The 254,065-nt window shown below is 47.0% G+C and overlaps 1 protein-coding gene across 3 annotated transcripts; it reads right to left on the bottom strand.

The window, feature by feature from the left end:
• Positions 1-18,915: 18,915 nt before the first annotated feature.
• LOC141258809 (cytochrome P450 2K1-like) lies at positions 18,916-176,773 on the bottom strand. Of its 3 annotated transcripts, none has more exons than XM_073673954.1 (10): positions 176,586-176,773; positions 169,628-169,824; positions 163,454-163,616; positions 143,175-143,324; positions 114,698-114,858; positions 99,314-99,490; positions 60,320-60,461; positions 24,882-25,066; positions 21,220-21,361; positions 18,916-20,882 (listed from the first exon to the last, which is right to left on the bottom strand). In XM_073673954.1, the coding sequence occupies exons 2-10, from the start codon at positions 169,808-169,810 to the stop codon at positions 20,704-20,706; spliced, it is 1,482 nt and encodes a 493-aa protein (XP_073530055.1). In that variant the 5' UTR covers positions 169,811-169,824; positions 176,586-176,773; the 3' UTR covers positions 18,916-20,703. The 3 variants fall into 3 exon arrangements, with proteins under 3 accessions (XP_073530055.1, XP_073530054.1, XP_073530056.1); XM_073673953.1 differs by lacking the exon at positions 176,586-176,773 and adding an exon at positions 176,400-176,568; XM_073673955.1 differs by lacking the exon at positions 176,586-176,773 and adding an exon at positions 174,552-174,906.
• Between the last annotated feature and the right edge of the window lie 77,292 nt (positions 176,774-254,065).

Below are 254,065 nucleotides of genomic sequence, written 5' to 3'. Positions count from 1 at the left end.
AAAGTGCAACCGTCATTTCAATTTTTCTTTCATTAATCAATACCAGAAACTCCCAAAAAATTTTTAGAGGATATTGAAGAGTTCCGTACCCAAAAGTTCATCAAACAGACCCAGTGTGTGTATTTGCAAACATTTTTGGTGAGAAAATGCAGCAAGAAAAAGGCTTAAAAGAATGAATGTATTCATTTATATGCAAACGTCTTATTGTTCAAGTGCCTTGAAAAAGTATTCATACCCAATGAACTTTTCCACATATCAATTGTTTCGTCCTGCAAGAACATATGCCGACAACGATTAAGAAAACATTCCAGCTTCCATTGTGGATAAAAATTATTTTTTATTTATGTAATGGCAATTCCATAAAAACATTTTTAGCCATAGCAACGCGTTTCAAATGCAATATGCGTCCTTTGTCAAAGCTATATGACTAATGAACAGACCTGATTAAATACAAAAAATACACCAATCCAATGAAAGATAAAAATCACATGATTGGCTGCCAAACAAACTCTCTCCAAAAAAACATATGTGGTTGCAAGGATTGTCAAGGATTTTATAAGTGTGGTCAAAATAGGTGCAATCTTTGTCAGTATGTAAAAGTTACAAAAAAATTTTTTAATGTGGATAAATCTCAGACATTTCATATAAATCAATTCATCAATTGCAACTGTGATCATGTAGTATATGTAATTCATTGTACTTTATGTGATAAAATGTCCGTAGAATGTACAATCAGAAAACTGGAAAAAAAAGAATTTCTGAACATTTCTCTGATATAATTAATATTTCTACAAATAATAACATGTCTCATGCTTCCAGGCACTTCATATAACACGATAATAGAAATGTATCCTCATTCCAAGTTGTGGACATTGAGAGGCTCACTCCGAATACTAGAGGGGGAGCCTCAAGAAAATGTCTGCTAAACCGCGAGGCATACTGGATAATGAATCTTGATACCTGAAATCCCACTTGCCTCAATTTGCGGCGTGAACTTATATATCATTATTAGTATTTAAATTACTTTTTGTATCGGCTCACTCAAATATATGTTTTTTCTATGCTATTGTTTTTATAATGAATTGTAGAAATCTTTTTTGTATGTGTCAGATTAGATTACATGTTGCATACTTTAATCATGTGGTTTTCGCTGCTCTGAATGGCAGCAATCATGTGATTTTTATCTTTCATTGGATTGGTGTATTTTTTGGATTTAATCAGGTCTGTTGATTAGTCATATAGCTTTGAAAAAGGACGCATATTGCGTTTTAAATGCGTTGCTATGGCTAAAATTTTTTTTATGGAATTGCCATTACTTAAATAAAAAATTATTTTTATCCACAATGGAAGCTGGAACGTTTTCTTTATCTTTGCTTGTAAGCGGTCCCTTGAGATTCCATGCTCCAGAACGCTGAGAAGTATACATGAGCTGGCTTCCTTTTTCTTCATATGCAGACAATGCTCATTCTGAGCAAGGGGTGTCCGGCGCTCTTATTAATAAACTGCTGTAGTCCTTGCCGTCACTCTTCAATGAAGGACTATTCAAAAATGCCCTCATCCCCTCAGAACGGAAGCTGTCTCTTCAGTGCCTTTCCTGGCAGTGGCGGCACGACAATCTTACTGTCTCTCTCCAGCTCATTCTTCAGCCACTGGAAGTCACTGTACCTCCTTCTAACAGTGGAGTCCTTCAGCTTAAAGCTTGGAAGATTTGTCCTTATGCGGACCTTGTACACCGTATACCGGTTTCACCCCACTCCCACTGTCTGTTACAACCACAATCTTAAATGTATTTTATTATGATTTCATAGATTGATTACCAACACAAAGTAGCAATTGTCAGGGTTCCACAGCGACGACACCGGGGAGATCATGCAATATCTCACCATGCCGTCACAATGTCACGGATTTCGTCAGGAATTCGAGAGCACACGATCCCGACTACTCACTACGTAGGTATCGGCAAGCGACCAGTGAGCGTATGGCGTCACACCTCTGGATTCCAATGCATGGACTATATGTATACGCCCCCGTACGGTCACTGTCAGCTTCACGATAGCCCTTATTAATATTACTCGCTGCCACTACCGGCCGAGTTTGAAATATAATACAGGTCTGGTCAGACGCCTGCGTTCTGGTAGCATATGGCTTCGGGGGAGGGAACGATTACAGGACAAAAGAAAAAGAACTATTAAATTTTATATTTAATCCAAAAGAGAGGAAGTGTTTAGGAAAAATATACAACATTTAACAAAAGGGGACCATTACAATACAAATGCAGTTACACAAATAAAACAGGATAACATAAGAAACTTACTAAACGATCGCTGAGACAATTTGATGTAGCTGGACGGGAGCTCTCCTATGATTTGATTGTTATCGAACAGGATCCTTTGCTATAATAAATAGAACTCCCGCAATGAATATGGATCAATCTTCAGTTGGTTCTTTTATGCTGAGGGACGAGACCGGTCCACACACCCCTGTGGTGACATCATGTGGGCTCGGGTTCCACCCTTCATGTTTTTATTAAAAATGCTAACTTCTGCGATAAGTTATCGCTTGTGGATCGCAGAAGCTTGCAAACAACGCCATTTTTGGGTTATGATTTTACCTTCATTTAGAGACCATGCATCGCGTATTTGTGACCCGTTATTCTGGTGCTTTTGCGCTACAGCTCCACGGAGGGGTTTACAGATATGGAAAAATAAGCATATCGCTCCTTGGCTGTCCCTGCCACTAAAAATATAGGTTCCATCATTATCGGAATGATGGAACTTACAATATTCCATATTCCGTATCGGTGCCAAAAATCCTGCAATCTGTAGCTGGGGAATTGTCCTAATTATTTGTGATTGTCTTTGAACTTAGCGAGCCATTTCATCTTTCCTTCAATCTCTGGCCTGTAAGAAGAGGGACTGCATTTGTTTGTTAAGTAGAGTAGTATATTGAGCTTCTTGCACTGTTATTTGCATACAGATAGCTGCGTGGAGTGTCAGTTCTTGTCTCGTGACAAAAGATGGATAAGGGAGGGCTGAGGGGGCTTCAGAGTTTTGGAAGAAATTGTCAATATTTTCACAATATTTCCCTGACATCTCCCCCTCTTTGATGTGGCATAGGGGCTGATTTACAGATTGCCCCTTTAAGCCCACCACCTGGCCCACCCGTCCTGCTGATCCGACAAGCCATGGACCCAACTCGCCCACCACTCTGACCGAATGGGGATCCAGCTTTCCGATCACCCTGACCAGTTCAGGATACATTTTCCCCGAGCTACGACCGGCCATGTCACAGTCCGTCGTGACACTGGTCAGCGGCACGGAACCACTTTCCCTACGATCCCCGTGTTCTTCCCCATCCTTTCTCATCACCTCTGGAGCCGTGCTAGTCATGGGGCAGCTACCATTGACCATGCCACTATCTGGCTTGACACTGGTCACCTGTACGGGACAACTTGCTTTCTGGTGTCTGTGCCTGCTCCCTTTGCCCCTAGCACTTATGCTGGCTCATTTTTGGGGATCCTCAGCAGCATCACTCCGCGGGGTGAGGTGTCTGAGTTCCCCTTTATCCCAACACGCGCTTTTATTATTCATCACATTGACATTACTGACAGTGGCATTATATGACATATCAGATCTGGGAGGGTTGTCAGGAATGTAATGGGCAACCAACCATCCCAGATCTGTCCCCAATAGAGCATTAGTGGGGAGATTCTCTGACACCCCACCTTCCCTTAACCCCCTCCCTGAACACCAGTCCAGGAAAATTCGGGCCATCGGTATGGACGGCGAACACCCCCAAACCCGGTGACAGTCATGGTCTTCCCAGGAATGAGTTCCTCTGGTAACATGAGCTCAGGGCGGATGAGGGTACGCTCTGCGCCAGTTTCCTAAAGACCAATAGTGATGGTTTTGCCCACAGTAACCGGTTGTAAGTTCTCCTGGGCCCAGCCAACCGCCCCACTCACAAAAAGAATGGCTGCAGTAGTCGCTTGAGCCTCAGGTGTGGGGTCCATCTTCTACCTCTCCGGGCAGACAAGGGAGTCAAATGCAAGCCGGGTGCTGGAAGATGGGACAGAACCTGCTGAGGGCCGGCTGGCTGGAACACTGGGGGTGGTTGTTGGCTTAACCCTTTTCCAGCTGGTAGTGGCTGACTTCCACACCTCTGGTGTGCGGTGGGCCTCATAGGCATCCATGATCTGGACTGCTTTGGTGGCTTCCTTTGGCTCCCGGTAGAGCACAAACTGTCGCACTTCAACAGGACAAAAACGAAGAAACTGGTCCTTCACCATCAGATTCTTCAGGTCCTCAAAGGTGGTGATTGACGGTCCTCGGACCCACTTCTCATAGTTGGTTCTAAGCCCATCCACCACATCACCGTAGGTGTCATGTGGTCCACGTTGGAGGGCTCTGAACTTCCTCCGGCAAACCTCCAGAGTCAGCTGGTACTTTTTTTTATCTTTTTCTTATCAGCAAGTCTCTTCATCCGCTCGGAGGATTGAAGAAGTGCGGACCTAGTGTCCTCCCAAATGGTGGAAAATTCGCTGACCAGAGACTCCGCGGCAGGGTTGCCCACTGAAGCGGAAACGGGAAACGGAATCCGGGGATATTGACCGTAGACCACAAAGAACGGGGACTTGGAAGAAGATTCGCTCTCATGGTTGTTATAGGAGAACTCGGCCCATGGTAGGAGCTCTACCCAATCGGTATGGTGAGCGTTAACGAAGTGCCGGAGGAAGCTGGTAAGGATCTGGTGGATACGTTCCACTTGGCCATTTTACTGTGGATGGTAAGCAGAGGAGAAATCCAGGGTGACATCCAGCAGCTTACACATAGCTCTCCAGAAACGCGAAGTAAACTGGACCCCGCGATCAGACACAATGTGGAGGGGAAGGCCGTTGAGACGAAAGATGTGATGAATGAAGTCCTTAGCCAGCACAGATGCAGACGGGAGACCAGGCAGAGGGATGAAGTGGGCCATTTTAGAAAAGCAGTCAGTGACCACCCAAATGACCGTACAACCGGCAGAAACAGGGAGATCAGTAATAAAGTCCATAGTAATGTGTTGCCACGGGGCAGCAGGTACGGAAAGAAGCAGGCGGCGGCTGGCTGGAAGATGTTTGGGAACCTTATTGCGGGGACAGGACTAACAGGTCGTGACGAAAACTACCACATCCTTGCGCAGGGTAGGCCACCAGTAATGCCGGGAAATGAGCAGGAAGGTCTTCTTCTGGCCAGCATGGCCGGCTAGTTTAGATGAATAACCCCAGTGAAGAACCTTCTTACGATCCGGAACCGCTACAAATGTCTTACCGGGTGGGAGACGAGACAGGTCCAAGGGGGCTACATTCATCACTTTGGAGGGATCGATGATATGCATAGGCTCCTCCTCTTGATCGGAAGACAGGAAGGATCGGGACAAGGCGTCGGCTTTAACGTTATTGTCCGCAGGGCAGTAATGTAGGGTAAAGTTGAAGCGGGCGAAGAACAAATACCACCAGGCCTGACACGGATTGAGTCTTTGGGCATTCTGTAGATATGCCAGGTTTTTGTGGTCAGCGTAGATGACCACAGGGTGCAGAGCCCCCTCAAGCAGGTAACGCCACTCCTCCAGCGCCAATTTGATGGCTAGCAGTTCTCGGTCTCCTATGGAGTAGTTGCGCTCGGACGAGGAGAAGGGCTTGGAGAAGAAGCCGCAGGTTACCATTCTCCCGGAAGGAGATTTCTGGGTGAGCACCGCTCCGGCTCCGGAAGAGGAAGCATCAACCTCCAGAAAAAAATGTTTGTTGCTATCTGGATGGCACAGCACTGGGGCAGAAGAGAAGGCTTGGTTTAAAGAGAGGAAGGCCTCCTCCGCTTCGGATGGCCATTCCTTAGGATTTGCTTCCTTACGGGTGAGCGTGGAGATGGGAGCAGTCCGGGAAGAGAAATGTGGGATGAAGGGACAGTAATAGTTGGCGAAGCCCAGGAATCGCTGAATCACTTTCAACCCCTCCGGACGGGGCCACTTTAAGACGGCAGAGACCTTCTCGGGGTCCATCTGTAGACCTGTCTTACAGATAATATAGCCCAGGAATGGAAGAGAGGTCTGCTCGAAGAGACATTTCTCAAATTTTGCATATAGGTGGTTCTGCCTGAGCCTAAGCAGGACCTGACAAACATCCCTCCGGTGTGTGGGAAGATCCGGAGAGAAGACCAAGATGTCGTCCAGGTACACCACCATGCAAGAATATAAGAGGTCATGGAAGATGTCGCTAACTAATTCTTGGAAGACGGTTGGAGCATTACAGAGACCGAAGGGCCTCACACGGTATTCATAGTGGCCGTCCGGGGTATTGAATGCTGTCTTCCACTTGTCTCCTTGGCGGATCCGGACCAAGTTATACGCCCCATGAAGATCGAACTTGGTGAAGATCTTCGCGCCTTTAAGGCAGTCGAACAGCTCAGAGATGAGCGGCAGGGGGTATTTGTTTTTGATAGTAATCTGGTTGAGTCCTCTATAATCAATACAGTGGCGTAGTGAACAGTCTTTCTTTTTTATGAAGAAGAATCCGGCTCCAGCCGGGGAGGTAGATTTCTGTATGAATCCCCTAGCCGGATTTTCTTCGATGTACTCCGACATGGCCCAGGTTTCGGCCAACGACAACGAGTAAATACGCCCACGGGGTGGAGTGGCACCGGGTACCAGGTTGATAGGGCAATTATATGGCCTATGAGGTGGCAGTGTCTCTGCTTCCTTCTTGTCGAGACATCTGCATAGGACCATTAAGGTGCCGGTAGACCAGGTAAATTAGCCGGAGTAGACGGAGGTCAAGCCAGGCGAACCTGGACCAGGCAGGTCTCATGGCAATCCTGCCCACAACAGAGCATCTCACCGGATTGCCAATTCAGAAAGGGTTCATGTCTCTGGAACCAGGGTAGACCTAGCAAAAGGGAGTGAGAGAGTCCGGAAAGCACATGGAAGGAGATCCTCTCTGAGTGTAGCATTCCCACCTGAAGGGTTACGGGCTCTGTGACGAGCAAGATGGTCACCGGAAGGAGTCTTCCATCCATGGAAGTGACTGCCAATGGAAGTAACTGCCAGAGGTTTGGTAGGAATCTGATATATTCTCTACAAGGGACTGGGAAATAAGATTCCCAGCGGATCCGGAATCCAGATGGGCGGTTTCAAAGAAGCGGTTCTCTCCACAGGAAATAGAGATGGATAAAGTCAACAACGGAGAGGATTTACTCTTGCCTAGGACGACCTCTCCGAGCGGTCCTAGACACTGGAGTTTCCCGGCTTCACCGGGCAGGAACGGATCAGGTGCTCCTTACTACCACAGTAGAAACAGCTTCCCTTTCCTCGGCGTGTTTCTTGGCGAGACTTGACCATCTTGGTCTGATCGATCAGCATAAGTTCAGGCGAGCGTGCCCGGGGAGTTGCTGGTTGGGAGGCAGGTTTCTGGAAAACAGGAGCAATACGAGAAAATCTTCTCTCCCGGGTAGTCTCCTTAGCACGTTCTAGGAAAAGGATGTCAATCCGGGTAGATAGTGACACCAGGTCATCCAGGGTGGTAGGAATGTCCCGGCCGGCTAGCTCGTCCTTAATCCGACCGGAAAGACCCTCCCAGAAGGTGGACACCAGGGCCTCATTGTCCCAGGCAAGCTCAGAAGTGAGGGTATGGAACTGTATGGCATACTGGCCCAAAATGAGGCTCCCTTGGCGGGGACGGAGCAATGAGGAGGCAGTAGAAATCCTTTGTCCGGGCTCATCGAAGACCCTCCAGAAGGCAGTGAGGAAAGCCAGAAGATCGGACACCAGGGAATCCCCTCTCTCCCATAGAGGGTTTAGCCATGCCAATGCTTCCCTGGTGAGGTGAGACATGATGAGCGCCACCTTGGCCCGGTTGGAGGGAAACTGATGTGCCAGAAGTTCAAAAGTGCAGCGTGCACTGGTTCAGAAAACCGCGACATAAGACGGGGTCACCACCAAAACGAGGAGGCGTAGAAAGCCGGGGTCCTAGGCTGGATGCCGTGGTATTGGTAGGCAGCGGCGCCCCCAGAGCGGGTCTCGCTCGGCTCGAGGCGGGCACAGGTGGGACAGACAGCATGTCCAGGCGAGACTTGACAGCCCCCAGGTACGTCAGGATGGTTTCCTGTTGGGATCTCTGACGAGAAACCTCCTGGTACAGGTCAGCAAGCGAAGGAGCCTGGGGGCCACCGGGTTCCATGGCCCGTGCAAACTGTTACGGATCTGGGTGGTGGAACCTCTGTGCTGCGGTGCAAGGAGGGACCAGAGGGGCGTAACTAGGTATCAACTCGGACTTACCAAGGTCGCACGGCGGCTCAATCTACTCCGTGAACCAGGGAAGGACCGAGCAGAGGGACCAGGTGCTACTCTGGGCCTGTCCTTGTATGAGAGCAGGTGACTCCCACGGGTAACTGGCACGAGCATCCGGGTAGGCACGGCAGGTAACTGACAGGAGCCTCCAGGTAGGCTGACTGATAGGCACGGCAGGTAACTGGTAGGAGCCTCCAGGTAGGCTGACTGATAGGCACGGCAGGTAGCTGGTAGGTTATCTGGGTAGGCAGGCAAACCAGGCCCATAGACAGACTGGCGGGTTTGGATCGTAGGCAGACCGTTGGGCTGGAGAGTACACTTGGCTGGCAGAGACAGGTAGTCAGGCTAGCGGACTGGACTGGTAGTCAGGCTGGCGGACAGGACTGGTAGTCAGGCTGGCGGACTGGACTGGTAGTCAGGCTGGCGGGCTGGACTGGTAGTCAGACTAGCAGCGGGACTTGAGGGCTGAAGCAGAGTTTAGGACACAAAGCTACAACCTTGCACGGGCACCTCCATTTTGGAGGAGGTGCCTTTTATATGAGAGGTCCTCCGGCCTTTGGCCGGGGACTGCTTAGGACTGTGCGCACGGCTCCTTTAAGATAGAGTGAGAGCGCGCGCCCTAAGCACAGCGCCCGGGTAGCTGCGCGTGCCGGCAGCAGCAGCAGGAGAGCCGGAAGACTCCAGGCCGGGAGCGCGGTGGTAATAGGGACGGCGTCTCTGCCTACCAGGGGGCAGAGACGCCGATACTACAATATTTCATTCATTCAGATCTAGGATGTGTAATTTGAGTGTTCCCTTTATTTTTTTGAGCAGTGTATATATACATGGACACACAATATGTCCACATGCACGCATGTACCTACAGAGAAACACTGTAACATGTATAATACACTATACACACAATAGTACATCTACTGTATACCATATACACACTGTCATGTACACTATATACTACATGCTATTGTGTACACACTATATTAATTAAATACACAATATACCATATTCATACTATTTACTATTATAATCTCTATATACGACATACATTTCCATACGCTATATACTGTATACAGACTTGGATATAGTCACATATGCTGAGGTCGGTCTCCAGAAGCAGTCGGGGTCTTCACATATCGGCCGCTCCCAGTACAGCAGTCATGAGCTGAGGTGAAGGTAGACTCAGCAGAGTAGTGCTGAGAGCAGAGCAGCCTCCTGTCACTGCCTCTGCACACAGAACAACTTCCATGTCTGTCCTCCCTCTGTATCTGTCCCTACTGTCTGTATAGTGATGACTGGAGAGGGAGGGAGGAGGCCATGCTTTACACACAGGCAGCTGTGGAGCAGGGACATGGAGGTGGGGAGACAGTGTACTGGGGAGCTGGGCTCCCTCCTGCGCCCCCACACAGCCGGCAGCTGCAGACTAAGACTTCTCACATATCCCTCAGTCTCTGATGTCGCCACCTGCAGCACATAATGATGTTCTCTCTCACACAAAGAAGCCATCATTACTGAAGCTTCCAGACACTGATCCCAGGCACAAAGTTTACCTGAACTGTGTAGGAACAGGTCAGGAAGTCCACAGAATTAGCGCTCCACTATCTGTTATTTAGGGCCTGGGGTGAAAACATGGCAAGGCAGGCACATGTCCATCATCAAGAGTCAGCCAATCACAGGTGTGCACATAGAGTCTGTGATTCGCTGACAAGGGGTGAGGCACAAGTGTCACTGCAGCGAAGTATAAAAGGCCCCTCTCCAGTCTCCTCCTTTATCACATACTTGTCAAATGAACATGGAAAGGAGTCCAAAAAGTCACCACCTCCCCCCATCCTGCAACATGAAGGCTGATACCCCGGGAGTGCAGAGCAGCCCCAACCAACTCCACTGAGATCTGAGCAGGAGGACAGAGGGGCTTCAGGGTGACTCCTCAGTGAGACTGCTCTCCCTGCAGTACCGCCAGTCTCCTGCACTGCTCCTGCCAGTGGCTTCATCAGTAACAGATGCAGGGGCCCTTGACACTGTCATTTGCAGAGTGAAGCAGAGAGGGCCCCCTCTGTCTGCAAATGACAGTGGAACGGCCCCTGCCTCACCTTACACTCTTCCTGCTGCCGCTTTCTCTGTGTTGTACAAAGCATCGTCAGTAGTTGTTTGGCCCCCCGTCCTTCAGGGCCCCCGCGCAGCTGCAACGGCTGCACCAGTGGTATGTCTGTCCCTGATATAGTATGGTCACCACAGCCCTCCCATTATATAGTATGGTCACCAGCACAGCCCCTGTATACAGTATAATGGTTCCCCCAGTCCACAATACAGCATAATGACCCCTACAGCCTCTTATATACAGTATAATGTCTCCCACAACACCCCAAACAATATATTCACTACAGCCCCATATCCAGTATGGTCACTACAACCTCCTATACAGTATGATGTCTCCACAGTCCAGGTATAATGTCTGCCACAGCTCGTCATATAATGTTTCTCATATCATGTCCCCCCGCAGCCACTCATATCAGGTCCCCCAGTAGCCCCTTATTTCATGTCCCTCATATCAGATTCCCTACAGCCCCTCATATCATGTCCACCCAAACCTCTATATATCAGGTTCCCCACAGCCCCTCATATCATGCCCCCCTGCAGCCCCTCATATCAGGTCCACTTGTTGTCCCTCATATCACGTCCCCTTGCAGCCACCTATTTCATGTCGCCCACAGCCCCTCATATCAGGTTCTCCACAGCCCCTCATATCAGGTCGACCAGCAGCACCTCATATCAGGTGCACTGGCACGCCGTCATATCATGTCCACCCACAGCCCTTATACCATGTCCACCCACAGCCCCTCATTTCAGGTCCTCTTGCAACCACTCATATTATTATGGGTTTACAGCAACAGAGAGGGGCCAGAAGACCACAACATCTGATTTCACATACTCCTGCACTGATCAGAAGCACTTCTACTTCATATTAAAGAATGCAGGTTTCTGTTAGCAGTGCAGGGGTTAATCTGTTCAGCTTGGAATCTCTGAGGTTTCCAAGCATGGATGATCTCAGCTGTTCAGTATTGTCCACTCCGCTCTCCTACATATACTAGCCTCTAGCAATCTGGATTGCCAGTGTTAAGCCTTGTACTGCCTGTTGAAGGAGTGAGGAGTTGGTTGTTAGTAGAGGCATTTGGAGTGTTTATCTTTGACTGTTAAGTGTTTTGGCTATATGCAAATCCTCATCCTCTCCTATTTAGTTTTCCTTCCTTTTCTTCCCGGTGTTCCTTTCTCTTATCTTTGAGTACATAATTGTATGATTGGTATTTTCAGTTATCCCTGTATGTCCTTTCTTGTTTGTCTAGTTTGTGTATTTGCATACACTATTGCTGCCCACTTCCCTGAGTGGGGAAGGGGGACAGATGTAAGGCTAATTTAGGAGTTCAGCAAGGTACGTGGCCCCAGCATTTTCTCCATCAGAAGTAATGTGTGGAGCAGGGATAACTAGGGTGCCCCTAGTGTTAGGGACAGGGAAGGAGCCCCTGGCCCTGAATAATCTGACAACAGAATCGTGACACATATCATGTCCACCCGCAGCCCCTCATATTAGATCCCCACGCATCCCCTCATGTCATGTCGACCTGCAGCCCCTCATATCAGGTCCCCTCACAGCAACTCATATCATGTCCACCTGCAGCCTCTCATATTAGGTCCCCCCGCATCCTCTCACATCATTTCCACCCGCAGACCCTCATATCAGGTCCCCTCGCAGCCTCTCATATTATGTCCCACACAGCTCTCAGGTCCTCCACAGCCAATTTTGTAATGCTCTCCAGTTAATGGACAAATAATATAAGAAAAATAAAGCTTATACTCACTTAATGCCTGTATACTGCGGCAGTCTCCTCTTCTATGAAGCTCAGCAGTGGGTGCTGGACTGCGCGATGATATACTTTCATTTCGCTATCTGACATCTCCCATAGGCGCCGTCTCCAACAGGGCACAGGCCAGAAGAGGCCTGCGTTCTGCTGGAGTTGCCAACAGATCAGGGGACTGATTACAGCTTCTCTGCTTCTGTGCCAGCGGCGCTCACAGCCATTGTATTCACGTCTGACAGACGCAAATCCAATTGAGAGCAGGAAAGAAGCAGTGGCCAGAGTGCAGGCAGAGAGAGGGGTGAGCGGTGTCAGTGACTCACTGACACTGCTCACTGTGCCTGCGCCCTGGCCTTCACTGTGCTGAATGCCTGCTACCGGAGGAAAGTGCCAAGTGGCTGCAAGCATTCAGCAATGTCAGTTTTTTTTTCAAAACTGAGCACCCCTCAGGGTGGCAGGAGGTATTTCCCAAGATTGGTGCCTACCCTGCCGCCCCTTGTCCCAGCCCTTGCTATGAAGATAGGTTTCCAATTTCATTTCTGTGGTCCAACAACCAGCCTCCACACCACCCATAATTAGTTAACTGAAGGAGTCACAGGGCTCCAAAAGAGGCCAACAAGTGCTAAGCATCTCTGGGAACTCCTTCAAGATTGTTGGAAGACCATTTCCAGTGACCTCTTGAAGCTCATCAAGAGAATGCCAAGAGTGGGCAAAGCAGTCATCAAAGCAAAAGGTGGCTACTTTGAAGAACCTAGAATATCAAACATATTTTCAGTTGTTTCACACTTTTTTATTAACTATATAATTCCACATGTGTTAATTCATAGTTTTGATGCCTTCAGTGTGAATGTACAATTTTCATAGTCATGAAATGACAGAAAAATCTTTAAATGAGAAGGTGTGTCCAAACTTTTGGTCTGTACTGTATATGTGAGGTGGTGGGGGGAGCGGTATCGGTGGAGGAGCGAGACACAGGAGGCAGCAGCTGCCTGCTGTAGCCTACACTGTCCCCGCTACTAAAGAAAATGAATATTCACTGCTCCCCACACCCATGGGGTGTAGGGAGCACTGAATATTCATGCTCCTTAATAGCAGCACACAGTGTAGCCGTGCTGCGGTTCCTGCTGCTGCCGGAATCGCTTATGCCCGCTGTTAAAGGGCATGAATATTCAACCTCTCTCCACGCCCAAGGGCGTGGGGAGGGGGTGAATATTCATGCCCTTTAATAAGCGGGCACATGAGATAGCTGGCAGCAGCAGGAGCCGCAGTGCTGCTACGCTGTGTGCCGGCTATGAAGGAGAGTGAAGTCACTGCTCCCCACGCACACAGTCTCGGCGTGGGGAGCAGTGACTTCCGGCTGCTGATCTCTCCTTGTGAGCCGCTCATGGCAGTGACGCCATGCGCATCTCACATGGAGAGATCAGTGCAGGCAGACAGGACGCAGCGCTGGAGGAGAGAAGAGATGTGAGTAGGAGTGTTTATTTTTTTTATGTGCAGCATGATGGGGATTAGGGGTGCCATGCATACCATGATGGGGATTAGGGGTGCCTTGCATACCAGGACGGGGATTAGGGGTGTCATGCATACCAGGACAGGGGTGAGGGGTGCCATGCATACCAGGACAGGGATGAGGGGTGCCATGCATACCAGGATGGGGATGAGGGGTGCCATGCATACAAGGATGGGGATTGCTGTGCCATGCATACCAGGATGGGAATTGCCGTTCCATGCATACCAGGATGGGGATTGCTGTGCCATGCATACCAGGATAGGGATTAGGGGTGCCATGCATACCAGGATAAAGATGAGGGGCCATGCATACCAGGACAGGGATGAGGGGTGCCATGCATACCAGGATAGGGATGAGGGGTGACATGCATACCAGGACAGGGATGAGGGGTGCCATGCATTCCAGGATGGGGATGAGGGGTGCCATGCATACAAGGATGGGGATTGCTGTGCCATGCATACCAGGATGGGGATTGCCGTTCCATGCAAACCAGGATGGGGATTGCTGTGCCATGCATACCAGGATAGGGATTAGGGGTGCCATGCATACCAGGATAAAGATGAGGGGCCATGCATACCAGGACAGGGATGAGGGGTGCCATGCATACCAGGATAGGGATGAGGGGTGCCATGCATACCAGCACAGGGATGAGGGAGCCATGCATACCAGGATAAGGATGAGGGAGCCATGCATACCAGGATGGAGGGGTTCCATGCATACCAGGATGGAGGGGCTCCATGCATACCAGGATGGGGATGGGGACCACGTATAAAAGGAAGGGGGGGCATATATACCAGGATGGGGGATATTGTCAGAATTGGGGGACATTACCCTTATACCAGTGTCAGCAGAAGACCCCCTCCCCCTTAAAAGTGCATCATGAACATATTTTTGGCTTAAAAGTTTGTTTTTTTTCTTTTCCTCCTCTAAAACCTAGGTGCGTCTTATTGTCTGGTGCGTCTTATAGTCCGAAAAATACGGTACTTTCAATTATATAGTTGCAGCATTCTACTATTCCATCTTAATAAGACCTTAAATCACTTTTCTGGAATCTACCTGCTTCAATCCTCTCCGGATCGTCTCGACAATGATATCCATAAATTTCCATAAAGCATAAAAAGAGTAATAAACACACACTGAAAATTCAGTGGATGAATGTATGTGAAGAGCAAGTGGTGGTGCCAATAGCAACTGCAATTCCATTTACTGATTGCTATGGAAGGTGTTAGCTTTGACTCCCTCTGCATCATCTATTCAACAATCCAAATGTCAGGAATAGGCATCAATGATGGTCAGGATAGTTTCTCATCACAAGAGATGAATGGATCATTTTAAATTCAATTTCACCGGCTTCAACGAAGTTTCCCATAATTTCTATTCACGGCAAATTCACGCAAGTCTCAATATTGAAAAGCTTGTATTTGCTTGTAAAATATTCATTGGGGCGAAGAGAGCAAGAGAGAATCTCGCTGACCATAAGAGCTTACACTCTACAGGAGAGAGATGACTTCGCTGACCATGAGAGCCTACACTCTACAGTAGAGATAGAGGACCCTGCTGACCATAAGAGCTTACATTCTACAGGAGAGATAGAGGACCCTGCTGACCATAAGAACTTACATTCTACAGGAGAAAGAGACTTATCCTGTGGCTCTGGAGATGGAAAATCACTCTGCTTTACAAACTGTGCTCCACTGGGAACCGCTGATCTGTTATGGCCCTAGTACTGACCACCACTGTACTAGGAATGATAATCCACTAGTTCTCATAGCTCCAGGGCATTATGGCCTCGTAAAAAAAAACATTTTCTCACTTTCTGATGCCTCAGCAGTGTGGGAAATGGTGTTTGGTAAATTTTTTTTTTTTTTTTTTTGTGAACCTCGAGTACAAAGTGTTCGAATTTGTGTGTAACTGCAAATTTCAGGAAATTTGTTTCAAACTTGATCCACTGCAGATCCATCAGCTCATCTCTACTCACCACCATCAGTTTTGTTTCATTCTTTATTCTTCACCATACATATTTTCTTTGCAGCATAAAATGTACATAAAATCAATAAAATATCATACCAATTACATAGAGATCCAACATTTTGAAGGCGTACAGTATCTTCTTCAGTGGAATACATTTTGCTTAAATGATCCAGTTATGCATTACTCGAATACATCACTCACATTACCCAGAAGTGATGTTCTGAGGTTGTATGACCAGTAGGAATATTTTCATCATATTACACAAGAACTTGCTGCTCAGCCTGAGCAGCACAGCTAAACATCATTCGCTATCTACAACTCAAAACAATTATTTAACCCCAAATGAGCACATGCAATAAAGAAGGTGGACAGTCACACTATCCTAACCTTAGAAAATTATTTAGAAGTCAATATCAGCTTATAAAACATATTTAATTTAAATAAGACCTGTCATTTGCCATAAATGTAATTATTTTAACCTGGTGTAAATGCAGTTTTACCTCTTGAATTTGATATATTTCATTTTCTGTTCCTGCGCCTCTCAGTTCATGAGATACCGTAAATAAATCTAACTTTGTGAGCCAACTCTGAGTTGTTCTCTAGACCATAAATGAGACCCTGCTGCTGTCTCCTGTGACCCCGTCCCACCCCCGAAGCTACATTCGGACTCTAAAGGCCCCGTCACACTTAGCGACGCTGCAACAATCCCGACAACGATACGACCTGTCAGGGATCGTTGCAGCGTCGCTATGTGGTCGCTGGTGAGCTGTCAAACAGGCAGGCTCACCAACGATCAGGGGAGCAGCGACATCGTGGAAAGAATCTTTCCACGATGTCCTGCTCCTGGTTACCAGCCTGCTACTGAAGCAGGAACAGGCTGGTAACCATGGTAAACATCGGGTTACTAGGGGCACACGTGCCCCTAGTAACCCGTTGTTTACCATGGTTACCACTTTGCTACAGTGAGTGGGAGCTTACCACTCACTTTAGCAGGCTGGTAACCATGATAAACATCGGGTTACTAGGGGCACACGCGCAGCTAGTAACCCGATGTTTACCATGGTTACCACTCTGCTACAGTGAGCGGGAGGTTACCGCTCACTTTAGCAGGCTCGTAACCATGATAAACAACGGGTTACTAGGTGCGCGTGTGCCCCTAGTAACCCGATGTTTATCATGGTTACCAGCCTGATCGCTGCTCCCGCTGGTCACACACAGCGATGTGTGCTGACCAGCGGGAGGGCAACGACCAAAAAATGGTCCGGGACACTTTGCAGTGATCAGCGACCTCACAGCAGGGGCCTGATCGCTGCAAAGTGTCACACATAGCGACATCGCTGGTGAGGTCGCTGTTGCGTCACCAAAACCGTGACACAGCAGCGATCTCGCTATCGATCTCGCGATGTGAGACGGGGGCTTAAGATGCACCCGTGACTCCTGACATGGCTGATCCTGATAACAGATTAAAAATTCTTTATTTTCCTATTTTCTTCCTCCAAACTTGGGTGCCTCTTATGGTTTTGTGCGTCTTATAGTCTGAAAAATATGGTAAGTACGTTCTAGCGCAACATTTACTCCCTTCCGTACAACATACTGTAGTTAAGCCAAAAAATTGAAAAGTTCTCCATACGAGATAAATCTCTTAACCATGCCAAAGATTTGCTTATCTCCTCCAGCAAAGTTATTTGGAAGATAGGCGGAATTACATTGGTGGTATAGCGTGATTCATAACTGAAAACCTAATATTGCATCGATCCACAAGGGCACTCCAGTAGTTAGATCATATACTACAGTATATACATATATAATTACTCCTGAAGTTTAAAAACTGTGTAATATCAAACTTTTCACCTGTGTTGTTACTTATTACTTCTTTGCTCCCAAAAGTAATTATTCAACAACACTTGTTGCCTTTTAGATGGGTTGATTTAGACCATTAACCCCTTTCCAACATATGTCATACTGGTACTTCATATGGTAGGTCCCCTCAGAGGACTCGGGAACTGAACCAGCGTCTTTGCCAGAAGATAATAGCTACATTACTCAATTGCCTCTAAAACTCCACCCACAACTGGTAAATGCCAGGGGTATTTCCCATGGATGCGCTGTTCTAACGCCCTTCTCCTCCAGCCCGTGACATGATCATGGGGCACTGATGGGTTGCAACAACAGCAGGAAGTCTGCTGAAGACTCCCATGCCTATCATGTGGCTGGCATTCATAGGAGACAGTGATTTTTGTTATACATAGCAATGCTTTAATGTATAGCTCAAGCGATGAGATGATCGCAGCTTTAAGTCCCTTAAGGGGAAAAAAAATAAAAATATCCGTATCACCTACTTTTCCCCATTAGAGATCAATAAATTAAAAAAAAACACATGTGGTATTCCTACTTCCATAAAAGTCCAATCAAAATTTAGAATTAACTAATCCGATCGGTAAATGTCATGATGAAAAAAAAATTAAAAACATCAGAATTTCACAATTTTTTTAATCACCTAAGGGCAGAAAAAACAAGCCCTCACACAGCCTCATCAACCAAAAAAATGAAAAAGTCACGGTTCTCAAAATATGGTGATATAAACTCTTGGAAGAAGGAGAGGAAAAAGTCAAAGGCAAAACTAGGAAATCGCTATGTCATGAAGGGAATTAAATAATCATCGCTTGTAAAGATTTGGCAATTGTTTACTAGTATGCTTAAACCAAGAATCAGAATTCTATCAACACAGAACATTCCCTAATACAATAGCTCTGTTCACAAAGAACAACTTGTTATTGGTAGCACATCTCCAGTTTGAACAGATTGATGTGCTGCTGATAATGGTAATTTTTAAGCCGGCTAAATAATTATCACACTCTATAACCAAACTTCTTGCTAATTTGTCAAGTGATTACCGGCCTGTTCTGAAGCATTTAGAATCTTTACTACAAATCCTCTTTATTATCTAAATAGGCCATTACACTTCTTATTACCATATTAAATTACCCATTTACCACCAGGGGTATTTTTTCTTTTAGTGAGTTTAAATTTAGGTATTAAGTAAATGATCACTTTAATAATGATTGTTACTACCTCTTCATTTAAAGAGAACCTTTCACTGGATCTATTAATTTTAACTGAGTATATCCTTAAATTGCTGTTACTTCAATAATTCTGTAACAGTATTTTTTTTTCTGTGCCCCTCCAATGCAAAGCGATGCCCTTTGGTAGTAAAGATGCAAAATTTCCCTTCAGCTGAGCATAAACCACAGAACTTCTCTCATAGAGGTGAAAAAAAAATACTCAGAGAGGTTCTGTGGTAAATGGCCAGTTGGTTAAAATGAGACTTATAAGGATGATTTTTCAAGATCTCCTTTATTATTAGTTACAAATGACAAGTTAAATGTATCCCCTCGTCTACTTTAATTATCATAGCAAGTATTTTTTCTTACCACTTCCTCTGTTTTTCCTTTTTCTATTAATGGTCTTGGACATTGTTTTTCTCTTTTGCGTCGCCTATTTCTAAATGATATTAAAAAATCTATTTCTTTTCAATAATATCTTTTTACCCTCATTTTTGACTTTGGGACTTTTTCAACAGCAACCAGTTGCGTTGACTGATCTGAAAAATGTCTTGGATGCAATTTGTCCCTGATCAATAGATTAAATCTAAAAAGGGCCACTTCCTTTTTATTCATTTTGGCAATAAACTTCAAGCCCCACATTTGTTTCCTTCCATATCAAAATCTTGTCCTTTAAAGGAGTCGAAATATAAATTGCAATGAAATACCAGTCACTCCACTGCAAGCCAAGAATTTTATTAAAACATTTGATGCATATTGTATGTATCTCATTAGAAATCTTATTACAGCACGGTCTTAAAGGGGACCTACCGACAGACTTACTGTCATAGACCACCACAAGGAATACACTGACGTTCGTAGGCCTCAATGCAAATTTGCCAACATGGCTCTCAACTATCATTGGTCTTTATACAGTTGTCCAGCACTCTGATAACCCCTTCTTAATCACTATGCTCACCCCCTATAAAATAATAACACTTATACTCATCTCCGGTGCCGGCTCCATTTCAGCCATTCCGGCAGTCTTGGCAGTGGCTCTCCCAGGGATCGCATGACATTGTTATGTCATGCGATCCTTGTGGCCAATCAGTGGCTGCTTCACTGTCCCCACCTTCAGACAAATCAGTCATCCGGAGGGAGTGAGAGAGCAGCCTCAGTTGTCAGTTACATTGTTAGATCACACGATCCCAGAGAGAGCCAGTGCAGACACCACTGGAATGGCGCCGGTACTGAAGGTGTTACTATTTTACTTGGGAGAAACATACTGATTTATAAAGAGTTGACTGAGTAGTGGACACCCCATTTAATAGTACTGGTCTTCCGATATAAGGCAAAATGACAGTTTGGGTCCTTCGGTGTCCAGGGCCAGCTGCAATTAAAACCCCTGCTCTCACTATAGTTACACTCTTGGCCACCAAATAAAACAAAAAGAATTTGTCACACTCACTCAAATTTATCCAATGCAAATTGAATGCTCTTGGGTTTTCAAGAGTAAATTTAGCAAAGTTTCTGGCTGTTGGTTTGGTGGATTGCAAATTACAGATAAATTCAAATTTGGCTGAATCTAAAATGTTTGTAAAATTAGAGTCAAATTTGATTCACCGCAAATCAATTCGCTCATCACTATTAACTACATATTAATTGCTAAGCTACCCTAGACCGCCAGGGATTTAATCATTCAACCTAAGCCATCCTAAAATATATGCTGCATACGTGAAAACCAGACCACAAAGCCCAGATTCATCAATACCGGCATTGGTCTTGATAAGGTGGCGTGCTGGAGTAAGAGGCACCAAATTATTTAAGAGGTGCATGTGCTTCCATGCGATTCGCCACAAATCTTACTCAAGCTGTACCCCCGTCCTGTCCCAGCTCTGCCCATCTTGGAGGAGATGTTCAAAACTGAAGTGAAAAAGGTTTGCATAGTGCAAAAATATTGTGACTTTTCAAGCATTTTGCTGCAACTTAATGGATTAAAAAAATTCCAAGCTGTGAATTAATAACGAGGAACTGCACAGATGTCATGTTCCTGTGGGCGTAAGGTGAAGCCAACAGCACCATTGAGATCCAGCTTTGCCCCTGGAGGAGCCGTGAATGTGAAGTTCTGTAGCAGCTTTGTAAAGAAGAGGAAAAGTTCCATTTTACCCATATTCTCTCCAGCACAGCTTCTCTTCCCTGCAAAAAAGAGCAGACAGATGATGTAACAATTTTAGTATATCATGAGATATAATTTCAAAATCCTCAAGTGGTTAAGGTGTCCACTAAATTTACAACAACTTTATGGAATCCGGCACTCATTTAAAGATTTTTATTGAGATCAAAAGAATTGTGTATAGAATATACTAACTATACACAATCCTTTTGATCTCAATAAAAATCTTTAAATGAGTGTCGGATTCCATAAAATTGTTGTATTATAATGATTGGGACCCTATTCGTGCACCTCATATATCAGGAGTGCAGTTCTTGCTTTCATAAAAAGTCCACAAACTTTACGTCTGAGGATACTTACCAGCAGAAAATGGTAAGAAGGCTTCGTTTTTGACAAAATTTCCATCAGTATCCAGAAAATGTTGAGGGTAAAAGTCGTAAGGTTTCTTGAAGTACTTATCGTCTCGTAGGACAGATGTCAGTGATGGAATGATGAAAGACCCCTGAAAAGATTCATGAATGAGTCTCCTTGCTGAGTTCCACCCAAAAAATAAGGAGCTTTTACGTCAAAACTCCAATCAATAATATCTGGGCATTATATGGGCACATGGTCAGGGCCGACATTATTACTCATCATCGTCGCCACCTTGAACCCTGTTGTGAACTTTTGGTGGGCGTCTAAGGAAGGTTGGCAGGCCTCATTCAGACATCAGTTTTTTTGATACATGGAAAACAGTCCGCGTTTCATCAGTGATTTTCACTGATAAGAAAAAAAATGTACCCACTTTCTCCTATCAATCAGTAAAAATGGACAGCAAACGGATGGCATACAAGTGCTGTCCAATTTTACCATGGACCTATAGACTTTTATTGCCGGGATTAATCCGACACTCGGATCAATATTAGACATGACTCCCTGACTTTTCATGGACCACTCGGTCTGCATATAATCCCGGATATGTGAACAGCCCTATACACTGTGTTCCAAATTATTATGCAAATAATATTTTCTCAGATTTTCCCAAATTACCTATATGAATTGCAGTCATTGTAATTTTCCAGTCAAATAACTATTAGAGTACAATTGAAAGGTTTTTGTACAAGCTGCCTATGATAACAGTATATTTTTAAAAAAGTGAAAAACTCAAACTGCACTCAAAATGCATGTTCCAAATTATTATGCACAGCAGAGTTTTCAACCTTTTCACTTTAATAAAGAACAAAAAAATGGTCATTTTTGAAATTATAAGCATTAGCAGGTTATTACAAACTGAAATCAAACAGTTTTCAACTCAAAACTTTATTCTAGGTGATGTTACATTTGCACATAGGACCCCTTGTTCGAAAGGAGCTTCTGAACTCTCTCGTCCATTGAATTTGTCAGGTTTTGGATGGTTTCTGCTTCAATTGTTTTGCATGAGGACAGAATACCCTCCCAGAGCTGTTGCTTAGATGTAAACTGCCTCCCGCCATCATAGACACTCCTTTTGATGATGCTCCAGATGTTCTCAATGGGGTTGAGGTCAGGGGAGCATGGGTGCCACACCATAAGTTTGTTCCCTTTTATGCCCATAGCAGCCAGAGATGCAGATGTGTTATGTGCAGCATGAAAACTAATACCATTCGTAGGTTTGACTGATTACCCTTCTCATGTTCAAAGGCTTTTTCAGATGTCAGTCATTGACTTACAGGATAACCTGGCACAAAAAAAGACAGTTTCAGGGACATATACAGTACAGACCAAAAGTTTTTACACACCTACTCATTTAAAGATTTTTCTGTATTTTCATGACTATGAAAATTGTACATTCACACTGAAGGCATCAAAACTATGAATTAACACATGTGGAATTATATAGTTAACAAAAAAGTGTGAAACAACTGAAAATATGTCTTATATTCTAGGTTCTTCAAAGTAGCCACCTTTTGCTTTGATGACTGCTTTGCACACTCTTGGCATTCTCTTGATGAGCTTCAAGAGGTAGTCACCGGAAATGGTCTTCCAACAATCATGAAGGAGTTCCCAGAGATGATTAGCACTTGTTGGCCCTTTTGCCTTCACTCTGCGGTCCAGCTCACCCCAAACCATCTCGATTGGGTTTAGGTCTGGTGACTGTGGAGGCCAGGTCATCTGGCGTAGCACCCCATCACTCTCCTACTTGGTCAAATAGCCCTTACACAGCCTGGAGGTGTGTTTGGGGTCATTGTCCTGTTGAAAAATAAACGATGGTCCAACTAAACGCAAACCGGATGGAGCTGCAAGATGCTGTGGTAGCCATGCTGGTTCAGTAAGCCTTCAATTTTGAATAAATCCCCAACAGTGTCACCAGCAAAGCACCCCCACACTATCACACCTCCTCCTCCATGCTTCACGGTGGGAACCAGGCATGTAGAGTCCATCCGTTCACCTTTTGTGCGCCGCACAAAGACATGGTGGTTGGAACCAAAGATCTCAAATTTGGACTCATCAGACCAAAGCACAGATTTGCACTGGTCTAATGTCCATTCCTTGTGTTCTTTAGCCCACACAAGTCTCTTCTGCTTGTTGCCTGTCCTAAGCAGTGGTTTCCTAGCAGCTATTTTACCATGAAGGCCTGCTGCACAAAGTCTCCTCTTAACAGTTGTTGAAGAGATGTGTCTGCAGCTAGAACTCTGTGTGGCATTGACCTGGTCTCTAATCTGAGCTGCTGTTAACCTGCTATTTCTGAGGCTGGTGACTCGGATAAACTTATCCTCAGATGCAGAGGTGACTCTTGGTCTTCCTTTCCTGGGGCGGTCCTCATGTGAGCCAGTTTCTCTGTAGTGCTTGATGGTTTTTGCAACTGCACTTGGGGACACTTTCCAAGTTTTCCCAATTTTTCGCACTGATTGACCTTCACTTCTTAAAGTAATGATGGCCACTCGTTTTTCTTTACTTAGCTGCTTTTTTTCTTGCCATAATACAAATTCTAACAGTCTATTCAGTAGGACTATCAGCAGTGTATCCATCAGACTTCTGCACAACACAACTGATGGTCCCAACCCCATTTATAAGGCAAGAAATCCCACTTATTAAACCTGACAGGGCACACCTGTGAAGTGAAAACCATTTCCGGTGACTACCTCTTGAAGGTCATCAAGAAAATGCCAAGAGTGTGCAAAGCAGTAATCAAAGCAAAAGGTGGCTACTTTGAAGAAGCTAGAATATAAGACATATTTTAAGTTGTTTCACACTTTTTTTTGTTAAGTATATAATTCCACATGTGTTAATTCATAGTTTTGATGCCTTCAGTGTGAATGTACAATTTTCATAGTCATGAAAATACAGAAAAATCATTAAATGAGAAGGTGTGTCCAAACTTTTGGTCTGTACTGTAGAGGTAAGGATGGGTTAGGGGTACTGTTTTGCCAGTATTGTGTCCATATATTTTTTTAAAGGAGCTTAGTAAAAACTTTAGAATGACTGAGTTTTGAATTCAAAGAATGGACTCCCTATTTAGGATCCTTATCTCTTGCCTATACTGGAAAGCGATGACAATGAGCATGTCTCACTGTGTAGGACCTTTCCAGCCCTATACTACATTGCCAAACTACTGACTTAAATAAACACTAGCTAATGTTTATATTCCCTGCAGTTGCCCTGTAGGCAAACAAAACATTTACTATCAGGTTTCCCTGAAGATTACAACTGGTCAATAGGGGTCTTATAAGGGCAGGACTTTGTGACGGCTGCCACCTATGATTGGCTGTAGCAGTCTAATTTTTAGAAGAGCGCATTACCAGCAAAACATTTTCTCTTCTATTCATCTGACCTCTGTAACCAGTTACAGTTACGGCAGGAGTCTTCTTGTCTCCTAACAGAGCAGAAACCCCTTTTGGAGAGCAGACCTCCAGAACTTTGCAGTGGATCCTTGATGGCTTTGGAAGGTGTACCTCAAATTCTCTCTGCTAATTGGGTAGATACCTGCATTAATTTATCTAATTTACCAGAATATTTCAATGTTTGGGGCACAAAGAAACAAAGACTTGAATCGAAACACTTACTTTTGGCAAGAAGAAGCCCTTAAGGGTGATATCTTGAGTCGTCTGATGTGGCATATTGGTTGGTGCAATATTAGCGAATCTTTGAATCTCGTGGATTACAGCGTCTGTGTATGGCATGTGTTTGCGGTGCACCATCTGAGGTTCAGCCGAACCAATAACCTTTTCAATTTCATTTTGAACTTTTTCTGTTAAAAAAGTAAAAATTACTCTTAAAGGGAATGTCCAATGCTAAAAAAATCCTTAAAAAAAAGCAAAAGGCCCATTCTGCTACTAATGCTCCGGGAGACCAGCAAAGCAGCTAACTTTGTCAGCAGTATGGAGGTATGTCAGGGGTATTGTAGGTGAATATGTTTTTTTTTTTTTTTTTACCACAACTATAGACCCATTTTTAAACTTTTCTTAGTAGTGGACAACTTCTTTAATGTCCTCAAGTCTTAGCTAAAAACAAACATTTAGTATTTCTAAACTTTTAGTGCTGGTGAATTATCCATCTTTACAAACATTGTGATTCCTACACCAATCCCACTTCTGCAATGAGGCGATATGAGCATCTTGTCTCAGGTGGCAATCTGGGGTGTGTCTTAGGGGGCGGCAAATGGGATTCGGCCAGGTTAGAGCCATTCTCTGAGCCTATTGTTAAACAAAGAGCTGGCACAGAGGACAGGTAGAACATCGGTTCTCTGCTTTCTGTAGTCATTTAGGCACCCAAACTTTTATTAATTAACCCTATGGTTGTGTTATGTGAGAGATTTGGAAAACAAACCTTTGACCCAGAATGGACATCACATGTAATTAATTGGTCTTATATCAAATGTAACCTCTTAGGCAGTCTGCGGAACAGGTACCTTTACAATATATGATCACTGTATGGTGGTAATATTAGTTGTTTTTTTATTAATTTTTTCATTTAGTAAAAGATTGGTGGAAAAATTTATTAAAGGGAATCTGTTATCACATTTGACTTATCTAAACTATTAATATGGGCTTACGAGTTATAGACTGCTGAAAAAAGTCCTCCCCGTATGCCTCATATCAGCTGCATTGTTGAGAAATCATCTTTTATCACATTATATAAATTACCTCTTCCAGCCTATGGGGAGGATGTTGTCTGGAAGATACCTCTGCCTCCAGAGCTTATTTTACATGAAGGAGGAGTTACCAGCCTGAGACAAGTAACTAACACAGAACAGGAGAAATTAAATTTGTCTTCTTGCAAACACATTTTCTGCTTCTCTCTCAGTTCTTCTATACTGTAACAATATTACAGCCCTGTCTGCCTGTGAGAAGGAAGCTGGAGCTGAGAGGAACCTGAAGATGTGTCAGTTATAATCACACACTGCTCTGCAGTATGATCAGGAGAGCAAAGAGTGCCTATTACACTACACATTTGTAACGCCCCACATGTAAAATAATCTCTGGAGGCAGAGTTATCTACCAGGCAACATCCTCCCCAGAGCCTGGAAGAGGTCATTTATATAAAGTGATAAAAGATGATTTCTCAACAACAAAGAATCTGATATGAGGCATACAGGGATGATTTTTTTCAGCAGTCTATAATGTGCATGCCCATATTAATCATTTAAGGTCAAATGTGGCGACAGATTCCCTTTAATACTGTTTTTCTACAAAACATACTGTAGAGTAGATAAAATGTTAATGCTAATGGTGTACCATATTATTTTCCGTTGTAAACGGAGGCAGTGCTCTGTATGGGAGGATTCAGAGAATATCTAATCTCGTTTATTTCTACTTAGCATTTTATATTGTTTTGAGTATATCAATTGCCAATCACCTACAGTCATACTACCGGCATAAACCAATGTTAGTACAATTATTACGGATATACACATATGGTCATATTATTGTTAGTTCGGTGCATGATGGAAATTTACAAGGTTACCCATCCCGGCTCAGACTAGCTAGATAACAGGAGCAGGGTGTCTCATAGAATGTTTCTGAGAGAAAAGGTTAGTGTGGGAAAGTTGCGTGTGAATCAAGAAGGAAAGAAGGAAAGAATGTATGTTATGCAAAGATTATAACAACATGGTTTTGAAGCAAGCAGACAAAATGGAGTTGCCATAGCATGAATATCAATATGTCCTTTACAGTATCATCATCAATAATGGACCTTGTACACTGTTGCTTGAAAGTCTGTGAACCCTTCAAAATTTTCCCATATTTCTGTAAAGATTTGAACCCTGTCAGAAGTCTGTGTTTCCGGTAATAATGATTAAGTAGAAAAAAAAATTACTTGGGGTCCCCCTATTTTTGAAACCAGCAAAGTTAAAGCAGATATCTGCAGGCTCATATAGTCCTGCTCACCATTATTGGCACCCCTTCATTTTTTCATAGACTGTACAATATTTTCAGAAATAAATGGAAAGGCACCAAAGTTATATCCTCAGGATTTTTTAATTAGTGGTCCAAAATAAGGCCTCTAGTACCACACGCATCAAAACAACCTCACAGCATTATGGATCCTCCATCATGCTTAACTGTTGGTAAGGTGTTCTTTTCTTTATCTAACGGGTCTGGGAGGTGGAACCTCTGAGCGACTATACAAGGGGGCAGTCCTTGTAAGGAAGCGGGTGGCTCCCAGGGAAGATGGGCAGGTAGTCACGGCAAGGACAGGGACAGTCTCTGGGTAGAAGGACAGGTAATCACGGCAAGTGACAGGGACAGTCTCTGGGTAGAAGGGCAGGTAGTCACGGCAAGTGACAATGGCAGTCTCTGGGTAGACTAGCAGACAGGTAGAAGGTGGACGCTCCCAGGTGAGCGGGCAAGAGTCTCTGGGCGGCCAGGTGGTCACAGCAAGTGACGGCAGAGCCTCCAGGTAGGCTAGCAGGCAGGTAGCAGGTGAGCGCTCCCAGGTGAGCGGGCAAGAGTCTCTGGACAGGCAGGTGGTCACAGCAAGTGACGGCAGAGCCTTCAGGTAGGCTAGCAGGCAGGCAGCAGGTGAGCGCTCCCAGGTGAGCGGGCAGGCTGGTCCATAGACAGACTGACAGGTGTCGGAAGGCAGACCGTCGGACCGCAGGCTTGCAAGCAGGTAAGCGGATATCAGGCAGGTATCAAGCAGGAATCTGGCAGGTGACTGGCAGGTAACAGGCAGGAATCTGGCAGGTGACTGGCAGGTAACTGGTAACGGGACCTGAGGGCTGAAGCAGAGTGAAGGCTTTGCAACAACATTGCTCGGGCACCTCCATTTTGGAGGAGGTGCCTTATATATGGAGAGGTCCTCCGGCCATTGTCCGGGGACTCCTTAGGACGGCGCGCGCGGCCCCTTTAAGAGAGGGGGAGCGCGCGCGCGAGCGCCCTAAGCACAGAGGCCGGGAAGCAGCGCGCGCTGCCAGCAGAGCGGGAGGAAGCCGCCGGGCACGGAGCGGAGAGGTGAAGGGAACGGCGTCCCTGCCTAGCAGGGGGCAGGGACGCCAATGCTACACTTTATAAGCTTCATTGTGCCATCTGTAAACATATTGTTGCATTACTTTGCCAAAAAGCTCTCATTTGGTTACATCTGTCCACAGAACATTTTCCCAGAAGGATTATGGTTTGTCAAAGTACTCTTTGGCAAAAATCAGTCATTCTTTTTTATGTCTTTTCTTCAGCAATGGTTTCTTCCTTGGACTTCACCCATAAAGCTCTGCTTGGTTTAGTGTGCGACATATGGTACTTGTTGAAACCATGACCTCAGACTGTTCCAAGTTGGTCTTCATGTCTTTGAATGTTTGACGTGGTGTTTTTTCCACCATTTTTACCAACCTTTGAAGACATCTCTGGTCAGTTTTCCTCTGTCCCCCATTTCCAGGGAGTTTCTTGATGGTTCCATGCTTGGCAAATTTCTTAATAACATTGTGCACTGTTGAAATTGTGATACCAAGGTCTTTGGAGATGGCCTTATACCCTTTCGAAGTCTTGTGTTTGCTAATTATAGCAGTTCTGATGTCTTCAGACAGCTCATTTGTCTTCACCATTGTGACAAAGTAACAGGGCCTACCATGTGGCTTTTTAAAACACTGAAGTCATCATTCATTGGCTAATTCATGTCACATGGGCACTGACAGTTAATTACAGGTGATTCTCTTTTATGATTTACCACAGGCAATTTAAAATGTGTTTCCATTAGTGATGGGTGAACACTAAAATGCTCAGTTACTCATTGCTCAAGTCGAGTAAATTGGAATGCTCAAGAGCTTGACCCGAGCAACGAGCCCAATATAAGTCTATGGGGAACTCAAGCATTTTTCTGGCGGCCACACTGGAGGTCTGCAGGGGGCCTTAAATTGCAGAAATCGATGGGAACAACATGGGGAAGACCCCTGGAAGTATGTCTGACTTCCAGGTCACTGCTGTGAACAATGTTGTCAGAGTATTACGCCACTTTTATGAGCTCACAATGAAACATACAAAACTAAATCAAAATGAATTTTCCCAGGAAAAATGTTCAGGAACATCCTTTCCAGGGTAATGACTTGTATATAAGGCAAAATAAATAACCAAAAACAAAAATGATCCTCCACACCTTGGGCTATGTTCAAGCGTTTTTTGATGCGTTTTTGCACTTTTGCATTGCTTTCAACGGTGAAAAATACATTTACCAGTAAATGTCAGTTTATCATTTTACTACCTTATCTTCCCATATGGTGTTTGAGATATGATCAGACGCATCCATACAGTGCTGAAAAGACATGGGAATGGCATGGGGAAGACTCCTGGAAGCATCTCTGACTCCCATGTCACTGCCTAAAGCTGTGGTCATCAGACGTGATCCTATATTACTGCGGTAGTAAGACAGACATTTTTGACAATGTGACAAATATTAAACTCCATTTAAAATGGGCAAGGTGTGGGGCAAGCGACGGGAAGAGAACGTAATGGTGATGGTGCACGCAGAGGTCAAGGCCGTTGGTAAGATGAAAATGTGCCTGCTGAGGGAGCACAACAAACTCCCACATCATATCAAATTACCTTCCTGTCCCAATTTCTAGGAGGCGGCGAAACACCGCTATTAAAGCCAGAGCAGTGTGAAAAGGTTGTTGGTTGGATAGCAGATAATGCTTCCAGTCAGTTTGCCACCACCTCCCTGCCTTCCACATGGTCCAGTCTAAGTTGCCATGAGTCTGGATCACATTATTATTATTACTTTAGCTCCATTTATTCCATGGCTCTTTACATGTGAAAAAGGGTTATACATCACAAAAACAATTACAATAATCTTGAACAGAAATGTGACAGCGACTGGTACAGGTGAGGAGATGACCCTGCCCGTGAGGGCTCACAGTCTACAAGAAATGGGTGAAGATACAGTAGTAGAGTTTAGGAAAGACTGGAGGGGTTAGAAGGGAGGCCAAAGAGCAGGAGGTTTCAGTAGTCGAGGTGGGAGATGTTGAGGGCGTGCACTAGTGTTTTTGTAGATTCGTGGTTGAGGAATGTGCAGATCCATGAGATTTTTTTTACTTGTAGTCGGCATATTCCTGTCCCTGATCCTCCTACCTCCCACCATTCCAAATGCCATGAGACAACTGATCCCACACTTGGACACTCTGAAGAGCTGTTTTGTTCATCTTTCCATTGATAGATTCTGGCCTCTCGCTTGGTCAACTCAGAAGTGGAAAGAGCTTGGATATGTGGTTTGAAGGAGAGATTAGAGTCCAGGGTTACCCCAAGAGCTGTTCACTTTTCCATTTATAGATTCGGGCCTCTCGCCCGGCCTGCTTCAAGCAGGGCAACAGAAGATCACCTGTAGCAATGCCCAATTATTTCAGTAGCCATGGTCACCCGAAGGTGAGGGTGGGAAAGTGCAATTACTGTTGGATCTGAGGTGGATGATGATGAGACACAATGGACAGAAAGTCAGTATAAGGACCAGGGTGCGGAAATGTACGACAAGGTGGTGGACGATGAAGTTGATGGGCTGAACGCCAGGGTCCAGAAACAATGTCTGTGGGTGACATCAATGCGTCTTCCCCTGTTGTACATGCACTCCAAGCCTCGCTCCATGATGCAGGTGAAAATGGCTCCCACCCTGCACCTGTCGATGCACACTTGCAACCATTACCATCAACAACCACATCCACATCCTTGTCCCAGCACAGTGTTCACTTGTCCCTACCCCAGTCCTTTGAACGCAAGCACAAATATGCAGCCAACCACCCACAGGCCACACTACTAAACTGCCACATTTCTCGACTGCTTGCACTAGAAATTTTGCCTTTTAGGCTCTTGGAGGCGGAAGCTTTCCGCAACCTCTTGGCGGCTGGCCCTCGGTCCTCAGCTGCCACTATTTCTCCCATTGTCGTCCCCACCTTATACAAGCACAGGTCCCAGAACATTACCTGTACCCTCACCAGCGCAGTTTGTGGGAAGAACTGCCTAACCACAGACACACGAACAGGTGAATATGGCCAGGGACGAAACATCTCACTGATGCATCACTGGGTTAATATTGTGGAAGTCAGGACCCAGTGGGACCCTGGGACGGAACACATCTTCCTGATGCATAGGAATGCGGGCCCTGGGTCAATCAACCTTCAACACAATATTCACAAGGTAAACAACACCAGTAGTCTGTCTCCTTGTCAATGAGCAAATTATTTATGATGATAGAGGCCACTATCTCCTTAGCTTGCTGCTTGCTGCTGGTACTTTTCTGTCGGATTCAGCTTGGCTCAAACCAGTCTGGAATTTTTCCAATGAATTATGGTACGATGCCATGGTATTAGCAGTGTCCCAGTACCAGTAGTGAAGCTATCCACAATTTCCTTCTGAGAAATTTTATTTGGTAGACTCAGTGGCTGGCCAAATACATTAGTTTCTCAAAAAGGAGCTGAAGATACTGAGTGGCAGTAGGTGCAACTTTCCCAGGCATGTTAGACTGGAGATTGTGTATGGGAATATATCGGGAGAGATAAGTTCAGAGATGTACGGAGGAGGAAGGCTATGGATGGCTTTGTAGGTCAGTGTTAGTAGTTTGAACTGGATACTCTGGGAAATTGGGAGCCAGTGAAGGGATCTTATAGATTGCTGGAGCCAGTCCAGAGTAGAAAAGCAGCCATAGAGTGTCCTGTAACCTTGACACAGACTTTTCTTAGCCAAGGGTGCTTCTCGGCAGGGTTGGACAGGCCCACCAGAGAACCAGAGACTTTTTCGGTGGGCCCTGGCTTCTCATTCAGTAGAGTTCATAGCGCAAACCTTGCAGCTGCTATGGGGCTCTTGAGCGGGGGAGAAAGGTGGTCCCTCAGAATCAAATACTCTGGTGGGCCCAATGCTCTTCATTCTGACATTGCTTCTAGATGACAGTTGTATTTCACCACAGCCATATTCTTTAGATCGGTGAAAGAACTGGCATAGATGGAAACCGTATCTACTCCTACTGTCATTTCTCCACCACCAGATTCAGGCCATTGTCACACATGACCATGCTGTATGTTCAACGGTGAAAGACACAGATCTACTCCTTGTGTTACAGCTTTCATCAACTCTGCAGCGGTGTGCGATTTGTCACCTAAGCATAAACATATTATATTCATCACAGCCTGTTGCCAATTGGCCAGGGCAGTGCTGCAGTGCTTGTGACTGATGTGGTCATTTCGGAGATGGACGCCAAAAAAGAGGAGGAGGAGGAGGAGGTGCAGGAGCTGAACAATGTGATTACATTGAGGTTACATTAGCGAGTCAGGTTTTTATGGTAAAGATCCTACTGTGTTTTTAATTTTTTTTTTTTACGTCTCTTCAAATGTGTGTTGCAGTGCATCCTAATTTTGTCAGCCCTTGAAATTGCTGCATACGCAATAACAGTATAGGAGACCCACTCCTTAATAATGGGAAGGATAATTCAAATAGATTTTATATTCTAGAATATTAACTGTCTTATCTGAAATTAATTTACGGGTGAGGTATCGCAGTACCGATAGCGTATTACACCGATCCAGCCAGGTATTATTACCTTACACTGCGTGCTGCTGGTGCTGCCCAAACAAAATGTAAAATCTATTCTATTCCCTATCGATAATGCTATTAGATGCATTTACAATAGGGACAGGTTCTAGGTGGTATCATTAACTCCAGATGAGTGTTCATTCTGGTGGCATAAATGTCTTGCATAGTCCATAATTTTTATTTTTATAATTTCTTTGGCCTTGTATACAAGTCATTAACCTGGAAAGAATGTTTCTTAACATTTTTCCCACTTTATCTTGTTTTTTGTATGTTTTTTTATTGTCAGTCCGTAAAAGTGGCTTGATACTCTGATAACATTGTTCACAGATATGCTATTTTTCAGCGACCAACTGTGAATAGGTTTGAACCCACAACTGCAATACTTTCAATGGAGTCTAATATTTGACACGCTCACAAAAATTGCTGAATTATTAGGGCAGTCATGTGGTATCATATCTGATAGCAATGGTTTCAGGCAGTCGTCTAATAGTATGTTATTTGTCAGCAACCAAGTGTCAATAGTTTGAAACAACATACACCTGGCCAACTTTAAATTCAGTTTAATATGTGACACATTCCCAAAATTTCTGTATTATTATGGCAGTAATATGGGACCACGTCTGATGGCCACGGTTTCAAGCAGTCGCCTAATAATATAATATTTTTCAGCGACCAATTGTCAATTGGTTCAACAAAACACAACTGGCTGACTTTAAATGGAGTGGAATATTTGGCACGCTCCACAAAATTTCTGCATTATTATGGCAGTCATATGGGATTGTGTCTGATGGCCACGGTTTCAGGCAGTCGCCTAATAGTATGGTATTTGTCAGCAATCACGTGTCAATAGTTTGGAACAACATACACCTGGCAGACTTTAAATGCAGTGTAATATGTGACACATTCCCAAAAATTTCTGTATTATTAAGGTAGTAATATGGGATCACATCTGATGGCCACAGTTTCAGGCAGTCGCCTAATAATATGGTATTTTTCAGCGACCAAATGTCAATTGGTTCATCAAAACACAGCTGGCTGACTTTAAATGGAGTGTATTATTTGGCACGCTCCACAAAACTTCAGTATTATTAAGGCAGTCATACGGGATCACATCTGATGGCCACGGTTTCAGGCAGTCGCCTAATAGTATGGTATTTGTCAGCAACCACGTGTCAATAGTTTGGAACAACATACTCCTAGAAGACTTTAAATGCAGTGTAATATGGGACACATTCCCAAAAATTTCTATATTTTTACGGCAGTAATATGGGATCATGTCTGATGGCCACGGTTTCAGGCAGTCACCTAATAGTATGGTATTTTTCAGCCACCAAGTGTCAATTGGTTCATCAAAACACAGCTGGCTGACTTTAAATGGAGTGTAATATTTGGCACGCTCCACAAAATTTCTGTATTATTACGGCAGTCATATGGGATCACATCTGATGATTGAAAAAAGTTTCTCTGCTTCCACAATACAGTAATGCAATTAAGATAAAATCTGGCTGTATTCTGGTAACATGCAAATGGAGCAGTAAAATATTGTACTCTGGGTTGCTTTTTAAGCAAATAATCAGGATTTGTAGATTGTGAGCCCTCGCGGGCAGAGTCCTCTCTCCTCCTGTATCAGTCGCTGACTTGTATTGTTCATGTTTGCTGTAATTGTTTTTACTATGTATACCCCTTTCAAATGTAAAGCACCATGGAATAAATAGTGCTATAATAATAAATAATAATAATTAGAGATGAGCGTTGTTCGACTCGAACTGTTCGCCAATCTCAAATTCGAGCTGTTTTGGGCGGTGTTCGAGCCGTTCGGCGAACACGAACGATTTGAAAAAAATTTGGCTGTTCGAGGTTATGTTCGATAACTGTTCGTGCACCAAAATCATAACTGGATTTTTTCTCAGTAATGATGAAAATTAATGTTAATACGCAGTTTGAGTGTACAGCGGGGCGGGGGGAGGGGCAGGGGATGGATCTCTGCAGGAATAATGAAGATCTCCATTTTTTCTTTCTCTTTCCCGCATTTACAGTGGGGAGGTGCAATCTGTCAGCCTATCAGCAGCGCACACACGGAGCGAAGTGCTTTTTTTCACACAAGCAAGGGCATGTGTCATTGGCAGTGTATGTCACATGTCCTTGCCCTATAAGACCCAGCCATTTTCCCCGTCGCCACCATTTTCTCACTGCTGCAGCTGCGTGTTAGACGGCACATTCTGTTTGCGCTATACCTTGTTAATTTCAAGCCAATTTTCGCACAAATCTACAGATAGCTTGGGAGTAGGGAATAGTTGTGATTGCAGTCCTTTTAAGGACTAGGTTACAGCATTTCCTACTACTTTTATCAGACAGGTCTGTGCTCTTAAATAGATAGGTTGTGGGAGTAAAGACTAATTGTAATTGCAGTCCTTTTCAGGACTAAGTTACATCAGTTCCTATCAGTTTTTGCCAGGCAGGTCTGTGCCAGTGCTGTGCAAGTTCTTTTCACAGCATTTGGCTAAATCTAGCAAAGCTAATCCTTTTTGGCCTATTGCAGAGTGTGTTAGTCAGTGGAGTAGCCTATTTGTGTTGCAAGCTACACCACCTGTGTATAGAATACCAATTTTTTTACTGCACCTAGTGAAGTAAAACCTTTTGGGCATAGCATCATTTTATTAGTCCATCTATACTGACCTCCATAAGGTTGCAAACTGAATAGAATTTTTTTCTGCATCTAGCTCTGAAAAAATATTTAGCCTTCTAGCTGTGTGTGGGACTTGTTCTATTAGTCCATCTATACTGACCTCCATCAGGTTGCAAACTGAATATAATTTTTTTCTGCATCTACCTCTGAAAAAATATTTGGGCTTCTAGCTGTGTGTGGGACTTGTTCTATTAGTCCATCTATACTGACCTCCATCAGGTTGCAAATTGAATATAATATTTTTCTGCATCGAGCTCTGAAAAAATATTTGGCCTTCTAGCAGTGTGTGGGACTTGTTCTATTAGTACATCTATACTGACCTCCATCAGGTTGCAAATTCAAAATATTTTTTTGTCTGCATCTAGCTCTGAAAAAATATTTGGCCTTCTAGCAGTGTGTGGGACTTGTTCTATTAGTCCATCTATACTGACCTCCATCAGGTTGCAAATTAAAAATAATTTTTATCTGCATCTAGCTCTGAAAAAATATTTGGCCTTCTAGCAGTTTGTGGGACTTGTTCTATTAGTCCATCTATACTGACCTCCATCAGGTTGCAAATTAAAAATAATTTTTATCTGCATCTAGCTCTGAAAAAATATTTGGCCTTCTAGCAGTGTGTGGGACTTGTTCTATTAGTCCTTCTATACTGACCTCCATCAGGTTGCAAACTGAATATAATTTTTTTCTGCATCTACCTCTGAAAAATTATTTGGCCTTCTAGCAGTGTGTGGGACTTGTTCTATTAGTCCATCTATACTGACCTCCATCAGGTTGCAAACTGAATATAATTTTTTTCTGCATCTACCTCTAAAAAAATATTTGGGCTTCTAGCTGTGTGTGGGACTTGTTCTATTAGTCCATCTATACTGACCTCCATCAGGTTGCAAATTGAATGTAATATTTTTCTGCATCTAACTCTGAAAAAATATTTGGCCTTCTAGCTGTGTGTGGGACTTGTTCTATTAGTCCATCTATACTGACCTCCATCAGGTTGCAAATTAAAAATAATTTTTATCTGCATCTAGCTCTGAAAAAATATTTGGCCTTCTAGCAGTTTGTGGGACTTGTTCTATTAGTCCATCTATACTGACCTCCATCAGGTTGCAAATTAAAAATAATTTTTATCTGCATCTAGCTCTGAAAAAATATTTGGCTTTCTAGCAGTGTGTGGGACTTGTTCTATTAGTCCATCTATACTGACCTCCATCAGGTTGCAAACTGAATATAATTTTTTTCTGCATCTACCTCTGAAAAATTATTTGGCCTTCTAGCAGTGTGTGGGACTTGTTCTATTAGTCCATCTATACTGACCTCCATCAGGTTGCAAACTGAATATAATTTTTTTCTCCATCTACCTCTGAAAAAATATTTGGGCTTCTAGCTGTGTGTGGGACTTGTTCTGTTAGTCGATCTATACTGACCTCCATCAGGTTGCAAATTGAATATAATATTTTTCTGCATCTACCTCTGAAAAAATATTTGGCCTTCTAGCAGTGTGTGGGACTTGTTCTATTAGTCCATCTATACTGACCTCCATCAGGTTGCAAACTGAATATAATTTTTTTCTGCATCTACCTCTGAAAAAATATTTGGCCTTCTAGCAGTGTGTGGGACTTGTTCTATTAGTCCATCTATACTGACCTACATCAGGTTGCAAACTGAATATAATTTTTTTCAGCATCTACCTCTGAAAAAATATTTGGGCTTCTAGCTGTGTGTGGGACTTGTTCTATTAGTCCATCTATACTGACCTCCATCAGGTTGCAGATTGAATATAATATTTTTCTGCATCTAGCTCTGAAAAAATATTTGGCCTTCTAGCAGTGTGTGGGACTTGTTCTATTAGTCCATCTATACTGACCTCCATCAGGTTGCAAACTGAATATAAGTTTTTTTCTGCATCTACCTCTGAAAAAATATTTGGACTTCTAGCTGTGTGTAGGAATTGTTCTATTAGTCCATCTATACTGACCTCCATCAGGTTGCAAATTGAATATGATATTTTTCTGCATCTACCTCTGAAAAAATATTTGGCCTTCTAGCAGTGTGTGGGACTTGTTCTATTAGTCCATCTATACTGACCTCCATCAGGTTGCAAATTGAGTATAATATTTTTCTGCATCTAGCTCTGAAAAAATATTTGGCCTTCTAGCAGTTTGTGGGACTTGTTCTATTAGTCCATCTATACTGACCTCCATCAGGTTGCAAACTGAATATAATTTTTTTCTGCATCTACCTCTGAAAAAATATTTGGGCTTCTAGCTGTGTGTGGGACTTGTTCTATTAGTCCATCTATACTGACCTCCATCAGGTTGCAAACTGAATGTAATTTTTTTCTGCATCTACCTCTGAAAAAATATTTGGCCTTCTAGCAGTGTGTGGGACTCATTGTATTAGGCCATCTATACCAAGCTCCACCAGCTTTTAAATTAATAATAATTTTTAGTTGCATCTAGCCCTGAAAATAATTTTTCTTCCCAATAGTGGTAGCAATAGAAATTTGGGGCGCGCTCCTGGCTTACAAAAATATACGCTTCATAACAAAAAACACCAGCCTAGCGCACTGCATTAATAAGATGGCATCATCGTCTCTCCCAGTGCTAGGCCTACTACCCAGGCTAGCATTCCTGTGCCTAAAACACAATGTATGGATCCTCGCTAGCCACTATGCTGAGGGGTCTAAAGCTGCTGCTAACGCTTTATAACAATTCAATTGGCAGATTTTCACAGAGCTCTTCCACAACGCCCACCCATCGGGCAACAGTTGCCCACCTTCCATATGGGATCTAGTGGCGAATAGTTGATGCCATTAATCAGAGCGTCAGTTGCCCCGTCGACGTGGAAAGCATACGGTAAGGCATGGGAAGAGTGGACACGACTAGTAGCAGGCAGACGGGTTGACCAATGTGAACAAGCCAGATCACAAGTCACCATAGAATTTCTCCACCAGCTAATGATGAGGAGCATATCAGGGGCGTCAGCGCAGCGGTGTCTGACCGGAGTAGCATTTCACTTCCAACTACTGAATTGGGGAGATGTGACAAAGATTCATCATCAGAAAATCCATAAAAGGGTGGAAAAGGGGTCAGCCAAGTCAGGAGTGTAGACGTCCCGTCCCGTATCACTAAAACTGATTTCTCACATCATATCCATAACACCATTATCATGACACTCACAATTTGAAGCAACACTACTGTCTACTGCATTTGTGATCGCCTTCATCGGGGCGCTATGCATAAGCGAATTAGTCCCTCAATCCAAAATTACCACCAGTGGAGGCTTATTACACCAGGACGTAGTCATAGCCCATAATGCAATACGTCTACGCATACACAAATCGAAAACGGTTCCAGCAGGCAGGGGCACTTGGGTACTTCTACAACCCACAAACGGTACACTGAGTCGGGTAACAATAGTAAAAACATATCTAACCATCAGATCACAAAGTAATTTCTTCCTATCACACATTGATGGAACGCCATTATCAACATACCAGTTCCAAGCTATATTTAATAAATGCATAACATCGGCAGGGAACCACCCCAAAGATTACGGGACACACTCATTCCGCATAGGCACGGCCACGGAAGCAGCAAGAGCAGGACTGTCAGAAACGAAAGTTCAGAGGATAGGGAGATGGTGATCCACGTGTTTGGCAAGATACATAAGACCGGACTTGTTATCCTAACGTGGTTTGTTTCTTTTACAGGTGACGCTAAGCCAACAGTGTGGGTGATAGGCCACTCGTATATATATTGGGCAGAAAAAAGGGCGAAAGCCCGCCCAGGCGGGAGGAAATTAGAGTTTCATAACACATATTTCAACTGGAGAGGTATTAGAGGCCTGCTATGGCCACAGGTACTAATGGAGGTAATTAAGGTAGGGAGAGAGGCAAGATGTCCGGTCATCTTAGTTATACAGGCCGGGGGAAACAACCTAGGTCATCACAAGAGCGCATAACTAATGGCAATAATGAAACTAGACACTGAGCGCTTCAGAGAATTTTTCACAAAACTAGCTATAGTATGGTCAGAGATTGTGCCGATAGCGGTATGGCAAGGTGCGCGAGACATCACGGCCATCGAACGGACAAGGCGGGTAATAAATATTCGGATGGCAAAATTTAGAAGAGACAGAGGCGGTGTAGTGGTACGACACCGACAACTGGAAGGAGATAAAGCAGGCCTCATACGGCCCGACGGTGTTCACTTAATGGATATTGGACTGGACATATTCCTGTCAGGACTCCAGGACGGAGTGGAACAAGCATTAAGAGTGATGGGTGGGGGTCAGAGTCCTGCATACGAGTACGCAGGATCCTCCGTTGCCTGGAAATAGAAAGGACATGTTGGAGAGTTACACTTGTTGGCCAAGTTGCCGGAGTGGAGACCCAGGGCATGCTGCAACAAGCTGAATTATTTTAGAAATAAAATGCCTTTCTAATGGAATGAGTATAAAGAGTTAATAAAGCTGTGACCGATCCTCACCCATCCAGTTGTAAGAGTTACATTATTGTATTGTCAAGGAAAATGGGGCGGTAGGGGGGCTGAGCGTCTGGGTTTGGTTGGGGGTCCCCACAGTCTGCCTAGGCTAGATGCATTTAAAAATTCTTATTAGATACACAGGCGGTGCAGCTTGCTTCGCAGCTGGGCTACTACACCCAAAGTATTGCCTAGGCTAGATGCAGTAAAAAATTCTACGCTGACTAGCAGACACTGAAGATTTGGAGCAGACCTCTGAGTAAACAGCTCTTCAGTAGAGATGAGCGGTGTTCGACTAGAACTGTTCGCCAATCTCAAATTCCAGCTGTTTTGGGCGGTGTTCGAGTTGTTCGACGAACCCGAACGATTTGCAAAAAATTCGGCTGTTCGAGGTTATGTTCGATAACTGTTCGTGCACCAAAAGCGTGTCCTGCATGTCTGGTGCTATTTAGAGCACCAATCATGCAGGGATTGTCTGCCACTCACTGTAATGCCACAGCCATGGTGGTTGTGGCATTACAGTGATTGCCCAAATCGATGGGAACAGTGCCAACAGTGAAACATGAAAAGCCGGCAATTCAGCAGCGGCATACACCGGTACCCGACAATTTAGAACCGAAAGAATAGAGCTTCACAAATAGATTAGATAGATATAAACATGTCAGCCACATATATACGAAGTACAGTGAAAGTGCTGCTTACTGTACTTGTCATTTAGCGTAAAGGATTTATCAAAAAAAATAATAGTGTTTTCATGCACCGTCTCTTTAAAAAAGCCGGCCGGCAATTCAGCAGCGGTACCCGACAATTTAGAATAGAAGGAATAGAGAATCACACATAGATTAGATAGATAGAAACATGTCAGTCACATATATATGAAGTACAGTGACAGTGTTGATTACTGTACTTGTCATTTAGTGTAAAGGATTTATCAAAAAAAATAATAGTGTTTTCATGCACCATCTCTTTAAAAAAGCCGGCCGGCAATTCAGCATCTGTACACGACAATTTATAACAGACAGAATAGAGCTTCACACATAGATTAGATAGATAGAAACATGTCAGTCACATATATATGAAGTACAGTGACAGTGCTGCTTACTGTACTTGTCATTTAGCGTAAAGGATTTATCAAAAAAAATAATAGTGTTTTCATGCACCGTCTCTTTAAGAAAGCCGGCCGGCAATTCAGCATCTGTACCCGACAATTTAGAATAGAAGGAATAGAGAATCACACATAGATTAGATAGATAGAAACATGTCAGTCACATATATATGAAGTACAGTGACAGTGTTGCTTACTGTACTTGTCATTTAGTGTAAAGGATTTATTAAAAAAAATAATAGTGTTTTCATGCACCGTCTCTTTAAGAAAGCCGGCCGGCAATTCAGCATCTGTACCCGACAATTTATAACAGACAGAATAGAGCTTCACACATAGATTAGATAGATAGAAACATGTCAGTCACTTATATATGAAGTACAGTGACAGTGTTGGTTACTGTACTTGTCATTTAGTATTAAAATAAAGGATTTATTATTAAAAAAATTGGCGTGGGGTTCCCTTTAATTTTAGGCTCTAGCGGAGGTTAAGCAGACAGCTGGGGCAGATGTTTGAAGCCTGGGAAGGGGGTAATACCCACGGAGCTTCCCAGGCTACTAATATGAGCCCCCAGCTGAATACATAGCCTTTACTAGCTATTAAAATGGGGGACCCCCCCAAAAAAATGACGTGGGGTCCCCCCTAATTTAATAGCTAGCAAAGGCTAGGCAGACAGCTGGGGGCTGATATTAATAGCCCAGGAAGGGAGCCATGAATATTGGCCCCCTCCCAGGCTAGAAACACCAGCCGTCAGCCGCCCCAGAAATGGCGCATTCATAGGATGCGCCAATTCTGGCACTTAGCCTCGCTCTTCCACGCTGCCCTGGTGCGGTGGCAGGGGGTAATAGGGCTGGGGTTGATGTCAGCTTATAATGCCAGCTGACATCAAGCCCAGGTTAGTAATGGAGAGGCGTCTATAAGACACCCCCATTACTAACCCCATAGTCAAAGTTAAAAAAAACACAAACACCCAGAATGAAGTCCTTTAATTGAAATAAAGACACAATTCTTTATTGTTCTAAATTAAACCATACTTACCATCACGCCCATTCCAGCTGAAGCCAACGATCTCCTGTAATAAAAATAAAATAATAAAGCAACCTCATCCTTACCTTTCCATGGTTCCCACGACAGCTTCAGCTCTGCTACATCGAGATGACAGGCTGGACCGCAGCAGAACGCTGCCATCCAGCCTGTCATCCCGCAGACACTGAGAAGAGCAGGCTTGCTTCCGCTCCACATTGTCTCTCTGTGACGGCATAAAGATGAGCCGAGGTCATGTCCAATGAACTCTGCTCACCTCATGCACGTCACTTACAGCGTGGGAGAATTCTCACGCTGAAGCGCTGAGTGCAGGAGAATTTTCCCACGCTGTCAGTGAGGTGCATGAGGTGAGCTGAGTTCATTGGACATGACCTCGGCTCATCTGGATGCCGTCACAGCGAGACACTGAGGAGCGCAAGCATGCCTGCTCTTCTCAGTGTCTGCGGCATGACAGGCTGGATGGCAGCGTTCTGCTGCGGTCCAGCCTGTCATCTCGATGTAGCAGAGCTGAAGCTGTCGTGGGAACCATGGAAAGGTAAGGATGAGGTTGGTTTATTATTTTTCTTTTATTGCAGGAGATCGTTGGCTTCAGCTGGAATGGGCGTGATGGTAAGTATAGTTTAATTTAGAACAATAAAGAATTGTGTGTTTATTTCAATTAAAGGACTTTATTCTGGGTGTTGTGTTTTTTTTAAATACTTTACTAGAAATTCATGGCGGTCATGTCTAATACTGGCGTGACCCCATGAATTTTGGGCTTGGGGCCAGCTGATAATACCAAGCTGGCCCTAACCCCTTTATTACCCAGTGAGCCACCGCACCAGGGCCCTGGATGAGTTGGGTACAGCGCCAGAAGATGGCGCTTCTATGAACGCGCCATTTTCCGGGGTGGCTGCGGACTGCAATTTGCAGCGGGGGGGGCCCAGAAAGCTTGGGCCTCCCTGCGCTGCAGATTCCAGCCCCCAGCTGCCTAGTTGTACCTGGCTGGACACAAAAATAGGGCGAAGCCCCACGTATTTTTTTTTTAATTATTTCATGAAATTCATGAAATAATTAAGAAAAAAAGGCCTTCCCTATATTGTTGTGTCCGGCCAGGTACAAATAGTCAGCTGGTGGTTGGGGGCAGCCCGTTCCTGCCTGCTGTACCTGGCTGGACACAAATATAGTGCGAAGCCCCACTTCAATTTTTTTTAATTATTTCATGAAATTTATGAAATAATTAAGAAAAAAAGGCCTTCCCTATATTGTTGTGTCCGGACAGGTACAAATAGGCAGCTGGTGGTTGGGGGCAGCCCATTCCTGCCTGCTGTACCTGGCTGGACACAAATATAGTGCGAAGCCCCACTTCAATTTTTTTAAATTATTTCAGGAAATTCATGAAATAATTAAAAAAAAATTGACGTGGGGCTTTGCACTATATTTGTGTCCAGTCAGGTGCAGCAGGCAGGAACGGGCTGCCCCCAACCACCAGCTGCCTATTTGTACCTGGCCGGACACAACAATATAGGGAAGCCCTTTTTTTCTTAATTATTTCATGAAATAATTTAAAGAAAATTGACGTGGGGCTTCGCCCTGTTTTTGTGTCCAGCCAGGTACAACTAGGCAGCTGGGGGCTGGAATCCGCAGCGCAGGGAGGCCCAAGCTTTCTGGGCCACCCCCGCTGCAAATTGCAGTCCACAGCCACCCCGGAAAATGGCGCGTTCATAGAAGCGCCATCTTCTGGCGCTGTACCCAACTCATCCAGGGCCCTGATGCGGTGGCTCACTGGGTAATAAAGGGGTTAGGGCCAGCTTGGCATTATCAGCTGGCCCTCAGCCCAAAATTCATGGGGTCACGCAAATATTAGACATGACCACCATGAATTTCTAGTAAAGTATTTAAAAAAAACACAACACCCAGAAAAAAGTCCTTTAATTGAAATAAACACACAATTCTTTATTGTTCTAAATTAAACCATACTTACCGTCACGCCCATTCCAGCTGAAGCCAACGATCTCCTGAAATAAAAGAAAAATAATAAAGCAACATCATCCTTACCTTTCCATGGTTCCCATGACAGCTTCAGCTCTGCTACATCGAGATGACAGGCTGGACCGCAGCAGAATGCTGCCATCCAGCCTGTCATCCCGCAGACACTGAGAAGCGCAGGCTTGCTTGCGCTCCACAGTGTCTCTCTGTGAGGGCATCCAGATGAGCCGAGTTAATGTCCAATGAACTCGGCTCACCTCATGCACGTCACTGACAGCGTGGGAAAATTCTCCTGCACTCAGCGCTTCAGCGTTTGAGAATTCTCACGCTGAAGCGCTGAGTGCAGGAGAATTCTCCCACGCTGTCAGTGACGTGCAGGAGGTGAGCTGAGTTCATTGGACATGAGCTCACCTTATGCACGTCACTGACAGCGTGGGAGAATTCTCCTGCACTCAGCGCTTCAGCGTGAGAATTTTCCCACGCTGTCAGTGACGTGCATGAGGTGCGCCGAGTTCATTGGACATGAACTCGTCTCATCTTTATGCCGTCACAGCCAGACACTGCAGAGCGCAAGCATGCCTGCGCTTCTCAGTGTCTGCGGGATGACAGGCTGGATGGCAGCGTTCTGCTGCGGTCCAGCCTGTCATCTAGATGTAGCAGAGCTGAAGCTGTCGTGGGAACCATGGAAAGGTAAGGATGATGTTGCTTTATTATTTTTCTTTTATTGCAGGAGATCGTTGGCTTCAGCTGGAATGGGCGTGATGGTAAGTATGGTTTAATTTAGAACAATAAAGGATTGTGTCTTTATTTCAATTAAAGGACTTTATTCTGGGTGTTTGTGTTTTCTTTTAACTTTGACTATGGGGTTAGTAATGGGGGTGTCTTATAGACGCCTCTCCATTACTAACCTGGGCTTGATGTCAGCTGGCATTATAAGCTGACATCAACCCCAGCCCTATTACCCCCTGCCACCGCTACAGGGCAGCGTGGAAGAGCGAGGCTAAGTGCCAGAATTGGCGCATCCTATGAATGCGCCATTTCTGGGGCGGCTGACGGCTGGTGTTTCTAGCCTCGGAGGGGGCCAATATTCATGGCTCCCTTCCTGGGCTATTAATATCAGCCCCCAGCTGTCTGCCTAGCCTTTGCTAGCTATTAAATTAGGGGGGACCCCACGTCATTTTTTGGGGGGGGTCCCCCATTTTAATAGCTAGTAAAGGCTATGTATTCAGCTGGGGGCTCATATTAGTAGCCTGGGAAGCTCCGTGGGTATTACCCCCTTCCCAGGCTTCAAACATCTGCCCCAGCTGTCTGCTTAACCTCCGCTAGAGACTAAAATTAAGGGGAACCCCACGCCAATTTTTTTTAATAATAAATCCTTTATTTTAATACTAAATGACAAGTACAGTAATCAACACTATCACTGTACTTCATATATATGTGACTGACATGTTTCTATCTATCTAATCTATGTGTGAAGCTCTATTCTGTCTGTTATAAATTGTCGGGTACAGATGCTGAATTGCCGGCTGGCTTTTTTAAAGAGACAGTGCATGAAAACACTATTATATTTTTTAATAAATCCTTTACACTAAATGACAAGTACAGTAAGCAACACTGTCACTGTACTTCATATATATGTGACTGACATGTTTCTATCTATCTAATCTATGTGTGATGCTCTATTCCTTCTTGTCTAAATTGTCGGGTACCGGTGTATGCCGCTGCTGAATTGCCGGCCGGCTTTTTTAAAGAAAGCGTCTTCTGAGCAGTTTGTCAGCTTTTGGACACCTTTGATGGTGTTTTCTATGTGTTTCTATGTGTTTTTGTTTGCCTGCCATTGGTTTTAACGGTGTTCGACGGTGTTCTAAGGTGTTCGACGAACAGTTCGACGAACAGTTCCTCGAACATCCCGGTGTTCGACGAACCGAACCGAACCCGAACACTACGGGGGTGGCTCAACACTACTCTTCAGACTCAACCATCTGTGTTACCCCAAGCCATAGTGTATGTAGTTTCTTACAGTTAAAAGGGGGAGGGAGCGACCCAACCCACCTGGAATTGACGATGCCAGCGTCACGTAAGACACAGCAAGGGGACTCCAAAAAGAGTCTCCATTTTTTCCCAAAATTGTGGCACAGACACCACTTAACCCTAGAACGCATACCTGGGGCCTCGCATTCCCGCCCTGTTAATTGTTTTCTATTTTCTGCAAGATTACTTTAGGTATTCTTCATGTATATAGTTGTTTGTCATTTGAGTTTGAGTTATTCCATGTTATTTGCACACGGGCCTAAAAGGCCCCAGGTATATGAAAGTGTAGATTTTTATGGTCATGCGTTCTAGGGTTAAGTGGCATCAATTGCCCCACAGTTGATTAAAACGGTTGGTGAGGTGATATTACCAAATCCTCAAGCTTTTAGTCTCCCAAGGATAACACAGGGTTAGAAAAGTCCTTGCGAATCCATGATTTGTTCATCTTTATAAATGTTAGTCTGTCTACATTCTCAGTGGACAGCCGCGTGCGCTTATCTGTCAGCACACCATCAGCAGCGCTGAACACACGTTCAGAGAGAACACTGGCTGCAGGGCATGACAAGATCTCCAAGGCGTGAGTAGCGAGCTCCGGACATTTTTCCAGATTGGAATACCAAAATGAGCAAGGGTCCAGTGACACAGTCATGGCTTCGATGTTCACTTGGAGATACTCCTGCACCATCCTCTCTAGGCATTGACTATGTGTCAGACTTCTTGTCTCCTGTGGCCTTGCAAAGGATGGTCTAAAAAAGTGGTGAAACGATTACACAAAATTGCTGTTACCAGCAGATACTGTGTTACTGTTACGGTTTGAGTGATGAAGACTCGACAGTCCCACGGTTGGCAAGTTAGAACTGTGAGATTCACTTCGTGCACCACTGGTGCTTTGTGGAAAAGCACATGTAAGATTCTGCAACAGCGTCTGCAGACACTCCTGCATGCGTCAATCCCTTTTTATGGCAGGAATTATTTTGGCAAATTTACTTTTGTACCAGGGATCTAAGAGTGACGCAACCCAGTAGTCGGGATTACTTCGAATTCTGCAATCTGAGGGTCATGTTGCAGGTAGTGCAGCATGAAGGCACTCATGTGTCTTGCGCATCCAGGAGGACCAAGTCCTTGTTGTGTTGGTAGCGAGGTAAGAATCATGCTTCCCTCCTCTGCCCTTTCCCCCAAACCTCGCACAACAGAAATGTGATCAAGGTCTCCCTCATCTGATGAGTCTTCCATGCCCATCTCCAGTTCATCCTCCACTTCTTCCTTGGCTCCTGCACCTTCCTCAACAGTTTGGCTGCTACCATGCGCCCTGGTTAATCCCTCTCCCCCACCCTCCCATGCCTGCCGCCTTGGTGCTGCCAACCGTCTGGACCTTGGAGATGTTATCCCTTCCGCATACGACTCCTCCTCTACTTCCTCCACCTCCTCTTGTCCCACCACTGTTTAATGTGTGCTCCAGCATGTAAATCACCGGAATAGTCATGCTGATAATGGCATCGTCGTCAGCACTAAACATCTTCGTCGCCATTTCAAAACTGTGCAGAAGGGTGTGTGGCGCCCCTGAGAGTTCAGTCGCCACAGAGTTACTGCATCTCACCCAGAGGTGTGGTATCTCACCCTCAGGTAAGGAAGGCGTATGGCTCGGGACCCTAACACCTGCATAGAACACATACCCGCAGTGGGGGTAGGGCGAGATTGCTCCTAAGGGAGAGCACAGTCCCAGGTCCCTAGCTGGTGGGAGGGTCCTATGTAGTGGGTGCTTAGGGGAGCAGCTTAGGGGAGCACATGACAGGGAAAGTATAAATAGGAAGCCATCTTAGAAAGAGCAAGTCAGTCAGAGGAGGAAAAGTGACAGGAGCAGAGGCTCGGCATGAGCTCTGCTCCGGAGGCGGGCCTAGCCTGGGAGGCCCAGGACTGAAGGAGAGAAGAGGAGTGGGAGCAGGAAGGCTCCAGGAACCGAAGGGACCCTAGCGCTACGGGCCGTGCAGAAGGCCACCCGTACTCCCGCTGCTACCAGGAGGTAGAGGGGTCAGGCCAGATAAGGGGAACCGGTCCCTCAACTAGAGGAGAAACAGCAAGGCTCAACTAGAAACCGGAGGCTGCAGCATTTCATGTACTGCAGGCAAAAGTCCACACCAGTCTCACTAAGAAGGTAGCCACATAGGACCCAGGGGACGGAACACAAGTCGCCCGGCAAGGTCCGAGGATACCGGATAGAAGTGTCAATGGGTGTGAGGTGCAGGGAGAAGGCCAGAGAAAAGACACACAGAAGGGGGTCCTGCTAAGTACTCCGAAGCTATCTGGGGGTGGACTGAGCCCCTCACTGAGTACGCACAGCACGACGGGTGAGATTGCTCTGGTACCTGTAATCTGGACTGCAACAACTGTGAGTAAAAATCTTGGGAATGCATCACACGGACTCTGTGTTCATTACTGACTCCCTGCACTACAACCACCATCATCCACCAACACTGCCCTGAAGCTACACTCTTCCTGTGGTGAGTAATAATACCATTGCTGCAAAACCACCAGCTTCAGAGGACTGATCCGCAGCGGCGGCCCCTTTGGCCGCACTCCACAGGTGGCGTAGTCGGACATTATAAAATCCATATATACAAATTACCGTTGGATTGACCGCCCTGGGTCACGGACCGGGTCACCGCCAGTGACTACAACCCCCAGCGTCTACCGGCCCGGCTCAGGGTACCCCACGGCCCAGGGGGCGCGTCAACTTCATAGGTCCCTGATCTGAGACCACTCCTGCAGCGTGATTTGCCCCACGTCTGGATCTTGTTGGCCCAGGCTATACGTCAGAACGTAGTGCACCAGGGCTTGTCGGTGCTGCCACGGTCGCTGCAGCATGTGCAGAGTTAAATTCCACCGTGTCGGCACATCGCATTTCAGCCGGTGAACTGGCAGGCCCAGCGACTTCTGTAGAGATGTAAGTCGTTGAGCTGCGGGATGTGAATGGCGGAAGTGAGCACACAGCGACTGTGCCCTCTGCAGAAGGCCATCTAGTCCGGGATAGTGGGCTAAAAATTTATGGACAACCAGGTTTAACACGTGAGCCATACAAGGCACGTGTGTGACATTGCCCCGGCGAAGGGCCGCACCCAAGTTTGCAGCATTGTCGCACACGGCCTTCCCTGGTTGCAGGTCCAGTGGAGACAACCATTCATGAAACTGGGTCTCCAGAGCTGACCACAACTCCTCAGCTGTGTGACTCACATTTCCCAGACATTTCAAAGTAAACACTGATGCCGTTGAGCCCTGCTGCCAGCATAGTAAGGAGGTGTGCAGGATTCCTTCTGCGCAGTTAGAAAGCAGGTGGCATTACCAGACAGGCTTTGGGTGCAGGTGGAGGACCGAGAGGAGGTTGAGGAGGCAGAAGCAGTGGAGGAACTTCGAGATAAAGAGGATTGATGCAAAACTCGTGGGGACGGTAAGACTTGGACAGCAGCCCCTTGTCCTGCTGTCACCATAGTTACCCAGTGCCCAGTCAGCGACATGTAACGCCCCTGTCCATGCCTACTCGTCCAAGTGTCTGTGGTGAAATGCACCCTGTCACACACAGAGTTTCTCAAAGAAGCGGTGATGTTGTGTGCGACATGCTGGTGGAGTGCAGGCACACCTTTCTTTGAGAAGTAGTGCCGACTGGGCATCTGGTACTGGGGCACTGCGACGGACATAAGGTCTCGAAAATCCACTGTGTCCTCCAGGCGGAAAGGCAGCATTTCTGTAGCCAACAGCTTGCAGATGGTGAAATTCAACCTCTTAGCTTTCTCATGGCTAGGAGGAAATGGTCTTTTACTTTTCCACATCTGAGGGACCGAGGGCTGGCTATTGTGCTTTGACGGGGTTGAGTAGGGTGTCCCCGGCAAACTGCCGGTCTGTGAGGCAGATGCAGGCGGACATGTTAGGTTGCCTTGATCCAAAGATGGTGCTCTCGATGTCAGAGAGCGCTCAACACCAGCAGGTGTTTCCACTTCCCAATGAACTGACGACCTGCCAATCACACTGGCTGTTGCAGGTAAAGAGGTGGCAGGTCTGCGTCCAAAAACATGTGTGACTGCTGTCCCCCCAGTCACAGAGGATGAAGAGGCCGCGGATGCACAAGATGGGGCAGAAGGTGGTTGGCCCAGCCTGCTAGGCCGCATTGTTGCACAGTGAGCTTCCCACTGCAACTTATGCTTCATATCCATGTGACGGTACATGCATGAAGTACTCAAACTATGGATTTTTTGGCCTCTACTTAGCTTTTGGTGACAAATATTACAGATAACACGAGTTGGGTCATCCTTATCGATCTGAATAAATGCCCAGGCTATGCAAGACTTAGAGCCCATGCGACCTGAAGAGCCACTACGACTTGTGGTCAGAGGCAGAGTTGTGGTTGAGGATGCAGTTGTTGACGTGCTTCCAGTACTCCGTCTCTGTCCAGGAAGGCGCAACCTAACCTCGTCGTCAATAGCATCTGTGACGCCCCGCTGCGCTTGGTATCACAGATCCTAGAAGAGTGTATTGATGGAATCTTCCACAAGAGGCCCCCATAAACATTCACACATCTCCACCTTCCACCTCAGACCAGCAGAGGGAGCCTGTTAGGGATATAAATAGGGAAGGTGGAGCTAGGCAGTTCAGTTCCTTTGAAGAGTTCCTGCAGTAGAGAAACCTAAGAGAGGTCAGTCTGCGGTGGAGCTCAGCCTAGTCTAGAGAACTCAGTTAATCGTTCAGCAGTGGAGCACGAGGCTCCTGCTAGCTAGATTCAGGGAGCCCAGATAGAGCTTAAGGTGTGCCGGCGCCATAAGATCGGTGAAGCGCGGCAAGCTGCCGTTAGTGTGTATAGCCTAGTGAGGGCCCGAGTAGGCCGAAGGCGAGTGGCGAGTTAGTACATAAGGGGCAGAGGAGCTTAACCAGCTCACCCCGAAGCATTTACCGGACACCGGATCCGAGCTTACCGGGATCTCTATGACCCAGTAAGGCATAACCGGAATCCCTGGAGAACTACAAGTCCCTGGATCGCTAAGGTGCTGATACGTAACAGAGCCAGGAGACGCTTAGGCCCCGCATACTGGGAGCGTGAACTCCAAGAGAAGGCCCTACCACAAGGTCAGCCAGCGCAGGACAGAGACAAAGTTAGGCCTAGCTCCAGGCAGGTCAGAAACTTACTACGCAGAGGCAAGAAACAGGAGGCCCTACACCCGCTCATTGGGGAGGATCCTGATATGCACCCTTCACCCTACAGTGCTCCGGGATGTGCCTGAATTTCCTCCAGTAAAAGGTACTGAAGTGACTACCGTGTCCGTTCCCGTTCTTGCTCTGACCCAGCTGGGTCTCGCCTGTCCTGCATTCCCCCTGCATACGCTGCCCTGAGACCTAGCTCCACCTGTGGGGAGCTGTACCATCGAGCTGCCTCAGTGGACTGCTGCAGCGCTGGTGCTTCTCACCAGATACCACAGGTGGCATCACGAACTCTTATAAAATTAACAATTATCCACCCTTTTAAAGAGTGACCCCAGGGTACTGGCCAGGGAGCCGACCACCGCGACATCCCCAAGGCCAGGCAAAGGCCCGGGTGACCTCATCGACTGGCTGACTGTGGGTTGACAGTAAGTGGGATCTCCAACCTTGTCATCATCACCCTGTGTGTTATCACACCCGTCGTCCTCAAAGCCAACCTCTTCTTCCCTGACCGAAAAGTCAAGTTGTCGCTCCAATCAGGTATTTGAGTCTCATCATCGTCTTCATCATTGTCTCCACCAACAGGAGTTACAGTATGGGAACAAGGGTCTACATTATGCTCAGAACCTTCTGCATCTGGTCCTGGATCCGACTTATAAAGATTCTGGGCATCAGTGCAGATAATTTCCTGATCTGGATTAACAGAAGCTCTCGAGCAGACCTCCGTTTCCCAGGCTATAGTATGAGTAAACAGCTCTGCAGACTCAACCATCTGTGTTACACCATACTCAGACGGGCAGCTGGAGACTTGGGAGCTGTGAGGAAGCAAGTGCGATTGGGGTGACACCTCTGAGGACTGGAGTATTTGTGATGTTGAAATTGAGGTGGAGGAGAGCCCACTTGAAGGAGCACTTGATATCCGCTGAAGCACCTGCTGTTTTTGTGCCTCATCTGGAATTTGTAGCGATGGGCGTGTCCGTAACAAAGGGATCGTATCACATTGTCCACGAAAAGAAGTCGACATGTTAGTTTGGCTGGAAGATGGTCTTTCTTCTGCAGATGTTACCCCCCCCCACCGCGGGGGGGCTCGACCCACCAGCAGACAGGCACCAGTATTGAGAGAGGGGGGCTGGCCGTCAGGGTCCACCGCGGCTCTGGCACAAACCCGGCGACACGGAGGTGGCACGGGCAGGAACGGACTGGCCGTGTCGGCCTCTCACTTTTTGGATTTTAGAAGGGCATGACATGCCTATATCTGTGTCTCCCCCTCCTTTTACTCCTCCACCTCTTTTCTTTTCACATGACTATATGTACTTGTCACTTTTCCATGTGTTAGTTATGTCTTCTGAGCAGTTTGTCAGCTTTTGGACACCTTTGAAGGTGTTTTCTATGTGTTTCTATGTGTTTTTGTTTGCCTGCCATTGGTTTTAACGGTGTTCGAAGGTGTTCGACGAACAGTTCGACGAACAGTTCGGCGAACACACGGGTGTTCGACGAACTTAACCGAACTCGAACACTACGGGGGAGCTCAACACTAATAATAATGACGAAGACAAAAAAAACCCTAGCCCTGGCCCCTTATATCTGGGGCTTTGTCTACGGATATCTGTAACAGCAGGAGCAGACAGAACGTGCAATGGACACTATTGTGCTGTATACACTGCCACAAATTCGGCCTGCCTGCCTAACTCCTGCTATCACCACTGCATTTATGCAGTTGGATTAGTCCTCAGAAGGACTGAGGACTGTTGGTCCATATGGGTATATATCTTGCTGTGGAATTCCTATATCTAACTTTTACACTGCCAATTCTGTCCCTCACACAGCTGCACCTCTCCCTACTCTGCTTGTTTCCGGAGTACACTGTGATGAGCATAGGGGCACCAGGTCTTATATAGACCCGATGGTGATATGCGGCCAGCCAATCACTGTAATGCCACAACCAACATGTATACGGCATTACAGTGCGTGGCAAGCAATCCCTGCATATTCATTGGCTCTCAAAAGAGCATCAAACATGCAGGGCAAGGACCCAAGCTCCTGTCCGAGCAACCCAGAAATACTCGCCGGGCACCGAGCATGTCGAGCAGTGAGATGCTCGGGCGAGTACCGAGCAGTGGCGAGCACACTCGCTCATCACTAGTTTCCATACTAAATTGATGTAAAGGGTGCCAATAACAGTGACACATCAAGCTTTAGGTTTTTTCTATTTCCCCCTCCAATTGTTTTTTTGTTTTAAATAATTGTTTATCATTTGCTTTTTTGTATTTAACACGAGTGCTCTATACAAAAAACCTGTTTCACTTGATTCATTGTTTTCAGGAGATATTCAACATTATGTACTTAAATTTCATGGGTGCCAATAACAATAAGCAGGACTGTATTATCAGTCTGGGAAGGTCCCTGGTTATTGGGTCCTTCCCAGCCTAAAAGTACCAGCCCATAACTGGAGCATCACATGAGATGCTCCCATTCTTTAGCTCTTCCCAATTGCCCTGGTGCATTGGCAATCGGGGTAATAGTTTTGGGGGTTGATGTCAGCTGTGAATTGTCCAAAAACACAGCAGACATCAAGTCCTACTTTACCTTGCTAATAACTAAAAAATGGGAGGACACCACATAATTTTTTTCTTTTATTTAACCCTGCTGTTCTGTTCGGATCTATTATACACTTATAATGTTCTGGTCATTTTTGACCGGACCTATTAAAGTCTTGATTTTTAGCTAATTTAAGTGTTTTATTTGAATACCTGTTGGATTATTATACTGTATGTGAACATGGTTGTTCATAACCAAATGAAAAATTAAATCAAAAACTTAATTTTTATTTTTTTTGTATGAAAAAATGTTACATGGCCTTATTGCAATATTCATGCATATTGCACATTTGCACATTAAAAAAAATATTCTTTATATAACTGTAAACTATAACTAATAACATCAAACTGTATGTAAATATATTTTTTTCAAAAAATAAAAGAAATAAAAAGTTCAATTTTTTCTTAATAAAATGGTAAATAAGGTTCACGGTGCTAAATTTACTGTTTGCATTCGTCACAAGTATAATTTACAAGTCTTTTGCATAAGTACTTAGCACAACTGCAACATATCACATTTGTTTTGTGAATATTTGATGTTGGACAGAAAGCGCATCATTTCCATTTAAGGCTGTGTGCCCACGTAGCGTTTTTCAAGCGTATATGCTGCGGAATTTCCGCAGCGTAAACGCTTGAAAAACGCATGTATATCCGCACCCCATGGTCCCCAATGGCATTCCGCAATGTCAATGCCCATGCTGCGGATTTTTCCGCAGCGTATATGCTGCGGTCAAAAATCCGCAGCATGTTCATTAATTTTGCGGAAGCGCAGCGGAATCAATGTGCGGATGGTACCCAAGTCTGGATGAGAGGAGACTCTCATCCAGACCTGGGTACCAAAGAACCTGTAAAAAAAAGAATAAAATAAAGTTTATACCTATCTTCTGATGTTTTCCCTCCGTCGCGCTGTTGTCGGAAGGACCTGCCACGTCATTGAGTCATGTGACCCACCACATGACTCAATGACGTCACCGCAGGTCCTGCACACAACAGCGTGAGCCGCTCAAGACTCCGGACGGGGCAGAGGATGCATCAGAAGGTGAGTATAAAGTTTATTTTTTTATTTTACCATTCTGAACAAGTTGTCAAGCACTTTTCCAAGTGATGCTTGGAGAAGTGCTTGATAACCCGCATGCGGAAATGCATGCAAAGACGCCTCACAAACGCTTCTACCTGGCGGGAAAACCGCATGTAACATCCGCATGCGATTTTCCCGCCAGGGAGAAGCGTAAAAAATATGCTTCAGGTCCGCAACGTGGGCACATAGCCTTCGGCTGGTTGCATTGCTGGTGGAGGTCGTGGGTATCATAGCAGTGCAGGTGGAAGCCATTGGTTAACTTTCTTTGGCATGCTGTTGGATCCTGTGGACAATGGCTGCCGCTCCATCATCTCTAGATGTTACTTTTCTTTCTTCGATATATGGTCTAACCATTCTTTTATATTGTTTATTTTTGTTCCAATTTGGGTGTATTTCACACCGTAACATGAATGCCGACACATCAAGAATGTTGTAAAAAACAACCACTGGCCACCGATTTGTTTTGCGTTTACAGGTGTAAGTGCCTATGAGTTGATCTAGAGTATCAAATGCCCCTTTTCTGGCATTGTAATGTAAATTCACGTCAGGCTTTTTTTTGTCGTCTCGATTACTGATTGCACTATCATGGTGCATTGTCCTCATCAGAATGACCTGTTTGTGTTTTTTGGGAAACTATTGTTGTATCCTTAGTAAAATAAAACATAGATCTATAAATGTCTCTCTTACTGAGGATACATTGCGGCAGTTCAGGCTTATTTTTTCTAACAGTACCCAGCATGATCATTTTTCTTTTGAGCAACATCTGCCCCAGTTGGTATGATGTGAAAAAATTGTCGCATGTAACATTTTGTGCTTTGACTCCAAGTGTCAAATCCAAAACTATCTCAAGCATACCTTGAGATTTTTTTCAGCTCTTTCTCCAGTGTTTTTTCCTATGTATAGTTGAGCGTTTACAGCGTATGAACTTTTGCTGTCGCACTGAGTCCATATTTTGATGCCGTACTTTGCAGGCTAACTAAGAGTATATTGTCTGAATGGGCACCTACCTCTGAATGACACCAGTTGTTCATCTACAGTCACATTTTCACCAGTATTATAAAATGTTGGTAGAATCTCTACCTATTTATTCCACAAATCTCTAATAGGGGCAAGTTTGTCTGTGGCTCTTCTTTCAATTTGATTGGTTTTATTATCAAACTGAAGGACTCTTGAAATCTCATGTGGCGACCAGTTTCGGAATTCCATAAACTTTTGGTTGATTCACCATATCATCTGTACACTCCTGCTAACAGTAGTAAACCTATGAAAGCATTTAGAGCTGTCAAATCGAAATTCTTCCATTTCTCGCCATAAACTTGCTGTCCCTCAATGTTTATCATTTGTATTATGATGCTTTGTATGGTTACATTTATGAAAAATTTGAATGCAGATTGTATGTCATCAATTCTTGATATAGCGTACCTAGTAGGACCTGGAGTATCTTTTATGACATTTGAAGAAGACGTTCTTCTTGAACTTTTTGTGTATGAACAGCAGGGTAAATAAGATACAGCGAAAAAAGTTTGCGCATAACTATACTGGAAGCGAATCCATCTGCTGTATCGTAATTTGAAAATCTATGTACAGTGGTGGCCAAAAGTATTGGCACCCCTGCAATTCTGTCAGATAATACTCAGTTTCTTCCTGAAAATGATTGCAATCACAAATTCTTTGGTCTTATTATCTTCATTTAATTTGCTTGCAAGGAAAAAACACAAAAGAGAATGAAGCAAAAATCAAATCATTGATCATTTCACACAAAACTCCAAAAATGGGCCAGACAAAAGTATTGGCACCCTCAGTCTAATACTTGGCTGCACAACTTTTAGCCAAAATATCTGCGAACAACCGCTTCCGGTAACCATCAATGAGTTTCTTACAATGCTCTGCTGGAATTGTAGACCATTCTTCTTTGGCAAACTGCTCCAGGTCCCTGATATTTGAAGGGTGCCTTCTCCAAACTGCCATTTTGAGATCTTTGCACAGGTGTTCTATGGGATTCAGGTCTGGACTCATTGCTGGCCACCTTAGAAGTCTCCAGTGCTTTCTCTCAAACCATTTTATAGCGCTTTTGGAAGTGTATTTTGCTTCATTGTCCTGCTGAAAGACCCATGACCTCTGAGGGAGACCCAGCTTTGTCACACTGAGCCCTACATTATGCTGCAAAATTTGTTGGTAGTCTTCAGACTTCATAATACCATGCACACGGTCAAGCAGTCCAGTGCCAGAGGCAGCAAAGCAACCCCAAAACATCAGGGAATCTCCGCCATGTTTGACTGTAGGGACCGTGTTCTTTTCTTTGAATGCCTCTTTTTTTTTCCTGTACACTCTATGTTGATGCTTTTTCCCCAAAAGCTCTTCTTTTGTCTCATCTGACCAGAGAACATTCTTCCAAAACGTTTTAGGCTTTCTCAGGTAAGTTTTGGCAAACTCCAACCTGGCTTTTTTATGTCTCGGGGTAAGAAGTGGGGTCGTCCTGGGTATCCTACCATACAGTCCCTTTTCACTCAGACGCCGACGGATAGTCTGGGTTGACACTGTTGTACCCTCGGACTGAAGGGCAGCTTGAACTTGTTTCGATGTTAGTCGAGGTTCTTTATCCACCATCCGCACAATCTTGCGTTGAAATCTCTCGTCAATTTTTCTTTTCCATTCACATCTAGGGAGGTTAGCCACAGTGCCATGGGCTTTAAACTTCTTGATGACACTGAGCACGGAAGACACAGGAACATTCAGGTCTTTGGAGATGGACTTGTAGCCTTGAGATTGCTCATGCTTCCTCACAATTTGTTTTTTCAAGTCCTCAGACAGTTCTTTGGTCTTCTTTCTTTTCTCCATGCTCAATGTGGTACACACAAGGACACAGGACAGAGGTTGAGTCAACTTTAATCCATGTTAACTGGCTGCAAGTGTGATCTAGTTATTGCCAACACCTGTTAGGTGCCACAGGTAAGTTACAGGTGCTGTTAATTACACGAATTAGAGAAGCATCACATGATTTTTCAAACAGTGCCAATACTTTTGTCCACCCCCTTTTTTTGGTTTGGTGTGGAATTATATCCAATTTGGCTTTAGGACAATTCTTTTTGTGTTTTTTCATTGAAGACAAATTAAATGAAGATAATAATACCAAAGAATTTGTGATTGCAATCATTTTCAGGAAGAAACTGAGTATTATCTGACAGAATTGCAGGGGTGCCAATACTTTTGGCCACCACTGTATGTGTAAATCTGCATGGACCAAAAGGACCTAGATATATTGATAAAAATAGTAGTAGATGCAATATTTAGTCCAAAATGAGATTATAACTCCTTTATTTTACTCAAAAAATAGCTGGAGATTAGTATAAAAGGCTATCGGTCATTTTTGACCGAAACGTACAAGTGTAAAAAAAAAGTGGAGCAAAAAGTAAACAAATAAAAAAAATACCCATAGTAAGAACTCCTCAAATGAGGAAAAGTCAATTAACCACAAGTTTCAGAACCGCATAATAAATATTTTAAAAAATATCAAATTTCAAATTCAGTCATTTTTGACCGAACAGAACAGCAGGGTTAATTAATAAGTGGGTGAGACCCCAAGGTTTATAAATCATAGGTTAGTGATGTCATACAGGTCCTACAAAGGAAATCCTTCATAAATCTAACAACATTGGCAGAGACACGTCAATCACAAAAACAGGACTCAATAAGTTCACAAGATTATAGAGATGTTCCTAACCTGTCCAATGCTACTGTCAGTTCACCATCAGCACCAATGATTGAATTCTTCCAGGTCGAACTAGTTAGTTAATGGTTAATGCATACTTTCAATCAAATTCATAATGTTTAATATTGTTAATATTAAGAAACACTGACAAAAATAAGTAACAGTAGGGAGGCTTATACGGATCATGTGATTTAAGGTCCTGTCCATCGCTGATAAGATCGCTATAGCATAGATATTGCTGACTAAAGGTCCTTTTGTGATGTAATATTCATCTACAAATAAGGTGCGACGGAAGCAATCACGTGATGCCACAGGTCCTTCACAATTGTGCAACATGACTGTGGCTAGAAAATGACTGGTCCTTTTTGAGACTTCATGTTTGGAGCACAAATGAGCATGTGCAATTAATACCATGTGACCGGGAAGGTCCTTAAACATCATGCTATGTACTATACAGACACTGCTTAACCCGGAAGAACTTTATTATTGGCTCTGTGAATTTTGGCGCCATAATATTATGGCAAGTTTTCTATCAGAAAAACAAGTTTAGAGGGACTTCTTCAGGAAGCGACACAAATATTTTCTATTGGTGGTGTCTCTTTGACGCAGAGTGATAGTAAATATGCGCCTCCTCTGGTGGCTATTTTCCCAGAGTCCACCAGATTAGAAAGTATGGAAGATGCACTGTTGAACACCTTGTTCTTCCAGCCTGGGGCTCGCAGCCATCGCCCGACTTCTGACGCCACCGAGCACCCATTCCTACCAGCCTGGAGCCCACAGTATTTCCTGTCTCCGCCAGCAGCGAACCTGCCACATGGGACCCCACTTCACCATCGCCGCCCCAGAGGTAAGCTACCGCAAAAGCGGATTATAACACGTACTAGCATTTTATTGAAAAACATTTTTTTCATATTTTCCTCCCCAAAATTTGGGGTGCGTCTTATGATCCGCAAAATATAATAATCAAGAAGTTTACAACCCTTGGCACTGTAGCTAATCTCCCTGGATGTGGATGGCAGAGAAAAATTGATGAAAGGTATCAATGCAGGATATTCCGGATGTTAAATAAGCAGCCCCAAAAAGGTTCCAATGAAATTCAAGCTGTCCTGCAGGCTCAGGGTGCGTCAGTGTCAGCGCAAAATAGCAACATTTGAATGAAATGATATGCTATGGCAGTAAACACAGGAGGACCCCACTGCTGATACAGAGACGTAAAAGCTAGACTTCAATTTGCCAAAATCCTTCTGAGAAAGAGTTTTGTGGGCAGATGAGACCAAGATAAAGCTTTTTGGTAAAGCACGTGATTCTACTGTTTACCATAAATTGAATGACACGTACAATGAAAAGAACACAGCACCTACAGTCAAATATGGTGGAGGTTCAAAGATATTTAGTGGTTGTTTTTATGTCTCTGCCACTGGGTGCCTTGACTGTGTGCAAGGTATTGTGAATCTTAAGATTTATGGGTAGACATGGTTCTTGGGTCTTGTGCCATCGATCGTTTAAGACTCTAGCAATGCCTGGCCTAAACATAACATTGTGTTCAAAGTTTATCATTCACTTTAATACATGTTGTACATATACTGTATACAACATTCACAACAAGCAATAGTCATGTCACCTTACTTTGTATTTCAGGATATTTCATCATTAGTAGAAGGCCCCATCTCAAGGTAGTAGAGGTCGTCTCCATTCCAGCATAGAACAAGTCTGAAACAACAGCTGTTAAGTTTTCATCGTGGAAATATAACTCAGGATTTGGTTTCTCCTGAAAAGCACAAAATATAAAATGTATCTATTAGGGAACACTGTAGACTAATATGAGGAAAAAGTATATTTGATTCTATCTACTCTGCTTGTCTGCAGTGAATTTCCACCTATTTCAGATTTTTTGTTTTGAGTTCAAAATTATTCTGATTTACTTTTTCACATAACTTTATAGCAATTAGAGTATTGTTTGCTTGTACAGATCTAGCTTCAGATTCATTCAAAGTCACTGCATAGACATATAATGGTGTTTACAAGTTTGTGAACCCTTCAGAATGTTCCGTATTTTTGCATAAGTTTTGCATAAAACTAATTTTTTTTTATCAAGGAAACTGATACAATATCATGCCTGCTGGCAAAACAATGTGCACTTTTAGGATAGTAGCTAATTTGAAGGTTAAAATAGAGTCTAGTGTTTGCAATCAACAGGATTACAATGTAGACAAGTCACTAAATGCAACATGCAGACAAAGACAAGACAGAAGCTACCAACTAACTATTTATTCTCCTAATGCGGGAATAGGGAAGGGTGGCTTCAACCGAAAGGATATAGTATGAAAACAGAGTATTTACAGTATACAATATACAACGTTCCTAATGCTACAATTTGTACTGTACTGAAATTGATGCCACTTTGCTGGTGTCTGCCACTAATTTTTGGAAATGTGGAGAATCCTGATTAGGTGTCTCCATCTGCTAGGTTGGCTGTAGTGGAAGAGGTTTTTGTCTCCATTATACTACTTCTACTCTAGTGAAATTGATGCCACTTTGGTGGTGTTAGGCCCTAATTTAGGGAAATGTGAACACTCCTGGTTAGGTCTCCATCTCCTGGGTTGGCTTTACTGGAAGAGCTGTTGGTCCTAATTACACTATTTCTCCTGTAGTGAAATTGATGCCACTTTCGTGGTGTTGGGCCCTAATTTAGAGAAATGTGAACACTCCTGATTGAGTCTCCATCTACTGGGTTGGCTCTAAATTAATTATTTGGTATAGATATTGTTCACACAGGGGTACACATGATAAAATAGAAATTGATATTCTTTCTACCGTGGAATATAAAACAGGCTATATTTCTTCTATTAATTCTTTTGTGCAGATATTGCTCTCCACACAGGGGTACACAGACAAGATAAACTCAAAATTGGTATAGAAAGCAGACTACATCTGAGCTTAAAATTCTTTGGAGCAAATATTGTTCTCCATACAGGGAAAAAACAAGTTGTGTCTGAGCAGCTTCCTGACCCTCATTGTTAGACATTAACCTCAGGGTGGGGGGAGGTGATCCTGAAGAGACTCAGATACCTGAGGATCACGCGGACTGTACTGTGCTGTAAGGGCAAGAAGAGGAGAAGAGTGACTGTCAGGGCGAGGAATGGGATAACACATTGGATGATGTTGAGGTTGTGAATCCCACTAGGTGTGCACCTAGAGGCACGCAGCTGAGTAGCTAATCTGAGGAGGTTGAGGAGAAGGAAGACGAGGAGGTTACATTGAATCGTACGGTGCATACATGCAATGGTGCAACCTCGACGAGCACTGCAACCTTAGCCACAACTGTGGCCAGCAGTGGTCGCGGGTCTGCAGCTCACAGGGACGGCAAGGGTTTCCTAGCCTGGGCCTTTTTTGAGACTTCAAAGGATGAGCCAACTCAAGTTATCTGCAAATCGTACTAAGGAACTGTACAGGGTGATGCTACACAGCCCAGCCTCATTTCATCTCAATGTGGATTGGGTGATAATGAGGAGGCGGAGGAGAACATGGACAGTCAACCTCTTGGTGAGGACAGGGAAGTCTTGGCTGTCTTTGAAGTCTTGATACCCCTCTTTCAGTCTGTGGGAAAGCTGTATGAGTTTTGCTTAATGATGACCTTCAGTGGCCTAAACCGTGGCTTTGCTTATGCAAGTTATTTCTCAAAACGCATTGCAGATCAGGCCATTGCCCAATTTTGTAGTCATGAAATTCAAGGCACAAAGAAAGATTTTTGTGTATAGAAGCCCCACCGAGAAGTGTGAGCTGATGTTGGGCGGGCTGTCATTGCTTATGGAGCAAACCGCATTAGAGGATTTTCCTGGGAGAAATGACAGCCGGAGTAGATACTGTTTCCCTTGCCAGTCCTTTCACTGAGCTAAAGAATATGGTTGAGGTGAAATACAACTCTCACTGAGAAGCAGTGGAGGACTGAAGAACATTGGGCCCACCAGAGGATTTGATTCTGAGGGACCTGTTTTTTTACTGTGGACTGGCTCCAGCCATTTATGAGATTGCAATCACTGGCTCCCAATTGCCCAGTGTATTCAGTTCAAACTACTAACACTGATCTACAAAGCCATCCATAACCTTTCTTCTCTGTTCATCTCTGAACTAATCTCCCGATATATTCCCTTATGTAATCTCCGGTCCTCCCAAGTCCTCTTTCTCTCCTCCACACTTATTTGTTCCTCACCCAATAGCCTCCAAGACTTCTACCAAATATCCCCCATCCTCTGGAATTCTGTGCCTCAACAAGTCCAATTAGCCAACACATTCGGATCCTTCAGACAGAACTTGAAAACCCATTTCTTCAAGACAGCCTACAGCCTGCCATTGCCTCACTGCCACCTCAACACCACCGGAGCTAATGCAACTCCACAACCTATTATCTCCTTCCCTACCATCCTGTAGAATTTAAGGCCACAAGTGCAGGGTCTATAAGACTTAAGATGCAATATGGTACCTTGGTAAAGACCAGTTATGTTCTCCCTCTGATATCTAACAATAACAAACAGGTCATGGTGGAGAAACTTGCACCTACTGCCACTCAGTGTCTTCACCTCCTTTGTGAGAAACTAATGTTTGGACAGCCAGTCTACCAAATAAAATTCCTGAGGTATGGAAATTGTGGATGGTTTGCTTCAGATACTGGGTGCTAATACCAAACCATGGCGTGCCATTCACTGGATATTTTTGGGTGGTTGGAGACAAGCTCATTCTCACAAAAAAGTACCAGCAAGAAAAGGAGATGGTTGCCTCTATCAACATGAAAGAGTTTGCTTGCTGCAAAGTAGTCTGGTTTTATACTACAGATCCTGCTAATTTTTATAGATTTAGGTGAGCACACAGAGACTGTGGTTTCTACAGCAGCGCATGCAGGCCGGGATAGCGGTAGAGAAGTTTCTGTACCATGGGGTTGAGGATCCGAACCATGCAAGTCACGTTTCTGAGATTGCCCCAGCGTAGGGCTACCACTAGGTTTGGACCATTATCGCACAAGGCCTTCCCTTGCTCCAGGTTCAGTGGAGACAGCCATTGCTCAAACTTGGCCTGGAGAGCTGTCCACAACTCATCAGCTGTATGACTGCGATCTTCAAGGCATATTAATTTTAACACTGCCTGATAGCGGTGAGCCCTGGCTGCACAGTACGGAGGTGGGGGGGGGTCTTTCTGCATTGTTGAAACTTGTGTCTGATTAAGGCAGAGGTTGAGAGAGTAGGTGAAGGCCCTAGAGGAGGTGGAGGAGGCAGAAGCACTGGAGGAAGTGTTAGATACAGAAGTTTGTCCCGCAAGCCTTGGGAATTCCAACACATGCTGTCTATTGACAACTTGGTGTTTAGTGGTTTAGTTCTCCATTCCCTGGTGTAGTAGTTTAGTTCTCCAACCCTAGCTGTTTAGTAGGTTAGTTTTCCAACCCCTGTTGTCTTATTAGTTTAGTTCTCCAATGTCGGTTTTCTATTAGTTTAGTTCTCCATGTTCTGGTGTGCATTTGTTTCATTCTCCAACCTTAGCTGTTTAGTAGTTCTTAAACCCCTGTTGTCTATTAGTTTGGTCCTCCATCTTCTGCTGTCTAGTGGTTTAGTTCTCCATCCCATGGTGTGTAGTAGTTTAGTTCTCCCACCCCTGTTGTATATTAGTTTAGTTCTCCATGATCTGGTGTGTATTTATTTAATTCTGCAACCCATCCATGCCCACCCCCATCGGTTAACGTTTGGTGATGAAGGTTTGGATTCTTCTCGGACCCTACTTTGTCCGGGCCTGCATCAACTGAAAAAAAATGTGGGCATCGCTACACATGCTTTCCCCCTCTTGAGTCTGTGAAGCTTTGGATCAGACCTCTGATGCCCCGCAATAGAATGTGTGAACAGCTCTGCAGGCACACCCTTCTGTGCTTCCCCACAGTCAGTTGGCTGGTTGGAGAGTTGTGATGCGAGTGAAAACAAGGGTAATTGGAGAGCCACCTCTGAGGACTGTACTGTGTGCGATGTTAAGGTGGAGGAAGAGGAGCAGAGGCCACTGGATGCAGCGCTCATCATCTACTGGAGCACATGTTCTTCCTGACCCTCATCAACAAGGTGTACCACTGTGAGACTGCCAAAGAAAGAGAGTGGAGTCCAGTAACAGAAGTTTTCAAAGTGCTGCACAATTGCTCACTGCAGCAAAACAAACCTACTTCTCATCTCTCATATCATACGTGTCTCACAACCCTAAACAGCTATTCAGTACTTTCAAGTCTCTCCTCTGTCCACCAGCTCCTCCTCCCTCTCCTCTCCTCTCATCTCAGCTGAAGACTTAGCCTCATTCTTCAAGCAGAAGATTGACAATGTAGGGAAAAGCTTTTGCCTAAAGTCCCAACAGACCCTCCTTATAACTCCTCAAACCTCCTTCTCCAAAACCAGCTTCTCCGGCATCACGGAAGATAATCTTTACTCTCCAAATCACATCTCACCACCTGTGAACTTGACCCAATACCATCCCACCTCATTCCAAACCATACTACTGTCTTCATCCCAAGCCTAACCCTCCTCTTCAACCTGTCACTAACAACTGGTGTCTTCCCTTATGATTCAAACATACCTAGATCACACCCATCCTTCAAAAGCCCTCCCTTGACCCATCCTATGTCTAGCAATCTCCCCATCTCACTTCTCCACTATGCCTCCAAACTACTGGATCAGCGCATCCATTTTGAACTGTCCTCCCACCTCTCCTCCTGCTCCCTCTTTGACCGCTTACAATCTGGCTTCCGACTGCACCATTCCACTGAAACTGCCCTGACTGAAGTCACCAATGACCTACTAACTGCCAAATTAAAGCAAGACTACTCTGTCCTCCTCCTACTAGACCTGTCATCTGCCTTCAACACAGTAGACCATCCCCTCTTACTACAGACTTTCATCTCTCGGCATCACAGACTTGACCCTGTCTTGGATCTTTTCATACCTAACTAACAGGACATTCGGTGTCTCCCACTCACACAGCACCTCTTCATCTCGCCCCCTATGTGTCTGTGTCCACCAAGGTCCAGGACTCCTGCTCTCCTTCTACACCTTCGGCCTGGGACAGCTCATAGTCTCACGGCTTTCAGTATCACCTCTATGGTGATGACACACAGATCTACCTCTCTGGATCTGATATCACCTTCTTACTAACCAGAATCCTGCAATGTGTGTCTTCTATTTCATCTTTCTTCTCTGCTAGATTTGTAAAACTTAACATGGATGAAACTGGATGCATCATCTTTCCACCATCTCATTCCTCCCCCCAACTGATCTATCCATCAAAGTGAATGGCTGCCCACTCTCCCCTGTTCTGCAAGCTTGACTCTGATCTGTCCTTCATACGTCAGATCCAAACCCTTTCCACTTGCTGCTGACTCCAATTCCAAAGTATCTCGGTGATCCGCATATTCCTGAACCATGAATCTAGAAAAACACCAGTGCATGCCCTCAGCATCTCCTGCCTCGACTACTACAAGCTCCTGCTCTGGGGCCTCCAATCTATCCTAAACTGTGCTGGCCGATTAATTCACCTGTCACCCTGCTATTCCCAAGCCTCTCCCCTCTGTCAATCCTTGCGCTGGCTCCATGTTGCCCAGAGACTCCAGTTGAAATGCCTAACTTTGGCATATCAAGCCATTGAAAACCCGTCTCCTCCATACATGTGTGACCTAGTCTCCCTGTACTAGTTACCTGTACACAACCTTCCATCCTTCCAAGATCTCCTTCTCTACTTCCCTCTTATCTCTTCTTGTCACAATCACATACAAGATTTGTCCCGTGCATATCTGCTACTGTGTAACTCTGTACCCCAACACATCAGACTGTCGCCTATCATGGAAACCTTGAAAAGGAAGCTGAAGACCCACTTCTTCTGACAAGCGTACAATCTGCGGTAACCCTTGCTCCAGCATACCGCCACACGACTAGCTGTACCCTGACCTGTTGTATCCTTACCCATCCCTTGTAGATTGTTTGTGTGCCCTTGCAGGCAAGGTCCTCTCTCCTCTTGTAGCAGTCGGTGATCCCTTTTCACATGTATAGTGCCACGGGATAAATTTTGCTGTAATAATAATAATTATAGTACTTGTACTCTGGGTCAATTGATGGCACTTTCCTAGTGTCTACCCCTAATTTGATGTGTTGTGGCAGCTTTTGGCCAGTTTGAAGGCGTTGTATATGTGTTTTTATTTGCCCCCCCCCCATTGAATCCTATGGCATTCAGTAATGTTCGATGAATATTCGACAAATAATTCGGCGAATATTGCAGATTTGATGATCGTAATCCTAACCTAATAATGAAACATTCATAACCCATCAGATGACCTTCAGTTATAGAGCTTGTTCTATGCAGACCAGTTGGGGTGTGGAGCCCTCCTGTCACTTTGGTGGAGCCACTGTAGGAGTTCTGCACTCTGGTGCCATTGTTGGAGCTTTGCTGCAGATTCCAAGTTAAGTTGTATTTTCTTGCTACCAGTCCCTTTTTTTGTCATCTTAACCTGTGTTCTCTATCTGTAGTGACGAGGCTAGCATCCTTGCCGGCCAGTGCCAGGGTTTGTTGAGGAGACAGTCAGGGACTAGGCACGTGACGGCGGTGGGGGGGGGGACCCACATAGCTTGTTAGGGGAGATTAGCGACAGACAAAGGTTGGTGTCAGGAGGCGTCCCATCCCTGGCTCCCTACTGTTAGGGCCTTCCTCCCCCAATGTCATCCTGTTGTACCCAGATATTATGACGTCCACCGGACACCTCGGTGACCGGTTCGTGACAGGCTCATTGTGATGAATAATAATCCTCATGATAGCACTAGTTAGGCAGAGTTTATGGAGAGCTATTATAGTACAGAATAGGGTCCATTGCATGTTCTTTCAACTGCTGGATTTCCAATCAATAGCCCTAAATATCAGGGCTACTAATATTCTTTTTGCTCTTAATCCTGATAATTTTGGTGAAAAGCAATGTAATACACAATTTTTACTGCTCCATTTGCTTGTTAAAGGCATACAGCTTGACTCTGATCTGGACTAGTGGTGAGCAAGCACTAAAATGCTCAGGTACTCATTGTTCGAGTCAAGCAAATTGGAATGCTCAAGTGCTCTAGTGCTCGGTCCGAGTAATGAGCCCAATGTAAGTCTACGGGAAACTCGAGCATTTTTCTGGCAGCTCCCCCACGGTCTGCAGAGGTCCTAAAAGTTGCCCAAATCAATGGGAACAGTGCTCAAATGACATGGGAACAGCATAAGCATTTCTGACTCCCAGGTCAATGCTGTCAACAACGTTGTCAGGGGTATTACGCCACTTTTACGGACTCACAATGAAACATACAAAAACTAAACCAAAATAGATTTTCCTGGGAAATATGTTAAAGAACATCCTTTCCAGGGTAATGACTTGTACTGTATATAAAACAAAATAAATATACAAAAATGCTCCTCCACACCTTGGGCTATGTACACACATAGCATTTTTGATGGGTTTTTGCACTTTTGCATTTCTTTCAGCCAAGACAAATTCATTCACCAGGAAATGTCATTTTAACATTTTACAACCTTATCTGGCCATGTGGTGTGTGACACATAATCAGACACAGCCTGTTTAATTTATGATGGAGGGAATCTGAAAGTCACAAAGCCTATTTTTATAGGGCCATCAGGCGGCCCTTACTATTCTTAAAGGGCCAGCATTCAGCCCTCGCTATTATTAGAGAACCATCAGCTGGCTATGCTTTGTTGTTCCCATTTTTAACAAGTGGGTCTCCTATACTGTTATTGCATATGCAGTGACTGCAAGGGCTGCCAAAAATTTGGACGCAACCCAATACCCCTTTGAAGAGCACAGAGGAAAGTCTCAGTAAAAAAAACGTTCCCATTATAAAGGAGCGGGTCTCCTATAATAGTAATGCCCATGCTGTGACTGAAAGGGTTGTCAAAATTTGGGAAAAATCCCACTAACAATTTAAAGACACATAGAGCTGTGCCATCGTAACGAATACAACATGTTCCCATTAGAAAGGATAAGGTCTGCTATTCAGTTATAGGGTATGCAGTGAGTCCAACGGCTGCCAAAATTTAGGAAAAACCCTACTAACAATTTAAAGACACATAGAGCTGGGCCACAGAAACGACATGTTCCCATTAGAAAGGAGATGGTCTGCTATACAGTTATAGGGTATGCAGTGAGTCCAACAGATGTTAACATTTTGGAAAAACCCCACTAACAATTTAAATACACATAGAGGTGGGCCTCAGTAATGACATATTCCCATTAGAAAGGAGACAGTCTCCCATACTGTTTGGCTATGCAGTGACTGCAATGGCTGTCAAAAATATGGAGGAACTCCAAAGCCCTTTTCAAGAGACGTAGAGGTCAGAGGGCCTCCTGAAAACAATTTTCCCATTATTAGGAAGTGGGTCTTGAATTCTGTTTGCCTATGCAGTGAAGCAACGGCTGCCAAAAATTTGGAGGAACTCCAATGCCCCTTGCAAAAGACGTAGAGGTCGGAGGGCCTCCTGAAAACAATATTCCCATTATTAGGAAGTGAGTCTCTCATACTATTGCCTATGCCGGGAAGACACGGCTGCCAAAAATTTGGAGGAACTCCAATGCCCCTTTCAAGAGACGTAGAGGTCGGCGGGCCTCCTGAAAACAATGTTCCCATTATTAGGAAGTGGGTAGCCCATACTGTTTGCCTATGCAGTGAAGCAATGGCTGCCAAAATTTTGAAGGAACACCAACGTCCCTTGAAAAAGACATAGATATGTTGATATGGTACATATGGTGGTGATATGGTGGTGGAGGCTATGGGAGGACGTGTTCCGTCCCAAGTTCCGACTGGGTACCGGCTTCCACTATATTAACTCAGTGTGGCATCAGCGAGATGTACCGTCCCTGCCCACAAGCACTTGTCCACGTGTCCGTGGTTAGGTGGACTTTCCTAGTAACTGCATTGTTGAGGGCACGTCTAATGTTGTGGGACACGTGCTCATGTAATGCAGAGACGGCACACTGGGAGAAATAGTGGCAGCTGGGGACTAAGTACCTAGGGACGGCCGCTGCCATCAGGTTGCGGAAAGCGTCCGCCTCCACGAGCCTAAAAAGAAACATTTGTAGGACAAGCATTCACAAAATGTGTGAATTTAGTAGTGTGGCCTGTGGGCTGTTGGCTGACTATTTGCGCTTGCGTTCCAAGGACTGGGGTAGGGACAACTGAACGCTGCGCTGGGGCAAGGACGTGGACGTGCTTGCTGATGGTGCTAATTGAGAGTGGTCAATGACAGGTGCAGGGCGGAAGGCATCTTGGCATGTGCCATGGACAGGGGATTGGAGTGCACCCACAACAGCGGAAGACGCAGTGGTGTCACTCGCAGACACTGTTGCTCGACCCTGCGGTTCGGCCCATTTAGTTGGGTGATTTGCTGCCATGTGCCTGATCATGCTGGTGGTGGTCAGGCTGCTAGTTTTGCTACTCCTGCTGATGCTGGCCTGGCAGGTGGTGCAAATGGCCTTTTTGGGGTTATCGGCAGAATCTTTAAAAAACAACCAGACTAGGAAAGACCTAACAGTTGTACTGGCAACTTCCATCGAGTTGGCATTACAAGGAACGCTTTCCTGCCTTGTGTCTGCGGCCACCACACTGCTACTTCCTCCCTTTTGTGGTGCTACACCTCCCTCCCCCATATGCTGCTGTCCTCTCTCTGTATTTCCCCTTGTCGGATTGGATCAGTTACTATATCATCCACCAACTTCCACTCCTGCACCCTGATCCTCCTCCTGACTTTCTGGCAATTGTGTCTCATCATTATCATCATCATCCACCACTTGCGACAGCAATTGCACTATTCCACCATCGTCTTTGTGTGACTGTGGCTGCTCCAATATTTTGGCATTGCTACACACGTTCTCCTCTTGACTCGCTTGAAGCTGGCCGGGCGAGACCCCCGAATCAACAAATGGAAAAGTGAACAGCTCTTCTGATTGTCCAATTGTGGGATCAGTTGACTCCGGGCACACGGCATGGTGGGAGGAAGGAGGATCAGGGTGAGGAATATGCAGACCAGACTCATGGCTACTGAGTCTTGACCGTGTGGAAGACAGGGTGGTGGTGGTGGTGGCAAAGTGACTGGAAGCATTATCTGCTATCCAATCAATAACCTTTTCACACTGCTCTGGGTTCAATAGTGCTGTACTGCGGTCCCCTAGTAATTGGGACAGGAAAGTTGAGCGACAAGATATGGGTGTTTGTTGTGGCACAATTTCAGCTTGCCCACGGCCACATCCTTGGCATCTGCGTGCACCATCATGTCTACTTCCCCGTCCCTTGCCACGCACCTTGCCCATTTTTAATTGAGGACAATATTTTCCATGTTCACGAGAAATGGCTGATTTTGGAATGCAAATATATGTGATACGTCTGACAGAGAACCACGATTTTAAAAAGAAAGTCTGTAATTTATTAATATTATTATACACCAAGACCTAGTGTGAATAGCTTGACCGACACACTGCAACAGAATGGAAATGGAAGAAATGTCTGATTTTGGAACAGTCTTATAGGTGATATGTCTGACAGAGAACCATGGTTTTAAATAGCAGGTCTGTAATTTAGTAATACTATTCTTTACAGAGACCTAGTGTTAATAGCTCTCCTGATACACTGCAACGAAATGGAAGGCAGACATGGCTAATTTTGGAACAGTCTTATAGGTGATATGTCTGACAGAGAACTACGGTTTTAAATAGCAGGCCTGTAATTTAGTAATACTATTCTTTACAGAGACCTAGTGATAATTGCTTTACCGATACACTGCAACAAAATGGAAGGCAGAAATGTCTGATTTTAGAACAGTCTTATAGGTTATATGTCTGACAGAGAACCACGGTTTTAAATAGCAGGCCTGTAATTTAGTAATACTATTCTTTAAAGAGACCTAGTGTTAATAGCTTTCCCGATACACTGCAACGAAATGGAAGGCAGAAATGGCTGATTTTGGAAAGCTGTTTTATGTGATACGTCTGACAGAGAACCACGGTTTTAAATAGCAGGCCTGTAATTTACTAATACCATTCTTCACAGACACCTAGTGTGAATAGCTTGACCGACACACTGCACCGGAATGAAAATGGAAGAAATGTCTGATTTTGAAACAGTCTTATAGGTGATATATCTGACAGAGAACCACGGTTTTAAATAGCAGGCCTGTAATTTAGTAATACTATTCTTTACAGAGACCTAGTGTTAATAGCTTGACTGACACACTGCAACAGAATGGAAAAGGAGGCCAATATTTTCCATGTTCAGTTAAAATTTCTGGATTTTTATTGCTGAAATATGGAACATATCTGGCTGTATTCTGCATTGAGAACAAGCAAATGAAGCAGAAAAATGGTGTACTATGAATTGCTTTTTAAGCAAATAACCAGGATTAATATCAAAATAAAATTTGCCCTGGCCCCTGATATCTGGGGCTATGTCTACAAATATTTGTAATTATTACAGCAGCAGACAGAATGTTCAATGGACCCTCTTGTGCTGTATCATACACTGCAGTCTGCCCCATACACTGCCTGCATGTCTACCACTGATTATATGCAGCTGGATTAGTCCTCAGAAGGACTGTTGGTTCAGATGTGTATATATATACAGTACAGACCAAAAGTTTGGACACAACTTCTCATTTAAAGATTTTTCTGTATTTTCATGACTATGAAAATTGTACATTCACACTGAATGCATCAAAACTATGAATTAACACATGTGGAATTATATACTTAACAAAAAAGTGTGAAACAACTGAAAATATGTCTTATATTCTAGGTTCTACAAAGTAGCCACCTTTTTGCTTTGATGACTGCTTTGCACACTCTTGGCATTCTGTTGATGAGCTTCAAGAGGTAGTCACCGGAAATGGTCTTCCAACAATCTTGAAGGAGTTCCCAGAGACGCTTAGCACTTGTTGGCCCTTTTGCCTTCACTCTGCGGTCCAGCTCACCCCAAACCATCTCGATTGGGTTCCGGTCTGGTGACTGTGAAGGCCAGGTCATCTGGCGTAGCACCCCATCACTCTCCTTCTTGGTCAAATAGCCCTTACACAGCCTGGAGGTGTGATTGTCCTGTTGAAAAATAAATGATGGTCCAACTAAATGCAAACCGGATGGAATAGCATGCCGCTGCAAAATGCTGTGGTAACCATACTGGTTCAGTATGCCTTCAATTTTGAATAAATCCCCAACAGTGTCACCAGCAAAGCATCCCCACACCATCACACCTCCTCCTCCATGCTTCACGGTGGGAACCAGGCATGTAGAGTCCATCTGTTCACCTTTTCTGTGTCGCACAAAGACACGGTGGTTGGAACCAAAGATCTCAAATTTGGACTCATCAGACCAAAGCACAAATTTCCACTGGTCTAATTTCCATTCCTTGTGTTAATAAGCCCAAACCAGTCTCTTCTGCTTGTTGCCTGTCCTTAGCAGTGGTTTCCTAGCAGCTATTTTACCATGAAGGCCTGCTGCACAAAGTCTCCTCTTAACAGTTGTTGTAGAGATGTGTCTGCTGCTAGAACTCTGTGTGGCATTGACCTGGTCTCTAATCTGAGCTACTGTTAACCTGCGATTTCTGAGGCTGGTGACTCGGATAAACTTATCCTCAGAAGCAGAGGTGACTCTTGGTCTTCCTTTTCTGGGGCGGTCCTCATGTGAGCCAGTTTCTTTGTAGCACTTGATGGTTTTTGCAACTGCACTTGGGGACACTTTCAAAGTTTGCCCAATTTTTCGAACTGACTGACCTTCATTTCTTAAAGTAATGATGGCCACTCGTCTTTCATTACTTTGCTGCTTTTTTCTTGCCATAATACAAATTCTAACAGTCTATTCAGTAGGACTATCAGCTGTGTATCCACCAGAATTCTCCACAACACAACTGATGGTCCCAACCCCATTTATAAGGCAAGAAATCCCACTTATTAAACCTGACAGGGCACACCTGTGAAGTGAAAAACATTTCCGGTGACTACCTCTGGAAGCTCATCAAGAGAATGCCAAGAGTGTGCAAAGCAGTCATCAAAGCAAAAGGTGGCTACTTTGAAGATCCTAGGATATAAGACATATTTTCAGTTGTTTCACACTTTTTTGTTAATTATATAATTCCACATGTGTTAATTCATAGTTTTGATGCCTTCAGTGTGAATGTGCAATTTTCATAGTCATAAAAATACCGAAAAATCTTTAAATGAGAAGGTGTGTCCAAACTTTTGGTCTGTACTGTATATACTGTATATATGTTGTGTAATACCTATACTAACTGTAAACAAGCAAATCTCTCCCTGTCGCAGCAGCACCTCTCCCTACTGTGCCTGATTCTGGGGTAGACTGTGACGAGTATAGCGGCGCCAGGTCTTATATAGACCTGATGATGCTGTGCGGCCAGCCAATCACTGTAATGCCACAACGCATTACAGTACGTGGCAAGCAATCCCTGCATGTTCATTGGCACTCTAAAGAGCGCCAAACATGCAGGGAGGGGACCCGAGTTCTCACACGAGAAACCTGGAAATACTCTCCGAGCGCCAAACTTATCGAGCACAGTGATGCTTGGGCGAGTACCGAGCAGTGGCGAGCACGTTCGCTCATCACTAATGCAGACCTCTCTGGCCCAGATGTCACCTCTCTGTTCAGAATTCCAACATGTCTGTCAGCCATATCCTCCTACTTCTCTCGCTTCCTCAAGCTCAATGTGGACAAATCTGAACTCATAATTTTTCTCCCATCTCGTGTATCTTCCCCATCTAATCTTTCTATCACAATAAACGACATCACGCTTTCCCCTGCACCGGCAATCTGCTGCCTCGGAGTAACTCTTGACTCTGCCCTGTCCTTCAAACCACACATCCAAGCTCTTGCTACCTCCTGTCGCCTCCAGCTCAAAAATATATCCAGAATCCAACCTTTCCTCAACCCTCAATCTACTAAACTGCTTGTACATGCCCTCATCATCTCCCGCCTTGACTACTGCAACATCCTCCTGTGTGGCCTACCTGCTAAAACTCTCGCACCATCCCAGTCTATCCTCAACTCTGCTGCGCGACTAGTTCATCTCTCGCCTCTCTACTCCTCTGCTACCTCCTTTTGCAAATCCCTTCACTGGCTCCCAATTGCCCAGCATATCCTGTTCAAACCACTAACACTGACCTACAAAGCTATCCATAACCTTTATCCTCCATTTATCTCTGAATTAATCTCCTGATATATTCACTTTCGTAATCTCCGGTCCTCCTAAGATCTCCTTCTCTCCTCCATACTTACTTGTTCCTCATCCAATTGTCTCAAAGACTTGTCCCGAATATCCCCCATGCTCTGGAAATCTGTGTCTTTACACGTCCGATTATCCGCCACATTTGGATCCCTTCAGACGGAACATGAAAACCTATCTCTTCAAGAAAGCTTACAGCCTTCCATAACCCCGCTGCCTCCTCAACACCACTGGAGCTGCTGCCTTATCAACATCGGACCTGCGCCTCACCAACAACGGAGCTGCTTCAACCCCTAACCTACTTTCTCCTTCCCCACCATCCTGTAGAATGTAAGCCCGCAAGGGCAGGGTCCTCTTCCCTCTTTACCAGTCTATTATTGTTAGTTTCTTTACTGTAAGTGATATCTGTATTTGGTATGTAACCCCTTCTTATGTACAGCACCATGGAATCAATGGTGCTATATAAATAAATAATAACAATAATAATATTAATAATAAATACAGCCAAGATTTGGTTGATTTGAATAGCATTGCAGTATTGTGCAAGCAGAGAAACTTGTCCATCAACTCAGGTGGTCCAATAATACTGCAGTATTTATTCTGAGTTTTTTTGGAAGCTGACAAATATTATACTCCTTTTGAAGTGTGGCTGTTGTGCTTTCAAAACATATCTACACTTGGTCGCTAACCAATAGCATCACTATACTGGCACTGCTAAAAAAAATTGATTATCAGACATGATCAAATATTACTGCGGTATTAATCCTGACATTTCTTGCAAGGTGCAAAATATTATACTACATTTAAAGTCTGCTAGTTGTGTGTTCAAAACATATCCACACTTGGTTGATGACAAATAGCATTGCTATAACGGTACTGCCTAAAAAAAAGGTCATCAGACGTGATCAAATATGACTGCAGTAATAACCGTGACATTTTTTGCAAGCTGCAAAACATTATACTCTATTTAAAGTCAGCCAGTTGTGTGTTCAAAAAATTTCCATACTTGGCAGCTGACCAATAGCATCGCTATACCGCCACTGCTTAAAAAAGAATTGTCATCAGCCGTGATCAAATATTACTGTGGTAATAAAAGTGACATTTTTTGCAAGCTGCAAAATATTAAATTCCATTTAAAATGGGCAAGGCGGGTGGTAAGGGACGGGAAAGTGGACGTGATGCTAATTGTGCACGCAGAGGCCGAAGATGAAACTGTGCCTGCTGAGGGAGAACAACAAGCACCCACATCATGTTGACCTAGCTTCCTGTCCCACTTTCTAGGGGGCCGCAGAACACCATACTTGAAGCCAGAGCAGTATGAAAAGGTTGTTGGTTGGACAGCAGATATTGCTTCCAGTGAGTTTGCCATGACCACCACCACCCTGTTTTCCACATGGTCCAGTCTCAGTAGCCATGAGTCTAGCTCACATTTTCCTCACTCTGATCCTCCTTCATCCTACCATGCCGATTGCCCGGAGACAACTGATAAAACACTTGGACACTCAGAAGAGCTGTTCACTTTTTCATTTATAGATTCTGGCCTCTCACTTGGTCTGATTCAACGGGGCAAAAGGAGATCGCATGTAACGATGCCCAAATATTTGAGCAGCCATGGTCACACAAAGGCGACGGTGGGAACGTGCGATTACTGTCGCAAGAGATGTATGATGATTAGAGATGAGGGGTGTTCGAATCGAACTGTTTGCCAATTTCAAATTCGAGCTGTTTTGGGCGGTGTTCGAGCCGTTCGACGAACCCGAACGATTTGAAAAAAATTCGGCTGTTCAAGGTTATGTTCCATAACTGTTCGTGCACCAAAATCATAACTGGATTTTTTCACAGTAATGCTGATAATCAATGTTAATACACAGTTTGAGTGTACAGCGGGGCGGGGGGAGGGGCAGGGGATGGATCTTTGCAGAAATAATGAAGATCTCCATTTTTTTTTCTCTTTCCCGCATTTACAGTGGGGAGGTGCAGTCTGTCAGCCTATCAGCAGCGCACACACGGAGCGAAGTGCTTTTTTTCACACAAGCAAGGGCATGTGTCAAAGGCTGTGTATGTCACATGTCCTTGCCCTATAAGACCCTGCCATTTTCCTCGTCGCCACCATTTTCTCACTGCTGCAGCTGAGTGTTAGACGGCACTGCTGCTGCTGTTAGCGCTATATTGTGTAACTGAATTGCAAGCGAATTTTCTCTTAAATAGACAGAAAAGTTTATGGAGTAGGGACTAGTTTGTAATTGCAGTCCTTTTGAGGGCTAGGTTACAGCAGTTCATAGCACTTTTAGCAGGCAGGTCTGTGCTCTTAAATCGACAGATAGGTTGGGAGTAGTGACTAGTTGTAATTCCAGCCCTTTTGAGGGCTAGGTTACATCAGTTCCTATCATTTTTTGCCAGGCAGGTCTGTTTTAGTGCTGTGCAAGTGTTTTCAGAGCATTTGGCTAAATCTAGCTAAGCAAATCCTTTTGGGCCTCTTGCAGTGTGTGCTAGTCAGTGGAGTAGCCTATCTGTGTTGCAAGCTACACCACCTGTGTATGTAATACAATTTTTTTACTGCACCTAGCCAAGTAAAACCTTTTGGGCCTGTAGCAGTGTGTGGTACTCAATCTATTAGGCCATCTATACCAAGCTCCACCAGCTTTGAAATTAATAATAATTTTTAGCTGCATCTAGCCCGGAAAATTATTTTGGGCTTAGTAGCAGTGTGTGGTACTCATTCTTTTAGGCCATCTATACCAAGCTTCACCTGCTTTGAAATTAATAATACTTTTTAGCTGCATCGTGCCTGTAAAATAATTTTGGGCATATTAGCAGTGTGTGGTACTCATTCTATTAGGCCATCTATACCAAGCTCCACCAGCTTTGAAATTAATAATAATTTTTAGCTGCATCTAGCCCGGAAAATTATTTTGGGCTTAGTAGCAGTGTGTGGTACTCATTGTATTAGGCCATCTATACCAAGCTCCACCAGCTTTGAAATTAATAATAATTTTTAGCTGCATCTTGCCTGTAAAATAATTTTGGGCATATTAGCAGTGTGTGGTGCTCATTCTATTGGGCCATCTATACTAAACTCCACCAGCTTTCAAATTACTAATAATTTTTAGCTGCATCTTGCCTGGAAAATAATTTTGGGCATAGTAGTAGTGTGTGGTACTCATTGTATTAGGCCATCTATACCAAGCTCCACCAGCTTTGAAATTAATAATAATTTTTAGTTGCATCTAGCCCGGAAAATAATTTTTCTTCCCAATAGTGGTAGCAATAGAAATATGGGGCGCACGCCTGGCTAACAAAAATATACGCTTCATAACAAAAAACACCAGCCTAGCACACTGCATTAATAAGATGGCATCATCGTCTCTCCCAGTGCTAGGCCTACTATGCTGGCTAGCATTCCTGTGCCTAAAACACAATGTATGGGTCCGCGCAAGCCACGATGCTGAGGGGTCTAAAACTGCTGCTAACGCTTTATCACAATTCCATTGGCAGATTTTCACAGAGCTCCTCCCCAACGCCCACCCATCGGGCAACAGTTGCCCACCCTCCCTATGGGATCTAGTGGAGAATAGTTGATGCCATTAATCAGAGAGTCAGTTGCCCCGTCGACGTGGCAAGCATACTGTAAGGCATGGGAAGAGTGGACACGACTAATAGCAGGCAGACGGGTTGACCAATGTGAAAAAGCCAGATTACAAGTAACCATAGAATTTTTCCACCAGCTAATGATGAGGGGCATATCAGGGGCGTCAGCGCAGCGGTGTCTGACTGGAGTAGCATTTCACTTCCAACTACTGAATTGGGGAGATGTGACAAAGAGATTCATCATCAGACAATCCATAAAAGGGTGGAAAAGGGGTCAGCCAAGTCAGGAGTGTAGACGTCCCGTCCCGTGTCACTAAAACTGATTTCTCACATCATATCCCTAATACCATTAACATGACACTCACAATTTGAAGCAACACTACTGTCTACTGCATTTGTGATCGCCTTCTTCGGGGCGCTATGCATAAGCGAACTAGTCCCTCAATCCAAAATTACCACCAGTGGAGGCTTATTACACCAGGACGTAGTCATAGCCAATAATGCAATACGTCTACGCATACGCCAATCGAAAACGGTTCCAGCGCGCAGGGGCACTTGGGTACTTCTACAACCCACAAACGGTACACTGAGTCGGGTATCAATAGTAAAAACATATATAACCATCAGATCACAAAGTAATTACTTCCTATCACACATTGATGGAACGCCATTATCAAGATACCAGTTCCAAGCTATATTTAATAAATGCATATCATCGGCAGGGAACCACCCCAAAGATTACGGGACACACTCATTCCGCATAGGCGCGGCCACGGAAGCAGCAAGAGCAGGACTGTCAGAAACAGAAGTTCAGAGGATAGGGAGATGGCGATCCACGTGTTTGGCGAGATACATAAGACCGGACTTGTTATCCTAACGTGGTTTGTTTCTTTTACAGGTGACACTAAGCCAACAGTGTGGGTGATAGGCCACTCGTATATATATTTGGCCAATAAAATGGCGAAAGTCCCCCCAGGCGGGAGGAAATTAGAGTTTCATAACACATATTTCAACTGGAGAGGTATTAGAGGCCTGCTATGGCCACAGGTACTAATGGAGGTAATCAAGGTAGGGAGAGAGGCAAGAGGTCCGGTCATCTCAGTTATACAGGCCGGGGGAAACGACGTAGGTCATCACAAGAGCGCATAACCAATGGCAATAATAAAACTAGACACTGAGCGCTTCAGAGAATTTTTCACAAAACTAACTATAGTATGGTCAGAGATTGTGTCGATAGCGGTATGGCAAGGTGCACGAGACATCACGGCCATCGAACGGACAAGGCGGGTAATAAATATTCAGATGGCAAAATTTAGAAGAGACAGAGGCGGTGTAGTGATACAACACCGACAACTGGAAGGAGATAAAGCAGGCCTCATACGGCCCGACGGTGTTCACTTAATGGATATTGGACTGGACATATTCCTGTCAGGACTCCAGGACGGAGTGGAACAAGCGTTAAGAGTGATGGATGGGCGTCAGAGTCCTGCATACGAGTACGCAGGATCCTCCGTGGCCTGGAAATATAAAGGACATGTTGGAGAGTTACACTTGTTTGCCAACTTGCCGGTGTGGAGACCCAGGGCATGCTGCAACAAGCTGAATTATTTTAGAAATAAAATGCCTTTCTAATGGAATGAGTATAAAGAGTTAATAAAGCTGTGACCGATCCTCACCCATCCAGTTGTAAGAGTTACATTATTGTATTGTCAAGGAAAGGGGGGCGGTAGGGGGCTGAGCATCTGGGTTTGGTTGGGGGTCCCCACAGTCTGCCTAGGCTAGATGCATTTAAAAATTCTTATTAGATACACAGGCGGTGCAGCTTGCTTCGCAGCTGGGCTACTACGCCCAAAGTATTGGCTAGGCTAGATACAGTTAAAAATTCTACGCTGACTAGCAGACACTGAATCTTTGGAGCAGACCTCTGAGTAAACAGCTCTTCAGACTCAACCATCTGTGTTACCCCAAGCCATAGTGTATGTAGTTTCTTACAGTTAAAAGGGGGGGAGCGACCCAACCCACCTGGAATTGACGATGCCAACGTCACGTAAAACACAGCAAGAGGACTCCAAAAAGAGTCTCCATTTTTTCCAAAAATTGTGGCACAGACACCACTTAAGTGGCATCAATTGCTCCAGAGTTGCTTAAAATGGTTGGTGAGGTGATTTTACCAAATCCTCAAGCATTTAGTCTCCCCAGGATGACACAGGGGTAGAAAAGTCCTTGCGGATCCATGATTTGTTCATCTTTATGAACGTGAGTCTGTCTACATTCTCAGTGGACAGCCGCGTGCGCTTATCTGTCAGCACACCACCAGCAGCGCTGAACACACGTTCAGAGAGAACTCTGGCTGCAGGGCATGACAAGATCTCCAAGGCGTGAGTGGCGAGCTCCGGACATTTCTCTAGATTGGAATCCCAAAATGAGCAAGGGTCCAGTGACACAATCATGGCTTCGATGTTCACTTGGAGATACTCCTGTACCATCCTCTCTAGGTGTTGACTATGTGTCAGACTTCTTGTCTCCTGTGGCCTTGCAAAGGATGGTCTAAAAAAGTGGTGAAACGATTCCACAAAATTGCTGTTACCAGCAGATACTGTGTTACTGTTACGTTTTGAGTGATGAAGACTCGACAGTCCCACAGTTGGCAAGTTAGAACTGTGAGATTCACTACGTGCACCACTGGTGTTTTGTGGAAAAGCACATGTAAGATTCTGCAACAGCTTCAGCTGATACTCCTGCATGGGTGAATCCCTTTCTATGGCAGGAATTATTTAGGCAAATTTACTTTTGTACTGGGGATGTAAGAATGTGGCAACCCAGTAGTCGGGATTACTTTGAATTCTGACAAACCGAGGGTCATGTTGCAGGTAGTGCAGCAAGAAGGCACTCATGAGTCTTGCGCATCCAGGAGGACCAAGTCCTTGTTGTGTTGGTAGCGAGGTAAGAATCATGCTTCCTTCCTCTGCCCTCTCCCCCCAACCTCGCACAACAGAAATGTGATCAAGGTCTCCCTCATCTGATGAGTCTTCCATGCCCATCGCCTGTTCGTCCTCCACTTCTTCCTTGACTCCTGCACCTTCCTCAACAGTTTGGCTGCGATCATGCGCCCTGGTTAATCCCTCTCCCCCACCCTCCCATGCCTGCCACCTTGGTGCTGCCGACCGTCTGGACCTTGGAGATGTTATCCCTTCTGCATACGACTCCTCCTCTACTTCCTCCACCTCCTCTTGTCCCACCACCTGACTCTGAATTCTGTTTAATGTGTGCTCCAGCATGTAAATCACCGGAATAGTCATGCTGATAATGGCATCGTCGTCAGCACTAAACATCTTCGTCGCCATTTCAAAACTGTGCAGAAGGGTGTGTGGCGCCCCTGAGAGTTCAGTTGCCACAGAGGTACTGCATCTCACCCAGAGGTGTGGTATCTCACCCTCAGGTAAGGAAGGAGTATGGCTCGGGACCCTAACACCTGCATCCAACACATACCCGCAGTGGGGGTAGGGCGAGATTGCTCCTAAGGGAGAGCACAGTCCCAGGTCCCTAGCTGGCGGGAGGGTCTTATGTAGTGGGTGTGGGTGGAGAAAGCAGCTTAGGGGAGCACATGACAGGGAGAGTATGAATAGGAAGCCATCTTAGAAAGAGCAAACCAGTCAGAGGAGGAGAAGTGACAGGAGCAGAGGCTCTGCATGAGCTCTGCCCCGGAGGCGGGCCTAGCCTGGGAGGCCCAGTATTGAAGGAGAGAAGAGAGGAGTGCGAGCAGGAAGGCTCCAGGAACCGAAGGGACCCTAGGGGTACCAGCCGTGCAGAAGGCCACCCGTACGCCCGCTGCTACCAGGAGGTAGAGGGGTCAGGACAGATAAGGGGAACCGGTCCCTCAACTAGCAGAGAAACAGCAAGGCTCAACTAGAAACCGGAGGCTGCAGCATTTCATGTACTGCAGGCCAAAGTCCACACCAGTCTCACTAAGAAGGTAGCCACATAGGACCCAGGGGACGGAACACATGTCGCCCGCCAAGGCCCGAGAAAACCGGATAGGAGTGTCACTGGGTGTGAGGTGCAGGGAGAAGGCCAGAGAAAGGACACACAGAAGGGGGTCCTGCTAAGTACTCCGGAGCTATATAGGGGTGGACTGAGCCCCTCACTGAGTACGCACAGCACAACGGGGGAGATTGCTCTGGTACCTGTAATCTGGACTGCAACAACTGTGAGTAAAGATCTTGGGACTGCATCACACGGACTCTGTGTTCATTACTGACTCCCTGCACTACAACCACCATCATCCACCCACACTGCCCTGAAGCTACACTCTTCCTGTGGTGAGTAATAATACCATTGCTGCAAAACCACCAGCTTCAGAGGACTGATCCGCAGCGGCGGCCCCTTTGGCCGCACTCCACAGGTGGCGTAGTCGGACATTATAAAACCCATATATACAAATTACCCTTGGATTGACCGCCCTGGGTCACGGACCGGGTCACCGCCACAGTGACTACAACCCCCAGCTTCTACCGGCCCGGCTCCGGGTACCCCACGGCCCAAGGGGCGCGTCAACTTCATAGGTCCTGGATCTGAGACCACTCCGGCAGCGTGGTTTGCCCCAGCTCAGGATCTCGTTGGCCCAGGCTATACGTCAGAAAGTATTGCACCAGGGCATGTCGGTGCTGCCACAGTCACTGCAACATGTGCAAAGTTGAATTCTACCCTGTCGGCACGTCGCATTTCAGCCGGTGAACTGGCAGGCCCAACGACTTCTGTAGAGATGTAAGTCGTTGAGCTGCGGGATGCGAACGGCGGAAGTGAGCACACAGCGGCCATGCCATCTGCAGAAGGCCATCTAGTCCGGGATAGTGGGCTAAAAATTGCTGGACAACACGTGAGCCATACAAGGCATGTGTGTGACATTGCCCCGGCGAAGGGCCGCACCCAGGTTTGCAGCATTGTCGCACACAGCCTTCCCTGGTTGCAGGTCCAGTGGAGACAACCATTCATGAAACTAGGTCTCCAGAGCTGACCACAACTCCTCAGCTGTGTGACTCACATTTCCCAGACATTTCAAAGTAAACACCGCCTGATGCCGTTGAGCCCTGCTGCCAGCATAGTAAGGAGGTGTGCAGGATTCCTTCTGCGCAGTTAGAAAGCGGGTGGCATTACCAGACAGGCTTTGGGTGCAGGTGGAGGACCGAGAAGAGGTTGAGGAGACAGAAGCAGTGGAGGAACTTCTAGATAAAGAGGATTGACGCACAACTCGTGGGGACGGCAAGACTTGGACAGCAGCCCCTTGTCCTGCTGTCACCATAGTTACCCAGTGCCCAGTCAGCGACATGTAACGCCCCTGTCCATGCCGACTCGTCCAAGTGTCTGTGGTGAAATGCACCCTGTCACACACAGAGTTTCTCAAAGAAGCGGTGATGTTGTGTGCGACATGTTGGTTTAGCGCAGGCACACCTTTCTTTGAGCAGTAGTGCTGACTGAGCATCTAGTACTGGGGCACTGCGACGGACATAAGGTCTCGAAAATCCTCTGTGTCCGCCAGGCGGAAAGGCAGCATTTCTGTAGCCAACAGCTTGCAGATGGTGAAATTCAACCTCTTAGCTTTCTCATGGCTATAAGGAAATGGTCTTTTACTTGTCCACATCTGAGGGACCGAGGGCTGGCTGTTGTGCTTAGACGGGGTTGAGTAGGGTGTCCCCGGCAAACTACCGGTCTGTGAGGCAGATGCAGGCAGAAAAGTTAGGTTGCCTTGATCCAAAGGTGGTGCTCTCGATGTCGGAGAGCGCTCAACACCAGCTGGTGTTTCCACTTCCAAATGAAATGATGACCTGCCAATCACACTGGCTGTAGCGGGTAAAGAAGTGGCAGGTCTGCATCCAAAAACATGTGTGACTGCTGTCCCCCCAGTCACAGAGGATGAAGAGGCCGCAGACGCACAAGATGGGGCAGACGGTGGTTGGCCCGGCCCACTAGGCCGCATTGTAGCACAGTGAGCTTCCCGCTGCAACTTATGCTTCATATCCGTGTGACGGTTCATGCATGAAGTACTCAAACTATGGATTTTTTGGCCTCTACTTAGTTTTTGGTGAAAAATATTACAGATAACACGAGTTGGGTCATCCTTATCGATCTGAAAAAATGCCCAGGCTATGCAAGGCTTAGAGCCCATGCGACCTGAAGAGCCACCACGACTTGTGGTCAGAGGCAGAGTTGTGGTTGAGGATGCAGTTGTTGACGTGCTTCCAGTACTCTGTCTCTGTCCAGGAAGGCGCAACCTAACCTCGTCGTCAATAGCATCTGTGATGCCCAGCTGCGCTTGGTATCACAGATCCTAGAAGAGTGCATTGATGGAATCCTCCACAAGAGGCCCCCATAAACATTCACACATCTCCACCTGCCACCTCAGACCAGCAGAGGGAGCGCGTTAGGGATATAAATAGGGAAGGTGGAGCTAGGCAGTTCAGTTCCTCTGAAGAGTTCCTGCAGTAGAGAAGCCTAAGAGAGGTCAGTCTGCAGTGGAGCTCAGTCTAGTGTAGAGAACTCAGTTAATAGTTCAGCAGTGGAGCACGAGGCTCCTGCTAGCTAGATTCAGGGAGCCCAGTTAGAGCTTAAGGTGTGCCGGCGCCATAAGATCGGCGAAGCGCGGCAAGCTACCTTTAGTGTGTATAGCTTAGTGAGGGCCCGAGTAGGCCGAAGGCGAGTGGAGAGTTAGTACATAGGGGGCAAAGGAGCCAGTAAGGCATAACCAGAATCCCTGGAGAACTGCAAGTCCCAGGATTGCTATGGTGCTGATACGTAACAGAGCCAGGAGATGCTTAGGCCCCGCATACTGGGAGCATGAACTGCAAGACAAGGCCCTACCACAAGGTCAGCCAGCGCAGGACAGAGACAAAGTTAGGCCTAGCTCCAGGCAGGTCAGAAACTTACTACGCAGAGGCAAGAAACAGGAGGCCCTACACCCGCTCATTGGGGAGGATCCTGATATGCACCCTTCACCCTACAGTGCTCCCGGATGTGCCTGAATTTCCACCAGTAAAAGGTACTGAAGTGACTACCGTGTCCGTTCCCTTTCTTGCTCTGACCCAGCTGGGTCTTGCCTGTCCTGCATTCCCCCTGCATACGCTTTTCTGAGGCCTAGCTCCACCTGTGGGGAGCTATACCATTGAGCTGCCTTATCACCGGCCTCAGTGGACTGCTGCAGCGCTGGTGCTTCTCACCAGATACCACAGGTGGCATCACAAACTCTTATAAAATTAACAGTTATCCACCCTTTTAAAGAGTGACCCCAGGGTACGGGCCCGGGAGCCGACCACTGCAACATCCCAAAGGCCAGGCAAAGGCCCGGGTACCGAGTCATCCCCATCCCCTGGGCTAGTCACATCCTCCTCCACCTCCCCTGCTGACCTCATCGACTGGCTGACTGTGGGTTGACAGTAAGTAGGATCTCCAACCTCGTCATCATCACCCTGTGTGTTCTGACACCTGTCGTCCTCAGAGCCAACCTCTTCCTGCCCTGACCGAAAAGTCAAGTTGTCGCTCCAATCAGGTATTTGAGTCTCATCATCGTCTTCATCATTGTCTCCACCAGCAGGAGTTACAGTTTTGGAACGAGGGTCTACATTATGCTCAGAACATTCTTCATCTGGTCCTGGATCCGACTCATAAAGATTCTGGGCATCAGTGCAGATCATTTCCTCATCTGAATTAACAGAAGCTCTGGAGCAGACCTCCATTTCCCAGGCTATAGTATGAGTAAACAGCTCTGCAGACTCAACCATCTGTGTTACCCCATACTCAGACGGGCAGCTGGAGACTTGGGAGCTGTGAGGAAGCAAGTGCGATTGGGGTGACACCTCTGTGGACTGGAGTATTTGTGATGTTGAAGTTGAGGTGGAGGAGAGCCCACTTGATATCCGTTGAAGCACCTGCTGTTTTTGTGCCTCATCTGGAATTTGTAGCGATGGGCGTGTCCGTAAGAAAGGGATCGTATCACATTGTCCACGAAAAGAAGTAGACATCTTAGTTTGGCTGGAAGATGGTCTTTCTTCTGCAGATGTTACTCCCACCCACCGCGGGGGGGCTAGACCCACCAGCGGACAGGCACCAGTATTGGGAGAGGGGGGCTGGCCGTCAGGGTCCACCGCGGCTCTGGCACAAACCCGGCGACACAGAGGTCGCACGGGCAGGAACGGACTGGCCGTGTCGGCTTCGCACTCCAGCGTAGTCCCTCTGCCCGCTCGCGCCCGTAACCTCAAAGGGATGCGCAAGCGGCTTTTCTTCCCAGGGCTGTTCCCCACCCAGCAGGAACGTGGGGGAGCTCAGGTCGGCCTTCCACTGTACTCCCTTACCTCCCTCGCCCTCTTTCCATCTTCTGTTCTCCATCAAACCCCTCGGCTCTGTGGTGTCCACTCTCCCTCCAGCTCTCTCCTTCTCACAGGTGGACTACCGCGTGTATTCACACTGTGGCGAATCTTTTGGGCCCAGGCATAAGAAGTTGTCGAGGTAATGGATATTATGTGCCCCCTTAGAAACGTCCATTACAATCCCATTCGAGGAAGCAACTAAACGCCTCAAATAGTGAGCAGGATCTGGACCACCCCATGGGCAAACAGCGATCTACAGTATATAGTATGCTCCTTCCCAGAAGCAGCCCAATAGGTGGACACTATTCGGAGGCACACGTAGTAAGTAACCGGAACGCCGCATCAATGTCTGTTTTGCCCATTAGGGTGACCCTTCCCAACTTCTTGATCCGCCTGATTGCCTTGCCAAAGGATGTACAGTATATACTACCGTACTTGGTTCCGCGTCGATGTTGTCGTTTACTGACCAGCCCCTTGGATATGACAAATGGTGGATTTGTCCGAATGTATTGGGTTCCGTTTTTGGCACAACTCACAACGGGGATACCACTACGTCTTGAAAGGAAAGTGTTCTAAATGGAACCGCCATTCTACCTAAAGATATTTTATTTTTTAACTTTCTTGTCACGACGTCTGGGTATTGGTAGGCTGATTTTAGATTTTTATTCCAGCCTTTCTTGATTTTAGAAGGGCATGACATGCCTATATCTGAGTCTCCCCCTCCTTTTACTCCTCCACCTTGTAACTGGTCTGGGAGGTGGAACCTCTGAGTAACTATACAAGGGGGCGGTCCTTGTAAGGAAGCGGGTGGCTCCCAGGGAAGACGGGCAGGTAGTCACGGCAAGTGACAGGGACAGTCTCTGGGTAGAAGGGCAAGTAGTCACGGCAAGTGACAGGGACAGTCTCTGGGTAGAAGGGCAGGTAGTCACGGCAAGTGACAGGGACAGTCTCTGGGTAGAAGGACAGCAGGCAGGTGGCTGGTGAGCGCTCCCAGGTGAGCGGGCGAGAGTCTCTGGACAGGCAGGTGGTCACGGCAAGTGACGGCAGAACCTCCAGGTAGACTAGCAGACAGGTAGCAGGTGGATGCTCCCAGGTGAGCGGGCAAGAGTCTCTGGACAGGCAGGTGGTCACGGCAAGTGACGGCAGAGCCTCCAGGTAGGCTAGCAGGCAGGTAACAGGTGAGCGCTCCCAGGTGAGCGGGCAAGAGTCTCTGGACAGGCAGGTGGTCACGGCAAGTGACGGCAGAGCCTCCAGGTAGGCTAGCAGGCAGGTAGCAGGTGAGCGCTCCCAGGTGAGCGGGCAAGAGTCTCTGGACAGGCAGGTGGTCACGGCAAGTGACGGCAGAGCCTCCAGGTAGGCTAGCAGGCAGGTAGCAGGTGAGTGCTCCCAGGTGAGCGGGCAGGCTGGTCCATAGACAGACTGACAGGTGTCGGAAGGCAGACCATCGGACCGCAGGCTTGCAAGCAGGTATCAAGCAGGAATCTGGCAGGTGACTGGCAGGTAACAGGCAGGAATCTGGCAGGTGACTGGCAGGTAACATGCAGGAATCTGGCAGGTGACTGGCAGGTAACAAGCAGGAATCTGGCAGGTGACTGGCAGGTAACTGGTAACGGGACCTGAGGGCTGAAGCAGAGTGAAGGCTTTGCAACAACATTGCTCGGGCACCTCCATTTTGGAGGAGGTGCCTTATATATGGTGAAGTCCTCCGGCCATTGGCAGGGGACTCCTTAGGACGGCGCGCGCGGCCCCTTTAAGAGAGGGGGAGCGCGCGCGTGCGCGCGCCCTAAGCACCTTGGCCGGGAAGCAGCGCGCGCTGCCAGCAGAGCGGGAGGAAGACGCCGGGCACGGAGCGGAGAGGTGAGGGGAACAGCGTCCCTGCCTAGCAGGAGGCAGGGACGCCGACGCTACACACCTCTTTTCTTTTCGCATGACTATATGTACTTGTCACTTTTCCATGTGTTAGTTGTGTCTTCTGAGCAGTTTTTCAGCTTTTGGACACCTTTGAAGTGTTTTCTATGTGTTTTCTATGTATTTCTATGTGTTTTTGTTTGCCTGCCATTGGTTTTAACGGTGTTCGAAGGTGTTCGACGAACAGTTCAACGAACAGTTCGGCGAACATACGGGTGTTCGACGAACCTAACCGAACTCGAACACTATGGGGGTGGCTCAACACTAATGATGATGAGATACAATTGCCATCAACTCAGGAGGAGGCCCAGGGTGTGTACATGGAAGATGAGGTACTGGACGATGAAGTCACTGACCAAACCTGACAAGGTGACATTCATAGTGAGGACAGCAGCACACAGGGGGAGGGAGGTAAAGCACCACAACAGGCAGGGACAAGCAGTGGGGTGGCCACAGACACAAGTCAGGCAATTGTTCCCCAAAACACCAATACGAGGGAAGTTGATATTCTAACTGTTAGGTGTTTCCTAGTCTGGCTCTTTTTTAAAAACTGTCCAGTTAATCCAAAAAAAGCCATTTGCAAAATCTACCATCCTAGCATCAGCAGGGGCAGCAAAACTCCAGCTTGACCATCACCAGCATGCTAATGCACATTACAGCAAAGCACCTGACTAGTTGAACTGAACGCCAGGGTCCAGAGATGGTGTCTGCTGGTGAAACCACTGCCTGTTTCATTGTTGTGTGTGCACGCCAATCCCGTGTCTATGACACAGGCGAAGATGCCTCCCACCCTGCACCTGTCATTGCAGACTCCCAACCATCACCGTCAGCAATCATGTCCATGTCCTTTTCCCAGCGCAACGTTCAGTTGTACCTACACCACTCCTTTGAACGCAAGCACAAATACGCAGCCACCCACTCACAGGCCACAATACTAAGCAGCCACATTTCTCGACTGCTTGCACTCGAAATGCATTGCAGGCAAAGCAAGATGAGAGAGAGCAATGAACTATACAGGGTGATGCTACACAGCCCAGCCTCATCTCATCTCAACGTGGATTGGGTGATAATGAGAAGGAGGACCAGGAAGAGCAGGAACAGGAACTGGTTTCCTGCACTACAGATAGTACTACCCACACCACATTCATACCATCTGTTCAGCGTGGATGGCCTGAAGAGGGAGAGGATGGGGAGGAGGATAAGGAGGAGAACATGTGACGCGCCCCCAGGGCTGTGGGGTACTCGGCAGCCGGGCCTATGGATGCTGATGGGGGATATCACGGTGGCTGGCCCGGTCCGTGGCCCAGGGCGGTCAATAAAAAGGGAGGTTCTTCTATTTATAGGGGATTTATAGAGTTTTTTTATAGAGTTCGTGACGCCACCTGTGGAATGCGGTTAAAGGGAGCCGCCGCTGTGGATCAGTCCTCTGAAGCTGATGTTACTGCAGCAGGGATGGTGTGGCTCTCCACAGGAAGAGCTAGCTCCAGGACAGTGCAGATGATGCTGCAGGTTGTGCTGGGCATTGTAGTGCAGGGGGAAAGATGGCGCAGCTGAAATAATGGACGGAGGCAGTGCGGTGCAGTCATCCGAGTCTTTACTCACAGTTCTCATATACGTTCCACTGATACACTGTGCGGGTGCCAGCCTCCCACGTCGCGCTGCGTTCACCAGACCAGGGGTTCAGCTCTTCTTCAGGTAGGTAAGGAGCACCTGATGGAACCCCGCTTTCTTATGTTCCTCTCTAGACCGACTTCACACATGGGTCTTCTCCCTCCTGCCCTGCGCTTCCCCACTCACAGTTCCGCTCGGGTGCTCTGAAGTCCCTCTGGGCAACCTGGAGTTCCCGGACCTGCTTGACCCTCACAGTGACTAGGATGAGGCTGTGGCAACTGCACTATAAAAGTCAGAAGCCTCCAGTTTTTCCAGCCGAGACCTGGAGTAACACGGCAGGTCCAGGGGCCGGTCCCCTTCTTGCGGCCTGATCCCTCTGTCTTCTGAAAGATTCGGGGCGTACGGGTGCCATCCTGCACTTGCCGTACCCCCTGGGATCCCTTCAATAGAACGGAGCCTTTCTCCTCTGCTCCACTCCTGGGCCTCTAGCACTAGGCCCCACTATGGAGCAGAGCTTCTAAAGAGACTCTGCTCCCTGACTGACTAGCACTCTCTTCTGATCTGACTGACCTGCCACCCTAAGATGGCTTCCCTTTATATACCTCCTACTATGGTGCTCTCCTACTCTACTTTCTCCACCCACACCCACTACTGGTTCCCCCTACCTTTGGGTTCCCCCCACTCCAGCCAGGGACAAGGCTCTTGCCCTTCCAGCCGGCCTGGAGCAGTGTAGTGTTGAATGTAGGTGTTGGGGTTCCGGGCAGCACTCCCTCCTTACCTGAGAGAAGGAGATACCACACCTCTGGGTGAGGTGCAGTACCTGTGTGGCGACTGAACCCTCAGGGGCGCCACACTCCCCTCTGGTAAAACACAGCACATCCACGGGCTGGAACTGAGTAAAACACGGTATATTAGACATGCAGTTTTTAGAATGCATTCACATTTAAGATTGAAACAAAAACAATTCTTCCCTTTATGGGAGACACTTCTCTTTAAACGTTACAGGTCATCATTACACTATAAAACACTTTTAATAACATTCTGTAACAGGTTACAGCACATTCTGCAACCGGGTATACATTTTCCTTTTCAAACAGGTGCAAAAGTAGCAGCATGAGGGACCCGTCCGCAAACCCTCAACGTAGGCCCTGGGCATGGCTGCAGGGCTTAGGTGATCCTGCTGCTGGACCATGTCTTCCGCCATGCCAAATGGGTTTTTGTTCTGAGGTCACTTGGTTGCACTTATAAAACCAATGGAGAGCACTTTAAGAAGTGCAAAACTATATACACAATATCAGTCTTTGGCTGTTCACAGTCCTCAGCTTGAAGTCTGTATACCCTGATGGGTAATTATGCTCACACAAACAACTTTAAATTTTTGTACCCTTACGGGTGACTATTTACAGTTTAGTCCCACCTACTGTACTGGTAGTGGGGTCCCCGCCTGGGGTACTTTTGATTTTTGCTGGACCCAGTCGGGTCATCAGCCATGAAATGCGGGGGCGTGTCCTCTCCTTCCTCAATCACGCGGTACACCTTGAGGGCATACCACCCGTGTTCCCCGTGGTGTCGTGTGTAAGTGACACGGTCACCGGGGTACAAGTTCCGGTCGGGATGGCCCTGTTCCAGCTCGGGCTCAACATCCCACCGGTTCACGAAAATATCCCTGTTGAAGTTGGGATCATGGATAAAGCCCCACCCTGCCTGCAAATCGAACTTTACTACTAGTCCTTCTTCACGGGAGCTGGGGTGGGCCGATTCCACCTGCTGGGCTTGTGCTTTTGCGGCCTTGTTCCGGGCCTCTATCTGCTCACAACGAGCCTGCCGAGTGCGCCGCTGCTTCTCCAGCTGTTGGAGCTCCCACCTGCAGAACTCCTTCCTCTGCAGGGCTTCGGCTTGGGTCTCCTGCGGGAACCCCATCAGGCCCCCCCCCCGGTTGTCCCAACTAAATTCTTCTCCGCTGGAGCAGGCAACCAGGGGCACTGGTGTCGGGAGTAGCGGTTCTGGCTGCTGGTCCTCAAACCGGGCAGACCAATCAAAGGACGGCGCGCCGTACACCCACTCGGGTGACTGAAGTGGCGGTTCCGGGAGGGAGCCGAGCAGGAGGTCCTCAGGATTAGCGCCCGGGGGTGGAGGCTCCGGGCTGAGCAGCTGCTCCAGGGAATACATGGCGGGGTACGGGGAGTGCTGGTGTAAGAGGCCCAGGAGCAGGTCGGCGCTTGCAGCGCCCGGGACATGGGAACTCTTCCTGCCTGCTCCTGTGCTGTACACGGCCTCCTGATGCTCCTCTGGCTCTGCCGGGGCTGGAGCGCTGCCGCTGGTATCCAGTGCTGGCCACCGCCGAGCTGCTAACTTTTCCAGCAGCTCGCTCTTCCACTTGGCAACCGCTGCTTGCTGGGCCCGTTCCACCTGCTGGCTCAGCTCCAGGATCTCTTGTTGGAGGAATTCCGTATCCTCCGGGGACAGTTTACTTGATTCCCCCTCCAGGGTGAGGGGGGTCGCATGTTGCTGCAGGCCAGAGGCGGAGGCTGGATCCTTGCTTCCGTCCATGCTGGCTGCCGGGTGCGGTCTGTCTAAACTTGTTAAGGACACACCCTGTCTCCATTCCTTCTCTCTTCCTCCCCTCCTCATTCGGGGGCGGTCCCATAGCAGCCTGCTGTCAATCACTCCCTGTGACGTACTCCCTGCCTTGATGGACACATCTATGCGGACAGTCACTGTTGCAAGGTGCAGGGGGTGCTTTTGGCGCCATTCTGGGACCCGGCCCACGATGGGAGGTTCCATATTGTTGTTTTTGATCACGCACATAATGGCGCCCGTTCTTCTGGGGTGGGCGCCACATTCAGCAACATAACACAGTTCTTTAAGGTGCACAGTACCCGGTGGCAACGGGCACGGAATCCTGTTCATTGCAACGGGCACGGAATCCTGTTCGTTGCAACGGGCACGAAATCCTTTTCATGATGCCAAGTTTGATGCGGCCCCCAGGGCTGTGGGGTACCCGGCAGCCAGGCCTATGGATGCTGGTGGGGGATATCATGGTGGCTGGCCCAGTCCGTGGCCTAGGGCGGTCAATAGAAAGGGGGGGTTCTTCTATTTATAGGGGATTTATAGAGTTTTTTTATAGAGTTCGTGACACCACCTGTGGAATGCGGCTAAAGGGAGCCGCCGCAGCGGAGCAGTCCTCTGAAGCTGATGTTACTGCAGCAGGGATGGTGTGGCTCTCCACAGGAAGAGCTAGATCCAGGGTAGTGCAGATGATGCTGCAGGTTGTGCTGGGCATTGTAGTGCAGGGGGAAAGATGGCGCAGCTGAAATAATGGACGGAGGCAGTGCGGTGCAGTCATCCGAGTCTTTACTCACAGTTCTCATATACGTTCCACTGATACACTGCGCGGGTGCCAGCCTCCCACGTCACGCTGCGTTCACCAGACCGGGGTTCAGCTCTTCATCAGGTGGTTTAGGCGCACCTGATGGAACCCCGCTTTCTTATGTTCCTCTCTAGACCGACTTCACACTGGGTCTTCTCCCTCCTGCCCTGCACTTCCCCACTCACAGTCCCGCTCGGGTGCTCTGAAGTCCCTCTGGGCAACCTGGAGTTCCCGGACCTGCTTGACCCTCAGGGTGACTAGGATGAGGCTGTGGCAACTGCACTATAAAAGTCAGAAGCCTCCGGTTTTTCCAGCCGAGACCTGGAGTAACACGGCTGGTCCAGGGGCCGGTCCCCTTCTTGCGGCCTGATCCCTCTGTCTTCTGACAGATTCGGGGCGTACGGGTGCCGTCCTGCACTCGCCGTACCACCTGGGATCCCTTCAATAGAACGGAGCCTTTCTCCTCTGCTCCCCTCCTGGGCCTCTAGCACTAGGCCCCACTATGGAGCAGAGCTCCTAAAGAGACTCTGCTCCCTGACTGACTAACACTCTCTTCTGATCTGACTGACCTGCCACCCTAAGATGGCTTCCCTTTATATACCTCCTACTATGGTGCTCCCCTACTCTACTTCCTCCACCCACACCCACTACTGGTTCCCCCTACCTTTGGGTTCCCCCCACTCCAGCCAGGGACAAGGCTCAGCAGGAAACACATTGCATCTTGTCCTTCCAGCCGGCCTGGAGCAGTGTAGTGTTGAATGTGGGTGTTGGGGTTCCAGGCAGAACTCCCTCCTTACCTGAGAGAAGGAGATACCACACCTCTGGGTGAGGTGCAGTACCTCTGTGGCGACTGAACCCTCAGGGGTGCTACACATGGACAGTTGTCCTCTTGGAGGGGACAGGGAAGTCTTGGTTGTTGGCAGTCTGGCACACAAGGCCAAGTTTATGCTTCGTTGCCTTTCCCGTGATCCTTGTGTTGTACAAATTTTGGGCAACTGTACTTACTGATTGGTCACACTTCTAGAGCCCCGCTACAAGGAGAACTTTCTATCTCTCCTTCCCATGGCGGAGAGGTCTATTAAAATGTTGCAGTACCAGAAGGCCCTTGTTGAATAATTTGTAAAAAAATTTCTAGCTGACAACGCTGGAACAGCAGGGGTCACAGTTCCTTGGAAACCATGGAGTACAGACGAGGAGACATAAACCAGATGCAGCAGAGGCAGAGGAACACTGTCAAAAGTCTGGAACAGTTTTCTCGGACTTTCCCAGCGCCCAGGCCCTGATGCACGGGATACTCTGACAAGGAGGGAAAAGTGCACGGGATACTCTGACAAGGAGGGAAAAGTTTTGGAAGATACTGAAGTACCTTGCTGACTCTACCAGCATCCTCTGTGATTCATCTGTGTCTTACAACTTAGGTATCCAAGCTGGACTCGTGACATGAACTGTCTCTCTACACCTTGGAAGTCCTGGCCTGCCCTGCCCCTAGCGTTTTGTCAGAGCCGGTTTTTAGTGCCGCCGGGGGTATTATAACTGATAGACGCTTCCGCCTGTTAACTGAAAATGCTGACATGCTGACTCTTATAAAAATGAACAAGGGCTTGAATGGGCCAGACTTCTCAACACCAACGGATGATAGCAGCAGAACATAAACTCATGTCCATTGGGGTTTTTTTTGGAGGGATTTTGTCTATTTTATGTTGTGCTCCTTATCCTTTTCCTCATCCTCCACCACCATATCACCAGGGTGACCATCATGCAACACCCACATAATTTTTTTAAGGGTGTTTATGATGCTTGATGCTCGTAGGAAATATTTTTAGAGGCCTATCGTTAACATTCTAGAAAATATACATGTATTCCCCCCAGGGGTAAATGTTTATCACTAAGTGCATGGGCATTACCAGTCTTGGAGACCCATTCCTTAATAATGGAAAATACATTTTTTACTGAGGCCCTACACTACGTCTCTTCAAATTGGTATTGGGGTGCGTCCCAATTTTTGGTATACCTTGAACTTGCTGCATACGCAGTAACAGTCTAGGAGACCCACTCCTTGGTAAGGGAAAATACATTTTTTACTGAGGCCCTCCTCTACATCTCTTCAAATTGGTATTGGAGTGCATCCTAATTTTTAGCAGCCATTAAACTTGCTGCATACACAATAACAGTATAGGACACCCACTCATAAATAATGGGAAGGCTAATTCAAATTGATTCTATATTCTGCAATATTAACTGTTATCTGAAATAGGGACTGGTGCTAGGTATCATCAGATGGAATGAGTCTTCATATTCTGGTCACATAAATATCTTCACAGTGCATAACTCGATTGATGTTTTCCATGCACACATTCACTGACAGAAATTTATCATAGTTGACAGAAATTCATCGAATTTGGTAGAAAGGTTTCAAATTTGACAGAGATTAATCAAACTTAAAAAAAATCCTGATTTAATGTGTCCATTCACAGTTTCTTTGTAGCTTCTGTATGTAAGAGGTAGTGGTGGGAGACTTGATGCTATTGGAACTGGAATTACCACTTCAGAACTCTCCGGTGCTTTGTTTCCATTCATTTCTGGGTGCTTCTTGAAGTATGTTTGGGGTCATTGTCCTGCTGGAAGACCCATGACCTATTGTGACATTGCGACCCAAAATCCTTTGGGAGTCTTCACATTTCATAATGCCTTGCACACAGTCAAGGCACCCTGTGCCAGAGACAGAGAATCAACCCCTAAATATCTTTGTACCGCCACCATATTTGACTACAAGTACTGTGTTCTTTTACTTGTAAGCCTCATTCCATTCATAGTAAACAGTTGAATGATGTGCGTTACCAAAAAGTTCTATCTTGGTCTCATCTGTGCTCAAGACGCTTGCTTGTCCTCTAAAAATAGTGGAGGGCACCTACTGGCACTCTATAAATTGTGAGGGCTGCCTGCTGGACATCCAAGTTTCAAACTTTACAGAATATATGCGAAAAAAAAAAATTTGACCATCTCAGATGGATACGTTATATTGCTACAGCATGTGTCTGATCATGTCTCACACACCACATGGCCAGATAAGGTAGTAAAACATTAAAATTACATTTACTGTTGAATGTATTTTTCACCTTTGAAAGCAATGCAAAAGCGCATCAAAAACACTACTTGTGAACATAGCCCAAGGTGTGGAGGAGCATTTTTGTTTTTGCATATTTATTTTGTCTATATGCAAGTCATTACCCTTTAAAGAATGTTTCTTAACATTTTTTTCAGGAAAATCCATTTTGGCTTTGTTTTTGCATGTTGTATTGTCAGTCCATAAAAGTGGCGTAATACTCTGACAACATTGCTCACAGCAGTGACCTGGGATTCAGAGTTGTTTCCAGGGATCTTCCCCATGCTGTTCTCATGTCATTTGAGCACTGTTTCCACCGATTTGACCAATTTATAGTCTCCCTCCAGACTTCCAAGGGGGGGTGCCACAGAAAAAATGCTTGAGTTTCACATTGACTTACACTGTACTCGTTACTCGGGTCAAGAACCCGAGTATTACGATTTCCTTGAACCCAGTAACAAGTACTCGAACATTTTAGTGCTCGCACATCACTATTAATTAATAATAGTTTCCCATATGTCTACTTTAAATCATCATTTTTACATACCCTTTTATTTTGTTAAGATGTAAAAAGAGTTATAAATTTACCAGCAATTTAAATTTTTTCACCAAACTTTACAAAATCTTTTTTTTACAGACCTATTTAGTTTTAGTCCAATTTTGTGGAATTATGACATGTACAGTGGTGGCCAAAAATATTGGCACCCCTGCAATTCTGTAAGATAATACTCAGTTTCTTCCTGAAAATGATTGCAATCACAAATTCGTTGGTATTATTATCTTCATTTAATTTGTCTTCAATGAAAAAACACAAAAAGAATTGTCCTAAAGCCAAATTGGATATAATTCCACACCAAACCTAAAAAAGGGGGTGGACAAAAGTATTGGCACTGTTTGAAAAATCATGTGATACTTCTCTAATTCGTGTAATTAACAGCATCTGTAACTTACCTGTGGCACCTAACAGGTGTTGGCAATAACTAAATAACACTTGCAGCCAGTTAACATGGATTAAAGTTGACTCAACTTCTGTCCTGTGTCCTTGTGTGTACCACATTGAGCATGGAGAAAAGAAAGAAGACCAAAGAACTGTCTGAGGACTTGAGAAACCAAATTGTGAGGAAGCATGAGCAATCTCAAGGTTACAAGTCCATCTCCAAAGACCTGAATGTTCCTGTGTCTTCCGTGCGCAGTGTCATCAAGAAGTTTAAAGCCCATGGCACTGTGGCTAACCTCCCTAGATGTGGACGGAAAAGAAAAATTGACGAGAGATTTCAACGCAAGATTGTGCGGATGGTGGATAAAGAACCTCGACTAACATCCAAACAAGTTCAAGCTACCCTGCAGTCCGAGGGTACAACAGTGTCAACCTGTACTATCCATCGGCGTCTGAATGAAAAGGGACTGTATGGTAGGATACCCAGGAAGACCCCACTTCTTACCCCGAGACATAAGAAAGCCAGGCTGGAGTTTGCCAAAACTTACCTGAGAAAGCCTAAAACGTTTTGGAAGAATGTTCTCTGGTCAGATGAGACAAAAGTAGAGCTTTTTGGGAAAAAGCATCAACATAGAGTGTACAGGAAAAAAAAATAGGCATTCAAAGAAAAGAACACGGTCCCTACAGTCAAACATGGCAGAGGTTCCCTGATGTTTTGGGGTTGCTTTGCTGCCTCTGGCACTGGACTGCTTGACCGTGTGCATGGCATTATGAAGTCTGAAGACTACCAACAAATTTTGCAGCATAATGTAGGGCCCAGTGTGAGAAAGCTGGGTCTCCCTCAGAGGTCATGGGTCTTCCAGCGGGACAATGACCCAAAACACACTTCCAAAAGCACTATAAAATGGTTTGAGAGAAAGCACTGGAGACTTCTAAGGTGGCCAGCAATGAGCCCAGACCTGAATCCCATAGAACACCTGTGGAGAGATCTCAAAATGGCAGTTTGGAGAAGGCACCCTTCAAATATCAGGGACCTGGAGCAGTTTGCCAAAGAAGAATGGTCTACAATTCCAGCAGAGCATTGTAAGAAACTCATTGATGGTTACCAGAAGCGGTTGTTCGCAGTTATTTTGGCTAAAGGTTGTGCAACCAAGAATTAGGCTGAGGGTGCCAATACTTTTGTCTGGCCCATTTCTGGAGTTTTGTGTGAAATGATCAATGATTTGATTTTTGCTTCATTTTCTTTTGTGTTTTTTCCTTGCAAGCAAATTAAATGAAAATAATAATGCCAAAGAATTTGTGATTGCAAACATTTTCAGGAAGAAACTGAGTATTATCTGACAGAATTGCAGGGGTGCCAATACTTTTGGCCACCACTGTACAAGACAGTCAAAGGCAAAAATGTTTTCACCTGGTTAATGCAGTCCTACGTTTACATTCTAATCAGCGGATATTAATATGATCCATAGAAGGTTTTACTTTACCTCTTTCTGTTTGATCAGAAAAGAATCTATAAGACTTCTCTGGTCATTTGCATCCAGTTGATTCCTCTTTTTCGTGAAGATCTCTCTGATATATGCATTAAATTCATCACTATTTTGTCGAATACTTTTGTGACTTCCTGGAATCCAACTCATCAGGAATGGAAACGCGTTGTACAACTATAGAGGAAAATATGAATCAAGACATTACATATGTGTGCAGTGTCAGACTGAGGTGCCAAGGACCCTCTAGTAACATTGACTCTGGGAGTTGACGCTTCTGCTACATGCAAATATTACCTAACACTTGTTTACAAATTTTCACATCCATTGGGAACGGCTGCTCTTTTTTGCATAACCTGTGGATATTCCATGAATGCTTGAGATGGGACCACCCCTATTATAATTTAGTTGAACTCCTTTAATGCATATATGCTGTATATATACTGATTTTTGTAACATGAAATTACTTCAAGTGTTAAGTAAAGACAACAATATGAGCAAATTTAACCTATATTGTAGAGAGATGTTGACTCCGATGCTAACAAAATAGTGAGTACAGGTCGAGTATAGTAAAGGATGTAACTCAGGATCATTACAGGATAAGTAATGTAATGTATGTACACAGTGACTGCACCAGCAGAATAGTGAGTGCAGCTCTGGAGTATAATACAGGATATAATTTAGGATCAGTACAGGATCAGTAATGTATGTACACAGTGACTGCACCAGCAGAACTGTGCGTGCAGCTCTGGAGTATAACACAGGATGAAACTCAGGATCAGTACAGGATAAGTAATGTATGTACACAGTGACTTCCCACAGTTGCTGAGTCCTCTTTGCCCTGAAGCCCCTCTTCTAATCAGGAATCTGACTTGGATGTGATGTGCTGATGGGTTCTTTCTGTAATCGATTGTATTTTGGCAGTCCTTGTTAACTCCCCACCCGTGGGACTGGATTCAGCTGCATACATGACATGAGACCTTAGGTCTGGTTAAACAGGTTTGATTTTACTGTGAAATTCTGATACATGCGGTTGCGGCACACAGAGTGAGACAAAATACCCTCCGGATGATATTCCCTTTGTCAAGAGTAATATGAGTCCTTGACTCTGTTCTGCCCGACCTGCCCCTGCCTCAATAGCTCCTGTTGGTTCCAGGGACCTTTGATCCGGAATAACAGCTTTCCTGAGACCCCCTGATCTTTCCCTTTCTTTGTGACCGGGCTAGCATCTTCCTCACAGGGGAAACAGAGAGATGGCACCCAATGCCTCTTCTGGGCCCTAGGCCCAACACTTCCCCAGGATCTGCACAAAGCTTCAGATGTGTCCGCATACCTTTTGGAGACTTGGCACTGACAGGACCACTTTGCCGCTGCTTCATCACTGTCTTAGAACCTGTCAACATTGTCACTGTCTAGCACTTCCTCTGATTGAACTCGCCTCCACTAGTACATGACTCTGAACTTGACATTCTCCTAGACTGACTAAAACTGGAAATGCTTCCCCGCTCGTGGAGGCGGAAGCTGTCCACAATCTTATGGTGGCGGCGACCGGGTATCCATACTCGGTCCCCAGCCGCCACTATTTGTCCCGGTGTCATCTCCACCTTCCACAAGCACGGGTCCCACAACATTACCCGTGCCCTCCCCAGTGCACTTACTGGGAAGGACCGCCTAACCACAAACACATGGACAGGTGAATGTGGCCAGGGACTGTACGGAGCCAGTCCACAACTTTTTTTGCTGAGTTTTATTTCACCACAGCCATATTCTTTAGCTTGGTGAAAGGACTTGGGAAACCATATCTACCCAGCTGTCATTTCTCCCAGGAAGTCCTTTAAAGCTGCTTTCACTTGAAATGTGGCCTCTTAGGCTCGTGGAGGCGGAAGCTTTTCATAACCTCATGCCGGCGGCAGCCGTTTGTCCATACTCGGTCCCCAGCCGCCACTGTTTCTCCCGGTATCGTCTCCGCCTTCCACAAGCACGGGTCCCACAACATTACCCGTGCCTGACCCAGTGCACTTACTGGGAAGGACCGCCTAACCACAAACATGTAGACAGGTGAATGTGGCCAGGGACGGTACGGAGCCAGTCCACAGTTTTTTTGCTGAGTTGTATTTCACCACAGCCATATTCTTTAGCTTGGTGAAAGGACTTGGGAAACCATATCTACTCAGCTGTCATTTCTCCCAGGAAGTCCTCTAAAGCTGCTTTCACTTGAAATATGACCTTTTAGGCTTGTGGAGGCTGAAGCTTTCCACAATCTTATGGCAGCGGCCGGGTGTCCATACTCGGTCCCCAGCCGCCACTATTTGTCCCGGTGTCATCTCCGCCTTCCACAAGCACGGGTCCCACAACATTACCCGTGCGCGACCCAGTGCACTTACTGGGAAGGACCGCCTAACCACAAACATGTGGACAGGAGAATGTGGCCAGGGACGGTACGGAGCCAGTCCACAGCTTTTTTGCTGAGTTGTATTTCACCACAGCCATATTCTTTAGCTTGGTGAAAGGACTTGGGAAACCATATCTACCCAGCTGTCATTTCTCCCAGGAAGTCCTCTAAAGCTGCTTTCACTTGAAATATGACCTTTTAGGCTTGTGGAGGCTGAAGCTGTCCACAATCTTATGGCGGCGGCCGGGTGTCTATACTCGGTCCCCAGCCGCCACTATTTGTCCCGGTGTCAACTCCACCTTCCACAAGCACGGGTCCCACAACATTACCCGTGCCCGACCCCAGTGCACTTACTGGGAAGGACCGCCTAACCACCAACATGTGGACAGGTGAATGTGGCCAGGGACAGTATGGAGCCAGTCCACAGCTTTTTTTGCTGAGTTGTATTTCACCACAGCCATATTCTTTAGCTTGGTGAAAGGACTTGGGAAACCATATCTACCCAGCTGTCATTTCTCCCAGGAAGTCCACTAAAGCTGCTTTCACTTGAAATGTGGCCTTTTAGGCTCATGGAGGCGGAAGCTGTCCACAATCTTATGGCGGTGGCCGGGTGTCCGTACTCGGTCCCCAGCCGCCACTATTTGTCCCGGTGTCATCTCCTCCTTCCACAAGCACGGGTCCCACAACATTACCCGTGCCCAACCCCAGTGCACTTACTGGGAAGCATCGCCTAACCACAAACACGTGGACAGGTGAATGTGGCCAGGGACGGTACGGAGCCAGTCCACAGCTTTTTTTGATGAGTTGTATTTCACCACAGCCATATTCTTTAGCTTGGTGAAAGGACTTGGGAAACCTTATCTACCCAGCTGTCATTTCTCCCAGGAAGTCCTCTAAAACTGCTTTCACTTGAAATGTGGCCTTTTAGGTTCGTGGAGGCGGAAGCTATTCATAACCTCATGCCGGCGGCGGATGGGTGTCCATACTCGGTCCCCAGCCGCCACTGTTTCTCTCGGTATCGTCTCCACCTTCCACAAGCACGGGTCCCACAACATTACTCGTGCCCGACCCCAGTGCACTTACTGGGAAGGATCGCCTAGCCACAAACGCGTGGACAGGTGAATGTGGCCAGGGACTGTAAAGAGCCAGTCCACAGCTTTTTTTGCTGAGTTGTATTTCACCACAGCCATATTCTTTAGCTCGGTGAAAGGACTGGCATAGATGGAAACCGTATCTACCCTGGGTGTCATTTCTCCCAGGAAGTCCTCTAAAGCAGCTTGTTGCAGAAGCAATGGCAGCCCGTCCAACCTCAACTCGCACTTCTCGGTGGTGCTTTGACGCACAAACATCTTTCTTTGCGCATTTAATTTCATGACTACAGAGTTAGGGAATGGCCTGATCTGCAATGCGGTTTGAGAAATAACATGCATAAGCACGTCCGATCCACATTAAAAAAACAGCCATAGAGTGTCTGGGAACCTTCCCCGACACTTTTCTTAGCCAGGGCTGCTTCTCGGCAGGGTTGGACAGACCCACCAGAAAACCGGAGACTCTTCCGGTGGGCCTGGCTTCTCCTTCAGGAGAGTTCATAGTGCTGAGGTGAGGCCATGATGATGATAGAGGCCACCATCTGCTTAGTTTTCTGTTACTTGGAATGCAAGCGCAAGTATGCAGCCAGCCACCCTCCCACAGGCTGCAATACTAAACTGCCAGATTTCTGGGCATCAGATTGCACTTGAAATGTGGCTTTTTAGGCTTGTGGATGCGGAAGCTTTTCACAACCTCATGCCTCATGCCTCATGTCCATGGTCCCCAGCCACCACTATTTCTCCCGGTGTTGTCTCCATCTTCTACAAGCGCGGGTCCCTAAACATTACTGCTGGTACTTTTCTGTGGGAATTTGCTTGCCTCCTACCAGCCTGGAATATTTCCAGTAAACTATGGTACAACGCCATGGTATTAGCACTACCCATAATAACAGTAGCGAAGCCATCCACAATTTCCTTCTCAGGAATTTTATTTGGTAGACTGAGTGGCTGCCCAAATACATTAGTTCCTCACAAAGGAGCTGTAGATAGAGTGGCAGTAGGTGCAAGTTTCTCCAGCCTGTTAGATATTAGAGGGTGAACGGCAGCACATTGGCTCAGTGGTTAGCACTGAAGCCTTGCAAAGCTGGTATCCTGGGTTCAAATCCCAGCAAGAACATCTGCAAGGACTTTGTATGTTCTCCCCATGTTTGCGTTGGTTTCCACCTCAGTAAAAAAGCAGCCATAGAGTGTCCGGGAACCTTCCCACACACTTTTCTTAGCCAGGACTGCTTCTCGGCAGGGATGGACGGTCCCACCAAAGAATCCTCTGGTGTGCCCTGGCTTCTACATCAGGAGAGTTCATAATAGTGCTAAATTTGCAGCTGCTATGGGGCTCTTGAGCGGGGGAGAAAGGTGAGCCCTCAGAATCAAATCCTCTGATGGGCACAATGTTTTTCAATCTGAAACAGCCTCTCAGTGGGAGTTGTATTTCCCCACAGCCATATTCTTTAGCTCGGTGAAAGGACTGGCATAGAGGGAAACCGTATCTACTCCGGCTGTCATTTCTCCATCACCAGGTTCCGCCCATTGTCACACACAACCATGGCTGGCTGTATGTTCAGTGGTGAGAGCCACAGATCAAGCTGCTGTGTTACAGCTTTCAACAACTCTGCAGCTCTGGGCGGTTTGTCACCTAAGCTTTAATCATGTTATCTTCAGCACAGCCTGTTGCCGCTTTGCCAAGGCAGTGCTGCAGTGCTTTCAGCTTGTGACTGATGTAGTCATTTCGGAGATGGAGGAGGAGGTGCAGGAGCTGAACAATGTGATTACAATGAGGTTACATTGGCGACTCTGTATTTATACTAAAGAAAGATACTACTGTTTTGTTTTTTTTAGGTTATTTTTTAAGTCAAATGCATTCACCGGGAAATGTCATTTTAACATTTTACAACCTTATCTGGCAATGTGGTGTGTGACACATCATCAGACACATCCTGTTTCATTGATGATGGAGCGACTCTGAAAGACACATAGAGCAGGGCCACAGTAACGAGTACGACATGTTCCCACTAGAAAGGAGAGAGTCTGCTATACAGTTATAGGGTATGCAGTGAGTCCAACGGCTGACCAATTTTAGGAAAAAACCCACTGCGAATTTAAAGACACATAGAGCAGGGCCACAGTAATGACAAATTTCCATTAGAAAGGAGAGAGTCTGCTATACAGTTAAAGGGTATGCAGTGAGTCCAACGGCTGACCAAATTTAGGAAAAACCCCACTAAGAAATTAAAGACACATAGAGCAGGGCCACAGTAATGAAAAATTCCCATTAGAAAGGAGAGAGTCTGCTATACAGTTATAGGGTATGCAGTGAGTCCAAGGGCTGAACAAATTAAGGAAAAACCCCACTAAGAAAATAAAGACACATAGAGCAGGGCCACAGTAACAAAAAATTCCCATTAGAAAGGAGAATGTCTCCCATAGTGTTGGCCTATGCAGTGAATGCAAGGGCTGTCAAAAATTTTGAGGAACTTCAATGCCCCTTTGAAGAGACATGGAGGTCAGAGGGCCTCCTGAAAACAATGTTCCCATTATTAGGAAGTGGTCTCCCATAGTGTTGGCCTATGCAGTGATTGCATGGGTTGCCAAAAATTTGGAGGCACTCTAATGCCCCATGTAAGAGACGTGGAGAAGGGCCTCATAAAAAAATGTTTCCATTAGAAAGGAGCGGGCCTCCTATACTTGTAATGCCCATGCACTAAGTGTACGGGCTGAAAAACATTTACCCCTGGGGGGTATACATGAACATAGTGCATCAAAAAAATTTTTACGGGCATCATAAACACCCTTTAAAAAAATTATGTGGGTGTTGCATCACGGACCACGCTCACCCTGGTGATGTAGTGGAGGATGAGGAGAAGAAGGAGGATAAGAGCAAATAGCCAAAATCAGGAAGCGTATACCCATATCTGGGTGTGAAATGGTGCATGGGAATACACCTCCCAAGAAAAGACACTGGATTTGAGTTTATGTTACGCTGCTATCATTCGGTGGTGTTGAGAAGTCTGCCCAATCCAGCCCTTGTTCATTTTTATAAGAGTCAGTCTGTCAGCGTTTTCAGTTGACAGGCGGATGCGCTTATCAGTTATAATTCCACCAGCAGCACTAAAAACCCGCTGTGATGAAACACTGGTGGCAGGGCAGGCCAGGACCTCAAATGCATAGAGAGCCAGTTCATTCCACATATCCAGCTTGGATACCCAATAATTATAAAGCACAGAGGAATCACGGAGGACGTCGGTACGGTCAGCAAGGTACTCACTCAGCATCTTCCCAAACTTTGCACTCCTTGTGAGAGTACCCCGCGCCTCAGGGCCTGTGCGATGGGAGGGGCTGAGAAAACTCTCCCAGAACTTTGACAGTGTTCCGCTGCCTCTGCTGGATTGATGTTGTGTCTCTCTCGCCTGTACCCCTTGGTTGTCCAACGAAGTGCGCTCTCTGCCGCCAGCGTTTTCAGATGGGAATTTTTTTAATAGTTCCGCAACAAGGGCCTTGTAACATACCTGGCGGCATGCTTGCATAGTGCACCATCTCCCACTATGCAAGATCGCATCTTAATCTTCAGTCCAGTTTGTAAGCCGTGCTCCTATTCTACTGTGTGCATGCTCTGGTCTGACTGCTTAGGGCGGCGGCCCGGTTACTTCCTGTTTCTAATAGCTGCTGTGGGCACACTCCTAATGCGTCCCCAGCCTACTGCTGTGAGTCACTGGATATTTAAACCCACTCCACCCTGTAGGAGATGCCTGAGCAACTCTAACATTCAGTGTGCTCCTTGACTCTGAATGTGCCAGGTCCCGTTCTGTTTCGCGCCTGTCCGCCAACCGGGGGGCTGTATTCCCAGGCCTGTCTGAACTATCTCTTCGCCTGTTTGTCCGCCATACTGTGGGCCGTATACCCAGACTCGCTCCTGTATCTTGTTGCAGTGTCAGTTCCTGTCTGTACACTCTCCTAGCCTGTTTGTCGCTGTGTCCGTACTTTCCCATTTCCTGCAGTCTCTGAACCTGCACCTAACTCCTACTCGTTGTCTCTGTACTTCTGTTGTGAGTTTAGAGTCCACTCGCTACTTCATTGCAAGTACCTTGTGTGTATCTGGTTCGGCTTGTCCCTTCCAGTCTGTTCAGTGTGAACAGAGCCCTGTCCTCTCTGCTCTGCCTTGTCCACCGCTCCGGCGGTTTAGCCCTGCTCTGCCTTGCTCACCGCTCCGGCGGTTCCTCCTGCTCTGCCTTGCTCACCGCTCCGGCGGTTTCACCCTGCTCTGCCTTGCTCACCGCTCTGGCGGTATCTCTCTGCTCTGCTTTACCCACCGCTCCGTTGGTTCCTCTCTGCTCTGCTTGTCTACCGCATCTGCGGTCCTGTTCCTGAATCCCAGTCTGTACTGGACCCTATCCAGCCTGCGCTCCAACCTGCTAGTGCCTCCCTGTCTGCTCTCCAGCCGTGCTTGCCAGTACCCCCCCCTGTCGCACCTGGTCCCTCTGCTCGGTTCCTCCTTGGTCCAAGGAGTTGACTAAGCCGCCGTGCAACCTTGGTCGGATCAGGTTGAAACTTAGTTACGCCCCTCCAGGCACTGCTCGGTTCATGGTACAGTGGGATCACTAATCACGCACACGCCAGCCAGTCCGGGCGTGAGCATAACAGGCCTTCTGGTGCAGCCCCATTTTAGTAGACCTGTCCGCCTCAGGAATAAGAGATATAAAGTTCTCCTTGTAGCATGGGTCTAGAAGTGTCACCAACCCGTAATGACTGTCACCCAAAATTTTGAGAACGCGAGGGTCATGGGAAAGGCATAACATAAACTCTGCCATGCGTGCCAGACTACTAACAGGCAAGACATCCGTGTCCTCACGAAGAGGATGACTGACCACGCTCTCCTCCTCCTCCTCCTCCTCCTCTCTGTCCTCTGGCCATTCACGCTGAACAAACAGTATGAGAGCTGTGTAGGTAGTACCATCTATAGCACAGGAAACTAGCTCCTGTCCTTCCTTCTCCTCCTCCTCCTCTTTCTCATTGTCACCCAATCCACGTTGGGATGAGATGAGGCTGGGCTGTGTGTAATCACCCTGTTTGGTTCCTTTCTCCATCTCATCGTGCTCCGCCTGCATTGTATTCTCTTTGATTGTGAGCAGAGAGTGTTTCAGAAGACAGAGAAGTGGGATGGTGACGCTAATTATGGCGTCATCGCCGCTCACCATCTTGGTGGAGTCCTCAAAGTTTTGGAGGATGGTACATATGTCTGACATTCATGTCCACTCCTGAGGTCTTATGTGTGGAGTCTGAACTGAATACCGACGGCCTTGTTAATGCTGTTACTCAACAACAGCCCTCTTTTGCTCACAAATCCTTCCCAACATCTGCAGTGCAGAGTTCCAATGCGTGGGGACGTCACACACCAGTCTGTGAGTTGGAAGCTGCAAACGCTACTGAAACACGGCAAGGGAGGCGGAAGCTGTAGCTGACTTTCTAAAATGGGCACACAGGCGGCGTACTTTAACAAGCAGATCCAGCAGCTCCGGGTAGGATTTGAGAAACCGCTGAACCACAAGGTTAAGCACATAGGCCAGGCATGGTACGTGTGTGAGATTGCCTCACCTCAGAGCCGCCACCAGGTTCCCGTCATTGTCACACACGACCATGCCTGGCTGTAGGTTCAGCGGTGTGAGCCATAGATCTGCCTGCTCTTTCAGAGCTGTCCACAACTCTTCAGCATTGTGTGGTTTTGTCACCTAAGCATATTAGCTTCAGCACAGCCTGTTGCCGCTTGGCTGAGGCAGTGCTGCAGTGCTTCCAGCTTGTGACTGATGTGGTCATTTCGGAGGTGGAGCCTGAAGAGGAGGAGGAGGCTGAGGAGGATGAGGTGCAGGATCTGTAGACCGTGGGGGCAACCCTGATTGACCTAGAGCCCGCAATCCTTGGCACCGGGAGGATGTGTTCCGTCCCAAGGTCCGACTGGGTTTCAGCTTCCTCTATGTTAACCCAGCGTACCGTCAGCGAGATGTACCGTCCCTGCCCACAAGCACTTGTCCACGTGTCCGTGGTTAGGTGGACTTTCCCGGTAACTGCGTTGTTGAGGGCACAGCTAATGTTTTGGGACACGTGCTTGTGTAATGCGGGAACGGCACACCGGGAGAAATAGTGGCGGCTGGGGACCGTGTCCTGAGGGACGGCCACCGCCATCAGGTTGCGGAATGCTTCTGTCTCCACGAGCCTAACAAGCAACATTTTAAGCGCAAGCAGTTGTGAAATGTGTGAATTTAGTAGTGTGGCCTGTGGGGCGTTGGCTGCATATTTGCGCTTGCGTTCCAAGGACTGGGGTATGGACAACAGAACGCTGCGCTGGGACAAGGACATGGACGTGCTTCCTGATGCTGCTACTTGAGAGTGTGCAACGACAGGTGCAGGGCAGGAGGCATCTTCGCATGCACCATGGACAGGGGATTGGCTTGCATCCACAACAGCGGAAGAAGCAATGGTGCCACCTGCAGACACTGTTCCTGGACCCTGGGGTTTGGCCCACAAAGTCGGGTGCTTTGCTGCCATGTGCCTGATCATGCTGGTGGTGGTCAGACTGGTCATTTTGCCACCCCTGCTGATGATGGCCTGGCAGGTGGTGCAAATGGCCTTTTTGGGGTTATCGGCAGAGTGTTTAAAAAACAACCAGACTTGGGAAGACCTAACAGTTGTACTGGCAACTTCCTTCGTGCTGGTGTTACGGGGAATGGTAGCCTGCCTTCTGTCTGCGGCCAGCACACTGCCTGTTGGGATGCTCTGCCTCCCTCCCCCTGTGTGCTGCTGTCCTCGCTCTGCATGTCCTCCTGCCAGGTTGGGTCAGTTACTATATCGTCCACCACCTCGTCTTCCACTTCCGCACCCTGGTCCTCCTCCTGACTTTCAGGCAATTATGTCTCATCATCGTCCACCTCTTATGACTGTTTCCCTCCGTTGCCTTCGTGTGACCGTGGCTGCTCAAATATTTGGGCATCGCTACATGCGATCTCCTCTTGCCCCGCTTCAAGTGGACCGAGCGAGAGGCCTGAACCTATAAATGGAAAAGTGAATAGCTCTTCAGAGTGTCCAAGTGTGGGATCAGTTGTCTCTGGGCACTCGGCATGGTGGGAGGAAGGAGGATCATGGTGAGGAATATGCAGTCCAGACTCACAGCTACTGAGTCTTGACCGTGTGGAAGACAGGGTGGTGGTGGTGGCTAAGTGACTGAAAGCATTATCCGCTATCCAACCAACAACCTTTTGACACTGCTCTGGATTCAATACTGGTGTGCTGCGGTCCCCTAGGAATTGGGACAGGAAGGTGGGGCGAGAAGATGTGGGTGTTTGTTGTGGCACAATTTCAGCTTGTCCACGGCCTTGTCCTCGGCCTCTGCATGCACCATCACCATCACGTCCACTTCCCCGTCCCTTGCCACGTGCCTTGCCCAGTTTAAATGGAGGACAGTATCTTCCACGCTCACTACAAATGACTGAGTTTGGAGCGAACTTATATGTGATCTGTGTGACGGAGAAAACAGAGTTTTAAATACCTGGCCTGTAGGTAACTAGTTTGAACAGCAAACTGGTGTGAATTGCTTCACTGACACACTGAAGGAAATTTTTAATGGATTCCAGAAATATCAGTATTTTCTGACAATGCATGTGTGATCCGTGTGACAGAGAAAACAGAGTTTTAAATACCTGGCCTGTAGGTAACTAGTTTGAACAGCAAACTGGTGTGAATTGCTTCACTGACACACTGAAGGAAATTTTTAATGGAGCCCAGAAATGGCAGTATTTTCTGACAACATGTATGTGATCCGTGTGACAGAGAAAACAGAGTTTTAAATACCTGGCCTGTAGGTAACTAGTTTGAACAGCAAACCGGTGTCAAAACCTTCGCTGACACATTGAAAAAAAATTGGAATGGAGGCCAAAAATGGCAGCATTTTCTGAAAACATATATGTGATCCGTGTGACGGAGAAAACAGAGTTTTAAATACCTGGCCTGTAGGTAACTAGTTTGAACCGCAAACCGGTGTCAAAAACTTCGCTGACACAGTGAAAAAATTTGGAAAGGAGGCCAAAAATGGCAATATTTTCTGACAATGTATATGTGATCCATGTGACGGAGAAAACATGGTTTTAAATAGCTGGATTTCTAGCATTGTAATATGGAAAGGACCTAGCTGTTTTCTGCAATGCCAACAAGCAAATGGCGCAGAAAAACGGTGTTCTCTGGTTTGCTTTTTAAGGAAGTAATCAGGATTAAAATCCAAAAAAAAAGTATTCCTGGCCCCTGAGACCTGGGCCTTTGTATAGAAATAGCTAACACCAGCCGAAGGCAGAACTGGAATGAAGCCTCTTGTGCTATATGCACTGCAGTCTGCTTTATACACTGCCTGCCTATATACCCTGCCTGCCTGATATCTCTGCAGATGGATTAGTTAGTCCTCAAAAGGACTGTTTGTTAAGATGGATATGTGTAATGTACGGTTTTTCTCCCTACACTACCTAATACACAAGCAAATCTCTCCCTGACGCAGCAGCACCTCTCCCTACACTGTCTGATCCAGAGTGACTGTGACGAGCATGGCGGCGCCAGGTCTGATATAGACCTGATGACGCTGTGCGGCCATCCAATCACTGTAATGCCACAACCACCATGGCTGCGTCATTTCAATGAGTGGCAGGCAATCCCTGCATGTTGATTGGCTCTCTAAAGAGCGCCAAACATGCAGGGAGGGGACCCGAGCTCCCGCCGAGCAACCCCGGAAATACTCGGCGAGCGCCGAGCATCTCAAGCAATGAGATGCTCGGGCGAGCACAGATCAGTAGTGAGCATGCTCGCTTATCACTACTAACTGTTGATTATATTTTTGGGGTATTTTCCCATTATGACTATAGTAAATGTTATTATTTCATTCAGCCATTGCGTGTAAAACCACTTCACCTTGTATCTTCAAATCTATTAGACACAAAACATGTGATGTACATTGTTATTTTCAGCGCCGATGTCCCTGCATGATCCTCCTCCTGGCAGGAACGCTGACGTGCTCATCTACACATCCGCTCTGCTCCGGCCCCACCGCGGCTGCTTCCTTTTAGGACCTACGCACTGCGCGCAGGTCTCCTTGTCAGTGTGCTTAGTGCATGCACACAAGAGCTCCCTGCTTCTTTAAGGGACAGTGCACGCCCTTAAAAAATGTCCCCAGCCAATAGCTGGGAGACATCAGATATTTAAGGCACCCTCCCATATAGAGAGTTGCCTGAGCAACTTTAGTGATTAGTGATTACTCTTCCGCTTTAGTTGTAAGGTCACTGTATCCGTCCTGCCTGAACCTGATCTTGTTCATTCTGTCTGAACCTAATCCTAAACCTGTCCTGATTGTACATAGTCCTGATCCAGAACTGCACCTGTACCTTTACCCTCACCTGTCCAGTCCGAATCTGCACCTGTAATCCTGTACATGAGTCCGTCCTGTATTCATGAACCTGTCCTGTTTGTGCATGTTCCAGTATCCATTCTGTCTACCATCTGTGGAGTCCTATTTAAATCCTGCTCTGTCTAACCAGCCATACAGCATCTATCCCTCCTGTTAACCAGTTCCTGGCCGACCTGACTTTCCGAATCCATCTATGCTTCCCTGCTCCCTTGGAGTCAGTTGCTGCGGCTGCGAGGTCTGTCCTGGAGTGTCATCTGGCATCCACCTGTGTCTCAAGTCTAACCACATCATCAGGGACTCCACTGAAGAACAAGGTGGTCACTTAGTTACGCCCCTCCATGGCACAGTGGTTCCACAACGACCAGCGTGACATATGTCAATAAATTTTTGACCATTGGTTTGATTGGTGAGCCCATTTAATCTTGGCTGCCAGGATGTATACTATTGTATCCTCACATCAATTGACTTTTTACTTCAATGCAATTTTGTAGTCACATCTATAGAGAACTTTGGCTGTGTAGATGTAGCAGCGAATCCTAGAAAAGGTCCATGCTACTGGATGGAGCTTTCTGACTTATAGCTCTATAGAAGTTTCGTGAGTGTGGAAAGGATTGCAGTGCGATGCCTTTTAAGCCCAGGCCCTACTGAGCTGCTATGACTTCTTCTACTATTGTAGCTACGCTGCTAGTGCAACCTAAATATTCATACACTGCTCAAAAAAATAAAGGGAACACTCAAATAACACATCCTAGATCTGAATGAATGAAATATTCTCATTGAATACTTTGTTCTGTACAAAGTTGAATGTGCTGACAACAAAATCACACAAAAATCATCAATGGAAATCAAATTTATTAACCAATGGAGTCCTGGATTTGGAGTCACCCCCAAAATTAAAGTGGAAAAACACACTACAGGCTGATCCAACTTTGATGTAATGTCCTTAAAACAAGTCAAAATGAGGCTCAGTATTGTGTGTGGCCTCCACGTGCCTGTATGACCTCCCTAAAATGCCTGGGCATGCTCCTGATGAGGTTGCAGATGATCTCCTGTGGGATCTCCTCCCAGATCTGGACATCCGCCAACTCCTAGACAGTCTGTGGTGCAACGTGACGTTGGTGGATGGAGCGAGACATGATGTCCCAGATATGCTCAATTGGATTCAGGTCTGGGGAATGGGGCGGGCCAGTCCATAGCTTCAATGCCTTCATCTTGCAGGAACTGCTGACACACTCCAGCTACATGAGGTCTGGCATTGTCCTGCATTAGGAGGAACCCAGGGCCAACCGCACCAGCATATGATCTCACAAGGGGTCTGAGGATCTCATCTCGAGACCTAATGGCAGTCAGGCTACCTCTGGCGAGCACATGGAGGGCTGTGCGGCCCTCCAAAGAAATGCCACCCCACACCATTACTGACCCACTGCCAAACCGGTCATGCTGAAGGATGTTACAGGCAGAAGATCACTCTCCACGGTGTCTCCAGACTCTGTCACATCTGTCACATGTGTTCAGTGTGAACCTGCTTACATCTGTGAAGAGCACAGGGCGCCAGTGGTGACTTTACCAATCCTGGTGTTATGTGGCAAATGCCAAGCGTCCTGCAAGGTGTTGGGCTGTGAGCACAACCCCCATCTGTGGATGTCGAGCCCTCATATCACCCTCATGGAGTTGGTTTCTAACTGTTTGTGCAGATACATGCACATTTGTGGCCTGCTGGAGGTCATTTTACAGGGGTCTTAAAGTGTTCCTCCTGTTCCTCCTTGCACAAAGGCAGAGGTAGCAGTCCTGCTGCTGAGTTGTTGCCCTCCTACGGCCCCCTCCACATCTGCTGGTGTACTGGCCTGTCTCCTGGTAGCACCTCCATCCTCTGGACACTACGCTGACCGACACAGCAAATCTTCTTGCCACAGCTCGCATTGATGTGCCATCCTGGATGAGCTGCACTACCTGAGCAACGTCTGTGGGTTGTAGAGTCCGTCTCATGCTACTACGAGTGTGAAAGCACAACCAACATTCAAAAGGGACCAAAACATCAGCCAGAAAGCATTGGTACTGAGATGTGGTCTGTGGTCCCCACCTGCAGAACCACTCCTTTATTGAGGGTGTCTTGATAATTGCCAATAATTTCCATCTATTGTCTATTCCATTTGCACAACAGCATGTGAAATTGATTGTCAATCAGTGTTGCTTCCTAAGTGGACAGTTTGATTTCACAGAAGTTTGATTTACTGGGAGTTATATTCTGTCGTTTAAGTGTTCCCTTTATTTTTTTGAGCAGTGTAGTTTCTCCACAAGTGAAACAAGGAAGAGTACATTTTTTTAAGAACTATGAAAATAGGCAATTAAGAATATGATAGCATAAATCAGCTAGTAAAACCAGCCAAATTTTTATCTTTAATACGGTGCCACCTCTCTCCATCCTGTTTGCCACTGACTACATTACAATAAAAACAATGTGATAGCAACGCACTTACCAAGGCCATGGGGCTACCAGCAATCCTTAGATTTTCCATTACTATTGTCAAAAGTCTCTGAAGTTTTGGATCATCATAGTCAAGACGATGGCCAAGTAGTATAGATACAATAATATTACTGACAGCAGCATTCATTATCATGTCATGGTTAAAGGGTTCACCTAAAATAATAATTAAAGAATGGTAAAATAATGTGGACTCTTAAGTTTATTATTTTTTATTTTTAAAGAGCCATTAATTCCAGGGTACAGTACATGTGAAATGGAACTGATGCAGAGGACAAGTGGATCCTGCTCTCACGAGTTTACAGTCTCCAGAGTAATGGGGTGGACACAGTAGGTCTGGGAGTTGCAGCAGCTCTGGTGGTAGTGAGGTGGCACCGGGGTTATTGCAGGCTGTAGGCTTTTCTAAACAGATGTGTTTTCAGGTTTAGTCTAAAGGCTCCATATGTGGAAGACAATCGTACATGCTGAGGCATTGACTACCAGAGGATGGAGGATGCTCAGGAAAAATCTTGGAGCTGTTTGGATCAAGAACATACGAGAGTAGAAGAAAGACGGAGGACTTTTGAGGAACGGAGATTAAGTGTGGGAGGATAGTTTGGAGTTGTACATATGCAAGAGACATATTATGCATGACTTTGTAGGTCATTGTTAGCATCTAAGGCACATATGTCAAACTCTGGCCCCTGGGCCAAATCTGTCCTGCAGGGTGAGTATATGTGGCCTGCATTTTACTGTAAGGAAGGCAATGCAGGGCCCCATTATACTGCATGGAGGACAATATGGGGCTCATTATACTATATAGAGTACTTTTTGTGGCCATTATACTGTATGGAGGACAATGTGGAGCCATTATACTTTATGAAGGACTATGAGGCCATTATACTGTATGGAGCATTATGTGGGAGCCATTATACTGTATGGAATACTATGTTGGGCCATTATACTGTATGGAGTACTTTTTGTGGCCATTATACTGTATGGAGGACTATGTGGGGTCCATGATACTGTATGGAGCACTATGTGGGCCCATTATACTGTATGGAGCACTATGTGGAGCCCATTATACTGTATTACTGTATTAAGTACTTTTTGTGGCTATTATACTGTATGGAGCACTATGTGGGGCCGTTGTACTCTATGGTGTATTTTTTTTATGCCCATTATACTATATCAAGCACTATGTGTGGTCCATAATACTATATAGAGCACTATGTGGGGCCTATTATACTGTACTGAGTACTTTTTGTGACGATTATACTGTATGAAGTATTATGTGGGGCCATTATACTCTATTCAGTACTTTTTGTGGCCATTATACAGTAAGGAGCACTTTGTGGAGCCCACAATACTGTATGGAGAACTATGTATGGTCAATTATACTGTATGGATGACTATTTGGGGCTCATTATACTGTATGGAGCACTGTGTGGGGCCCATTATACTTTATTGAGCACTATGTGGGCCATTATGTTGTATGGAAGGAAATGCAGGATCCCGATATACTGTTTGGAGCACTATGTGGGGCCATTAAACTGTATGAAGCACTTTTTGTGGCCATTATATTGTATGCAAGGCTGTGTGGGGATTACAGTTGGAGAATCATATTGTGATGGGGTCACCCTTCATCGGCGGGATTGAGGGAGGGTGGTACAGTAAAGTCAATATACCGTGCTTGTGGAGGGTACTGTGGAGGAATTCACTGTGGGGGTGTCATACTGTTTTTGGAGGCACTTTTGTTTGCATCATACTTTATTGTCTGTATTACTAAAGGTTTTTTATCCTTTATTATTACATATTTAAGTTTGGCCACTGGGCCATATGCTGTTTACTGCTCTTACATGACATATTATATTATTTCAATATTTTATTCTAAGATCTATACATTAAAATATACTTTGTTTGTGAGACAACTCTTTTAAGCTTGTTTCCATATGAAAAACTTCATAGTTATATTTGATGATAAGGAAAAACTTCCTCAATTGTAGAATTTGTTTTTAATAAATATCAAGGCTGGACTGCGAATTTGTCCAAGCTTTTAATTTTGGCCCTCTGTGTATTTGAGTTTGACATTCCTGATCTAAGGGGTAACGTTTCTCCTTGTCAAAAGTGACATGCCTAGCTTGGCATGCCAATGTGAGGAGGCTTATAAGCCTTGCAATGCTCCTCTTTCAAATTAAATATACAGATTGCCTTTCTGAGAGGAAGAGGATTTGAACTCAGGTTATTGTTGGTAACTTAAACTGAATTTGCGAATGAATTGGCAGCCAGTGAAGGGATGGGCTAAGGTGGAAGAGTAGCGAGGGGAAAGGTGGTTTAATCGAGCAGTGGAGTTAAAAGGGTGCTCCTAAGGCAAAGTAATTTTGCTCCTAACTCCCTATGTACTTGATGCAATAATTTAATATACTTTCTTTAAAAACTCGTTATCGTTCCCTAACTACTAGATACACCTAAATAGGGCCTTTATGTTAATGACACTTCCACCTAATATATATACCCTACAACAACATGGAAGCACAAGCCAGCATGATACAAATACACCAATCTTTATTAATCAAAGTAAACATACAAAACCATATTAAAAAAGGGGGAAACATAGCAGAATTAACCCCATCAACTGGCAATACCAATTTATTCCACAGGAAGGAGCTCATTCTCCAAAAAAGGACTACAACAACTATAGCACAAAAAGTTAACACAACTACCTTACAGGTTAGTATGTCAAGGTAGTCCTTAGATTTATTACATCTTAAAATAAGGTTAGGATATTGATAAGTGCCTATGTGCCAATTTACAAATAATAAATATATACTAAACATCCAAGTCCATAAACTTTTGTTACAAAAATGAGTGCACAGTATAACATACATAGTAACATAGTAACATAGTTTTTAAGGTTGAATGAAGACTAAGTCCATCTAGTTCAACCCATAGCCTAAGATCAAGTAGTGTGTAATTTATATGCATATGTAGCACCCTGAGGATTCGGCTGCTACAGGGGTATTGCACCTCAACCCAGAGGTGTGATATTCCACTCCCGGGTAAGGATGGAGTGTGGGACTGAGCTCGGTAGGCTGCATGCACTACATACATCCCATTTCCGAGGAACAGGCCGACGGTACTCCCACTTAGAAATGTGCAGGTACGACCGAGTCTGTTCCTGGCTGGAGTGGGAGGGGGGTGGTACATCCCAAGTAGTGTAGGGGCAGATAGGGGGAGCAGCCTGGGTAAAGATAGGAGCTCATTGGGTGCTGGTCACCTGAGCTCACACATAGAGGGTGTATATAAGGTGGGCACCAACTAAGAACAGGGTCAGTTGCAGAGAGAAAGTCAGCGAGCTGAGGAGAAGAGAGACCCAGAGTGAGAGAGGAGGAGAAAGAGAGACCTAGAGGGGGAAACAGAAGAAAAGGACTCCAAGACCCCAAACTAAATCCCCGGGTGAAGAGTCGGCACAGGGTACCGGAACCCAAGCTGGTGGGGGCAAAAACACTCCCCAGCCAGAGACCGGAGACCGTGGGCAGCGTTTGCCACGGTCACCCACCACATCCACCACGAAGGCATACCACGAGGAGGGTCAGGGAACCCAAGGCCAAGGGTCTCCCAACAGAAGGCCCGAGGGAGCTGGACCTGGGTGGATCAATAGTGGGGACGGCCAGAGAAAGGACAGAAGCAGAGCTCAGGGTCACGCTCCGGACTTATTTGGGAGTTGGCTGGATCCAGAACCTGGTGGACGCAGCACGGCTCGGGAGGTCACTCGAAGCTGGAGTGACCAGAACATCAGCAGTGAGTAAACATCCTAAACTGCATAACCCGACTCTGTCTCTGATTGCCGTCTACACTGCATCACCACAACTCCCATCCTCTGCACCTGATCCCCCTGAGGCTATACCCCACCCGTTGGGGGTTATATCACCAAAGCTGCACCTACACCACCAGCCTCAGCGGACCCTGCTGCAGCGGCGGCCACAGTGACCGCAACACAACGGGTGGCGTAGTCGACATTAAGAACTTAGTAACATCTGTAGGACTGCCACATACAACTCAGTTTGACACCCTGGGCACGGACCGGGTCACAGCCACTCGGAAGACTACAACTCCCATCTGATCCGGCTCCGGATATTCCCCCTAAAGAATATGGCCCAGGGGGCGCGTCAACTTTGGCGTAGTCGGCAGGATTACGTGCCCGCAACAACCGGGTACTGCGTGCCTGAAGAAAAGTGCAAGTTTACCTCAAAAAGAAGTCTCCTGCCGGTTCCGGAGGGTCCCCGCCATCGGACTCCATCACAGATCGATTCCCGCCGGGTGTCCGCCATTAACAACTTTTTCCCGCCATCTGCAGAGTTTCCCGCCACTGGGAAGCGATTCCCGCCATTTCCAAAGGTTTCCCGCCTTGGAAGAGCGGACGCCATTATGGGCGTGCCAGAGGGTGGCGAGAGGCCACCTCCCATCGTGGGCCAGGACCGAAAATGGCGCCAAAAGTGGAAACCGCCCCCACCAACAGAGACTGTGATGCTAGAGGTGTCTGTCAGCGTGAAAGAACCGCCCCTGGAGCTGACAGTCACCCAGTGGCCCCGGGACCGCCCTCGAAGTGGGAGGAGATGAAAGAAAAGAACGAAGATGGGTGCCGCCTGGAGCAGTCTGGAGCGAGCGCACCCGGAGGCAGGAAGCCTGGAGAAGAGTAGCAGAGAAGCTCACCCGGAGATGGCGAGAGAGCAGAGCAGCACCGGCCCGCTGGCCAGGAGCCTGCTGGAAGAAGAGCAGAGCAGCACCGACCCGTTGGTCAGGAGCCTGCTGGAAACCACGACCCCACTAGGCCTAGTGGAGGTCCTTGCACAGCTCCCCCGAGACCGGGAGTGTGCACAGACAGCTCTGGAGGGCCTCGCACGGAGGATGGCCCGGGTACAGCGAGAGACATTGGCGGAGTGGAGCCGAGAGATGGCCCAGCAAACCAAGACCCGGAGCACGCCAGCCAAGATGAGGAGACAGACCGCCTCTGAGGATGGCGCGGGAGGACCCAAGGCCGGAGACGGTGCCGAGAAGGGAGCCGAACGCATGGAGGCAGGTAAAGGGGACGTCTATACCCCAAACCGGGACACCGCTTACCTGCCCCAGCTCCCCGTCGCAGAGCCCGAAAGTCCCCCTGCTGTGCCCGAAAACGCCATGTCACCGACGCAGACTAGGCCCCAACCGGAAGCCGCCGTCGCGACCCCTGTGACGCCATGCGCAACGACCCCGAGCGTGGCAAAACAGGAAGCAACACCAGCCTGGTCGCAGGGCCTAGAATTTCCGGGCGTCGCAGCACCAACAGCGCCCCCTACCTCCGCGGAGCCTCCGGCCTGGCCGCAAGGCCAGGTAGCCCAGGGCGCCGCCGTCCTAACGGTGCCCTTCACCTTCCAGGTGCCCCAGGCCTGGCCGCAAGGCCTGGGCAACCCGGGCGCCACCACCACCGCGCCCGCACCCGTAAAACCAAGGGTGCCGCGTCTGGGAGAGGACTTGTTTGCCCAGCACACGTGGCCGGACGGGCAGCCTTTCATCTGGCCCCAGAAATATTATGAACTGGAGCACCAGAGGAGAGTTGGGGCCATGTGTGCACCCCTGATTCCGGCTCCGAAGCCCGTGATAAGGATCTCGCCCCCGCTTGAAGAGACCCAATTTGAGTGGGACCCCACCGGAGAAGACCTAATGGGGTTCACTCAGGAAACCAGGGCAGCTGCAGCGGAGCGTGCTGAGTGTTGCCGACAGCAGCTCGAGGAGTTTGCGAGGGAGCGGAGAGAGAGGCGGGTCCGAGAACAACAGGCCCAAATAAGGAGCGCCGAGCAGAAGAGCCGAACCAGGAGGGACCCCCGTGCAGCGCACAGTCCCCGCACCACCGGGACTGTAATTAAGTTCAATATGCAGCATGGGTGGGGCTTCATCAGAGACCACAACACCCCCGGCGACGTCTTTGTCACGCGCAGAGATGTGGAGTCGCATCTGCCGGAGGGGCACAGAGGTCGTGACCTTTATATCGTGGATGAGGTCACCTTTACCCGGCACAAATGTGCCAAAGGACCTTACGCCCTCCATGTGCATCGCCTGACAGAGGAGGAGCTGCGATGTGAGGAGGAAGAGCAAGAGGATCCGGACGGGTCTGAAGCTGAGATCCCCAAAGAAGGAGCAGGAGGAAGACGCTGTTGAGTACAGCGGAGCAGGTGCTGTAAATAGTTACCCGATCGGGGTATAAAGAAACTGTTACTGCAAATATAGTCCCCGTTGGGACCAGCTGATGTGAACTGTTCACCCGTTTACCCTTAATCCCACAGGCTGAGGACTGTGAGCAGCCATTCCCTTTCCCTCCTTACCTGGCCGAGGACTGAGAGCGGCCATATCCCTGTACATAGTTGCGCTTCCTAAAGCGCCCCCTACCGGTTTTATAGGAAAACCATTTTTCTAGAAAGACTGTCGCACTTTACCCGGTCACACGTTGCACAGTGACCGGAGGAGGAGCCAGAGGCGACGAGAAAGTTTTATATATATAATGTTTTATATATTTTATATGTTTATGAAAAATTTTGTATGTTATGTGATGTTTATGTCTTACAGCCCGAGGACGTGCTGTGATTTGCCAGGGGGGAATGTAGCACCCTGAGGATTCGGCTGCTACAGGGGTATTGCACCTCAACCCAGAGGTGTGATATTCCACTCCCGGGTAAGGATGGAGTGTGGGACTGAGCTCGGTAGGCTGCATGCACTACATACATCCCATTTCCGAGGAACAGGCCGACGGTACTCCCACTTAGAAATGTGCAGGTACGACCGAGTCTGTTCCTGGCTGGAGTGGGAGGGGGGTGGTACATCCCAAGTAGTGTAGGGGCAGATAGGGGGAGCAGCCTGGGTAAAGATAGGAGCTCATTGGGTGCTGGTCACCTGAGCTCACACATAGAGGGTGTATATAAGGTGGGCACCAACTAAGAACAGGGTCAGTTGCAGAGAGAAAGTCAGCGAGCTGAGGAGAAGAGAGACCCAGAGTGAGAGAGGAGGAGAAAGAGAGACCCAGAGGGGGAAACAGAAGAAAAGGACTCCAAGACCCCAAACTAAATCCCCGGGTGAAGAGTCGGCACAGGGTACCGGAACCCAAGCTGGTGGGGGCAAAAACACTCCCCAGCCAGAGACCGGAGACCGTGGGCAGCGTTTGCCACGGTCACCCACCACATCCACCACGAAGGCATACCACGAGGAGGGTCAGGGAACCCAAGGCCAAGGGTCTCCCAACAGAAGGCCCGAGGGAGCTGGACCTGGGTGGATCAATAGTGGGGACGGCCAGAGAAAGGACAGAAGGAGAGCTCAGGGTCACGCTCCGGACTTATTTGGGAGTTGGCTGGATCCAGAACCTGGTGGACGCAGCACGGCTCGGGAGGTCACTCGAAGCTGGAGTGACCAGAACATCAGCAGTGAGTAAACATCCTAAACTGCATAACCCGACTCTGTCTCTGATTGCCGTCTACACTGCATCACCACAACTCCCATCCTCTGCACCTGATCCCCCTGAGGCTATACCCCACCCGTTGGGGGTTATATCACCAAAGCTGCACCTACACCACCAGCCTCAGCGGACCCTGCTGCAGCGGCGGCCACAGTGACCGCAACACAACGGGTGGCGTAGTCGACATTAAGAACTTAGTAACATCTGTAGGACTGCCACATACAACTCAGTTTGACACCCTGGGCACGGACCGGGTCACAGCCACTCGGAAGACTACAACTCCCATCTGATCCGGCTCCGGATATTCCCCCTAAAGAATATGGCCCAGGGGGCGCGTCACATACTTTAAGGAAACAAAATACAGGATGCTTGAACGGATAATCAGTCCTGCTAACAATGGAGTTGATGTACATCTAGTTATGCATTATTAAGTCCTACAGTATAAAGTACAGAGGCATATAGGATAGAATTCAAAGTATATACCATATAGGAAGGACACTTTTGGTGATCACAGTAATCCGACGCCAAGGAAAATGCAACAACAGTCTTTAGACTAGTTCCTTAAACCCAGCAATGTGGCAAAACATCACAATCCCCCATGGCAATTGATCTCCAATCTCCATACACGGACCAGGCCTCAGCAACAGCTAGCTAACTAACCAAACATGTGTCTTAGTGTTCTACCTCTCTTGGGATCAGCCCCCTTGTTGGGCAGAGATACTTCACACCCATTCCCTTAACCATAGCTCAAATGATGAAGAATTCCAGAAGCCCAGTCTCCAAGCTACTTCATCTTGATAAAGCCATGTATTAACCCCTTTACCCCCGAAGGTTGTTTGCATGTTAAAAACCAGGCTAATTTTTACAATTCTGTGTTACTTTATGAAGTAATTACTCTGGAACGCCTCAACGGATCCCACTGATTCAGGGAATGTTTTTTCGTGACATATTGTACTTCATGATGAAGAAAAAAACAGATGATCCAGTGTGGCAAAATATATAAAACATAGCATTTATTACAACATTTTAAAAAAACTGTACTTCACAACGGTATATACACGTGCACTACAAGGCTCATGGTCTCCACTCTGACTGGTGCTGGTAGTGGATTCGGGCAAGGCTGAAAGACTCCACACTCTAATGGTGAGCGGACACACTTTTTGTTTCTCTTCTCATATTGTACTTCATGATAGTATTTAAATTTATGACTTGCGTTTATTTGTGATAAAATCAGAAATTTGGCAAAAATTTTGAAAATTTCGCAATTTTCATACTTTTGAATTGTCATACCCTTAAATCAGAGAGCTATGTCACACAAAATAGTTAATAAATAACATTTCCCAAATGTCTACTTTACATCAGCACAATTTTGGAGCCAATTTTTTTTTGTTGTTAGGAAGTTATAAGGGTTAAAATTTGACAAGTGATTTCTCATTTTTCCAACAAAATTTACAAAACCATTTTTTTAGGGACCACATCACATTTGAAGTCACTTTGAGGGGTCTATATGACCGAAAATGCCCAATTGTGACACCATTCTAAAAACTGCACCCCTCAAGGTGCTCAAAACCACAATTAAGAAGTTTATTAACCCTTCACAGCAATTAATCGAATGTGAAAGGAAAAAATGAACATTTTACTTTTTTAACTAAAATTTTACATTAGACCTCAATTTTTTTATTTTCACAAAGGTAACAGGAGAAATTGGACCCCAAAACTTGTTGTGCAATTTTTTCTGAGTACGCTGATACCCCCTATGTGGGAGAAATTCGTTGTTTGGGCGCACGGCAGGGCTTGGAAGTGAAGGAGCGCCATTTGACCTTTTTAACGCAAAACTCGCTGGAATTGGGATCTGATGCCATTTCGCGTTTGGAGAGCCCCTGATGTGTTTAAACAGTGGAAACAACCCACAAGTGACCCCATTTTGGAAACTAGACCCCTTAAGGAACTTATCTATATGTGTGGTGAGCACTTTTAACCCACAGGTGTTTCACAAGTTTATGACGTAGAGCCATGGAAAAAAAATCATTTTTTTTCTGCAAAAACGATCTTTTAGCTGCAGTTTTTTTATTTTCACAAGGCTAAAAGGAGAAATTGGACACCAAAAGTTGTTGTGAAATTTATCCTGAGTACGCTCATACCCCTTATGTGGGGAAAAAACATTGTTTGGGTGGACTGCTGGGCTCGGAAGGGACATCGTTTGACTTTTTTAACACAAAACTCGCTGGAATAGAGAGCAGATGCCATGTCGCATTTGGAGAGCCCCTGATGTGCCTAAACAGTGGAGATGCCCAACAAGTACCCTTTTTTTGTTTTTTGGAACAGATCTACTGATTCCTGGCATTTGAATTTTATAATGTAGTGTCATATGTCAGTTATGTAGTGTTTGTCAGGTTGTCATAAGTCATTTGTGTAAAGTTAGAAATTAATTTAGTAGTCCATAATGTGTGGTACCTTCTGAAGCATTCTTTCATACACAGGCGAGGTTTTTCGGCGCAGGTGTCACATTGATAAATGGTGTCTTTGCATATTCCCCTTCTGTAACACATCTGCCACATCTTTTGTGACTTACCTTTTTTTCCGCTTTGAGTGACCTCCCCCGGGAAATGTTGGCCTGGTACGATATGAGGTCCTTCTGTTCCGGAAGTACTGGAGCCCACTCCTTCACCACTGGCAAATATCAAGACCGTGATCACTACCTCCTGAAACTGAAGGTACAACGTAGAGGTCTGGCCTGCACATTGTGATAGCAGGAAAGCGTTGCGCATTGCCATTTGTATGATGTGCACGGTTAGCTTCTTGTACCACACCTTGGCCTTTCTCAAGGCACTGTACGGCTGGAGGACTTTATCAGAGAGATCAACTCCCCCCATGTACTTGTTGTACCTCAGTACACAGTCTGGTGTGATGACCCGTGTAGAGGTACCTCGTACAGTGCCTGGGTGCTACCATCACCATGTATGGTGGTCAAGAAAAGGACATCCCTCTAGTCTTTGTTCTTGACCATAAGCAGGTAGTCGCTACATTGGGCTATGCTCTCTTTTGAGCATCTGCCCAATTATCGTCTTCGGGAGGCCTCTCTGATTTTTGTGGACAGTACTGTAGGCTGAGAGGGATGTCAACAGTGGGATGAAGGTATAAAAGTTATCCATGTAGAGGTGATAACCTTGATCCAGCAGTGGGTGCACCAAATCTCACACAATTTTCCCACTCACTCCCAGGATAGGGGTGCATTCAGGGGGTTCAATCCAGGTGTCCTTCCCTTCATAAACCCTAAACTTGTGAATGTACCCTGAGGTACTATCACACAGTTTGTACAGCTTAATTCCATACCTGGCCCTCTTACTGGGCAGGTACTGCATGAATTTAAGCCTCCCCTTAAAATGAATTAGGGACTCATCCACACAGATGTCCCTTTGGGGCAGGTACATTTGAGCAAACTTGTTGTTGAAGTGCTCGATGACCGGCTGAACTTTGAAAAAAATATCAAAGTTGGGGTCATCTTGTGGAGGACACAGTGCATTATCATTATAATGCAAGAATTTGTAGATGGCCTCAAAACGTGTCTCGGTCATGACAATTTGGAACACTGGAGGGTTATATAAAACAACAACACTCCAATATTGGCAAACTTATGGCTTCTTCAGTATCCCCATGTGAAGGATCAGGCCCCAAAACTTCATAATTTTCTACTGCGTCTACAGGAGTCCAGTTAGAAAATGATTAGAACGGTTTTGTGCCAAAAATTGCTGAGCATACAAATTAGTATGGCCCACAATGAGGTTTAAAAAATCCTCAGAGAAAAAGACTTTGAAAAAGTCTATTTCTGTGAGGCTGGACGTGTCAAACTTGATTCATGATTGCGCCACAAAATCAGGAATCAGTGGCTCATAATTTTCAGGGGGCGAGGTCCATACAGGATCAGCTTCTGTCCTGGGGCGTCTTTGTGGCAGTTCAGCATCACCTAAGGAGGAGGAGGAGGAGGGAGAAAAATAAAGAAAGGTGGGATCCTCTCACTCATTGTCAGTGTCGGAGGCAAGGAAAGCGTATGCCTCCTCCACTGAATAGCGGGTTTAGGACGAGCTATACTTGGTATCAACCTTTTTTTTCTGAAATAAAAAGAGAAAAAAAAAAGAGAACAACAGGAGGTTGTGCGAACAGCAAGCATGAGTGCAGATCAGTGATCTGTGTCACTGATTAACGCTCGGCGGCTGCTTGATGTGAGCACGGAGGTGGTGCAAAGGTGGGGGGAGTGTAAAACAGGGAGCACGAGTGCGGATCAGTGTACTGCATCACTGATCAGTCTTTGGACAGTCCTTTGTAACTGACCCCTAGTTCATGGGCAATTGTATGTAGGAGCCACACACTCCAATTCCTGTATTCTAAGGTACTGGTTCCATTAATTGTCAGGCCACTGTTCTCCATTCCTTCTGCTCTGATCCCTTCACTGCCAATCAGTTTGTGATAGGGTGTGTGACAGAGCAGGCAGAGACAGCAGGCCAGTGAGCAATCCAACAACCTTTATTGGGACTGGGAGAATATGACACCAAACATAGATATGGTTCCTTAGAATCTGCAAGGTAGCCACACTAAAAAGGACAAATCCGAGGGCACCACACAGTAATCTAACGCCAAGGAAAATGCAACAACAGTCTTTAGACTAGTTCCTCAAATCCAGCAACGTGGCAAGACATCACAATCCCACATGACAAATGATCATCAGTCTTCAAACACTACACCAGGACCTGTCCTCAGCAACAGATCCTAGCCCTTCACAAGACATAGCACCAGCTATCTCACAAAACATGTGCCTTAGTGTTCTACATCTCTTGACTCTTGAGATCAGCCTCCTTGTTGGGCAGAGATACTCACGCCCACCCCCTTAACCATAATGCAAAGAATCAAGAATCTTCCAGATGCCCAGTCTCCAGCCTGTCTGCACAGTTGTGCATTTAAGGGAATAATAATCTTTATTTTTTTTTATATAGTGCTAACATATTCCGCATTGCTTTACATACATAATTATTGCTGTCCCCATCAGGGCTCACAATCTAAATTCCCTATCAGTATGTGTTTGGAGTGTGGGAGGAAACCGGAGAACCCGGAGGAAACCCACGCAAACACGGGGAGAACATGCAAACTCCTTGCAGATGTTGTCCTTGGTGGGATTTGAACCCAGGACCCCAGCGCTGCAAGGCTGCAGTGCTAACCACTGAGCCACCATGCTCCCAACAAAGACACATGTGCTCCCACCAGATGCTGGACAGGAAATGCTAATGTAGGCCTGATTACAGTATGGTTCATGAAAACAGGCTGGTGGCACATTTTTACAATATTCTTGTACATATTACCTGCCATCACTGCACTCTAATCAGCATCTGTTTATCCATTCCTCTTACATGTATGTCACCCAACTTAGAATCATAGAATCATAGAATCATAGAATGGTAGAGTTGGAAGGGACCTCCTGGGTCATCTGGTCCAACCCCCTGCTCAAAGCAGGATTCACTAAATCATCTCAGACAGATGTCTGTCCAGCCTCTGTTTGAAGACGTCCATTGAAGGGGAACTCACCACCTCTCGTGGCAGCCTGTTCCACTCATTAATCACCCTAACTGTCAAAAAGTTTTTTCTAATATCTAATCTGTGTCTCCTCCCATTTAGTTTCATCCCATTGCTTCTAGTCTTTCCTTGTGCAAATGAGAATAAAGATGATCCTTCTACAATGTGACAGCCCTTGACATATTTGTAGACAGCTATTAAGTCTCCTCTCAGTCTTCTTTTTTGCAAGCTAAACATTCCCAAATCCTGCAACCGTTCCTCATAGGACATGGTTTGCAGACCAGTCACCATTCTGGTCGCTCTTCTCTGAACTTGCTCCAGTTTGTCTATGTCTTTTTTAAAATGTGGTGCCCAAAACTGTACACAGTATTCCAGATGAGGTCTGACCAAAGAGGAGTAAAGACCGATAATGACTTCACGCGATCTAGACTGTATGCTTCTGTTAATACATCCCAGAATTGTATTTGCCTTTTTTGCTGCTGCATCACACTGTTGACTCATGTTCAGTCTATGATCTATTAGTATACCTAAGTCTTTTTCACATGTACTGTTGCTTAGCTCTATTCCTTCCATTCTGTATATGCTTTTTTCATTTTTATTGCCCAGATGTAGTACTTTGCATTTTTCCCTGTTGAAAACCATTCTGTTGGTTGCTGCCCACTGCTCCAGTTTATTTAGGTCTTTTTGAATCCTCTCTCTCTCTTCTCTAGTATTAGCTATCCCTCCTAGCTTTGTGTCATCAGCAAATTTAATCAGTTTACCCTCAATTCCTTCATCTAAATCATTGATAAAGATGTTGAACAATACAGGTCCCAGGACGGAGCCCTGCGGTACCCCACTTGAGACATTCATCCAGCTGGATGTGAAACCATTTACAACCACCCTTTGAGTCCGATCACTAAGCCAGTTATGAATCCACCTAACAGTTGCCTGGTCCATTGCATACTTGGTCATTTTTTCAATAAGGATGGTGTGAGATACTTTGTCAAATGCTTTGCTGAAGTCAAGATATACTATATCTACAGCATTTCCCTGATCCACCCAGTCAGTGATTCTGTCATAGAAGGAAATTAAGTTAGTCTGACATGACTTGTTAGTTACAAACCCATGCTGACTCTGGTTAATCACTTCATTCTTATCCATGTACTTACATACATGTTGTTTAATAATTTGTTCAAAGATCTTTCCTGGTATAGAAGTCAGACTCACCGGCCTATAGTTCCCTGGGTCCACCTTCTTCCCCTTTTTGAAGATAGGAACAACATTTGCTCTTCTCCAGTCTTCTGGGACTTCTCCTGTTCTCCAAGAATTTTCAAAGATTATGGAGAGTGGTTCTAAAATTTCTTCTACGATCTCCTTCAGTACTCTGGGGTGTAATTCATCTGGACCTGGAGACTTGAACTCATTTATGTTAGCTAAATATTCCCTCACAATCTTTCTGTTTACAGATAACTTGGATTCCTCTATTCCTTTTAAAGGACAGTGAAGATTAGTTGATGTTACATTTTTTTTCTGAGAGAAAACAGATGCAAAATAGGAATTAAAAAGTTCGGCCTTCTCAACATCCTCTCTTACCATTTCTCCATTTTCATCCTGTAAAAATCCTATAGCATTTTTGACTTTTCTTTTACTTTTGACATACCCCCAAAATCCTTTTTTATCGCTTTTGACATCTCTTGCAAGCCTTAATTCATTTTCAGCTTTAGCTATCCTGATACGTGCCCTGCAGGATCTGCAGACTGCATTATAATCTTCTTTAGATATGCCTCCCTCTTTCCATTTAATAAACATTTCTTTCTTTCTTTTTAGCATGTGTTTAAGTTCTGTGTTCATCCATCCTGGTTTCCTTAAATGCTTCCCATTCGTCCTACTTTTCAGGATTGTTAACGATTGTGCTTTGAGAATCTCATTTTTAAAAATTTCCCATCCTTCCTGGACATTTTTGTCCTTAAGGACATTCAGCCATTGGATCCCTCCTATTCTCTTTCTGAGTCTCTTAAAATCTGCCTTTCTAAAATCTAACCTTGAAGTTTGAGTCTTCACATGTCTTCCTCCTCTAGTTATCCAAAATTCTATAATAGCATGATCGCTGCCTCCTTGGGTCCCAGCCACCTTTACCTCCTCAACCATTTCCTCCCTGTTTATAAGGATTAGATCCAAAGTAGCAGATCCCCTTGTTTTCTCCCCTACCTTTTGGAAGATAAAGTTGTCAGCAAGAGAGGATAAGAATTTGCTTGACCTGTTAGTTTTACTTGAGAGAGATTCCCAACAAATGTCTGGATAGTTGAAATCTCCCATGACCACTACGTCATATTTTTTGGAGAACTTGGTCATTTGATACATAAAGAGTTCATCCATATCTTCAGCTTGCCCAGGTGGCCTGTAGTAAATGCCTACAATGGTGTCCTTTCCGTTGTTCTCTCCTTGTATTCTTACCCAAACAGTTTCCACAGAACTCCCAGTCTCTGAAGCTTCAATCTCTGTGCAGATATACGCTTTTCTAACATACAATGCGACACCTCCTCCTCGTTTATCAAGTCTGTTTCTTGCAAATAAGTTGTATCCTTTTAGCCTTTTATTCCAATCATGTGTATCGTCCCACCAAGTTTCAGTGATTCCAATGACATCATATTCCTTTTCCTGCATTAGTAGTTCCAATTCTCCTTGTTTGTTGCCCATGCTTTGTGCATTTGTATAAAAACATTTTAGTTTGTGATTGGTTTCTCTTCCTCCCATATTTTTATTATTTAAATTGTTTTGTCTTTGTTCTTCCTTTCCACTTCCAGTAGCAGAGATCTCAATAGTATTTGTCAGCTGTATGGCTTTTTCTGGCCTTTTGCTTCCCTTCCCACATTGTTCTAGTTTAAAGCTCTTCTGATGAGTGTAGCAAGGCGACTTCCAAATACATGTTTTCCAGTCTTCGTAAGGTGCACCCCATCTCTAGCAAGTAGTCCATCGTATAGGTAATTCATTCCGTGATCCAGAAATCCAGATCCTTGTTGACGGCACCATCGACGTAGCCAGTTGTTCACCTGTAGAATCTTATTCCACCTCATTGTTCCATGGCCATCCACTGGGAGGATGGATGAGAAGACCACCTGCGCTCCCAATTCTTTCACTTTCTTGCCTAAGTCTTCAAAGTCACTGCAGATGGTTTCCAGGTCCTTTCTTGCGGTGTCATTTGTCCCCACATGTATTAGCAGGAATGGGTAGTGATCTGTAGATCTGAAGAGTCTTGATATCCTGTCAGACACATCTTTAATTTTTGCTCCTGGAAGACAGCACATTTCTCTTGAGGTTATGTCTGGTCTGCAGATAGCGGCCTCTGTTCCTCTTAACAGGGAATCCCCCATGACCACCACTCTCCGTTTTTCCTTCACAACATTCTTCTTTCTCCATCCAGGAGGATTCTGAGGGCTTACAAGGTTATTCATTGCTGGCAAAGTCTTATTTTGCTGTATTTCTTCATGGTTCTCCTGCGTGAGAGCCTGGTACTGGTTCCTGAGCAGTATGGGTGCTGACTGCCTCTCGATCCTCCTGCTTCTCTGGGTCACATGCTTCCATTCCTCTGTTTCGTCAGGTGCAGTTCGAATTTCTTCTCTTTCTGAATCATGAAGAGATAATTCTGCTCTGTCTAAGAACTCTTCACCTTCCTTAATGATTTTCAAGGTAGTTAACCTCTCTTCTAGATTTCGCAACTTTTCCTCCAACAGGGACACAAGCTTGCATTTCTGGCATGTGAAGTTTGGCTTTTCCACTGGCAAGTCTGTGAACATGTAGCAGGATATGCAGCTCACCAAATGGCTCCTGGACTCTTCCATGTTCTTATTGTTAATGTTCTGAAAACAGTGAAAAAAGCTTAAGAAAAAAGCTTAAAAATGCGCGCGCCGATGTCCTCTTTTCAGCTCCAACAGCCAAACTCCAGTGTTCTTTGAGCTCGCGGAGACTCTTCGCTTACCCCAAAATGCAGTGGGAATATGCAAATTATCTCCTCAGGACTCCTCCCCTGGTTTACCGATGTCCTCTTTTCAGCTCCAACAGCCAAAATCCAGTGTTCTTTGAGCTCGCGGAGACTCTTCACTTACCCCAAAATGCAGTGGGAATATGCAAATTATCTCCTCAGGACTCCTCCCCTGGTTTACCGATGTCCTCTTTTCAGCTCCAACAGCCAAAATCCAGTGTTCTTTGAGCTCGCGGAGACTCTTCACTTACCCCAAAATGCAGTGGGAATATGCAAATTATCTCCTCAGGACTCCTCCCCTTTCCCATGCTGACTTGCATGCCGTCTTCTCTATACCGTTCTGTTGCTACTTTCTAATTGTACGTCACCCAACTTTCCCATGCTGACTTCCATGCCGTCTTCTCTATACCGTTCTGTTCCTACTTTTTAATGGTACATCACCCAACTTTCCCATGCTGACTTCCAAGCCGTCTTCTCTATACCATTCTGTTCCTACTTTCTAATGGTACGTCACCCAACTTTCCCATGCTGACTTCCATGCCGTCTTCTCTATACCGTTCTGTTCCTACTTTCTAATGGTACGTCACCCAACTACACCAGCTACCCCCCACTTTCATTTATAACCTTGTTTACTCAGTCTTTGAGTATCCAGCATCTGGTTCAATCTAATCAGCTGATCAAGATGAGGACAGACCACTCCCCTCTGCTTCACAGCTGAATGCATTCTGTTACAAATATATTGTGGGCCAGGAGTCTGTTAGACTTTAGTCTGTGTCCATCGCCTTAAGTGTCCATTAGCTGAAGTGTCTGAAATTTGAATTAATCCTGAATTGAACCTGAAAGGAACTGAAGGTAACTGGATACTAAGTCACAGTAAACAATGTTTGTCTTTGTTTTCACTCTCACCCCTTAATCCTTCACTTCTTACAACCACCCATAATCCTTACACCTAGTAATGAACTCTTCATCTCTCCCTCCATTCTCCCCACCCTTCTCACCTCCTCCTCAGAGCTATTCCTCAACATACAATCCTTTGTCTCCAAACACAGACAGCCACCTCATGCCCTCTCTTGCTCCCACCTACTAACGCTTTCTCTGCTCCTCCTCACTGCCGGCGACATCTCTCCACATCCCGGTCCTCCTCACCACATCCCTACACTCACTTCCATATCCTACCCACGATCTATCCAAAACTCTCGTAACCCTTCTAACCTTATACCCATCCGCCCAGCCCCCGCTTCCCCAGTCCCACTAATAGGAGCTCTATGGAACGCTCGCTCCGTCTGCAACAAACTTTCCTACATTCACAATTTCTTCATCACTAACAAGCTTTCCTTTCTCGGCATCACTGAAACCTGGCTCACCCCCTCTGACACAGCCTCTCCTGCTGCACTTTCGTATGGCGGATTCCACCTCTCCCATACCCCCCGCCCCACCGGCAAGCACGGTGGAGGAATAGGTTTCCTCCTCTCAGAAAACATCTCCTTCACCCATATCCCACTGCCGCCCTCAATTACTCTCCCCTCTTTTGAAGTGCAATGCATGCGCATCTACTCCCCATCCAACCTCCAACTGGCTGTCATCTACCACCCCCCCAGGATCAACCACCACTTTCTTTGACCACTTCACCACTTGGCTACTTCATTTGCTCTCCGTTGACATCCCCACTATCCTCATGGGTGACTTTAACATCCCCATTGACACTTCCCTCTCAGCTGCCTCTAAGCTTCTATCCCTCACTTCATCCTTCGGTCTTACTCAGTGGTCTTCCACACCCACCCACAAAGACGGCCACACACTAGACCTCATCTTCACCTGCCTCTGTTCCCTATCTAACCTCTCTAACTCACCTCTCCCTCTTTCTGACCACAACCTACTCACATTCTCTTCTCTCTCCTCTCCAGGGCAACAATCCCCACTGCACAAACTTGCATACCCTCACAGAAATCTTAAACACCTTGACCTACACTCACTCTCTGAATTCCTGCTCCCTCTTACAGACATTAGTTCCTTACATGATGCAGATGTTGCTGCCTCTTTATACAACACCACAACCGCTGCAGCTCTCGATTCGGTCGCCCCCCTTACACATACCAAGGCTCGCACAATCAACAGACAACCCTGGCACACCAGCCTAACTAAAGAACTGTGATGGGACTCCAGGGTTGCTGAGGGTAGATGGAAAAGGTTCCACTCCCATGAGCACTTCATTGCATTCAAACAGTCCCTCACTACCTTCAAGTCCACACTCACTGCAGCAAAACAAACATACTTCACATCTCTCATATCCTCCCTGTCTCACAACCCCAAACAACTATTCAACACCTTCAATTCTCTCCTCCGTCCCCCAGTGCCTCCTCCCTCTCCTCTTATTTCAGCCGAAGACTTTGCCTCATTCTTCAAGCAGAAGTTTGACACCATCAGACAAAGCTTTTGCCTAAAGCCCCTCCCCACACCTACTCAACCCTCTTCCTCCAAAACCACCTTCTCCACCATTTCTGAAGATCAACTTTCCTCCTTACTCTCCAAATCACACCTCACCACCTGTAAACTTGACCCAATCCCATCCCACCTCATCCCAAACCTTACCACTATCTTCATCCCAGCCCTAGCCCACCTCTTCAACCTGTCACTAAATACTGTGTCTTACCCTCATGCTTCAAACTTGCCTCAATCACATCCATCCTCAAAAAGCCCTCCCTTGACCCATCCTCTGTGTCTAGCTATCGCCCCATATCACTTCTCCCCTATGCCTCAAAACTACTAGAACAACATGTCCATTCTGAACTGTCCTCCCACCTCTCCTCCTGCTCCCTCTTTGATCGCCTACAATCTGGTTTCCGACCGCACCATTCTACTGAAACTGCACTGACTAAAGTCACCAATGACCTACTAACCGCCAAATCTAAGCAAAACTACTCTGTCCTCCTCCTCCTAGACCTGTCATCTGCCTTTGACACAGTGGACCATTCCCTCTTACTACAGACTCTCTCATCTATCGGCATCACAGACTTGGCCCTATCCTGGATCTCCTCATACCTAACAGACCGGACATTCAGTGTCTCCCACTCACACACCACCTCCTCATCTCACCCCCTATCTGTCGGTGTCCCCCAAGGTTCAGTTCTGGGACCGCTGCTCTTCTCCATCTACACCTTCGGCCTGGGACAGCTCATAGAGTCTCACGGCTTTCATTATCACCTCTATGCTGATGACACACAGATGTACCTCTCTGGACCCGATATCACCTCCTTACTAACCAAAATCCCACAATGTCTGTCTGCTATTTCATCCTTCTTCTCTGCCAGATTTCTAAAACTTAACATGGACAAAACAGAATTCATCATCTTTCCGCCATCTCATTCAACCCCCCCAACTGACCTATCTATCAACGTCAATGGCTGCCCACTCTCCCCAGTCCCTCAAGCCTGCTGCCTTGGGGTAACCCTGGACTCTGAACTCTCCTTCAAACCACATATCCAAGCCCTTTCCACTTCCTGCCGACTCCAACTCAAAAATATCTCCCGGATCCGCACATTCCTCAACCATGAATCTGCAAAAACACTAGTGCATGTCCTCATCATCTCATACCTTGTCTACTGCAACCTCCTGCTCTGTGGCCTCCCCTCTAACACTCTTGCACCCCTCCAATCTATCCTAAACTCTGCTGCTCGACTAATCAACCTGTCCCCCCGCTATTCCCCGGCCTCTCCTCTCTGTCAATCTCTTCACTGGCTCCCCATTGCTCAGAGACTCCAGTTCAAAACCCTAACCATGGCATACAAAGCCATTCACAACCTGTCTCCTCCATATATCTCTGACCTAGTTTCCCGTTACATACCCGCACGCAACCTCCGATCCTCACAAGATCTCCTTCTCTACTCCCCTCTTATCTCCTCCTCCCACAATCGCATACAAGATTTCTCCCGTGCTTCCCCCCTACTCTGGAACTCTCTACCCCAACACATCAGACTCTCGCCTACCGTGGAAACCTTCAAAAGGAACCTGAAGACCCACCTCTTCCGACAAGCCTACAACCTGCAGAAACCACCGCTCCACCATACCGCTGCACGACCAGCTCTACCCTCACCTACTGTATCCTCACCCATCCCTTGTAGATTGTGAGCCCTCGTGGGCATGGTCCTCGCTCCTCCTGTACCAGTCGCTGTCACAGTGTGTTCAAGATTATTGTAATTGTTCTTGTATTATACCCCTTTTTCACATGCAAAGCACCATGGAATAAATGGCGCTATAATAATAAATAATAATAATAATAATAATAGGAGCAGTATTATAGTTGTTATATTCTTGTACATAGGGGGCAGTATTATAGTAGTTATATTATTGAACATAGGGGGCAGTATTATAGTAGTTATATTGTTGTACATAGGAGCAGTATTATAGTAGTTATATTCTTGTACATAGGGGCAATAATATAGTAGTTATATTCTTGCACATATGGAGCAGTATTATAAAAGTTACATTCTTGTACATAGGGGCAGTATTATAGTAGTTATATTTTTGTACATAGGGAGCAGTATTATAGTAGTTCTATTCTTGTACATAGGAGGCAGTATTATAGTAGTTCTATTCTTGTCCATAGGAGAGGATAGACGTGTGCTTGTGAGCTCTCAGCAGGGCGGAGGCATGGCTTCTGACCCAGGTGGAGGGGAGGGGAGCTGGGCTGATGATCCAGGGAAAGCCCCTAGTCTGGAGTCTGGCCTGCAGCCTGCATCTGATGGTGATGGAAAGCTGGAGATGGTGGCTGGTGAGTCTTCTAAATCTGCTTGTTATGTTGGAGGATTAAATGCTAAAGTAACAAGGCAAAGTATATTTAAGCTGGAATTGCATATCAGCAAACTAAAAGAAGAAATAAAGAAAGAGACTGATCCTAAGGTAAAACTGATTAAGTGTGAGTGTCTGGATGATTGCAGGCGAGAGCTGCTGATCAGGAAAGAAAAACTGGAGAAAGGTTTAAACTCTGCGCCCAGAAAGGAGACTTGGGCTAAAGAGAAAAAAAAAGAATCCAGAGCCCAGACTGTGAGCAGAAAACGCTTCATAGGGAATAAGGACATTAAATATAAAACTGTGTACAGCATTGTGGAGCAAGGAAGCCCAGTGAGAAATGCAGCGCTGATATCAGGGGCACAATGTGAGGGGTCCGAGACCCCAGAAAGTGCTGCAGAGGAAAGTGTGCCAGCAAACGAGGGGTTAACTGCAGTGACCTCTGTATGCAGCAATGAAGTGAGCTCAGCTGCTGAGAGTGAGAAAGAAAGTGCACCCTGTACTGATACTGTGAGAGAGACCCCCCTCAGCGCTGTGAGTGAGACCCCGCTCACTGGTGCTAGTGAATGTCTGTCTACAGCAGATAATACAAATATTATAATGGACTCTGAACCCTCTATGTCAGTGAATGGAGACAATACTGTGCAGCAATCAGTGGTAATGGACTCTATGTCATGTGTGTCAGTGGATGGAGACCACACTGCAGTGGTAATGGACTCTCAACACTCCATGTCAGTGAATGGAGACAATACTGTCCAACAATCAGTAGTAGATCTGGGGGTTGTTGCAGCACAGTCAGGTGTCAGTAATCATGGAGCTAGGGAGAGCTCCAGCACTAATCCTCCAGCAGCGGTGGAGATCTCCAACACTGATCCACCTGCGGCTGGTGAAAGCTCCAGCACTGACCCATCTGCAGCTGGTGAAAGCTCCGGCACTGACCCATCTGCTGACCATCAGTTCAGGAGACTGTTCTCTAATGTCACCAGACCAGTGAACCCCCCACCTCAGAGGAGAAACGCAGTCAGGATAAAATACACAGGACCAGAGGAGAACATCCCTTCCAGAATTTACATTGGGAAAGTTCTCCTAAAAGACTTCATGAAGTTCAATGCGTCTGAGGTCTACGCTCTGATCCATATCCCATCCAGCAGGATCTATGACATCAGCTTTAAGCTCCAGTGCGATCTGGATTTGTTCTGGAACATCTATAATGACACTAGAGAAGATAAGATCTGGGATCATCTGCATTGTATCCAGCTGTCTAAGCCGCAGGAAATAAAGGCTACCGTCCTGTTCCAGTCTGAGGTGGTGGCGGTGGCGGATCTGCAGCACTGGCTGAACCGGCAGTGCATAGTGAGAAGTCATCCCGACAAGATCTATGATGAGGAGCAGATATGGAATGGAGAATATACAGTGAAAATCCAGCTGATACAAGAGAGCGGTGTGACCAGACACCTGCCGCACTCCTTCTACCTGGGCTCAGAGAGGGGGATATGCTACTACCCTGGTCAGCCACGTCTGTGCCATAGATGTGGGGGCCGGCACCTCGCCATAAACTGCTCTCGTATCACATGCTCATTATGTGGACAGTCAGGTCATACAAAGGACAAATGCACAGGACCCGTCATCTGTAATCTGTGCTCAGAACCAGGGCATACGTTCCGGGATTGCCGGCATGCAGAACACAATAAATATAATGGCCAGACCTCTTCAGAAGTTATTCAAGAAGATGTCACCAGAGGTTCTGATGTCCCAGAAGCCGGAATGGATGAAGACAGAATTCACAGTATCAGTGAACCTGCTCCAGAGTCTCATGTATTAACAGATTCTGCACTACTAGGACCACCAGCCACTGAAGTACCACCTAAAGTCCCACCAGCCACTAAAGAGAGACCTAAACCGCCATCAGCCAATATAATAAGACCTAAGCTTCGATCAGCCACTAAAGTAGGGCCTAAAATGCCAGTTGTTAAAGAGAGGCCTAAGGTGTCCAGAAAGCCTGTCACCAAACCAACCAAGCATCAGCCCAGTACATCTGTGGAAGCAGTTAGTCCGCCTGCACTGTCCAGTGTGGATGAGGAAGGCTTTGCGACTGTAAAAAGAAAAAATGCATCTGTGGATCCCACCAGAAAAGTCACAACAGTACAGAAAACCTCTGAGCCTCCAGTGCTGGCGATAAGTCCTGGACGTTACAATGTGCTGGGAGAAGACCAAGATGAAGAGTCACAAATGGAGCAAAGTCCTTCATGCGTCCTCGAAAACATCTCTGATGAGGGGGATCCTGACCCTCCCGTGTCCACAAAGAGATGGGGCACTACAGGTGACAGCAGTGGAAGGAGGAAGAAGACCAAAAAGTCTAAGTGATCAGGATGCGGCTGAGAATAAGCTCCATTAATGTGAACAGTGTGAGGACTGTGAGCCGGCAGCAGGCGATTTACCAGCGTTTGTCTGACGAGAGATCTGAAGTCTTCTTCTTGCAGGAGACGTATCTGAAGAGCAATGCTCATGTCTATGCAGCCAAGAGAGACTGGAGACTTGGGCCGTCATACTGGTCCTTCGGTCTGGAGAGAAATGACGGTGTGGGGGTCCTCTTTAATACCATGAATGTCCAGGTGGACAGAGTCCTGGAGATCTGTCCGGGTCGCTGTCTGATGCTGGACTTTACATTGGACTCCATCCATTATAGAGCGATAAACATTTATGCTCCGCAGACCAGGAAAGAGCGGAGGGAACTATTTGATCACATGAAACCATATTGCTTTACATCTAAAGTATTTATATTGTGTGGGGACTTTAATAATGTGTCCTGTAATGTGGACAGATCCAGCAGTCATAAGCAACTAAGATATGATGAGACGTTCCTTAATAATATAGTCCAGCAGGCCCACCTAGTAGACCCCTATGGGTCTCATCATACCAGTAAGACGTACACTTACCATAAGGGTGGTAATGCCAGTAGAATAGACCGGGTGTATATAAAGAGGGAGGTGAGATGCTCTCAGTACAGGATCAGCCCCCTGGAGTATTCGGACCATTGTATGGTGAGTGTGACGCTGGATCTGGCCAAAGCTGTGGTCTGTGGAAAGGGGTACTGGAAGGTGAACAGCTCTGTGGTCCAAGATCCTCGGTTCAGAGAGGCCTTCACCACATTCTATAATGAACGTAGGACCACCCAATGTATGTGTGATGACACAGCTGAGTGGTGGGAGATCATGAAGAGTGACATCAAACAGTTTATCATACGAGCATCCAGGAGACGTAGTAATATGGATTATATGAGATACACAGCCCTGAGACTGCACCTCAGCCGGCTATACAGCAGGATGAATGGTGGTGAGGATGTGGATGGACGGAGCGTCAGCCATATAAAGCAGCGAATGAGGGAGCTGCAGTACGATCGCCTCAAGTCTCTCAAGGCGGAGGGACAGTTTGATAGTTGGGGCGTCCATAACCCAGATCCCTTTATTGCTTGTAAGAACAGGGTTAGTAAGAAGCTGATCACTGGCTTGTTAGATGAGAATGGGGTGGAGCAGTCAGAGCCGGAGAAAGTCCACAGGATCATTGGGGATTATTATAGAGATCTGTATAAAGGGGCTCATATTCATAAGGATGACATTAAAGCCTATCTGAAGGGGGTGTCCCTACCAACGTTAGACCTGGTGCAGGCAGATAGTATGGCCGATCCCATAACTGAGGATGAGGTGAAGAGGACCATTGACTCCTTAAAGGCCAACAAGAGCCCAGGACTGGACGGCCTCACCAGCGAGGTTTACAAAGAGTTCAGGGCCTTGTTGGCTCCGGACCCGGTGCAGGTTTATAATGATTGCCTCTCTGCAGGGAAGCTCCTACAGTCCCAGTATAGCTCTGTTCTGGTTCAGTTAGCAAAGAAGGGAAATCTAAAAGATGTAAAGAACTGGCATCCACTGTCTTTGCTAAACACTGACTATAAAATCCTGGCCAAGATCTTGTATTATCGGCTGAGTGAGGTGGCGGGTGAGCTGATCATCGCCAACCAGACGTGTGGTGTGAAGAGTCGGACGATAGAGGACTCATTGCTGCTGGTCAGAGAAGCTGTGACGTACATTAAGCAGCACAATGTGGGGGCGTATATTGTGGGCTTAGACCAGAGTAAAGCCTTTGATAGAGTCCATCATGACTACCTGTACCAGGTGTTGTTACACTATGGCCTCCCGGTGCGTTTTGTGCAGTGGCTGCAGGTTCTGTATAAGGAGGCTGTAAGCCTGCCGTTGATTAATGGTCACTTGGCCGAACCCTTCAGGATCATGTCAGGGGTGAGGCAGGGCTGTCCTCTCAGCCCATTGTTGTATGTTTTCAGTCTGAATCCTTTCCTCAGAAAAGTGCAGGATCATAGAGGTTTCACAGGGCTGAGTTGTCACCTGCAGAGTACAGTGGAGGATGTAAAGTTCTGCGCCTATGTGGATGACGTGTCAGTGGTGGTTTCTTCTAGAGATGACTGTGCGGTTCTACAGCAGGAGATGACGGCCTTCTCCAATGTGTCTAACTCCTCTGTGAACATGGAGAAGAGTGAGGCGTTGTGGTTGGGGGATGACAGTGATGTCTTCTCTGTGCCCTTCAGAACAGTTCAGGGTCAGATAAAGATTTTGGGAGTAGTGTTTGGAGCTGTAGATGATGGGAAGGTAAACTGGGAGGAGAAGCTGGTGGTGTGTGAGCAGAAGGTGCAGAGCTGGAGACACTGGAAGCTGACGTATCTGGAGAAGATCCGCCTGCTGAAGACCTTCCTGCTCCCGCTCTTCCTCTATATCAGTGTGGTGTTCCCGGTGCCCGATGCGTTACTCCCCAGACTTACCAATGTCTTCTTTCACTTCTTGTGGGGTAACAGAGTGAATGTGGTCAGGAGAAACATTGTCTATCTCCCCCATAAGGAGGGTGGTCACTCCATGCCCTGTCCTGAGCTCTTCTTTAATCTCATGTTTCTTATGAAGAATTTCTCTTTTTGTAAGAATTCAGAGAAGACGCCATGGTCTTGTTTGTTTAAGAGCCAGATCCAGCAGTTTGTGTCCGTGTGGTCGGTAGGGGACCCCATCAAGAGAATCTCAGGCCGACTAAAGAATAATGTTTCTTGGTATGGTGTCCATGTAATAAGTAAGGTTATTAGATGGAGGATCCTGTATGAGGACATCAAGCAGCTCAGTAGGAAGGAGTTGTATAAGAACGTGCTGTCATCTCACTTTAGTGTCCATGTTCAATTGAGGGGCGCCCCAAGTCTAGATGTAAAACAGGCTGCAAAAAATGTACTAGATCCCAGAGTTCCCCCTCATATGAGAGACGTGGCGTGGCTGGGGCTCCATGGTAAGATGTACGTCAGAGACAACCTAAAGTGCAGGAATGTATCAGACAGATCCTCTCCTAGAGAAGAGTGTCCCCGTATACAGGAGACCATGGAGCATCTGCTTCTAGAGTGTCCTTTTAGTATGCAGGTATGGGAGTGTGTGTCCTTGTCCTTAAAGATACCGTACCTGGTGGGACAGTCGTATGGTCAGCTGCTGTACGGAGACTTCCAGCCTGAGCTCAGGGCTTATAACCGAAGCTCCCTGTATGTAATAAATGTGGTGACCATCTATCATCTGTGGTGTGCACGGTGCTGCCTGCTCATCAATAAGGAGGTCCTGTCCTGTGATAGTGTCAGGTATAAGATCCTGGAAAGTCTCAAGTCAGTGTACAAGAAGGATATAAAGATTAACTCAGGTAATGTGAACTGGAGGAACATTCATGTGGCGGGATTTATCAATGTTATCTAATATTATTGTGTAACAACACAGTATTTATTTTCTTTAATATTTATTATTTTGTGATTTTAATGTAATTATTCTGTAATATTTGGTTGTCAGTTTTAAATAAAAAGATCATTATAGTAGTTATAATCTTGTACATAAAAGCAGTATTATTGTAGTTATATTCTTGTACATAGGAGCAGTATTATAGTAATTATATTCTTGTACATAGGAGCAGTATTATAGTAGTTATATTCGTGTACATAGGGGGCAGTATTATAGTAGTTATATTCTTGTACATAGGGGGCAGTATTATAGTAGTTATATTCCTGTACATAGGAGCAGTATTATAGTAGTTATATTCCTGTACATAGGAGCAGTATTATAGTAGTTATATTCTTGTACATAGGGGCAGTATTATATTAGTTCTATTCTTGAACAAAGGAGCAGTATTATAGTAGTTATATTCGTGTACATAGGGGGCAGTATTATAGTAGTTATATTCTTGTACATAGGGGGCAGTATTATAGTAGTTATATTCCTGTACATAGGAGCAGTATTATAGTAGTTATATTCCTGTACATAGGAGCAGTATTATAGTAGTTATATTCTTGTACATAGGGGCAGTATTATAGTAGTTATATTCTTGTACATAGGGGGCAGTATTATAGTAGTTATATTCTTGTACATAGGGCACAGTATTATAATAGTTATATGCCTGTACATAGGAACAGCATTATAGTAGTTATATTCTTGTACATAGGGGCAATATTATAGCAGTTTTTTTCCTTTCTATAGGAGGCAGTGGGCAGTGTTATAGTGCTTACCCTCTTGTTCATACTGTTTCCTACAATTAGCCTGTGTTCCTAACGTGATATTTTAATGGGACAATTAGGATTGTATTGGAGCACCATCATATGTACGCTTTAGCATAATAATACCCATTACTGACCTTTGTAAGAGTTAAATGCTTGCACTAAATAATTGGATTCCTCATTAATCTTGTCTTCAATGGTTCTTGTCCCCATACCAAAATCACGTAATGTAGAAATAGTGAACTGTCTCATGGTTTTCCAGTTTTGTCCATTAGAGTAAATAACACCTGAAGAATAGACATAGTTAACAGAAACTTTTACTTTATTATAATATATGATGTATAAACTATTTCATTGTTTAAAACATATGGATATGTTAGGTCAGGAGTCTTAACAAGAATAGAAACAGTAAGACAGTAAGGATTCAGCAAGAGAGGAAACACCCAGTTGGACTTCAAAGCAGAGATTTCACATACTGCGCTAAAGAAATAAACAAAAGTGGTAATCTTTACAATGCAGCGACGCAGTGCAAAACGTAAAAGAGAGGCACAATCAAGGGAATTTAGACATTTTTACAATACATTAGCTCAATTTTTTTGAGCTCCTGACAGGTCCTCTTTAACTGAGTCCTTACTTTTGCTGAACAAGTTGGAGATTTTTGGGGTCTGATCTGTGCTCAACTATCATTATCAGTGCCACCTGCCTCTTCATTTAACTACTTATAGCCATGGTCAAGTGGCTGAATGGATTGAAGGGCATGTGTCCCAGTTCTAGCACTTGGTAGATAGGTGATAAATTACCTAAACTAAAAGCATTGTAAAAGCATTGAGGGGAGGATTGATGCAGTTGGAGATCATTAACATATCCCCAATTGTCTTACAGGCTAATCTCCACATGTGTATACAGGAATTGTCCACATTTGGGGACATTTTTTACTTAAATGAAAGCATTTGGGGCTATAAATCATTTTTCAAATGGGTTTCATTAAAAAATGTTGTACCATTAACTTTCTATAACCTCTGTGTTGCAATCTCTATTGCTGGTTGCAGAATGAGTTAACTGAAAATTTGTCAATAATTGAATGATGGCAGAGTTTTCAACTCTTTGTTGTTTTGTTTTCAGAGTTTTCAAAGTTGAATGTGCAGCAAAACAAAGAGCTTGTAAAAGCCAAACTGTGCAAAAATTTTAATGAAACCTTAATGTAAAAATGTTTTTTTTTATCCCCAAATGCACGCAAAAAAAATAAATAAATAAATGGCTTTGAAAAAGTAGACAACCCCTTTAAAGTTTGATTTCTCGGCCCTGGGACTTCGATTATTACAAAACAGGTATCATTTATAATTTTAGATTATAAAATAATTGAAGCACAGTATTAAAGAGCTGCAGCAATTGTAATAAAATGGAATAAAAAGTCCCAAATAAAAGTCTAAAATGTTACACATACAGTATAGGAGCAACTGCATCAACGTAGCTATGCCAGAAAATTGACGCTTTGAAAAGTTACGGAAATGTTTACAAAATACAAAGTTGCTCAGAAAATTAGCAACATTTGTCAGTTTTGGGCAGCTCTGCCAAATTAGGCAAAGTTGGAGTGGAGCCTGGGCTTTCAGTGACTGTAGTAGCATTCCTGGTGAGACACACAGAGGAGCTCGCCATCTCTTACTGAATTTGGGGTACCTTATTCCTGCACGTCCCTCAATAAGACTTAATTAATTGGGACGTTAAAGTCTTTGCAATAGGCAAAATAAATACACTGAGCATCTTGCTGATCCAGAGTTTAATTCTTTCGTCTTCTTCTATTTGGCTGCAGGATGAGACATTTTTCTTGATTTTCAAAATTGGATTATATCTCTTTTTAAGAATGCTAATTGAGTTTTAAAGTTGTGAATGGTTTTACACTATGTTTTGGCATTACTGATTTTTAGAGAATCACAACTTTTATTTGGAGAGGAACATCTTGGGCATTAATAATAATAATAATAATAATTTTATTTCTATAGCGCCAGCATATTCCTCAGCACTTTACATTTTAGAGGAGACTTGTACAGACAATAAAAGACATTACAGAATAACAATAGTCACATAAAACAACAGATACCAAGAGGGGTGAGGGCTCTGCTGCCACAAGCTTACATATATGAGGAAATAGGGGAGATGTAAATGGTAACAAATACTAGTATTGTACGGTCCTGCCATTAATGTAATAAAAAGGGTGTTCACATAATGCTGCATGAACCGGTCACCAACCAGTATGTTTACGGACACAGAAGGCTATTAAGTGCATGCAGGGTGTGTGAACAGATGATGTGAGGGTCCTGGTTTTGAAAAAACATTTGTATGGGCAAAACAGGGATAATTATTAGTGATGAGCGAGCATGCTCGCTACTACTCGGTACTAGCCGAGCATCTCACTGCTTGACATGCTCGGCGCTCGATGAGTATTTCCTTGGTTGCTCGACGGGAGTTTGGGTCCCCTCCCTGCATGTTTGGTGCTCTTTAGAGAGCCAATGAACATGCAGGGATTGTCTGCCACCCACTGTAATGCCGCAGAGATGTTGGTTGCGGCATTACAGTGATTGGCTGGCCACTAGAGATGAGCGTTGTTCTACTCGAACTGTTCGCCAATCTCAAATTCGAGCTGTTTTGGGCGGTGTTCGAGCCGTTCGGCGAACACGAACAATTTGAGAAAAATTCGGCTGTTCGAGGTTATGTTCGATAACTGTTCGTGCACCAAAATCATAACTGGATTTTTTCTCAGTAATGATGAAAATTAATGTTAATACGCAGTTTGAGTGTACAGCGGGGTGGGGGGAGGGGCAGGGGATGGATCTCTGCAGGAACAATGAAGATCTCCATTTTTTTTTCTCTTTCCCGCATTTACAGTGGGGAGGTGCAATCTGTCAGCCTATCAGCAGCGCACACACGGAGCGAAGTGCTTTTTTTCACACAAGCAAGGGCATGTGTCATTGGCAGTGTATGTCACATGTCCTTGCCCTATAAGACCAAGACATTTTCCCCGTCGCCACCATTTTCTCACTGCTGCAGCTGCGTGTTAGACGGCACCGCTGTTGCTGTGTGCGCTATACCTTGTTAATTTCAAGCCAATTTTCGCACAAATCTACAGATAGCTTGGGAGTAGGGAATAGTTGTGATTGCAGTCCTTTTAAGGACTAGGTTACAGCATTTCCTACGACTTTTATCAGGCAGGTCTGTGCTCTTAAATAGATAGGTTGTGGGAGTAAAGACTAATTGTAATTGGAGTCCTTTTCAGGACTAGGTTACATCAGTTCCTATCAGTTTTTGCCAGGCAGGTCTGTGCCAGTGCTGTGCAAGTTTTTTTCACAGCATTTGGCTGAATCTAGCAAAGCTAATCCTTTTTGGCCTATTGCAGAGTGTGTTAGTCAGTGGAGTAGCCTATCTGTGTTGCAAGATATACCACCTGTGTATAGAATACCAATTTTTTTACTGCACCTAGTGAAGTAAAATCTTTTGGGCATAGCATCATTCTATTAGTCCATCTATACTGACCTCCATCAGGTTGCAAACTGAATCAAATTTTTTTCTGCATCTAGCTCTGAAAAAATATTGGGCTTCTAGCTGTGTGTGGGTCTTGTTCTATTAATCCATCTATACTGACCTCCATCAGGTTGCAAACTGAATATAATTTTTTTCTGCATCTAGCTCTGAAAAAATATTGGGCTTCTAGCTGTGTGTGGGTCTTGTTCTATTAATCCATCTATACTGACCTCCATCAGGTTGCAAACTGAATATAATTTTTTTCTGCATCTAGCTCTGAAAAAATATTGGGCTTCTAGCTGTGTGTGGGTCTTGTTCTATTAATCCATCTATACTGACCTCCATCAGGTTGCAAACTGAATATAATTTTTTTCTGCATCTAGCTCTGAAAAAATATTTGGCCTTCTAGCAGTGTGTGGGACTTGTTCTATTAGTCCACCTATACTGACCTCCATCAGGTTGCAAACTGAATATATTTTTTTCTGCATCTACCTCTGAAAAAATATTGGGCTTCTAGCTGTGTGTGGGACTTGTTGTATTAGTCCATCTATACTGACCTCCATCAGGTTGCAAACTAAATATATTTTTTTCTGCATCTACCTCTGAAAAAATATTGGGCTTCTAGCTGTGTGTGGGTCTTGTTCTATTAATCCATCTATACTGACCTCCATCAGGTTGCAAACTGAATATATTTTTTTTCTGCATCTAGCTCTGAAAAAATATTGGGCTTCTAGCTGTGTGTGGGTCTTGTTCTATTAATCCATCTATACTGACCTCCATCAGGTTGCAAACTGAATATAATTTTTTTCTGCATCTAGCTCTGAAAAAATATTGGGCTTCTAGCTGTGTGTGGGTCTTGTTCTATTAATCCATCTATACTGACCTCCATCAGGTTGCAAACTGAATATAATTTTTTTCTGCATCTAGCTCTGAAAAAATATTGGGCTTCTAGCTGTGTGTGGGACTTGTTGTATTAGTCCATCTATACTGACCTCCATCAGGTTGCAAACTGAATATATTTTTTTCTGCATCTACCTCTGAAAAAATATTGGGCTTCTAGCTGTGTGTGGGTCTTGTTCTATTAATCCATCTATACTGACCTCCATCAGGTTGCAAACTGAATATAATTTTTTTCTGCATCTAGCTCTGAAAAAATATTTGGCCTTCTAGCAGTGTGTGGGACTTGTTCTATTAGTCCACCTATACTGACCTCCATCAGGTTGCAAACTGAATATATTTTTTTCTGCATCTACCTCTGAAAAAATATTGGGCTTCTAGCTGTGTGTGGGACTTGTTGTATTAGTCCATCTATACTGACCTCCATCAGGTTGCAAACTGAATATATTTTTTTCTGCATCTACCTCTGAAAAAATATTGGGCTTCTAGCTGTGTGTGGGACTTGTTGTATTAGTCCATCTATACTGACCTCCATCAGGTTGCAAATTGAATATAATTTTTTTCTGCATCTAACCCAGCCAATAGTTTTGGCCTAATACCACAGTTTGGCCACTCAGCTCTGCTCGGTTACCATCCATTGTTTTTTTGTGCAAACAACTCCAGAGTTGTGAATTAGTTAACCACCAAAATGAGTGGAAAAAGGCCTGCTGCTGGTGGAAAGGGGAATAGGCGTGTTGGGAAGGGGAAAAAAGGTTGTGTCCGTGGGGTAGGTGTTAAAGCAACAGTAACATCTGCAGAAGAAAGACCATCTTCCAGCCAAACTAAAATGTCTACTTCTTTTAGCGGACAATGTGATAAGATCCCTTTCTTACGGCCACGCCAATCGCTACAAATTCCAGATGAGGCACAAAAACAGCAGGTGCTTCAACGGATATCAAGTGCTCCTTTAAGTGGGCTCTCCTCCACATCAACTTCAACATCACAAATACTCCAGTCCTCAAAGGTGTCACCCAAATCGCACTTGCTTCCTCACAGCTCCCAAATCTCCAGCTGCCCGTCTGAGTATGAGGTAGAACAGATGGTTGAGTCTGCAGAGCTGTTTACTCATACTATAGCCTGGGAATCAGAGGTCGACTCCAGCGCTTCTGTGAATCCAGACGAGGAAATGATCTGCACTGATGCCCAGAATCTTTATGAGTCGGATCCAGGACCAGACGCAGAAGGTTCTGACCATAATGTAGACCCTCATTCCCAAACTGTAACTCCTGTTGGTGGAGACAATGAGGAAGACGATGATAAGACTCAAATACCTGATTGGAGCGACAACTTTAGTTTTTTGTCAGGGCAGGAACAGGTTGGCTCTGAGGACGACGGGTGTGATAACACACAGGGTGATGATGATGAGGTTGGAGATCCCACTTACTGTCAACCCACAGTCAGCCAAGAGATGAGGTCAGCAGAGGAGGTGGAGGAAGATGCTAGTGACGATGAGGTCAGGTTGCGCCTTCCTGGACAGAGACGTAGTACTGGAAGCACGTCAACAACTGCATCCTCAAACACAACTCTGCTTCTCACCACAAGTCGTGGTGGCTCTTCAGGTCGCATGGGTGCTAAGCCTTGCATAGCCTGGGCATTTTTTCAGATCGATAAAGATGACCCAACTCGTGTTATCTGTAACATTTGTCAGCAAAAGCTAAGTAGAGGCCAAAAAATACATAGTTTGAGTACTTCATGCATGAACCGGCACATGGACATGAAGCATAAGTTGCAGTGGGAAGCTCAGTGTGCTACAATGCGGCCTAGCCGGCCGGGCCAACCACCGTCTGCCATATCTTGTGCATCCGCGGCCTCTTCATCCTCTGTGACTGGGGGGACAGCAGTCACACCTGTTTTGGGGCGCAGACCTGCCACCTCTTTACCCGCAACAGCCAGCGTGATTGGCAGGTCATCATTTTCTTTGGAGGTGGGAACACCAGCTGGTGTTGAGCGCTGTCCGACATCGATAGCACCACCTTTGGATCAAGGCAACCTAACATGTCCGCCTGCATCTTCCTCACAGACCGGCAGTTTGCCGGGGACACCCTTATCAACCCCGTCTAAGCACAATAGCCAGCCCTCGGTCCCTCAGATGTGGACAAGTAAAAGACCATTTCCTCCTAGCCATGAGAAAGCTAAGAGGTTGAATTTCACCATCTGCAAGCTCTTGGCTACAGAAATGCTGCCTTTCCGCCTGGTGGACACAGAGGATTTTCGAGACCTTATGTCCGTCGCAGTGCCCCAGTACCAGATGCCCAGTCGGCACTACTTCTCAAAGAAAGGTGTGCCTGCGCTCCACCAGCATGTCGCACACAACATCACCGCTTCTTTGAGAAACTCTGTGTGTGACAGGGTGCATTTCACCACAGACACTTGGACGAGTAGGCATGGACAGGAGCGTTACATGTCGCTGACTGGGCACTGGGTAACTATGGTGACAGCAGGACAAGGGGCTGCTGTCCAAGTCTTGCCGTCCCCACGAGTTGTGCGTCAATCCTCTTTATGTCAAAGTTCCTCCACTGCTTCTGCCTCCTCAACCTCCTCTCGGTCTTCCACCTGCACCCAAAGCCTGTCTGGTCATGCCACAAGCTTTCTAACTGCGCAGAAGGGATCCTGCACACCTCCTTACTATGCTGGCAGTAGGGCTCAACGTCATCAGGCGGTTTTTACATTGAAATGTCTGGGAAATGTGAGTCACACAGCTGAGGAGTTGTGGTCAGCTCTGGAGAACCAATTTCATGAATGGTTGTCTCCACTGGACCTGAAACCAGGGAAGGCCGTGTGCGACAATGCTGCAAACCTGGGTGCGGCCCTTCGCCGGGGCAATGTCACACACGTGCCTTGTATGGCTCACGTGTTGAACCTGGTTGTCCAGCAATTTTTAGCCCACTATCCCAGACTAGATGGCCTTCTGCAGAGGGCACGGTCGCTGTGTGCTCACTTCCGCCGTTCGCATCCCGCAGCTCAGCGACTTACATCTCTACAGAAGTCGTTGGGCCTGCCACTTCACCGGCTAAAATGCGATGTGCCTACCCGGTGGAATTCAACTCTGCACATGTTGCAGCGACTGTGGCAGCACCGACAAGCCCTGGTGCAATACGTTCTGACGTATAGCCTGGGCCAACGAGATTCAGAGGTGGGGCAAATCATGCTGGAGGAGTGGTCTCAGATCAGGGACCTATGCACCCTTCTGCACAGTTTTGAAATGGCGACGAAGATGTTTAGTGCTGACGATGCCATTATCAGCATGACTATTCTGGTGATTTACATGCTGGAGCACATGTTAAACAGAATTCGGAGTCAGGTGGTGGCACAAGAGGAGGTGGAGGAAGTAGAGGAGGAGGAGTTGTATGCGGAAGGGCTAACATCTGCAAGGTCCAGACGGTCGGCAGCACCAAGGCGGCAGGCATGTGAGGGTGGGGGAGATGGTTTTACCAGGGCGCATGGTAGCAGCCAAACTAGTGAGGAAGGTGCAGGAGCCCAGGAAGAAGTGGAGGACGAACTGATGGAAGACTCATCAGATGAGGGAGACCTTGATCACATTTCTGTTGTGCGAGGTTGGGGGGAGAGGACAGAGGAAGGAAGCATGATTGTTACCTCGCCACCAACACAACAGGGACTTGGTGCTCCTGGATGCGCAACACACATGAGTGCCTTCTTGCTGCACTACCTGCAACATGACCCTCGAATTGTGAGAATTAGAAATAATCCTGACTACTGGGTTGCCACACTGTTAGATCCCCGGTACAAAAGTAAATTTGCAGAAATTATTCCTGCCATAGAAAGGGATGCACGCATGCAGGAGTATCAGCAGAGACTGTTGCAGAATCTTACATGTGCTTTTCCACAAAATACCAGTGGTGCACGTAGTGAATCTCACAGTTCCAACTTGCCAACCGTGGGACCGTCAAGTGTTCAGCACTCAAACCGTAACAGAACCACAGTATCTGCTGGTAACATCAATTTTGCGGAATCATTTCACCACTTTTTTAGCCCATCCTTTGCAAGGCCACAGGAGACAAGAAGTCTGACACATAGTCAACGCCTAGAGACGATGGTACAGGAGTATCTCCAAGTAAACATTGAAGCCACGACTGTGTCACTGGACCCTTGCTCTTTTTGGGCTTCCAATCTGGATAAATGGCCGGAGCTAGCCACTTACGCCTTGGAGATCTTGTCATGCCCCGCAGCCAGCGTTCTGTCTGAACGTGTGTTCAGCGCTGCTGGTGGTGTGCTGACAGATAAGCGCACGCGGCTCTCCACTGATAATGTAGACAGACTCACGTTCATAAAGATGAACAAATCATGGATCCGAAACGACTTTTCTACCCCTGTGTCATCCTGGGGAGAGTAAAAGCTTGATGATTGGTTAAAATCACCCTACCAACCGTTTTAAGCTTTCAAATTACTAATCATGTTTATCTGTATCTTGACTGGAAAATAATTTGGGCTTTGTAGCAGTGTGCAGCACTGATCCTATTAGGCCATCTATACTAAAGCTCCACCAGATTTAAAATTTAAAATAATTTTTAGCTGCATCTAGCCCGGAAAATAATTTTGGGGCTCCGAGATGCGCAAGACACATAAGTGCCTTCTTGCTGCACTACCTGCAGCATGACCCTCATATTGTCAGAATTCGAAGTAATCATGACTACTGGGTTGCCACACTCTTAGATCCCCCAAACTTTTCGATCAACCTTTTCATTTTAATAAAGACCAAAAAAATGGTCATTTTTGAAATTATAAGCATTAGCAGGTTGTTAGAAACTGAAATCAAACAGTTTTCAACTCAAAACTTTATTCTAGGTGATGTTACATTTTCACATAGGACCCCTTGTTCGAAAGGAGCTTCTGAACTCTCTCGTCCATTGAATTTGTCAGGTTTTGGATGGTTTCTGCTTCAATTGTTTTGCATGAGGACAGAATACCCTCCCAGAGCTGTTGCTTAGATGTGAACTGCCTCCCGCCATCATAGACACTCCTTTTAATGATGCTCCAAAGGTTCTGAATTGGGTAGAGGTCAGGGGAGCATGGGGGTCACACCATAAGTTTGTCCCCTTTTATGCCCATATCAGCCAGAGATGCAGATGTTTTATGTGCAGCATGAGATGGTGCATTATCATGCAGAAAAATGATCTTGCTGTGAAATACACGGTTCTTCTTCTTGAACCATGGCAGGAAGTGCTGTTTGAGAAAATCCACATACATTATGGAGTTCATCTTTAGCGCCTTCAGGGATCCTAAAGGGGCCTACAATCTCTCTCCCCATGATTCCAGCCCAAAACATTACTCCACCTCCTCCTTGTTGGCGCTGTAGCCGTGTTTGCGTGGGGTGTCCATCAACCAGCCATCCTCCACTCCATCCATCTGGACCATCGAGCGCTGCACGGCACTCATCCATGAACAAAACTGTTTTGAAATCAGTCTTCATGTAATGTTTGGCCCACTGGAGCCGTTTCTGCTTGTGTGAAGTAGATAGAGGAGGTCGACAGGATGGCGTATGCACAGCTGCAAACCTCTGAAGGACCCTGCATCTTGTTGTTCGGGGGACGTTGGAGGCATAAGCAGCTTCAAAAACTTGTCTGCTGCTATGACAAGGCTTTTTGGCCGCTGCTCTTTCAACCTGACGTAATTGCCTGTAGGAAAGAGTCCTCAATTTGCCCTTATCAGCACGCACACGTGTGTACTGTGAATCAGCTACATACTTCTTGATTGCCAAGACACTTCATCCTGTATTTCTTAGGATAACAGCTCTTGCATATGACCAGTCCGGTCAGACCAACTCCACTCCCGAGTTCTAGAATTGTTCGATTGTTGAAGATTTCATTATTTTCAATTGCCCATTCAGCTAAGGATAGAGCGGCTTCCCGTGTCACTAGGCCCGTGGTTCCTCCTGAGATCATTGCAACATTTTCAGATAATGTTACGAGGTCCCCTGTAGGCAAACAGTAGCTTTTGTAGCAAACTGCAGAGTCTTCTGAATTTAAGATTTCCGCCAATGCACTGTATAAATCATCCAGAGGTTCTGCTCATGTACGCTCATGCTTTTTGATTAACTCAGACAAAAATAGTCTTCTGTACTGTAATGATGGCGGGCACTTTTGACAAACTGGATGATTGATGGTGAGGGCCTTTACTCACAGTTCTTATTATCCAGACCACGTCTGCAGGTAACGGCTGCCCACGTCGTACTGTGCTCACCAGGTGAGGGGCTCAGACAACTCCCAGATAACTTTGGAGCACTTCACAGGACCCCCTTTGTGTGTCCTTTGTCTGGCCTTTCTTACCAACACTTCTGTCCGGCTGCCTCGGGCCTCCTCTTGGTAAACTTGGCGCCAGTTTCCCTGACCCTATGTGGTGCCTTCCTAGCGGGTGTAGCGAGGGGCTGCGCCACATAAAATGTCAGAGCCTCCGGTTTCTAGCTGAGGGTCGTTTCCTGCCTCCACTAGTTCGGGGACCGGTCTCCCCCTTTGGCCTGACCCCTCCACGCAGGTGGATTCGGGCGTGCGGTGGCGACTCGCCCGTCCGCACCCCTGGGATCCCTTCATTCCTCGTTCCTGGAGCCTTCTCCGCTCCTCTTCCTTCCTTCTCCCTCTTCCAGGCCTGGGCCTCTGTTACTAGGCCCGCCTCCGGAGCAGAGCTCATGCAGAGCCCCTGCTCCCTGCCACTTCTGCTCAGACTTCTCTGCACTGAACTAAGATGGTGCCCACCTTTTATACTCCCTTCTCAATGCACCCAGGAACTGCTTCCTCCCTGCTCCTGCACTACAGGGTTCCCCTTCCTCAGTGTTCCCTCCCCCCACTCCAGCCAGGGACAGGGACTGTCGTGCCCATCTCAGGGGCATATTGGTCGCCCTGCCCCACGGCAATGTGGTGTAATGCATGCAGGTGTCGGGTCCTGATCCACACTCCATCCTTACCTGAGAGTGAGATATCACACCTCTGGGTGAGGTGCAATACGTCTGTAGCAACCGAGCCCTCAGGGTGCTACAGTTCCATTTATCTTCAGCCTAGGTGACGTATTGCGATACAGGGCCGTGATTTTGGCTATAAAAGGGTCCCCTAGACCCCTACCCCAAGCTTTTTAAGAGAATCATATATGGCGTGCCAGGAGACTCTATGGAATGCTTTCTCAGCATCTAACGAGAGTATCTAATTACAAATTTTTAACTGCATCTAGCCCAGGAAATACTTTGTGCCTAGTAGCAGTGTCTGCTAGTCAGCGGATTATCCCGGCTGTTAAGCAAGCTACACCACCTGTAGTTTAGACACTTAATTTTTTCAAAGGAAATGATTCGGGACCATGGGATACTTAGTGAAGAGCATCAGGAGGCACCCCAAGGCATAGGGGCTGGGACTGGCATTAGGATGCCTTGCGGTGGACAGCCGAGCTCGATCCTTATAAAAGCTTTTTAACTGCAGCAGCTTTAGTGGACGCTACTGGAGCTGGAATTACGCGGCTGCTGGCATGAGACTTGCCCTCCAATAGATCCTTGTAAATGGATTTAAAGTGTATTCATTCAAATTAGAGAGACAATTTAAATTAAAAAGCTTAGAGCTGCCTCCACCACAGGGGGGCTCGCTCGACCCACCAGCGGACAGGCACCAGTATTGGGAGAGGGGGGCTGGCCGTCAGGGTTCACCGCGGCTCTGGCACAAACCCGGCGACACGGAGGTGGCACGGGCAGGAGCGGACTGGCCGTGTCGGCTTCTCACTTTTTGGATTTTAGAAGGGCATGACATGCCTATATCTGTGTCTCCCCCTCCTTTTACTCCTCCACCTCTTTTATTTTCGCATGACTATATGTACTTTTCACTTTTCCATGTGTTAGTTATGTCTTCTGAGCAGTTTGTCAGCTTTTGGACACCTTTGAAGGTGTTTTCTATGTGTTTCTATGTGTTTTTGTTTGCCTGCCATTGTTTTTAACGGTGTTCGAAGGTGTTCGACGAACAATTCGGCGAACACACGGGTGTTCGACGAACCGAACCGAACTCGAACACTACGGGGGTGGCTCAACACTACTGGCCACACAGCGTCATCAGGTCTATATCAGACCTGGGGCCGCCATGCTCGCCACAGTCTACTCCGGAATCAGACAGTGTAGGGAGAGGTGCTGATGCTGAGCTACAGAGAGATTTGATTGTTTCTTAGTTAGTGTAAGTATACCACAACATATTCTACACATATCCATCTCAACTAACAGTTCTTCTGAGGACTAATCCAGCTGCATAGATATCAGTGCTAGGCAGGCTGCAGTGTATGTGGCAGACTGCAGTGCATATAACAAGAGGGTCCATTCCAGTTCTGTCTGCTGGTGCTTCTACAGATATTTCTAGAAATAGCCCCAAGGTATCAGGGGCCAGGAATAAATTTTTGGGGATCTTAATCCTCATTATTTGCTTAAAAAGCAATCCAGAGAACACCGTTTTTATGCTCCATTTGCTTGTTGGCACTGCAGAATACAGCCACATCCTTTCCATATTACAGCGCTAAAAATCCATCTATTTAAAACTGTGGTTTATCCATCACACGGATCACATATAATTGCGCTGAAAATTCTGCCATTTCTGGCCTCCATTGAAATTTTGTTGCAGTGTGTCAGCGAAGTTATTGACATGAGGTCGCTGTTAAAAATAGTTACCTACAGGCCAGTTATTTAAAACTGTGGTTTTCCATCACACGTATCACATATCACTGCGGTTCAAATCCAGCCATTTGTACTGAACGTGGAAAATATTGTCCTCCATTTAAAACGGGCAAGGCGCGTGGCAAGGGATGGGGAAGTGGACGTGATGGTGATGATGGTGCATGCAGAGGACGAGGCCGAGGCCGCAGCCGCGGGCTAGCTGAAATTGTGCCACAACAAACACCCACACCTTCTCGCTTGACTTTCCTGTATCAATTAATAGGGGACCGCAGAACAACACTATTGATCACAGAACAGTGTGAAAAGGTTATTGGTTGGATAGCAGATAATGCTTCCTGTCACTTAGCTACCACCACCACCCTGTCTTGCACACAGTCAAGTCTCAGTAGCCGTGAGTCTGGACTGCATATTCCTCACCCTGATCCTCCTTCCTCCCACCATGCCGAGTGCCCAGAGACCACTGATCCCTCACTTGGACACTTCGAAGAGCTGTTCACTTTTCCATTTATAGATTCGGGCCTCTCGCCCAGTCCACTTGAAGTGGGGCAAGAGGAGATCGCATCCAGCGATGCCCAAATATTTGAGCAGCCATGGTTACACGGAGGCAATGGTAGGAAACTGTCACAAGAGGTGGACGATGATGAGACAAAATTGCCAGAAAGTCAGGAGAAGGACCAGAGTGCGGAAGTGGAAGACGAGGTGGTGGGTGATATAGTAACTGACCCAACCTGGCAGGGGGACATACAGAGCAAGGACAGCAGCACACAGGGGGAGGGAGGCGTAGCACCACAAAAGGCAGGAAGAAGCAGTGTGGTGACCGCAGACAGAAGGCGGGCAACCGTTCCCCGTAACATCAACACGACGGAAGTTGCCAGTACAACTTTTAGGTCTTCCCGAGTCTGGTTGTTTATTAAAGACTCTGCCGATAACCTCAAAAAGGCTATTTGCACTACCTGCCAGGCCAGCATCATCAGGGGTGGCAAAATGAACCAGCCTGACCACCACCAGCATGATCAGGCACATGGCAGCAAAGCATCTAGCTAAGTGGGCCGAAACCCCAAGATCAAGGAACAGTGTCTGCTGGAGGCACCACTGCATCTGCCGCTGTTGTGCCTGCAAGCCAATCCTCTGTCCATGGCGCATGCAAAAATGCCTCCTGCCCTGCACCTGTCATTGCACACTCTCAACTAGCATCATCAGCAAGCACGTCCATGTCCTTGTCCCAGCGCAGCATTCAGTTGTCCCTACCCCAGTCCTTGGAACGCAAGGGCAAATACACAGTCAATGCTCCACAGGCCTCACTACTAAATTCACATATTTCGCGACTGCTTGCGCTCAAAATTTTGCCTTTTAGGCTCGTGGAGACAGAAGCTTTCCACAACCTGATGGCAGCAGCCTTCCCTCGGTACTCGGTCCTCAGCCGCCACTATTTCTCCCGGTGTGCCGTCCCCGCATTACACGAGCAAGTGTCCCACAACATTAGCCGTGCCCTCAGCAACACAGGTACTGGGAAAGTCCACCTAACCACGAACACATGGACAAGTGCTTGTGGGCAGGGACGGTACATCTCACTGACAGCACACTGGGTTAACATAGTGGAAGCCAGGACCCAGTCGGACCTTGGGATAGAACACGTCCTCCCGTCACCGAGGATTGCGGGCGCTGGGTCAATCAGGGTTTCCCCCACATTCTACAGCTCCTGCACCTCCTCCTCCTCTTCAGCATCCATTTCCATTTACAGCCAGGCATGGTCGTGTGTGACAATGGTCGAAACCTGGTAGCGGCTCTCTGAGTCGAGACGAGTTCACACACATATCATGCCTGGCCCATGTGCTTAACCTCGTGGGTCAGCGGTTTCTCAAAACCTACCCAGAGCTGCCGGATCTGCTTGTCAAAGTATGCCACCGGTGTGCCCATTTTAGAAAGTCAACTACAGCTTCTGCCGCCCTTGCCGTGGTGTTTGCATCTTCTGGCTCCTTGACTGGTGTGTGATGTCCCCACACATTGAAACTCTACAATGCAGATGTTGGGTAGGATTTGTGAGCAGAAGAGGGCAGTTGTTGACTACCAGCATCAACAAGGCCGTCGGTATTCAGTTCAGACTCCGCACATAAGACCTCAAGAGTGGACATGGATGTCAGACATATGTACCATCTTCCAAAACTTTGAGGACTCCACCAAGATGGTGAGTGGCGATAATGCCATAAATAGCATCACCATCCCGCTTGTCTGTCTTCTGAAACGCTCTCTGCTCACAATCAAAGAGAATGCAATGCAGGAGGAGCACAAAGAGATGGAGCAAGGAGCCATACAGGGTGATTACACACAGCCCAGCCTCATCTCATACCAACAATGAGGAAGAGGAGGAGGAGCTAGTATAGACGGTACTACCTGCACAACTGTCATACCGTCTGTTCAGCGTTGATGGTCTGAGGACAGGGAGGAGGAGGCGGATGAGGAGGAAGAGATCATGGTCAGTTGTCTTCTTGGTGAGGACACGGAAGTCTTGCCTGTTAGCAGTCTGGCACGCATGGCTGAGTTTATGTTAGGCTGCCTTTCCCGTGACCCTCGCGTTCTCCAAATTCTGAGTCACAGTAGTTACTGGTGGGTGACACTTCTAGACCCATGCTATAAGGAGAAATTTCTATCTCTTATTCCCTAGGCGGACAGGTCTACTAAAATGGGAAAAAACAAGAAGGCCCTTGTTGCGGAATAATTAACAAAATTCCTGTCTGAAAACGCTGGCGACAGAGGTCACAGTTCATTGGACAACCAAGGAGTACAGGCAAGAGAGACACAACTCCAATCCAGCAGAGGCAGGGGAACACTGTCAAAGTTCTGGGACAGTTTTCTCAGACCCTTTTATCTTACAGGCCCTGAGGCTCTAGGTACTCTCACATTGAGTGCAAAGTTTGGGAAGATGGTGAGGGAGTACCTTGCCGACCGTACCAACGTGCCTTATAATTACTGGGTATCCAAGCTGGACATGTGGAATGAACTGGCTCTCTACGTTTTGGAGGTCCTGGCCTGCCCTGCCGCTAGTATTTTATCAGAGCAGGTTTTTAGTGCTTCCAGTGGAATTATAACCAATAGGCGCATCCACCTGTCAGCTGAAAATGCTGACAGGCTGACTCTTATGAAAATGAACAAGGGCTGGATTGGGCCAGACTTCTCAACACCACCGAATAATAGCAGCGTAACTTAAACTCAAAAACAGTGTCTTTTTTTGGGAGGTCTAATTCTATTCCCATGCACCTCTGTCTTCACACCCAGACATGGGTATATGCTTCCTGATTTTGTCTATTTGCTCTTGTCCTCCTCCTTCTCCCCATTCTTCATCACCATATCATTCACCACCATATCTACCATATCACCTCCTCTATGTGTCTTACAAGGGGCATTTTGAAATTTTTCTTAGCTTTTGCATTCACTGCATAGGCAAACATTATGGGAGACCCACTTCCTAATAATGGGAACATTGCTTTTAGGACGCTGTCAACCTCTACGTCTCTTCCAAGGGGCATTGGAGTGCCTCCAAATTTTTGGCAGCTTTTGCATTCACTGCATAGGAAAAAATTATGTGAGACCCACTTCCTAATAATGGGAACATTGTTTTTAGGAGGCTCTCTGACCTCTACTTCTTTTCCAAGGGGCATTGGAGTGCCTCCAAATTTTTGGTATCTTTTGCATTCACTGTATAGGCAAACACAATGGGAGACCCACTTCCTAATAATGGGAACATTGTTTTTAGGAGGCTCTCTGACCTCTACATCTCTTCCAAGAGGCATTGGAGTGCCTCCAAATTTTTGGCAGCTTTTGCATTCACTGCATAGGCAATAACAGTATAGGAGACCCACTCGTTAATAATGGGAACAACAAAGCATAGCTGGCTGATGGCTCTCTAACAATAGCAAGGGCTGACTGCTGGCCCTTTAAGAATAGTAAGGGCCACTTGATTGCCCTATAAAAATAGGCTTTGTGACTTTCAGAGTCCCTCCATCATAAATGAAACAGGGTGAGTCGGATGATGTGTCACACACCACATGGCCAGATAAGGTTGTAAAATGTTAGAATGACATTAACCAGTGAATGCATTTGTCTTGGTTGAAAGCAATACAAAAGTGCAAAAACGCATCAAAAACGCTACGTGTGAACATAGTCCAAGGTGTGGAGGAGCATTTTTGTTTTTGTATATTTATTTTGCCTTGTATGCAAGTTATTACCTTGGAAAGGATGTTCCTTAACATATTTCCCAGGAAAATCCATTTTGGTTTAGTTTTTGTATGTTTTATTGTGAGTCCGTAAAAGTGGCATAATAGCTCTGACAACGTTGTTGACAGCAGTGACCTGGGAGTCAGAAATGCTTCCAGGGGTCTTCCCCATGCTGTTCCCATGTCATTTGAGCACTGTTCCCATCGATTTGGGCACTTTTTAGGCCCTCTGCAGACCGCCGGTGGGAGCCACCTGAAAAATGTCAGAGTTGCCCATAGACTTACATTGGGCTCATTGCTTGGGTCGAGCACCCGAGCATTCCAATTTGCTCGACCCGAGCATCGAGCACCCGAGCATTTTAATGCCGCCCATCACTACTAATTAGATAAGTATGTAGAGGCAACGGGCCAGTCTAAAAAATTCATTTTTAGGGCACGCTTAAAACTGTGGATATAGGGGATTAATCGAAGTGTCCTGGGTAGTGCATTCGAAAGAATTGGTGCAGCTCGTGAGAAGTCTTGGAGACGGGAATGGGAGGTTCAGATTATTGAGGATGTTAATCTTAGGTCATTAACAGAATGGAGGGCATGGGTAGGGTGATTGTCTGAGATGAGGGAGGAGATGCAGGGTGGTGCTGAAGCGTGGAGTGCATTATGGGTGAGAGTGATGAGTCTATAATGAACTCTATATCAGATGGGCAACCAGTGCAATGACTGGCACAGGGTAGGGGCATCAGCTTAGAGGGTCAAGAAGAGAGTTATCTGAGAGTTAGTGGATAAGATGGGAGTGGATCAAGCGTTAGAAGCACAGTTTTGGTCAATAGTTGTTTTTTTAAGTAATGGATGTATGCTGGCATTTTTAAATGAGTAGGGAAAGATACCATAAGAGAGAAGATAGAGGTTAAATATTTTTGTCAGGTGAGTGGTGACAGCTGAGGAAATGGACTGGAGGAGACGTGAGGGAATAGGGTCACTGGTGCAAATAGTAGGGCGAGAAGATGCAAGGACCCTGATCACTTCTTCCGTGACTGGTTTAAAGACAGAGAGGGAGCTAGATGAAGTGGGGATGAAGGACAGTGCATGGTATTAAGGGATTGGGACAAAATCTCCTGTCAGATATGGTCAATTATTTCTTTGAAATAATTGGCCAGATTGTGAGTGCTGAGGTGGTGGTAGGGGCTTACACGCTTGGATTGAGAAGGAAATGAAAAGTGCCAAAAATACATTTAGGATTGTAGGATAGTGGGGTAATGAGGGTGTTAAAATAGGTTTGTTTGGAGAGGTGAAGGGCAGAGTTGTATGTTTTAAACAGAATTTATAACGGATGAAATCTTTGGCCAGATTGGTATTTCTCCACAGATGTTCGACGCACCTGTAAGAAAAGGTTTTGCATTGTGTGCCAGGGTTGTTGCCATCTGTGCCAAGTTGCTCTATGTGTAGGAGATGCAGCTTCATTCAGGGCGCTCTGCAATGTATCATTATAATGCTTCAGTGCAGAGTCAGGACATGAAAGGAAGGAGATTGCGGCCAATAATGACTGCAAATTCTTCATGAGTTTCTGCGTGTTAATAGCGCATATATTTCTATAAGTGTGGAAAGTGGGGGTGTCCAGAGTGGGATGACTGTTCTTGACAGAGAATTAATGAATGTTGTGGTCAGAGAGAGAGGGAGGGGAGTTAGTAAAAGCATGCACCGAGCAGAGCCAGGAGAAGATCAGGTCCAGCGTATTTCCGTCTTCATGCGTTGGAGAGTAAGTAAGCTGTGAAAGGCTGAAGGAGGAGATTAGAGATAAAAGGTGAGTAGGAGATGGGGAGAAGAGATCACCAATGGGGATGTTAAAGTCCCCCATGATGAGGGTGGGGATGTCACAGGAGAGAAAATGTGGAAGCTAGGTGGCAAAGTGATCCATGAACTGATGGGAGGGGCCTGGAGGGCAATACACAACCACCACTCACAGGGAGAAGGGCTGGTAGAGTCTAACATTGTGAACCTCAAAAGAAGGGAAGATAAGTAAGGGTACCGGGGGATAACGCGAAACATACATTTGGTTTGTAAGAGCACCTCCACTTTATCTGCTCTCAGGTCAGGGACTACGTGAAAAATGTAAAATGTATGCCACCATAGAAAAGAGCAGCAGCGGTGTTGTATAATTGCTGGATCCAGGATTCAGTAACAGCCAAAAGATTAAGGTAATTTGAAAGGAAAAAATAATGGATACAGGAGAATTTATTACATGCTGAGCGTGAATACCAGAGGGCAGAATTGAAAGAGACAGAAGGCATGCAGGAAATATTAATGACTTTCGCAGGGTTTCTGAGTGTGGTAGGGGAGGGGTTCGACTTACTATTAAAAGAAGGGCCAGGGTTGGGAGAGATGTCTCCTGTGACTAGGAGGAGGATAGAGAGAGTTAGCAGAAGGTTAAGTGAGCAGATGGTGGGAGTGAATGGATCTGTGCAGTTTAGGAATGTGAAAAGAGCGTGAGTGCTGTACATAGTAGAGGAGAGGAGAGAGGGGCTGATATGGATGGAGTGCAAAGAGTTTGTGCAAGGACGGTGGATGTGAGTAAATCCAGCAGCCAGAATTTAAATGATACAAATACATATGGTGAATATTTGTTGCAATGTAAATTATCTGGAAGTAGGCTTCTTTGAATGTCTTACCTGTCTCCTACCCTGTCCAACTGCCATGTTTAACTGTCAGGCACTTTGAATAAATGCACTTGGAATAAAATGTGAGAATTGGGCATTGAGAACAAACGTGAAATGTAAAGCTGCCATTCAGCATCTAATGGATGCTGCCTGATTAGAAGAACTGTCTGATCAAAGTACTGATAGAAAAACTGATGGTGAGGTCTTTTATGACACCATTTACATTGAGATTGTTTTTAGAGGTCTTAACTTCGCTTTGTCATTTCTATTTCTGTTTTGCGACCTACTCAGCCATTATTTTGATTAGTAAAATTGTCTTGACAGATTCCCTTTAAATGTCAAAAAATAGGATTTCTTTATAGAAAATGAGCAAAATTTGGCAAAGAAAACTCATTTTTAGATTTTTACTTATCATTTCATCATTTTCCTCATCAATTATATCAATAACATATAAATGTTACCATATCCTCTTGTAATATAATAGAAAACAGGAATGTACGGTCTGTCCGAGAACACCTCCGCTTGGGTGATAAGAGCTTCTTTTACTACGTCATATCCGCACAGAACTACCATCTTCTGGACTCCTATCTTTATACTATACACTGGGCCGTACATCTTTGCGAGCTGTAAAACACAAGATATAATAAGGTTGTAAGGTTTTGTTGCACGTTAGTTGTGGTACAGATTTTTGGAAATTTTTGCAAAACAGTGTTGTTTTTGAGAGCATATTTTTTCTTGTTCTGCACTTTTACACCCTTGTCTGTCTTGCTTTGCACCGAATAGTACAATTTTCTTATTTAATTGCACCCACAGAATACATTTTAAAAGCAAGTCTGTGCAGTAAGGAGAGGCAGAAACATATCCACAAGTGTAAATCTGTCAACATTCTATTTTTTAGTAATTACACCTGTAATAAGTATATATTTACACAATGCCAACATGTCTGCAGAACTTCACAATTCAGAGGGACATGTTCAGACACGAAGTCCAACAATTCACACACAGGAGTAGTGAGAGATCTGTTCTCAAGAGCTTACAATCTACGATGAAATAGGGGAAGCACAAAAGGGTCAACAATCCTGGTATTGTATGGTGCACCCGTCTTCACATTAAATAGGGGTGTTCATGTAAAGCTATATTAACTGGTCACCAGCCAGTATCTGTATATTTGGCATAAAAGGCTACTGAGGAGGGAGGGTTTGGGAATAGATAAATGAATGAACTGGTTTCTAAGGAAAAACGCAGAAAAGGAGAAGTGTGAAAAGTTAGAATAGGAAGGACTGTCCGTAAAGATGTGGTTTTAGGGCACACTTGCAACTGAGTATACCATGAATTATCTTGAGTGTCTGGATAGTGCATTCTAGAGAAGAGGTGCAGCACCAGAAAAGCACTGCAGGAAGAAGTGGGAGGTTTGTAATACTGGGGATGTTATTGTTTAGGTCCTTTAAGATTGGCTGATTTCGACCTGCTCACAAGTGTCCATAGACAATATACATGAAGATCAGCAGACAATTGCTGGCCAATGATAACTGGTGGGAACATAATACTCATTAATATGTAAGATAGTATGTTAATATTGTATGGATCGTTCTATCCCTATATCCCATCTGTTTGTGCTGGCGATAATGATGATTTTAACTCCAGCACAAATGATTCTGCATTTTGTTGGTCCGTAGGGTGATCACATAAACTGTTTGCTACATAGCGCTCAACAATTTAACCTACAAAGCACCAATACGAGTCATGAAAAGCCAAAACTTGGCTTTCCATGACTCGTATTGGTGCTTTGTAGGTTGAAGAGTTAGTGAGTCTTTTTGGTCAGTGATGAATTGGTTTAACAGAATTTTTTTGTTCTCAATAGCGCTCAACAAACATCAACACTGTAGGATAGCAAACTGTAGATAATGGAGGAGATTTCTGTTCACTGTTTCCTGCAGTGCCCTGAACGCTGAGATCGGACATACAATAGAGGCGAGTACAACTGTAAGCCAAGTTCACGAAAAATTCTGGTTGAAACTCCAATAACTGTAACATACTGGCGATTTGACCACCAGAAGTAGCAGGAGGTGGGGACTCAAAGGAGTGACAGCAAAAGAACCAAATTTGGCCATGTCTAAGAGTGACAAAGGTTCGCATCGGAGAGGGCACCATAAAAGCTGGAGGAGGCAACAAAGGGTATGCATGTTAACTAATTGAAGTGTACTGTGATCTTTGGTCCTTTACATAGCATTATTTATTCATCATGCCATGCAATCGTTGGTTACTTTGTGTGTTTGGACTGTGTCCCATTGTTGACTACCTCTTTTCATCCTGGTACCAGTCTTTGAATTTTTTGACATCCAGCTCTTACAAGATATACAGTTGTGCCCAAAAGTTTACATACACCGGCAGAATTTGTCCTTTCTTGGCCTTGTTTCAGAGAATATGAATGATAACTGTATATACTGCTGAGCACTATATTTTTTTATACTAGTTTTTCTGGTTACTCTAGAGTTCTCATTTGAGCAGCATTTGTCAATCCTTATTCATCATCTTATTTCAAACCTATTGTTGTTCCGCCCTTCTTTTACAGACATGTGATGTCTTCTCATGCTGAGTTTAACATCCATTCTTTTTTTTTACCTTGTCCTGTGAATTTATACAATGTCTATCACATACAGTACTGATCAAAAATTTGTGGCAGGTGTGCAAAAAAAATGCTGTGGCAATATGGTGAAAATGCTTTCAAATACAGAAGAGTTAATATTTACTTTTTATCCATTAACGAATGGTAAAAGTGAGATATAAATCACATCAATATTTGTTGTGTCCTCTCTTTGCTTTCAAAAACAGCATCAATTCTTCTAGGAACACTGTCTACACTAGCTACAGTATCTACCATGTAATACCGTCAGGGACGTGTCCGATTGGCTCCAAATGTATTCTTCAGCAGAACAATGACCACAAACATACAGCCAATGTCATAAAGAATGATTCTTAATATAAAGAAGAACAAGGAGTCCTGGAAATGATGATATGGCCCCAAAGAGCTCTGACTTGTCTCTTCATGTAATCTGAGATTCGATGTTATTGAGAAGGATTAGTGCAAGCCTATAGACAGTGGTGTATAGCTCTCCAATGGGGCCCCAGTACACTGTTTAGACCTAAGCACCCACCTGCATGTTGGTTAGATGTATGAGCCCTTGTAGTATTTTAGATCCTATAATTATATGCTTGTTCCCACCACTTGGAATAATGTCCTCTGTCCTGGCTCCTTCCCCTAATAATCTCTCCCATCCTGGCCCCTTCCAGTAATAATGTCTCCCATCCTGGGCCTGTTTTAAGCACAATGTAACCCATCCTGATCCCTTCCAGTAATAATGCACCCCGACATGGGCCCTTTGCTACAAAAAATACCCCATCCTGGGACCTTTCCTGGTATAAAGTTCTGCATTCTGGGGCCTTTCCTGGTCCCCATCATATCATAATGTTGTCCATCCTGGACCCCTTCCTATAATAGTGTCCTACATCTTAGGCAACTTCCAGTAATAATGTCCCATCCTGACCCCTTCCAGTAATAATGCCCCCCATTTTAAAACAAAGCCCCCCATCATAGGCCCCTTTCTGGTATAATAACCCCCAGCTTCTATTCTTGCCCAGCACATTTTAAAAAGAATCAAACTATTATTCTTAATTTTCCCCGCTGCCATGTCGTGCGGTGTCCTCAGCTATAACTGGTGCAGAAGCCGGCCGCTGACTTTGATGTGCCGTCAAAGGCAGTTCATGATGTTACAACCATGCGCCACCCGTCATGGGCAAGCCGATGACTGCTGTGGGGCAATGATTGGCCGGCAGCGTGTATTTCTAGTGCAGGAAGCTGGAGGGACTCTGCGCTGCAATACATTTCAGTTGAATGTGCGTCCGACGATGCACATCCAGGAGAAATTGACACTGGCTTAGGCAGGACCACCACACCGGCCTGGTCACGGTCACCTCTGTGACTGCTATATTTATGTCCCTGCCTTTATTCACAGAAGATCTGGGGTTAGTTCTCCTAGATGTTTAGAACAACTTCCTGCCAAGTTCCTTCAAAAACTGTGCATGTAAGTGACAAGTTACCTAGAAGAATTAATGCTTTAATGTTGCTTTGAAAGTGAATGGCACTCGCCCCAAATATTGATGTAATTTTGCATTTTGTTAATTGATAAAAATAAACTATTTATGAAAGCATTCTTATTTTAAAGCATTTTTTTCCCGCACCTGCCTAACGCTTTTGCACAGTACTGTATTTCTTTTACTTTTTCGCTGTCTTTCACTTTTTTAATAGGATTTATTATTCTATGTACCAATGCATTATGTAATATAATCTATGATTGACCAGTGCATAAATCGCAGGGATAATTCCAGAAAAAAAGCCAGATTTACCTACATACTTGAGCCTTTAGGTGGACCTGATGAAAGGATGCACCGCCATTAATTGTTGGTATTAGTTTGTAACCCCACTAGATGACGATGGGTCATCCATCATTACAAGTAACTAGAAATGAGCATATCGATCTGTGGATCGCAAAAAAAAAGAACTATCATCATTTACCACTCTGCTGAAGACTCAGAGTGGGTTAACATCATTTTGCTTTGCCACACAGGCCTCCCCACAATGCCCTGCAGATAAAATATTTAGCAGATTATCACATTTTACAGTGGTTGTCAGTACCTGGGCCACCACAGAGCAGTGGTACCCAGTGGAGAATAGTTTGTATGGTCATTTTTTCTTGATTTACAGGACTCCCTAATGATGGTCACCTGAGCATAATAGCCTCAACTCATTATTTTTTTGTGCCAGAAAACTGGCAAAAAACACTTTGAAAAGTCTAAAAAAAAATTTCACAACTCTTTGACTCTTGGAGTTTTCACAACAGTTTTGGGCAGGTCCACCAAAATAATTGCAGCTGGAGAGGAGTCGGGGCACGGTGGGGAAACTCCCAATCGTAAAAATTCAAAGAGACATTCATTTCTTCATGAATTTAGCACATTGTACTCCAGCATGGCCCTTATTAAACCCAAGAGAAAAATAAAATGAGCAAATACCCTGCAGTAAATAATTAAATAGCAACAGTGCATGAAAATAATATAGGGTACTTGGTTAACATATTTTTGACCAATAAAAACGTAAAAGCCTTCCCACCACATCATGGTGACCCTATTCGGGACAGTCTTAACTTTTAATATTAAAACTTTACCATTTGTCTAATAAAGTTTGTGTGAATAAGGGCTAAGAAAGATCGAACACCCTACTAATGGACACCCAGCAGTGGGGCGCTTTTTAAAAATAATATCCAGCACTAAGAAAACTGAGGCCATGCCCCTATCTGCACAGGAACGTGGTGTGATGGCTTTTCCTTTTTTTATGCCCTTTTATAAGACTTGTGTACAAAATGCCAGTCTTAATGAATCATGGTCAAAGTGTTTTGAAGGAATACTACCAATATTATTATGAAAACTGTTACAAGTGATTGATTAAGCTACGTTAATTTCTGAGACATTCATAAATAGATTCAGGAAACTCTTTTGGAGGATAGATTTTGGAGGAGTGTTTCTCTTCCTGAAATGTCTCCTAAAAAAGTTTAAGTGAGATTTTGAGATATTCTTTTTTACTTAAGGCCCGCGTCACAGTTTTGGGATCGCTGTTAAGTCGTTCTGTGATCGCTGGGGAGATGTCAAACATGCAGAACTTCCCAACGATCTCAGCCGCCCCAGCGATCTAACCAACGATTTCGGCGGTCGTTGGGACGCTTTCACACAGCAGCTATTTCAACGATCCACACCTTTATAGGGACTGTACTATGTCAGAAAGGCGTGCATAAAATTACTTTTCCGCGCCCCTCTCATCTCCAATTGGTGGACGCTACTGCGTTCTGATTGGGTGGCCTTGGTTTAACACTGCGTCTCCGGTCAGATGGGATCTCTACTGCGTCTCCATAAAAAAATGGAAACTCATTTGAGACACAAAACAATACCCACCTCGCTAAAGATGACTGATTTCTTCAAAGTGGAGTCACAGCCGGGGAACGCTAGTGGGATCTAAAAAACAAGGACGCAGTAGCGACCACCAATCGGGGACGAGGAGCGCAGAAAAGTCCAATTTATGCACACCTACGTGTCTCAGTTCTGAATCGCTAACGAGGTCGTTGATAAGGTGTCAAATACAGCGATGCACACTGCCCAGCAGGAGCGCAACAACCCAGGAATGGTCCAGGAAGCTTTGTAACGATCAGCGATCTCACAGCAGGGGCCTGATCGTTGCTACCTGTCAGACATAACAAGATCGCTAGCGATCTCGTTATGTGTGACAGGGCCTAATGAGTTTTTTGCAACCTATTGAATTGACAGTGCATTGTTGGGAGCAGATTACATCAAGATCCAATAAGTGAGATTGCACTTTTTTTTCCACCAGGTAAAACAAAAAAAAAAACAAACACTCAAAAGCTTCTCATATGAACAGCAAAGTGGATTTCCTTTAGAAAAGATTTGGAAGAGTTTTAAAGACAATTTTGAAAAGATTTCAACATGGTCAAGCAAGCGATCCAGTCAAGTCAATGGATAAATAGATAATCATTGACTTGAATCTGTAAAAGTCAATGATCTTAAGATCTTACCTCCTGAAATGATAAGTAAGGTTTATGAACATCCAGGTTGAGAATATTTCCGATTATTGGCCATGGCTTTGGACCAGGAGGATAATTCGGGTGAACATCTTCCTTCTGTTTATTTATAACAGTTGCCAAAAAAATACATGCCATGATGGACAAAAGAATTGTGACTGGATCTAGGGGCAACATGTCCTCAGAAGAACCTGTGTCGGAGAAATGAGAGTCTCACATTACAGTGGAATGTTATGTACAGTATATTATTAACCATTGATGATCACAGGCTCTTGTCGGCAAATTTGTAGATTTAGACCTACATCTCATTCCCATGGTACACAGATGGTGGTCTTAGGTGAACAAAAAAACATACATACACACATGCTCACCAAACTTTTTATAGCAATTCAGCTGTAATTTAAATTCTTTCAGTGAATAGTTAATAGTGTTTGGCCATTGAACAGTGCAAAGGGTTTCTACTCCCTGCAGTTATGGCTAAGGGGGTTTTCATAGAAGAGTTAGTTCTTGGGTCCTTAAAGAGAATCTGTCAGCAGGATTTCATCCCAATGAAAAACAAAATATTTATATGTGCATGCACTGTAGCTCTTTCAAAGACAATTTGTTTCTGGGAAATTAGCATTTAAATTGATATGCCAATGAGGCTGGACAACTATGACAGATCTGAAGCCTCTGTCACTCCAGTTCTATTCTCTGCCCAGTTCCGCCTCCTCCTGTTTGATTGACAGCATCTATGCTGTGTGACTTCACTCCAAGGAGTCATCAGTCAAACGGGAGGAGGCGGCACTGGGCAGGGAATAGAGCTGGAGTGACTTAGGCTTCAGATCTATCATAGTCCTTCAACCTCATTTACATATTAGTTTAAATGTTGATTTCTTAGTAACGGAGGAATGGACTGGCCATATAAAGGTATTGCTGGACTTTTCATTGAAGGAGCTCTATGCGCATATAAACAGTTTAGGAGGTGAAATTTAAGATAAAAAAGTGAAAAAATAAAATATTTTAAATATCAATTATTTTAATGTATTCTCTTTTTGCATACCATGTTGAGCATGTTCTGCCAAGATTTTCTCCCTGAACATACAGTGGGGAAAATAAGTATTTGATACATTGTCAATTTTGCAAGTTTTCCCACCTACAAAGAATGGAGAGGTCTGTAATTTTTGTCGTAGGTACACTTCACCTGTGAGAAACAGAATCTAAAAATAAAAAATCACATTGTATTATTTTGAAATAACTAAATTGCACTTTATTGTATGAAATACGTATTTGTCACCTACAAATCAGCAAGAATTCTGTCTCTCACAGACCTGTTAGTTTTTCTTTAAGAAGCCCTCCTACTCTGCACTCATTGCCTGTATTAATTTAACCCGTTTGATCTAGTTACCTGTTTAAAGACACCAGTCCAAACACTCAATCAATCACACTCCAACCTCTCCACCATGCCCAAGACTAAAGAGCTGTCTAAGGACACCAGGGACAAAATTGTAGACCTAAACAAGGCTGGGATGGGCTACAGGACAATAGGAAAGCAGTATGGTGAGAAGGCAACAACTGTTGGCACAAATGTTAGAAAATGGAAGAAACACAAGATGAATGTCAATCTTCCTTGGTCTGGTGCTCCATGCAAGATCTCCCCTCGTGGGGTATGGATGATTCTGAGAAAGGTCAGTAATCAACCCAGAACTACATGGGAGGATCTGGCCAATGACCTGAAGAGAGATGGGACCATGGTCTCAAATATTACCATTAGTAGCACACTATGCCGTCATGGATTAAAATCCTACAGGGCACGCAAGTTGCTCCTGCTCATGCCAGCACATGTCTAGGCCCCTCAGAAGTTCACCAATGACAATCTGGACGATCCAGAGGAGGCATGGGATAAGGTCATGTGACCAGATGAGACCAAAATGGAACTTTTTGGTATCAACTTCTCTCGCCATGTTTGGAGGAAGAAGAAGGATGAGTACAACCTAAAGAATATTGTGCCAACAGTGAAGCATTGTGGGGGAACATCATTCTCTGGGGATGCTTTTCTGCTAAGGGGACAGGATGTCTACACCGTTTTGAAGGGAGGGAGGATGGGATCATGTATTACGAGATTTTAGCCAACAGTCTCCTTCCCTCAATTGAAGATGAATCGTGGCTGGGTCTTCCAGCATGACTATGATCCAAAACACACAGCTAGGGCAACTAAGGAGTGGCTCCATAAGAAGCATTTCAAGGTCCTGGAGTGGCCTAGCCACTCTCCAGACCTGAACCCAATAGAACATTTTTGGAGGGAGCTGAAACTCAATGTTTCCCAGCAACAGCCATGAAACTTGAAAGATCTGGAGAAGAGCTGTATGGAGGAGTGGGCCAAAATCCCTGCTGCAGTGTATGCAAACTTAGTCAAGGATTACAGGAAACATCTGACCTCTGTAATTGCAAACAAAGGTTTCTGTACCAAATACTTATTTCATGCAAAAAAATGCTAATTAATTATGTAAAAATAATACAATGTGATTTTCTGGATTTTTTAAGATTCTGTCTCTCATAGGTGAAATGTGCCTACGATAAAAATTACAAACCTCTCCATTTTTCTAGGTGGGAAAACTTGCAAAATCGTAAAATACTTATTTTCCCCACTGTATGCCAAATGCATGTAGTAAATTTGGGATCATAGGTTAACAAAGTTTAATAAGTACGGTCATTCTCCGTGACATTATTGATCTTCAGCACAAGACGAATGAGGTCAGATCAACCTTGGTTGTTATTTGCGTTGTAATTAATAGTTTATTACGTTATTTTATCTCTTACCACTGCTCAAAAATATATTTCATGTTAATTACATCAGACATTTATGTAAAACTCTATTGCATTATTAAAAATAAAACTCTGGCTCAATATGTCTACATAGAATGAGATAAACAGCATATTGTTGAATATGTATCCTATGAATTGCAGCAATTGTGATGCCTAACAAGTAGTTTTAAAGGAAATATATAATCAGAAAATGACCTTATTTTGTATGTTCAATTCATTTTTTTTCAATCTTTAGGCTTTTTTTCAATTTACCACATTAGTTTAATATTTTATTTTTAGAAATCTTGCAATTTTCACACTGGCCACTAGGCCTAACATTAGGCTCATAATTCCTGTCCTGTACAAATGTCTTTTCATCAGTTTCATTAATGACAGACAAGATTACAACGAAAGGTCAAATCTCTATTTACAATGTTGCTTAAAAGTTTGTGAACTCTTGAGAATTTTCCATATTTCAGCGCGAAATTTATCTAAAAACTACATCAGATTTTCACACAAAAAAAAAGTAAAAGTCTAATATTTTTAACTCATTTGCATGGCTTGGCTTTCAAGCCACTTTTAGGACTTTAGGATAACACAGGGTGCACCATTTACAATATTTATTTTATTTTATTTTATTTTATTTTTTTGCTTATGTGGCGCCATCATATTCCTTAGCACTTTACAGACATCATCATCACTGTCCCCATTGGGGCTCACAATCTATATTCCCTATCAGTATGTCTTTGGAGTGTGGGAGGAAACCGGAGAACCCGGAGGAAACCCACGCAAACACTGGGAGAACACAATAGGCTATGTCACAGTTCGCCACCTCTCCCTCCCTGCACAATGACCTTTCATTAAATTAAAGCATTCCCAGTAGTTCTATACCAAAAATAAGTCCCGAATAAGTCTATTGCTACTAATATCCATGTGCCCAACAGGAAGAAGGAGTCTAATATTAGGCCTAGTGGTCAGTGTGAGTATTGCAAGATTTTTATTAATATAGATATTGATATGAAAAGTGAGAAAAAAAATCAGAACAAAAACACATTCAATATATTAAAATTAATTTAACAACAGTTTTTTTTTTCCTGATGATATATTCCCTTTAAAGTGATATAAATAGGTACACATAGATGCCGTCACTTGTAGTATTCTATAAAAAAAATAGGTTTATTGCTCGGATTAAAAACATGAGTGGCAAAGAGCAGCAACAAAAATAATTACAAATATATATATAAAAATAGTAGAAAAATGGACGCACGTCTAATCAGGCATCCGGCAACTAGTGTCTGAGCAGTGTGGTCCTTAGGCCACATTCACACGTTCAATATTTGGTCAGTTTTTTACATCAGAATTTGTAAGTCAAAATCAGGGGAGGAACAATCAAAGGAAGGCCACATTCACACGTTCAATATTTGGTCAATATTTTGAATCAGTATTTGCAAGCCAAAACCAGGAGTGGAAGAGTCAGAGGAAAAGTAGAAGGCCACATTCACATGTTCAGTATTCGGTCAGTATTTTACATCAGTATTTGTAAACCAAAACCAGGAGTGGGTGATAAATACTGAAGTGGTGACCTATTTCTTTTATACTTTTCCTCTGATTGTTCCACTCCTGGTGTTGGCTTACAAATACTGATGTAAAATACTGACCAAATACTGAACGTGTGTATGTGGCCGAAAAGCGTAAAAGAAATACGTACAATGCTTCTGTATTTATCACCCACTCCTGATTTGATGTAAAATACTGAGCAAATACTGAAAGTGTGAATGTGGCCTCTGTCTGAGTGTGGGAAACACCATCCGGCCACATAGGATAAACAGTACATTCAGGATTTAATTGCAATCTCAATCAGGTGAGAATGAATAACATTACAAAATCTTGGAAACACATATAAATAAGTATACAAATATGCAAAAACTATACATACATGGAACAATGTTATTCATAAAAAGATATTAATAATAAAGAATTTAATCTGATCTGTTATTAAGACCTGCCGGGTGGGGAGTATTAAACATTAAAATCCAGAATGTCTTCCTATTGAACAGTGCTCTTGTCCACCTCCCTTCCCAAGCAGGTCTATTAACCCTTTCTATTGCACAAAATGTGAAAGATGTGAGATCACCTGAGTGTGTCCCGTTGAAGTGTTTAGCAACAGTGGAAGGATTAGGTGCATCGACATCAATGGAATCCCTGATATGTTCCCGATATATTCCTTAACGTAATCTCCGGTCCTCCCAAGACCACCTCCTCTCCTCCGCAATTATTTGTTCCTCATCCAATCGCCTCCAAGACTTCTCCCGAATATTCCCCATCCTATGGAATTCTGTGCCTCAACACGTCTGATTATCCGCCACATTCAGATCATTCAGACGGAACCTGATAACCCATCTCTTCAAACAAGCCTACAGCCTGCCATGACCCCGCTGCCGCATCCCCACCACCGGAGCTACTGCAACCCCCAACCTACTGTCTCCTTCCACGTTCCTGCAGAATGTAAGCCCACAAGGGCAGGACCCTCTTCCCTCTGTATCAGTCTATCATTGTTAATTCATTTACTGTAAGTGATATCTGTATTTGGTATGTAACCCCTTCTCATATACAGCACCATGGAACCAATGGCCCTATATAAATAAATAATAATAATAATGTTCGTGAATTCTTTGTTTTAATTTTCCAGTTGTACATACGATATATGACAAATTACTTATTTCACAATTAATGTGATAGACCACATATGTGGAATTGCAATTGATGAACTGTCAAATTTTATGTACAATCCCATCAATGGATTTAACTATTTCAGCGTTTTTTACAGCATATTGAAGAAATGAAGTATTTTGATGCTTCAGACATTTTTTTTTTTTTTTTACTTTGATTGTCTAGTGTGCCCCTCAGCCGTTTCAATCGTTCTCCCTGTTATTGCTTCCAAAAACAGATTAAATTAAAGGGCTATTCCCATCTACAAGATCCTATCCCAATATGTAGTAGGTGTAATAATAATAATAATAATAATAGCAAATACCTTCAATTAGAAATGTAGTATAGTTCTTCTGATTTGCGATGTCACTTACCCCATGTGCTGGGCATTGCAGTATCTTAGGTATCCATGGTTATGACCAGTAACAACTATCTGTTAATATCAGTGGTCATAACCATTGATACCTAAGCTACAGCAATGCCCTGCACAATGGGGTACGTGACAGATTTTCAGAAGAACTGTACTAGATTTCTAATTGGAGATATTTGCTAATATTATTATTATTATTATTATTATTATTAAACCTACTACATAATGAGATAGGATCTTGGAGATGGGTATACCCCTTTAATGAGAATAATAGGCACGATACACATTTGTTCAGATATAAGGATTCATAATGTATGAACAGACTTTCGCATATTTTTCATGAAAGGGCTTTAGAGGTTAAAGATATCAGCAACCTAAAGCAACAAATGGCATCAATAGGGAAATTACTAACCCATGAAATTAAAACATGATCCTACTACTTTAAAATCCTATACAAACAAAGCATAAAACACCTATATAAACGAATAGTTGGTGCCAAGAGGGATAAAGATTAAGAAGATTCCCACCACCATATATACGGAGGACTTTGTCAAACAATGGAATTCTGTTCTAACTGAATCTTCTTTACATCTTGTGGGTTTCCTTATTTCTCATGAGGAAGCAGAACTGATCAGTCGGCCGGCGGCTTATCTCCAGGAGAACCATACAAATGGCAGGCCAAAATTAGACATGTATGATCAACATCTCACCCACCACTCAGGTGGCCGGTGCTCCAACAAACTAGACCATCAGCCGAACCTTTCAATAACAGGGGATTCAGCTGACAAGTCTTTACTGTCAATGTGACTTAGCCCCCCAGCTGTGAGTAAAACAATGTGTATTTCTATAAGTTGGCTGCATCATTGTCTTCTACCAGAAAATAGGTGGTTTGGAGGGTCTTACCATAAAGCATCTCAGATCTCAGCTTCTCAGGTTCCTACAGAGTAAGACTGCAGTGGATGTAGCCCATTCTTAGACTGGACTAACGTTAAGGAATGTATATCCATTTCTGCTGACATCGAATGTAGCACTAGGTTGTTCACATCCTACTTTTGGGGTTACAAAAGCATAAGTAAGGAAAAAACTCACCGGAATCCCAATTCAAGAATCTCTAATTTCCAAAGTTCTTATGTAATTCAGTTCTGTGAATGGAAAACTGGAAACTGGTCTCTGAGCCTTAACGGCAGAACTTACTCATCTGAACTGGAAACCTGCCCATTCTTTCAGGGAACATCTTAGGAAAGACATAAACATGGATCAACCTTGTTTGTCCTCAAGTAGCTCCTTTTCTAAAGCTCACATTCCACGCGTGCTCTGTCCTGTTCTGTATTCACAATTTTCTTATGCAGTGACCTTGGGTCACAGATATAGCAGAACTCTGTCCATTGTCAATTCAGAAAAATCGTTAGAAGACATCGGGAAAAAACTTTTTGCTTCAACACCAATTGGTTGCAGAAAAAAAAATTGGGGTTACTAATAGAAATTAACAAATCTTTTGAAAGTCAAATACACAAGATTCATCAAACTTTCACAGAAAATTTGACTTGTGGAGAATCAAAAAATTTCAAACGAAAAAAAACTGACCAGCACATCCAAAACAAAAAACTGGTGTGAACAGGCTCTCACTAAAAGTAGCCATCTCCATATACAACTAACAAATAAAGTAGCACTCTGCAACGCTAAGTATGCGAACATAAATTATATGAAAATGGAATAGCATTACTGCTGTAGAAAATAGAAATAAATGAGAAATCTTAGTACATAAATTGGCCAATTCATGTGTATCTGGAAGCCACGGTAAAGCATTTCTCGAAGACCCTACTAATGAGCGTCCTCTCTCATAGACTAAAAATCTATATGTGTATGTGTGACGCCCAGCTGCGCTTGGTATCACAGATCCTAGAAGAGTGCATTGATGGATTCCTCCACAAGAGGCCCCCATAAACATTCACACATCTCCACCTTCCACCTCAGACCAGCAGAGGGAGCCCGTTAGGGATATAAATAGGGAAGGTGGAGCTAGGTAGTTGAGTCTAGTCAAGTCTAGTTTAGAGTACAGAGTGATTCAGCAGTTTCTCTGAAGAGTTACCGCAGAGGACAGAGCCTGTTCCAGCTCCTGCAGCTGCTATCCTGCAGTGGAGCTCATCCAGACTAAGACTCAGTTGTAGCTCTGAATAGTGAGCTTAAGGTGTGCCGGCGCCATAAGATCGGTGAAGAGCGGCAAGCTGCCGTTAGTGTGAGTAGCCTAGTGAGGGCCTAAGCGTGGCCGAAGGTGAGTGGAAAGTTAGTAGCAGTGGGGGCAGAGGAGCTTACCCAGCTCACCCCGAAACATATACCAGACACCGGGTCCGAGCTTACCGGGATCTCTACGACCCAGTAAGGCATAACCGGAATCCCTGGAGAACTACAGGTCCCAGGTTCACCAGAGAGCTGATACGTAACAGAGCCAGGAGACACATAGGCCCCGTAAGCTGGGAGCGTGCACTCCAAGAGAAGGCCCTACCACAACGTCAGCCGGTGCAGGACAGAGATAAAGTTAGGCCTAGCTTCAGGCAGGTCAGAAACTTACTACGCAGAGGCAAGAAACAGGAGGCCCTACACCCGCTCATTGGGGAGGATCCTGATATGCACCCTTCACCCTACAGTGCTCCGGGACGTGCCTGAATTTCCATCAGTAAAAGGTACTGAAGTGACTATCGTGTCTGTCCCTGTTCTTGCTGTGAGCCGGCTGGGTCTCGCCAGTCCTGCATCCCCCTCTCCGTACACTGCCCTGAGGCCTAGCTCCACCTGTGGGGAGCTATACCATCGAGCTGCCTTATCACTGGCCTCAGTTGACTGCCGCAGCGCTGGTGATTCTCACCAGAAACCACAGGTGGCGTTACGAACTTTCATAAAATTAACAAACAATCCCCTTTTAAAAGCTGACCCAAGGGTATGGGCCCGGGAGCCTACCACCGCGACATCCCCAAGGCCAGGCAAAGGCCCGGGTACCGAGTCATCCCCATCCCCTCGGCTAGTCAGATGGGAAGGTAAGATCCTGCTGCAATTAAAACCGCCTGTGGCTTAGAGGCGGAGTGCTCAGTCAGGGGGCCTATACATATATATTTTTTTATTTATTTATATTTTCTATAGCAGTAATGCTATTCAATTTTCATATATTTCATGTTCGCCTACTTAGCGTTGCAGAGTGCTACTTTATTTGTTAGTTGTATATGGAGATGGTTACTCTTAGTAAGCACCTGTTCACACCAGTTTTCTGTTTTTGATGTGCTGGTCAGTTTTTTTCACTTATATGAGAAAGGACACACATTAGTAGGGTCCTGGCATCGAGAGACGCCTTATCGTGGCTACCAGGTACACATGAATTGGCCAATTTATGCACTAAGATTTCTCATTTATTTCTGTTTTCTATAGCAGTAATGCAATTCAATTTTCATATATTTCATATTCGCATTCTTAGCATTGCAGAGTGCTACTTTATTTGTTAGCAAAAAATTCCAAAGCCTCCAATTGCCCTGAAAAACATATGCCACAAATCTCTTTTCCTCAAGCTCTAATCTTCTTATCTGCTGCGCTGTCTCCTCTACCTACAGTTTCTTCAGTGTTTTATGGCTCTTTCTCCCTTTCTATATGACTAAGCTGTGATGTTCCCTCACTTTCCACATTCACTCTCAAAATTACTGCCTTTTCTTCTTCTATACAGGTCATGACAGTCCCTCCTGACTGGCTGTATAAGCCGTGTGCCGCGGTGGGCTCATCAGGAAACATCAAAGTCACCAGTGTGAAAGACAACTTCAATCCCTGTTCAACCACTAAAAAACATCTTACTTACACACGTGGTCAAAATTGTTGGTACCCCTCGTTTATTAATGAAAGAAAAACCCACAATGGTCACAGAAATAACTTGAATCAGACAAAAGTAAAAATAAAATAAAAATCTATGAAAATGAACAATTGAAAGTCAGACATTGCTTTTCAACCCTGCTTCCACAGAAATTTTTAAAAAATTAAACTCATGAAATAGCCCTGGACAGAAATGATGGTACCCCTGAAAATAATGTGACAAAAGGGACATGTTTATTCAAGTTGTGTCCACTAATTAGCATCACAGGTGTCTACAATCTTGTAATTGTCGCGTCCCCAGGGCAATGGGGTACTCGGAGTCCGGGCCGGTAGATGCTGGGGAAAAAGGGGGATCTGTCACAGTGGCTGGCCCAGTCCGTGGCCGAGGGCAGTCAACTAAAAGGGGGGAAAGTTTATATAGGATTTGTAGTTTGATTGTGACGCCACCTGTGGTTTCTGGTAATTTGAACCAGCGCTGCTGCAGACCTCTGAGGCAGTTAATAAAGCAGCTGGGATGGAACGGCTCCCCACAGGTGGAGCGGGCCTCAGGGCAGTGTAGAGTTTCATGGTGGGTGGTGATGCAGGGGCTTGTAATGAAGGTGGGATGGCGCAGCAGGAGTAACTGACAAATGCAGGGGGTTCGCTTCAATACCTTTACTGGTGCGGATGTCAGGTACGGTCCAGGGTACTCAGTAGGATGGGTGCACTTCAGGACTTCTCCCCAGTGAGCAGGTATAAGGCCTACTGGTCCACGTCTGCCTCTCTGTATGGTCCTGGCCAGCCTGCAACTGGGCCTAGCTTAAGTGTCGTGCTGTTCCTTCACCTGTCGCTTGGTGGTAGGACCTTCTGCTGGAAACCACTATCCCTGGATGCCGGGGCCTTTATGGTTCCTGGACCTTTAATGAGTTCAGCTTCAGGTCTGCCAGGGACTTGTAGTCCTCCTGGTATGCCAGTGATCCCTACTGGGTATAGAGGACCCTGTAGGCGTGGACCCGGTGTCCGGTTTGTATAGTCGGGGTGAGCCTATGATGCTCCTCTGCCCCTTTCAACTCCTCTCTCCTCTCCTCTCTGCCTTTGGCCACACTCGGGGCCCTCAATAAAGCAGCAGACATGCTGCGTCTTTGCTGCTCTCAGCGTCAGCACGCTCTCAGACTCTCAGACTCTGTCTGACTCCACCCTCCATATATATATCCCTAATGGGCTCCCTCTGGTGGTATGAGGTGGAAGGGTGGAGGTGTTTGTATGTAATGAAGGCCTCTTGTGGAGAAGTCCGTCCATGCACCCTGGGTCCTGTGGTACTTGTGAACATTCCCCCCTAGTACAATTCAGTACTCCCAGATTGAAGCATTTTGTAAAAGGTTAACAGCAATAACAATAATAATTACAATAACAATAATAAAGTTACAGTAAGTCCCGTAACCAGGTGTCTATTTCACCTATGAAAATGTAACAGAGTAACACAAGGGACCCGCCTGAAAACCCTCAATGTAGGCCCTGGGCGTGGCTACAGGGCATAAGTGATCCAGGTGCTGGACCACGTCTTCCGCCACGCCAAACGGGTTTTTGTTCTGTAGTCATTTAAGGGGAACTTTTGATGAGTGCAACTATGTACAAGAACAGCTTTTGGCTGCTCACAGTCCTCAGCCTACAAGTCTCTATACCCTGACGGGTAACTAAATGCACACATATTATTGACAGTTTATACAATAAATAATAGGCAACACCCAACTGGGTAACTATTTACATAGTAGACACTTCGTGCTTATTCCCTAAACCTGGCAGGGATTTGTCCTTGTGTGCTGCGTGTGGACCTTCGTAGCACTGGGGTGTCGCTAGTGTCTATGCATGCCCTCTCTATTAATCTAGCAGGTGTACGTGCTGGTAGATTATAGAACTGCCTTAATCTCTCTATGGGACTGGCAAGTACACTGTCCACTGGGCCTTCAAGCTCTGTCTCAACGGGTGATCCTCCTCTTACTGGGGACTCTTCCTGTTCCTGAGCAGGTTCTTCTAGAGCGCTCACAGGTTCTTCTTGTGGCTGATAGAAGTGTATTATGGGTATAATCACTGCTCCATCAAGTTGAGGCCAGTCCGCAGGGAAATCTCTTACAACTGTGTGAAGCAATTCTTCCTTGGGTTCTTCCGGTGCTATAGGAGGTACTTCTTCCTCCGTTGTCTTTAGTAGATCTGGGCACACTTTCAAATGGTCTCTTGAGACTCTTGCTTTTGTCTTACTTCCATCTTTGCTAATCAGGCAGGTTTTACTGTTGTCAAATTTGGAGTTCAACACTGTGTAGGGCTCTCTTTCCCACTGGTCATTGAGCTTGTGACCTCTTCTCTTCCGCTTTAGCACTATCTCTCCAGGTGCCAAGGCTTCTGCTGGTGCATGTTTATTGTACTGTTCTTCCTGTCTTTCCCTCACCTTGCTCCGACTGTCTTCGACACAGGCCTGTACTCTCCTGTACTGCTCTTGCCGATTTGTATCCCAGTCTTCAGTGGACATATCTGCTTCAGGTTCTACCACTCCGAGTTCCAGGTCCATGGGCAACTTTCCGGGTCTTGCTCTCATGAGGTATGCTGGGGTACAATTAGTAGAACTCACAGGTATGTGATTGTACAGATCTACCAGGTCAGGTAGTTTGTCTGGCCACTGGTTCCTTTCTTCCAAGGGTAAGGTTTTCAGCAGGTCTATGACGATGTTGTTCATTTTCTCCATTGGTCTGAGGGTGATACGGCGTAGTCCGGATCTTCTTTCACCGGTACAGATGACAGAATTCTTTAAACAGCTCGGCTTCAAAGGCAGGGCCTTGATCCGTCAGCACTTTGTCTGGGTATCCATGGGGCCTGCAGAAGAATGCTTGGAACGTTCTTGCTGCAGTTTCTGCTGTCAGATCCTTGACAGGGGCTACCACCAGGAACCGGGAATAATGATCCACCATGGTCAGTGCATAGGAATAGCCTGACCTGCTGGGTGACAGCTTGACGTGATCCAGAGCGACAATCACCAGGGTCTGGGTTGTTTTGATGGACTGCAAGGGTGCTTTCTAGCTGCCGTAGTCTTTCCTTCTGAGACTACAGGGCCCACAATTCCGGCACCACCTCTCCATGGAACTCCGCATTCCAAACTAGTAGAACCGGTCCTTCAGCAAGGTTTCCAGCTTCTTCCAGCCAAAGTGACCTGCTTGATCGTGGTAGGCCTCTAACACCATCTGGATATCTGTCCTGGGTACAACAATCTGCCACACCATTTCATGGGTCTTGGGATTGACATATCTTCTGCACAGCTTCTCTCTGTAGATGAACAGTCAGATTCTTTCATTCCACAGGTGTTTGGCTTGTGGGGGAGCATCCTTCTCCAGGTGAGAACCCTCCTGGGTGATCAGTCTGTTAATGAGGCTGACAACTGGGTCACTGTCTTGAGTCTCCTTCCAACTGTGGTGGGGTAGAAGATTCAGCATCCTTCCATGAGGTCATCTGGTGGCGTGTTGCTAGTGGACCTCTCCGCTTCGGTGGAAAGCAGGTAACTCAACTTCCTCTAAATTATCCACTTCATCCTCGGTGTCTGACTGGTGGGGCATCCTTGACTGGGCATCAGCATTGGTGTTCTTGTGACCTGCCTGGTACTTGATGGTGAACTGATAATTTGACAGTCTGGCCACCCAACACTGTTCCATGGCTCCTAACCTGGCTGTTTCCAGGTGTGTCAAGGGATTGTTGTCAGTAAAAGCTGTAAACTTAGTTGAGGCTAGGTAATGCTTGAACCTTTCAGTGATAGCCCAGACCAAGGCCAGGAACTCCAGCTTGAAGTAGCTGTAGTTTTCCGGGTTCCTCTCAGTAGGGTGAAGCTTCCTACTGGCATACGCAATTACCTTTTCTTTTCCATTTTGCTTCTGGGACAACACGGCTCCCAGTCCCTCATTGCTGGTGTCGGTGTACAGCAGGAAAGGCTGGCTGTAGTCAGGGTAAGCCAGGATTTCTTCACCAGTCAGGATTTCCTTCATTACTGCAAAGGATTCAGCCTGTTCTTTGCCCCACTGGAATGGGGGACTCTTCCCTCTTTTGGACTGTCCTACCAGGAGGTCTTGTAGAGGTGCTACCTTTTTGGTATAGTGAACCTCCTGTAGTACCCGACCAGTCCCAGGAATTGCCCCACCTCTGTGATGCTTCTCGGTTCAGGCCACTTCTGGATGGCAGTGACCTTCTCCGGGTCTGGTGCTACTCCCTCCGAGCTGACTACGTGTCCCAGGTACTGAACCTTCTGCTTGAGCAAGTGGCATTTAGAAGGTTTTAGTTTCATCCCATACCGGGACAATGCTTCAAATACCTCCGCCAGGTGCTTCAGATGGTCCTCATACGTCCTCGAGTACATGATAACGTCATCCAGGTACAGCAGCACTGTCTCGAAGTTCCGGTGTCCTAAGCAACACTCCTCTGGAACGTTCCGGGTGCATTGCAGAGTCCAAACGGCATACTGTTGAACTAGCACAGTCCCATCGGGGTGGTGAAGGCCGTCTTCTCCCAGTCTTCCTCAGCAACAGAGACTTGCCAGTACCTGCTAGTGAGATCCAATGTAGAGAAGTAATTGGCAGATTTTAGTGCAGCCAGGGATTCCTCTATACGGGGCAAAGGGTATGCATCTTCATGTGTTATGTGATTAATTTGTCTATAATCTACACACATCCTCATGCTACCGTCCTTTTTCCTGTCCAGGACCAGGGGAGCTGCCCAGGGACTACAGCTATCCCTTACTACCCCTGCCTTTTTCATGTCACGCAACATTTCCTTGGCTTTCTGATAATGTGCTGGTGGTATGGGTCTGTAATGCTCTTTAATGGGTGGATGGTTACCGGTGGGTATGTGATGTTGTACCCCTTTAACCCTTCCAAAATCAAGTGGGTGTTTACTAAACACTTGTTCATATTCCTGAACCACTCTGTAGACACAGTGTTTTTGATGGACAGGAGTGGCTTCAGTTCTAACATGGAGCTGTTGACACCAATCCTCCAGCTGAGCTTCGGAGTCTTTGTCCTCCACTGTATCTGGTGGGGTAAAGGATACCACTGTGTGTATGGCATCATTATCCACAGTATACAATCTGGCAACAGTGGTGTATCTTGGTAATTTAACTTCCTCCTCCCCACAATTTAGGAGACGTATGGGTACCCTCCCATTGCGTACATCAACTACCCCTCTAGCAGTTAAGAGTGTAGGTCTGTGCTCTGAGCTAATGGGCTCCACTACCGCCTGGTAGTTCTGTCCCTTGAGACCTATTGCTGCCCTACACCAAATCAGCATCACACTCATTGGGGGAATCACAATGGGTATCGGGTCTGTCACCCGTACATTACCAATCTCACCACCTGTTAGTTTTACCTGTTGCTGGTACAGGAGGGCTTGAATCTCTCTCTGGAGCACCTTCCTCTGCCCTAGTTTGGCAGTGTCAGCATCTGTTGGAGTAAAAACAACACTTCTCCCAAACAGTTACCAACAATATTTGTACCAAGTATCTTATACGGATTGGTATCACCAGCGTTAGATTCTATAACAATTAGTCCTTGGTCCTTTAGTTCCACTCTCCCCACCTTCACTGTCACGTCCTTAACCCCTACTAGGTTAAGAGGAAAGCCGTTAGAGGCATACACAGAGAGGTTCGGGGATGGCGGGTGGAGTTCATCTATGGACCAGTACCTTTAGTAGAGGACATCAGGTATGATGCTTACCTGTGAGCCGGTGTCCAGTAACGCAGGTGTTGCTATGCCGTCCAGCACGATGGACAGGAAAAGCCTTCCTCCTACGAACCGGTCGTACCAGCTTGATGGGCCTGGTTGATTTACTCCTTGGTGTCGGCCCTCGGCCCCAGGGTCTGCCCATTTAAAGGACAGTTCCACGCGGTGTGGCCTGCCTTGTGGTAACGGTAGCAGATGATTTCTCCTAGAGGGCGACATTGGTCCTTCCTGGGGGTGGCGTTGTCCTCCTTCCTCTCCTCATCCAGGGGACATCCTCAAGACTGTCAGCGAGTAGGATCCTTCCTTCTGGCTCGGGCTCCGTCTGTAGCTGCAGGGTGCTCAGGACAGTGGCCAGGGTTTTGCTTAGCTGACGCACTTCGGAGCGCAGGCTGTCCAGCTCGCTAGGGGGCACTGTTTGCATCTTTGTTTCAGCCGTTAATGAAGGAGCAGTGGGTGCTGCCGGCACTGGGGTGGCCCCACCCTGGTAACGCTGGATAGCAGTCCCTAATGTTTCCTGTAAGCGCCAGGCATAGTCCTGGATACTGTCCTCAGGTTTCTGGGGACAGTGGTAGAACCTCATCCGGAGATCTGTCTCAGTGCGGTTTTCAAGCACAGTTTGTCGTCTCTTAAAGATAATGGATACTGATTCCTGGTCTGCGGCTGGCCAGGTTTCAATTTCCCTCTCTGCGGCACCAGTCAATTGTCCCAGCACAACAGCGGCTCTCTGCTTACCAGTTATTGAATACATGTCCAATACACCGCATATCTTTCTCTTGAATCCAGACAGGGTGTCTGGTTTGCGCCCCCCTAGTGAACCGTAGCCTACCTCCTGTTTCATTAATTGGGTAGGCCGCAGCTCCGCAGACGACGGTCTCCTAGCTGGACCTGACACTTCCTGGTGCTGCGTCAGAGCACGAGGCGGAGCTTGAGCTTCACGCGCTTCCAACAGTCACGCCTCTTTGGTTCCCGCGGTTACGCCCCTCTTCTTCCTGTGCGGCGGTGCGGTAATGGTGGCAATGTTCACCACAGTAAAAACACAGTTCAATTACGGCACAGAGTACCCGGTGGCAAATGGCACGAAATCCTGTTTGTGACACCAGAAGTGCCCCCAGGGCAATGGGGTACTCGGAGTCCGGGCCGCTAGATGCTGGGGAAAAAGGGGGACCTGTCACAGTGGCTGGCCCGGTTCGTGGCCCAGGGCGGTCAACTAAAAGGGGGGAAAGTTTATATGGGATTTGTAGTTTGATCGTGACACCACCTGTGGTTTCTGGTAATTTGTACAAGCGCTGCTGCAGACTTCTGAGGCAGTTGATAAAGCAGCTGGGATGGAACGGCTCCCCGCAGGTGGAGCGGGCCTCAGGGCATTGTAGAGTTTGATGGTGGGTGGTGATGCAGGGGCTTGTAGTGCAGGCGGGATGGCGCAGCAGGAGTAACTGACAAAGATAGGGGGTTCGCTTCAATACCTTTGCTAGTGCGGATGTCAGGTATGGTCCAGGGTACTCAGTAGGATTGGTGCACTTCAGGACTTCTCCCCAGTGAGCGGGTATAAGGCCTCCTGGTCCGTGTCTGCCTCTCTGTATGCTCCTGGCCAGCCTGCAACTGGGCCTAGCTTATGTGTCATGCTGTTCCTTCACCTGTCGCTTGGTAGTGTTAAGGATATATTAATATTCATGCTATCCAAGTGTAAAGGACATATTGATACTCATGTTAGAGCAACTCCATTTTGTCTGCTTGCTTTAAAATAATGTTATTATCACTCCTTGCATAACATACATTCTTTCCTTCTTTTCTCATGCAACTTTATTACACTAACCTTTTCTCACAAGAACATTCTGTCAGACACTCTGCTCCTGTTATCTAACTAGCCTAGGCCGGGATGTACGACCTTGTAAATTTCCAGCGTGCTTCGAACTAACGATAATATGACCATATATGTGTTTCTGAAATAATTGGTTCAAGCCTGTAGTACGGCAGTAGATGATTGGACATTAATAGACTCAAAACAATATAAAATGCTAAGCAAAATAAACGGGATCAGAGATTCTTTGAATCCTCCCATACAGAGCATTGTCTCCGTTTGGTTTTCTGTGGATTGCAATCAACATAATAATTTGACACTCACTTGGTCAACCGTAAAGGGCCATTGCCCTCCCTTAACAGCTGGTGCCGTGACTCGGATACCTAACCAGGGACGCCCCACCACCTCTGGACGTCCACAAAGAGTGACTTGCCTTCAGCCTCCCCCACTGGAATTGGGACTGATCATCCCCCACAAAAAGCCACGGTAAGTGCACCAGTTCTTTTCTAGTGTTACTGACCGTTTGGCGTGGTTTCCACGTGGTGTGTGGTTGTTTGCAGTATCTCCTGAAGTCTTGGTTGGATATAGTCAAAGGTGAGACTATAAGGGGTGTAGTCCTATTAGGGGTCTGATATTATTTACTTTGAAAACAGTATCACCTCGGATTGCCAAGTGAATATTGTGTGAATCTTTCTCAACTTCTGACAAAGGTCCTTAGGAGACTGAACACTGTTAGGTTTGGTCGCCGCAGGTGATCGAAGATTGGGTAGGACACGCACCAAGATATGCATATATCTAGTGTCCGGAGAGCTGCAGGCAAGAGCTCTCCTCCTTTCACCTAAACCGGTTCGGGGTAAACCCGTTCGGGGCGGGTAATCGAAGACTGGGTAGGACAAGCACACAGATATACCTATATCTAGTGTCTGGAGAACTACGGACGAGAGTTCTCCTTTCATCTGGCCGTTCGAGACTCCCCAGAGGGGTGGGGGTTAAATAAAGTCAGTGGAACAGCTGGGAAGTCCGGCTGGACTCTGCTGTGCACAAAAATTAAGGATCTTTTTGTCAGTTGTAGTGATTAATCAATGTTTCCGTGGAGCAGAAAGAATTTGTTTCCCCTGCAGGAGGGAGAGGATGTGATGAATATCATGGTCAGTCGAGAGGGGAAAAGATCATTTAAGAATGCACCAAAAGTGTTTAAGGTGTTAAATTTTCCTGTGGGAGGGAGACCTCAGCCTGCCATCTGCCGTCTTGCTCGCAGAAGAGGAGATGAAGCCTGGTTGTTTTAATTATTTTTATGTGAAGAAGGGAGAATTATCTAGCACTGTAACGGCAGTGTCTGACTGTTTTGTGCTACAAAATGCAGCTGATGTGAAAAAACATGCAAGCTACCAGATAAGGGCCGGTTAATTATGAAGAAGAAAAACGGCAAGTTAGAAGATAAAGGATTGTTACAAATAGCTTTGGCTTGGTACGGAACAGCAGAGATTTAGAAAATGCAGACAATAAGGGAAAGACGCTATGTTATGTGTATTACAAAGATACTGCTCTCCGATAATGGCGGCGTAATGAATGGTTGCGAATGTTCTAATTGTGGCCAGCAGAATCCATTGTCAGCAGATTATTGTGTTGCATGTCACGCACCATGTCCAGGAGGGCCACCCCTCGCTACTACCCAAGCCACTCCTAGTACCCCATCCTCATCTGTTATACCTATGTCCGCCCAAAGTTCCAACCCTTCCTGCAGCGGCCATGTTGCTACACCCATTGCATCACCTCCGGCCTCTGACCAGATGTCCCTTTGGTGGCGGCCATCTTGGCGCTCCCCTCCTGTAGTGTGCTTCCTTCTGGTGGCGGCCATCTTGGCACACCCGGAATTCAGGCTGAAATACACACTACACCCGGAATGTGTATGAGGAAGATCATCATGATCAGTGTGTGACAGAGCATTAGACGCCAATACGTATGAGAGTGGGGTTGACTTCTGTCAAGCCCTTAAAATATGGGCTCAGGATAAGTTGGCTGAATAATCCACTACCCTCAACAGCACATATTTATGTCCACTTTGACATTAGGGCTAAAATATGGTGATGTAAACTAATTCTCTAGATGGTCATATATCCTTAAGTCGCTAATAGATGCACATACACGTTGTCTGGTTTACAGTAATTGATTTAGAAAACGCTTTTTTCAGCATTCCACTACACAAAGACTGTCAGTTTCTGTTTGCATTTACATATCAGGGCAGGCAATTGACTTGAACGTTGATGCCACAGGGTGCGCTGAATAGCCCTAATCAGTTTGCAAAGAACATGTCTAGCTGTCTGCTGCTGTGGCAGCTGGACAACTCTGAGGTAGTACTTTTACAATACATGGATGATCTTCTTTTGTGTGCCCCCATGGAGCAAATGTCCATCAGGGCCAGTGTTAGCCTCCTCAAGCATCTAGCAGAACTGAATTGTCGAGTCTCAGCCTCGAAACTTCAGTTTTGCCTTGGTCAAGTGGTCTTCTTAGGCCACTGCCTTACTCAGGGTGCCAGATATCTCACAGAAGAAAGGAAGACGGCCATCTACCTACTACCATTCCCAAAAGATCCCATAGAGCTGCAACGGTTCCTCGGACTATGTACATATTGCAGACAATGGATCCCAGACGCCTCACGTCTGATGCAGCCCTTATGTGATGCATTAAAAGAAGATACTCTGGCTGATCTAAACAACAAGAATCACCAAGAACTGCTGCAACAAGCCTTTGAGCAACTAAAGTCAAGGATAATAACAGCCCCTGCCCTTGGAAATCCAGACTATGCTCAACCTTTCCATTTGTATGTCTCTGAAACAGGAGGACATGCAGCCGGGATACTCACACAGAGACACTATACAAAGCAGCGCCCAGTCGGGTATTACTCAGCACATCTGGACCCGGTAGCCAGGGCCTCCCCCAGCTGTCTACGAGCAGTTCACGCCATACAGCAGTTACTTGAGAAGATGGCGGACATCATCCTTGTACATGGGACTCACATTTATGTCCCACACGATATTGCGGCTGTTCTGGCTTTACAGCAACCTAAACATCTGTCTACGCAGAGACACCTGTGGCTGCAGTATTCGTTGATTTTGCCAGAAAATGTGAAATTACACCGGTGCACCACCATCAACCCAGCCACCCTGCTACCAGCACCTGAAGGAGAGGGGAAAGAGGCTCCACCACATTATTGTCTGGAACAAATTACTGCGGAGTCAACTCCACTTGTTCTAGTGGGGGAAGTACCCTTGGATGATCCAGAACTTACGTTATATACGGATGGATCAAAATATGCTGACACCTCTGGCAGGTTTCATACTGGATTCTGGATATGCTGTCACAACTGAAGATACATTGGTAGAGGCTGCAACCTTACCACCACCAAGAAGCTGGTCTCTGAAGTTGTTTGCCGGTATGGAGTCCCAGAAGTTATCAAAAGTGATCAAGGACCAGACTTTTCCTCATGTGTATATCAAGAAATACTTACCATGATCGGATCAACAGTAGCGTTACATACTCCTTACCATCCACAGTCAAGTGGCAAGGTGGAGAGATGGACTGGCACACTGAAAAGGCAATTAACCAAAATGATGCAGGAGACTACGGCCCAGTGGCCTGAGCTTCTTCCCATTGCACTATATCACATACGCACCACACCCATAGGGAAACACAAACTGTCACCCTATGAGATACTATTTGGGTCACAACCAGCCATAGCTAGATTTACCCCACACAATTATCAGAAGAAACAGATTATGTTGTGCAATATGTGATTCAGCTTGCCAAAGCACTAACTAACACCCATGCGTTAGTATCATCGTCTATTCCAGATCCAGCTGATGCAGAAGGTTGTCATACCCTCAACCTGAAGAGGCATGTTCAGAAACATGGACTAGAACCATTATATGACGGACCATACCAAGTGCTCCTGACAACCCCAACAGCAGTAAAACATGAATTTTCTGAATATAAGTCTAGTGATCCAACATGTGGCAATCCGGATATTGGATATTGTAGCCCCCTGGGACAAATGCCTTCATGGTGTATGCTATCAAATAACATAGTTTTTATCGATTTGGTACATAAATTAGTATTACAGCACTCTCCTTTATGGGATCTGCCATCAGCCACAAATTTATGTCTGTGGGAATAATGCATACAAATGGCTCCCAGTCTGAGTAGGCGGGACTTGTACGTTGGCCCGGCTAACTCCAGCCACTTATCTTATTCCCCATAGTAAAGTAGATATGAGAGCCATCCCTCTTCATACCATCTATAAACGTGCTAAGGACAACACACCACGCCCATCAGGAAGACATCATTAAGTACAAATGAGTATACCCAATAAGATAGCCAATACTTTCTTCCTCTACCCTATGGTTACACAAATGTGGGACAAATTAGTGAAAGTCACTGACTACTTAGATGACCAGATTTGGAATATTTTGGAAGTAATTATTATTACTGATGCAGTGCAGAATCAACTTATTATAGTGGCTAACCAACATACTTTAGTGCTGGACTATTTGACAGCAGCTCAAGGAGGGATGTGTCAGGTTATAGGCCCAGCCTGTTGTCACTATATTGACCCTGACTCTACCATATGGTTCAAGACTAAAATGGAAGACATTAGGAAACTCAGGGAAGAATATAACAAACATAACGAATTGACCAAAGACAGTTGGTGGTCTGATACATTTTCCTTTTTAAATCCTGCTAATTGATTTAAAGGGATTGGCGGATGGATTGCTGGAATATTACAAGGAGTGTTGCATATTGCTGCTGGCATCTTGTTAATATATGTTTTACTAAAACTAGTTTTTTATTGTATCCCATTTTGCATGAGGAAAACCAGCCAGTCATCAGAGAGCAAGGAGGATGCTGTCAACCGACATCCAGTGCTACTGTACACGGACCTACCAGATGTAACCAGCATTGAGGACCTGGACAACAAGGGAATGATGACCTTTACCCGCTTGCCCCAACCAACCTCACGTCTGAAGATCTGAGCTTTATGATTATGTCAACAAACAAGGGGGGATGGACATGCCGCGACAGCCTCAATTGGTAACAAGGGCACTAATTGGGTGAAGACCAATGTCCCTCAGGCTCGAGGCATGATCCTGGGAAAGCACCTCTATTGTTGATAATAACATAATTTTTAAGGGGGAATGTTAAGGACATATTAATATTCATGCTATCCAAGTGTAAAGGACATATTGATACTCATGCTAGAGCAACTCCATTTTGTCTGCTTGCTTTAAAATCATGTTATTATCACTCCTTGCATAACATACATTCTTTCCTTCTTTTCTCATGCAACTTTATCACACTAACCTTTTCTCACAAGAACATTCTGTCAGACACTCTGCTCCTGTTATCTAACTAGCCTAGGCCGGGATGTACGACCTTGTAAATTTCCAGCGTGCTTCGAACTAACGATAATATGACCATATATGTGTTTCCGTAATAATTGTACTAACATTGGTTCAAGCCTGTAGTACGGCTGTAGATGATTGGACATTAATAGACTCAAGACAATCTAAAATGCTAAGCAAAATAAACGGGATCAGAGATTCTTTGAATCCTCCCATACAGAGCATTGTCTCCGTTTTGTTTTCTGTGGATTGCAATCAACATAATAATTTGACACTCACTTGGTCAACCGAGAAGGGCCATTGCCCTCCCTTAACAGCAGTAGGAACTTCTGCTGGCAACCACTATCCCTGGACGCCAGGGCCTTCGTGGTTCCTGGTCCTTTAATGAGTTCAGCTTCAGGCCTGCCAGGGACTTGTAGTCCTCCTGGTATGCCAGTGATCCCTACTGGGTATAGAGGACCCTGTAGGCGCGGACCCGGTGTCCGGTTTGTATATTCGGGGTGAGCCTATGATGCTCCTCTGCCCCCTTCAACTCCTCTCTCCTCTCTTCTCTGCCTTCGGCCACACTCAGGACCCTCAATAAAGCAGCAGACATGCTACGTCTTCGCTGCTCTCAGCGTTAGCACGCTCTCAGACTCTCTGACTCTGTCTGACTCCACCCTCCATATATATATCCCTAACGGGGGGCTCCCTCTGGTGGTATGAAGTGGAAGGGTGGAGGTGTTTGTATGTAATGAGGGCCTCTTTTGGAGAAGTCCGTCCATGCACCCTGGGTCCTGTGGTACCTGTGACCAGCAGGGTGCCACATTATCAGTCAGTGGGCCTGTATATAGCGCTACAGATACTCACTGTGCTGTTTGGTGACATGGTGTGTACCACACTCAACATGAACCAGAGGAAGCAAAGGAAAGAGTTGTCTCAGGAGATTAGAAAGAATATTATAGACAAGCATGTTAAAGGTAAAGGTTATAAGACCATCTCCAAGCAGCTTGATGTTCCTGTGACTAGAGTTGCACATATTATTCAGAATATTAAGTTCCATGGGACTGTAGCCAACCTCCCTGGATGTGACTGAAGGAGGAAAATTGACATGGCAGGACTGGGTACCAAACTGTGAACACCAGCCAAGGGACCTGGCCGCAAGTGACTTTAAGCATACAAATCGTATATGAGTGGTCACATGATGTCTACTCAAACCACTGAAGCTGTGCATGCGAGGGGGCGCCAAACTGAATTCTTGACCCCAGTGATGATAATTCTAGATCCACCTCCTATTTACCACATGCTAAACAGTGTAAGAATAGTAATGCAAAAGAAAAAAAATGTTTTGGTGCCTTATTAAGCAGTTGAAAAAAAAATTATTGTTTTTGGTAAGAGAAGCAAAATAATAACTTTGTAGAAATGAAACCATTTAATAGCTACAGAAAATGAGTATGTACACTGTGTTCCAAATTATTATGCAAATAATATTTTCTCAGATTTTCCCAAATTACCTATATGAATTGCAGTCATTGTAATTTTCCAGTCAAATAACTATTAGAGTACAATTGAAAGGTTTTTGTACAAACTGCCTATGATAACAGTATATTTTTAAAAAAATAAAAAACTCAAACTGCACTCAAAATGCATGTTCCAAATTATTATGCACAGCAGAGTTTGCAACCTTTTCATTTTAATAAAGAACAAAAAAATGGTCATTTTTGAAATTATAAGCATTAGCAGGTTATTACAAAGTGAAATCAAACAGTTTTCAACTCAAAACTTTATTCTAGGTGATGTTACATTTGCACATAGGACCGCTTGTTCGAAAGGAGCTTCTGAACTCTCTCGTCCATTGAATATGTCAGGTTTTGGATGGTTTCTGCTTCAATTGTTTTGCATGAGGACAGAAGACCCTCCCAGAGCTGTTGCACATCTGCATCTCTGGCTGCTATGGGCATAAAAGGGGACAAACTTATGGTGTGGCACCCATGCTCCCCTGACCTCAACCCCATTGAGAACCTCTGGAGCATCATCAAAAGGAGTGTCTATGATGGCAGGAGGCAGTTCACATCTAAGCAACAGCTCTGGGAGGGTATTCTGTCCTCATGCAAAACAATTAAAGCAGAAACCATCCAAAACCTGACATATTCAATGGGCGAGAGAGTTCAGAAGCTCCTTTCGAACAAGAGGTCCTATGTGCAAATGTAACATCACCTAGAATAAAGTTTTGAGTTGAAAACTGTTTGATTTCAGTTTGTAATAACCTGCTAATGCTTATAATTTCAAAAATGACCGTTTTTTTGTTCTTTATTAAAAAGAAAAGGTTGAAAACTCTGCTGTGCATAATAATTTGGAACATGCATTTTGAGTGCAGTTTGAGTTTTTTATTTTTGTAAAAATATACTGTTACCATAGGCAGTTTGTACAAAAACCTTTCAATTGTACTCTAATAGTTATTTGACTGGAAAATTACAACGACTGCAATTCATATAAGTAATTTGGGAAAATCTGAGAAAATATTATTTGCATAATAATTTGGAACACAGTGTATATACAGTACATGCTTTTTTCAGAAACCCTGTTTTTCCATGCCTGAAGTAAAATAAGTAGTCTCCAAAAAACTTGCTTTGTAACATCATTTTTCTTTTTGTATGACTCAAAGTTGCACCGCTGGCAATTCTCCATGAGCATGTTTCTCCTCTTTTTTTGTCAGTACACTCCTTGTTTCTATGGGAAAGTTTCCAGTATGTGAAGCAATTCCAAAAGGAATCCTTAAGTTCAGTTTAGAGTGTATCCGAAAAAATTGTTTTCAGGGAGAATTGTCAAATACTCTTGACAACATTACCTAACTAGATGCAGATGTTTTCACTCCATCTTTTCCACACCAAGCTACAGTACGCAGAGTGCACCCACATTATATCCATGTTGGTTCAGTTAATGGCAACTGACTTGTTCATGCAGCTTTATTTGTATTTCCCACACTATAACATAATTTTCGGTGTCAGTTCTTATATGTAGGAACCTCTCTCCTATAGTGCAGGGTTCTATCTCTTACATAGTGTCTACTCTTATGGGCAGGGTCCTCTCTCCTGTAGAGTGTCTGCTCTTATGTGCAGGGTCCTCTCTCCTGTAGAGTGTCTGTGACTCGCCCCCTGGGCCGTGGGGCACTCGGATCCGGGCAATAGGGAAACGGTGGGAGTAGTAGTGGCAACCCGGTTCCGTGGCTCAGGGTGGTCAGGCCAGTGGTAGTCCGTTATGTACTGATGTTTATGTCCGACTACGCCACCCGTGGATTGCGGTTATTAGGAACCGCCGCTGCATGTAGACCGCTGGGGCTGATGAGGTGTGCAGCTAGGGTAGTGTGACTCCCCACGGAAAGAGTGCGGCCCCAGGGCAGTATAGTGGATGGTGGGAGTGATGGTAGTGAGAGTCCCAGTGCTGATAGTGCTGGAGGAACAAGGAGCATACAGACAACAGGTTGCAGTCCAGGGTCTTTACTAAACAGGTAAACTGACCCACAAACAGTCCCGGCTAGGAGGGGACCTGGATGTCTGAGAGCAACGGGGAAATTGGCCCTGGTCAGGGTGAGAGTGTAGGCCTACCGTGCTTTCTGCACTCCTTCTGACTATCTCCTCCTCATAGGATAACAGCCCACGTTTCCGAGCTTTCCGTGCTTTCTCGCCTGTATGGCCTGCGACGTTCCTTTCTGCTCCCAGCCTTGTAAGGCTTTACTGGTCCCTTCGGTTGTGGCAGGGCCTCCAGGCTTCTTAGGCCAAGGAATGTACAGTCCCTTGCGGACTGGTTCTCTGCTGGGGGATGTGGAATCCTTCCAGCCTCAGACACCAAAGTCTGGTAAAATTAAGTCTTTTCTCTGCCAAGACAGGCTCTCTTCGCCTCTTGTCTCTGGCTTGTGGCTCTCCTACTGCCACACTTCCTCTTAGGTGCAATCAACTTTCTGTCCCTGCTCCGGGACACATCTCAGTGCTGAGACAGGCAATCCAGTTCTCTCTAACCCTGCCCTCAGTACCAGCTTTTATAGGGGCAGCCAGCTCCCCCTACTGGCCTGAGACAGGAGGCATTGCATGCTAATGTTCCCCTGACTAGAGAACCTCCCCCTTGCTCTCAGACACAGCTTTAATTACACTTGTGGCATCCAGGTCAGGGTGACACATTCCCACCTAGTGAAATTTAGTACTCCGGGACTAAACAATAAACAAAGACAATATGCATAACAATAAAACATTAATAGACAGATGACACACAAATTGAGTTCTTAAGGTCACAGTGTGGCCTGTGACCGGGTGTCCATATCACCAAAACAACGGGAGCCTTAACCAGGTGGGGGTCTGTCCTACCCCAAGTCCTTCACAGTCTTAGTTCATTCCTGGGTTAGGCTCCAAATGCAGTCCATACAAGGTCCCGGTTATAAAAAAGTCCATAACCTTTGAGTCCTTACGGTAGCTGCAAGAAACTGAAACACACTATTAATAAACATGTAGGTAACTTTGCAAACAATTCAACATTTGGCAACAGGGTTATTTACAATTTTTAGTACACTCTATATTCTCCAGCTTGCGGGTATCTGTCCCTTTGTGCTCCTGGTTGACCTACGTAGCCCACTGTCTGGTGGTGGACCAACCTGGCTTTCCCCACTAGCTTTAGGGGTACAGCTACCAGCTGGGTGTACAGGTAGGGCAGGCAGCTGTCTGCGGGTCCTTTGGCTTACCGCAGGCATGGCAGGCTCACTGTCAGCAGAGGATTGACTCTCCTGGGCTGCTGGAACAGGCTCTTCTGCCTCTGGAACCGCTTGCTCCTCTTCACCTTCCGGCTCTGGTGTTGGTTGTTGCTGGGCCGGTTGCAGGAAATGCAGGACGGGTACCACTATAGCATCATTTATGCGAGTCCAAGACTGAGGGAACTCTCCAAGAACGGTGCTGATCATTTCTTCCTGGTCCTCTGCGGGTTCAAGGTCACTCTGATCCTCTTCTGCACTACGGAGTTGCTCGGGGAACCTTTTGAGGTGGTCTCTGGAGATGACAATAGTGGTTTCTCCTCCGTCCTTGGTGATCACGCACACCTTCGGGTTGTCGTGATCAGACTGCAGTACGGTGTAGGGTTCCCTTTCCTACTGGTCGTCCAACTTATGTAGCCTTCATTTTCGCTTTAGGACTTGCTCACCAGGTTCTAGGGGACCAGCAGGGGCGTGTTGATTGAAGAGTCTTTCTTGCTTCTCTCTCACCTGGGCCAGGCTCTTCTCCACAGTCTCCTGTACCTTCTTGTACTGCAGTTGCCTTTCCGTATCCCAGTCCGCATCCGGGGAGGTGTCCTCAGGTATTAGGACTCCCATCTCCAGGTCTACGGGCAGCTTACCCGGTCTGGCTCGCATCAGGTAAGCCGGGGTGCAGTTTGTAGCATTCACCGGGATATTGTTGTATAGGTCTATCAGGTCCGGCAGTTTTTCTGGCCACAGGCTGCGTTCCTCCAGGGGCAACGTCTTCAGGAGATCAATGACTAGGCTGCGTGGTGACGATGGGCCTCAAGGGTGTCTTCTGGCTGGTGCGGTCCTTCCTCCTCAGGTGACAAGGGCCACAGTCTCTGCACCACTTTTCTACAGCTCCTCTCATGCCGACCCAAAAGAATCTTCCTCTTAGCAGGAACTCCAGTTTCTTCCAACCGAAGTGCCCCGCTCTGTCATGGTAAGCCCCCAGGACCATAGCTGCATCTCGCCTTGGGACCACGACTTGCCAGGTCAGCTCGTGCATCCGGTGGTTGACAATCCTTCTGCACAGCTTGCCTTCGTAGAGGAACAGCTTGCTCTTCTCCTTCCATAGCTGCTTGGCTTCCTCTGGGGCATCTGGATCTAGGCGGCCGTCTTCCTGGGTCAGCAGATCTTTCACCAGGCGGACTGCAGGGTCACTATCTTGGGTTTCGGCCCAGCTGTGGTGAGGTAGGGGATTCATCATCACAGTTGTTAGATCCTCCTCCTTCACGCGGTGAGAGTGTTGAGCGGCTCCATACCGGTGAAACGCGGGGAGTTCTACCTCTTCCAGCTCTTCTGGGTCTTCGTCACCTTCAGGTAAGTGAGGCATTCTTGATAGGGCGTCCGCGTTGGCGTTGGTTTTGCCTGCCCGGTACTTGATCACGAAGTCATAGTTGGAGAGGCGGGCCATCCACCGCTGTTCCAGGGCACCCAGTCTTGCATTGTCCAGGTGTGTCAACGGGTTGTTGTCCGTGTACACGGTGAACTTTGCGGAGGCCAGGTAATGCTTGAAGCGTTCCGTCACGGCCCACACCACCGCCAAGAATTCTAGCTTGAAGGAGCTGTAATTCTCCGGGTTCCTCTCGGTGGGCCTCAGCTTCCGACTGGCGTATGCGATCACCCGTTCTCTGCCCTGTTGGTTTTGGGACAGTACGGCTCCCAGTCCCACATTACTGACATCTGTGTGGAGAATGAAAGGCTGGCCGTAATCAGGGTAGGCCAGGATCTCATCCCCCGTGAGGGCCATCTTTAGCTGGCGGAAGGACTCCTCTTCCGGTTTATCCCACTTGAAGGGTGGCTTTTGACTTCTGGACTTAGACTGTCCGATCAGGAGGTCCTGCATAGGAGCTGCCATCTTAGTGAACCCGGGGATGAACCTTCGGTAGTAGCCTACCAACCCGAGAAACTGTCTCACCTCTTTGATGTTCGAGGGGCTTGGCCAGCTCTTGATTGCCGTGACCTTGTCAGGGTCGGGGGCCAATCCTTCCGCGTTTACCACGTGCCCTAGGTACTGGACCTTTGGTTTCAGCAGGTGACACTTCGAAGGTTTCACCTTCAGGCCATAGCCTGCCAGGGCTTCGAACACCTCGGCCAGGTGCTTTAGATGGTCCTCGCAGGTCTTCGAATAGACGATCACGTCGTCCAGGTAAAGGAGGACCATCTCGAAGTTTCTGTGCCCTAGACAGCATTCCATCAGCCGCTGGAAGGTCCCTGGTGCGTTGCAGAGCCCGAAAGGCATACAGTTGAATTCGCTCAGTCCCATCGGGGTGGTGAAGGCGGTCTTCTCCTTGTCAGCCTCTGCCACAGGAACCTGCCAGTACCCGCTAGTAAGGTCCAAAGTAGAAAAGAAGTTAGCAGATTTTAGTGCGGCTAAAGACTCTTCTATTCTAGGCAGCGGATATGCGTCTTTGTGGGTGATACGGTTGATTTGTCTATAGTCCACGCACATTCTCATGGTGCCGTCTTTCTTTTTCACCAGAACCAAGGGGGCTGCCCAGGGGCTACAGCTATCTCTAATGACCCCAGCTTCTTTCATCTCTCTTAGCATGCCCTTGGCGTTCTGATAATGTGCAGGGGGTACAGGTCTGTGCCTCTCTTTTATTGGTGGGTGGCTCCCTGTGGGGATGTGGTGTTCTATCCCTTTTACTCTGCCGAAGTCTAGCGGGTGCTTACTAAAGACTCTCTCGTACTCCTGTACCACCCGGTAGACTCCTTGTTTTTGGTGCAGGGGAGTGGAGTCAGCACCCACGTGGAGTTTCTGGCACCAGTCCTCCTTTTGTTTCTGGGAGCCATTACCCTCCGCCTGAGGAGATGGAGGCAAGGGTTCCACGGCCCTGATAGCTTGGTGTTCGACAACAAACAGTTTGGCGAGTGTAGCGTACCTGGGTAAGTGTACTTCCCTCTCCACAATGTTGAGAATGCGGACGGGCACCCTCCCATGACGGACATCAACCACCCCCCGGGCTGTCAAAATGGTGGGCCTGCTGTCTGAGTACACGGGTTCTACCATGGCTTGGTAGTCTCTACCTCTCAACCCGATTGCAGTCCGACACCAGATCATCATTTCACTTTTGGGAGGCATGGAAATGGGGAATGGATCACTGAGTCTTACGCTACCGATCTCACCACCAGACAGTTCTACCTGCTGCCGTCTCATCAGGGCTTTTATCTCCTTGTTGAGGACTCTCTGTTGGCTGGAACTAGCATTCACCGCCACCTGTTGTAGAATTACAATTACCTCTGAAAGACAATTTTCAATTATGTTAGTACCCACAGTTATTTTAGGGTGACTTTCATGACGGTCAATGTCCACAATAATCACTCCCTGTGCCGGCAGTTCAACTTTACCAATTTTAATGGTCATCTCCTTGAACCCCATCTGCGGCACGGGTAAGCCATTACTGGCGATGATGCTCAAGTTACTGTCTGGATACCGTGTGATATCAGCATCAGTCCAATACTGCTTAAAAAGTACATAAGGGATAGTGGTTACTTGTGACCCAGTATCCAGCAAGGCGCTAATGGGGATACCGTCCAGCACCACGGGTAAAACCGGGCGCACCCCAACGTACTTATTACGCCAATTGTAAGGGCCTGGTGATCTTATGCCTGGGGGTCGGCCCTCTGCCCCAGGTTGGACCCGTTTAAATTACAGTACCTGGAAATGTGTCCGGGCTGGTTGCATCGACGGCCAATGGGCTGTCCATCCTCTGCGTAGCGGTCTGTGGGCCTCCCTCGGAACGATGGGATCCTCCTCTGTCGACGCCACGGGACATCCTCCGGACTTGAAGCCAGCTCGATGGGTCTTGATGGGTCCACTTGCAATGCCTGGACGGTCCTGGTCAACGCCGCGACGCTCCTGGTTAGCTCCTGGACGTGGTGGTGCAGGCCTTTCGACGGGGCTTGGTTCAGGGCCTGTGCATCAGCCTCCATGGAGTCCATAGAGGAGGGCGCCGCCTCCTGGTGGTAGGTGATAGCAGGGCGCCGGGGGTTTATAGCGCCACTGGTTGCAGATTCACGGAGCACCCTTATGGCCCTGTCCTTAAATTGGGCAAAGGTCAGGTCGGGGTTCTGAAAGAACATGAGGCGCAGTTGGGCCCTGTGGGCGCTAGACAGCAGACCTTCTATGAATTGTTCTGTTAGCAGCTTATCGGTTTCCTGCACACTGCCAGGGTTAGTTTGTTGAATAGCCCTCAAGGCTTCCTGCAGATTTAGGGCATAGTCTCTGATGCTGTCCTGTGCCCGCTGCTTACATCCATAGAACCTCATTTTAATCTCAGCGGAGGTACGTGTGTCAAAGGTACCCCGCAGCCGGGCCAGAATACCCTTCACAGTCCTTTTCTTCTCAGTGGGCCATGATTTTACCTCCCTTTAGGCTGCGCCAGTTAACTGCCCTGTTAGTATGCTGACCTTCTGCTCCTCTGTCAGGGGGTAAACCTGGAACAAACTGTATAGCCTTTCCTTGAAGTCAGTTAGGGCATGGGGCTCCCCTGAGTATTTAGGCAGCCAGGCCGCTCCAGGGATGTAGGGCAGGGAAAAGGGCATCACCGCTGCTGCAGCTGCGTTGGTGGTAGTGGGCGCCTCTGTGTCCGACATCTTCCTCCCCCCTTAGTTACGCGTGGCCTACCTTCCGATGATCCTCTTCTGTAGGCTGCGGCTCCGCTTCTGCTGCTATGGACGAGGGCCTGGCGTCGCGTCCTGATGATGTCAGCGTCGCTCTCTCTCCCTTCCAGGACCTTGCGCAGCGTCGGTGCGTGGGGCGGAGCTTCGGATCTCGCGCGGTTTTGACGTCCACGCCCCTCTTCTTCCCGCGCGGCGTCCTGAAGATGGCGTCCGATGGTGAGAAGCAGCCGCGGATGGCGGGAAGACGGCAGAAGACGGCAGGAAACGGTCCAAGATGGCGTCCGATGGCAGAAATCGGCTCCGGATGGCGGGAAACGACTCCGGACGGCGGGAAACGGTCCAAGATGGCGTCTGATGGCGGGAATCGGCTCCAGATGGCGGGAAACTTTGCCATAGGTAAGTTTACAAAAGTCTTTTTCAGGCACGCAGTACCCGGTGGATGCGGGCACGAAATCCTGCCGACTACGCCAAAGCTGACTCGCCCCCTGGGCCGTGGGGCACTCGGATCCGGGCAATAGGGAAACGGTGGGAGTAGTAGTGGCAACCCGGTTCCGAGGCTCAGGGTGGTCAGGCCAGTGGTAGTCCGTTTTGTACTGATGTTTATGTCCGACTACGCCACCCGTGGATTGCGGTTATTAGGAACCGCCGCTGCATGCAGACCGCTGGGGCTGATGAGGTGTGCAGCTAGGGTAGTGTGACTCCCCACGGGAAGAGTGCGGCCCCAGGGCAGTATAGTGGATGGTGGGAGTGATGGTAGTGAGAGTCCCAGTGCTGATAGTGCTGGAGGAACAAGGAGCACACAGACAACAGGTTGCAGTCCAGGGTCTTTACTAAACAGGTAAACTGACCCACAAACAGTCCCGGCTAGGAGGGGACCTGGATGTCTGAGAGCAACGGGGAAATTGGCCCTGGTCAGGGTGAGGGTGTAGGCCTACCGTGCTTTCTGCGCTCCTTCTGACTATCTCCTCCTCATAGGATAACAGCCCACATTTCCGAGCTTTCCATGCTTTCTCGCCTGTATGGCCTGCGACGTGGGTTCCTTTCTGCTCCCAGCCTTGTACGGCTTTACTGGTCCCTTCGGTTGTGGCAGGGCCTCCAGGCTTCTTAGGCCAAGGAATGTACAGTCCCTTGCGGACTGGTTCTTTGCTGGGGGACGTGGAATCCTTCCAGCCTCAGACACCAAAGTCTGGTAAAATTAAGTCTTTTCTCTGCCAAGACAGGCTCTCTTCGCCTCTTGTCTCTGGCTTGTGGCTCTCCTACTGCCACACTTACTCTTAGGTGCAATCAACTTTTTGTCCCTGCTCCGGGACACGTCTCAGTGCTGAGACAGGCAATCCAGTTCTCTCTAACCCTGCCCTCAGTACCAGCTTTTATAGGGGCAGCCAGCTCCCCCTACTGGCCTGAGACAGGAGGCATTGCATGCTAATGTTCCCCTGACTAGAGAACCTCCCCCTTGCTCTCAGACACAGCTTTAATTACACTTGTGACATCCAGGTCAGGGTTAGTGTTGAGCCACCCCCGTAGTGTTCGAGTTCGGTTCGGTTCGTCGAACACCCGTGTGTTCGCCGAACTGTTCGTCGAACTGTTCGTCGAACACCTTCGAACACCGTTAAAACCAATGGCAGGCAAACAAAAACACATAGAAACACATAGAAAACACCTTCAAAGGTGTCCAAAAGCTGACAAACTGCTCAGAAGACATAACTAACACATGGAAAAGTGACAAGTACATATAGTCATGCGAAAATAAAAGAGGTGGAGGAGTAAAAGGAGGGGGAGACACAGATATAGGCATGTCATGCCCTTCTAAAATCCAAAAAGTGAGAAGCCGACACGGCCAGTCCGCTCCTGCCCGTGCCACCTCCGTGTCGCCGGGTTTGTGCCAGAGCCGCGGTGAACCCTGATGGCCAGCCCCCCTCTCCCAATACTGGTGCCTGTCCGCTGGTGGGTCGAGCGAGCCCCCCTGTGGTGGAGGCAGCTCTAAGCTTTTTAATTTAAATTGTCTCTCTAATTTGAATAAATACACTTTAAATCCATTTACAAGGATCTATTGGAGGGCAAGTCTCATGCCAGCAGCCGCGTAATTCCAGCTCCAGTAGCGTCCACTAAAGCTGCTGCAGTTAAAAAGCTTTTATAAGGATCGAGCTCGGCTGTCCACCGCAAGGCATCCTACTGCCAGTCTGAGCCCCTATGCCTTGGGGTGCCTCCTGATGCTCTTCACTGAGTATCCCGTGGTCCCGAAGCATTTCCTTTGAAAAAATTAAGTGTCCAAACTACAGGTGGTGTAGCTTGCTTAACAGCCGGGATAATCCGCTGACTAGCAGACACTGCTACTAGGCACAAAGCATTTCCTGGGCTAGATGCAGTTAAAAATTTGTAATTAGATACTCTCGTTGGATGCTGAGAAAGCATTCCATAGAGTCTCCTGGCACGCCATATATGATTCTCTTAAAAAGCTTGGGGTAGGGGTCTGGGGGACCCTTTTATAGCCAAAATCACGGCCCTGTATCGCAATACGTCACCTAGGCTGAAGATAAATGGAACTGTAGCACCCTGAGGGCTCGGTTGCTACAGAGGTATTGCACCTCACCCAGAGGTGTGATATCTCACTCTCAGGTAAGGATGTAGTGTGGATCAGGACCCGACACCTGCATGCATTACACCACATTGCCGTGGGGCAGGGCGACCAATATGCCCCTGAGATGGGCACGACAGTCCCTGTCCCTGGCTGGAGTGGGGGGAGGGAATACTGAGGAAGGGGAACCCTGTAGTGCAGGAGCAGGGAGGAAGCAGTTCCTGGGTGCATTGAGAAGGGAGTATAAAAGGTGGGCACCATCTTAGTTCAGTGCAGAGAAGTCTGAGCAGAAGTGGCAGGGAGCAGGGGCTCTGCATGAGCTCTGCTCCGGAGACGGGCCTAGTAACAGAGGCCCAGGCCTGGAAGAGGGAGAAGGAAGGAAGAGGAGCGGAGAAGGCTCCAGGAACGAGGAATGAAGGGATCCCAGGGGTGCGGACGGGCGAGTCGCCACCGCACGCCCGAATCCACCTGCGTGGAGGGGTCAGGCCAAAGGGGGAGACCGGTCCCCGAACTAGTGGAGGCAGGAAACGACCCTCAGCTAGAAACCGGAGGCTCTGACATTTTATGTGGCGCAGCCCCTCGCTACACCCGCTAGGAAGGCACCACATAGGGTCAGGGAAACTGGTGCCAAGTTTACCAAGAGGAGGCCCGAGGCAGCCGGACAGAAGTGTTGGTAAGAAAGGCCATACAAAGGACACACAAAGGGGGTCCTGTGAAGTGCTCCAAAGTTATCTGGGAGTTGTCTGAGCCCCTCACCTGGTGAGCACAGTACGACGTGGGCAGCCGTTACCTGCAGACGTGGTCTGGATAATAAGAACTGTGAGTAAAGGCCCTGAACTGCATCACTGACTCCGTGTCGTTACTGCTGCTGCCCTGCACCATCACCCCCATCCTCCGCATACACTGCCCTGAGGCTATACTCCTCCCGTGGGGAGTTATGCTACGCTCTGCTGCACCCACAACACCAGCCTCAGCGGTCTGCCCTGTAGCGGCGGTTCACTCTGACCGCAATCCACGGGTGGCGTAGTCGTACATTTAAACATCAAAACCACATAAATAGTTCCGCCACTGGTTTGACCGCCCTGAGCCACGGAACCGGGTCGCCGCCACGAAGACTACAACCACCAGCATCCACCAAAAAGGGTCCGGCTCCGGGTGTCCCAAGGCCCAGGGGGTGCGTCAGAACATTTTCATCACCTTTCACAATCACCAATGGGACAAGGCAGGGATGTCCTCTGTCCCCTCTCTTATACATCCTAGTGACGGAGCACCTGCTCTCATCAATTCGCCATAACCCCAATATTAGGTGGATTGAGGTGGGAGGCACCGAGTACAAGTGCTCTCTATTTGCTGATGATGTCCTAGTATATATCACTCAATCACATATATCCATCCATGCTGTTATGGCTGAAATAGATCACTTTGTTACATGGTCAAATTTTAAAATCAATGCAGCGAAGTCTGAGGCCCTCGATGTCTCCCTCCCCAAATCCATATAGGATTCCATCCAGTCCAACTTTCCCTTTGCCTGGCCCTCACAGGGTATCAAATACTTAGGAATTCCTATTCATAGAGACCTCTCCCATCTATGTTATCTTAATTTTGGGCCCTTTATTGAACAACTCCATACAGACCACGGTTGGCAAGTTAGAACTGTAAGATTCACTACGTGAACCGCTGGTGTTTTGTGGAAAAGCACATGTACACTGCGTTCCAAATTATTATGCAAAAAGTGTTTAGGAGTGATAAGGGAAGAATTTGTTTGTTTGTCAGTTAAACTCATTGATGGTGATGTGTGTCAGGGCTCTTTATATCACTGTAAGCAATTGCAGACACCTGTGCTAATTAGTTTGGCAGGTGTGTCCAATGAAAGGCAAGACTACTTAAGAAGGCTCTCTCACATTATTAAGCAGCCTACATTTTCTGCCAAAATGGGAAAGAAAAAGGATGTATCGGCTGCTGAGAAGCAACAAATTGTGGAGTGTTTAGGTCAAGGCATGACTACAATCAACATTGTGCGATGATCAGGATGAAGTGTCTTGGCAATCAAGAAGTATGTAGCTGATTCACAGTACACACGTGTGCGTGCTGATAAGGGCAAATTGAGGACTCTTTCCTACAGGCAATTACGTCAGGTTGAAAGAGCAGCGGCAAAAAAGCCTTGTCATAGCAGCAGACAAGTTTTTGAAGCTGCTTGTGCCTCCAACGTCCCCCGAACAACAAGATGCAGGGTCCTTCAGAGGTTTGCAGCTGTGCATACGCCATCCTGTCGACCTCCTCTATCCACTTCACACAAGCAGAAACGGCTCCAGTGGGCCAAACATTACATGAAGACTGATTTCAAAACAGTTTTGTTCACGGATGAGTGCCGTGCAGCGCTCGATGGTCCAGATGGATGGAGTGGAGGATGGCTGGTTGATGGACACCCCACGCAAACACGGCTACAGCGCCAACAAGGAGGAGGTGGAGTAATGTTTTGGGCTGGAATCATGGGGAGAGAGATTGTCGGCCCCTTTAGGATCCCTGAAGGCGCTAAAGATGAACTCCATAATGTATGTGGATTTTCTCAAACAGCACTTCCTGCCATGGTTCAAGAAGAAGAACCGTGTATTTCACAGCAAGATCATTTTTCTGCATGATAATGCACCATCTCATGCTGCACATAAAACATCTGCATCTCTGGCTGATATGGGCATAAAAGGGGACAAACTTATGGTGTGACCCCCATGCTCCCCTGACCTCTACCCCATTCAGAACCTTTGGAGCATCATTAAAAGGAGTGTCTATGATGGCGGGAGGCAGTTCACATCTAAGCAACAGCTCTGGGAGGGTATTCTGTCCTCATGCAAAACAATTGAAGCAGAAACCATCTAGAACCTGACAAATTCAATGGACGAGAGAGTTCAGAAGCTCCTTTCGAACAAGGGGTCCTATGTGAAAATGTAACATCACCTAGAATAAAGTTTTGAGTTGAAAACTGTTTGATTTCAGTTTCTAACAACCTGCTAATGCTTAAAATTTCAAAAATGACCATTTTTTTGGTCTTTATTAAAATGAAAAGGTTGATCGAAAAGTTTGGGGGATCTAAGAGTGTGGCAACCCAGTAGTCATGATTACTTCGAATTCTGACAATATGAGGGTCATGCTGCAGGTAGTGCAGCAAGAAGGCACTTATGTGTCTTGCGCATCTCGGAGCCCCAAAATTATTTTCCGGGCTAGATGCAGCTAAAAATTATTTTTAATTTTAAATCTGGTGAAGCTTTAGTATAGATGGCCTAATAGGATCAGTGCTGCACACTGCTACAAAGCCCAAATTATTTTCCAGCCAAGATACAGATAAACATGATTAGTAATTTGAAAGCTTAAAACGGTTGGTAGGGTGATTTTAACCAATCATCAAGCTTTTACTCTCCCCAGGATGACACAGGGGTAGAAAAGTCGTTTCGGATCCATGATTTGTTCATCTTTATGAACGTGAGTCTGTCTACATTATCAGTGGAGAGCCGCGTGCGCTTATCTGTCAGCACACCACCAGCAGCGCTGAACACACGTTCAGACAGAACGCTGGCTGCGGGGCATGACAAGATCTCCAAGGCGTAAGTGGCTAGCTCCGGCCATTTATCCAGATTGGAAGCCCAAAAAGAGCAAGGGTCCAGTGACACAGTCGTGGCTTCAATGTTTACTTGGAGATACTCCTGTACCATCGTCTCTAGGCGTTGACTATGTGTCAGACTTCTTGTCTCCTGTGGCCTTGCAAAGGATGGGCTAAAAAAGTGGTGAAATGATTCCGCAAAATTGATGTTACCAGCAGATACTGTGGTTCTGTTACGGTTTGAGTGCTGAACACTTGACGGTCCCACGGTTGGCAAGTTGGAACTGTGAGATTCACTACGTGCACCACTGGTATTTTGTGGAAAAGCACATGTAAGATTCTGCAACAGTCTCTGCTGATACTCCTGCATGCGTGCATCCCTTTCTATGGCAGGAATAATTTCTGCAAATTTACTTTTGTACCGGGGATCTAACAGTGTGGCAACCCAGTAGTCAGGATTATTTCTAATTCTCACAATTCGAGGGTCATGTTGCAGGTAGTGCAGCAAGAAGGCACTCATGTGTGTTGCGCATCCAGGAGCACCAAGTCCCTGTTGTGTTGGTGGCGAGGTAACAATCATGCTTCCTTCCTCTGTCCTCTCCCCCCAACCTCGCACAACAGAAATGTGATCAAGGTCTCCCTCATCTGATGAGTCTTCCATCAGTTCGTCCTCCACTTCTTCCTGGGCTCCTGCACCTTCCTCACTAGTTTGGCTGCTACCATGCGCCCTGGTAAAACCATCTCCCCCACCCTCACATGCCTGCCGCCTTGGTGCTGCCAACCGTCTGGACCTTGCAGATGTTAGCCCTTCCGCATACAACTCCTCCTCCTCTACTTCCTCCACCTCCTCTTGTGCCACCACCTGACTCCGAATTCTGTTTAACATGTGCTCCAGCATGTAAATCACCGGAATAGTCATGCTGATAATGGCATCGTCAGCACTAAACATCTTCGTCGCCAATTCAAAACTGTGCAGAAGGGTGCATAGGTCCCTGATCTGAGACCACTCCTCCAGCGTGATTTGCCCCACCTCTGAATCTCGTTGGCCCAGGCTATACGTCAGAACGAATTGCACCAGGGCTTGTCGGTGCTGCCACAGTCGCTGCAACATGTGCAGAGTTGAATTCCACCGGGTAGGCACATCGCATTTTAGCCGGTGAAGTGGCAGGCCCAACGACTTCTGTAGAGATGTAAGTCGCGGAGCTGCGGGATGCGAACGGCGGAAGTGAGCACACAGCGACCGTGCCCTCTGCAGAAGGCCATCTAGTCTGGGATAGTGGGCTAAAAATTGCTGGACAACCAGGTTCAACACGTGAGCCATACAAGGCACGTGTGTGACATTGCCCCGGCGAAGGGCCGCACCCAGGTTTGCAGCATTGTCGCACACGGCCTTCCCTGGTTTCAGGTCCAGTGGAGACAACCATTCATGAAATTGGTTCTCCAGAGCTGACCACAACTCCTCAGCTGTGTGACTCACATTTCCCAGACATTTCAATGTAAAAACCGCCTGATGACGTTGAGCCCTACTGCCAGCATAGTAAGGAGGTGTGCAGGATCCCTTCTGCGCAGTTAGAAAGCTTGTGGCATGACCCGACAGGCTTTGGGTGCAGGTGGAAGACCGAGAGGAGGTTGAGGAGGCAGAAGCAGTGGAGGAACTTTGACATAAAGAGGATTGACGCACAACTCGTGGGGACGGCAAGACTTGTACAGCAGCCCCTTGTCCTGCTGTCACCATAGTTACCCAGTGCCCAGTCAGCGACATGTAACGCCCCTGTCCATGCCTACTCGTCCAAGTGTCTGTGGTGAAATGCACCCTGTCACACACAGAGTTTCTCAAAGAAGAGGTGATGTTGTGTGCGACATGCTGGTGGAGCGCAGGCACACCTTTCTTTAAGAAGTAGTGCCGACTGGGCATCTGGTACTGGGGCACTGCGACGGACATAAGGTCTCGAAAATCCTCTGTGTCCACCAGGAGGAAAAGCAGCATTTCTGTAGCCAAGAGCTTGCAGATGGTGAAATTCAACCTCTTAGCTTTCTCATGGCTAGGAGGAAATGGTCTTTTACTTGTCCACATCTGAGGGACCGAGGGCTGGCTATTGTGCTTAGACGGGGTTGATAAGGGTGTCCCCGGCAAACTGCCGGTCTGTGAGGAAGATGCAGGCGGACATGTTAGGTTGCCTTGATCCAAAGGTGGTGCTATCGATGTCGGACAGCGCTCAACACCAGCTGGTGTTCCCACCTCCAAAGAAAATGATGACCTGCCAATCACGCTGGCTGTTGCGGGTAAAGAGGTGGCAGGTCTGCGCCCCAAAACAGGTGTGACTGCTGTCCCCCCAGTCACAGAGGATGAAGAGGCCGCGGATGCACAAGATATGGCAGACGGTGGTTGGCCCGGCCGGCTAGGCCACATTGTAGCACACTGAGCTTCCCACTGCAACTTATGCTTCATGTCCATGTGCCGGTTCATGCATGAAGTACTCAAACTATGTATTTTTTGGCCTCTACTTAGCTTTTGCTGACAAATGTTACAGATAACACGAGTTGGGTCATCTTTAGCGATCTGAAAGAATGCCCAGGCTATGCAAGGCTTAGCACCCATGCGACCTGAAGAGCCACCACGACTTGTGGTGAGAGGCAGAGTTGTGTTTGAGGATGCAGTTGTTGACGTGCTTCCAGTACTACGTCTCTGTCCAGGAAGGCGCAACCTGACCTCGTCGTCACTAGCATCTTCCTCCACTTCCTCTGCTGACCTCATCTCTTGGCTGACTGTGGGTTGACAGTAAGTGGGATCTCCAACCTCATCATCATCACCCTGTGCGTTATCACACCCGTCGTCCTCAGAGCCAACCTGTTCCTGCCCTGACAAAAAACTAAAGTTGTCGCTCCAATCAGGTATTTGAGTCTTATCATCGTCTTCCTCATTGTCTCCACCAACAGGAGTTACAGTTTGGGAATGAGGGGCTACATTATGGTCAGAACCTTCTGCGTCTGGTCCTGGATCCGACTCATAAAGATTCTGGGCATCAGTGCAGATCATTTCCTCGTCTGGATTCACAGAAGCGCTGGAGTCGACCTCTGATTCCCAGGCTATAGTATGAGTAAACAGCTCTGCAGACTCAACCATCTGTTCTACCTCATACTCAGACGGGCAGCTGGAGATTTGGGAGCTGTGAGGAAGCAAGTGCGATTGGGGTGACACCTTTGAGAACTGGAGTATTTGTGATGTTGAAGTTGATGTGGAGGAGAGCCCACTTAAAGGAGCACTTGATATCCGTTGAAGCACCTGCTGTTTTTGTGCCTCATCTGGAATTTGTAGTGATTGGCGTGGCCGTAAGAAAGGGATCTTATCACATTGTCCGCTAAAAGAAGTAGACATTTTAGTTTGGCTGGAAGATGGTCTTTCTTCTGCAGATGTTACTGTTGCTTTAACACCTACCCCACGGACACAACCTTTTTTCCCCTTCCCAACACGCCTATTCCCCTTTCCACCAGCAGCAGGCCTTTTTCCACTCATTTTGGTGGTTAACTAATTCACAACTCTGGAGTTGTTTGCACAAAAAAACAATGGATGGTAACCGAGCAGAGCTGAGTGGCCAAACTGTGGTATTAGGCCAAAACTATTGGCTGGGTTAGATGCAGAAAAAAATTATATTCAATTTGCAACCTGATGGAGGTCAGTATAGATGGACTAATACAACAAGTCCCACACACAGCTAGAAGCCCAATATTTTTTCAGAGGTAGATGCAGAAAAAAATTATATTCAGTTTGCAACCTGATCGAGGTCTGTATAGATGGATTAATAGAACAAGACCCACACACAGCTAGAAGCCCAATATTTTTTCAGAGGTAGATGCAGAAAAAAATATATTCAGTTTGCAACCTGATGGAGGTCAGTATAGATGGACTAATACAACAAGTCCCACACACTGCTAGAAGCCCAAATATTTTTTCAGAGGTACTGTAGATGCAGATAAAAATTATTTTTAATTTGCAACCTGATGGAGGTCTGTATAGATGGACTAATACAACAAGTCCCACACACAGCTAGAAGCCCAAATATTTTTTCAGAGGTACTGTAGATGCAGATAAAAATTATTTTTAATTTGCAACCTGATGGAGGTCAGTATAGATGGACTAATAGAGAAAGTCCGATACACTGCTAGAAGGCCAAATATTTTTTCAGAGCTAGATGCAGAAAAAAATTATATTCAGTTTGCAACCTGATGGAGGTCAGTATAGTTGGACTAACAGAGAAAGTCCCACACACTGCTAGAAGGCCAAATATTTTTTCAGAGCTAGATGCAGAAAAAAATTATATTCAGTTTGCAACCTGATGGAGGTCAGGACTAACAGAGAAAGTCCCACACACTGCTAGAAGGCCAAATATTTTTTCAGAGCTAGATGCAGAAAAAAATTATATTCAGTTTGCAACCTGATGGAGGTCTGTATAGATGGATTAATAGAACAAGACCCACACACAGCTAGAAGCCCAATATTTTTTCAGAGGTAGATGCAGAAAAAAATATATTCAGTTTGCAACCTGATGGAGGTCAGTATAGATGGACTAATACAACAAGTCCCACACACAGCTAGAAGCCCAATATTTTTTCAGAGGTAGATGCAGAAAAAAATATATTCAGTTTGCAACCTGATGGAGGTCAGTATAGATGGACTAATACAACAAGTCCCACACACAGCTAGAAGCCCAATATTTTTTCAGAGGTAGATGCAGAAAAAAATATATTCAGTTTGCAACCTGATGGAGGTCAGTATAGATGGACTAATACAACAAGTCCCACACACAGCTAGAAGCCCAATATTTTTTCAGAGGTAGATGCAGAAAAAAATATATTCAGTTTGCAACCTGATGGAGGTCAGTATAGATGGACTAATACAACAAGTCCCACACACAGCTAGAAGCCCAAATATTTTTTCAGAGGTACTGTAGATGCAGATAAAAATTATTTTTAATTTGCAACCTGATGGAGGTCTGTATAGATGGACTAATACAACAAGTCCCACACACAGCTAGAAGCCCAAATATTTTTTCAGAGGTACTGTAGATGCAGATAAAAATTATTTTTAATTTGCAACCTGATGGAGGTCAGTATAGATGGACTAATAGAGAAAGTCCGACACACTGCTAGAAGGCCAAATATTTTTTCAGAGCTAGATGCAGAAAAAAATTATATTCAGTTTGCAACCTGATGGAGGTCAGTATAGATGGACTAACAGAGAAAGTCCCACACACTGCTAGAAGGCCAAATATTTTTTCAGAGCTAGATGCAGAAAAAAATTATATTCAGTTTGCAACCTGATGGAGGTCAGTATAGATGGACTAACAGAGAAAGTCCCACACACTGCTAGAAGGCCAAATATTTTTTCAGAGCTAGATGCAGAAAAAAATTATATTCAGTTTGCAACCTGATGGAGGTCTGTATAGATGGATTAATAGAACAAGACCCACACACAGCTAGAAGCCCAATATTTTTTCAGAGGTAGATGCAGAAAAAAATATATTCAGTTTGCAACCTGATGGAGGTCAGTATAGATGGACAAATACAACAAGTCCCACACACAGCTAGAAGCCCAATATTTTTTCAGAGGTAGATGCAGAAAAAAATATATTCAGTTTGCAACCTGATGGAGGTCAGTATAGATGGACTAATACAACAAGTCCCACACACAGCTAGAAGCCCAATATTTTTTCAGAGGTAGATGCAGAAAAAAATATATTCAGTTTGCAACCTGATGGAGGTCAGTATAGATGGACTAATACAACAAGTCCCACACACAGCTAGAAGCCCAAATATTTTTTCAGAGGTACTGTAGATGCAGATAAAAATTATTTTTAATTTGCAACCTGATGGAGGTCAGTATAGATGGACTAATAGAGAAAGTCCGACACACTGCTAGAAGGCCAAATATTTTTTCAGAGCTAGACGCAGAAAAAAATTATATTCAGTTTGCAACCTGATGGAGGTCAGTATAGATGGACTAACAGAGAAAGTCCCACACACTGCTAGAAGGCCAAATATTTTTTCAGAGCTAGATGCATACAAAAAATTATTTTGAATTTGCAACCTGATGGAGGTCAGTATAGGTGGACTAATAGAACAAGTCCCACACACTGCTAGAAGGCCAAATATTTTTTCAGAGCTAGATGCAGAAAAAAATTATATTCAGTTTGCAACCTGATGGAGGTCTGTATAGATGGATTAATAGAACAAGACCCACGCACAGCTAGAAGCCCAATATTTTTTCAGAGGTAGATGCAGAAAAAAATATATTCAGTTTGCAACCTGATGGAGGTCATTATAGATGGACTAATACAACAAGTCCCACACACAGCTAGAAGCCCAATATTTTTTCAGAGGTAGATGCAGAAAAAAATATATTCAGTTTGCAACCTGATGGAGGTCAGTATAGATGGACTAATACAACAAGTCCCACACACAGCTAGAAGCCCAAATATTTTTTCAGAGGTAGATGCAGAAAAAAATATATTCAGTTTGCAACCTGATGGAGGTCAGTATAGATGGACTAATACAACAAGTCCCACACACAGCTAGAAGCCCAATATTTTTTCAGAGGTACATGCAGAAAAAAATATATTCAGTTTGCAACCTGATGGAGGTCAGTGTAGATGGACTAATACAACAAGTCCCACACACAGCTAGAAGCCCAAATATTTTTTCAGAGGTACTGTAGATGCAGATAAAAATTATTTTTAATTTGCAACCTGATGGAGGTCAGTATAGATGGACTAATAGAGAAAGTCCGACACACTGCTAGAAGGCCAAATATTTTTTCAGAGCTAGATGCAGAAAAAAATTATATTCAGTTTGCAACCTGATGGAGGTCAGTATAGATGGACTAACAGAGAAAGTCCCACACACTGCTAGAAGGCCAAATATTTTTTCAGAGCTAGATGCAGAAAAAAATTATATTCAGTTTGCAACCTGATGGAGGTCAGTATAGATGGACTAATAGAACAAGACCCACACACAGCTAGAAGCCCAATATTTTTTCAGAGGTAGATGCAGAAAAAAATATATTCAGTTTGCAACCTGATGGAGGTCAGTATAGATGGACTAATACAACAAGTCCCACACACAGCTAGAAGCCCAAATATTTTTTCAGAGGTACTGTAGATGCAGATAAAAATTATTTTTAATTTGCAACCTGATGGAGGTCAGTATAGATGGACTAATAGAGAAAGTCCGACACACTGCTAGAAGGCCAAATATTTTTTCAGAGCTAGATGCAGAAAAAAATTATATTCAGTTTGCAACCTGATGGAGGTCAGTATAGATGGACTAATAGAACGATGCTATGCCCAAAAGATTTTACTTCACTAGGTGCAGTAAAAAAATTGGTATTCTATACACAGGTGGTATATCTTGCAACACAGATAGGCTACTCCACTGACTAACACACTCTGCAATAGGCCAAAAAGGATTAGCTTTGCTAGATTCAGCCAAATGCTGTGAAAAAAACTTGCACAGCACTGGCACAGACCTGCCTGGCAAAAACTGATAGGAACTGATGTAACCTAGTCCTGAAAAGGACTCCAATTACAATTAGTCTTTACTCCCACAACCTATCTATTTAAGAGCACAGACCTGCCTGATAAAAGTCGTAGGAAATGCTGTAACCTAGTCCTTAAAAGGACTGCAATCACAACTATTCCCTACTCCCAAGCTATCTGTAGATTTGTGCGAAAATTGGCTTGAAATTAACAAGGTATAGCGCACATAGCAACAGCGGTGCCGTCTAACACGCAGCTGCAGCAGTGAGAAAATGGTGGCGACGGGGAAAATGGCTTGGTCTTATAGGGCAAGGACATGTGACATACACTGCCAATCACACATGCCCTTGCTTGTGTGAAAAAAAGCACTTCGCTCCGTGTGTGCGCTGCTGATAGGCTGACAGACTGCACCTCCCCACTGTAAATGCGGGAAAGAGAAAAAAAAATGGAGATCTTCATTGTTCCTGCAGAGATCCATCCCCTGCCCCTCCCCCCACCCCGCTGTACACTCAAACTGCGTATTAACATTAATTTTCATCATTACTGAGAAAAAATCCAGTTATGATTTTGGTGCACGAACAGTTATCGAACATAACCTCGAACAGCCGAATTTTTCTCAAATTGTTCGTGTTCGCCGAACGGCTCGAACACCGCCCAAAACAGCTTGAATTTGAGATTAGCGAACAGTTCGAGTAGAACAACGCTCATCTCTAGTCAGGGTGACACATCTGCTCTTATGTGCAGGGTCCTCTCTCCTGTAGAGTGTAATCTCTTATGGGCAGAGTCCTTTCTCCTGTAGAGTGTCAGCTCTTATGTCCAGGGTCCTCTCTCCTGTAGAGTGTCAGCTCTTATGTGCAGGGTCCTCTCTCCTGTAGAGTGTCAGCTCTTATGTGCAGGGTCCTCTCTCCTGTAGAGTGTCAGCTCTTATGTGCAGGGTCCTCTCTCCTGCAGAGTGTCAGCTCTTATGTGCAGAATCCTCTCTCCTGTACAGTTTCAGCTCTTATGGGCAGTGTCCTCTCTCCTGTAGAGTGTCAGCTCTTATGTGCAGGACCCTCTCTCCTGCAGAGTGTCAGCTCTTATGTGCAGGGTCCACTCTCCTGTAGAGTGTCAGCTCTTATGTGCAGGATCCGCTCTTCTGCAGAGTGTAAGCTCTTATGTGCAGGATCCTCTCTCCTGTAGAGTGTCAGCTCCAATGAGCAGGGTCCTCTCTCCTGTAGAGTGTCTGCTCTTATGGGCAGGGTCCTCTCTCCTGTAGAGTGTTAGCTCTTATGGGCAGGTTCCTCGCTCCTTTGGAGTGTCAGCTCTTATGTGCAGGGTCCTCTCTCCTGTAGAGTGTCAGCTCTTATGTGCAGGATCCTCTCTCCTGCAGAGTGTCAGCTCTTATGTGCAGGGTCCTCTCTCCTGTAGAGTGTCATCTCTTATATGTAGGCACCTCTCTCCTGTAGAGTGTCAGCTCTTTTTTGTTGAGTGTTAGCTCTTATGGGCAGGTTCCTCCCTCCTGTAGAGTGTTAGCTCTTATGGGCAGGTTCCTCGCTCCTGTGGAGTGTCAGCTCATATGTGCAGGGTCCTCTCTCCTGTAGAGTGTTAGCTCTTATGTGCAGGGTCCTCTCTCCTGTAAAGTGTCAGCTCTTATGAGCAGGATCCTCTCTCCTGTAGAGTGTCAGCTCTTATGTGCAGGGTCCTCTCTCCTGTAGAGTGTCAGCTCTTATGTGCAGGGTCCTCTCTCCTGTAGAGTGTCAGCTCTTATGTGCAGGTTCCTCTCTCCTGTAGAGTGTCAGCTCTTATGTGCAGGGTCCTCTCTCCTGTAGAGTGTCAGCTCTTATGTACAGGGTCCTCTCTCCTGTAGAGTGTCAGCTCTTATGTTCAGGGTCCTCTCTCCTGTAGAATGTCAGCTCTTATGTGCAGGGTCCTCTCTCCTGTAGAGTGTCAGCTCTTATGTGCAGGGTCCTCTCTCCTGTATAGTGTCAGCTGTTATGTGCAGAGTCTTCTCTCCTGTAAAGCATCAGCTCTTATGTGCAGGATCCTCTCTCCTATAGAATGTCAGCTCTTATGTACAGGGTCCTCTCTCCTGTAGAGTGTCAGCTCTTATGTACAGGGTCCTCTCTCCTGTAGAATGTCAGCTCTTATGGGCAGTGTCCTCTCTCCTGTAGAGTGTCAGCTCTGATGTGCAGGATCCTCTCTCCTGCAGAGTGTCAGCTCTTATGTGCAGGGTCCTCTCTCCTGTAGAGTGTCATCTCTTACATGTAGACACCTCTTTTTGTTGAGTGTTAGCTCTTATGGGCAGGTTCCTCCCTCCTGTAGAGTGTTAGCTCTTATGGGCAGGTTCCTCGCTCCTGTGGAGTGTCAGCTCTTATGTGCAGGGACCTCTCTCCTGCAACGTGTCAGCGCTTATGAGCAGGATCCTCTCTCCTGTACAGTGTCAGCTCATATGTGCAGGGTCCTCTCTCCTGTAGAGTGTCATCTCTTATGTACAGGGTCCTCTCTCCTGTAGAATGTCAGCTCTTATGCACAGGGTCCTCTCTCCTGTAGAATGTCAGCTCTTATGTGCAGGGTCCTCTCTCCAGTAGAGTGTCAGCTCTTATGTGCAGGGTCCTTTCTCCTGTAGAGTGTCAGCTCTTATGTGCAGAGTCTTCTCTCCTGTAAAGCGTCAGCTTTTATGTGCAGGATCCTCTCTCCTGTAGAGTGTCAGCTCTTAAGTGCAGGGCCCTCTCTCCTATAGAGTGTCAGCTCTTATGAGCAAGGTCCTCTCTCCTGTAGTGTCATTTCTTATATGTAGGCACCTCTTTTTTGTTGAGTGTTAGCTCTTATGGGCAGGTTCCTCCCTCCTGTAGAGAGTTAGCTCTTATGCGCAGGTTCCTCCCACCTGTGGAGTGTCAGCTCTTATGTGCAGGGTTCTCTCTCCTGTAAAGTGTCAGTTCTTGTGTGCAGGGTCTTCTCTCCTCTAGAGTGTCAGCTCTTATGTGCAGGTTCCTCCCTCCTGTAGAGAGTTAGCTCTTATGCGCAGGTTCCTCCCACCTGTGGAGTGTCAGCTCTTATGTGCAGGGTACTCTCTCCTGTAAAGTGTCAGTTCTTGTGTGCAGGGTCCTCTCTCCTGTAGAATGTCAGCTCTTATGTGCAGGGTCCTCTCTCCTGTAGAGTGTCAGCTCTTATGTGCAGGGTCCTCTCTCCTGTATAGTGTCAGCTCTTATGTGCAGAGTCTTCTCTCCTGTAAAGCATCAGCTCTTATGTGCAGGATCCTCTCTCCTATAGAATGTCAGCTCTTATGTACAGGGTCCTCTCTCCTGTAGAGTGTCAGCTCTTATGTACAGGGTCCTCTCTCCTGTAGAATGTCAGCTCTTATGGGCAGTGTCCTCTCTCCTGTAGAGTGTCAGCTCTGATGTGCAGTATCCTCTCTCCTGCAGAGTGTCAGCTCTTATGTGCAGGGTCCTCTCTCCTGTAGAGTGTCATCTCTTACATGTAGACACCTCTTTTTGTTGAGTGTTAGCTCTTATGGGCAGGTTCCTCCCTCCTGTAGAGTGTTAGCTCTTATGGGCAGATTCCTCGCTCCTGTGGAGTGTCAGCTCTTATGTGCAGGGATCTCTCTCCTGCAACGTGTCAGCTCTTATGAGCAGGATCCTCTCTCCTGTACAGTGTCAGCTCATATGTGCAGGGTCCTCTCTCCTGTAGAGTGTCATCTCTTATGTACAGGGTCCTCTCTCCTGTAGAATGTCAGCTCTTATGCACAGGGTCCTCTCTCCTGTAGAATGTCAGCTCTTATGTGCAGGGTCCTCTCTCCAGTAGAGTGTCAGCTCTTATGTGCAGGGTCCTCTCTCCTGTAGAGTGTCAGCTCTTATGTGCAGGGTCCTCTCTCCTGTAGAGTGTCAGCTCTTATGGGCAGGGTTCTCTCTCCTGTAGAGTGTCAGCTCTTATGTGCATAGTCTTCTCTCCTGTAAAGCGTCAGCTTTTATGTGCAGGATCCTCTCTCCTGTAGAGTGTCAGCTCTTATGTGCAGGGTCCTCTCTCCTATAGAGTGTCAGCTCTTATGAGCAAGTTCCTCTCTCCTGTAGAGTGTCATTTCTTATATGTAGGCACCTCTTTTTTGTTGAGTGTTAGCTCTTATGGGCAGGTTCCTCCCTCCTGTAGAGAGTTAGTTCTTATGCGCAGGTTCCTCCCACCTGTGGAGTGTCAGCTCTTATGTGCAGGGTTCTCTCTCCTGTAAAGTGTCAGTTCTTGTGACGCGCCCCTGGGCCTGCTGTGTCGTGCGGCATCGCGCGCACGGGGGCTTACCCGGAGCCGGATCAGATGGGGGTAGTAGTCTCGTGGCGGTGACCCGGTCCGTGCCCAGGGAGTCAAACTGTGTGGCTGAGTATAGCAGTAGATGTTAGAATGTTCGACTACGCCACCCGTTGAATGCGGCTATGGAGCTGCCGCTGCAGGACAGTCCGCTGAGGCCGGTGGTACGGATGTGCAGCGTGGATGGTATAACCCCCAACGGGAGGGGTATGGCCTCAGGGCAGCAGATGTGGATGATAGTGGTAGTGATGGTGCAGCAAGGAAGCTCAGAGACGTGTGGTGCAGTTTCAAGGCTTTTACTCACAGGTGTTGCTCCGGTCACTTTGGCCAGCAGTGACCACCCGAGCCGTGCTGCGTCCACCAGGTGCGGGACTCTGCCAACCCCCAGGCAGTTCCAGAGCGTGGTCCTGAGCTCCCCTCTATTCCTTCCTACGGGCCGTCCTCACCAGGGACCCACCTTTGTCCGGCTCCCACGGGTCTTTTGATGGCAAAACCTTTCCCGGCTTCCCTGACCCTATGCGTGGTTTGCCTTCCTGGTGGATATGGTGAGGGGTCGTGCCAAAACTTGTCCACGACCTCCGGTTCCTGGCTAAGGATGTTTTGCCTCTACCAGTTTGGGATCCGGTACCCTCTTCTGCCAACCCTTCACCCGTTCTTGTTCTCTTGTGGGATCTCAGGGTTCCCTCTACTCATGCGTCTCTGGGCTTCTCTTGGTGTTCCTGTTCCTTCTTCTCCTTCCTCTCTCTGCCTCAGGCCTTCACTCCAGGCCTGGCTCTGGAGCTGGGCCCAGCCGGAGCCACCGCTCCCTGTCAGCCCTCTCTGGCTGAACTCTCTCTCAGAACAGACCCTGTCTTAACATGGTGCCCACCTCTTATTCTCCCTCTGACACCCGAGCCCAGGTGACCAGCACCCAATGGGCTCCTTCCTATGCCCAGAGTCCCTCCCCTGTCTGCTCCTACACTACTGGGATGTTCCTCCCCCCCTCCCACTCCAGCCAGGGACAGACGCTGTCGTACCTGCACATCTACCTAGTGGGAGTACCGTTGTTCTGTCCCCCGGAAATGGGATGAGTGTAGTGCATGCAGCTACTGAGCTCGGTCCCACACTCCATCCTTACCCGGGAGTGGAATACCACACCTCTGGTTTGAGGTGCAATACCCCTGTAGCAGCCGATTCCTCGGGGTGCTACATTCCCCCCTGGTAAACCACAGCACGTCCTCGGGCTGGAAAAGAGTAAAGACATTTAGACATACAAAATTTTTAAAGTACACACTAACATATAAAACATTATAAAAAACATTATCAGAAAATATAACGTTACGGGTAACTTCTTATATTATATAAAACTCTTTTATATAAAATGTTCTTGTTCTTCCGGCCACGGTGCAACTTGTGACCGGGTAAAGTGCAACAGTCACTAGAGAAAAACAGTTCTTTATAAAACCAGAAGGGGGCGCTTTAGGAAGCGCAACTATTTACAGGGTATGGCCGCTCTCAGTCCTCGGCCAGTGGGGATAGGGGAATGGCTGCTCACAGTCCTCAGCCTAGTAAGGGATAGGGGCATACAGGAAACAGTTCCTTTAAACAGTTCCACACTAGTCCCAACGGGGACCATACTCTGATTAGCAGCATGTCAAGTACCCTTATGGGTAACTATTTACAGTACTTTATTTGGGCTACTTCCCTTCAGTAGCGGTGTCTTCTCCTTGGCTCCTCCTGAGGATAGTCTTCAGACCCGTCCGGGTCCTCTTGATCTTCCCCATACTGCACCTCCTCCTCCGTCAACCGGTGCACGTGAAGGGCGTATGGTCCTTTGGCACACTGGTGCCGGGTGAAGGTGACCTCATCACCCGGGTAAAGGTCACGTCCTCGGTGTCCCTCCAGCAGGTGGCTCTCAACATCCCTGGGGGTAACAAAGACATCGCCAGGGGTTCTGTGATCCCGGATAAAGCCCCAGCCGTGCTCCATTTGAAACTTTATTACAGTCCCGGTGGCGCGGGGACCGTGGGCCGCACGGCGGTTTCATCGGGTCCGGCTTTTCTGCTCCACGCTTTGGACCTGCAGCCGCTCCTCGTGGACCCGCCTCTCTCGCCGTTCCCTCTGAAAGACTTCCAGTTGTTGTCGGCAACACTCCTCACGTTGGGCTGCGGCCGCCCGGGTCTCTTGAGTGAACCCCATGAGGTCTTCGCCGGTGGGGTCCCACGCAAATTGGGCCTCTTCCAATGGGAGCGGGACAATGTTGGCGGGCGCCAGAGCCGGGATCAGAGGCTCACACTTGGGCCACTCCTTCCGGAGTCGGGGGTTGACGTACTCCGGTGGCCACACGAAGGACTGCCCATCCGGGCAAGTGTGCTGCGTGAATAGGTCTTCACCCAGGGGCAGCACTGTAGAGGTTGAGGGCGCGGTGGGGGCAGCGGCGCCCGGATTCACCAGGCCTTGCGACCAGGCCGGTGGCACTCTGAAGGTGAAGGGTACGGTGGAGACGGCGGCGCCCTGGGGTACTCGGCCTTGCGACCAGGACGGTGGCGCTGTGGAGGTAGAGGGCGCTGTGGAGACTGCGGCGCCCGGGGGTACTCGGCCCTGCGACCAGGACGGTGGCGCTGTGGAGGTAGAGGGCGCTGTGGAGACTGCGGCGCCCGGGGGTACTCGGCCCTGCGACCAGGCCGGGGGCACTTCCTCTTTTGCCGCGCTCAGGGTCAAGGGGCGTGGCGTAACAGAGGGCACGACCGCGGCTCCTGCCGCTTGAGGCCTAGTTGGAAGCAGCGGCGGTGCGGCAACGGGCGCGGTAAGTGGAACTTCGGGCTCTGCGACGGGGAGCTGGGGCAGGCTTGCGGCTACTGGGCACGGGGTGATGACGTCCCCATTACCTGCTTCCATCTCTGCGGCTCCCTCTGCGGCGTCGTCTCCTGCCTCCGTTCCTCCTGCACCATCCTCAGGGGCAGACATGCTCCACGTTGCGGGTGGCGTCTTATGCTGGCGGGTTCCAGCCTGCTGGACCATCTCTCTCCTCCACTCGGCCAGCGCTTCTTGCTGTACCCGGGCCATCTTCCGGGCCAAGGCCTCCAGCGCGGTCTGTGCACGCTCCCGATTTCTGGGGAGCTGTGCCAGGATCTCCACCAGGCCTTCCGGGGTGGCAGCCTGCAACATGTTCCGGACCACAGGGTCGGTGCTGATCGACTCTCCCTCCATCTCCGGGTGCGATCTGTCCAGACTCCTCCAGGCCGCACCCATCTTCTTGGTTTTGTTCTGTATCCGCCCGCATTGAGGGTGGTCCCGGGGCAACTTAGTGATTGTCAGTTCCAGGGGCAGCCCTCTCACACTGATGGACATTTCTATCATTGCAGTCTCTGCTGGTGGGGGCGGTTTCCGCTTTTGGTGCCATTCCTGGACCTGGCCCACGATGGGAGGTGGCCTCCTGCCACCCTCTGGCACGCCCACAATGGCGTCCGCTCTGCCAGGGCGGGAAATCGTCTCAGATGGCGGGAATCGTCTCTTTATGGTGGGAAACTCCGTGGATGGCGGGAAAAGGCTGCAGATGGCGGGCAAACGGCGGGAAACGATCCGAGATGGCGTCCGATGGCCGGGACCCTCCGGAATTGGCGGGAGACTCCTTTTTACTGTAAATGTGAACTTTTCTTCAGGCACGCAGTACCCGTCGGTTGCGGGCACGTGATCCTGCCGACTACGCCAAAGTTGACGCGCCCCTGGGCCTGCTGTGTCGTGCGGCATCGCGCGCACGGGGGCTTACCCGGAGCCGGATCAGATGGGGGTAGTAGTCTCGTGGCGGTGACCCGGTCCGTGCCCAGGGAGTCAAACTGTGTGGCTGAGTATAGCAGTAGATGTTAGAATGTTCGACTACGCCACCCGTTGAATGCGGCTATGGAGCTGCCGCTGCAGGACAGTCCGCTGAGGCCGGTGGTACGGATGTGCAGCGTGGATGGTATAACCCCCAACGGGAGGGGTATGGCCTCAGGGCAGCAGATGTGGATGATAGTGGTAGTGATGGTGCAGCAAGGAAGCTCAGAGACGTGTGGTGCAGTTTCAAGGCTTTTACTCACAGGTGTTGCTCCGGTCACTTTGGCCAGCAGTGACCACCCGAGCCGTGCTGCGTCCACCAGGTGCGGGACTCGGCCAACCCCCAGGCAGTTCCAGAGCGTGGTCCCGAGCTCCCCTCTATTCCTTCCTACGGGCCGTCCTCACCAGGGACCCACCTTTGTCTGGCTCCCTCGGGTCTTTTGGTGGCGAAACCTTTCCCGGCTTCCCTGACCCTATGCGTGGTTTGCCTTCCTGGTGGATATGGTGAGGGGTCGCGCCAAAACTTGTCCACGACCTCCGGTTCCTGGCTAAGGATGTTTTGCCTCTACCAGTTTGGGATCCGGTACCCTCTTCTGCCAACCCTTCACCCGTTCTTGTTCTCTTGTGGGATCTCAGGGTTCCCTCTACTCATGCGTCTCTGGGCTTCTCTTGGTGTTCCTGTTCCTTCTTCTCCTTCCTCTCTCTGCCTCAGGCCTTCACTCCAGGCCTGGCTCTGGAGCTGGGCCCAGCCGGAGCCACCGCTCCCTGTCAGCCCTCTCTGGCTGAACTCTCTCTCAGAACAGACCCTGTCTTAACATGGTGCCCACCTCTTATACTCCCTCTGACACCCGAGCCCAGGTGACCAGCACCCAATGGGCTCCTTCCTATGCCCAGAGTCCCTCCCCTGTCTGCTCCTACACTACTGGGATGTTCCTTCCCCCCTCCCACTCCAGCCAGGGACAGACGCTGTCGTACCTGCACATCTACCTAGTGGGAGTACCGTTGTTCTGTCCCCCGGAAATGGGATGAGTGTAGTGCATGCAGCTACTGAGCTCGGTCCCACACTCGATCCTTACCCGGGAGTGGAATACCACACCTCTGGTTTGAGGTGCAATACCCCTGTAGCAGCCGAGTCCTCGGGGTGCTACACTTGTGTGCAGGGTCCTCTCTCCTCTAGAGTGTCAGCTCTTATGTGCAGGGTCCTCTCTCCTGTAGAGTGTCAGCCCTTATATGCAGGGTTCTCTCTCCTGTACAGTGTCAGCTCATAAGTGCAGGGCCCTCTCTCCTGTAGAGTGTCAGCTCTTATGTACAAGGTCCTCTCTACTGTAGAATGTCAGCTCTTATGTGCAGGGTCCTCTCTCCTGTAGAGTGTCAGCTCTTATGTGCAGGGTCCTCTCTCCTGTAGAGTGTCAGTACTTATGTGCAGGGTCCTCTCTCCTGTAGAGTGTCAGCTCTTATGTGCAGTCTTCTCTCCTGTAAAGCATCAGCTCTTATGTGCAGGGTCCTCTCTCCTGTAGAGTGTCAGCTCTTATGTGCAGGATCCTCTCTCCTGTAGCGTTTCAGCTCTTATGGGCAGTGTCCTCTCTCCTGTATAGTGTCAGATCTTATGTGCAGGGTCCTCTCTCCTGTAGAGTGTCAGCTCTTATGTGCAGGATCCTCTCTCCTGTAGCGTTTCAGCTCTTATGGGCAGTGTCCTCTCTCCTGTATAGTGTCAGATCTTATGTGCAGGGTCCTCTCTCCTGTAGAGTGTCAGCTCTTATGTGCAGGATCCTCTCTCCTGTAGAGTGTCATCTCTTATGTGCAGGATGCTCTCTCCTGTAGAGTGTCAGCTCTTATGGGCAGTGTCCTCTCTCCTGTAGTGTCAGCTCTTATGTGCAGGGTCCTCTCTCCTGTAGAGTGTCAGCTCTTATGTGCAGGATCCTCTCTCCTGTAGAGTTTCAGAACTTATGTGCAGGATCCTCTCTCCTGTAGAGTGTCAGCTCTTATGAGCAGGGTCCTCTCTCCTGTGAAGTGTCAACTCTTATGTGCAGGGTCCTCTCTCCTGTAGAGTGTCAGCTCTTATGTGCAGGATCCTCTCTCCTGTAGAGTTTCAGCACTTATGTGCAGGATCCTCTCTCCTGTAGAGTGTCAGCTCTTCTGTGCAGGGTCCTCCCTACTGTACAGTGTCAGCTCTTTTGAGCAGGGTCCTCTCTCCTGTAAAGTGTCAGCTCTTATGTGCAGGGTCCTTTCTCCTGTAGAGTGTCAGCTCTTATGTGCAGGATCCTCTCTCCTGTAGAGTGTCAGCTCTTATGTGAAGGGTCCTCTCTCATATAGAGTGTCAGCTCTTATGTGCAGGGTCCTCTCTCCTATAGAGTGTCAGCTCTTATTTGAACGGTCCTCTCTCATATAGAGTGTCAGCTCTTATGTGAAGGGTCCTCTCTCCTGTAGAGTGTCAGCTCTTATGTACAAGGTCCTCTCTACTGTAGAATGTCAGCTCTTATGTGCAGGGTCCTCTCTCCTGTAGAGTGTCAGCTCTTATGTGCAGGGTCCTCTCTCCTGTAGAGTGTCAGCACTTATGTGCAGGGTCCTCTCTCCTGTAGAGTGTCAGCTCTTATGTGCAGTCTTCTCTCCTGTAAAGCATCAGCTCTTATGTGCAGGGTCCTCTCTCCTGTAGAGTGTCAGCTCTTATGTGCAGGATCCTCTCTCCTGTAGCGTTTCAGCTCTTATGGGCAGTGTCCTCTCTCCTGTATAGTGTCAGATCTTATGTGCAGGGTCCTCTCTCCTGTAGAGTGTCAGCTCTTATGTGCAGGATCCTCTCTCCTGTAGAGTGTCATCTCTTATGTGCAGGATGCTCTCTCCTGTAGAGTGTTAGCTCTTATGGGCAGTGTCCTCTCTCCTGTAGAGTGTCAGCTCTTATGTTCAGGGTCCTCTCTCCTGTAGAGTGTCAGCTCTTATGTGCAGGATCCTCTCTCCTGTAGAGTGTCAGCTCTTATGGGCAGGGTCCTCTCTCCTGTAGAGTGTCAGCTCTTATGTGCAGGATGCTCTCTCCTGTAGAGTGTCAGATCTAATGTGCAGGGTCCTCTCTCCTGTAGAGTGTCAGCTCTTATGTGCAGGGTCCTCTCTCCTGTAGAGTGTCAGCTCTTATGTGCAGGATCCTCTCTCCTGTAGAGTTTCAGCACTTATGTGCAGGATCCTCTCTCCTGTAGACTGTCAGCTCTTCTGTGCAGGGTCCTCTCGGCTGCAGAGTGTCAGCTCTTATGTGCAGGGTCCTCTCTCCTGTAGAGTGTCAGCTCTTATGTGCAGGATCCTCTCTCCTGTAGACTGTCAGCTCTTCTGTGCAAGGTCCTCTCTCCTGTAGAGTGTCAGCTCTTATGAGCAGGGTCCTCTCTCCTGTAAAGTGTCAACTCTTATGTGCAGGGTCTTCTCTCCTTTAGAGTGTCAGCTCTTATGTGCAGGATCCTCTCTCCTGTAGAGTTTCAGCACTTATGTGCAGGATCCTCTCTCCTGTAGAGTGTCAGCTCTTCTGTGCAGGGTCCTCCCTACTGTACAGTGTCAGCTCTTTTGAGCAGGGTCCTCTCTCCTGTAAAGTGTCAGCTCTTATGTGCAGGGTCCTTTCTCCTGTAGAGTGTCAGCTCTTATGTGCAGGATCCTCTCTCCTGTAGAGTGTCAGCTCTTATGTGAAGGGTCCTCTCTCATATAGAGTGTCAGCTCTTATGTGCAGGGTCCTCTCTCTTGTAGAGTGTCAGCTCTTATGTGCAGGGTCCTCTCTCCTATAGAGTGTCAGCTCTTATTTGAACGGTCCTCTCTCATATAGAGTGTCAGCTCTTATGTGAAGGGTCCTCTCTCCTGTAGAGTGTCAGCTCTTATGTGAAGGGTCCTCTCTCCTGTAGAGTGTCAGCTCCTTTGTGCAGGGTCCTCTCTCCTATAGAGTGTCAGCTCTTATGAGCTGGGTCCTCTCTCCTGTAGAGTGTCATCTCTTACATGTAGGCACCTTTTTTGTTGTTGCGTGTTAGCTCTTATGGGCAGGTTCCTCCTTCCTGTAGAGTGTTAGCTCTTATGGGCAGGTTCCTCGCTCCTGTGGAGTGTCAGCTTTTATGTGCAGGGACCTCTCTCCTGTAAAGTGTCAGCTATAATGTGCAGGATCCTCTCTCCTGTAGAGTGTCAGCTCTTATGTGCAGGGTCCTCTCTCCTGTAGAGTGTCAGCTCTTATGTGCAGGGTCCTCTCTCCTGTAGAGTGTCTGCTTTTATATGCAGGGTTCTCTCTCCTGTACAGTGTCAGCTCATATGTGCAGGGCCCTCTCTCCTGTAGAGTGTCAGCTCTTATGTACAAGGTCCTCTCTCCTGTAGAGTGTCAGCTCTTATGTGCAGGGTCCTCTCTCCTGTAGAGTGTCAGCTCTTATGTGCAGAGTCTTCCCTCCTGTAAAGCATCAGCTCTTATGTGCAGGATCCTCTCTCCTGTAGAGTGTCAGCTCTTATGTGCAGGATCCTCTCTCCTGTAGAGTTTCAGCACTTATGTGCAGGATCCTCTCTCCTGTAGAGTGTCAGCTCTTCTGTGCAGGGTCCTCCTTACTGTACAGTGTCAGCTCTTATGAGCAGGGTCCTCTCTCCTGTAAAGTGACAGCTCTTATGTGCAGGGTCCTCTCTCCTGTAGAGTGTCAGCTCTTATGTGCAGGGTCCTCTCTCCTGTAGAGTGTCAGCTCTTATGTGCAGGGTCCTCTCTCCTGTAGAGTGTCAGCTCTTATATGCAGGGTTCTCTCTCCTGTAAAGTGTCAGCTCTTATGTACAGGATCCTCTCTCCTGTATAGTGTCAGCTCTTATGTACAAGGTCCTCTCTCCTGTAGAATGTCAGCTCTTATGTGCAGGGTCCTCTCTCCTGTAGAGTGTCAGCTCTTATGTGCAGAGTCTTCTCTCCTGTAAAGCGTCAGCTCTTATGTGCAGGATCCTCTCTCCTGTAGAGTGTCAGCTCTTATGTGCAGGATCCTCTCTCCTGTAGCGTTTCAGCTCTTATGTGCAGGGTCCTCTCTCCTGTAGAGTGTCAGCTCTTATGGGCAGGGTCCTCTCTCCTGTATAGTGTCAGATCTTATGTGCAGGGTACTCTCTCCTGTAGAGTGTCAGCTCTTATGTGCAGGGTCCTCTCTCCTGTAGAGTGTCAGCTCTTATGAGCAGGATGCTCTCTCCTGTAGAGTGTCAGCTCTTATGTGCAGGGTCCTCTCTTCTGTAGAGTGTCAGCTCTTATGTGCAGGGTCCTCTCTCCTGTAGAATGTCAGCTCTTATGTGCAGGATCCTCTCTCCTGTAGAGTTTCAGCACTTATGTGCAGGACCCTCTCTCCTGTAGAGTGTCAGCTCTTCTGTGCAGGGTCCTCCCTACTGTACAGTGTCAGCTCTTTTCAGCAGGGTCCTCTCTCCTGTAAAGTGTCAGCTCTTATGTGCAGGGTCCTTTCTCCTGTAGAGTGTCAGCTCTTATGTGAATGGTCCTCTCTCATATAGAGTGGCAGCTCTTATGTGCAGGGTCCTCTCTCTTGTAGAGTGTCAGCTCTTATGTGCAGGGTCCTCTCTCCTATAGAGTGTCAGCTCTTATTTGAAGGGTCCTCTCTCATATAGAGTGTCAGCTCTTATGTGAAGGGCCCTCTCTCCTGTAGAGTGTCAGCTCTTATGTGAAGGGTCCTCTCTCCTGTGGAGTGACAGCTCCTATGTGCAGGGTCCTCTCTCCTATAGAGTGTCATCTCTTATATGTAGGCACCTTTTTTTTGTTGCGTGTTAGCTCTTATGGGCAGGTTCCTCCCTCCTGTAGAGTGTTAGCTCTTATGGGCAGGTTCCTCGCTCCTGTGGAGTGTCAGCTCTTATGTGCAGGATCCTCTCTCCTGTAGAGTGTCAGCTCTTATGTGCAGGGTCCTCTCTCCTGTAGAGTGTCAGCTCTTATGTGCAAAATCTTCTCTCCTGCAGAGTGTCAGCACTTATGTGCAGGGTCCTCCCTACTGTACAGTGTCAGCTCTTATGAGCAGGGTCCTCTCTCCTGTAAAGTGTCAGCTCTTATGTGCAGGGTCCTTTCTCCTATAGAGTGTCAGCTCTTATGTGCAGGGTCCTCTCTCCTGTAGAGTGTCAGCCCTTATGTGAAGGGTCCTCTCTCATATAGAGTGTCACCTCTTATGTGCAGGGTCCTCTCTCCTGTAGAGTGTCAGCTCTTATGTGCAGGTTCCTCCCTCCTGTAGAGTGTTAGCTCTTATGGGCAGGTTCCTCGCTCCTGTGGAGTGTCAGCTCTTATGTGCAGGGTCCTCTCTCCTGTAAAGTGTCAGCTCTTATGTGCAGGATCCTCTCTCCTGTAGAGTGTCAGCCCTTATGGGCAGGGTCCTCTATCCTGTAGAGTGTCATCTCTTATGTGCAGGGTCCTCTCTCTTGTAGAGTGTCAGCTCTTATGTGCAGGGTCCTCTCTCCTGTAGAGTGTCATCTCTTATGTGCAGGGTACTCTCTCCTGTGGAGTGTCAGCTCTTATGTGCAGAGTATTCTCTCCTGTAAAGCATCAGCTCTTATGTGCAGGATCTTCTCTCCTGTAGAGTGTCAGCTCTTATGTACAGGTTCCTCTCTCCTGTAGAATGTCAACTCTTATGTGCAGGGTCCTCTCTCCTGTAGAGTGTCAGCTCTGATGTGCAGGGTCCTCTCTCCTGTAGAGTGTCAGCTCTTATGTGCAGAGTCTTCTCTCCTGTAAAGCATCATCTCTTATGTGCAGGATCCTCTCTCCTGTAGAGTGTCAGCTCTTATGTGCAGGGTCCTCTCTCCTGTAGAGTGTCAGCTCTTATGTGCAGGATCCTCTCTCCTGTAGAGTTTCAGTTCTTATGGGCAGTGTCCTCTCTCCTGTATAGTGTCAGCTCTTATGTGCAGGGTCCTCTCTCCTGTAGAGTGTCAGCTCTTATGTGTAGGGTTCTCTCTCCTGTAGAGTGTCAGCTCTTATGTGCAGGGTCCTCTCTGCTGTAGAGTGTCAGCTCTTATGGGCAGTGTCCTCTCTCCTGTAGAGTGTCAGCTCTTATGTGCAGGATCCTCTCTCCTGTAGCGTTTCAGCTCTTATGGGCAGTGTCCTCTCTCCTGTATAGTGTCAGCTCTTATGTGCAGGATCCTCTCTCCTGTAGAGTTTCAGTTCTTCTGGGCAGTGTCCTCTCTCCTGTATAGTGTCAGCTCTTATGTGCAGGGTCCTCTCTCCTGTAGAGTGTCAGCTCTTATGTGCACGGTCCTCTCTCCTATAGAGTGTCAGCTCTTATGAGCAGGGTCCTCTCTCCAGTAGAGTGTCATCTCTTATATGTAGGCACCTCTTTTTTGTTGAGTGTTAGCTCTTATGTGCAGGCTCCTCCCTCCTGTAGAGTGTTAGCTCTTATGGGCAGGTTCCTCGCTCCTGTGGAGTGTCAGCTCTTATGTGCAGGGTCCTCTCTCCTGTAGAGTGTCAGCTCTTATGTGCAGGGTCCTCTCTCCTGTAGAGTGTCAGCTCTTATGTGGAGGGTCCTCTCTCCTGTAGAGTGTCAGCTCTTATGTGCAGAGTCTTCTCTCCTGTAAAGCATCAGCTCTTATGTGCATGATCCTTTTTCCTGTAGAGTGTCAGCTCTTATGTGCAGGGTCCTCTCTCCTGTAGAGTGTCAGCTCTTATGTGCAGGATCCTCTCTCCTGTAGCGTTTCAGCTCTTATGGGCAGTGTCCTCTCTCCTGTATAGTGTCAGCTCTTATGTGCAGGGTCCTCTCTCCTGTAGAGTGTCAGCTCTTATGTGTAGGGTTCTCTCTCCTGTAGAGTGTCAGCTCTTATGTGCAGGATCCTCTCTCCTGTAGAGTGTCAGCTCTTCTGTGCAGGGTCCTCCCTACTGTACAGTGTCAGCTCTTTTGAGCAGGGTCCTCTCTCCTGTAAAGTGTCAGCTCTTATGTGCAGGGTCCTTTCTCCTGTAGAGTGTCAGCTCTTATGTGCAGGATCCTCTCTCCTGTAGAGTGTCAGCTCTTATGTGAAGGGTCCTCTCTCATATAGAGTGTCAGCTCTTATGTGCAGGGTCCTCTCTCTTGTAGAGTGTCAGCTCTTATGTGCAGGGTCCTCTCTCCTATAGAGTGTCAGCTCTTATTTGAACGGTCCTCTCTCATATAGAGTGTCAGCTCTTATGTGAAGGGTCCTCTCTCCTGTAGAGTGTCAGCTCTTATGTGAAGGGTCCTCTCTCCTGTAGAGTGTCAGCTCCTTTGTGCAGGGTCCTCTCTCCTATAGAGTGTCAGCTCTTATGAGCTGGGTCCTCTCTCCTGTAGAGTGTCATCTCTTATATGTAGGCACCTTTTTTGTTGTTGCGTGTTAGCTCTTATGGGCAGGTTCCTCCTTCCTGTAGAGTGTTAGCTCTTATGGGCAGGTTCCTCGCTCCTGTGGAGTGTCAGCTTTTATGTGCAGGGACCTCTCTCCTGTAAAGTGTCAGCTATAATGTGCAGGATCCTCTCTCCTGTAGAGTGTCAGCTCTTATGTGCAGGGTCCTCTCTCCTGTAGAGTGTCAGCTCTTATGTGCAGGGTCCTCTCTCCTGTAGAGTGTCTGCTTTTATATGCAGGGTTCTCTCTCCTGTACAGTGTCAGCTCATATGTGCAGGGCCCTCTCTCCTGTAGAGTGTCACCTCTTATGTACAAGGTCCTCTCTCCTGTAGAGTGTCAGCTCTTATGTGCAGGGTCCTCTCTCCTGTAGAGTGTCAGCTCTTATGTGCAGAGTCTTCCCTCCTGTAAAGCATCAGCTCTTATGTGCAGGATCCTCTCTCCTGTAGAGTGTCAGCTCTTATGTGCAGGATCCTCTCTCCTGTAGAGTTTCAGCACTTATGTGCAGGATCCTCTCTCCTGTAGAGTGTCAGCTCTTCTGTGCAGGGTCCTCCTTACTGTACAGTGTCAGCTCTTATGAGCAGCTTCCTCTCTCCTGTAAAGTGACAGCTCTTATGTGCAGGGTCCTCTCTCCTGTAGAGTGTCAGCTCTTATGTGCAGGGTCCTCTCTCCTGTAGAGTGTCAGCTCTTATGTGCAGGGTCCTCTCTCCTGTAGAGTGTCAGCTCTTATATGCAGGGTTCTCTCTCCTGTAAAGTGTCAGCTCTTATGTACAGGATCCTCTCTCCTGTATAGTGTCAGCTCTTATGTACAAGGTCCTCTCTCCTGTAGAATGTCAGCTCTTATGTGCAGGGTCCTCTCTCCTGTAGAGTGTCAGCTCTTATGTGCAGAGTCTTCTCTCCTGTAAAGCGTCAGCTCTTATGTGCAGGATCCTCTCTCCTGTAGAGTGTCAGCTCTTATGTGCAGGATCCTCTCTCCTGTAGCGTTTCAGCTCTTATGTGCAGGGTCCTCTCTCCTGTAGAGTGTCAGCTCTTATGGGCAGGGTCCTCTCTCCTGTATAGTGTCAGATCTTATGTGCAGGGTACTCTCTCCTGTAGAGTGTCAGCTCTTATGTGCAGGGTCCTCTCTCCTGTAGAGTGTCAGCTCTTATGAGCAGGATGCTCTCTCCTGTAGAGTGTCAGCTCTTATGTGCAGGGTCCTCTCTTCTGTAGAGTGTCAGCTCTTATGTGCAGGGTCCTCTCTCCTGTAGAATGTCAGCTCTTATGTGCAGGATCCTCTCTCCTGTAGAGTTTCAGCACTTATGTGCAGGACCCTCTCTCCTGTAGAGTGTCAGCTCTTCTGTGCAGGGTCCTCCCTACTGTACAGTGTCAGCTCTTTTCAGCAGGGTCCTCTCTCCTGTAAAGTGTCAGCTCTTATGTGCAGGGTCCTTTCTCCTGTAGAGTGTCAGCTCTTATGTGAATGGTCCTCTCTCATATAGAGTGTCAGCTCTTATGTGCAGGGTCCTCTCTCTTGTAGAGTGTCAGCTCTTATGTGCAGGGTCCTCTCTCCTATAGAGTGTCAGCTCTTATTTGAAGGGTCCTCTCTCATATAGAGTGTCAGCTCTTATGTGAAGGGCCCTCTCTCCTGTAGAGTGTCAGCTCTTATGTGAAGGGTCCTCTCTCCTGTGGAGTGACAGCTCCTATGTGCAGGGTCCTCTCTCCTATAGAGTGTCATCTCTTATATGTAGGCACCTTTTTTTTGTTGCGTGTTAGCTCTTATGGGCAGGTTCCTCCCTCCTGTAGAGTGTTAGCTCTTATGGGCAGGTTCCTCGCTCCTGTGGAGTGTCAGCTCTTATGTGCAGGATCCTCTCTCCTGTAGAGTGTCAGCTCTTATGTGCAGGGTCCTCTCTCCTGTAGAGTGTCAGCTCTTATGTGCAAAATCTTCTCTCCTGCAGAGTGTCAGCACTTATGTGCAGGGTCCTCCCTACTGTACAGTGTCAGCTCTTATGAGCAGGGTCCTCTCTCCTGTAAAGTGTCAGCTCTTATGTGCAGGGTCCTTTCTCCTATAGAGTGTCAGCTCTTATGTGCAGGGTCCTCTCTCCTGTAGAGTGTCAGCCCTTATGTGAAGGGTCCTCTCTCATATAGAGTTTCACCTCTTATGTGCAGGGTCCTCTCTCCTGTAGAGTGTCAGCTCTTATGTGCAGGTTCCTCCCTCCTGTAGAGTGTTAGCTCTTATGGGCAGGTTCCTCGCTCCTGTGGAGTGTCAGCTCTTATGTGCAGGGTCCTCTCTCCTGTAAAGTGTCAGCTCTTATGTGCAGGATCCTCTCTCCTGTAGAGTGTCAGCCCTTATGGGCAGGGTCCTCTATCCTGTAGAGTGTCATCTCTTATGTGCAGGGTCCTCTCTCTTGTAGAGTGTCAGCTCTTATGTGCAGGGTCCTCTCTCCTGTAGAGTGTCATCTCTTATGTGCAGGGTACTCTCTCCTGTGGAGTGTCAGCTCTTATGTGCAGAGTATTCTCTCCTGTAAAGCATCAGCTCTTATGTGCAGGATCTTCTCTCCTGTAGAGTGTCAGCTCTTATGTACAGGTTCCTCTCTCCTGTAGAATGTCAACTCTTATGTGCAGGGTCCTCTCTCCTGTAGAGTGTCAGCTCTGATGTGCAGGGTCCTCTCTCCTGTAGAGTGTCAGCTCTTATGTGCAGAGTCTTCTCTCCTGTAAATCATCATCTCTTATGTGCAGGATCCTCTCTCCTGTAGAGTGTCAGCTCTTATGTGCAGGGTCCTCTCTCCTGTAGAGTGTCAGCTCTTATGTGCAGGATCCTCTCTCCTGTAGAGTTTCAGTTCTTATGGGCAGTGTCCTCTCTCCTGTATAGTGTCAGCTCTTATGTGCAGGGTCCTCTCTCCTGTAGAGTGTCAGCTCTTATGTGTAGGGTTCTCTCTCCTGTAGAGTGTCAGCTCTTATGTGCAGGGTCCTCTCTGCTGTAGAGTGTCAGCTCTTATGGGCAGTGTCCTCTCTCCTGTAGAGTGTCAGCTCTTATGTGCAGGATCCTCTCTCCTGTAGCGTTTCAGCTCTTATGGGCAGTGTCCTCTCTCCTGTATAGTGTCAGCTCTTATGTGCAGGATCCTCTCTCCTGTAGAGTTTCAGTTCTTCTGGGCAGTGTCCTCTCTCCTGTATAGTGTCAGCTCTTATGTGCAGGGTCCTCTCTCCTGTAGAGTGTCAGCTCTTATGTGCACGGTCCTCTCTCCTATAGAGTGTCAGCTCTTATGAGCAGGGTCCTCTCTCCAGTAGAGTGTCATCTCTTATATGTAGGCACCTCTTTTTTGTTGAGTGTTAGCTCTTATGTGCAGGTTCCTCCCTCCTGTAGAGTGTTAGCTCTTATGGGCAGGTTCCTCGCTCCTGTGGAGTGTCAGCTCTTATGTGCAGGGTCCTCTCTCCTGTAGAGTGTCAGCTCTTATGTGCAGGGTCCTCTCTCCTGTAGAGTGTCAGCTCTTATGTGGAGGGTCCTCTCTCCTTTAGAGTGTCAGCTCTTATGTGCAGAGTCTTCTCTCCTGTAAAGCATCAGCTCTTATGTGCATGATCCTTTTTCCTGTAGAGTGTCAGCTCTTATGTGCAGGGTCCTCTCTCCTGTAGAGTGTCAGCTCTTATGTGCAGGATCCTCTCTCCTGTAGCGTTTCAGCTCTTATGGGCAGTGTCCTCTCTCCTGTATAGTGTCAGCTCTTATGTGCAGGATCCTTTCTCCTGTAGAGTTTCAGTTCTTATGGGCAGTGTCCTCTCTCCTGTATAGTGTCAGCTCTTATGTGCAGGGTCCTCTTTCCTGTAGAGTGTCAGCTCTTATGTGTAGGGTTCTCTCTCCTGTAGAGTGTCAGCTCTTATGTGCAGGGTCCTCTCTGCTGTAGAGTGTCAGCTCTTATGGGCAGTGTCCTCTCTCCTGTAGAGTGTCAGCTCTTATGTGCAGGATCCTCTCTCCTGTAGCGTTTCAGCTCTTATGGACAGTGTCCTCTCTCCTGTACAGTGTCAGTTCTTATGTGCAGGGTTCTCTCTCCTGTAGAGTGTCAGCTCTTATGTGCTGGTTCCTCTCTCATGTAGAGTGTCAGCTCTTATGTGCAGGGTCCTCTCTCCTGTAGAGTGTCAGCTCTTATTTGCAGGGTCCTCTCTCGTGTAGAGTGTCAGCTCTTATGTGCAGGGTGCTCTCTCCTGTAGAGTGTCAGCTCTTATGTGCAGGGTCCTCTCTCCTGTAGAGTGTCAGCTCTTATGTGCAGGATCCTCTCTCCTGTAGAGTTTCACCACTTATGTGCAGGATCCTCTCTCCTGTAGAGTGTCAGCTCTTCTGTGCAGGGTCCTCCCTACTGTACAGTGTCAGGTCTTATGAGCAGGGTCCTCTCTCCTGTAAAGTGTCAGCTCTTATGTGCAGGGTCCTTTCTCCTATAGTGTGTCAGCTCTTATGTGCAGGGTCCTCTCTCCTGTAGAGTGTCAGCTCTTATGGGCAGTGTCCTCTCTCCTGTAGAGTGTCAGCTCTTATGTGCAGGATCCTCTCTCTTGTAGCATTTCAGCTCTTATGGGCAGTGTCCTCTCTCCTGTATAGTGTCAGCTCTTATGTGCAGGATCCTCTCTCCTGTAGAGTTTCAGCTCTTATGGGCAGTGTCCTCTCTCCTGTATAGTGTCAGCTCTTATGTGCAGGGTTCTCTCTCCTGTAAAGTGTCAGCTCTTATGTGCAGGGTCCTTTCTCCTATAGAGTGTCAGCTCTTATGTGCAGGGTCCTCTCTCCTGTAGAGTGTCAGCTATTATGTGAAGGGCCCTCTCTCATGTAGAGTGTCAGCTCTTATGTGCAGGGTCCTCTCTCCTGTAGAGTGTCAGCTCTTAAGTGCAAGGTCCTCTCTCCTATAGAGTGTCAGTTCTTATGTGAAGGGTTCTCTCTCATATAGAGTGTCAGCTCCTATGTGCAGGGTCCTCTCTCCTATTGAGTGTCAGCTCTTATGAGCAGGGTCCTCTCCCCTGTAGATTGTCATCTCTTATATGTAGGTGACTCGCCCCCTGGGCCGTCGGGCACTCGGATCCGGGCAATAAGGGGAACGATGGGAGTAGTAGCGGCAACCCGGTTCCATGGCTCAGGGTGGTCAGGCCAGTGGTAGTCCGTTATGTGTTGTTGATTATGTCCGACTACGCCACCCGTGGATTTGCGGTTATTAGGAACCGCCGCTGCATGCAGACCGCTGGGGCAGATGAGGTGTGCAGCTAGGGTAGTGTGACTCCCCACGGGAAGAGTGCGGCCCCAGGGCAGTATAGTGGATGGTGGGAGTGATGGTAGTGAGAGTCCCAGTGCTGATAGTGCTGGAGGAGCAAGGAGCACGCAGACAACAGGTTGCAGTCCAGGGTCTTTACTAGAACAGGTCAATTGACCCACAAACAGTCCCAGCTAGGAGGGGACCTGGATGTCTGAGAGCAACGGAGAGATTGGCCCTGGTCAGGGTGAGGGTGTAGGCCTACCGTGCTTTCTGCGCTCCTTCTGGCTATCTCCTCCTTACAGGATAACAGCCCACGTTTCCGAGCTTTCTGTGTATTCTCGCCTGTATGGCCTGCGACGTGGGTTCCTTTCTGCTCCCAGCCTTGTACGGCTTTACTGGTCCCTTCGGTTGTGGCAGGGCCTCCAGGCTTCTTAGGCCAAGGAATATACAGTCCCTTGCGAACTGGTTCTCTGCTGGGGGATGTGGAATCCTTCCAGCCTCAGACACCAAAGTCTGGTAGATTAAGTCTGTTATCTGCCAAGACAGGCTCTCTTCGCCTCTTGTCTCTGGCTTGTGGCTCTCCTACTGCCACACTTCCTCTTAGGTGCAATACAACTCTCCCTCTCTGCTCTGGGACCTGAATCTTCAGTTAGGTCGTCCAGTTCTCCCTAACCCTGCCCCCAGTACCAGCTTTTATAGGGGCAGCCTGCTCCCCCTACTGGCCTGAGACAGGAGGCATTGCATGCTAATGTTCCCCTGACTAGAGAACCTCCCCCTTGCTCTCAGACACAGCTTTATTTACACTTGTGGCATCCAGGCCAGGGTGACACATTCCCCCCTAGTGAAATTTAGTACTCCGGGACTAAACAGTAAACAAAGATAATATACATAACAATAAAACATTAATAGACAGACGACGCACAAATTGAGTTCTTAAGGTCACAGTGTGGCCTGTGACCGGGTGTCCACATCACCAATACAACGGGGAGCCTTAACCAGGTGGGGGTCTGTCCTACCCCAAGTCCTTTACAGTCTTAGTTCATTCCTGGGTTAGACTCCAAACGCAGTCCATACAAGGTCCCGGTTATAAAAAGTCCATAACCTTTGAGTCCTTACGGTAGCTGCAAGAAACTGAAACACGCTATTAATAATCACGCAGGTAACTTGGCAAACATTTCAACATTTTGCAGCAGGGTTATTTACAATTTTAGTACATTCTATATTCTCCAGCGAGCGGGTATCTGTCCCTTTGTGCTCCTGGTTGACCTCCTTAACCCACTGTCTGGTGGTGGACTGACTTGGCTTTCCCCACTAGCGTTAGGGGTACAGCTACCAGGGTCCTTTGGCTTACCGCAGGTATGGCAGGCTCACTGTCAGCAGAGGGTTGACTCTCCTGGGCTGCTGGTACAGGCTCTTCTGCCTCTGGAACCGCTTGCTCCTCTTCACCTTCCGGCTCTGGTGTTGGTTGTTGCTGTGCCGGTTGCAGGAAATGCAGGACGGGTACCACTATAGCATCATTTATGCGAGTCCAGGACTGAGGGAACTCTCCGAAAACGGTGCTGATCATTTCTTCCTTGTCCTCTGCGGGTTCAAGGTCACTCTGATCCTCTTCTGCACTACGGAGTTGCTCGGGGCACCTTTTGAGGTGGTCTCTGGAGACGACACTAGTGGTTTCTCCTCCGTCCTTGGTGATTACGCACATCTTTGGGTTGTCGTGGTCAGACTGCAGAACGGTGTAGGGTTCCCTTTCCCACTGGTCGTCCAACTTATGTAGCCTTCTTTTTCGCTTTAGGACTTGCTCACCAGGTTCTAGGGGACCAGCAGGGGCGTGTTGATTGAAGAGTCTTTCTTGCTTCTCTCTCACCTGGGCCAGGCTCTTCTCCACACTCTCCTGTACCTTCTTGTACTGCAGTTGCCTTTCCGTATCCCAGTCCGCATGCGGGGAGGTGTCCTCAGATATTAGGACTCCCATTTCCAGGTCTACGGGCAGCTTACCTGGTCTAGCTAGCATCAGGTAAGCCGGGGTGCAGTTTGTAGCATTCACCGGGATATTGTTGTATAGGTCTATCGGGTCCGGCAGTTTTTCTGGCCACAGGCAGCGTTCCTCCAGGGGCAACGTCTTCAGGAGATCAATGACTATATTGTTCATCTTCTCACACATCCCGTTGGTTTGGGGGTGGTAAGGCGTTGTACGAATCTTCTTACAGCCATAGAGGTTGCAGAACTCCTGGTAGATTTCAGCTTCAAACGCTGGACCCTGGTCTGTCAGGACCTGTTCCGGATACCCGTGTGGACGGCAGAAGTATTGCTGGAAGGCTCTGGCCGCTGTTTGGGCTGTCAAGTCCTTTACCGGGACCACCACTAGAAAACGGGAATGGTGGTCCACGATTGTCAGGGCATAGATGTATCCTGACCGGCTGGGAGCCAATTTGACATGGTCCAGAGCTACCAGCTCAACAGGCTGCGTGGTGACGATGGGCTTCAAGGGTGTCTTCTGGCTGGTGCGGTCCTTCCTCCTCAGGTGACAAGGGCCACAGTCTCTGCACCATTTTTCCACAGCTCCTCTGATGCCGACCCAAAAGAACCTTCCTCTAAGTAGGAACTCCAGTTTCTTCCAACCGAAGTGTCCCGCTCTGTCATGGTAAGCCCCCAGGACCATAGCTGCATCCCGCCTTGGGACCACGACTTGCCAGGTCAGCTCGTGCGTCCGGTGGTTGACAATCCTTCTGCACAACTTGCCTTCGTAGAGGAACAGCTTGCTCTTCTCCTTCCATAGCTGCTTGGCTTCCTCTGGGGCATCTGGATCTAGGCGGGCGTCTTCCTGGGTCAGCAGATCTTTCACCAGGCGGACTGCAGGGTCACTATCTTGGGTCTCGGCCCAGCTGTGGTGAGGTAGTGGATTGATCATCACGGTTGTTAGATCCTCCTCCTTCACACGGTGAGAGTATTGAGCGGCTCCATACCGGTGAAACGCAGGGAGTTCTACCTCTTCCAGCTCTTCTGGGTCTTCGTCACCTTCAGGTAAGTGAGGCATTCTTGATAGGGCGTCCGCGTTGGCGTTGGTTTTGCCTGCCCGGTACTTGATCACGAAGTCATAGTTGGAGAGACGGGCCATCCACCGCTGTTCCAGGGCACCCAGTCTTGCATTGTCCAGGTGTGTCAACGGGTTGTTGTCAATGTACACGGTGAACTTTGCGGAGGCCAGGTAATGCTTGAAGCGTTCCGTCACGGCCCACACCACCGCCAAGAATTCTAGCTTGAAGGAGCTGTAATTCTCCGGGTTCCTCTCGGTGGGCCTCAGCTTCCGACTGGCGTATGCGATCACCCGTTCTCTGCCCTGTTGGTTTTGGGACAGTACGGCTCCCAGTCCCACATTACTGACATCTGTGTGGAGAATGAAAGGCTGGCCGTAATCAGGGTAGGCCAGGATCTCATCCCCCGTGAGGGCCATCTTTAGCTGGCGGAAGGACTCCTCTTCCGGTTTATCCCACTTGAAGGGTGGCTTTTGACTTCGGGACTTAGACTGTCCGATCAGGAGGTCCTGCATAGGAGCTGCCATCTTCGTGAACCCGGGGATGAACCTTCGGTAGTAGTCTACCAACCCGAGAAACTGTCTCACCTCTTTGATGTTCAAGGGGCTTGGCCAGCTCTTGATTGCCGTGACTTTGTCAGGGTCGGGGGCCACTCCTTCCGTGCTTACCACGTGCCCTAGGTACTGGACCTTTGGTTTCAGCAGGTGACACTTCGATGGTTTTACCTTCAGGCCATAGCCTGCCAGGGCTTCGAACACCTCGGCCAGGTGCTTTAGGTGGTCTTCGTAGGTCTTCGAATAGACGATCACGTCGTCCAGGTAAGGGAGGACCGTCTCGAAGTTTCGGTGCCCTAGACAGCATTCCATCAGCCGCTGGAAGGTCCCTGGTGCGTTGCAGAGCCCGAAAGGCATAGAGTTGAACTCACTCAGTCCCATCGGGGTGGTGAAGGCGATCTTCTCCTTGTCAGCCTCTGCCACAGGAACCTGCCAGTACCCGCTAGTAAGGTCCAAAGTAGAAAAGAAGTTAGCTGATTTTAGTGCGGCTAAAGACTCTTCTATTCTAGGCAGCGGATATGCGCCTTTGTGGGTGATACGGTTGATTTGTCTATAGTCCACGCACATTCTCATGGTGCCGTCTTTCTTTTTCACCAGAACCAAGGGGGCTGCCCAGGGGCTACAGCTATCTCTAATGACCCCAGCTTCTTTCATCTCTCTTAGCATGCCCTTGGCGTTCTGATAATGTGCAGGGGGTACAGGCCTGTGTCTCTCTTTTATTGGTGGGTGGCTCCCTGTGGGGATGTGGTGTTCTATCCCTTTTACTCTGCCGAAGTCTAGCGGGTGCTTACTAAAGACTCTCTCGTACTCCTGTACCACCCGGTAGACTCCTTGTTTTTGGTGCAGGGGAGTGGAGTCAGCACCCACGTGGAGTTTCTGGCACCAGTCCTCCTTTTGTTTCTGGGAGCCATTACCCTCTGCCTGAGGAGATGGAGGCAAGGGTTCCACGGCCCTGATAGTTTTGTGTTCGACAACAAACAGTTTGGCGAGTGTAGCGTACCTGGGTAAGTGTACTTCCCTCTCCCCAATGTTGAGGATACGGACGGGCACCCTCCCATGACGGACATCAACCACCCCCTGGTCTGTCAAAATGGTGGGCCTGCTGTCTGAGTACACGGGTTCTACCATGGCTTGGTAGTCTCTACCTCTCAACCCGATTGCAGTCCGACACCAGATCATCATTTCACTTTTGGGAGGCATGGAAATGGGGAATGGATCACTGAGTCTTACGCTACCGATCTCACCACCCGACAGTTCTACCTGCTGTCGTCTCATCAGGGCTTTTATCTCCTTGTTGAGGACTCTCTGTTGGCTGGAACTAGCATTCACCGCCACCTGTTGTAGAATTACAATTACCTCTGAAAGACAATTTTCAATTATGTTAGTACCCACAGGTATTTTAGGGTGACTTTCATGACGGTCAATGTCCACAATAATCACTCCCTGCGCCGGCAGTTCAACTTTACCAATTTTAATGGTCATCTCCTTGAACCCCATCTGCGGCACGGGTAAGCCATTACTGGCGATGATGCTCAAGTTACTGTCTGGATACCGTGTGATATCAGCATCAGTCCAATACTGCTTAAAAAGTACATAAGGGATAGTGGTTACTTGCGACCCAGTATCCAGCAAGGCGCTCATGGGGATACCGTCCAGCACCACGGGTAAAACCGGGCGCCCCACAACATACTTATCACGCCAATTATAAGGGCCTGGTGATCTTATGCCTGGGGGTCGGCCCTCTGCCCCAGGTTGGACCCGTTTAAATTACAGTACCTGGAAATGTGTCCGGGCTGGTTGCATCGACGGCAAATGGGCTGTCCATCCTCTGCGTAGCGGTCTGTGGGCCTCCCTCGGAACGACGGGATCCTCCTCTGTCGACACCATGGGACATCCTCCGGACTTGAAGCCAGCTCGATGGGTCTTGACGGGTCCACTTGCAACGCCTGGACGGTCCTGGTCAACGCCGCGATGCTCCTGGTCAGCTCCTAGACTTGGTGGTGCAGATCTTTCGACGGGGCTTGGTTCAGGGCCTGTGCATCAGCCTCCACGGAGTCCATAGAGGAGGGTGCCGCCTCCTGGTGGTAGATGATAGCAGGGCGCCGGGGGTTTATAGCGCCACTGGTTGCAGATTCACGGAGCACCCTTATGGCCCTGTCCTTAAATTGGGCAAAGGTCAGGTCGGGGTTCTGAAAGAACATGAGGCGCAGTTGGGCCCTGTGGGCGCTAGACAGCAGACCCTCTATGAATTGTTCTGTTAGCAGCTTATCGGTTTCCTGCACACTGCCAGGGTCAGTTTGTTGAATAGCCCTCAAGGCTTCCTGCAGATTTAGGGCATAGTCTCTGATGCTGTCCTGTGCCCGCTGCTTACTTCCGTAGAACCTCATTTTAATCTCAGCGGAGGTACGTGTGTCAAAGGTACCCTGCAGCCGGGCCAGAATACCCTTCACGGTCCTTTTCTCCTCAGTGGGCCATGACTTTACCTCCCTTTGGGCTGCGCCTGTTAACTGCCCTGTTAGTATGCTGACCTTCTGCTCCTCTGTCAGGGGGTAAACCTGGAACAAACTGTATAGCCTTTCCTTAAAGTCAGTTAGGGCATGGGGCTCCCCTGAGTACTTGGGCAGCCAGGCAGCTCCAGGGATGTAGGGCAGGGAAAAGGGCATCACCGCTGCTGCAGCTGCGTTGGTGGTAGTGGGCGCCTCTGTGTCCGACATCTTCCTCCCCCCTAGTTAAGCGTGGCCTACCTTCCGACGATCCTCTTCTGTAGGCCGCGGCTCCGCTGCTGCTGCTATGGACGAGGACCTGGCGTCGTGTCCTGATGACGTCAGCGTCGCTCTCTCTCCCTTCCAGGACCTTGCGCAGCGTCGGTGCGTGGGGCAGAACTTCGGATCTCGCGCGGTTTTAACGTCCACGCCCCTCTTCTTCCCGCGCGGCGTCCTGAAGATGGCGTCCGATGGCGGGAAGCAGCTGCGAATGGTGGGAAGACGGCAGAAGACGGCGGGAAACGGTCCAAGATGCCGTCTGATGGCGGGAGTCGGCTCTGGATGGCGGGAAACGACTCCGGATGGCGGGAAACGGTCCAAGATGACGTCTGATGGCTGGAATCGGCTCCGGATGGCGGGAAACGACTCCGGACGGCGGGAACTTCGCCACAGGTAAGTTACAAAAGTTTTTTTCAGGCACGCAGTACCCGGTGGTTGCGGGCACGAGATCCTGCCGACTACGCCAAAGCTGACTCACCCCCTGGGCCGTGGGGCACTCGGATCCGGGCAATAGGGGGAACGATGGGAGTAGTAGCGGCAACCCGGTTCCGTGGCTCAGGGTGGTCAGGCCAGTGGTAGTCCGTTATGTGTTGTTGATTATGTCCGACTACGCCACCCGTGGATTTGCGGTTATTAGGAACCGCCGCTGCATGCAGACCGCTGGGGCTGATGAGGTGTGCAGCTAGGGTAGTGTGACTCCCCACGGGAAGAGTGCGGCACCAGGGCAGTATAGTGGATGGTGGGAGTGATGGTAGTGAGAGTCCCAGTGCTGATAGTGCTGGAGGAACAAGGAGCACACAGACAACATGTTGCAGTCCAGGGTCTTTACTAGAACAGGTAAATTGACCCACAAACAGTCCCAGCTAGGAGGGGACCTGGATGTCTGAGAGCAACGAAGAGATTGGCCCTGGTCAGTGTGAGGGTGTAGGCCTACCGTGCTTTCTGCGCTCCTTCTGGCTATCTCCTCCTTACAGGATAACAGCCCACGTTTCCGAGCTTTCCGTGTATTCTCGCCTGTATGGCCTGCGATGTGGGTTCCTTTCTGCTCCCAGCCTTGTACGGCTTTACTGGTCCCTTCGGTTGTGGCAGGGCCTCCAGGCTTCCTAGGCCAAGGAATATACAGTCCCTTGCGGACTGGTTCTCTGCTGGGGGATGTGGAATCCTTCCAGCCTCAGACACCAAAGTCTGGTAGATTAAGTCTGTTATCTGCCAAGACAGGCTCTCTTCGCCTCTTGTCTCTGGCTTGTGGCTCTCCTACTGCCACACTTCCTCTTAGGTGCAATACAACTGTCCCTCTCTGCTCTGGGACCTGAATCCTCAGTTAGGTCGTCCAGTTCTCCCTAACCCTGCCCCCAGTACCAGCTTTTATAGGGGCAGCCTGCTCCCCCTACTTGCCTGAGACAGGAGGCATTGCATGCTAATGTTCCCCTGACTAGAGAACCTCCCCCTTGCTCTCAGACACAGCTTTATTTACACTTGTGGCATCCAGGCCAGGGTGACACATAGGCACCTTTTTTTGTTGCGTGTTAGCTCTTATGGGCAGGTTCCTCCCTCCTGTAGAGTGTTAGCTCTTATGGGCAGGTTCCTCGCTCCTGTGGAGTGTCAGCTTTTATGTGCAGGGTCCTCTCTCCTGTAAAGTGTCAGCTCTTATGTGCAGGATCCTCTCTCCTGTAGAGTGTCAGCTCTTATGTGGAGTGTCCTCTCTCCTCTAGAGTGTCAGCTCTTATGTGCAGGATCCTCTCTCCTGTAGAGTGTCAGCTCTTATGTGCAGGATCCTCTCTCCTGTAGAGTGTCAGCTCTTATGTACAGGGTTCTCTCTCCTGTAGAATGTCAGCTCTTGTGTGCAGAGTCCTCTCTCCTGTAGAATGTCAGCTCTTATGTGCAGGGTCCTCTCTCCTGTAGAATGTCAGCACTTATGTGCAGGGTCCTCTCTCCTGTAGAGTGTCAGCTCTTATGAGCAGGGTCCTCTCTCCTGTAAAGTGTCAGCTCTTATGTGAAGGGTCCTCTCTCCTGTAGAGTGTCATCTCTTATATGTAGGTGTAGCACCCTGAGGATTCGGCTGCTACAGGGGTATTACACCTCAAGCCAGAGGTGTGGTATTCCACTCCCGGGTAAGGATGGAGTGTGGAACTGAGCTTAGTAGGCTGCATGCACTACATACATCCCATTTCCGGGGGACAGAAAAACGGTACTCCCACCAGTATATGTGCAGGTACTACAGCGTCTGTCCCTGGCTGGAGTGGGAGGGGGGTGGAACATCCCAGTAGTGTAGGGGCAGATAGGGGGAGTAGTCTGGGTAAAGCTAGGAGCCCATTGGGTGCTGGTCACCTGGGTTCACACATAGAGGGAGTATATAAGGTGGGCACCATCTTAGGACAGGGTCTTTGGTCAGAGAGCCTGAGGAGAAGCAGAGCAGAGGAGCTCAGCCAGGAGGGCTGACAGGGAGCTGTGGCTCCGGCTGGGCCCAGCTCCAGAGCAAGGCCTGCAGAGAGAGGAGTAAGAAGGACCCAGAGAGAAAGACAGAGGGAACCCCAAGAACCCAGAAACAGACCAGAAAGGGTGAAGGGTTGGCGAACACGGGTACCGGAACCCGAACTGGTGGAGGTCACTTATCCTCAGCCAGGAACCGGAGGTCGTGATCAAGATTTGCCACGACCCTCACCAAATCCACCAGAAAGGCACACCAAGCATAGGGTCAGGGAGCCCAGAGGAGGTTTGACCACCAAGAGACCCGAGGGAGCCGGCCAAAGGTGGATCCCTGGTGGGAACGGCCAGGAGAAAGAGAGTGAGAGGGAAGCTCAGGACCACGCTCCGGAATTGCCTGGGAGTTAGCCGAGTCCAGGACCTGGTGGACGCAGCACGGCTCGGGTGGTCACTCAAGGCCAGAGTGACTGAGAGAACACTTGTGAGTAAAACCCCTGAAACTGCATCTCCTGACTCTGACTCTTCTTACTGCACCGTCACAACCCCTATCATCTTCATCTGCTGCCCTGAGGCCATACCCCTCCCGTTGGGGGTTATAACATCATCGCTGCACCCATACCACCGGCCTCAGCGGACTGTTCTGCAGCGGCGGCTTCAAAGCCGCACTCAACGGATGGCGTAGTCGACACATATTCTAACATCTACTGCCATAGACTGCCGCTTAGTTTGACACCCTGGGCACGGACCGGGTCACCGCCACAAGGACTACTACCCCTATCCAGATCCGGCTCCGGGTAATCCCTTGAACATGGCCCAGGGGGCGTGTCAACTTTTGGCGTAGTCGGCAGGATTACGTGCCCGCAACCACCGGGTACTGCGTGCCTGAAGAAAAGTTCGCATTTACCTCAAAAAGAAGTCCCCGCCATCGGACGCCATCTCGGATCGGTTCCCGCCATTTGCCCGTCATCTGCAGTCTTTTCCCGCCATCTGCAGTGTTTCCCGCCACTGGGAAGCGATTCCCGCCATCTAAGAAGATTTCCCGCCCTGCCAGAGCGGACGCCATTATGGGCGTGCCAGAAGGTGGCAAGAGACCACCTCCCATCGTGGGCCAGGTCGAAGAATGGCGCCAAAAGCGGAGACCGCCCCCACCAGCAGAGACTGCAATGATTGAGATGTCCATCAGTGTGAGAGAACTGCCCCTGGAGCTGACAATCACCAAGTTGCCCCGGAACCACCCTGAATGGGGGCGGAGAGAGAACAAAAGAGTGAAGATGGGAGCAGCTTGGGGGAGTCTAGAGAGAACACACCCGAGCTGGAGGGAGAGTCAGGCAGCACCGACCCTGTGGTCAGGAGCCTGTTGCAGGCCGCCACTCCAGAAGGCCTGCTGGAGATTCTGGCGCAGCTCCCCGGAGATCGGGAGCGTGCACAGACCGCGCTGGAGGGCCTCGCACGGAAGATGGCCCGGGTACAGCAGGAAGCGCTGGCGGAGTGGAGCAAGGAGATGGCCCAGCAGGCTGGAACCCGCCAGCGAAGCACGCCACCCACGACAAGGAGCATGTCCGCCTCTGAGGAAGGTGCAGGAGGGACGACGGCCGGAGACGACGCCGCGGAGGGAGTTGAAGGAAAGGGAGCAGGTAATGGGGACGACAACACCCCGTGCCCGAGGGTCGCAAGCCTGCCCCAGCTCCCCGTCGCAGAGCCCGAGACCCCACTCACCACTCACGTTGCTGCATCGTCACCGCTCCGAGCTAGGCCTCAAGCGGCAGGAGCCGCGGCCACGCCCCCTGCTACGTCATGCGCCTCGACTCAGAGCGCGGCCAAGCAAGAAGCGCCCCCGGCCTGGTCGCAAGGCCAAGTACCTCCGGGCGCCGCCGTCTTCACAGCGCCCTCTACCTCCATCATGCCACCGGTCTGGTCGCAAGGCCTGGTAGACCCGGGCGCCGCAGCCTTTAAAGCGCCCTTTGTATTCAGACTACCTTCGGCCTGGACGCAAGGCCAGGAGCCCCTGGGCGCCGCAAACACCACAGCGCCCTCTGCCTCCACAGCACCCCGTCTGGGCGAAGACCGCTCCGCACAAAACACCACCCAGGATGGGCTGCTCTTCGTGTGGCCACCTGAATATATTCATCCTCGATTCCGGAGGGAACGGCCTCTGGATGAGCCTCTAATTCCGGCTCCTGCGCCCGCCAAACTCGATCCGCTTCCGTTGGAAGACGCCCAATTTGAGTGGGACCCTACCGGTGAGGACCTGATGGGATTCACCGAGGAGACCCGGGCAGCCGCAGCCCAGCGTACGGAGTGCTGCCGGCAACAATTGGAGGTTTTTGCTAAGGAGCGACGAGAGAGGCGGGTCCGCGAGGAGCGGCTCCAAGTCCAGAGCGCCGAGCAAAAGCGCCGGGACCACAGAACCCCCGGCGACGTCTTTGTCACCCGCAGAGACGTAGAAAGCCATCTGCCGGAGGGACACAGAGGTCGTGACCTTTACCTGGGAGATGAGGTCACCTTCACCCGGCACCAGTGTGCCAAAGGACCCTATGCCCTTCATGTACATCGCCTGACTGAGGAGGAGCTGCGGTGTGAGGAGGAACAAGAGGACCCGGATGGGTCTGAAGATTACCCTCAGGCAGGAGCAGGAGGACGTTGCCACTGATGTACAGTAGGAGCACTGTAAATAGTTACCCGTGAAGGTACAATAACTGTTGCCAGTAAGATATAGTCCCCGTTGGGACCAGTGAACTGTTCCAGTGTGTCCCATCTCCCCACAGGCTGAGGACTGTGAGCAGCCATCCCTTTTCCCCACTGGCCGAGGACTGAGAGCGGCCATATCCCTTGTAAATAGTTGCGCTTCTTAAAGCGCCCCCTACTGGTTTTATAGGAAACTGTTTTTTCTACCAGAGACTGTGGCACTTACCTGGTCACAATTTGCACAAGTGGCCAGAGGTCAAAAATGTTTTATATGAAAAGTTTTATTATGATGAAAGAGTAAATATTATTTTATGATGTGTCCGTAACATTTTAAAAGAGAAGTACCTCCCATAAAGGGATGATTGAAGGTTACTGTTTATATATTTTATATGTAGTGCACTTTTAAAAGCTTGTATGTTTTATGTTTTTGCTTTTTTACAGCCCGAGGACGTGCTGTGATTTACCAGGGGGGAATGTAGCACCCTGAGGATTCGGCTGCTACAGGGGTATTACACCTCAAGCCAGAGGTGTGGTATTCCACTCCCGGGTAAGGATGGAGTGTGGAACTGAGCTTAGTAGGCTGCATGCACTACATACATCCCATTTCCGGGGGACAGAACAACGGTACTCCCACCAGTATATGTGCAGGTACTACAGCGTCTGTCCCTGGCTGGAGTGGGAGGGGGGTGGAACATCCCAGTAGTGTAGGGGCAGATAGGGGGAGTAGTCTGGGTAAAGCTAGGAGCCCATTGGGTGCTGGTCACCTGGGTTCACACATAGAGGGAGTATATAAGGTGGGCACCATCTTAGGACAGGGTCTTTGGTCAGAGAGCCTGAGGAGAAGCAGAGCAGAGGAGCTCAGCCAGGAGGGCTGACAGGGAGCTGTGGCTCCGGCTGGGCCCAGCTCCACAGCAAGGCCTGCAGAGAGAGGAGTAAGAAGGACCCAGAGAGAAAGACAGAGGGAACCCCAAGAACCCAGAAACAGACCAGAAAGGGTGAAGGGTTGGCGAACACGGGTACCGGAACCCGAACTGGTGGAGGCCACTTATCCTCAGCCAGGAACCGGAGGTCGTGGTCAAGATTTGCCACGACCCTCACCAAATCCACCAGAAAGGCACACCAAGCATAGGGTCAGGGAGCCCAGAGGAGGTTTGACCACCAAGAGACCTGAGGGAGCCGGCCAAAGGTGGATCCCTGGTGGGAACGGCCAGGAGAAAGAGAGTGAGAGGGAAGCTCAGGACTAGTGTTGAGCCACCCCCGTAGTGTTCGGGTTCGGTTCGGTTCGTCGAACACCGGGATGTTCGAGGAACTGTTCGTCGAACTGTTCGTCGAACACCTTAGAACACCGTCGAACACCGTTAAAACCAATGGCAGGCAAACAAAAACACATAGAAACACATAGAAAACACCTGCAAAGGTGTCCAAAAGCTGACAAACTGCTCAGAAGACACTCTCTTTAAAAAAGCCGGCCGGCAAATTCAGCAGCGGCATACACCGGTACCCGACAATTTAGACAAGAAGGAATAGAGCATCACACATAGATTAGATAGATAGAAACATGTCAGTCACACATATAAGAAGCACAGTGACAGTGTTGGTTACTGCACTTGTCATTTAGTGTAAAGGATTTATTAAAAAAAATATTAGTGTTTTCATGCACCGTCTCTTTAAAAAAGCCGGCCGGCAATTCAGCATCTGTACCCGACAATTTAGAACAGAAAGAATAGAGCTTCACACATAGATTAGATAGACAGAAACATGTCAGTCACATATATAATAAGTACAGTGATAGTGTTGCTTACTGTACTTGTCATTTAGTGTAAAGGATTTATTTAAAAAAATAATAGTGTTTTCATGCACCGTCTCTTTAAAAAAGCCAGCCGGCAATTCAGCATCTGTACCCGACAATTTAGAACAGAAAGAATAGAGCTTCACACATAGATTAGATAGATAGAAACATGTCAGTCACATATATAATAAGTACAGTGATAGTGTTGCTTACTGTACTTGTCATTTAGTGTAAAGGATTTATTTAAAAAAATAATAGTGTTTTCATGCACTGTCTCTTTAAAAAAGCCGGCCGGCAATTCAGCAGCGGTACCCGACAATTTAGAACAGAAAGATAGAGCATCACACATAGATTAGATAGATAGAAACATGTCAGTCACATATATATGAAGTACAGTGATAGTGTTGGTTACTGTACTTGTCATTTAGTATTAAAATAAAGGATTTATTATTAAAAAAATTGGCGTGGGGTTCCCCTTAATTTTAGGCTCTAGCGGAGGTTAAGCAGACGGCTGGGGCAGATGTTTGAAGCCTGGGAAGGGGGTAATACCCACGGAGCTTCCCAGGCTACTAATATCAGCCTCCAGCTGAATACATAGCCTTTACTAGCTATTAAAATGGGGGACCCCCCAAAAAAAATGACGTGGGGTCCCCCCTAATTTAATAGCTAGCAAAGGCTAGGCAGACAGCTGGGGGCTGATATTAATAGCCCAGGAAGGGAGCCATGAATATTGGCCCCCTCCCAGGCTAGAAACACCAGCCGTCAGCCGCCCCAGAAATGGCGCATTCATAGGATGCGCCAATTCTGGCACTTAGCCTCGCTCTTCCACGCTGCCCTGGTGCGGTGGCAGGGGGTAATAGGGTTGGGGTTGATGTCAGCTTATAATGCCAGCTGACATCAAGCCCAGGTTAGTAATGGAGAGGCGTCTATAAGACACCCCCATTACTAACCCCATAGTCAAAGTTAAAAAAAACACAAACACCCAGAATAAAGTCCTTTAATTGAAATAAAGACACAATCCTTTATTGTTCTAAATTAAACCATACTTACCATCACGCCCATTCCAGCTGAAGCCAACGATCTCCTGCAATAAAAGAAAAATAATAAAGCAACCTCATCCTTACCTTTCCATGGTTCCCACGACAGCTTCAGCTCTGCTACATCGAGATGACAGGCTGGACCGCAGCAGAACGCTGCCATCCAGCCTGTCATCCCGCAGACACTGAGAAGCGCAGGCTTGCTTGCGCTGCTCAGCGTCTCTCTGTGACGACATCCAGATGAGCCGAGTTCATGTCCAATGAACTCGGCTCACCTCATGCACGTCACTGACAGCGTGGGAAAATTCTCACGCTGAAGCGCTGATTGCAGGAGAATTTTCCCACGCTGTCAGTGACGTGCAGGAGGTGAGCTGAGTTCATTGGACATGAGCTCACCTCATGCACATCACTGACAGCGTGGGAGTATTCTCCTGCACTCAGCACTTCAGCGTGAGAATTTTCCCACGCTGTCAGTGACGTGCATGAGGTGAGCCGAGTTCATTGGACATGACCTCGGCTCATCTGGATGCCGTCACAGCGAGACAGTGAGGAGCGCAAGCATGCCTGCGCTTCTCAGTGTCTGCGGGATGACAGACTGGATGGCAGCGTTCTGCTGCGGTCCAGCCAGTCATCTCGATGTAGCAGAGCTGAAGCTGTCGTGGGAACCATGGAAAGGTAAGGATGAGGTTGGTTTATTATTTTTCTTTTATTGCAGGAGATCGTTGGCTTCAGCTGGAATGGGTGTGATGGTAAGTATGGTTTAATTTAGAACAATAAAGAATTGTGTCTTTATTTCAATTAAAAGACTTTATTCTGGGTGTTGTGTTTTTTTTAAATACTTTACTAGAAATTCATGGCGGTCATGTCTAATACTGGCGTGACCCCATGAATTTTGGGCTTGGGGCCAGCTGATAATACCAAGCTGGCCCTAACCCCTTTATTACCCAGTGAGCCACCGCACCAGGGCCCTGGATGAGTTGGGTACAGCGCCAGAAGATGGCGCTTCTATGAACGCGCCATTTTCCGGGGTGGCTGCGGACTGCAATTTGTAGCGGGGGGGGGCCCAGAAAGCTTGGGCCTCCCTGCGCTGCAGATTCCAGCCCCCAGCTGCCTAGTTGTACCTGGCTGGACACAAAAATAGGGCGAAGCCCCACGTACTTTTTTTTTAATTATTTCATGAAATTCATGAAATAATTAAGAAAAAAAGGCCTTCCCTATATTGTTGTGTCCGGCCAGGTACAAATAGGCAACTGGTGGTTGGGGGCAGCCCGTTCCTGCCTGCTGTACCTGGCTGGACACAAATATAGTGCGAAGCCCCACTTCAATTTTTTTTAATTATTTCATGAAATTCATGAAATAATTAAGAAAAAAAGGGCTTCCCTATATTGTTGTGTCCGGCCAGGTGCAAATAGGCAGCTGGTGGATGGGGGCAGCCCGTTCCTGCCTGCTGTACCTGGCTGGACACAAATATAGTGCGAAGCCCCACTTCAATTTTTTTTAATTATTTCATGAAATTCATGAAATAATTAAGAAAAAAAGGGCTTCCCTATATTGTTGTGTCCGGCCAGGTACAAATAGGCAGCTGGTGGATGGGGGCAGCCCGTTCCTGCCTGCTGTACCTGGCTGGACACAAATATAGTGCGAAGCCCCACTTCAATTTTTTTAAATTATTTCAGGAAATTCATGAAATAATTTAAAAAAAATTGACGTGGGGCTTCGCACTATATTTGTGTCCAGTCAGGTACAGCAGGCAGGAACGGGCTGCCCCCAACCACCAGCTGCCTATTTGTACCTGGCCGGACACAACAATATAGGGAAGCCCTTTTTTTCTTAATTATTTCATGAAATAATTTAAAGAAAATTGACGTGGGGCTTCGCCCTGTTTTTGTGTCCAGCCAGGTACAACTAGGCAGCTGGGGGCTGGAATCCGCAGCGCAGGGAGGCCCAAGCTTTCTGGGCCACCCCCGCTGCAAATTGCAGTCCGCAGCCACCCCGGAAAATGGCGCGTTCATAGAAGCGCCATCTTCTGGCGCTGTACCCAACTCATCCAGGGCCCTGATGCGGTGGCTCACTGGGTAATAAAGGGGTTAGGGCCAGCTTGGCATTATCAGCTGGCCCTAAGCCCGAAATTCATGGGGTCACGCCAATATTAGACATGACCACCATGAATTTCTAGTAAAGTATTTAAAAAAAACACGACACCCAGAAAAAAGTCCTTTAATTGAAATAAACACACAATTCTTTATTGTTCTAAATTAAACCATACTTACCATCACGCCCATTCCAGCTGAAGCCAACGATCTCCTGAAATAAAAGAAAAATAATAAAGCAACATCATCCTTACCTTTCCATGGTTCCCATGACAGCTTCAGCTCTGCTACATCGAGATGACAGGCTGGACCGCAGCAGAACGCTGCCATCCTGCCTGTCATCCCGCAGACACTGAGAAGCGCAGGCTTGCTTGCGCTCCACAGTGTCTCTCTGTGAGGGCATCCAGATGAGCCGAGTTAATGTCCAATGAACTCGGCTCACCTCATGCACGTCACTGACAGCGTGGGAAAATTCTCCTGCACTCACCGCTTCAGCGTGGGAGAATTCTCACACTGAAGCGCTGAGTGCAGGAGAATTCTCCCACGCTGTCAGTGACGTGCAGGAGGTGAGCTGAGTTCATTGGACATGAGCTCACCTTATGCACGTCACTGACAGCGTGGGAAAATTCTCCTGCACTCAGCGCTTCAGCGGGAGAATTCTCACGCTGAAGCACTGAGTGCAGGAGAATTCTCCCACGCTGTCAGTGACGTGCAGGAGGTGAGCTGAGTTCATTGGACATGAACTCGGCTCATCTGGATGTCGTCACAGAGAGACGCTGAGCAGCGCAAGTAAGCCTGCGCTTCTCAGTGTCTGCGGGA

Source organism: Phyllobates terribilis, unplaced genomic scaffold, assembly GCF_046119375.1.
Source record: "Phyllobates terribilis strain yellow unplaced genomic scaffold, ASM4611937v1 Scaffold_3__8_contigs__length_932513732, whole genome shotgun sequence".
In the NCBI taxonomy this organism is placed as follows: Eukaryota; Metazoa; Chordata; class Amphibia; order Anura; family Dendrobatidae; genus Phyllobates; species Phyllobates terribilis.
Note: the sequence above shows the minus strand (reverse complement) of the source record. Positions and strands in the feature narration are given on the sequence as shown.

Excerpts from the sequence above, each read along its gene's own strand:
- LOC141258809 (XM_073673953.1), bottom strand. Across the intron at positions 114,859-143,174 it reads AGCATTTAACTCTTACAAAG|GTGAACCCTTTAACCATGAC; the intron begins GTCAGTAATGGG and ends TTATTATTTTAG. Across the intron at positions 20,883-21,219 it reads CTTCTTACCATTTTCTGCTG|GGAAGAGAAGCTGTGCTGGA; the intron begins GTAAGTATCCTC and ends TCTTTTTTGCAG.